Raw genomic sequence first — 288,358 nt, 5'->3', positions numbered from 1 at the left:
GGTATGAGTTACAGCAACTTCTGGATGGCCCAAATTAATACCTTGGGACTGATATTGTATAAATCACGGTCAGCAGGTGTGTCTTATAACTGTCTTATTTCTGTGTCCCATGTAATTATAGCAAAAGGACTGGATCCATATCTTCATTTGCATCCAGAGACTTCAGAGACTCCCTGAAGCACTGCCCCTCCTTGCAGGAACAACTGTAATGACCTTAAACTAGAGATGTCTCATTAGCCCTTCCATAATGCACTTGCAGACACCTCATTTCTTCTCCCCTTCCTTTTCAGGTCAATCCACCAATCTATGGCAGGGATAGATCAGCCCTGACATATTTTATGTAAAAGAAAGCTGAAGATAGAAGATAGATTGCTTGAGAAGTTGTGAGAATAACTCTATTTTACAGTATCAGCCCATCGAGACAATGTGTCTGAAATTATACTCCACTTTCCCTTTCCAATGAATGCCCTAGTTGGTATGAACAATAAACTCCCCACCTTAGTAATGAATATGCTGAAATGTACAACACATTGCCAATGAAATACAGGCCTAGTTTGAAAAGACTGATGCTAATTTTAAAAGAGAACTCTTGTTTCTTTTCTATGACACCATTAAAATTTTCACAACTTGTGTATAGCATTTTTCAGTTTCTAATAACTCACCAAGTGTCTCAAGAAGGTTATTGTCTTAATTGCAGAAAGAAGCACTGCGGGTTCTATGAGCAACAGAGAAAAACATCTTCTGAAAAGTTTCAAAATAAAAGAGAACTTTGTGCACGAAATTGTATTTCTATTGGAAGTTAATTTATTTTTGGTAGTCCCATCACTGCCACATGGAAGCAGTTGCTTTAGGGCTTATTACAAAGCACTTTTTTCTTTTCTGTCCTATGACTAATATTCATGAAAAAATAATTACCTGTACTTCTGCAGTTAAGGTGTGTTCGCAGCTGCTGCAGTAATTTTGCCACACCTATGACTTTCATTTCCAAAATGAAGGAAAGCCAAAAAAAGACATGACTACAAAAAAGGTCCATAGTTTTCAAGAAATGTCGCAATAAAAAATCTTAGCCTTTATAGTGCTGTTAGCCCCACTTACCAGTAAGCCCAACGGATATTGCCTTTTACATGATGTCATTACGTATGGCATTTATATATATATACTGACACAGTTTTCAGTTGCTTATAATTTTAGCTGAACATTAGCAGTTTGGGCTCAAGTTTTCAGGATGGACATCTACCATCCTCTTATTTTGTTGTTTTTGTTCTTTTTCTCAATTCAGCTGGAAAAGCTTGGCCATTCCTCAAGAACGGTTAAGGAAATTCATTGCCTTCTCTCCCCCCCCCCCCCCCAAAATTCTGGCAACTTCTTTTTTATTTTAGCCCTTCAAATTGGGGTTGTGAGAGTGGGAGCAGGAAGAGTCTGTGTGTGAGGAAAGGGCACATGAAAATGTGCTTGCCTTTAACCAGATGCAAAGTACAAGTTGTGGAAGAGTGCTGCTCCTACAACTGTCCTACCAGCAGTGAAATGTTAATAGCTAAAAACGAAGATTTAATCTGCCTGGTGTGTTCACCATCCCATTGCAACTTGCTTATTAGCAAGATACATCTGCACTGTCTATCTCCTTCAGCTCAGCTTTTCTCCCACCCTGACCCTGTACCCTATTGCACATACACAGCTTCACCAGCATGAAGGCATTTGCTTTGGGCCAGGATTTTGGGGGACCCCAGCTGCTCCAGACTGTGCTGGATGGAGGCAGCAAAATTAACATTGTGAAGCCCAGAGGAAAACAGGACAGATTCTTCTGCCTCCTCCTGAGACATCGCGGCACTGGCAGTTCTCCAGGACCTGCTCCAGAGCTGGCTACGCACAGTGATTCCTATCTGTCTCCTACCATACTTTTCTCGAAGCACTTCATTTGCTTCACAGAAAAAAAACACCCTGGGTAACAGGAAACAGCCCTTTCATATTTGCTTTGGGCAACGTTTAATTTGGAGTGATTTTTAAATGGTTCTGATTAATAATTATGAAAGTATGCTGTATTTACATGGTATTTTAATTCTAAAACTGGGTTGAGGAGGATTCAGTCTTCTTATTAAGCACAGATGATTATCTGTAACTAAATCTCAACCCAACATCTGCAAGCTGTAGCCTCTGATACTATACTGACAGCAAGCAGCAGAACAAGTAAAGGTGTAAGAGTTCAGAGGCCAAGCAGAAAACATAAGTTCATTTGTTAACACGGTTTTATTAAAAAGAACCACCTGAGTTTCAATTGTTAGCATCGACTTTGAAGGTAATTAGCTGCCAATAAAAGCCAAGAACACCCATTTGGACATGACTCACTGAATTCTCACCACAAAATTGGCATGTGGCTCATCTCTGTGTTGCGCTACAGAAGAGATTGCGCGGCATTGAAGCAGCGCCAAACATGCAGCCAGGCAATGTGGACAAACACTCAGAGGCAGTGCAATGTTTGCAAGCTTCACTGAAAGACAAGGAGGAAATGTGAAATGACTGACTGGCTGATTATAACCCAGGTCACAAGTGGAAATAAGAGGGTTAGGCCTCGAGGGCAATTAGAGTATGGCATTACTCATAAATCCACAAATGAAAAAGTGCACTGATTGTATAGCACGGTTATTGACGTGGTGCAGATGTCTTTCTGTACCACATGCAAACAAGAGCCAGTGCTCTTCTGGGTTTACTGAAAATCTGTGAGTAATACAATGCTCTGCTGTGAAGTTGTACCGCGGTGCTGTTGAAAACAGTTAACGGGCTGTAAAACAGGGATCTTAATCAGTGCTGGTCATTTAAGTTTAAACTTTTTCTTTATTTATTTATATGGGGATTCTCTGTAAAACTCTTAAATGTAATCCAAGTATAAACTCAACCACCATCAAAGTTCAGGATTTCATTATATTTTATCTCTTGAAAATATTCAGTGCAGTTCTGCTGTTGGAAAGTGTTGCCTATTCAAGTAATTTGTCATCTACTGAACTACAAGAAAAAGCAGAATTACCAAAAAGGACAAAATAATGGATTTCCATCCTTTTGCAGTAAGATTTAAATGAAAAAAAAAAAAAAAAAAAAAGGAATTTTCCATTTGAAAGTGTTTGCAAAAGAAGTTCCTCGTTTATGGGCTCACAGACTAAAACTATGCTTGAGACTCTGAGAGCAATGATGAATTAATAGGAATTACCACATTATCCTTGGGATGAAATCTTGTCTAGGTCCTATTGCTAGGTAAAAAATAAAAATAAAATTAATAGCCCATTTTGTCCTTTGCTCTAAAAATCCCTGAGCAACAGCAAAATACACTGCACAGCAGGACACATTGCCATTCTGTTAAAAAAAAAAAAAAAAGGACCACTGAGGACCACTGTCTTGATTTGGGCTCTGCAAGTTTACTGCTCAGAAGTGTTGGATTTTCATGGAGTGAAAGCTATCTTTCCTTTCTCTTGCCTAAAAAGTAAAGACTGAATTTGTCATGGTTGTTCAAGGAGGAATATTATTATTGTCCTCCTTTTTCTGCCCAGGCTACACTGGAAAAATTCACTTTCTTTAGGTAACCAATTTCTCTACTTGTAGATCACAGCTGGGTATAAAACAGACCATGAAACTAACTGAACTGAATTAGAAGGGGAATTGAGTTAGTTTGGATTAAAGTGATGCTATCATAACCACTTAAACTTGTGGAGATTTTTTTTCTTTCTTTTTCCCTTCTATGTGTTAGAACAACACCTGCAAAATTTGCTCCTGGGATTTTAGTAATGAAAATACTTTGGGTGGTTTCCTGGACTCTATTCAGCCTTGGATGGTCACCTCTGACATGGCACAGGACGATGGCCACCTTGTTTCTTATGTGCACTTGTCTCCATCAAAGAATCAGTTACAGTTTGAGATAAGTAGCAAGAGCTGAAATACAAACATCTGCTGTACCTTTCCAACAATTCTGTCCAGAGCACTTAAAAGGCTTTGAAGAGCAAAGATTGTTTCTAAACTAGATTTAGTAACTCTAAAATATATACCCATGCTGTTTGTAGAACAAATGTTTTAAATACTGTCATGGTGTTTCTCAAAACCAGAGTTGAGATCAGACATCTCACTGTCAACCAACAGTGTTGGATTGCTGTTATGTGTTACATCTCACATCAGGAGCTATTCTGATGTGCTACTTTCACATCAATTCCCACATAAATGCAATAGAAGTCTCACACTCTAATGAAACTAGGCTTTCTACACTTTGGCTGGATGTTCATCAGTATTGGTTTACATCGTACCATCAGTCCAGGAACTCATTCATCTTTAGGAATATTCTGATGGAAAATGTGGTTTATTTTTTAAGCCAGATCAGTTCGTTGATATGGTTTGCAGTTGTGTTGGCATGGCAGAGCTGGATATCTGCAAGGAGAGCAGCAAGCTGCCAGAGAGGGAGGTCAGAAACTGCTTAGAGCTGGCACTGAAGTCTTCCTATGTCTTTTCTCCCGCACATTAATTAATGAGTAAATTATGTGAAAAGGTGGAAGAAAATACTTTTAATCCTGTTGACAGATCTTGTTCCAATGATGTGATTTTTGTTTTTCTTGATTTGGGGATATTATGTAACAAGTTCTTGAACCATTGTTATTGGTTTTTCAGAGAATGCAAGAAACACTTTGAAGTCGTTTTAGGAAACACAGAGCTGAAAAATTCTCCGTGCAAAAAACACGTGTAATAAATACCTTTTACAGATGGATCCATCTCTATATTTAAACTAAATACAAATTTGACCAGCTGTCCCCTTTTTCAGAAGGGCTTTCTATAGCACAGTGCTTGAACATTAGGGACTGTCAATATATGCAGTTCATATGACTGTGAAAAAAGAACTAGGTCATTTATCCCTCTTCATCTGAAAAGCACCTACTTACTTAACTGTTGGCTAAATGTACAACATAGCATTTTATCAGATGCCATTCCAGAAACATTAAGAAGTAATGTTACTTCATATATTTCCTTCTGTAAACTTTCAAGAGATTGTAGTGGAAAACCAAGCAGGTCAATATATAAAGAGTTTCATGGTGTCTACTACTGTTATTAGCAGCAAAACTTGGTGGAACACTTGGATTCTAATTCCTAGCTGAAGCCATGCAGATAAACCTGTTCTTGTGCTATTTTCAGCCATGATGTGGAAATCAGATGAATGACTGATTTACAAAGTATCAAGATTTGGACCCAAGCAATGGTCATGTAGCTGTGCACTGTATGATCAAAGCCCAGTTTGATGGATGAAATACATTTGCATAATCTCCACAGAAGCCTTCAAAACCTAATTCAGAAATTTGCCCAAGATATAGATAGTATTGCAACCTATGCACAAATGGAATAAATACCTATGCATTTATGGAATAAAATAGCTTCTATTGTAAGAAGCAGAGTTTTTTTCTAAAACAACAGATAGTGATTTAAAATGTTTAATTAATGCTATTAATTAAAGATATAATGCTTTTTCTTTTTCCTTCTTTTAGTCATATTTGGAGAGAAAGTCAGTGTGGTTTAATTCGCCTGTTAAGATTTGCAAAATGCTCCAGAAATGTGTGCTTTACTAGGTAACCACAACAAATGTTATGTTCAAAGAATTCTTTGAGACTTCATATAGACCAAAAATCCATCATATGTGACAGAAGACAGAGAAAAAGGGTTTCAATCCTTGGTATCCATCTAAGACACTGCAGTTCTCATGACTGTAGAAAAGGTGTCTAAGCAAAGAATAAGCACAGTCAGAAACCCAAATAATCTCTGCTTTTTTTTTTTTCTTCTTTTTTTTTTTTTTGAGGTAGACGAGGTAGACTGCATAGTTTTGTATAGGTCAGCTGTGATCAGCTACAGAAGTTGAAGCAAGTAAGAAAGATAGGAGGAATTATCATCTTTATTAAGCTCAAGGCTGAAGATAAAGATTAGTATATGTAGAACCAAAGCTGAAGGTGGAGTCCATTTGGTGTTGTCTCAAGAAACAACCAGAAGCCTGTGTTGGCCATTCTTTACAGCAAGGAGTGCTGTGCAACACCCAGCATTGTCAGGAACAGGGGGCAGGTTCCAGAAGGTGGAAGAGACTGAGTGGATGATAAAGAAGACTCAACTCATGGAGAGCCAAATCTCTAACAAGGTAAGTTTCAAATTTGCTTCAACATGTTACAGATTGTCCCTGCAAACAACATGGAATAAACATAATTTGTAGATGAAGTACTATTTTTCTAGGTTTTGTTTACAACCATGCTTCTTAAATCAACTGAACTGTTGTGAATCAAAGGAAAAAAAAAAAAAAAGGCAAAAAATAGCTCAAAGTCACATCCATTCTGGAAGCAGTTCGTCTGAAATGACGGACTTTGGGTACTGGTCTCTAGCATCTTGCTGTCTGTCTGGTTCCTGCTGCCAGATACCAGATATGCCAGAACAACTGCATCTATAATTGCTACCTATCCCCATTGTGTCAGTTTGATATGATTTGAAATGGTGTTTCTGATAAAGTAGGTCATTTGACAGAACCAGGCTAGGGAGTGGCTTCATATGAAGAAATGCCAGGAGACTGGAGGGGTTGATAATTTCCAGTGTAGTGGAGAAAACAGCTCCAGGTAAGTGTTAGTAACAAATTCCTTATTCTAAGGCAGCTGCACCCAAGAAGGCATATGGGGCTTGGGTGACCTAGAAAGTAACATAAACTTTTATGTAGACAATATCTCTTTTTACCATCTTTCATTCGCCAGTGGTTTACCCTAGGTGCCAACATGAAACAGTACCGTTGTTTAAAGGGCTAATTGACCTTAGTACTTCTATGAAATGAAAGTTTTAAGTACAGAGCCTAGCAGCACAGACTGCATAAGTATGTGCCACATGCAATGAACAAGGTAGTGCTTCCCTGGTGCAGCTTTGAGTATGGGAGAATCACTTGGAGACAGGGCAAGAATTGTGACAAGCAAATGGGGAGACACCAGAGAGACATGAGTGCTATGACAAGTGTACTTACGGTTACAGTTTGTCAGCAAAAGGTCTGCAATAATATAGTCTGCATTAGCTTACCAAATGCTTGTGTAATTAGATGAAACGGGTGTCAAAGTTTGAAAACAATGCACTTAGAGAGCAGCTCCCAGTCAGTCTGTGTTAAACTGGGAGAACCTTTCAAGTAGGCTCCATCCAGTGTTTGGTTCTAATCCAAAAAGTCACTGGGTTGTATGAGGAAGGAAAGGGTACATGTCAAAAATCTATGAACATGCCAAGATGAAAAGAGGGATGATAAGTACTTTCAAAATTTGAAAATGATCACAGAATCAAAGAATCATAGAATAGTTTCGACTGGAAGGGACCTCAAAGATCACCCAGTTCCAACCCCCCTGCCATGGGCAGGGACACCTCCCACCAGCCCAGGCTGCCCAAAGCCCCATCCAGCCTGGCCTTGAGCACTGCCCGGGATGGGGCAGCCACAGCTTCTCTGGGCAGCCTGTGCCAGGGCCTCACCACCCTCATAGTAAAGAATTTCTTCCTTACATCTAATCTAAACCTACCCTCTTTTATTTTAAAGCCATTCCCCCTTTTCCTATCACTCCTGCCCCTGACAAAGACTCCCTCCCCAGCTTTCCTGCAGCCCCCCTTTAGGCAATGGAAGGCCACTACAAGGTGTCCCCAGAGCCTTTTCTTCTCCAGGCTGAACAGCCCTAACTCCTTCAGCCTGTCTCCATAGGAGAGGTGCTCTAGCCCTTTGGTCACCTTTGTGGCCTTCCTCTGGACTCGTCCCAAGAAGTCAATGTCCTTCTTTATTGGGAGCCCCAGAGCTGGGTGCAGGACTCCAGGAGCCCTGAGTGGTCCATCTGTCAAGTCCATGTTTCTCCGATTTAGAGACAAGGAGATCATGGGGACAGTTTCAACGTCATAATGAACACAAGAGGTAGTTGGAAGTCAATCAGTTTAATAATGTGTAGTGCTTTGGCATACAGGAAGCTATAAAAAGCAGAGAAAAGCAGAATACTGTACAGAATAGCTCTGCAGAAAATATTTTGGTCATCCTAACGAGCCACAAACTAAAGGCGAGTGAGCAACATGGTGCTGTTACATTAGCAGAAGTGCTTTATGTCAGGCATGAGTAATAGCCCTCTCTGCTCCGTTGGAGCACTATGTTTGATTTGAGCATTATGTTTTGAGAGAAAAGCAGATAAACTGGAGAGTTCAGAAGGGAAGAACAAGAGTCTGGAAGCATGTCCCCCAAGACAGGTTCAAAAGTTAAGTTTGCTTAGTCTAGGAAAGAGAAGATCAAAAAGAGATGTTATGGTCCTTCCATATGGAACAGATGTTTTAAAGATAGTGATCAGGTGTTTTTTTTCTGTTCTGTACTATTGCCAAGACATCCCTCCTCATTCTTCCAGGTAAACTGCGAATAAATCAAACTTTTTATCTCCCCTCAGAATATCTTTTTCCCTATATAAATATCTAACAGCAGAGTCCTTCAAGAATCCAAGTTCTGGCAGCTACCACAAAGAAGAGTGCTCTACCCTCTATCCCTGTAGTTATAAAAACTTGAAATATTTTTTCAGTTCAGTATTATTTTAAGTAAGATTCTAAATACTTCCAACTGAAAAAGACACAAAAAATAAGCCTTTATATAACTCATCACAAGTGGTTTGACAAAAATCACAATGAATATGGTATTGTTTGCTTCAGCTTTCTTGTGTTTTGAACCAATGTTATTGGAATGTGTCCACGAAACATCATTAAAAAGTGATGATCATGAGAAGATCACCAGAATATTTGAGTCATGTCTAAAAAGAGAGAGCAAGGACATACTTTGCCAATAAAATAAATTATACTGAAAATGTGTGAAATTAAGTCATAACTGCAATGAAAAATATGGTGAAAGGAAACAAAAACTTAGAATTCAGCATCTCTTTTCCCTGCATTGTCTGCCATTTCACCCCAAACCCTCTGAGAGAGCATGTGCTGGAGAAGCTAAAGCAAGAATTCTTTGCTCTTTGGTAGCTGGAGATCATTTCCAGTGCTATGGAGTATGATGGAGGTTGCTTGCGGTAAGAAACTAAGTTTGGAAAATGGATGTTTACGGATTGCACCAAATGAATGACTCTAGAAACACATTTCTTCCATCTAATTGTGTTATATATGAAACTCCTCCATGTGCTGCATCATCATGCCTCTGCCATGCTGTCGGAGGCTCTGCTCATGACTGCTCATGCTCAGTTTCTGTGACTAGCAGTGTTCCCCAGGGGTCGGTGCTTGGTCCGGTCTTGTTCAACGTCTTCATCGACGACCTTGATGAAGGAATAGTGTCTACCCTCAGCAAGTACGCCGATGACACAAAGCTGGGAGGAGTGGCTGACACGCCAGAAGGCTGTGCTGCCATTCAGCGAGACCTGGACTGGCTTGAGAGATGGGCAGGAAGAAACCAAATGAGGTTTAATAAGAGCAAGTGTAGAGTCCTGCACCTGGGAAGGAACAACCGCACGTATCAGTACAGGCTGGGGGACGACCTGCTGGAGAGGAGCTCTGCGGAGAAGGACCTGGGGGTCCTGGTGGACGACAGGTTGGCCATGAGCCAGCAGTGTGCCCTGGTGGCCAAGAGGGCCAATGGGATCGTGGCGTGCATTAAAAGGAGCGTGGCCAGCAGGTCAAGGGAGGTGATCCTCCCCCTCTACTCTGCCCTGGTCAGGCCTCACCTGGAGTACTGTGCCCAGTTCTGGGCTCCCCGGTACAAAAAAGACAGGGATCTCCTGGAAAGAGTCCAGCGGAGGGCCACAAAGATGATAGGGGGCCTGGAGCATCTTCCCTATGAGGAAAGGCTGAGGGACCTGGGTCTGTTCAGCATGGAGAAGACTGAGAGGGGATCTTATTAATGTCTACAAATGTCTTAACTGTGGGAGCCAGAGGGGTTTGGCCAACCTTTCTTTCAGTGGTTTGTGGGGACAGGACAAGGGGCAATGGCCACAAGATAGAACACAGGAAGTTCCGCACCAACATGCAAAAGAACTTCTTCACAGTGAGGGTGACAGAGCACTGGAACAGGCTGCCCGGGGAGGTTGTGGAGTCTCCTTCTCTGGAGATATTCAAGGCCAGTCTGGACGCCTACCTGGGCAGCCTGCTCTAGGGAACCTGGTTTGGCAGGGGGGTTGGACCCGATGATCTCTTGAGGTCCCTTCCAACCCCTACAATTCTGTGCGATTCATACAGTAGGTGAAGGAACAGTTTGGTGTCCATGGTATGCAAATCACAACTTATTCTGTTAAGAGTGTCAGGAAGGATGTCTGATCATGCTTATTGTTTTTTATGGTAGACATAATCTACGAAATTTAACTTTTCATTGTACAGGTATTATGGAAGTATATCCATGGTCTGCTGTTACAGGCACAGAAAATATTATTTTCTAGAAAAAAAAATATCAGCATCATCTATGGGAAACAGAAACCCTTCAGAATTTGGAATTCCATTCCTACAATTATATATATATTTGTTAAAATAATTATTAATTGATTAAACCACTCTTTCAGAATTCAAATTCTGAAATGAACACTAAAATGAAACATAATGTTCCAAAATCTTTTGCTAGGGACAAAAAAGATCACCATATAAGATTCTGCAAAATTCCATATATGACCAAAGAGGTTTTTTGTAGTAGAATAACTTGGTTATTCTCAGTTATGGTAAAAGTTACTTAAAATTAGCTACAAAAACCAAGGATGTGTCCAAGAGCCAGAAATATGGGGAAAAAAATACCAATTGGATTTTCTACATCAGTTCATTGTAGTAGTTTAAGTAGTGATTAAAGATAGTTAAAGAAGTGATTTTAATTTTTACAGTTTATCATCCCTCTTCCTCAGTATATAACAATGCTAGCATCTTATTTGCCTTTTTAACTGATTTAGTCTAGTTAAATTGTTAGTTTAAATGACAAAGCCTTACCTTCACCAAAAAATAGGAAATGGAAGGCAGGAGCTCTGAATCTTCATCTCACAGCCCACTCACAAGATTCAGAGTGGAGAACAGAGCGTGAGTCACAAATCCATACAAATGTAGACTGTGTATCTCTTTCTGAGACCAGTAGTGAAAAAACATTTTCAATGAAAAACAAAAAATGGTTTTACTGCTTTTTTTTTTTCCCCTTAATATTTTAAAGTGCAAATCTTTCTACTGATACTGTGAAAGTGACATTTTATTGTAAATGTTAACGTTTGGAAAAGTATCCTAATCCTGGATATGTCACTTGGGTTAACAGTATGAAATGCACAATTTCTATGAAAAGAAAATAGGAAAGATCTGAGTTTGACTGAATGCACACCTACTACTTTTCATGCTGGGAGATAAAATATTGTTGACAACTGTATATATGCTAAAACTTCAGCCAAGTGAAGTGAAATTTGAAGTACGGTTAAATCTCAGTTAAATCTGAGATACAAGGGAAACATGAGACATGAGTTATGACTGGTATGCTTGTTACAAAGAAGCAAAAGGTCAAATCTAGTTTTTATTAGAGAAAAAGAAAAAAAAATCACCCGGCATCTCACATGTTTAAAAGGCCCAAGTAATCTTAGGAGTGAAGCCTGGTTTTAAGTTTCACCTAAAGTTTTTAACCTATGATCCTAGTATCTGTAACTATGAAACTGGATGCTGTCTCTGTTTGGCCAAATACAACTTTACTGTGTTTTATTAAAAAACAAAACAAACAAACAAACAAACAAAAAAAAAAAAAAACAAAAAAAAACTGGTGGTAGAGAACAAACTGAATCTGTATCTCCCTTCAGTACTGAGTAATTTAAAAGCATTATCCCCCCAGCTGCAGGTATGAAGAAAGAGTGGCAAGCAGGAAAATTGAAGAGGACCTGCATTCTGGGACACAGGTGGGACAAGCTGTCACTGTATAGACTATGCTTCCAGTCTACAAATGGTCAGCGTGGGGGTTTCTCTTATCAGAAAGGATTTTCTCCCTGGGAAGCACAAAGAAGCATCTCTTCTGGAAGAAGTAGAATAATGCTTAGTAGACTTAGGCAAACCCTGTGGCACCATAAAGACTACTAGACTATGTACTGCAGTGATTGTATATTAAGCTGTCCTAGATATAGAGACAAAGTTAAAACTGTGTCCCTCCATTGCATGAAAGACCAGTCTTTTTCTTATCCTCCTAAAAATATACCTATTTTCTTTTTAAAACAAAGCCATGAAAATTGAATAAATATCAAAAGGCAAAGGCTTTGATTCAGTTTTCCTAGAATGTGCCAATTTGAATCAGAACTGCAATTATTTTCACAGGTATTCTACATTTAATGACAGCTTTCTGAAATTTTCCTTTAACTTCAAGTATTAACTTTCTGAATCCACATTTCTATGCTCACTCTACTAGACTTCCGAGAAGTCTACTGCTTTGTTAAATCAGCCCAGGTGAAATTAATACAGCAGAAAACTGCACAAAAAGATTTTGATTCTCAACACTGAGATTCCCATGTTTGCATTATTTTTTAATGAGGGCTGATAGCTCTTGCCTCGATGTAGGCTTCTGGCAGTCTGCTAGACTTTGATTCTAATAATGTATTTTAAACCCTGGATGTAAATGGGTGGCTTTCATAATGTTTGATTTTTAGATTAGTTAGGAGTATACAAAGTTAGGAAAAACTCTACAGTGAATAGAACTGCTTTAATGTATACCAAATACAAACAAAACTAGACACTTTTCTTTAGAGAAAAGCCAGTGCTGTATCGTAAATTAGATTGGTATCTTTAAAAAGATAGTGCAAGTAGATGGTGTACATATGTTACAGACTGTAAAATATTATTACAAAAAGCACCCCTTTCACTTTCCTCTGTTCCTTGTATTTTCATTTACCTTTTCACTTGTTTCTCATTCTCTTTCACTCTTCTCATGCTTCGTTTCTATCTTGATTGGCTGCTATTTTTAGTTTTCCTAAACAAAATATAAACCAAATAACATGATTCCAGTCAAACTCTCCAACAATTTCTTCCAACAAATTTCAAATTAAGCAGAGACATCCAGACATTCACCTGTTGATAATCACTGAAACACACTGAAATTAATTTATAGTGACTTGGAATCCACTTGAGTCTAATCAAACATCTTTGATTATTCTGTTTAAGAGCAAAGCCAGGAAAACACTCATTCATGTTTTTGTGTTCTATGCCATAAATCCCATTATCTAAAGCTGAGAGTTGTGAACAGGGCATCCTCTGTAATTTTTTTTTTTCCAGCGCTTCGTGTTTCGCTGCTGCCATCTTCTGGAAAAAAAAGGACAGTTTTCCTACAGTTTTTCCAATCTCTTTTGAAATATTTAATCATTTTATTGTCATCTCCTTAACAGTATCAGTACAGGTTTTTGTTCATTTAGGGATAAGATAATTTACCTATAAGTTTTGCAATGTGTTCTCTTTTATTCAGTTCTAATTCTTCACCGCAAAAAGTGTTTTAGAAGATAGTGCAAATCTAAAAATTAGTATTAAAAATAAATCTTCTCTGTATTATTAAACGCTGTATTGCTACAGACCATTGTATATATTATTAATTGTAGCTGTTTAAGATTTTTTTTCTCTCAGTATTTATGTTGCACGTTTTACTTTTAAACAGCAAATTATTCAGGTCTATTCTGTAGACCTGTTTCCATCTTTAAACTCATATTTACTAAACCTTCCCTTTTGAATATTTTAAAAAATATTTGCATTACTTGTTAGGCTCCTACATTTGTGATCGAGTAATGTGGTCATGTTCTCACAACCGTCCCTCACTCGTACATAACCACTATGAGAAAACCATGCAAAACTGCTTATCTTCTCTGAACTTTTTTCTCACAGCACCTAAGGCCATACAATCTGAGATGCTCTTACATCCACCAAAGAACACTTTAACTGAATGAAATACTTGAAAACCCCAAAGCATTGTTGCAGATGAAGAGGAAGCTGCTACTACAAGCATCTTTGTACACGAGGAGGCAGTAGAGTCAGGCACCCTGCCGATGGCAAAGGTCCAAGCCCAGCTGTATGCCTGACCTCTGGTCTCGACTCTTCAAAGGCCCCTTCCAAATAAGGAGTCGTCTATACCTGGATTTCTTTAAAATGTGCAGTTTTGTAACAAATGCCTTTCCTAAACCAGGTCACTTAGCTACTGCCTGAGTTTAACCAGACATACGACTGCTCTGGGAGCCCATGGCTGCCAAGAGAACATAAATGGAAATACTATTTATTTTTACATAAAAACAACACCAGGGAAAGAAGGGGAGGAAGGTTACAAGAGCAAAAAGTTGTGCCTGAATATTATGCCCGTTTCTCAGAGAAGTCAGTGCCCTCAGGACAGAGCTAAGTGAAGCAGACTCCTGCGGTCCATGTCTGACCCTCCATTCAGCAATTCAGCACCTTCCTGCCCAGGTTATGACTGAATTTCTTCAGAATCTCTTCCACTTTTTTTTTTTTTTTTTAGTGGGAAATTGGACATTGCTCAATTAGATTTTGTTGGTCTCCTTTGCAAATAGCACTCTGAATAATTTGTTAATCCATCCTTGAGTGACTCTCTCCGGCTTTGGGGATCAGATAGAAGGGTCAGCCCCAAAGCAGCCAGCTGGGGGAGCCCTGGAGGTGCACCGGGTGCTTCCCTCCCCGGTCCTGCCGCCCTGCTGGAGGGGGAGGCTGCCGGCGAGAGGGCAGCAGGGACGCGGAGACACCGACCCCGCTTCCCGCCCTGAGGGCTGCTGACAGGAGCTCCGCCATTTTGAGCTGCGGGCACCCCCAGCCAGCCGCCACCCCACGGCCCCCTCCCGCCGCCCGCACGCCCCAGCGTCCCCGTCCTTCTTCGGCCCGGCTCGGCTCTGTTCAGCCGGTCTCAGCCCTGCCCGGTGCTGCCCACCGGCCCCATTGGCTCGGCTCTATGGAGCCGCCTCCGGTTGCATCAGCTTCGGTGCCGGGAGGCGCCTGCGCGGGGTCCTTCCCTTCTCTTCCCGCTCCTCCCTCTCTTTCTCGGTGCCGGCTTGGCTCGGCGGGTGGCAATGGCGGGGGCTGACGGCCAGGTGGGTCCCGCAGCGTGCTGGGGGCGAGGGGGGCACCGGGGTCCGCCTGCCCCGGCTTCCCCCGGCTCCCCCTCACTGCTCCCGGGGACTGCGCTGAGGCGGGCAGTCCCCGCGGCAGGTCTGGGGGGGGGCGGCCGCTCCGGAGGGAGGACGGGTGCTGGCGGGGAAGCCGGGGCTGTCCCCAAGAAATTTTTCCATCAAGTGGACCCGGTGTTGTCCCTCCAGCTCCGGGGAAAGGCGGTGGGGTTGGCACGATGTTCAATAAAAGAGGCCGGCGGAGTGGGTGCCCCTCGGTGCGTGGGGTTGGGGCGGCTCGCAGCGGCTGCTGGCATGTGAGGAAACGGTGTTTGCCTTCCCTAGGTGAATGCTGGGGGTGAAAAAAAGGCAGACTGCGGGAAGAAGAAAACGAAGGAAGGGGCCGGCGATGAAGGGCGCACGGAGGTGAGCAGCCCTGGGGTCGTGGGGTGTTGAGAGACGCAGTCCCTTGGTTTTGTGTGCTGCTGGCCTTGCTGCGGTGCATCCCTGTGACTTATTTTATCCATCTTTTCAGTGAGGCCTTTCCCCACTATTTTGTACTAAAGCAAAGTTTGCCTTGAAGTTGCTTTGTTGCCTTTGACAGCAAGTTATATCAGTGTAATGGGGGAGCAGCTGAGATTTCCACAGTTGCTGCTTCCTGATGCTGTTCGCTGTGCCCCCCCACTTGCACCAGGAGGTGGGCAGCAGATCTCAGCAGCGATTGAAGCCTTCAAAAGATGTGCTCTCTTCCGTGTTTTGGGTTGGTATGAGTAAATGCATCCCTCTGACTGTGAACGATGAGGGCCAGCTGCTAGCCAGCACTAAGCTGAGCTGGCCTTGTAGCTGTATGACTTGGGGTATGTGCAAGCTGACAGCCTGACATCTTTTATGTGACACGTAGACCAGAGTCACTTCCTCTCCAGGTGGCTCGGACTAGAGGTGTTCCACGAGTTTTCTCACATAATAATAAAAATCTGCTTTTATGGTGAACTTTTACATTCTTTTCAGATTTATTTTTGTCCTTGTGTAGTTTATTAAACCAGTGTTTAATAAATCAATTTAAACACTGGTTTAATAAACTATGTAGTGGCTTGTTAACATATCTATAGTTAATTAAACAGTTGTACAGCGGTGCATTTCAAAGTGCTAATTATTAAGCTGAAGTCTTATATAGTTATTAGTTACTGATAATGATTGCTTGTTAGATATAGCACACATATAACTATAGATATAGTCACATAGCTCCTTGTGAAAAGTACATCCATTCTGTTTATATTCTTGACATAATGTGATATTAGAGTACTCTAATAATCTATTGCATTTTTCTTTCTCTTTATTCTTGATATGTAGCTAAATCCCTGGCCTGCATTTATCAATGAGCGTTTAGAGATGTACAATAAACTTAAAGCTGAACATGATGCACTCCTTGCAGAAAGAGCTGCTAATGACAGTAAACCCATTAAAGTTACATTACCTGATGGCAAGCAGGTTGATGCTGAGTCCTGGAAGACAACTCCTTATCAAATTGCTTGTGGAATTAGGTATGATTCTATTCTGTGGTACACTTACTAATTTTTATACAGATCTACATCTGCAAGTCATGCCTGTGATCATTAATGTTAGCACATGCAGAATTAGTTTGCATGGGTCTGGGGAAGGAAGATGATTTGGGTGATGTTTCACTTGATTTTTAGAGTGCAGTAACATTATGAGAGTGTTTTGCTTAACTGCAATTTTACTTGCATGGGAAATACCTGGCAAAAAGAGCATGGCACAGCTTTGGAGGACTCAAGTGTGCTTTGGGGAGGATTTGAACAATGCATACTGACCACCCTAACAGTCAAAATTATGAAAGCTGGGTGATTCCTAGAGGTGCAATACCTTTTTTTTGATTATTTTTTCGTGTTATGTTATTGGAACCCTCTCTGCTTTTGTGATTTTGGGCTCGAGGAATTTTTTTTGCCTACTTGAGATAAAACTGTGAAGTCACTACGTTAGAAATGGTATCTGATAATTTTTAAAAGAGATGTTCTGTTTTTTATTGCAGTAGGATTTTGAAGTCAGGTTAGGACTTTGCCTCTAACTTAAATACGTTGATGAGTGCATGGATGTCTAGTATACAATGCAGAATTCCTCCTACATCTCTGAAGAGATGTGAATAGGATTTTCATAAATGTTCAGGACTGGCTAAACTGCTCTTCCATTTGGAATTTGTTTACAGCATTGTACCCACTCTGAGCACTCATGAAAATCTTATTCAACATGGAGGGCAAACCTGGCTTGTTTCTACCTTCTGATTTGAAATAATTACATACCATGTATTTATTCTCTAGTCAAGGCTTAGCTGACAACACTGTTATTGCTAAAGTGAACAAGATGGTTTGGGATCTAGACCGTCCTTTGGAGGAGGACTGTACCCTGGAGCTGCTCAAGTTTGAAGATGAAGAGGCTCAAGCAGTGAGTATCGTCTAACTAAAATTGTTTGCTTTTAGATTTTCACTAAACCCAGCCTCCAGTAGTTATTAGCATCTTTACTGTGCTCAAAGGAGGAGGAGGAGGAGAGAAAAGGTTTGCTGTGTAGATAAATACACAGCTGATACTGCAGATACTGTACATTCTGCTTTGTATTAGTTGACAATTCTGCTCGCACTTGCTGTAGTTTATGCCAAGTCTGTTATATTTTCAACCTTCATGTTAACGTAAAGTAGGTCCTTTGAGCTGACCTCTTTAGCTTGACAGCAAAAGCAATGCTGAGTACAGAAGTACTGTCTACAGACATAAAAGAGCTGAGTAAGCTGCTCTTATTCGTTTTACATACAGAAGTACATACTTTATTTTGGCTCTTCATGCAGCTAAATGTAGATAGCCATTATCTAGCCAAATTTTTTAATTCTGTCTTTAGAAAAAGTTATTTGGTACAAGAAGCTGCAAACTCGTCACAGATGTCTTGCATTCAAACTTAGGGTTTTCATCCTGACTAAATGATGGCTTTTGTGATATTTATGTCTTCTGATCCGTGCAAATAAAAGCAGACTGAAGCCTTGCAGATTTTGTTTCATTTCATCAGAACGTCAAGTGCACTACAAGATGTAGCACAGTTTTTAACTTTATGAACTGTTCTGTATCAGTGCAGGACTTGCCATGCATAAAGTCTTTGCAGGACCACAGCCTTATGTTGAAAGTGCACCTTGTCACCTTTATGCTGTACATCAGCAGAGCTGATCAATTGAAGTTAACAGTAAAGAAGAAGAGTTGTTGGGTTAGTTTCCTGACTTCTGGGCAAAATTTAATCATTTCAACAGTGGCTGAAACTAAGAATTACTTGCTACCAGGCAGAAAACAATATTCCAGTGTTATTCTTTGGAAGTGTTGATGCTTAGGATGGGAGTGTTTTGGGGCTTTTCTGATGACTGCTCTAATGTGGGATCTGCATCAAGTACCCTTAAAAGCAAGCATTCAAAAAAAGTTTTTAATTAAACCACTCAGAATTGCATCGTGCATATTCATACTTGACCCCTCTTTTTCACTTCCAATAGGTATACTGGCACTCAAGTGCTCACATAATGGGTGAAGCTATGGAGCGAATCTACGGTGGATGTTTGTGCTATGGTCCACCGATAGAAAATGGATTTTATTACGACATGTTCCTTGAGGAAGGGTAGGTTTTATATTCTTTTTCTTTTTCAGGAGTAGGGATATGGCAGTCAGAGCAAGGTTTCTGTTATTTTCTTATTCCCAGAACAAAGTCATTTGCACTGCTGAAGATGGGTTTGTTCTTTGCAGTGTGTCCCAGCCACAAACCAGTACAATGCAACCAGGTCAGAAATTGCAAGTGAAAGTGAGAATGATTCGTTCTTCTGCGTGTGTTTATTTTAGGGGTGTATCAAGTAATGATTTCTCTGCTTTGGAAACGTTATGCAAAAAGATCATGAAGGAAAAACAAGCCTTTGAAAGACTGGAAGTTAAGAAGGAAACACTACTTGAAATGTTCAAGGTAGGCTGTTTTATAATATTGTTACTATCATCACACAGTTAGCCAAGTGTTCTATTAGTGGTAGAAGGTCTGTCAAATTAATTTTTAGAGATGTTGTGTTCCTACAGACTCATATGTGATATTTAACCAAAAAAAAATGAGCAAATGCATCATTTAAGTTTTCGGGAACACGCATTAGGTTTTTCTGCAACTGTAAGAATTGTAGGTCTTCTGCTGGGTGACCTTGGTGATATTTTTGAATCCACATTCCTCGTTTATTTCACATGGATGTAAATTTGCAGTTATATTCAGATCATGTGCTGTTATGTGCCTGTTTCATATTGGCTGTAGTAAAATGCCATGGTGATGCTACAGCTGCATTTGTGATGCTCTCAGTAAGCTTCATACAACATTTTTATTTTTTTTTTAAGAATAAAGACTTCTGGGAAGCTCCAAGCAACAATAAAAGCTGATCTTTCTCTTTTGTACCTAGCTGTAAATAATTCTCTGGCATTCAGAGATACTCAGTTTTCACTACTAAAACATCAGGAGACTCGTAGTATTATTCAGGTTGGAAAAGGCCTCAGCAGGTCTTCAGTTCAATCTCATGCACAGGGCAGTGTCGACCAGGTTTCCTGGGGCTTTGTCCATTTGGGTTCCAAATGGACTTGGAGGTTTAAAACTTGTAAGTATGGGGACTGAACAAGCTGCTCTCTGGGCAGCCTGCTACTCTTTTTGACTGGAGCACCAATACTATACAGCTATCTTGCATAATCCTCTTGTGATGTAGTATAGCATCAGGTTTGCAAATAGTTTAAACTGCTTGTCAGCCTTACTGCTTAACAAGGAGTTAACAAATATGTATGGTGTTTGTTTTTTTTTTCTTAGTATAACAAATTTAAGTGTCGCATCCTGAATGAGAAGGTCAATACTCCAACTACAACAGTATACAGGTGATTATACATGCATAATAATATTACTGGATAAAACTTGCTAGGAGGAAATATACTAAATGAATGTTTTCCTGTTCTTAGGTGTGGCCCCTTGATAGATCTATGCAGAGGGCCTCATGTCAGACATACTGGCAAGATAAAGACCATAAAAATTCATAAGGTAAGGGCCGAAACTACCTTAGAAAAATGTGTTCGTTTGAAAGCATGTTGCTGTCTTTGGGCAATATGACAGCACATTACCCAAGAATGTAATGCAAAGTGGATAGCCTGGCCACAAATTCAATTTAACCAATTAGTGAAGGGTTGTGTGCTACAAGAATGATGTTCATGTGGTGCGAAGACCAACTAGGTGGCCAGGGCCTGCACTTCTAGCACAGATCAGAAAATGAGTCTGGCTTAATTCTTGGTTAAACTGTATCAGCTAGAGTTTTTAGTTTTTGCTCAGCTGATGGTTACAGCCAAGGGTGAAAAGTTCATTTGGAATAGATGGCTACAGAGAGAGACAGTGGGCTATAAAAGAAAAAAAGACCTAAGTAGAGCTCAAAAACATTTTTACATATTCTATTTGTCTCTTCTTTGTGTGTTTTTCTCATCAGTGCTATGTATTTATGATTAAAACTCTCCTTGTGCCATAGTTACTCTACGTTATGTATAGAGATTTGTTAATGATTGCATGCCTTTTCACAACAGGCGGTAGTAGTAAAATGTGGAGGCTACTCCTTTTATTCATCATTTCATTTATTTTTTTGCATGCAGAATTCCTCTACCTATTGGGAAGGCAAGGCTGATATGGAATCACTCCAGCGCATTTATGGAATTTCATTCCCAGATGCAAAAATGCTGAAGGAGTGGGAGAAGTTCCAGGAGGAGGCTAAAAGCAGAGATCACAGAAAAATTGGGCGGGTGAGACAGTCTGTCTGGTAATGTATTTCACAAACACACTGTATACATGACCTCATAACTAGAAGCATCTCAAAGACAGCACTTGACTGCCACAACCAAGATGTGACATGTCAGTATTTTCAGTCAAGTTTCAAAGCCAGCTGCTTTTCCGTCGAAGAGCATCAAAAGTCCTAAAGTAAGCAACTTATCTTTAGAGATTTCTCTCTTTAAACATAATATCCTTCGTCCACAGATTAAACAGTACATTACCTGAATGCTTTGGCATGCAAAACATGCCACTTCAGTCTGTAGGCAATGCTCATTCCTACCTGGGTTGCTACAGCTTGTTCTCAATATGAAGATTTTTTATTTATTTATTTTTTTTAACTTTGGTGATGCCCAGTCAGTAGCAATTAATTTGTGAATATTCAGTGAAAAAAATGGCTGTACAACTACTAATTTTTTTTCCAAATATTATTTTTCTGCAGGACCAAGAACTGTTTTTCTTTCATGAACTCAGCCCTGGTAGTTGTTTTTTCCTGCCAAAAGGAGCTTACATATATAACACATTAATTGAATTCATCCGGGTAAGTAATGTCTTTTGGAAATCTTATAGAAGAAATTGCTTTAGAAAAATGTGTAACAGTATACAACAGTGTAACAGGATAAATTGAGTTGAATTGAAGGGCTGTTCAATATCCTAGTTCTGTAAGCCATGGTACTAAAGAGACCTGTTTAGAGTTGGTCTTTTAACAATCTCTGCTGAGTTATGTTTTTATTAAAACTTTATTAACCTGCAGTTAAAGCAGTGATAATGATAATCTGTAGTATGGATTCTTTGACAACTAAAAGTACAGCTAAACTCACAGTACAGTCGTTCCACAAATCCATGTTGGTTTGATTTGATAAATGTATCTAACTTGACCTTGTAGAGTTATTTGTTATAAAAATGAAAAAAAAAATCCCGATCTACCTGTTGCAATATATAAAAATCTGTGTCTTGTTACTTTATGTTTGCGCTGAGATGTACTACCTAGTGTCATTGATTAATGAGAGACTGCTGCTTTGCTTGCTGGGAGGGAACTTGTTCTTCTTGCTCAGAGTTGTTTGGGGGAAGGGTGGTGCTGGTGGAAGGAAGGTATCCTGCAATCTCCAGCTTGTTTTTCTTTATTTTCTTGAGTCACGGACTTCAATAAGGCAGCACTTCCATGTTTTTATGGCTGCAGATCAAGGGCTGCATACCATTACTTTTGTTTGCTTATTAATTATTTTATGTACTGGGTCTGTTTTAGAGTGAGTATCGAAAACGTGGATTCCAGGAGGTTGTCACTCCAAATATTTTCAACAGCAAACTATGGACGACTTCAGGACACTGGCAGCATTACAGCGACAACATGTTTTCCTTTGAAGTAGAGAAAGAAATCTTTGCTCTGAAGCCTATGAACTGTCCAGGACACTGGTAAATACACATAGCAGCAAATACAATTTATCAAAGATTGATTAAAAAAAAAAAACACAACACAGTTTTCCTTTTCTGCTTAATTGTACAGATAGCTATCTTAAGGCACTCATATTTGACGTTTTCAGGAGCGTTGTAGTTATGAGTCTTGGTGCCTATGAGCTCTCTCTATTGAGACCCTGAGAAATGTCATTTTTTCATTATTACAGTGGTTGTGTTTTAGAACTGAAGCTTACCTTAGTGCTAAGAACTCTGGATAGCTAAACCAGCTACCAGAGCATTGTCTATTTTGCTGCAATTTAGTCATTCAGGTTTTAATGCTCAGTTCAGGAGCTGTTACCTTCTTTGTGTGAAGTGGGGGAAGCATATCAGCTATAACAGAGTACCTGGGTTTTGTGTTTTTGTTTTTTTTTTTCACTGAAAAAAATAGTTGTAAATGACTGTATTCAGGTTACATCACTGACATCATGGGCATTTAGTAATGCCTGTTATACAAGTAATAAACTTTTTCCTTCAGCCTTATGTTTGATCATCGTCCAAGATCATGGCGTGAGCTGCCATTACGGTTGGCAGATTTTGGTGTTCTGCATCGCAATGAACTGTCAGGAGCTCTCACAGGACTCACTCGAGTACGTCGGTTCCAGCAGGACGATGCTCACATATTCTGTGCTATGGAGCAGGTATGGGTTGCTGTTAAATGAAATTGGGTAATAAAATCAGAATAGTTGAATTTTCTATAGTTGAGACTTTATTTCCGTTCTTATGAAGATTGAAGAGGAGATAAAGAGCTGTCTGCAGTTCTTGCGTTCTGTGTATGATGTCTTTGGATTTTCCTTTAAACTGAATCTCTCCACTCGTCCTGAAAAGTACCTGGGAGATATCAAAGTGTGGAATGAAGCTGAAAAGGTAAATAATTTTATTAATTTTCGATATGAAAACGAGGTTGCAGCTGGAAGTCCTGTAAGAACATACTGCCTTCTGGGAGGTAACAGTTGCAGCCTGTTACCTGAGAAATGTAACTTAATAACACCCTTCAATTCCATCTGAGTACTAGCAGTAGCTTTCTTATGCACTACATACCTATCATTATTTTCCATGCAAAAGTGATCTCCATGTCACAATCAAATTATGTCTCCTTTTTTTTCAATTGATTGAAAATTTGAAGGGGGGGGAGGGGAGAGGGAAGATGAAGAGAACCAATTCTGGCAGCCCCTGTATATATAAGACTGAACAGTCTTCCAAAAAACTGGCTGTTTTCACGATTAAAGTGTTAGCCCTTGCAGATTCAGAGGTTAGCAGAAGACAGGGCAAGAACAGACACTATATATACAAGGGATGGATTCGCTCTCAAGATTTACAAACTTTGAATCTATCATAAAAAGTTCTTGCATCCTAGCTAATGCTGCATGTTTGACCTCTACCAAAATATATACTTCAGCTTTGTTTAAGTTTGGAGTAAATTATTTAACCTTACTTATTTTAGCTGGGACACTTCCAAAACTCACCTTTTTTCAGAAAAGTAATGAGGTGGATAGGAATGTGTTGCAATAGTTATGGGGAAATACTGTAAGTCTGGTAGTGTTAGATGTCTGTAGCAGCAGGCTGGCATGATGCTGTAACATGGAAACAAATGAGAAACACTTAAGTGTATATGTCCTTTAACTCTAGCAACTGGAAAACAGCCTGAATGACTTTGGTGAGAAGTGGGAGTTGAACCCTGGCGATGGAGCTTTCTATGGACCTAAGGTTAGTATGTTGCAATGGACTTCTAGCTGGATGAGGCTTTTAATTCTGTTTGGATGAGTGTCCTGGTTGATGCTGAAACCAGGGCAATGAGGTAGACAAAAGCTTATACAATTCCTTGCTTTCCATTCATGCCACTGCAATCTTAGTGGTGGGGGTAGCATGCAAATACTGTTCTTCTCAGTACGTCAGAGGAGCAGGAAAACATGGAAGTCTTTGTCTTCATAAAATCATTCTAACAGCAGATATCTCCAGAAAGACGAGTGTTAGGCATCTATTTGTGCAGAGTGTTTGCCAGGCAACTTTATAAATACCTGACCAAGAAAAAGGAATTCTGCTTTCAGTTAATTATATAAATACAGATGGACACAGTGCTGTTAACACATTTTTTTTTATATCTTATTATGAGAAAGGGGAAGAAAATACTATGGTGGTGCTCTTGGGTTTTGTTCATGATCTTCTTGGTAAAGACAGCTTTTATTTTCTACTCATTCTGTACATTCCCTTCCAATATAATGCTGTAGCTAAATTTTTCAGTGTCAGTATGTCTTTTTAAAGCATTGGTGCTATTTAGTTTTGGCTGGAGGATACAGAACAAAACTGATTCTTAAAGTGAGAAATTGGTACAAACTGAGATTGTTGGCTTTACAGGTGCAAGGCTTGGATCATAGAATCATAGAATGGCTCGGGTTGGATGGGGCCTTAAATCTAGTTCCAACCCCCTGCCATGGGCAGGGACACCTCCCACCAGATCAGGTTGTCCAAAGCCCCATCCAGCCTGGCCTTGAACAACTCCAGGGATGGGGCAGCCACAGCTTCTCTGGGCAGCCTGTGCCAGGGCCTCACCACCCTTACAGTGAAGAATTTCCTCCTCACATCTTATCTATACCTACCCTCTTTTAGTTTAAAGCCGTTCCCCCTTGATCTATCATTATCTATCTGAGTAAAGAATCTCTCTTCAGCCTTCTTATAAGACCCCTTTAAGTACTGAAATGTCTCAGTGAGGTCTCCCTGGAGCCTTCTCTTCTCCAGTCTGAACAGCCCCAGCTCTCTCAGCCTGTCTTCACTGGAGAATTGCTCCAGCCCTCTGAGCATCTTTGTGGCCCTCCTCTGGACCCGCTCTAACAGCCCCACACCCTTCTCGTGCTGGGGGCCCCAGACCAGGACGCAGCACTGCAGGTGGGGCCTCACAAGGGCAGAGCAGAGGGACACAATCCCCTCCCTCCACCTGCTGCCCACCCCTCTGTTGGTGCAGCCCAGGACGCAGTTGGCTTTCTGGGCTACAGGCACACACTGCTGGCTCATGCTGAGCCTTTCATCCACCAGAGCCCCCAAGTCCTTCTCTGCAGGGTTGCTCTCAGTGGGTTCTTCTCCCAGTCTGTGCTCGTGTCTGGGATTGCCCTGACCCAGGTGCAGCACCCTGCACTTGGACTTGTTGAGTAGGAAGGGAAAGTTTTTGTTGTTGTTTGTTTTTGTTTGTTTTGTTTTATATAGTTATCTAATATTTTATGGTGCTGTTTGGCTAGAATTGTCTGTTTTCCCAGCTACATAAACTCTTGACTTACTTGACAGAGGGAAAGTATTCTGTGACTTTTATTTTTTTTACGTAGCTTTAATACTCATTTAATTAATCAAACCCAGTTTACACACAAACTATTTGCTGCTTAAGCAGAGCTGAGTAGCTTAGTGGGAGATGTAAACAGGAGGTGGCAGTGTTGGATTAGTATAACCAAAGCAATTGCTGCATTACAAGTAATCTTTTTGGTGATCAGTGAATCCTAATGCAATAATCTTGTAGAAAGCAAGCAAAAAGGAAATCCTAACCCTGTCTTCATATTTACAAAAAAAAAATAAAAAAGAGAAAAACAATAATAACCTTAACATTGTTTATTAAACAGATTTCTGGAAAAAAATCTTTCATTTGTTGGCATGGTTTTGTAGCTGTAGCTGCACTGAGTTTTGCTAGTGAGTTTTGTTATTAATAAAGACCCTTGCACTGGTTTTGCATCTCTTTAAGAGCTTCCTCCTCAGGAAGCTCTTTGCTTTGCTCTGCTTCCTGTTTGCACAGATTAAGTAGAACTTTCCAGAAATTTTGATATATTTGAGCATAAGGACACAGAACCTTACAAAGTTGCTTGTAAATATTTCCCCAATAGACATAACTTTTATTTAGCTTTATAATCAGTCTAGTAAACTAGTTCTGTTTTTTTTTCTCTGTATGCTAATTGAATCAATTTCACTTTATAGGTTGTAGGTGGAATGTGTTGTAACAGCTAATCATAACTTGAAATGCAAACAAGATTTAGTAACTTCCTCAGTTCATTTGAAAGGAGGCAAATATCCACAAGAACACTTTGTGAGCCCTACATTTGCTCCTAATACACTAGCTAAAGTAAAGTGAGCAAACATGTAGCTTTTTGCAATGATTTTAATGGAAACTGGTTAAAGTTGCATTGTTAAGTGAAGCTCTATATCCAGGGAACCTTTAAACCAACTTAGAATATTTTTTTTCCTACTCTCTAAGTGGATGATTTGGAATTAAAGATGATTGGTAATGACTTATTTGGATAGAAACTCTTTGGTGAGTAGCTGAACTATGATAAACTGGCTTCTGAATGCAAAATTTTTGATCAGTTATTTAGCTAAATGACTTTTGAAAGGCACTTATTGCTTCTGTGAGTAAAACAGTGATCTGTTCATTTGGTACATAAGTTAAAATAAGGTAAACAGCCCCAACATATAGCCAGACCAGTAAAATGATGAAAAAGAGGGCAACTCACTAAATAAGTAAGGTTCAAATACTATAAATTAACTGTTTTCTAGCTGTCTACTTGTCTAACTTCTATCATTAGTGTATCCAGGATTAAAGTATAAGGTGCAATAGATAGAACAGTCTTTACTGTAGATGTTCACATGCAGACCAAGTGTCACTAAGATCCCTGTTGGTAAGTGGACTATCTAACAATAGGGTGTGTATCCTGTGTCCAGGATTTTTGGTGATTATTGCTGAGTTCTGAGCCAACACCCACAACTGCACACCCTCCCTTGACGTGCTGCTGAATTTACTCAGTTAAAAGACTCATGAAAGTCCCATGAAAAACAAAGCAAACTCACAGAAAATATTGAGGTATTCAATATAGTCCACCGTGAAGTAATGTCTCTCCACCTGCTTACCTTGTTTTTAGTTCTAATGCTGTTTGCATCAGAACCTGCAAATCATTTTAAAACATAGGCTGAAGTGAAAGTATGTTGTCAAAAAACATACATAGTTCCTCTACTATATGAGTAAAAGCTTCTGTCTTAAAACAGAGAGTTTGCTTTCAGAGTGACATGCTTGTATCATAAACTCTTACAAAGTTTCAATCTTTTGTTTCCTAAGATTGACATTCAGATTAAAGATGCCATCGGCCGCTACCACCAATGTGCTACAATCCAGCTAGACTTCCAGCTGCCAGTCAGATTTAACCTTACCTTTGTCAGGTAAACGCAGAGGCTGGGGATCTTAACTGCTGTATAATTTAATTTTTCCAACACTTATATGTGTAACTAACTTTATTCACAGCCACGATGGTAATGACAAGACAAGACCGGTTATCATTCACCGGGCTATCCTGGGATCTGTGGAGAGAATGATCGCCATTCTAACTGAAAACTATGGAGGCAAATGGTAACAGTGGAAAGTAGATTTTGACCAAACACTTTTAAATGGAGGATAAATTAGTATACAAGAGTCAAGAGGGTTCATTTTATTTCCCTGCTACAGAGGCATGCTATAGGTATACCACAAGACACTTCCTTCTGAACCCCTTTCTTCAGGTATTAAATAATTCTACATTTTGTAGCCTCCACGTGATACCACTCTTGCATGTGCAGCATACAGCTCATCTGTCTGAGGTGTGTATCTCTCACCTTGCTCTTCCAGCTGTGCCGCACAGCAGAGAGTCATGGTAATCTCCTGTATCTACTGCGGTATAGAATCACAGAATCATAGAATGGCCTGGGTTGAAAAGGACTTCAAAGATCACCTAGTTTCACCCCCCCGCTCTGGGCAGGGTTGCCAACCACTAGAGCAGGCTGCCCAGAGCCACATCCAGCCTGGCCTTGAATGCCTCCAGGGATGGGGCATCCACAACCTCCCTGGGCAACCTGTTCCAGTGCCTCACCACCCTCTGAGTGAAAAACTTTCTCCTAATTTCTAACCTAAATCTCCCCTGTCTTAGTTTAAAACCATTCCCCCTTGTCCTGTTACTACCAACACATGTAAACAGGCGTTCCCCCTCCTGTTTATACGCTCCCTTCAAGTACTGGAAGGCCACAATGAGGTCTCCCTGGAGCCTTCTCTTCTCCAAGCTAAACAAGCCCAGTTCCTTCAACCTTTCTTCATAGGAGAGGTGCTCCAGCCCTCTGATCATCTTAGCGGCCCTTCTCTGGACCCGTTCCAAGAGCTCACATCCTTCTTGTGCTGGGGGCCCCAGGCCTGCACGCAGTATTCCAGGTGGGGTCTCACAAGAGCAGAGTAGAGGGGGACAATCATCTCCCTTTCCCTCCTGGCCGCCCCTTTTTTAATGCAGCCTGGAAACCTGATGTATAGAACATCAGGAACATGTATACAACCTGATGGGGATGACCCCTCTGACTATAACAAGGCTCAACAATTAAATATTTTCCCATGATTAGTTAGTAGCAAGATCAGCAAGTCAGTTATGAGTTGCTGTCTGTTGTAAAACACAGCTTGAATTCTCAGATCAAAAAGTACTTTTGCCCACACTGCAATTCTTTTAGACGCTCAAGTTTTTTGGAAGGTAAGCTGTAACTGGAGCATAGGGCTGTCATCACATCTCAACGCAATCTAAGCTGCTGGCTTAATGAATCTGTCATGCAGATTTTAGTCTCATCTGCTAACAGCATTTTCCGTACTGAAAAATACTAAAAGCTATATAACTTTTTTTGTTTATTGAAGGCCACTCTGGCTGTCCCCACAGCAGGTAATGGTGGTACCAGTAGGACCAACGTGTGATGAATATGCTCAAAAGGTGAAGTATATTTTTTGGGGATTTTTTTTTTCCCAGTTTCAGAAATGCTGTATTTAGTTGAGATACTCAGTCATTAATTATTAATAGTATTTTTCTGAGATAAATATTATAAGTCTTTGTGTATTACATTGTATCACTTGTATATATTACAATGATAATAAGCTGCTGAAGTTTTAGAAGGATTTTAAAGAGATACTAAAATAGATTTTGGGTGCCCAAACATCAAATACTTGTCTTTGTGAGGTTTTTACTATTGGAAAGCTCAGATTTTCAGCTAGAGGGAAAAATTATCTTACACTTCAAGTTCCAGTCTACTGCAGCCATATCTATCCTGCAGAGCAGTAAGAAAGATAAAGATAGGTCTTATCTTTAGCATTCAGCAGATGTTTTTCTGTATTTCTTTCAAGCCTATGATACATAAATAAGTCTGCAAAATTAGGAACTAAAAAAAAAATAAATCTTCTAATTGAAAGCCCCACCACAGTGCTACCATTTACAGTATCAAACCAGAGTAACTGTTCAGCCCGAAACATTAGGTATTGACATCACTGCTCACTGATTAATGTGTGTGTACATGTACGATAGCAGGCCTCGTTTTGTTCTTTGAACTAGGCTCATCGCCAAGGCTCAAGCCAATGACAATGTCTTTGGTTTAGTGGAGGTCAGATAAGCTTGACTGGCTTAACTCTACAGGTCACAAATAGTTCATCATCACAATTTATCCCATTGTGACAGTTTAAATACTTTTTCCCTAGGTCAGACAGCAATTCCATGATGCTGGGTTAATGGCAGATATCGATGTAGATCCTGGGTGCACACTGAACAAGAAGATCAGAAATGCTCAGCTTGCACAGTATAACTTCATTCTGGGTAATGTATAGTGAATTTGTTACCTTATTCTGTCTGACTTTTTCAGACAGGTGCTCTGAGCAGGTGGTAGTGTTTAACTCACTTTGCTCCTTCAGACTCTCCATTGCAGATAGCCTCCCGTGTATACCTGATGGGCAGCCCTTGCATGTACAGCTGTTAGTGAAAGGAGGTCCCTGTTGTGTGGCCCAAGGCATTGCTGCTGCTTTAGAAAAAGTTCTTTGCTGTTTTCTGATCAGCGGTGTGGACACGTTAAATCTACTGTCACTTGTCACTCAGATTGTTAATTGTGATTGTGAATTATTCCTTCCCCTTCTTGTTCCCCCCAAGTAATTTATGCTCTCATTTCAATTGTAAAAGTAGTACCCTAAGTTTACTTCATTCAGCTGCGGTGCATTTCTGAGCTCTGAGGAGACTTGCAAGAAAAGGTGATGCAGGGACAATTAGAAACTGACCCCGAAGCACATGATTTGAAGCAGCACCAAAGTCATGTACTTAACTTGAGCTCTAGCATTGACCTTACATCTGTGGGCAAACCGTGAAAGTTGAAGGAGTCTATCAGAGAGAAACTCTACTCTCACCATAATTTACAGAATCATGAATAAAGTTCTTCTGTTATTTAAAACTTTAAGCATATGATACAGATAAGATGCAACCACATTTTACCTTGAAGACCACAAACAAATGGTCAGCCTACCAGGAAGAAAAAAATCTCACCTAACTTATGTTCAGAGGCTGTTTCCAAAAGCTGTCAAATATCTGCAGATGAGCAATCTCCCACTAAGTATAGAAATGCAATTTCTCATAGCTACCTGCAAGTAGATTACATAAATTTTTATTAGTAATGAGACATACAGATACGGTCTTGGTATCTATCAATGCTTAATTTAAATAAATTGCTTTGGGCTTTGCCAGTAAGCTGTCTTGTTTCTGTAAGCAAACAAATAGCTCTTGATTATTTACAGTCAAGCTGTGTTTCTAGCCTTTGCCCATAGAATACTCCTACATTTATTTTTCATTTCAACTATGTGGGTCTTCTTACTGGCTTATGCAGTTTACTCTTTTCTTTACTCATATTTTGCTAAATTGCTATTTACCATATACTAAAACTAGGCTACTACAAGGCTATTAGCTCTCACAGATCTAAGTTAGGGGAGCTGGGAGGAGGGCAAACAAGGATTTCATGGTGTTGTGTTGTATGCTTTTTAGAATGCTTGTTTAACATGCCTGTGTTTTAAGGGAATTCATAGGCAGTATAGATCGTTAAAAGTTAAGTTCATTCCTTTGCATCTTGGTTGTTTCTAGTTGTTGGTGAGAAGGAGAAGGCCAGCGGAACAGTTAACATCCGTACCAGAGATAACAAGGTGCATGGTGAGCGTACAATTGCGGACACGGTGCAGAGACTGCTGGAACTGAAGTGTTCTCGATCCAAACAAGCTGAAGAGGAATTTTAACACCACCTGCTCTACCTGGCATAAAATGATTCTGGTGTTCCTAACTTGGTTAACCACAGATTGTTTGTACTGTATTGGATTGGCAGAGATCTTTAGTTAGACATGTCTCTTTTTTGTAAAAATCAGTTTCTCACAGACCTTGAACTAAGATTTCCTGGCCTCTGATCAATGATAGATGGAAGCAAGATGACTTTGTGTGACTGCAAGAGAAAATGGAAATGTTAATTGGGGATATCTATAGCACTCTTAACTATCCTGTTAAAATAAAATACATTTTGGTAGCAACTGTTTTTCACTAAAGTTGAACAAGAAACTTCAGACCTAAGAAACCGCATAGAAGCCCTGTGCTGCAGCAGCTTTGGAAGTATCTCCTTTAGCAAGATAAGTGATACCTCGCAGTCTAGTCTGCTGCTCTTACACCTTTTAAATACATTGACACTGAACAGTCACAGGGGCTGGGAAATGAACAGAAGTCTCCTAGTTCAGCATGTTTTGGTGCTTCTGGGAGGTCTCAGCTCTCACTGTGACAGTCCAGCAGTGGGGCCACGTAGCATTGAGCTACTTACCAAGGCTAAGCTCTACCCTTCTCCAAAGGCTGCACCTGAAATGTGCTCGTCCTCAGAGTAAGCTCCTTCTAGCTGCAGGAAAGGGTATGAGTGGAAGAGGTAGGGCCAAAGCAGCTAAGGAAGCCAGGATCCCTAGTTTTTTTTTGGTTGGTTGGTTGGATTTTTAGACATGCCATTTTTTTTTAACATGGAAGAGTCCCCTCTTGTGGAACACTATGTACCAAGCCTCAAACCCAGGGCATCACATAGCAGCCCCTCCTGTCTCTCTCATACTTTTTTTTTCTTCCTCCTCCCCTTCTGGCTGGTGCCAAAATGCTAAATGCCTGTCACTGACAAAAAAAAATACACCCATATTTTGTTGTTGTTTTTTTTTTTATTAATGGACCTGAACAGCTTCCAGCAGTGGTTGATGAGTGTTCTGAAAAGAAAATCTGCTCTAGATGGTAGCAAATACAGCCAAAGATATCGTTACACCCTTAGCACACAAATCTGAAACCAGGTTTGAACTATCTTACCATTTGAAAACCTCCAGCTCTCATCATTTCCTTTATTATCTGGGCAGAAGCATTTCATCCAGCTTTTTTCTCTTACCTTTTCCAGGTGTGATGGTACATTATATTAGCCTTTGAACCCATTGTGAATTCAGTCTCCCCAAACCTGAAGCCCAGCTCATTTGAGCAAAATCTATTTCCAGCCCCTTCAGACTAGTAACATTCTGTCTAACTGCTATGAGTAAAAGGGAAAGTTGACTTTCCACTGCTTTACTGCTTTCAGAATTATTTCAGTGACAGTGGAGTGAGTTTAAAATACCTCAGTCTGATTGTATTTTACATCTGCTTTACTCTGCTGTGAAGTGACTGTCACTTGTGCAAAAGAAAAGGGCATCATCAGGTGTCAGCTGTCGCTGTGGCAGGAAAACTTCATCAAATGTAGATGTTGAAGCAAAACCAGAGCAGAGACCAGTCCCCAGGGAAAATGAGCTACTAGCTCCATTTCTCTAGGAACCATGCTTTGAGCTGCCGTTCTAATACTCTGGTGTGGTTGCTGAGTTTCACGGAGAGCTCTGCCTTTTGTTTTATAGGGGTCCCTGTGCATGCTCGCATTAAGACGTGCACTGAGAAAAAACAGTGCTGCAAAGTGCTGGCCACTGCTGTGTGCATCAGCACTACTGCATATAACTCAGTAGATGGCAGTCTCGGACAACTTACCCTTTGACAGAAACATTTGTGTGGATCACGCTGATAGCTTCCATAGCTCATCTGTCAAAAAACTTTATGTAACAAATATATATGTATATAAAAAAATACATTACTAGAAACAAGACGTAACAGGACACTCCAATAAAGCATGTACACACCCCAAGCATTATGTGGACCGATCTGAGGTGTCCAAACGTAAATTGTGATCAGTGCAGGACTCCACTCACACAGACTTGGTAGGACTAAGCTCCTCAAGTACCATGCTCATCCCCTAAGGCAGGAGGATGCTGTGCAAGCTTGGGGTAATAGCCCAATGGTTGGACCACTCACTCGTCAAGCAATAGAGAAGCCTTTGTACAGTTCTTCCCAGGGACGGGAAGGCAGAAAGACACCCCTCCCGTTCTCCAGAGCATGCTCTGGCTTACTGCCAGTAGGCAAGAGAAACCAAAATGTTTGCCGCTTCGTTTTAAGCCTGCACATCCCCTGTGAGGTTTTCATGGGAATATGAATTGCCTCACGTTTAGCACAGACTCCATCATGCCATGGGCATTTTCCTCTGGAGTAGCTGATAAGGTACAGCTGAAACTCTGCTTTACTTCACAGCAATTTGGTTTTCTCATATCTTAAAGCAGATTCCAATGCAAATTGCTGAAGGAGTGACAGAGAAGGATGCTACCTAACCTGATAAATCATTCCAGTATATAAAAATAAAGTCTGGCAGGAACTTCTGTACTTAGATCACTGTGCCAGCTTTCAATGAGCCTCCTCAGTTGTGCAAACGCCTAAAAGAGTTTCCCCCAGCCCAGTCATCTGCAGACTGCCGTGAGCCAGGGTGAGTCCACTACGACTGTTCCCATCACATTTTGGGATCAAATTCCTACAGCAGCTGCTAATAGTACTGCCTCAGGCCACTGGGACAACCTGATGAAGTTTCAGTATTCAGATTCAGTAATGTAATTTCAACTCCTCTAAAAGCAGTGAAGAATCACCTTTAGGGAGAACCCAGCTCCAAGACAAATTTTAATCCCTGTGGGCACCTTTGCACAGTCAGCCCTGCCCTGACTACACGTTTTTCTACTGCATCTAAACCCAGTCCACTCCTGTTGCCCAAAAAAAAGCAAACAAAACAAGCCTTCTGTTAAAACAAACAAACAAACATACAAAAACAACTAAGGGGCTTCTTGAAAACTCATCTCAGGCCTTCAGCTTATGCCCTACATAATTTTGTGATTGCTTCAGCTTTCTCCACAGTTTCTTAATCGCACAGTAAATTTTGGCCTTCAAATCAGATAATGGTAAACTGATGCTATGACAATTAAGTATAGCCTCTAGCAGTACTTATAAAAACCACACAGCACATACTGCTTGGTTCTTAAAAGAGTATTTCTGAAACCACTCAGCCTATTTACACACTAGTGTTTTCCATCTGCCTGGACAGAAATATTCCTTTACAATTGTCTGGTTGCACTCGATGCCTTGTTAGTCACTGTAATAGAATATTCTCAGATAGAATGTGCTACATCTGGATTTTGTACTAAAGTTACTTTTTTTTTTTTCCAGTCTTCAAATAGGAATAGGAGAGCGCATGGAGTAATGCATGCGTTAACATCTTTGGAGAAATTACTACAAAGAAGCTTGTGCTCAGATAAATAAGAGCAGCCAATGGCATTTTCTTTTGTTCTCGGACGTTAAAGGTAAATCATCCAGGCTACATAATTAGTTTCAGTAAATAACATACCTGTATCCCACTCCAAATGATAGTCTTCAACTGGATCACAGAGCTCTTCTGAAACCAGGAAAAATTTCCGAGATGCAGAGAAGGCAACTTTGGAAACTGAAAAGAAAAAGGGTTGAGCATCTGGGAAAAAAAAAAAAAAAGGTGTATTTATGGCAATTAAACATGACAGAGTCTACTGTATTAATTTGTGTGTTAAAAGATAAGGTAGTACAGAGCATTATAATCGTGGCAAAACAGCTGAATCCATACCACATCATGTCTCATATTTTGCCTCAGCCTTGTCTTTCCCAAAGTCTTTGGAACTGGCTCTCCCTGGGATCTCAGAAGCAGAAAGAGAAACAAGAGGGGGTGGCAGAAAGGGGCAGAGGTTAGGCAAGGAAGCTTGGAACAAAGACACACAGTGCTGTCCTTGCCTACATCCAGCTGAAAAGTACAATTAAGCTCCTTGGAGTTTCAAGCGTCCTCTCCTGTGATGGGTTTATCTCACTAGAAGAAAATACGTTCGTTCCATGCCAGTTTGGGGCTGACATTTAAAGCACCTTTTGCTATCCATCACAGGAAGCTGCAGGCCTACAGAACAGGCATTTACTGATTTATTACACTCCTGAAATATCATTCTTCATTTTGGGAATACTCTCAACTCACCCCTGTGCACAGAGCGCGTACGGCAACAGAACAAGTTAACTTAATATTCTGCAAGAGCTTAAATGCACAATGACATTAATCTAATCATGCTTAATATGTGATTTCTCAATTGCACACTTCAGGGACAAACTGTAACCTGTCTATAGTACATTAGCAATAGAAGGAAAATCTATCTGTATTTTTGTTTAATGGGATAAAGGCCCAGAATGATGCGATACCCCTGTGTATCTGCAGGGATATCAGGCTGCACACTGGAACAGCTGTAAATCAACTGAGGAATGGGTTTCTTCAATATGAATATGACTGTGGAAAGAAAGCTTTTCTTGGTGCAGCCACTGAAATGTCAAAACAGTATTAATAACAAAGCATACATTTCCAAGAAGCCATTACCTGCTGAGAGCTAATAATCATGCAATCAATTCCATTCATAAATACTCTACAAGGCTATGGGAAATCAAATCACACGCGTTCTAAGTTCTGGCCTCCACATCAAGATAGATGGTGTCAGCAGAGGGACCAGGTGGAATCAAATACCTTTACATCATACTGACAGGACAAAGTGATCAAACAGAGACATTATTTAAGAGTAGGATTTCTTTCCTTAGGATTTTTAAGACACTCTAAATCTTTGAGCAGATCACCCCTGGACAGACTGCATGCACAAATATGACCAGTTAGAACTTTACTACCAAGCTTTCACTTTCTTACACTGAAAGGTGAATATTCCCAATCTCCTCAGCATCAGAAGGCTGAGCTGCTGTTATCTTTTACTGGGAGAGATTTTTGAAATTGTTCACCAGATGGAAATAAAAATAATTTCAGAATGTATTATTTTTAGTTTCCAATGACAAGCTTGTTTTATTTTTCAGTATAAGACTTTTTCCACAGATTAAAACTTTCAAGATCTGTCTAGAAATGATCATAAAACAACACATTTCCATTTTGCCTTATGATACATAAACTTGCATCATTCTGGATCTGCAGATAGGGAACTCAGAGTTAAGGAGGAACAAGGAGCACATTTTGAAAAGGATTTCCAAGCTGTTTTTTAGTGCTCAGATCCCTCAGACAGAGCTTGATAATTCTTTCAGATTTCATGTATGGACTATCAGGGGAACCCAGCATTTAACTTGGCTGATCTGGAAGAGACAACTCACTGATCTGGAAAGCATACAGAATGAGCTGTGTAAAAGACTCAGTCCTTGCAACCGAATTCAAGAAAGATATCAGCACCTAGATAGGGACTCAGGTAGAAACTAGAGCCCAGAGCGAGTCCATAACTGATTCTGCAATCAGCTGCTGCCTGGCCCTGAAGCACCAGAACCACAGAGGCAATGACTTGTTTATCTAAAGCTCCGCACCTGCCATGCACTGAGTGTCTGTCCCAGAAGTGGGATCCCCCATTTGGTTTCCCTCCTCTGCATGGAGGGATTCAAATCCCAACATCTAAAGAGCCTCTTGTGAGATTGGAGTCTCTCCTGGATAGGAAAGGACACAAGAGAAGGGAAGAGAGCAAAGAAATGCAGAAAACAGAGCCTGACTGTGCAGCCTATTGGGGATTTCAAACACATTTCAATTTTATGGGAAGGAGCTACTGTCTCACCACCAGTAAACAAAGTTAGGACTTTTCTTTACCTTTATAACAAATATTGAATTCCCAGCAATTAAATCCTGAATTTTCAAGATGTTCCACACAGACTTGGTGGAGCATGAGGTGCAACGATGTGGTGTATGATTCTGTGTTCTCAACAGAAGAATACTTTGCAGAGCAGTAATTTGTCTACAGGATAATCTGTATCTTCCAGTTAACAACCTCATCACAACAAGTATCACAGATTGTTGATAAGGTCATTTCAACCCCCCTCTATGCATGGAAGATATAGTACATGGAGATTATGGCAAGCTGTCACTCTTTCTCCAGCAGTGTCTCCAAATGAATGGAAGAGAGTAGCAGCTATAGCTAGTTACCTCAGTCTGCACATCATTAAAGATACACTGAATAATTCATTTTTCCTTCCATGTTAATGACGAAAAGCAAGTATTGCATTGCTTAGAAACATGACTTGCACAACCCACTAAAACTTGAGCTGGGTATCAGTATACATTTCGTATAGAACACCAGTCTTATCACAGGAAATGAAAAACCTGCTGAAGGTTGTAACACCAACAATTGCCATTCTCATCCCATCTTGATGTAACTGCAGGTGCCACTGCTGCCAAATTATAATGCTGCATTTTAATTCTGCTTTCCTGAACAATAAGCAGGAGGCAAACATGCGGTATTTAATTCATGGCTTAAGCTGGGACCATGAGGAGCAAAAAGGAAAAGGCTGAAGGAAAAGAGAGAGAGAATGTAGAGAAAAGGAGGAGACAGCAGGATGCAGAAAAGGAAGCTGCAATTCAGCCTTCACCCAGATTCCCCGGCCAGTGGAGAACTGTGCCTCCTCCCAGACTGCCTCACCTATACCACCAAATAAAATACGCCAGGAAGTGCTGTCTGGCTCCCAGGCCAAAACTCACATTTCCCTCCCCCTGCCAAAAGGGCCATGTCCCAGCTGCCCACAGACAGCAGCACCTTCCAGCTGATGCTGGGCCGTGCCTGGCTGCTACCTGAGTGGCAGGCTGACTCCAGGCAGTGCCAAAGGACATGCCAACCTTCAGGTTATGGACCAGTGCCCCAGCCAACACGATGAGCATGTTTTAGTTACAGCGCATCCAACACTAATCATCCTTGCACAGACAAATAGTTCTGGGTTTGCTATATTAGGGTTGGCTCGGAAAGCATGGGCATCTGCATGAGGGCTCAATGTGGGGGTATTTGCTGTCCCAGCTCTTCTAGCACAACCACCATCTCAGATGACAAAGGAAATGACAATTCAAAGTTCAGCCACATGTGGCAATCCAAAACAGTGACAGTGAAATCTCTACCCTCCTGTCTGCCAAGGGGATCCTCTCTGCACCTCACCTCTCTCCCCGCTACGGCTGGCAGCCTGCTCGTTCTCAGATTCAAACCCTTGGGAGAATACCTTCTGCTTATGAATACTAAATTACATCGGCTTTTAACAGGGTAACATGAGCTTAAATGGATTAACTGTGTCACAGCCAGAGACAAAACAAATGACAGCAGCAATAAAGCAATCTAGAGAGAATTTCTACAGATCTTAGTTCAGCGATCACTAACCTGTGCAAGCTGCGGTTGTATGCCAGTTGAAGGAACAAATGGTCAGCTCAAAATTGTAACAGAAATCTGGACTAGATCTTTTAACTTCCCATCCTCAGCTCTGTCCTTTCATCATAGGGTCGTTCTTCTTAAAAACTGTCCTACTGATGTGACCGTAAATCATATAATATGATTAATATAATAGTATTAATGCAGTGCCGAGGGACCTCAAACAAGATCAAAACCTCATTGTTCAAATCTGTACACAGGCAGCCTCTGCTCTGAGGAGCCGTCAATTTAATTAGAGGGGGCACCAGGAGTGCAGAGCACTGCAGTGCTCACCCGGTGTCACTCTGCAACCCACAGGCTGCAGGCTTGCAAACTAGTACTCTGCTCCCCACACTGCACTGCCTCTTTCGCTGGCTTTGCCATGCAGCAGCTTTCATTAGACTGAGTTTGTTCGAAGAAAGTGAGACCGAACATGTGTGTACACATGAACATATGTGTGCAGCATCTGTCTGCAGCACTGTAAACAGGTGCAGCCCAAGGGATTGTTGTTTCTTGCACCGCTGATTTTTACCAGTTGCCAGCACTCGCTGGTGGTCTTTTGCATCAGCATAGTCAGTGAACCATGCTACCTGCCACAGAAAGGGAACACAGACGCGGTCAAAACTTTTTCTCTCGAGAAGGATGGAGTTTTTCTGCTGTTCAAGTTGCAGCTGTAAAATGCCCTGCTTGAAAGTCACTGCAGGAAAGCTTATGAGACATTGATTCCCTGTTCGCAGTGGGACCAGCTTCACCTCAGATCTTTAATGCCTCTTCCCCCTAGCCTTGCAGTGTCAGACTGGCCTAGCAGCTGCACAAAAATTATGGATAGTCACAGCAGTACCACTTCATTTTTCATGGCCCAATTCAGCAACACACTGCAGAGGGGTGGTGTTACCTCTGCTAACACTGAAAGCAGGATCAAGCCTCTTCGGGATCAAGGGACACTTGCTGAAAAGGTCATTGCCACCCAGCCCAACCTGTGTCAGCCCACTGTACAGCTCTGCATGACCTGCTCCTCCAGATTGCTTTGGCTCTGTCTCAGGGTCTGCAGGAGAGAGCAAGGGCAAGAGAAGTGCTGCTTCAAAAGCTACAAATGGAAAAAAAAAAATCAATCAGTCCTTCTCTTTGGCCAAGCTTGGCTTATGGTATTTCAAGCCCATTATTGATTCAGTGCTCAAAACATCACCAGTGCCTTTAAACTGTTATTATCTGTAGAGGGTCCCCAGTTCCTCAGAAGACAACAGTCTTCATAAACTGCCACAGATGATGATGTCTGGAAGAAAAAAAGAGTAAGAAAATCTTACCTGCTGTTTACTTTTGCCCCATAGCTCATCAGCATGGGGCTTCAGGTCTGGCACAACCCCCAGGCAGGCAGTTTTCATCATTTATCATGATCAAGCGTAATTCTAGAGGGAGATGAATGGATGCTGAGGCTTTGCAGTCCAGTTTGGGGTTATTGCTGCAGATAACCCTGTGCAGTGGTTAGATACCAACCTGGGTGTCTGGAGGGTCTCTCTGAGTCCCTGCTGGTTTGAGCACTGCTGAGCCTTCTCCCCAGTCATTTATCAGCAACCCTTTTTCTCCTTTCTCTGTTCAGTTTTACAAAAACAACTTCAGAAGTTGTGTGAGCAACAAAAATGTTACTTCTAGCATTGGAGTGCACAGGAAGATCTACATTATACACTTGAAAAGGCAAAAGCCTGATAGCTAGCAATTTACCTCTTCCTTACACAGAGGCTGAGAAATCACTTCAAAAAGTTTTCAGTTATCATGGTGTAGGTGGAGGTTGTCCCTTCACAGCTGTTTATTATTGTTGGATTTCTGTACCATTACAAAAACTGCATTTACACTTGACAAGAATCATTGCTGCTCAAGAAATAGGAAGAGCTGGTGGGGGAGGGGTGCTGGACAGGAAGGACAGCATCACAACCTCAGCAAGGATTACCTGATTTAACAGCAGCACACAAAAATTTCATAAAATCAGTGAAGAACTGCCACCCAATAATTTTCATCCTCAGATAAAACTCAGTGCAAGACAAGCTGATTTTCTTTTCTCTGTCTGGGCTGAAAACGTTCGGCTCCCAGTTACACTTTCGTAAATCCAGAGCATGAAGACTGAGGACAATTTCCTCAAGAAATACAAGACATTATTTGTTTCAGTTACCAACGCTATAATGGGCTGATTTTGCTAATTACGTTTCTAGTCCATACTGGGTTTTGATAGCCCTTCTGCTTTGGGTTGCAAACTTAAGTACTGTCAGTAGAGATATTTTCATGATCATATCTAAAACTGCCCCAGGAAAGTCTTTTGAACTAACCTACCTGAATACCAGCAGGTGGGTACCTGCTGTCTTTCTCAAGTTTATCAGCTTTAGAAGGGCTTTTGACACTGTCTCCTGTAACTTCCTCATTGACAAGTTGGTGGAGGATGGACTAGGTAGGTGGAGGTAAGGTGGGCTGAACTCACAGGTTTAACAGGTTGTGATCAGCAGCATGCAGTCCAACTGGAAGGCAGTGACTAGTGGTGTACCACGACGTTGAAACCGGTGCCAGTACTGTTTCACATCTTCATTAATAACCTAGACAATGGGACAGAGTGGTGCACCCCCAGCAGATTTGTACTGGGAGGAGTAGCTCAACAGCATTTTCTTTCTTCACTATGAGAATGGTTGAACACTGGAGGAAGTTGCCTAAAGAGGTTGTGGAGTCTCCATCCAATGAAGGAAATATATATCAAAAACAAACAAACAAACAAAAAAAAACACCACACACAACAACCAGACATAACTCTGGTCAACCTGAGCAGGGAGACTTTATTAGACAATCTCCAGAGGTCTCTTCCAGCCTCATCCATTCTGTGATTCTGTGAATTCGCAGAAGGTGATCAGGTAGAGATCACACACAGCTTCAGATGTAATAGAAACACAACAAGAATTAGAAGATGGCTAGAAGAGTTCAGCTGGAGACTGAAAAGGACACATACACAGACGTCTGTGGGAGTAAAAAGAACCCTGCATTGTTATCAGAGCAGTTTTCAAATTAGTAATTTACAGTCACGCAAATCTCATCCAAGAGGTGAGGGCTTAGCTGGACACCTGAAGCTTCAAAGTTATCACAAGCTTTGCAAAATATTTTTGTGAACGTGGACTGAATTTCCATAAATAAATACATAAAGCAATTATGTTTTGGTCATTGGCTTCAAAAACAGGAGAAGGGCAAAGTTATATAAATGAAAACCCTCATGAATTGCTGCTCAGTTTTATTCAGCCCTGTTTTTAAAGTTGCAAGACTTGGTATTTGGGTAGAAATCATGTTGAACCCGTCATTTTAGGGCTCACTTCAGTTCTCATACTGCATTTTCATATGAATCATGATTTAAAGTCGCATATGTTAGTAAATAACATGCAGTACCATATAGCAGATAGAATATAAAGGTTATTTAACAATGAACTATGATAACTAATTATACCTCAGCAGGTGCCATGCAGTATTCCTCAAACCTTTATGGGGGGAAGTACAGTCACAGAAAGGAAATTAGACAGGACACTGGAGTTAACATTGCCATTTCAGAATCACTTTAAGTGTTATTTCTCAGTAGTTGCTAGGACCACATATGGGGGGTCAAACAAATGCAAACGGTATGTCAAGTTTTTGACTGCTTGTCAGCTTTCCACCAAGAACCACAATACTGTCAAGACTTCACTTTTAAAGGAAAATGTTAGCTATGACAAAATACGGTCTTTTCCACAGGAAAATATTCACTTTATCTAGTAAAACATTTATCCTAAAATACATCATTTAAAAAAATAATAATAATTCTGAGCTTCCCACAAGAGCTGAACAAAGTATCTTGAGCTGTGGTGGTTTTACCCAGCTAGGCAGCTGAGCTCCACCACAACCACTCCCTCACTCCCCCTCCTCAAAGGGAAAGGGGTAGAAAATAATGATGGAAAGGGCTCAAGGGTTGCGATAAGGACAGGGAGATCACTCAACCATTATCATCACAGGCACAACAGACTCAGTATAGGGAGTTTAATACAATTTATTGCCTATTACTAACACGCTGTAACAGTAGAAACTAGAAGCAGACTAAAACCACCTTTCCTCCCCCCCAATCTACCCTCTTCCACCTCCTCCCCCTGAGCAGTGCAGAGGACCAGGGAATGGGGGCTGCGGTCAGTCCCCAACTCTTCGTCTCCGAGGCTCCTTCCCCGTCCCTCTCTGCCCCTGCTCCACGTGGGGTCCCTCAGCCAGCAGCTCTCCAAGAACTGCTCCAGATATGGGTCCGTACCACGGGGTCCATCCCCCAGGAGCAAACTGCTCCAGCACGGGTCCCCCACGGGCGGCAGCTCCCCCCAGACCCCTGCTCCTGCGTGGGCTCCTCTCCACGGGCTGCAGCTCCGGCCCGGGGCCTGCTCCTGCGGGGGCTCTCCATGGGCCGCAGCCTCCTCCAGGCCACATCCACCTGCTCCACCGGGGGCTCCTCCACGGGCTGCAGCGTGGAGATCTGCTCCGTGTGGGACCCGTGGGCTGCAGGGGGACAGCCTGCTGCACCAGGGGCCTCTCCGCAGGCCGCAGGGAACTGCTGCTGCCTGCCTGGAGCACCTCCTGCCCTCCTGCTGCACTCACCTGGGGGCTGCAGGGCTGGTTCTCGCTCCTCACTGTCCCAGCTGCTGTTCTGTAGCAGTTTGTTTGTTTGTTTTCCCTTTCTTCAATCTCCTCTCCCAGAGGCCCAACCAGCATCGCTCCCTGGTTTGGCTCTGGCCAGCAACGGTTCTCTTTTGGAGCAGCTGGAGCTGGCTCTGATCTGACATGGGGCAGCTGCTGGGCTCTGCTCACAGAGGCCAGCCATACAGCCAAACACTACCAAAACCTTGCCACGTAAACCCAATATACCAAAGTCGCTTTTTATCCATTAAAAGCCTCTGACCAGCTCCAGTCTTGAATTGTCTAGAGATTCAGAATCCAGTTACTATTTTATACTAGAAACCATTGACAGTTGAAGTAATAGTGAAGTAATATCTGATATTTCATATAGAAGGAGGCATTTTCAATCATAAAATGGCTAACCGGAGAGCGAACTCAGATCATTAGAGATAAGCATTCCCAAGCTGCGAATTCAGAAGCAAATTGCTCCTCCTTCACAAACGTATACAGTGGTGGCACAGAGGGAAAGCGCTAAGAAAATGAAATTTCTTCTCTTATAGAAATTGTACACATTTTGACTTCATTTTATCTGTAACCAGTAACTCCTACTGATTTGAAGTCATCTGTGGATGTTCTGCCTGACTACAGGCCTATGGCTGCACTTTTGGGATCTGGATGATCACTGCTCAGCACCATACAGGCAAGCAGATTCAAAGAGCACCTGGATTTGTAACAAGGTCACTGCCATTTGCCTTTTCTCACAAATTTCACCTCCAAACTGGCAGTAGCTGGACCTGCTTATAAAACAACATACTTGCACTTCTAAGCTAAGCTGTTACTGAAGCTAAACTGGTCTCCTGAGCTCAAAAGCAGCTCTGCTTCTGGTTTCATCTACAGACAACTACTGAATTATTTGTTCACAGGTGCCTGAGGCAGGTGAGGACAACCAGCACCCTTGAAGCCTTCCCCCTCAACCTGATTTGACTCTGCAGGAGCCATGGCGAACTAATGGCCCCTAGGGTAGTCCAGGAAGGCTCTAGTTTAATCTGTGTGCGCTCTACGGTAGCAGACTGGGGTTGGGATTCACTTTGATTTTTCAAACACAAACCTGGAGCACAGCATTTCCCACAGCAGGCTCCCCTGCTGATAAAATCCTCAGGCACATTGAAATATGGGGAAAATGGGAAAACAGACTTTTCAACTGCTTCGTAACAAAGCCTCTATGACTCTTATTTTTTTCTTTCTTCTCATTTCAGAGGACAGCATGCCAGCTGACCCAAAGATGCCTCCATAGTTTTGTTAACAGAAAGCTGAGATCAAAGACATTTCAAAGCTCTTTTCAGTCATATTTGGAGTGTGCCTTGAGATTAAAACTTCAGTAAGACAGAGATTAGTGCTGTGGTTTTCAGTAGCTTGTTTCATATCAAACCAACATGACCATAGCCTCCCTCCAACAGACAACAGGCTTGTTTAGACTGAACAAAATATATCTGTGAAAAACTTTTGTCCCATCCAACATTTTGAATGCATAAACTACCACTATGTTAAAAACGAGCCCACTCTGAACTGATTATAAAAGTAACATACATAGGAAACATGAACCTAACACTTTCATTCCTGTAGAGAGATATTTTTGCCATTAAATATCTTTATTGTTGATCTGGAAGAGAACAGAAAATGAGTGCTGGGTTAGACAGTAAAAGGATGATTGGTTAGACAGGGTGAACTGGGTCACTTGCTACATTCAGTGGAATTTAAAGATCTGCTTTCATAAAAGCAAGGAAAAACAAAAAGCAAAGAAGTCAAGTCCTATAGAAGAGGGGGGCTGTATGCTGAAGTTCATCACATTGAAAAATAGCAGCAGAGTAATGGCAAACTACCAGCTGTGTTTATGCTTTATAACCTAATGCTATAGCTGTAAGAAGTAAAATTTGCCCCTGAAAAAATGGCAAAAGTAATACCAATGCTGTGTGTAGTGACAAGACCAAATTTTCAATTCTGTAGCAAGTTTGTGTCTGCACCTCAAAGTGGATTTTTTGAGGGTTCAAAAACAGAACAGAAAAATTGAAGTCCATGAAGCATGCCATGGCATAACTGGAAAAACTCAGTGTATTTATTTCATTTCATACCAAGAGGTAATGTGACCAAAGCTTGCAAGCACCTCTCTGTGGAGGAGATTTCTAGTAGAGGCTGTATGTATTTTTGGCACAGAAATAACTGCACACAGTCCAGAGGTTGAAAGCATAAGGTACAAAAATTTTCATCTGGGAAAAGGCTTGAGCTTGTGCAGTAATGAAACATGAGGTTAATCTGGAGTTTCAGTCATCCTAGCGGCCCAACTCAGAAGCAAACAAGATGCCTTGATTTCACCGGACACAACCCTAGGGTAGCTCAAATTAAGAACATACTTTTCCCTTGATTGGAACAAGCACTCTTAAGGACACAACAGTCCTCTAATCAGCAACTTTAATTCACTCATTCAGGGATAAAAAAAATTATAATTATTCAAAAATGTAAAGGAGCCCAATAAATAAAGGTGATGAAAGAGGAGAAGGAAGCCAGCTCTCTATGTAGCTCTTGTCTGCAGCAGATTTTGTGCTCCATATACGGCATATTTTCATCTCAGCAGACAACTCCCAGATGAGAGGGAGCGGTGGCACTGACTGTTGCAGAGGATACACAATGTTCTTTCCTCAAAGACTTATTTTATTGTTTCCCCTATAAAGATCCTCAGACTCAAGCACATGACGGGTCTGTGTTTGTTGAAACAATGGGAGTCAGTCAGACATACTCCATAAATCTGTTCGGGGACTACTGATAATTACTTACTGGGGCAATTCAGTACAAACTTGCTTTGGCTGTCAGCTAGTAAAACACACCCAGTGAAACCAAAAACTTTCAACTTTGTGCTCAGCAGATTTCCTGTATAAAATCGGTATAATTCATTTGACAAACAGAAAATGAATGGCGTTCCTAAGTGACTGTTTCTTTCTCAGGTGACTGATTACTTAAAATAGAGATCACCTGCAGTCAAGACAAAACTTAAGATTTTTCCCTGTGCACCAGAGAGGGGATGCTCCTTACTCTCAGCTGACAGCCCTAAATATCACATCACACTGTCTATCTCTCAGTGCTACTATAATTATCACTAAAAAATAAAAAATAAAACAGTGAAAAACTTCTGAGAGGAAAGACATCACTCCAGCATCCTGCACAGAAAGACAGAAAGACATGGCACTCATGCCAAGTCAGTCAGGTACATGATCCAAACACAAGCTCCAGGCAAGGCTGCTGGTGGATCAGCCACCTAACACAGCTTGCAGTTGGACTTGAAGGAGCCAGGAGTTGGACTTGATGTCCAATTTGTGGGTCCATCCAACTCAGGATATTCTAATACAGCTTCTGCCTTGTAAACAGTGCCTGCCCACATACCCCAACAAAGATTTCATTTCAGCAATATCAAAATTAGCAGTTTTGACGTCTTCCATGACTTTACACTGAACCTAACTTAATGTGCAAAAGGTTTCTAACACTCCAGTACTCCACTTTTCAATGACTAAACTTTTTAGCAAAGCTAGTTCCTGTTGCTGTTGTTAAATCTTCTCATTTACGCAGATAAACCCATTCTGCACCTAGGGCATGGGCTATTGCCTATAGCTGATGGAAAACTTCACCGCTGATCTTTATTGTGTTCCTACAGTTTCAGACCTACTTGGGTCTTGGACATGGCAGTCACGACAGCAGGATAAAAGCTCCCAGCACAAAGCTTCCTTTGTGTTACAACATCAGCCAGTGAATGCAGAGACGTGTTGCTTAAAGGATTTGTTGAGCTCAGTGGAGAACATGTTGTGTGTTCCCTGTCTCATTGCCCTTTTGAATACCAAGTGGTGAAAGTCACATTTCCCATTTGGAGGTTGACTGCAGGTCAGACAGATTGGGGTTGAGTCAGAGTGGGTGCTGAAGAGACAAACAAGCAGCTATTAAAAGCCCCAGCATCCTTGTGGGGGTTTCGCGCCAGCCCTGCCTGCTCCCAGCAGGCTCCCCTACAAATGAGGGTTCCCTCGTCAATCAGACCATGTGTCCCTTGTAGGAAGGGAGCAGGAGCCAGCAGGAAGCTTCAGCTAAAAATCTAGTTAGTTCAACTTGTAACTGCATTAATTACCAAGACCCGTTTCTGCTCCCATTAACTCCAGCAGGGTCTGGCTGTGGCAACATCCACTCTGTCTCTTTGCCTAAATACACGCTTGGAAGACAAGTGTGGTAAGAAATGAAGTGACCTGGAGTAATAGGGAACTGTCAGCTGTAACTTGCTAACAAGGGGACATCCATTGTTGGCAAACTCCCAGCTCATGTGAGATCCTGAGGATGCTCGTGCCCTCCCCTCAGCTCAGATGCAAAAACTTTCATTTTACACAGCTGTGAAGCTGAGATGAGCTGAGCTCACCATCAAATGGGCAGTAGAAGTAAAGTTGGTCCTGTTTCGTCTAAGTCTATGGCCACTGGGTGCAGGTCTGGCACAGGCTCTTTTAGCTTGGGGCAGAATCTTGCTGGCTTTTCAGTGTGTTAGTTATTCTAGTGGTGTGTTTTGACTAGCAGGACTGGGGCTGTCCCCAGCGAAGTCTAGGAGGAGTAGGGATAGGAACACATTGAAATGAATTTGCAGTTTTCCCCTGGAGAAAAACATCATTCAATTAGCATTCAGATAGTAGGAGATGCAGCAAAGGACAGTAATTTTATAAGCCAGCATTATTTGTTATGAGTATGATTCAGGCTGCCATATATTATAACATGACAAGGTATTTTTACTTCCAGAGCCAAGCAACCAAACAATACCCTTCGAAGTGAACCCAGAGGATAAGAGGTAATTTAATCTCAAGCTTCATTAGTTCAGCTATTGTATGAAACAGATAACAGATGCAGGAGAATAGACAGAAAACATAGTGTTTCCATGCCTGCCATCTGTGTGACACTTACGTGTGTTGGGGAGTTTGAAAATTCACAGAATCACAGAATCACCTAGGTTGGACGAGACCTCCAAGATCACCGAGTCCAACCTCTGACCTAACACTGACAAGTCCTCCACTAAACCATATCACTAAGCTCAACATCTAAAAGTCTTTTAAAAACCTCCAGGGATGGTGACTCAACCACTTCCCTGGGCAGCCCATTCCAATGCCTAACAACCCTTTCAGTAAAGAAGTTTTTCCTAACATCCAACCTAAAACTCCCCTGGCGCAACTTTAGCCCATTCCCCCTTGTCCTGTCACCAGGCACGTAGGAGAATAGACCAACCCCCACCTCTCTACAGCCTCCTTTAAGGTACCTGTAGGGAGCGATAAGGTCGCCCCTGAGCCTCCTCTTCTCCAGGCTGAACAACCCCAGCTCCCTCAGCCGCTCCTCGTAAGACTTGTTCTCCAGACCCCTCACCAGCTTGGTCGCTCTTCTCTGGACTCTCTCGAGCACGTCCATGTCCTTCCTGTAGCGAGGGGCCCAGAACTGAACACAGTACTCAAGGTGCGGCCTCACCAGAGCTGAGTACAGGGGGACAATCACCTCCCTAGCCCTGCTGGCCACACTGCTTCTTATGCAAGCCAGGATGCTCTTGGCCTTCTTGGCCACCTGAGCACACTGCTGGCTCATATTCAGCCGACTATCAACCAATACTCCCAGGTCCTTCTCTGCCAGGCAGTTTTCTAACCCCTCCTCTCCCAGCCTGTAGCTCTGCTTGGGGCTGTTACGCCCCAGGTGCAGGACCCGGCACTTGGCCTTGTTGAACTTCATACAGTTGACCTCAGCCCATCGCTCCAGCCTATCCAGATCCTCCTGCAGAGCCTTCCTGCCCTCGAGCAGATCGACACACGCACTTAGCTTGGTGTCATCTGCAAACTTACTGAGGGTGCACTCGATCCCCTCATCCAGATCATTGATAAAGATATTAAAGAGTACTGGCCCCAGTACTGAGTCCTGGGGGACTCCACTAGTGACCGGCCTCCAACTGGATTTGACTCCATTCACCACGACTCTTTGGGCCCGGCTACCCAGCCAGTTTTTAACCCAACAAAGCGTACGCCAGTCCAAGCCAGGAGCAGCCAGTTTCTTGAGGAGAATGTTGTGGGAAACAGTATCAAAAGCCTTACTGAAGTCAAGGTGGACTACATCCACAGCCTTTCCCTCATCCACATGCTGACTGGGCCTGATTGCCTGCTTGCCCTGTAAGTGCCGCGTGATGACACTCAAGATAATCTGCTCCATGAGCTTCCCTGGCACTGAGGTCAAACTAACAGGCCTATAGTTTCCCAGGTCTACCTTCCGGCCCTTCTTGTCGATGGGCGTCACGTTTGCTAGCCGCCAGTCGACTGGGACCTCCCCTGATAGCCAGGACTGCTGATAAATGATGGAAAGTGGCTCGGCCAGCTCCTCCGCCACTTCTCTCAGTACCCTCAGGTGGATCCCATCCGGCCCCATCGACTTGCGTACATCCAAGTGCTGTAGCAGGTCACCAACCATTTCCTCGTGGATAGGGAGGGCCACATTCTGTTCCCCATCCCCTTCCACCAGCTCAGCGTACTGGGTATCCAGAGAACAACTGGTTTTGCTGCTAAAGACTGAGGCAAAGAAGGCATTAAGCACCTCAGCCTTTTCTTCATCCCTTGTAACTAAGTTTCCCCCCGCATCCAGTAAAGGATTAAGATTCTCCTTAGTCCTCCTTTTTGTGTTGATGTATTTGTAAAAACATTTTTTGTTATCTTTAATGGCAGTAGCCAGATTGAGCTCCAGATGAGCTTTGGCCTTTCTAATTTTGTCCCTGCACAGCCTTGCAACATCCTTATAGTCCTCCTGAGTGGCCCGCCCTCTTTTCCAAAGATTATAAACCCTCTTTTTTCTCCTAAGCTCAAGCCACAACTCTCTGTTCAGCCAGGCCGGTCTTCTTCCGCACCGGCTTGTCTTTGGGCACCACAGTCCCATTCACAGACCGTCCTTGTGGGTGTGTAACAAAGCTTTCCCTCTCTGGTATTCATGAGAGTAATCAGCTTCCCTCATACTGGAGTCTTCCTTATGGTGTTTTCCTATTATTGCCATGTTTGCCACCATTCCAGCATGCCAGCATTCCCAACGGGAATCTCCTCTAACACCAGCACTGTGGTAAACAGCAATGCCCTTCGCCCGGGGGGCTGGCAAGCAGGAACACAGATGTGGCATTGCAGGAAGGCAGCACTGGATGCCTGTTCACATCCCAAGGACCGCTGCAGTAAAGCCATGCACTGCCTTGGAATGCTTTCATGCACAGTGACCTTGATTTGCCTGGGACTCCCCTCTCACTTGCGATGAATTGGCTTGACCTCACATGCGCCTTTTCTCACTTCTGGCTTTCCCCCAGCCTCTCCACACACAGCACGTTCTCTTTTTGCTAGCTGATAGTATTTACGCAAATCCAAGACAACACTTGAAATCCAAGGTTCACTTTTTTTTTTTCATTTACTGAGACTTCGTGCAAAACAAAAGGGAATTTGGAGTTTCTGCTCTGCACTTACAGCATAGTAAAAGCTGACACATGCCATATGTACATGAATTGTGTTCCAGGGGTTCATCACAGGAGGATGGGAAGGGATGGCATTGCAGCCTCACCAAATCCGGCTCCAAACCCAGCAACACCCATGAGATAGCTTGAACTCTCCCAAATGCTACAGTCAGGACCCAGTGCACCAGAGGAAAAGCACATCCAGCACTCTGCTTGCATGTAAAATCTCTTACCCATAGGAAAGGCTTAGACAGGCTTCCTTCATTTGTTTAAAATTAACCATGCCCTATTTACATCACCTTTCTGCACAACCTGTTGATACGCCGGGATTGCTCCCAGGCACCTTGGCTCCCTAGCAGACCTTAGTAATTGTCCTTTTGGGTGCATGTGTGTCACATCTATCCCAATGGCCACACATGAAAGCCATGCATTATGACTGTATACAGTAATTTCCTTCTTTCCCAGGTGATTTAAGTAATAGTGTTTTCCTGCAGAAATCTCCATGGGTAGGAGACATATGAGCTGGGCTCACCCATTTATCTTTTTGGTACCACAGTTACTGCTTTAAACTTTTTGTATTCCCTGTCAGAATTTAACCTACCACTTGCCTGGCTGCCCAGACATTACCTTCACCTGAGTGGTATTTCAGAATTCATTGTTCAGGTTCACTTTTAAAGGGAGGCCAGTGGGTGAAGAGAACACATAATGGGCTTTTAAGCCCTGTCCGTCACCATCATCACCTGTGGGATGAGGGTTCACGAACCATGTACTCATCCACAAAGAACTCCACGCAAGAGCCACAATATCAATAGTGTACGTCAATGCTGACACACTGTTTAACAAGCAAACAACTGAGCACAAAAAAAAATGTTATTTTCTCAGAGACAGCCTGTACGTTTGCTTTCAAAGGCCATGTAACAGCTCTGAGGTAAGAAAAGCAGGTCCGCTTCAGAGCTGTCACCTTTTCCAGCAATGCCCAGAGTGATAGTTCCAAAAGTACACCTGTATTTTTACTGTAACTAAGCCAAAAGCCTGAATGTGCAAGGATTATAGCTCCAAAGTTTTAGATACACGTGATAGTAATGACTTCTAAAGAGGACATTACTAGACTTCAGATGCTATGATTGCTCTGCGTTAGCATAGTTTCAGGCTGAATTAATTACTTGTTTAGACACCGTTATATTCCCCCATTATTCAGTTTTGTTTTGCTAGCCTGAAGACACCAACAATTGATTTGCACAAATTAGCTTAGATTTACCTTTCATGTTTTAGCTTTATAGCCCCTAACTCTTAGTAATTGCTGGTGAATATCAGCTGAGTCCCTCTCTTGTTTCACTGAAGGATTTGTTACAGAAATCTAACTTACTTACACTTTTCTCAGTATTTTTCCTTGCTTTTTATAGCCTATGATGTTACAGAACATCAAACCCAGAGCCCAAATCCAGAGAAGACGCAGACATTGATGGCAGAAAACACCCTTATCAAACACCTTTGTGCTAAACTTTGTCCTACCTCTCTACTGGATTGAATAGTAGCTTCCTACCTGCAGCCAAAGTTTCTCCAAGCAGTTTTTCCTCCATGCTCTTCTTTGCTTTGACTTTCCGGAGAGGTGGCTTCTTTGCAACCTCAGGGCTGAGCTCTGTCTTGTCCTACACCTGGAAGATCACTAAAACAACCTACAGTGGAGGCTGGGCAGGCTGGCTTCTCCCTGGGAGACTGCTTGATACTCTGAGCAGATACAACTCCAGGTTCTCCTGGTATCAATCCTGCTGTACCAGCTCCATTTCTGCAAAAAGAGAAGGTTCTATCCTGGGTTATGTCCTCTCTTGCTGCTTCACTTACCTGAGAAACAAAGCTTTGCTCTCTGTGCAGGCCTAATTAAATCATTAGAACAACTAATTAGTTAGGACTAATTACTTAATTAACCAATTAGTTAGGAAACTAACATAGCCACAAAAACATGGTAATTTTTCTGCTGGGTTAGTGAGCCCTATCAGCTCAAAAACAGTGCTCAAAGAATGGGGGAGGTTGCCCAAGCTGGCATGGGCTGAGGTAGAGAATACTTCTGATGGCAGAAAGATGTTACAGGTTCTGCTACCTGTGAAACTGGAACCAACATTTCTACCACGTGTTTCTGAAATCCCCAGGATAGTGATTGCTCCTGTCTGGACCTTGTAGAAGCCCCTTCTGTCCTCTGACATCCACAAGCAGCTTGGCCTATAGGTTGCAGTGGAATTTAGGGATAAAGCATTGCCCTGACAATCTTACTGAGGGACCTAATCCACAGGTATGTGTTATACAGGTAATGCACAGATGGGGAGGAGGTACCATGTTTTTCACTCCATGCCTTGGGCACTGTATTAGCCTATTAGGAAGGTGGGCTCAACCCCTTTCCTTTCAAATCTGGAGGGAAGTCAGCCTGCTGCTTCTCACGGAGGCTTTGGGGCAGGCCTTTTTGACTCATTAACTTTCATTAAGTTAATGGAGTTTCACAGGGTTCTCCCCAGTCAATAAAAGCTGTCTGAGAACAGACAGCTGTCGAGGACCATCTTCTCAGCTGCTTGTAACTGGATAGAAGTAACTGCAAAGATCTAGGAAAAGAGTGCCTCCCCAAATCACCAATACCTCTGAGTAATTATTTTTCTGTTCCAGGTCTTTAACTTTGATTTAGTAAAAGCTACATCTAATGACTCATAAAGGTAATGTTGAATCATCAGAAGTCATGAAGAATCTGGAATAATTTTGGTTTTGTGTTTTTCAAGTAGGCATCTGATGGTAGCCTAACTGTTTAACAAATTCCCACTTCTCACATGTTCACCACAGATTCCTCCCCAAACCCAGGCACCTCATCCTCCTGGTTCTTACTGCTACCATCATTGTGTCTGCAGAACAGACTTGGGCTGCTCTGCTAACATACCTCAGGCTTTGTTCCTGTGGGCACGATGGAGATATTTGCATTTGTCCATTAAGAGAAAGAAGGGATAAGTCACAGAAACATGCAGTCTCCTTGTGTGAGCTCCCCATGTCCTACTACCTGCAGGTGTAAGGGCAGAGGAGGCTGCAGTGCTGGCATCACTCAATGAGGCCTCATGAAGTGGAGGAACTTCAACTCATTTCTCAATCCAATTCATTCCTCCCTCTTAAATCACCTGCACAGGACTGCTGCCCCTGGGGGCTGGGGATGCACACCTACTTAGAGAAGCAAGAAGCAGCAACTTCCTACAATCTCCATAGGGTGTTATGAGGCTGAACCTGTGGATGCATGGGTGGAGCTGGGTAACTGAGCACACTCATGGTGCTCTCTACCCAAGCAGATATGCCTAACGGTGACCCTTGCGCTTCTGGGTTACAGGTCAAGGAACTGAGTTAGCATGATCACATTTCTGGGCAGCACAGAATCAGCAGTGCTTTCAAAGCTTGAGTATTGAAAGGATTTGGGAGCAAGGGTGGGATGAGCACATTGCAAACAACCCCTCAAGAAAACAAACACTTCCCACGGTAGGCATACATACATACATCTGCTGCCAGGGAGCTAAGGTACATCTGCTGGATCTCAAGAGGTAAGATGTCATATATTTCATAGGAATTAACTTAGTACCATGATTTATTCTGCCACATTTTCCCTCTCTTAACGGTCTCTTTTATGTTGGAGTATCAAGCATCAAAATATATTAATGATGAGGATTCTGCTGGAATAATTAGATAGAAAGCACAGGAAGATATTGTCTTAGTGTTTTGTTGTTTTTTCTTTTTCTTTTTTTTTTTTTCATTGTAATTCCATTTTATGAATCTTCTTGCACTGGAAACAAAATACCAGAGACATCAGATATAAGCAATGCCATTTATTGAAGCTTGAAACAAATATGTCATCATAGTTTGCTTTTTAAAACTTGAAATATTAGAACAAGCAGTGAATGTGACAAATACACATTTTTCCTGAACAACCTGTTGAAGCTGAAGTGTCTTAGGCTAATGTGATGATACAATGATATCATGCCTCAGCACTTAATACTCTATTCAGTTTTGAGAATAGCAACCATCTGGGTTAGGATCATAAATCCACCTTTACTTAAAAAGAGATATGTCATAAGAAAGGAACCTTGCTAATGGATGGCAGAGATGTTTGCAAATACTATTAGCATAGAGGAGATATTAGGCTGATGAGTGCAATGTAAAAACCTATGTAAAATACAGCAGTGGCACTGCCCTATTAAAACGGTTCGTGTTGTCACAGTCTTTTCCCTAAAGTTTTAAGCTGAGCAACAGTGCTGACTGTGCTTCCCTGGGTAGAAAGATTGTTTTAATTAAAGTCCTTGATATCACTTACTCACTTTTATCCATTTCAAATGAAATAACAGCCTCCTGTAGAAAACAATGAAGCCAGAAATGGTTTTACTCCACCAGTGCTGCAAAGAGCAGTGGAAGGCACAACCTCCCAGGCACTTTTCCTCCCACCTGCACTACCTCCACTCAGTCAGCTCTCTTCTCATTAGCTCACAAGCCTGATGGCTGTTTGCTGACCTCCACTTTGCATTCCCACCAGTCTAGGCTGCTTGGCCATCAGACAACTGCCTGTACTTGGCTGTACAGGCTCTGCTTTACACAATGCAGCCTGGGGCCAAACCCTGCTTAAATGCTTTCTGAATAGCAGATGGGACCCCTCCACTCCTTCGCATGATTCCGTTCTTCTGTGTCCCACGGAATAAGAACCAATCTGACTTCTGTTGCTCAGAGGGCCAGGAGCCATTCAGGACCTCAAAAGGACATAAGCACACTGTGATACTGAAAAAGCAGTATGTCTGGCATTGGCCAGCAACACCATAGATATGTATTATTTTAAGAGAATGTGCATGTAGGCTGTGTACACCCACGCATGCACATGCACCACTGTAAGTCAACGCCTGCAGCAATTTATACTAGCACCATTTTTTTATCAGTGGATTTTAAGTTTTATCAGCACCTATAACTGGGGTTACATTGCCATCGCAGGGGTTAGTAAATCTAACCTTACCATGCTGCATATCCTGAACTCCCAGAGACTTCAAGTGAAGAAGTGAGCCCTTAGCCAAAGGTCACAAACTTATGAAAAAGGACAATTAGACTTGTGGTCTTCATTAGGTTAATACGATATAGTCAGGCCCAAACATTTCTATTAACTTTTATAAAAGACTGTCTAGAAATACAACTATTGCTAATCATAACTCTGTAACCATAGTGACACTTTGATTCATGGCTATGTATCTCACTCTACATTGCATAAAATATGACATTTCCCTGTATTACAATCTCAAATCGTTAGGTGGCTAGGGAGTAAATCCATGATTTTCAAAAGAGCACAAAGAGTCAAGGTGTCCAACTCCTACTGAATTTCAAAGGAATCTAAATGTCAGACTCTGTCCACCTCTTTTGAAAATGCCCAGCTTTCCTTCAAAGGGTCTAGTCTGGTCTCCCTAAGCGTTGTTCTGCCATTTTCAATAACACACTATTCAAAACATTATTTGGCTGGTGCTTTCCTAATGCCAGAGGTCCAGAGCTATGCAGATACTCTGGGTCTCAGGCTCCTAATCCCAGATGTCATCACCTTCACTATGATCAAGGATTTGCATGGCGGGGGGATGAAGTTTGCTGTGAGTGAGGTGATTAGAGTAATGTGGATGTGGGTTTATGCTCTACAGGAAATACTGGGTTAAATGACAGAACTGTCACTGATTACCTGTGTGAATTATATATCTGCTTATTCAGGTGGTAGATGCAAACAGCTTTGCTTTCATGGTACCAATAAATGTTGCTTAAAGCATATCTGGGAACTTAACATTCCAGATTTGGTGGGCTTCTTTTTTTTTTTTTTTTTTTACATTACAGCAAGACATTTGAAGCAGGAGAAAACTGGCCAGGACAGGCTATTTCTGAGGTATCCTTTAGATGTTCAGTCAAGTACTAAATGAAGAAGTTTTCTTTTAAAAAACACATTTCAGATCAGCCTACACACCATAATCAGTTATTATAAAACTCTGCTTTTGTATTTATAACAACTGAAGTGAGCAAACAATCTAGAGAAACACTGACACCTCACTTTGATTCTTAAAAAAAAAAGAACAGAAAAGTGAGTGAGCACAGGGGAATGGCTGCCCCATCATCCACCTTCACTCAGCACTCTTGAGTAAGTGGTGCTGCTGTTTAAAGAGAGTTTTGGAAAAGAGATGGAAGGAAGAGCAAGCAAAACAATCATTAAAAAACAAAAAACAACCTTCTTCCAAGCTTGTCTATAGCCTCTATGCATGCCTAAGTACTAACCGCTTGCACATTGCAAATAATGTTACAAATTCTGGACTTCTACAGATAAAAAAATGAAGCAGTACATTAGGACTGATAACCATAAGGAATGTGTTTTCCCAGTTATGATCACAGATTTCCACATACGTTAGACGGTTCAGAAAAAACATGAAGAAACAAAACCTGTAAACAGAAGCCCCATCCAAATCAACTAGATAAAAAGCAGCTAGTGCTGAGCAGCTTGGTTGTTGTTTTCTTGGTTTTGAGGTGATTTTCTTCTAGGTTTAGTATAATTTTGTTGCTTGAGGCCTCGCTGATCCCAATATCTTGCTTTGTTACGAACTCGGGGATGACTACACGTGGAGCAGCACTGAGTCTGTATGGATGGCACCAAGCACTTGCCAATGCCTTTCAACCTCTGGCAGAAGTGGACCGACAGTTGGTCTTTGCTGCAGGGTAGGCCTATGGTGGAGAAGATGAGAAGAATTAGCTATATTTTGCTGACAAATCATCAGCATTTCAAGAATCTTAAACTGCACGTATGTTAAGGCTCATACTTAGGACAACTTTCTCTTCCTTTGTATTACTTGTCAGCTCAAGCCTCCTGAAATTTTAGGACTTATAAGTGAAAAGTTCCTATTAAACTTCACATGACCTTCTGCCTTGGAAAATACAGCACTTTTTTATTATTGTTCAGTGAGGGTTTACTTTTGCAGCAGACAGAGCTTGGTTGATGTTTCTCACTTTACTATTTCTGCTTTTAAGAACTGCCACAGAGATTCAGTAACAATGATTTGTGTCTGGCACTTTGACATTCTTGTAACCGTGCATTTAAAACAAGCCCAACAAGCTGCAGTGTGCTACAGAGAAATGCAGGGCAGGCAGGAAGAGCATAAACAGGGATTGCTAATATCAGTAGTAAGGTGCTGATAGGGCTGTAGTAGCTTAAATAAACTGAGACATGTCAGATTTGGTTAGGCATTACTAAAATGGGGGTCCTGAGCTGTGAGGAGAGATGGCTGAGAGAAGGCAAAACTTTGCAAAAGCAGAAAGGCGGTGGGTTAGTTGAATGCAGGATTTGTTCAACATATCCCTCAACACTGGATCTAGGGAAACACAATGAAACCAGTAGAAAGTGGTTTACAACAGATATGAGGACTTCTTTTCAAAGCAGGCTATGAAATGCTGGAACTTGCTGCCAGAAAAGGTGGCAGAAGCAGACAGCATTGTAGATTCAAAAAGGGATGCAACATATTCGTGGAAAAAGGTCCATAAATGGAAATTAAAAGAAGCAGGCTAGGATGCCTTTAATAGCCCTAATATATCAGTTGGGAGTGCTGGAGGAATACCAGTGAAATGAACCACAGAGAAGGACTAAGCTCCTGTACTTTCCCTAAGTGGTACCTCCTAATGCCATTGCTGGAGACAAAGTATTGGGCTGCATGGACCACTGGTCTGCCCACTAGGATACTTCCTATGTTATATTGGCTTCTTTACAGAAGTAACTAATCTGTGTAGGTACTATTTACCTGAGTCTGTCTTTCCAAACACGGAGGGGATAGCAGATAAGCAAACCAGTTCAACCTTAGGGCAAAACATGTGGTAAAGATCCGTGAACAGCAGGAGGAGCAAAGGAACTTGTATCACTCTCAAGCACATAACCAGATCTGCACTGCCCTCAGGAGTTAACCTCGTCAATCACCAGATTGCACCCTTACTGCTAACTTGCTAGGAGGGAAGAATCCTCCTCCAAAACGTCTTTGGAGGCTCTTCCAGAAGGGATTTGAGCTGTCACTGTGCTAACCTTAGGGTACCTGTTGGATACTGCTGTACACAGACTACAGAGCTTCAGGTATTCCTCCACTTCATATTTGTCACAAACAGGGATAAAGGAACTTGTCTGTAATTTTCCACCCTCTCTGCCCCCCACCTCACTCCTTTTTTTTCTGGCCAATTATCATCTGTGGGAGTTTCATTCTCTCCACCTCTTCATTTTGGAGATAGTTTCACTCTGGGGATCACTGAATTCATAGTGCCAAGGGAGTATCTGGGTTCACTGCCAGTCAGATTTTTCTTACAGTATCTTTTTCACTTTGCTTACTTGTACTCCCAGCCCAGAATCTGCAGTGCCTATAGGGGTGTCTGTCTGAAGAAAAGTCATCTGTTTGGACTTGCAGTATTTCCTACCACAGCACTTAAAGCAGCCTATGAGTTACCTAAAGCCAGTCAATATAGGAAGACCCATTCATTTAGTTGCAGCAGCATCACAAATTAGGGATGCATGCTCAGAGAACTGTATTCCCCATCATAGCAACACAAGGCCAGAAGGGCCGGAGAACATAACAACATGATTCTGCCAGTAGTGTGGCTGAGCAGTAGCAGGTTAGGCTAACCTATAAATACCAAGCCTGTAGCACTCATAACAAGCTGATAGATTGAGTCAGTTCCCAGCTTTGCAGGACCTCAGCACGAACAAAGAGCTCTTTGGAAACCATCTGCCATGGGTGTATTATCATACCTGTGCTTTTCCTGCACTCTTGCAGATTGCATTTCTGATGCTCTGTTGGCTTGGGCTTATCTGCACACATACTGTCATCTTCAGTTTTGTTAGTTTCTGTATTCAGGCACTTCACAGTTCTTTGCTGAACGCCCCCTCCACAGGAAACAGTGCACTGAAAGAGTCATTTAAAAACATATACAAGTCTTTTAAGTAGAAGTTGTGCAATATGCCAATATTTGAGCTGTAATGTGATAGAAGTCTAAAAACATTGTATGATACAGAACCAATGACAATAAAATACTTTGTGTGCTTCATACTCCATACAGACATTTCCATGGTGCATTGTGGCAAGATTTGTCAGGATACGGTGGACAGGGAAATAGAACAAATACAGCATCTTGGATTGTGTAAGCAGGGTGAGAGGACTGTTTTCTACAGAAATGCAAAAGCTACATAGAGAGTAGTAATCCAAATTAGTATTGCAAACTGACAATTTTTGTTTCCCGTGTTTTTTTCACCAGTTGTATTAAACATGAATAATCTCTGTCAATTAAAATGTTAGGTCTAGAAATGTCTGAGCTTAAGATTTCAGAAAAGCTCAGTGAGAAGTTTTTTCTTTGGTGACATTTGCACTGTGGCTACCCTTTCTTTACGACAGCAAAACAACCACCAGCTGCTTGTTCTGACTACAGACAGATGGCCGTAATAGAACATTTTCAAACCATGTTGCTTTACTATTCTGAAAATTCACTTAATTCTTCATCCCAGAGCTTATGAGAATTCCACTGAATTTTAAATTCTTATTCTCTTCAGATAAAGAGTGGCCAGCAAGAAAAAACAGTTCAACTGATATAGAATGCCAGCTAATGAAGTGCAAGAGATGAAGACATGACTGGCAGCTCTTTAATTTTGCTGCAGATCATCCTATCTATATTGTACCTCTATCCATAAGAGACAATATTATTAGTGTGAAGTACATAAAGAGACCTTAGATATTCTTTCTGCAACTTTAATGTTTAAAACTTTTTTTTTTTAAATAAAGTATAATAAATGGGATTAATAAATCAGTAAAGTAGCTGCTATACATTCTGGTATTCAGTTGCTTTCACTTCCATGTTTAAGTGTCAGAGTTGAAACCATTACATTACTCTAATATCCCATCTGAAGCCTTTCTCTCAAAAAACAACCCTAATTACATTTTCTGTATCAAATGACTCTCCAGTATTTACTTATTTATGGCTCCTGGCTTCTGGTGTTCTTTCAATGTTCTCTTCTATTATGAGGAGTATTTGTAATGTATGAATAGGTTTACAAAGGAAACTGGAGGGAAAGATTTATTAGATACACCAGATTCTTTATAAATAGCATGTACTGCAGTTACTGGAAGGTCCTCCAAACATATATACACCATATTCATCAGCTAGATTCCCAGAATCCAAAGTGGAAGGCTATTTGTCAAAATTCAAAACTTCTGGTTGTGTGGGCAATTCCAGTATTCAACTAAGTTGCTTTCAGGATACCTTCCTGGCTCCCCCCTCTGCCTCCTTGCTTGCCCTCTCCCCTGCTCCAATTCCCAAGCTTTGAAACATCACAATGACTGGAAAGGCTCTGAAAGCACAGACAGATCAAACAGGCTAGCTGTGCTAGGATGGACTCAGCTAGGTTTGTGTCAGGGACTTTTATTAGCAATTCAAGATTTTCCCTTCCTCTGTAAAGACTGTCTTGTTGTCTCTTTGAAATTTTACCTGACTTTGTATCTAACAGAACATGATTGAATTTATCAGTCTCTTTCAGTGGAAAATTTCAAATGAATAAGGGAAGAATATCAATGGTAACTCATTCTTTGTTAGAAAAGGAAAAAGAATCATCCCTACAATGTCGATCACTTGAAGGAACTGGGGCTGGCTCTGAAGTGTTTGGTAATATTTTCAAGAGATCTCCCATAGTAGCTCTAGATGTGCATAAGAGTTTACACCTGTCAGGGGCACTGAAGTTCACAGACAAGTAGATAATTAATTGTCTGCCTGATCCCTCCTCCCTTTTTTGCTTTAACACATTGTTTAATCTTTAAATAATAGCAACAATTTAAATACTACCAAATACGGCCAAGTCATGAAAACAAATACAGCAACAAAGAGTGGAAACCTACCGGGCCCCATGTCTGGTTAATCCATTGCGTACAAGGTTGCCTGTTACATGGTACAATGGCATCAGGTCTTTTTGTCCAGTCACAGTTGCCTTCTTTTGGGCAGTAGATATGTCGCTTTTGCTGGCCACCACCACATGTTCTTGAGCACTAACACAAGAGATGCACAAACCCATGAGGAGAGAGGTGGGAATGAATGAGAACCCAGTAACAGACCATAGAGACAAGCAAAGCGTTCTTCATGTAGAAATGTGGATACACAGGTAACAGGAAGCATGTCATGGACCTATATAATTTATTTTTTTTTCTTTGATCTAGAAAGATGTACAGGCTAGCCTACATACCAAGTCTTATAACCCAGATGAGAAGAAAAGCTCTGCAGGGAGAAATTTATTTAATCATATGCTTGGAAATAGACAGGGAAGAAGCCATTACTGGTCCAAAATACTTGGGAGAAAGCTGTTCCTGACATATATTAATGCAAGTAATAAGACAGCACAGAAGTAGCAACACAGAACAGGCAACGCAGAACTGCTCATGCAACACCACCAGAAACAGTAATTTCTCTAACAAAGGTGAGATTCTAAGTCATGTGCCTGCAGGATTAATCTGTAATATTTACAGAAGACAGTAAAAGTTCATGGGATGAAACACCTCATTTTTATGAGGTGGTTGGGGACATTAAAATTCACCCAGTGCTAACAATAAATTAACTGCAGAATGGCAATAAAAAGCATAATACAAAGACAGTATCAGGGTTATTTTTTAAGCATTCTGTTGTCCCTTTTCTATTATTACTTTCCAACTGATTTTTTACTACTATTCATTAGGTCTGCAGTAGAGCCTGCCTGAAATACATAAAAGATTCTGTAGTCTAATGTGAAATAAGGTGCCAGATATAATTTGAATAATGCATTGTTCCTGTCCTCAGAGGAATTGCATCCCTACGGACAGAGGACCAGAGCTGGCATCTAATCAATGAACCTTTTCAACCCAATTCTACCCAGTATGCTCAACTTGAGGACAACTGCCAGGTTGGACAACTGTTTTTATAGAATATTTTAAGTGGCAAAATATGAATTCATCACAATCATTTGGTTACTCTTATTATTTACCCCCTGCTGCCTGCTCTGACAGTAAACCCACATCCTGCACACAGGATGATGTCTCCTACTTCTTATGGCAGGTGGGACTTGTCAGTGACAAAGAAGCAATGTGATCACCTCCCTTAAAATCTAAAAGCATCAGGTCCATAATGACACAAACATTGCAGCACTTCCTCCAGAGCTGCTTTTATTGGGAGCAAACATTCGAAGATAATCAGCCTACGTGCTTTAGCTGACATAAATATGTGCCTGGCTGCCTATGAAAGTTTGTTGGTACAAATTTAAATCACTAAGTCCCAAATCACCCCAAAATCAGATTTACATTATGTCTGATCTCAGCCTCTGGCCCATAAAATTCCAGCCCCAAAAAGCATAAAGACAAATAGATCATAATGAGAAAGCAACATTACAATGGCAGCAAAAGGGAAAAGTTTGAATGAATCGCATTTACTGATCCAGCAGCATAGCTTTAACAAATCTACTTCATCTTCCAGGCCATCTGCTTCTCTGTTTCAGGGTAAGGTAATTTACAGCTGTGTAACACACGCAATCCTAGGGATGATTCTGGGAAGTCTTTCTAACATCTATGATGATTTTTGCTCTAAGCACACACAAAGACTGCAGTGTCTCTAAGTGCAATATCTGTGTGTTTTCCTTTTTGCGGAAGTTTACTTAGCAGCGTGGGACATACTGCCACTGTTAAATGACAGCTAATAGCTCATTCCCAAAGTCTCTTTTAAAGACCAGTACCTCATTCCAGGCCTCCACATGCCACTGCAGGCAAGGCTCCATATTACAACTGGTGCTGACTTGTGGTTTATATCCAAGTAATTGGCAGTGAAAAGGCCTGAGAAGTCGCTTTTCACGGATGTCGATGCACTGAACATCTCGGGTCTTGAAACCACCGCTGCAGTTAGCAGAGCACTGTAAACAAAACAGAAAGGGGCACTTCTTCAAATGATGCCAACAGCTGAGCCCTTCCAGTCTCCCCTTTATCCCCAGAGCTTGCTCAAAGTGCCTCATGCATCAGTACCAGCTTCCATCCCCAAATACCACAGCCTCTCCTGCTGCTCAGGAAGAAATGAATTTGCTACCCTAAGGGTAAGGACAAATACACATTTAACTATTCTGTCTTCATCCAGAATTAAAGCCAATTCTGCCAATGTCACTGAATAACCACAGATTAGCTTTAACTTCTACAAGTGTGGCATTAGTTGTTATCTTGCAACATTCTCGTTTACATCAATAATGATTCTTGATTTGAACAAGAAAACTGAACATCCTACTTCCCCTGGGAGTCGGAGGATGGGTGAAAGGGGCATCCATGTTCTTGTTCACAGAAGTCTCTGCCCCTCTGAATAAAAACAATGGACAAAATTGACTGTGCAAGAAACTCAGTACACAGCAGCCTGAAAACACATGCAAATTGTATTTGGTAATAAACTTAGACTATAAGACCTAGTTTGAAACACCTTTCCTTTAGGAGAGGGGAAGAATTAGATGAGAGGAAGAGAACACAAAGATTTACTACATTGGCAGTGGGATACAGCCGTCTTGCTGTGGTAAGTTGCCTTAAAATCTTTGAAACAAGTAATGAGAGAAAGAGTTGTTGCTTGCAAAAGCAAACAAAAAATACCCATTTTAATATATGAAATTGTAGTTAGGTTTGTATAGTTCAATTGCTGTAAAATAAGGATGGCTTACACAACAGAAATCCACTAGGAAAGGCCTTTTATCTCAAAGTGTCCTCTTGGACTGAGGCTTTAAAACATTTGTTTCCCATAATATTTTATCATTAAATTTGATTTCTAGCTACTTTTTGTGACACAACCATCACCTACTTGTTGCAAGAGCAATAACTTTTACAAAGGAAGAGTGAAGGTGAAATATGTCTTGCTTGAAATAGGACCGCAGAATGTCTGTGCATCATTTAAAATCAATTTTGAAGGTTTAAGTCTGGTTATGGCCTTGCCTGGACTTTCTACACAAGCACGTATTTCAAGTACAAATCAGTTCGATGTCAAAAAGCTCTATAATATAACCTGGGTTTTGTAACTATAATCTTTTCTGCAGACTCTTCTCTGCATAAATCTGCCCTCTAGTCCAATGGCAACAAAACTGTCTACAAAAATGATAAGTGACTGAGAAAGTTTGAGACACCTGTCTTTCTATCCCTTCCTAAAGCAACATTATTTCAAACAGAATTTTGCAGTTTTTCCTCTTCTGAGTCTTGAAAAATAGCTCACTATTTGATGCCCCAGTTTTAAACAGCATGAAGACAAAACATAATAAGCTTCAAGAAGTCATGGAAGTCCTTCCAGGTGTTCATCATGCACCTTACAATATCAAAAAAGAACTCAAACACAATTCCTTGGGTTCCACTTAACCACTTAAGTATCCACTTGGATACTTTTCTGTGTGTTGCCCAGACCTTTGTACGTAACTAGGGCTAAAAAAGACCCTAGCCAAAACAGACATTCTCCCCATTACATTTTTCTCTCTTTCCTTCCCTCTTTCTTTCTCTCTCTCTTTTTCTAAATTACAAAAATTATAAGTTAAATGAACAAGGAATAGACCATTCCATGTGAGAAATGAGTAAACACTGGCCAAGGTGAGCAGCAGCATGCCAAGTCCCTCTCCCAAATTTTTTACCTCCTTATTAAAATCAGGATATGCCTATAGAGGCAGAGATCAAAAAGAAACACTTGCAAATATGTAGAGCTTTGCCCTAGGATCTCCACAAAACATGGACCATGAGCCCTGCGTTAGCTCTAGGTGCAAGATTTAATGAGCATGACCCCCCCACAGGAAGAATAAAATTCACAGCAGGTGCATTTCCATAAATAACTTAGTCAGGAAATTAGCACTGGATGGTCAACTGGGAATCATGTATGCATTCATTAAGTAAATGCTTATTTTAAAAATGAAGTATTTAGAAATCCCTAGTCTTTGAAGTTAGCAAGCTTACTGTTCAAACGCAGCTCTCCAAATGAAGTTACCTTGCTCCAATTTCCTGTTTTCCAGCTAGCACATGGGCGGAGATAACATTTTCTAGCAGGATCGGGCTGTTTTGTGTGTTGACAGTGAGATGCATTTTTGCTGCTGCACTCCACGTGTCTCCAGAAAGCTCCCATTCCACAGGTGGTAGAGCACTGGCCAAGGGCAGAGGAAAGCCCAAGGGGAAAACTCGAGGTTAGTAAATCATTCTGGAAACAACTCAGGTGCCTGAACAAAAACATCTAGAGCCATTTTAGATAGCCTAGGTTATTTGAGAAGTCTGTACAGATGACTTAAGAAGACTTAAATTTACCTGTCTTACTTTAAATTACAAAGCAGGGCTTTCTGTTGCTTTGTTAGGAAAATACCAATTCCGCTTTACAGCATGCAAACATTCTGATTTATACTGTGGCAAACTTCTGCTTATTGAGACATTCTAAATCTGTACCAGCTGTTCCAATGTTTCCCTCTCTCATCTTTGGGGATCTAAGGCAAAATGTCATTGCATCCAATCTTTGTCATTGTTCCCTCTCTATCTCTAACACTGCTAATGAGATATTTAGCAAATTGAGTACATGATGCTGAAAACCTGAAACAAATTGTGAGAGACTCCTGGGAAAACTCCACAGTAAAACGATTTTTAGAAAGATGAATCCAGAGAGTGGATAAGTGTTTCCAAAACTGTGGGACAGCTTTAATATCAGAGGTAAGAGGACACGGATTGTACCAGTTTAGCTCCCAAGAGTGAGTGCCTGCTTTTCAGCAAAAAGCCCCTGTAAAGAGGTAAAAAGTGACTGGAGACCCCCCTTTTACATTTTTCTGCCTTAAAATGTGAGGGACAGTGAACTATATCCATAGAGTCAAATCCAACACATGCCAAGCATACTGTAGCCGACATGAGAAATGGCATAAATAATCCTGGATTAGGCCACCAAATAATGAAGAGAGCAACTTCTACTGTGTGGTTTACGGTAAAATTTACAAGTACAGACATACCCTAAGGAGCAAAGAAGCATCAGAATACTGGCAGTTATGAAATTTATCAAGTGCATTACAGTAACAGTAGAAAGACAGACAGGATAGCAGGAGATTCATCTACATAGAATATGGTGGTATTGAAATATCAAGGCCTTCAAGATAAGTCATCGAAAAACAGGAAACAATTTTTGCCAAACAGGACAAAAATACACAAAGTCAGAAAACTGCAGACTAAAAATGAATTATAAGTAAGGAACAATAAGAAAAGGTTCTGTCAGTGTTAGAATCAAGGTGTCTGCATGGGGAAATATAAGTCCTTCATCTCATGAGAAATGTAATAGCTGACATTCACAGAATCACAGGATAGGACAGGATGCCTGCAGGTCATCTTGTCCAATCCACCAGCTCAAGCTGGACCACCTATAGCCAGTTGCTCAGAACCATAGCCAGACAGCAGAAATTAAGTGGGCCAGGCTTCACATAAAGTTAATTTTAACTAGAAGCAGCAGCTTGAATCAAAACAGCAAAAGATCACTAAAATATTAAAAATAGTAATTTGAGATGTGTTAAGTATCCTCAAATTGTTTTTATCAGTTCTGCAAAGCTGAATTTACTGACCATACCACAATAGCCATTCAGGTGTTCGTAAATAACCTTTGAACTGTTGAGAATAATTTTTTAAAAATTACGGAAGATTGAGAAGGTCCCAGAGGATTAGAGAAGAACACCTTTCAAGTTACCTTTGAGAAAACAAGACAGATCTGTGGACTAAGAACACACAGCCTAACTTCATAAGAAGATACAAAAGCAAAATATTAAACAATCAAGACCAAAATGGTATACGGTAACAATGATGACAAAGCAATACAGCAGACAACATGGACCTTTCAAGAACAAATGGGGTACCTGGTTTAATGAAAAAAAGAGAGCCAGTCAACATGATGCATTTTGACATGATTGCTCTTTTAGCAAATGATAGAAATATGATCCAAGTGAAATCATTACAATAGACATCTAATAAAAAAACTATAATAAAGTGCTCCTCGGTGATTCGACATCAAAATAAAAAGATATTTCAAATGTGGCCCTGCAGGTCTCTGTCCAGAGCCAAGCTTTCTTCAGTATTTTCATTAAATACTTGAGTCATGAAGGAGAGCATGCACTTAAAAATTTTGCAGATGACACCAAGTTGGGAGAGTTGGCAGGAACACTGGAAGACACAATCTAAATTCAAAAACGTCTTGAGAAGTAGAAAAATCTCAAGGAAACAGTAAACTGAAATTTAAAAAGATGTAAAAAAAACTACATTTAGGAAAAACCTTTTTTATATATATAAAGCTTTGGGTATATATATATACACCAAAAAAACCTGAGAACATCTGTTGAAAATAATAATATTGTATTAAGGGATCCAGTTTTACAGTGGTCCACAGATCAAATATCGAAATTAAATGGTTACAAAACAAGATAAATTTAATCCCAACAGTAATATATATATACAGACGTGTATGTGTGTGTACGTGTGTGTGTATGTATATACATACACACACACACACACAAACTATAGCAATTATTCCATTTTATTTGCCATGCGTCAGCTGGGGCCATAATGAACACCACTGTCGACGGCTTGATGACCACTGATGAGAGGTCCTAAGGGTGTGATCATAGAATTGTAGAATGGCTTGGGTTGGAAGGGACCTTAAAGACCATCTAGTTCCAATTCCCCTGCCACTGGGCAGGGACGCCACCCAGTAGATCAAGTTGCCCAGGGCCTCATCCAACCTGGTCTTGAGCACCTCCAGGTATAGGGCAGCCACAACTTCTCTGGGCAGCCTGTGCCAGTGCCTCACCACCCTCTGAGTAAAAAAATTCCTCCTGACATCTCATCTAAATCATCCCTCTTTTAGTTTAAAAGCATTCCACCTTGTCCTATCATTATATGCTAAAGCAAGAAGTTGCTCTCCATAGTTTTTATAAGCCCTCTTTAAGTACTGAAAAGCTGCAATGACGTCTCCCTGGAGCCTTCTCTTCTCCAGGCTGAACATCCCCAGCTCCTTCAGCCTGTCTAACTGGACAGGTGCTCCAGCCCTCTGATCATCCTCATGGCCCTCATTTGGACCCACTCTAACAGATCCACATCCTTCTGGAACAGGTTGCCCAGAAAAGCTGTGGATGCCCCATCCCTAGAAGGGTTCAAGGCCAGGTTGGATGGGGCTTTGAGCAACCTGGTGTAGTGGAAGGTTCCCTGCCCATGGCAGGGGATTGGAATTAGGTGGTCTTTAAGATCTCTTCCAAACCAAACCATTCTAGTTTTTCTATGCTCAGTGCAACAAGGCTTCCAGTTATGGACCCTCAGCTGTACTGTTTAGCTTGGCAATCAAAGAAAGGCCATCAAAAAAATTAAGTAACTTGTTCGGATACCAAAGTCTCTCACTTCAGGTATTATGATTTGAAGAACATCAACAAAAATGGGTATGTTTGCCCCTCCACAATCCCTGACCCCCCTGAATAAGTACTATCTCAGAACACAGCAAGATAGCAGCACAGAAACCTGACTGTCAAAAAGCATGGTTATATGTATTGGTAAAGGAAAGTCAATAGCACAATACAAAAGATTGTAAGTACTTTTGAAAGACCATCGCAAACTCCACAATTTATATTGCTCCTGCACAGAAAACAGAAGTTACTCAAGCTTTATAACCATTCAGCAATGATCAGAGATATCCAAGTCTGGGAAGCACAGTTCTCTACCTGCTCGATTTAGCACATGATATACTTGCAAGGTAAGAGTTATGCTCACAAAGTTGAAAACTTCTTTCTGAAAAGCTAGGAAACTGAGACAAGTTTGAAAGTGGTGCTCTAAAACATCTTCCAAATGCTTAACAACTCAAAAGAGTTTTCAAACTCCCTGTGAGCTGTACTTGTCTCATTTACTCAAATAGGAAACCAGAGCTTTCATTAGTAGTATTACGGGATATTAACACCTGTTTCGATCCAACTTCGTTCTGGCACAGCCGTTAATGCAGACAAAACCTGCTCATTTCTACCCTCAAATAACAAGACATAGCTTAATGCTGCAATTATCAGCTATTGTATCCAAAGATACTGTAACAACCAAAGCCACTGGCCTGACAATTTTAATTTTTATGCCAACCAGACAAAATGCTTCATGTTTACTACTGCTTCAACCCAGTTCCAACATATGATCACCTAAACTTCTAAGAATGGTGCAGAATGGTGCATTACAATGTCTCTCTGTGGACATGTGCTGGACAAATTAATGGCCCAGATATACCAGTTTAACTTTGGACTAACATTCTTATCTTGACTTTGTAGATTCAAACTGGTTTTACCAGGCAGAATGTTGCTCTGAGTTGGGAGGCATTTGCTTAATGGTGGATACAAACACTGATGGTGGTATGAGATAGAAATGCACCACAAAAATCCGTTAATAGCCAACTAAAAATATGTTTCAGCAACCATGATATCAATGTGCTTTATATAGTAATAAAGCTAGCTTACCTACATGACCCTGGTCATGTACTAACTTAGGAAACACACATAATTAGAGAGAAATGATATATAAGCAAAGGTTAGAACACAGTAGTGTATCTACAGCTAACTTGAATTATGTACTTATTTGGAAATACAAGCACACTCATTTGGTGTCTCCAGGATTCATCTAATAGCTTATCTTTTTGCTATGCTTTAAAACAAAGCTCTTGAGGTATCTCTGGTTACAGTCAACCCTGAATGTCATGTCCCTGGAAGAGCTATGCATAGTTTTGCAGAATCCATAAACAGACACATTCTATTTAAGCAACCTAATATTAGATGCTCCAAGTTCTGTTACCCATTTTTTATACTAATATTTCATTTGAATTTATGCTATTCATGTCAGATAATTGTGACAAAGCAAGATTTATTTCCTCAACAGTGGTTCAGAGAGCTGACACGCTCTCCACTACTTACTTGCAAGTTAAAAATAACTTACCTCACTCCAGTTCCCTACTATCCAGTAGGCATCACCAGGCAAACTGTTGGATGTTATTAGGTGGTTACTTTCTGTGACATTCGTCAAAACCCCCTCGGATGCACTTTGGTTCCTGGTAGCACGCTCAAGAGCTGACGATTGTGTACTGGAGGTTATGTTGTCAGGAAGCAGTATTTCTGTTCTGTTGTCAGTCTGGTCTCTCAGTACATTACCAAACACTGTGGGCATTACTGTAACAGATGCTTCTTGGGTAGTTACTTCTATGACAGGCACATCGACTTGCAGACTGATAGAGTTTGCTGGTGTTGGAAACGCCAGCCCTTGTGCTGTTCTGCTAACAGGAAGGAGCGCAGAAGGCTCTTGGGGAAGAGATGCCTGGGGGAGGTGAGAAGTCACACTCTCATTCTGAAGGATGTGAGAGCTAGTACCTATCGTTGTGCTCCTGGTTGTGATTTCAGGATCGTGTTCTGTGCTGTAAAGGCGATCAATCTGTTTCCCACTGCCTCCTACTGACCCATCAACATCATCAGATTCTTCGGTTAAGTAATCATAGCTGGAACTTATTTCTGGACTACTGGTAAAAGAGGAGACAGGAGTGTACTCACTTTTTTGCACCTCACCCGTTACAGCAGAAACTGGCTCACTTTCAGAAACATTTTCAGCATGGTTTATAATTTTGGTACTTGAGCTATTATGAAAAGGCCACGAAGTAGTATTTTGATGTGAACTATTTTCAGTAGAAACAACAGGATAATTGTAAACATCAGTTGATCCAACAAAATTATTTTGTAATGTTTTGCTGGTTGTTCCTTCTTTTTCAGAGACATTATCCAAACCAGAGGACGTAGGCAAATAGGGAGTTACACTTTCAGGATTGGGTGTTTTTGTTGTTGTATGGAACCTTGGGCTTGGTAGAGGTATGGGTATTCTGTTAGGACGACTCCGTTTGGGATTAGTAGTTGTTTTTCTGATTATGATCTTTCCTCTTCTGGGTGCCAGTGGGGGTATCAGAAATCTTCCAGCAGAAGGACATTGCTGAAGACCACACAGGGCCTTAGAGTTTGGTCTCTTGGAACTATCACATGGCTCATGGTTATTTTTGGCACAAGTAACGTTACGAGTCCTAATCCCTCCACCACAAGTAACGGTGCACTGCAGAAGAAACAGAATTAATACAATACCTCTCTTCATTCTGTTGTACAAGTCAGTTAAGTATCAACTGGCAGCTCTCTTCAATAAAGAAGAATCATTGCAAATAATCAATGACAAATTTTCTTTTTTTCCTGAGGAACAAGCCCTTCATTTTAGTGATTTTCTGTTATCATGGAGCTTTTGCCAAATTTTTAGAAGAGTAAATGTCACCTTGAGTAAACATCAGTGATAAAAGACTACTTGATAAAGAAAAAATATGGAATTCTAGAAAAATACGCTAGAATTTGATTTCTACTGTGAAACAATCACAAAAGTTGTTTAGCCAACACCTTTACCACCAAAAATATAAAAAACAGACTGAAAAAGCTGCCATCAAAAGCATCTGTCTGGCTCACTATTGGCTGCTCCTGATGCCACAAACCTGCTGTGATGACTTCTGCAACTCCTAGATCCTTGCTGACTTTATGAAATGGATCTTTCATTCAGTCTTAATGCAACCACCACTTGCTGCCAGGGCTGTTCACATCTCTCCTATTGGACTTGGACTATTACAAGTAAATAACCCATGTGTCTTCTGTTTAAATGGGAGCACTATCATGTGCAAAGTGTGCTGGAAGTTAAGGAGACGTTTTTTCAATGATGTTCCTTATCCTCAGCCCCACAGGTACAGCCACAAGTTTAGCAGCTGTCACTCCCCTGATGACTTTCTGAAATTTCAACGTACTTCTCCAGTTTGAAGTACCAAGGCTGGTTGACGGGTTGGTTATTAATGGTGATGTTACATATAACCTGCTGAAGAAAGTCTCCTCTGGATGCAAGGGAGCCTGACGAGCTAAACCAGGTGCTCAGCACAATTACAAACACTCATACTGCCAGCACTTTAAAATCCCTGGGTTATCTAACCCTTCTTAGAGCTAGTCTAGGTCACGGAGCAGTAGAAACGCCTGTGACCTTGTGTTATTGGTACTTCCTGCATTGCCAACACCTGTACACTAACATCAGCTCTGCAGCAACAGGCACAGGGAGGAAAGCAGAGTAGGCACTTTCATTAGACATTCTGCCTGTCCTCCTTGCACTTCCAGCAATATAGCATATTTAGTGTACTCAGAGCTATGCAAGTTTACATTAGCTTCAATTTGACCTCTGAAGTTGTTGAGACTGGCAGTAATGGATTTTGCCTGCTGAGGACGACAGTAACTGCTGGCACCATGTTGCTGCTTCCACAGAAATACAACAAACTTACTTTGCCACCTGTATGATTAAGATCAGCATTCTGGTAAATTAAAAAGAACATCTAACCTCATTAGCTTTTTGGGACAATGTGTGTCTTTCTCCCAGAACTAGCTTTGAAAACCTCTGCATTAGATTACAGCCAAGAACTAAAAAGAGATTCCAGAATGGCTGTAACACTTCATCCTCATTATCTACCTAATTAAGCATGTTCAGTTTTTAAGATACAGAATGATCTTCTAACAGCAAGGTAAGTTCAGAGTAAAAGGAAGTTTTGCCTGTATAAAATCTCTCTCTCAAATTTACCAGCGAAAAAAAAACTTTCTCCAATTACAAACATCCCGAAAATGTTGCCATTTGTTCAGGAGAAATAGTCGAGCCCATACTCAACCCCCCCATTTTGTTGCAGGTGAATAAAACCATCATAAAATTCTACTAGCTCATTATCCTGAATCTGCTATCAAGCTCATTAGTGAGTTTGATAAAAAAAAAAATGAAATAGGAGAAAGAAGGCAGTGGAGTTTTTAAAAATGGAAGTTTTGAAAAACTTGTTAAACTTCAATTTTATTGACATCTGAAATGGAAATATTTGTTATGCATTTGTTTTCATGATTATCAGTTACACTTTCTTATCTCAGTATATACAACAAAACTGCCTGTTTGTGAGGTTAAACAAAAGCAAATCTCACTGTATCAGAACAAAACAATTTAAAAATTTCACATGACTCAAAACCTATTTCTTCCTCCCAAAAGATGTATCTTGGTGTATTTTTAGGTTTCATGTAGAAGTAGACTGCTCAATATGTTGGGGCTCCAACGGAACGTGAAGTTGGGAAGCACCTGCAGGTACCAGCAACATAATCTAAAGAAAGCTAAGAAGCGCGAGGTCCTTCCACAGATTAAGAAGTAGGACAGAGCACAGAAAACAAGTGCTCCCAATTAATACTAGCATATATTGCAGAATCTGTTCTAGTATATTTAGACAAATTTACTATTTTGCAGTCATTAACTTGACCACCTCACATTCTGCAGTTCATGAGCTGTCAATGAAATAACTGCACAATATTTAATTAACACTTGAAGGGTGCACAGATATTCTAGTGTTAATATGAGCTTCAGACTAATACTAGAAATAAAAGGCTTGCATGCTGCTGCAAAAAATGACAGAGATATGAATGTAAAAGAGATATAAATGTAAAAATTATAAAAAAGTTTCTTTTTATCCCTGTAGACATGACATGGAGCCTTCCCCCATCTGTTTCACAGCAGTAATGAGTATTCCATAGAATTCTGTGCATGCAAACATGCTCTGTTCTGTGGTACCAAGCAAGCCAAAACCTCAGAAACATCTCACACACAGCACTTGTTGAGGTCATCAGCAAACAGTACAGCTTTTTTTTTCCTCTTGTGAAGACTCGTTAAAAAATAAGGGAAAAAAAAAAACAGATCATTGGTCTTCTCTATTGATTATGACAGGTCATTTTGAAAAAATAAAAAACAGAAAACAAACATTTAATGCTACAGGTGACATGAATTTACCTCAGTCCAGTTGCTCACTGTCCAGTCAGATGGGCACAAGACATCCCTGTTGCATGACAGATGGGTCTTTGGTTTAAGTAGGTGCTGGCATTCTGTGACAGCCAATGCCTGCTCATCAGATCCCACTGTCTGGATGCAAAGTACAGTTCGTTTCTTCTGTCCTGTTGGGCCACATGTTGTCGAACATTTCTGCCATTCTCCTGCCCACCATCTGAAAAATGGGGGATACGAAACATTACAGAAAATAATCCATAACCAGCACATTAAAGATACTCCTTCACATCTATGAGTAACTGCTAGGAAGCTTAGTTATTTTTTTTACTCTATCATATTATCTGCTTATTATTACCTTAATAATACAGAAAGAGTTAACAAATCAGAATCACCAGAGGGTGTGTAATTACAACAGCTAGGTGGAAAAGACCACCACACATGTCTATGCAGCCAGTGTTGCAGGAGTGTTCAAACTGGCATTGGCACTGAACAACCTCCACAAGGGCAAGCAGCAAGGCAATAACATCAGAAGACCAGAAGCTATGTTGCTTGCAGTCAGAGCTATGCTGCTTGCACCCCTGCAGGATTAGTGCCCAGCATTGCTATATCTCTGGTCCTAGCTGGGTGGTCTGTACTACAGCGGCCTTTTCTGTACTTTTTCCATTCAAAAGTAAAAACAAGCCCCTTCTGTGTCTCTCTCCTGATTACAGATGGTCTTCCATGGCATACTGTGTAACGCTTTACAAAATGAAAATTAAATATTTCATCTCAGAGCAGTGTTTTCCAGTGCAGCTTGGAGTACCCTAGGCAAGAACACAGTTCCAAGCTGCTATATAGGCAACTTAGCTCAGCTGTGAACTCCAGACTAAAAATGCTCCTTAGACACTGTAAATTGCTCCTGAGTTTTGAAGTCATGCCAAAGCCTTACACATACACACCCCACCAGGGACATATATTTTATTACATATTTTGCTTTTACAGAAATATGAATTTCCCTATAGAAATATGCTTTTCTAGACAAAAGGCAAAAAAAATGTTTTGGGCTTAAACCCAAAATTACCATCTTTTTTTTCTCCCCTCCTTTTTAGGGCAATGAACTTAGAGCAAAATAAACCCATTCTGATAAACACATCAAAGTTCCATGGCAGGTTTTATTGCAGTTTTTAGCATTCATCTGGATCTATCACAATCTTCTTGCTTTCTCTTCCATCTTACTGCATTTCTGGCTTCTTTGGTTTGTGGCTTCTTCGGTTTCCCTCTCCCCTTTCCACTTTCATTCTCTGTTTCCCGATTAATTTATTCTTCAATTGTTAATAAGCTGTCACTCATTTGGAAGGCAATGATAGGCACTGATATCTACTCATAATCACCCAAAAAAAAAAAAAAGGCTCAGAGCAATCAAGCTACACACACAGCTCATTTGTGCAACCATCTGGTCTCCTTTGGGGTACCTACACCTTCCTTCTCTTTACTTATGAATATATATTGCATTTCCTTTTAAATTACACTATAAGCCCTTTGGGGCACGCGGTAGAATGGTAACCCACAGCCACAGCCCTGTATGAGGCCTCTGGACATTGCTGTAATAAAAAGAATAAATTAATTATCTCCTTCTGCCTTTCTTTGGAGTGTTTCTTGCTCTTTCAGGTTTCTACAAATAACAAAAGAAAGCTAACAACCAGTTAAAAAGAAAAACAAAGTGCACCTCAGTCGTATGTGGCAAAAAAGAAGAGAAAAAGATATTATCATAACCTTAATCAAGTCATTTCAGGGTTGTTTTCATCTCTTGCATCTTCTCTCCAATTCTCTTTATCATCTCTAGTATCTTGTAAACAGCTGATGCTTTGGCACAAATGCAATCTGAAGTATGTGAATTGCCCTATTAATTTTAATGGAACCAGATCACATATTTCAAGTTACAAACATGCTAAGCTGACACCCCCTCCCTCACTATTTTCACGTGGCTCTGAGTGAGAGTTCAGCAGTTTGCAAGTTTAAGTACTGAATTCTTAGCACTAAATTATCAGTTTCCTACAGAACCTATCTTCACCAGCAGTAATGGTAAATTATTAACAAGCTAGCAAACACAAAACATTTTTTAAAAAGTCACTGAAGAAAATAAATTCTCTGAAGTTAGGAAATCCCAGAATTAAGATTGTATCCTATTGCATCTTCATGGACTACTTTTAATCATGTAACTTTTTCCACTGAACCCTTCCTCATGCAATGTAGGTAGCAGATGGTACTGATGAGTCAATTAGTTAATTAACCACCACCTTGTTCACCACACACAATTCAGAAAACTTGCTTTTATTAAAAGCTTATTCTCATCAGTAACTGGAGATCCCAATAGTGCATTTTTCTTATTTCCATTCTGGTGCATATGCACCTGTCTTAAACACTCAGTGTTGTGGTTTAACCCGGCCGGCAGCTAAGCACCACACAGCCGTTCGCTCACCCTCCCCCCTCCCTCTCTGGGATGGGGGAGACAAACGGGAAAGTGAAGCCTGTGAGTTGAGATGAAGACAGTTTATTAATACAGGAAAATAATAATAATAATAATAATAAACGATAATAGTACTACTACTAATAATGTGTACGAAACAAGTGATGCACAATGCAATTCCTCACCACCCGTTGACCGATGCCCAGCCTATCCCCGAGCAGCCGGCCCCCCACCCCGGCCAGCCACCCCTATATATTGTTTAGCATGACGTCAGATGGTATGGAATACCCCTTTGGCCAGTTTGGGTCAGCTGTCCTGGGTCTGTCCCCTCCCAGCTCCTGCTGCACCCCCAGCCTGCTCGCTGGCAGGACAGAGCGAGAAGCCGAAAAGTCCTTGGCCTGGTGTAAGCACTGCTCTGCAACAATTAAAACATCAGCATGTTATCAGCGCTCTTCTCATCCTAATCCAAAACATAGCACCCTACCAGCTGCTAGGAGGAAAATTAACTCTGTCCTAACTGAAACCAGGACACTCAGTCATGAGAAACTTAACATGGAAATACAGCCTGGCTCTTCACGGTCCCCACTGAAGACTTCTGAACTGCAGTGTCCCAGCAGAAGGCGAAGACAGGCAAAGCAAGGAGGAAAGAACATTTACCATCTGCTTGTCTGTTCTATTACAGGGTGCTCCAAAGCAGGTCCTGGACTGCACAAAAGGGAGCAGCACCTGAGTGACAAAACACCAGTCATCTAGGAGCTTCTGCTGTCTGCACACTGCAGAGCCATCACCGAAACTGGAGGTGGCTGCTGAGCACACAGCCAGAATTGACACAGCAATCTGAGATCCACACATCCAGCTTCTAAACTGAGATGACCAAGCTGTCAGTCCTCCCAGCTGTAAGCTAGAGAGTGGAGGGCACTGCCAGACAGACTTAGATTTGGGCAGGTTATAAGCAAGCCTTTTTTTTTTTTCCTCAATCACATGCACAGAGATGCCTGGCAAAGAAAAGGATATGGGGAAGAAAACTAGTAGGTAGCTGTGCTGATTGTGGTGTGACAAGTTGGTAGAAACTGAAGCCTGATGGGAGTTTGTCTAATACTTGTTCCTACTACAGCAAATGAGTGGCTCTTCAATATTAATGCATCACCTTGTCCCTACAAAGTGACAGGACTGTCTTATCTCCACAGGCAGACATGGCACAGAAAGATTGTGTTCACAAACAAATGAAGTGTATGATTTGGGTAACTAATTTGTGTGAGCACAAATTTTCCTGAGGCTCTCAAACTAGAGAGCAGCCTGTATGGTGAAAGCATAACTTCAGTAGATTTTCCACTGCAGCTGTGAGTGCTCAGCTCTTCTACAGTCCAGCTAGCAGCACCCAATCATGCATCCAGAAAATGAAGAGCATACACGTAAGAAGAATTTTTGAAAATTATGTGACTTGCCTGTCATAACAACAATTTTGGGACAGAGGTAGGGACAAAATCTGATTTTCCCAGGGGGCATTCAGCTGCCTGGAATGAGACTTCTCTTTTTCCTATCATACTGAGTTTTCAAGGTCTGTAATAATTGAGGCAGAGCCCAACAACCCTGTCTGTCTATGCCTAGATGATGTATGCTGAATGAGGATCCTGTTGGGATTTTGGGACCTAAGTTTGCTATATTCATCCTATGGGGCTCAATATTCCTGCCCTCTCACTATTTCTTTAAAGAAAGACGGTCTTCTTTCACTACACATACTTGTACAACACCAGGCAGAGCACGTTATCAACAAGGCACTGTTATTTGGTCTAAGTATTATAGTAGAAACAAAACTTTATGTTCTTATTATGCTGTTGAAGTTTACTAAACAATTTAGAAGCGGGACAATACAATAAAATTGTAAAGAAGCAGATCAATTTGGATATTGCAGGAGATCCCAAGTACTTTGAAAATATCCTATTTACGGTTCCTCTGTTTAAGGGGGTAGTCAGGTTAAAATCGCTTCAGGCAATTTTCTGTACGGGCAGGGTAAAACTTCTACTCAGAGCACAAGTAGTTAAAATTGCTCTCTTTTTCTTCATGTAGTATCTGTTGATTTTTATCATGAACACCTATGGAGCAAAATCCATGCCTATCCAAGAAACATATAACTGGAAACCTCATTCCATAGCGTAGTATGGAAAACACATACATTCACGCCACAGTCACTCCTGCTGAGGAGCATCACTGAAGTTTCACATGAGCAGCTGTATCATGTTTGAACTCTCAACTATTCAACCATATTTATTTTGTTCTTAGTCAACACGTGGCACACATGTATTGCTACATTTAAAATATTTGCATTGCCCCAGATTTTTTTAGTAGGAAGCATGGGGAAGAAACAAAACAAGAATAATATTAAGACTTGGACTTTGCAGAAGCCTGTCATTAAACAGTTTATAATTAACTTCCTGAAATGGATTGATGAGATAAGACCTGGTTTGTGCAAGTTACAAACATTAATGTTATTCTTTGCCTGTAGCTACCATTTGATACATTATCTAATTTTGAGCTAGTGACCTAGTAGATAGGTGCGTGGTAGCCTGTTTTCCATCCACGGGATTCAGCAGATCATAGGAGGGTTGTGCAAGACAGCATCCTTGTTTCAGACAGGATGTTCCCACAAAGAAACTGGTCTGCTGTTGGGAAACATGATATCATCTAGCAGTTCCAGTCTTGTGGCTACAGCTCCAACCAAAGGTTCCCAGTAGTGCCATTTTTAATGACACTGTCCTCAGCTCTCGTACAGAATTTAGCCACCTCTCACTACAAAACACCTGTCCTTTGGCAGTTTCACATGAACTCTCAGTTGTGCTAAATAGTGCCGTACAGGACACCTTTCTCTAACATTCAGATTTTCTTTACAACCACCAAACCACAGTATCTTGTGTGCTTGAAGTGCCTACTTGCTTTTCAGACAGAGATGTCTGAAGGTGAAGGGCCTAGAGAACAAGTCTTATGAGAAGTGGCTGAGGGAGCTGGGGTTGTTTGGCCTGGAGAAAAGGAGGCTTAGGGAGACCTTATCACTCTCTACAGCTACCTCAAAGGAGGTTGTATCAGGGTGGAGTTGGTCTCTTCTCCCAAGCAACAGGCGATGAGACAAGACAAAATGGCCTCAAGTTGAAGCAGGGGACATTTAGGTTCAATATTATGAAAATTTTCTTCACTGAAAGCATTGGTGAAGGTTGTAAAGCATTGGAACAGGCTGCCCAGTGAAGCAGTTGAGTCACTATCCCTGGAAGTATTCAACATACATGTAGATGCAGTGCTTAGGAACATGCTTTAGTGGTAGACTTGGCAGTGCTAGGTTAAGGGTTGGACTTGATGATCTTAGAGGTCTTTTCCAACCTAAATGATTCTATGATTCTACGTGTAACTACCTGTCTGGGTTAGACATAACACACATGTCATGGAAAAGTAAATATCAGCTAAACCCCATGCTGGGACCACAGCCTGGATCAGAGACCAGATCTACAAAATAAGTGGCCTGGGAAGGGTGAATAGGAACTTACTATTCACTGTCAGCACTTCTATTAAAAGAATTAGTGGCGACCAAAAGAAGCTGGTAAGAGCCACATTCAAAATAAATAAAATGTGTGGTTCTCCACACAGTGGGCATAAAAAATGTGGAACTTCTTGCAAAGGAAGACGTATATGAAAGACGTTTCACAGTTGCAGAGGGAGGCTGAATTACTGCAGAGAGAAAGCATACATTGCTCTGGAAATGCATCGAGTTAAAAACAGTTGGAAACTCTAAGAGTATTAGAACAGGAGATAATTTATGCCTGCCTTGTCTGTTCCTCCTTAGGCATGTAGTTATGGCCCTGCTAGAAACCAGAATAGGGGCTTACTTAGATGGTCACACAACTACAGTCATTCTTCTGTTAAGATAAAAATACATATGGAAATTGACTCTAGAAGTATATATTGTCTGGGTTCCCTGCACTGAGGACTGAAAATTGTCAAGTATTTTTTGCAGTCCTCAGAAGGATAATTACTCCTTTTCTCTGCTGAGCAGAATGAGCTTGAGAAGCATCACTCCAACTGGCAGCATACGAGAGCTTTTCTGACTAGTTCACACTTAATGTAATTCCGCGATCTGCCTTATAATGGACAAGTTCTGCTCCCTCACTTTCAAGAACAGGCCTGAATAATGCAACCACTTAGAGCAAATGGAGTAAACTTGAGCACATTTGAAACATTTGGAATAAATAAAACAGTTAATACATGTAGTAAATACAAAGTTCCCCCACACGTGGGAAGGCTCAGCTCTTAAGCAGTCAACTAGTTAATAAGTCTGATCTATTGTCAGTTGATTTCCTAGCAATCTATACAGAACTACGAAATGCTGACAGTTTATGCTTTTAACAGTTATTCATAGAGGCTGCAACCGTAAAGATGTAGTTCTCAAAGGAGGCATCATACTTTCTTGTGAAGATACTTGGAAACGACTAATAAAACCAACAGCCACACAATTTGTTACGTTAAAACTTCATGAAAATTGCTGCTGATACAGATAACATGGTATACCTTAAGGAAATCATTGCAATGACTTGGATTTGATCCCGAATTAACTAGAATTACTAGGTAAAGACTGATATACCACTGTGGACATCATGATAAAGGATTTCCAAAGAAAATGAAAGACAAAAGCAAGATGTTCCAGTATCCAAAGTACAAAACTAAAACCAATATTGACTGTAGCAACAAGAACAGGAGCTGTACTGTCACGTCCCTGCACCACTGATACCTTCCAGCAAATCTGTGCCTATTTTACAGCCACAGGCTGCTGTCACCTGGAATGTTTGCTATGGTTAATCTTCCTTACCCTGCTCCCTAAAATCGTAGAATGGAAAAAAGAGAGATGAAAAAGATCATTAAAATAATGCTATGGGAATAGAAAAAGTGATTCCCATGTGAACACAGAATGAAGAAAGCTGCACTTCCCTGGAAAGAAAAAATAAGAAGGGATACGATAGAAAAGATGTCATATTATAAGTATTAAAAAGAAGGTATGGTAATTAGTGTTATGAAAAAGTGCGCATTTCCAATCATCCTTCCTCACAAAAAGGACAAAGGAATATAAAAAAAATACTGAAAAACAGCATCAAAAGGCTTAAAAATCTTCTCTGCAAGTTGAGTTTTGGAACATGCAATGATACAGTATTACTTGAGCTAAGACAGAATTTTTAAAATAAAAACTTACATGGCTTGCATGCACACCTGCATCTAAACTAAATGAAAAGAGTATCTATACAGATGACAGATAGCATTCTCTGCCTTTCACAGCAGACTGCTCAGCAACTCACACTGGAAACTTTGCAGGGCAGCACACTCCTAATTTAATTATTACTGGGTTTCTGACACCTTGCTTTGAAATACTTAGGAGCTGTCACCGTGGCAGGCTGCAGATGTCACATTAATCTGGTATTAGAACCAACATTTCCTTTTGAACGACTCTGAAACAAGATTACAAGGGCCCTCCCAGTATCTGGTACCTGGGCGGACAGTCCTTCTCATAGCATTTCTTCTGTCGTCCATTTGGCTGTGTTGCTGGGTCGCAGAAGGAGTTTTTGATTGCTCCACTTCCCTTTCGCATGCAGTGGGCAATCTGGCGCCGCACCCCTGGAAGAGAAAGACAAAAAAAAGGAAGAGTAATCCCTGTAGGCTGGGGAAAAACTGCAGAAGTTCTCTAGCATGGCGAGTACATAATGATTGCACTTCATCTTAGAATACAGGAACAGCTGTGTGACTCCTTCTGGAGTAAAATTCAGTTCTGCTGAATGCCTGGGCTATGTCGGGTATAAGTATACTTTAATCAAGTTGAAAAAGTGTCATGCATGGGTCTTTTGAATCAGTAGCTGAAACAACACACTAGAAAGCACTTTCCCTGATCTCAATTAAATTGTCAGTCTCCAAAAGGGTTCCTATATCCTGAAATCAGGCACAGCAAAGATGCAACATGATAGCACCAGGCTGTTTGCAGCAAGGGAATTTTGGTGATCTTTACTTTGTACTTCTGGAATGAGCAATTAAGCAGAAAACAAACCAGAGCATTTCACCAAAAAATATAACCCTGTGATTGCTAATGCTGAATTCTGCTTTTTAAAAGTTCTGATACAAATGACCTAAAATGATGATGTCATAACACAAAGGAGAAAATCTGTTTTTTAAATAACTAATACTCAGCACTGATGATAAGAGGCAAATTACAGCAGTGGAAAGAACAGAGATATTCCATACATACAACTAAGATTATTTACTAATAGTTCCACTCACTAAAACTCCTGCTCATTTAAGGGAAAGAAACATGAACCAAAATATTGCATCAACCCTACTGTGAACCTAAAGAAAACTACTTACCAGAGGCCTGCCTTCCACAGAATTTTACAATAATTTGAGGTAGATTCTGTGCTGCAAACCCAAACAAATCCCAAGGACTAATAAGACTGAAGAAACCTTTTTTATTCATTGCTATTAAACTAATTTTGCTATTAATTCACAACAACTAATATGCAGATGCTAAGTCACTCTCTCTGTGACTTTTATCCCTCTCCTGGGAAGGAATGGGCCTAGTAACACTACTACCATGGTGTCAGGGAAGCATTACATTATTTTGCAGTATTTTTAGGAATCAAGCTTCTCCTTCTCTCATACCTCCTAATAACCAGCATGGGAATCTATCTGGAAGACAAGAACAGCAATCTATACATAATAATGCTTGGGAAATATGAAAATATCCTTCTATGCAGCATATGCTTCTGTTCCTCTATACGGTATCCCCATATATGACCATGAACATGTATGTCATAAAAATTCACGCTAGCATTATTACTACTTTGATTTAAATAATTTCACAGCATTCAAAAAAAACTTTAAATAAAACAAAAAAAAGAAAAAAAAAGAAAGAAAAGAAGAAACAGACTACCAAATGTAATACTAGGAAATCCAAAGTCAGCAATAGAGGTAATTTTTGGTGGGAGAACTGAGCATGGAGTGCAGATATGAAGGGGAACTTATAGCCAAATATTACTGAAAAAGACCTCCACAAGACAGAAGAAAATTAAAAACTTTCTATGCATATTTGGGTCATTCCTTCCATGAATTAGATGGAAACCTTTACCCCCTTTTGATAGCAGTCCAGGATATCAGGTCTGTGACACTGAAGAAATGCTATAGCTTCTTGAGTTACTTTCAGACTTGTGGCTGGGATGAACACAACAATTACCAAAGCCAGCATGGGATTTGATGTTGAGCCTCCTATAGTCATAAACAAGGGCTGATTTTCTAGAACATGGATTTGTTTCACCTAAAAGGGAGAATGAGAGGGACTGCAGCCCTACCCTTCCATTAATACTCGTTTTGCTGAGGCACTCGAGCTCCGGGGTATGTGATGTCGCAGTAGCTGCATGACAGCACAGCCTCTCTGACTGCAGCACGGACATGGCTCTCCTTTTCCTAGGGGACTCCAAGCAGCAGAATGCTTTTTGGTTCAGTGCAGGACTCCCAAGCAGCAAGGTCCTGTTTTATGCTACGGAAAATGTAACTGGAATAGTAAGCAGCCTTTCTGTTAGTTGTAAACAAAGCAGTTCACAGAAATACATTTCTGTTCCTTTCAAAATCATATGATATGTTGCTCTTACAAATGTAAATAAGCTACAGAAGAATTCTTTTGCTCTGATAATTTTTTAGTGTCATTTCAGCTGCTATAATTCACTTTAAAACCACTATAAACCTTCACAGAAGTATTGTTCAGTCTGTACATTTCCATAAAACATTTGCTGATCACTGGCATCAATAAACAAATTTATTCACATTTTTATACACATTTTTTATTATGAAAGTTATATGAATTTGCACTGTAGTTTGAAAATCTGGAAAGTTCTGGGGTAGATGCATATGTTTAAAGAAATCATTAATTCTCTTTTTTTTCCTCATGATGGTGTACAGTTCAGTTCGAAAGCTGAAAGGAATTCTATATACACATATAGATGCATATATATTTTCTTGAAAGCTGTCATCTTAAAAATATAATAGCGTTTCAATTTAGCTCAGATACGATAAAGAAAGAAGGAACCTTGTGTGCAACTTTAATGTGTTTTTCAAAGTCCTTAGCTGGTAATGAAAATAAGATAGAAAAATAAAGTTGAGCTGGGTGAATGGTTCATAAAATTAGCTTGAACCTGCCTAAACAAAAATTTTATGCATCCCAAGCCTCATTTTTCTATTGAATGTTCAAGTCTTGCTTTCAGCTATACTATTCCTCTTTGCTTTTCCCTATGTCACCCTAAAATGTGATTACCCCTTCTATGATTAGAGAGAGTAAAATATATATAGGTATACATATAATGACATAATGAAACACAGCTGGGTATTTCATCTTGAGAAAGTTGAACTAGAAAACAGTGCAACAACAGAAAACTAGTCACCTCACACTGACCCTGGTTTACCAGCTTTCACGCAGGCCTTAATTTCAATTAAATCTGCTCAGAGACCACTTCTACCTCTCTGCACCACTTCAACCCTAATACAGAAGAACTTTTTAGACAGGAGATAGAAATTTGACCCACTCAGCTCCCAGTTTCTCACTTAGTTTGGAAAGGAAAAAATAAAAAGCACCAATTTGAAATCATTTGGGTCTGGATGGGTTTTGAAAGGGATTAGAAACCTCTTGGCTGAACAGCCTCACCACGGCAGGTGGCTTGGAACCAGATGATCTTTTAAGGTCCCTTCCAACCCAAGCTACTCCATGATGCTTAGTTTGGGTGAAGTTAAGGCTGAGAATGACAGAACCAAAGGTCCTGCACCTCCAGAAGCAGATATAGAAATGTGTGTGCAAAAGAGCATATTTGATAGCAAAACTCACTAGTTTTAACATTAAATTGTCACTGTTGTACATCAAATACTCTGCAAAGGAATTCACTTCAGTATTTGAATGAATGACATTCAGTGAATGCACAAAGCACTCACACAATACAAGAGCCAGCCTTTACATTCTTGGTGCTATAAAACTTAGACCCGTAATCGTGAAGTAAAACACAGTGACTGTTGTTTTTTTTTTTAATCTCAATGCTACAAGTTTAGTAGTACATTTCAGTTCAGGAACACCTGGAGGTAATTTAGCAAAACAGCCACGATAACAGTTGTAAAGGATTTAGAGGGCACACAACAATTAACCCCCAAACAAATCTTACAGTCAAGTCCTCTGCAAAGCTTTGAGAATTTGCCAATCACTGCTGTTATCTACGGAGAAGTACATTTCTGAAGTTGCTTAATACTCTCCCTTTGTTGCAGCCGTGTTGTGTTTTTTGCTTCTTGTTACATTCAATGCCACTCAAAGCTAGTTCTAAAAAACATCACTATGGCCTTTTGACAAGGATAGAGGAATTTAACTTGTAATTTCTAATTGACCATTATGTAAAGACAGCATAATGGGTAGAAAGCATAATGGATCTAGAAAAATACTCAGTGAGACATTCAAATTAATCTTCCTATAAAAAAAGCTTTAGGGCTTTACACGCTACCTGGCTGGACAGCAGACTCTGGAGGGACAACCCTCTTGGCTAGAGGGCTGCTGTGCACAATTCAAGTTTGACAGTGGAAGAGCTTGTAGGACACCTTCTATAATGCAGACTTCCTGACTGCAAAGCAATTCCTTTCTTTTGCCTAAAGCAAATGGCAATCAGAGATTCCAACTACCCTGCAGAGAGGACAGAGCAAAGCTTATGATTTTTATTGTATATTATCCCCCTTAGAGTTTGTCATGAATGGATTGCAATGTAATTACCAAACTATTTTCTACATGACAAATGGATATTGTTCATTACCAAGTGTTCTCCTTTTCCCTGCACACAGTGTTAGGTATCTTTTGTATAGAAAATATTCACAGAATCATAGAACAGGTTGGGTTGGAAGGGACCTTAAAGACCATCTAATTCCAACACCCTGGCATGGGTTGGGACACCTCCAACCAGACCAGGTTGCCCAAAGCCCCATCCAGCCTGGCCTTGAGCACTGCCAGGGATGGGGCACCCTCAGCTTCTCTGGGCAGCCTGTGCCAGGGCTTCACCACCCTTACAGTGAAGAATTTCCTCCTCACATCTTATCTACACCTACCCTCTTTTAGTTTAAAGCCAATCCCCCCTGTCCTGTCACTCTGCTCCCTGACAAAGTGTCCCTCCACAGCTTTCCTGTAACAAGGGACTTCACCTGACTGCCAGGACTTTTCAAATGTGATGGAGAGAGGCTTCGCAACTCCGTAAGCCAGTCCCTCAGGACCCTGGGACGCAGGTCATCGGGCCCCATAAACTTGTACATGTTCAGTTTCATCAGGTGGTCTCCAACCTGCTCTTCACTTACACTGGGAGGAACTTTGTTCCCCCAGCCCTCACCTACAGGTTCAGGGACTGGAGAGACGTGGGAAGCCTGACTGCCAGTGAAGGCTGAGGCAAAAAATTTGCTGACTACCTCAGCCTTCTCCATGCCTGTTTTTACCAGCTCTCCCTTCTCGTTTTTCAGAGGGGGTAACACTCTCCTTGGGCTTTGCTTTCTGGCCAATGTACCTACAGAATCCCTTCTCGTCGTTCTTTGCATCCCTTGCCAAGTTCAGTTTCATCAGTGCCTTGGCTTTCCTGATCCCATCCCTGCACCTCAGAACAACATCCCTGTACCCTTCCCAGGCCATGTGTCCCTGCTTCCATTGCCTGTGCACACCTCAGTTTTACCAGCAGGTCCTTGCCCAGCCATCCAATTTTTCTGCCCTCCCTGCTCACTTTCTTACACAAGGGGATGGAGAGTTCTTGTAGTCAAAGAAAAACATCCTTGAAGAGTTGCTAGCTCTGTTCACCTCCTTTGTCCCTAAGGACATTGATTTTTCACACTACATTTTTTCCCTATTAAATGATGTTATTGTGGGCTGGTCAGACTCACTCTCTCTTTGAGACTATAAAAGACAGGGGCACGTGAAGGAGATGCTGGAAAACGTAAGCACATTTACTTCTTCTCTTTCACAGCTTCAATGGAATTGGGAAAGGATATGGACCAGGGCACAGCAATGTACGTGGTGCTATCCTGAGGCCAAGAGAGTTTTAGAAAATGGGGTCATTCTGAGAAGGGACAACCTCACTCTACAGAGACATTATGCATCATTGGGAATTTTTCCAGGTACAGATTCTTATCCAAGGGTAATGTATCATGGGGCTAGAACTACTTTTTCTCTTAGGACAGAAGAGGCATTCTTGGATCAGCCTGCTCTTGTGTCTGCAGTCCCATTTGTCACTCTAACTCAGTTTCTCTCTCTTGGCTCTGTAAAGAATTTGTTTGCATTGTTCTGATCTCTGTTGCTACAGAAGACTGAAGGGCTCTTGGATTTACTGCTACCATTTCAACCCATCCTGATGAGAGGCCTACAATGCATCTTTAGACAGGTCCAGGTTTGCTAAAAGAAAATTCTAGGTAAGGATCAATTTCTTCCGCTGGCTATACCCATCAGAATTAGTTCAATAGTTCACCTTTCTTGGCCCTCCCTTTGATCCTGCAAAACAGTTAGTTTATTATTTACCAAATGATGACTGCCTAAGTCCTTGAAGGTTATTTCACTACCATGTTTAGTCTAAACAAATGCAACTTTTCTTATCTCCTTGATCCCCATTAAAGGTCTGTCTTCAGTAAGGGCTGTCAGGTAGCATACTGATAGCTGAAGATAATCTTCTTGCCTACTTCAATGCACTTTTATCTTAGAAACCTTACAGAAATCTTTAAATGTCTGAAATCTGGCACTACAGCTTTGTTGCTGCCAATGGCATTAAATTCTGAATATAAACAGGCTGTACATTCAGATAAAATCAATCTAATTATTTAAACCTAAAAGGTAGTTCTGTGGAAGTTGAGGAAATGTGTTGATTAATGGAGCAACATTGGGAACATTCAGTTCTGCCTTTATTTGCCTCTTGTTCCTGAACTGAACTTGGGGGGATCAAACCACAATATTGTGCAACTATGTGAGAATTTCTGGTTCTACATCAACAATTACTACCATAACCATTCCTTGCTAAATGAGGCAAGACTTTAGAGTTTCCATATTTCTATGCTGATGGAGCATTAACATTTTCCCAATATTCCTTCTCTGCTGATACTTCCTGGTTTTTTTTCGTGCAGCAGAGCTCCAGGTGTTTTTTGCTTAAGTGTTTGTACTCTGCTCATCCAGACATAAGCCTGCTATGTTACTGCACTGGTGTGGTGCCTCAGAGGGCCAGAGCTAACTCAGACTCACTGCCAAGGTAATACAACAGCATGTTTGGTGCACATTCAGACAGCCCAGAGCACAGTCAGATTAAGCATCGTATACCTGCAGAAAAATGAAAACAGACTGTAATATCAGAGCTCCCCAGGTTCAAGGGTTCAAGTGATGTACTGAAGCTCTACACCAGGGTTTCCTTTTTTTTTTTTTTTCTGAATAGCGAGTGAGGGACGATACCCTGACTTCATTATACATTAGTAGATCACATATTCCTTCATGCCTGTTCAGTCACTTTTACAAACGTATATATCTAAGGTGAAAGAGAGCAAAGGGTCTACTAATTCCTTTCCTCCTGTTCTTGAAGGAACAGAGAGAACTGAGAAGGCTTCCATGCTCTTAAACTGTTATGCACCTCTTGGTTCCCCTGTGCAGTCATACCAAGTTGTTCACTATCTTTCCTGAAACACATCATTTCTACCTATGCAAAAAAACAAAGCCATGAGCTCAAGAAATACTTGTTAAGAGTCCAAAGACGGTAATGGGGGAAGCCACTTATTAAATAAAAAACAAAAAATGCTCCATATCCTGCAGTCCTCTATTTAAGTAATCATGTGGTTGTTAGAAATCAAAGCCAAATCACACAGTTCTTTAGCCAGAAGGTAGTGCACAGGATTGTAATTTACTTAGTGAGAAACACTTCTGGGAAAAGCAGAGCAGATGTCGAATAAAAACATAATAAGCAGTCTAATAACACTTCCCTGCCCCCCTCTTTTTGTTATCACGCCAATTGTTATATTAAACTTTATCCACAAACAGGTAACAGAGCTAAAACATACAGCGTGCCATTAAGCAAAACATTTGTTTTGGGTACCTAAAGAAAAAGCTTTCTTCTGCTAACAAGAAAGCACATGGTGCTATGTGATGAGAGACCAGTCTCAAAAAAAACCAAAACAAAACAAAAAACAAAACAAACAAACACAGTTGACATGGGGTGGCTGGCCAGGGTGGGGGGGACAGCTGCTTAAGGATGGGCTGGGCATTGGTCAGTGGATGGTGAGCAATTGCATTGTGCATTACTGGCTTTGTACATTCTACTATTATTATTATCATCATAATCATTATTATTATTACCCTTCCTTTTCTGTCCTTTCAGACTGTCTTTATTTCAACCCACAAACTTTTATTTTTTCTTCCTCCCAGCTCTCTCCCCCAACCCACTGGGAGGTGTGGTGGGGTGAGCAAACGGCTGTGTGGTGCTTAGCTGCCTGCCGGGTTAAACCACAACATGCTGGTAAGTAGGATTACTGCAAACAATACTGGCAATAAGTTATGAGGAAAAGAAAACTAGGTTTTCGTTTTTGTTCGGAGAGGCTGAGAATTTCAAGGTAGGTACTACATAAACCCACTTGCTTTAAATAGGTTTGTTAACTTAATTTATTTTAAAGCCAAAATATATTACAACGTATGCTTTCTCACTAAATGCAAGTAAAACCTTACCTCTTATAGAACACCATCCAGATAATTTAAAGCAAAGATGAAATTTGCCAGTAACAAAGTCAAAAAGTAATAGAAGAAGAACATGGGAATTACCTCTTCCACAGGTAACACTGCAGGCTGTCCACTCTCCATATTGCCAAAAATACTCTGGCTCTCCAATCTCATTCTCATGACTTTCTTCTTTACGAACAGTGTATTCATACCTGATTCCAGGGTTAGTCTCTTGAAAAAGCAGCTGGAAAAAGAGTGCAGTTTATTTACTTATTTATGATTATAATAATCTACTGGCCCAAGGCTTTCCATGCGTGAAAGCAGAAGAATCACCAAGGTTTAAAGCAGCTACCACCAGTTCCGAAATTCAGACCAGCAAACCTTCCATTCAGTGGTGCACACATGTGCCTTTCTAAGACACAGCTGTTTGCCAGGCACTTTTGCAAGCACAGGTGGGAATAAGTGGGTCAGCATAATTGGCATCCTATTGACTTGTAAGAAAAGATAATGCAAAGTCCATCCAAGGCACTGGCAAATGTGTTGCTGATTAAGAGCTATTGCCTACCATCATTATAAATGGTAATTACCCTATAACATGAAACATTTTGAAAAAATATCCAGTAGGTCAGAAAACTACAGATTTTATTCAAATCCTGCTTTATTTTTTTTCAATGTTTGTGGATTAAACAGGAAAATTCCAGTTGAGATGAGCCACCCAAGAAATTCACAATTTGGCCAACAGAAGGGAGAGAAGAAAAACATTTTCAAGGGATAAAATACTGAGACAATGAACTTCTATTCTTCCTTCTAATTGTTTCCTTGGCTTTGTTCCTGACAGTGATTGTTGAGTTACCCATTAGATGTGCCTTCTCTCCAGACATTCAAGGTGTGAAAGTGGTGCCCATCATTCCTCTAGCACTTCTTTAACGGCATGGTGGATACACAGGCAAACAAGCCGTGAAAGAAAGATACATTCAGAGAACAAAGGGGCAATTAAATTTTTTTTTTTGCAGGATTAACAGAAGCTGGTTACATTTAAGTTAGAATCTATAAAGCAGTATAAAAGAAACAGAAGGTAGAAACCTCAATCAGTATATGCTAAGCAGATCCATTTTAGTTACCATAAGCTACTGATCTGTCTATCTAATGCTGTACTTTGTTGCTCAACATAAGCTGTCACTGCTGTCACTCTTTGCTAGCTCACACTGTTCCCAGCCTGACATCAGCTCCTTTTCTGGGATAGTTACTTTTCCTCTGGGTCCAGTTCATATCACAGCTACTTTTGTTGGTCTAAGCTGGTACATGAGATTGGAAAGTTTGAGCAAAGGACTGACCAACAATAGGTGGTAGTATTCCTATCCTAGTGGCAGCACTGAATTATACTAGTTTTTAACAATCAAGCTATGATATTGGATGTGTATTTTCAGTTACGATGAACTGCCTTCTCAAGCAACATGTTCATTTCTCTCCAAAATAGCTTAAGTGATTTTTGCAAGACTGCATGCTAATAGCATTATCTAAAATATACATATTTTTCCAGCCTTAGTGTCAAAGCCCCAATACATTCTGCTGCCATCCAAACCCAGCAGGCTCTGCTAGTGATAACCTATTTACCTGAATCCATATTGATTCATTGGTGGGTCCTGGAGCAGTCAGATTTTCTAGATCACCTGTTCTGTCATACTGAAATATTGTTCCTGCCACTTTGTATTCACCATTCCACTGAATGATAAAACCTCCATTCAGGTAATATTTTTCTGGATCTTTACTTCGCACAGCAAGGAAATTGCCTGCTTCTGCAACTTCTGTGACTCTGATTCCCCTTGCACCTTTTGGAATTAGCCCAATATCAACATATCCTAAGAGACAAAAAAAGATACATGGAGGTGAACAACAAAAATGACATTTCATTTTTACTTCAGATATTTTAAAACATCAGCTTTGTTTGAAAGTATATATAAATGTGCTATCACACAGCTTTTATCTCATGGTATTCTTTTCAGTTAGTTAATGGTGGGACTTTCCAAGCTAGGTTTTCCAATATTAGTTGGGGAATATGTGATGTGTTTAGGCCATGACAGAGGCATTTAGAAGGGATATGGAGGTGAATGCTTTTCTTAGCTGCACCAGATGAACTCTACTCCATCGGTAAGTGTCAACATCTTTATAACCACACCTGAGGCCTCTGGAATACTGCAATGTGAGTGCTCTGGAGAAAGGCTATGGAGTCCCAGTAGGTTAACAGCCTGTTGTAGGAAAGGTCTTTTCAATTTGCAAGGAACATTTTCATCTGTCACGCATGGATGTACATAATTTCACATCCCTTGTCTTAAGTTACTGAACTTCTCCCTGACTATTTCCCTTACATAGCCTTGCTACAAAAACCTGAAAGTCATTCAAATGCCTCAAATTACTAAGATTAGTTAAACAGATTATTAAAACTCCTGAGTTTCATAAGAAAGATCAACAGCTCTTTATTCATGAGCAAAATTATCTGTAAAAAAAGATTATTGATATCTGTGTTAAGAATAAAGCCAGAGAACCTATTACAGAATTTTGTTTGTACTGCAGGCAATACAAGAAACCAAGCTCAGTGCTTCTCATCTTAGAGGTAACTACTATTGCTGCTGAATGAAAACTGTAAAAATAGGAAGTCCACACACAAACTTGAACACAAACTCAAACAGCTTTCTTGCTATTGCTCCTGGGTGGGCTTCAGAAATCTGATGGAAGATCAGCTCTATAAGCAGGTGTCCTGTGAGCGTGAGCCGCAGTTTGGGTTGATTTATTTCAAGTTTGGCAACAATGTATGTATGTGGTTCCTCAGTTCTCATCATACATGGCTGAGGTCACAAATTAAGTCTGAGAATCACATCCCCTTCACCTTTCTTGTGAAATAAGCACATCATCTTTTATTATACCGACATAAAACATACTGGCCACACTTAGTGATCTTCTGAATCAATGCTATCCACGTACCTGAAGTACTAATATGCCCTGTAAACTTACTGCAGTAAGTGCCCCAAAGTCTTTAACATCTGAATTTTCCTTACAGCTTTTTTTGTAAGGTGATAAGTATTGGTGCTACTGTCATATATTGACAATGGTACAATGAAAAAAAAAAAAAAAAGGATCTGTCACAATCTGTCTACTTCAGGCTCTTCCTAATTAAATTCAATATATTTTTCCTGCGAATAACGTTAAACAGTATTAACGTTAAACAGTGTTTTTTCTGGTTGCCGTCTTTTGCAAGTTTTCTAGATTGACTGTGGGAATTTAAACCTTTCAGTCTTTCATAGGTGAAGGGAATAACAGAATCCTTAGGATTACTGAATAACTTCTATTATAGGAAACTAGAGGTCTAGGTCTATTATAAGTAACCAAGGTCTAATGATTTTCGCAAATGTTCTATTCATTCAGTGCAGCGGAGACATATTATAAGCACAGTATGTGATCGTGTGAGTAAAGACTTGATTAGATGGCATACTCACAAGTGTGCCAAATTAAGACAGCATGCAAAATCTTAATTGTATCATGTCCCAAGAGCTTGGCCTTGCAACCTTGGTGTCCTATTTCCAGCAGATTTTTTTCCAGATGTAATTGGAATAACATTTGCTCAAAACAGAAAATATAAAAACAATCAATTTTGGTTCTAACATAAAAGTCTGTATCCTCTCAAGTTTTTGCATAACTATTTCTGTCTGAATCACCCGCTGTTGCTCACAAACCTGATTTTAAATATATTACAGCTGTATGGTGATAGGTGTTACATTTGGTCAATGTATCACACTCCTTCCCCCTTGCCCTTCTTTTTTTAACTAGCTAAATTATCTCCTGATTTCCTAGAACCTCACCCTATTTCTCAATGAATGTTATCTGCTTCTGAAAGCAAAGCTAATCAGGAGTGAGCTTTTGACTTTATCATTCAACATAATAATTTTTTTTTGTTTAAAAATGAGGTGGATGGTGTCTATATAATTGCTCCTGGTTATATGATTCCATCTGATAACGATCTAGTAATCTGAGATTCAATAACAGTTAAAATGTCAGCTGTCTAACCTACATGCTGTATTCATTAAATCCTGGAGCATCTAAGCTCTAGGTGCTATCATAACACCTGTGAAATGGCAACTTTCAGATGCTATTAATCTTTCCCTTTTTAATAAAAAAGCTATATGCTCCTAATCACAGATGAGAGCACAGTATGAATAAATTCATGCAAACCTTGTAGGCACAGCTCTACTAGGACCGAAGAGCTTGCTTCTCTTTTCCCATTGCTGTGAGACAGAAGTAATTTCTGTGGTTAGCAATGTATTGTACATCAGATTATAATCTAGCTATTTCTCCTTATCACACCAGCTCTCATCCTGCTCTCCAGTTTGTCATATCTGTGACTTTCTCACTTTAAAATGTGAGTTCCTGATGCATGATTTTCCTCTGAGACAGTTTCTAGGCAATATCACAAGCATATTACATGGAAAACAGCACAGACTCCCCATGGCTTATCAGGTTTGTACAGTTACATACAGCCTTCTCATGGAACAGAGGGAGCACTGCAGTGTACGATGGCCATGGGAAAAAAAAAATGTAGTTCACAGACAGTTCCCTAAGTGAGGATCCAGAAGACCTTACAATCTCTTGGATCCATATTTGCATGGCTATGTCCACACTCTGTCTCAGGAACACACCAGAACTCCATCTGCACTTGGATAGCAAGGGACAATGGTAAGTGTTGATTCAGTTCCAACCAGGTTGGTCACAAGGTGACAAGCCCGGGATAAACCTTCAGGTTAAGGCAAATACAGCCACAGTTCCTTGTTTGCACATCACTTTCTTAAATCACTTTCTTAAAATTCAGCCCTTCACAGGAGTGACATGCACCATATTTTGCCTTCTGACTGGCAGAATAAGACCTCTCAACCTCTATTGTATGATCCCATATTTCTGGATTTTCAGAAATTCAAATGTATTGTCCCCTTCCTATTGAAAACCCAAAAATAAATTTCACACAAGAAGAGTGAAGACAGGATAATTCCCTGTCCTTTGCCTCACCCTCAAAATCTTCCGCCTTTTTGTTACCCATTTACTCCACGCTTCACTTGCCAAAGTCCTAAACCTATATCCCTTGCACGTCAGTCTTTCTTTTACCTCAATCCTTTTCCTCATTCAGGAGTGCCATTTATTTTCCTTCCAAAGAGTTTGCATGCCCTGTCAATGGTCTGCTGTATGGAACAACAGCCCTCTGCAGCCACCACAACAATGTGAGTAACAGGGACATCTCATCCCCCCCAGTACTCTATGGTAAAAAAGCAGACTTCTACATTATTCACAGGATAACTTGTAACTTCTTTGCCTGCCTAACCCTAGATCCTGCTTATGGTGCAATCTTTTGGCCCTATTAGTTCAGCTGAAGCAACATAAATGGTTTTGCAAAGGAACTTGCTGAAAACCTAGTGTGGACTGCATACTGGCTAGCATTAGTGCCAACAGTTAAGACCATTTGTGCAAATCAGACCTCTTGATTTGTTTTCCAACACAAAACTCTACTGGAGCCCATTACACTGATAAAACTGTCACTCCTACAGCTGTGTCAGGAATTCCTGGACAACTTTCTGTATTTTGCATCCAAAGGAAAGGCATTTGAAAGAAAATCTGAATAAAAACACAGGTTTTAAAACTTTTTTTTTTTTTCCTGAACACGAGCGGGTAAGACTTCAGGTAAAACCTACCCTGAAGTGAAAGGCTGAAGTATTTAAAGCTCTTTTCTAGTGTATCATTTGTCTATTATCATTTGCAACCTAGTTGTCTTGCAGAGACATTATACTCTGCTACAGTACCAGAACCAAGAAAGACCCTGCTGGGCCTACGTTCTGAAGAAAGCTTTAGATCAGAATATATTAGCTTTGCTTTTGTAATTCTCATTAAACATTCAAAAAAACTCATTTTCCTTCCCTGCTGATGGCACCAAGTATCCTGCACTCTGGGCCAGTTTCATTAGCTATACTGAATTTATGACCCTGAAGTCTTTATGTTTACATAAACTGTTTAGTAGCCACTGTGTCATAAATCTGTGTTATATGACAGAACATCACAGTACCTGCAAGTCAGAGACAAAAAGAAGCCAGATGTTGTGAACAAAACGCATTTTCCTTTTCTCAGTTTCATGCCTGTTAACATCAGTAAGACAGTAAGATCCATACATTGCGTTAAAAGCCAAAGAGCCCACCAACCTTTTCCTTTCCTGACCTTTTTCCTTATTTTTTCTGCCATGGAGTTGACTTCTCTACAAGGGAAAGAATCTACAGAAGCTATCTTTCTTTTCTATTTTTTTTAAAGAATCTAAAGTAATTAAATAATTTTACTTAACATTCAATATTCCTCAGTGGTATCTGTTAGTGAGGTTAATTGAATCTTGAGGAAAGGAAAAACTAAATGAAGATATGAGACAAGATGAATTTGAATAAAATTAGAGGCAGCTATCCTTCCATGCATAGCAGTACCAGACCATTTCAGAAAAGCTGTTTCTTGAAAACAAACTTCTGATCATCTGCAGCCTTGCAAAACTTGCACACAAAGGCAGAGTGAATTATAGAGTTGCAGTAGGAAAAGATCAAAGGCTGGAGGATTACTGCAGTATCAGAGGAAAGAGAGCTCTAGATTTTCCTTTGTAAGCCTCACATACGTATACCACCTGCGTGGTTGTAGGCATCATCACAGTTCATCTACAGGACACAGAGTGTGGGGGGTGGGAGGAAAGGAATATATCCAACATATCCACAGTTAAGAAAAAAAAATGAAATATTAAAAGGGCTTTTCCCACAAACTTCGGAAAACCTTAGCAAACCATTTCTAAATTATTAACTCAGATTTTATTTGTGCAAGTCAGATTATTTAAATGAAAAAAAAAAAAGCCTGCCAAAGACACGCCTCACTGCCCTTTCTCTCTCCCCACCAGCATGGTACCAGTCACTGCTCTTGAGACTTTTAATCTTGGCAGCAGGATCTTTCCTCAACCACAGACCTTGCTCTAAGCACGCTCTCCAGCACCCTGTCTCACCCCTCCTGTCCTGGTTTCCCATTCAATGCTGTTCATCCCAGCCGTCTCTTCCACATCCAGCTCATCATCACACTTCTCTCTCGGTTTTAGTTCCCCTTCTCTCTTCTAGACTTTTTGGCTCCAGTTCATCCCACACAAGTCAACTAAAGGCCTGAATGTCTCACTGGCATTGGTGAAGAAGGGCTTGTTCCATCAAATGCTGATTCAGACCTCCATAACCCTGCCGGGAGTCTTTCTCGCCTTCCAGCACAGAGGCGTCCCACAGAAGCTTTTATATAAACCAGATGCAAAGTTCTGCATGGGGAAGAGGTTGTACATGGCCACGAGAGCCAATGTTATCACATTCAAGATACTTAGAAATAAACTCTCAAAGCACTCAGTGCAGCATTTTCTTGGTGCTTTACTCTGTCTACAGATTCAGTCCAGATTTTCCAAGGGCATTAATTACATTCATTTTGTAAATGCACTTACTATTTGGGGTTTTATCGGTGTAACTTGAATAGGACTTGTTAGTCTCTGACATAATTTTTATTAGATGAGGTGAACTTAAAACGTACGGACCACTGATCTTTTCTGGCACAAGCATGATTCACTGTGAAATATCCATTTGCTATTTCCTATGCAGATTGATCACTCAGTTTACAATGAAAAGCATTTCTTTTTTTTCTTTTTTTTTTTTTTTAATGCAGAAAACAACTTCATCAATGGAAGAGTTTAAGAAAAGAACCCATTTTACCAAATCCTTCGCTTTGATTAAATGTCATCTTCACTGTACGACAAGCAGAGCCGTCTCCCAGGCAAACTCCACACTGGTCTTCAGTTGCATTGGAATTTATCTCATAATCACAGCCGACAGCCTGGAAGAAAAAACTGTCTCAGAATAAATATGGTCTCCACAATGAATCTTCAGCATACTCTGTCGTCTTCTAAGACAGGGGGAAAATCAGTCTCATGGCAGAGTATATATTCTACATAAAGAAACTAATAATAGAGATCATTGCATCTAGGTAAAACTCCTGTGGATTAATATGATGCTAAAAAGAACAAAAAAAACACACTACCATGCCATGAAACATACAGTGGTGATTAGATTCATATACTTCAGATGGAAACGTGACTCCCAAATGGCCTCAGCAACTAGGATTGCCCCAAACATCTAGGATTTGTGTCTGCTTTTTTATGCTGTAGACACAACCATGGATTCCCAGGACTACAATGCAGTAACGGAACCAAAGATAGGTTCACCAGTACCGCAGAGAAAACCCAATATTATACCCACGGACCAATGCAAACATTTTCTATCTCTGGTCTGTTTTCTCAACAGATGTAAAACAAAAGCTATGCGCAGGAACAGAAGCTTTGAACCTATATTAATGCTGGTGTGGTGCAGGGGGTTATTGCTGGAGATTCACTTCCTGAACATGCTGAACTTATAAAACTGCACCCATCCAAAGATACAAAGCAACTCAAGACATGACAGACCACTTTCTGATTGCCATGTCAGCTTTTTGTGGCAGTCCCAATGCAGAACAGTTACTGCAGATAACTCCCTGGCAAAGTGAAACTCTTCAGCAGGCGTGAAGTTTTATACCCATGATGCTTGCTTCTCCAGTTTGCCCACATAAGGCAATGTGTCAGAGAGAAAGTTGTGGTAAAGACCAGTATTTCAGTTCATGCTTGGTAGGGGGTCAAAGCAAGAGAGAAAAATTATTGATTTTGAGTCAGGGCAAATCTTTCTTTCCAATGCCAAAAAATTTGTGCGCTAATTCCTCTAAACTTGAACAAAATCTTTTATTTTTGGGATGGCTTTTTTTTTTTTTTCTTGGCTCTCTTTAAGAACTAGCAAGGTTTTTGAAGTTAAACTGTTTTAATATTTAAAATGTGGTATGAAAATGATTTTATGTTTCTTGAATTTTATATCCATTTACTTGAGTAGAAGTAGCACATGCCCTCACCAGAAAAGTGAAAGTGTAATATGTCTGGGTTAGGCACAGCTGAAGAGTTTGCTCCCTGCTCATATATAAAGTCAAAAAACCTTTCATCATCTGAGTCAGCTTGGAGGTAAGGCAATGCAAAGGTTCGGATTTCCCTGGAACTGCTCTCTCCTGACATGAACAAAGCTCAGCTGCAGGAAGAAAATCATCCCCCAAACTTTGAAAGGCTTCATGCTAAGATAAAACTATAAAAATACACCAGGGAAAGGATCCTAAAATTTATTTAAGAAGGCTTTAAACAGCCAGCTTCAGAAACTTTGCAAAAGTTATACTATAACACAAAAGCTAGATTGTAATGTATTGTTAAAATTCGCAGATTTATATTTTTTATAGTACTGCTTTCCAGACAAAGGGTGTACCGCATAATAGCACACTTGAGCTCCTAAAGCTCTTTAAATGGTATCTGCATTTCAACTGCTTTTGTCACAAGTCCATATTAATGAATTTTAAAAAACAGTTACAGTGCTTTGTACCAGAGCTAATCATCATTAATGAGGAGCAGGCTGTGGCTCTCCAACTAAAATAATCTCCATGTATTGTTCCATGTTTGCTATGTGTATCCCTACATCGTAGCTTCCTCTGTAGCACACCCTCATGCAGATAATGTGCATCAGGCAATGCACAGTCTTCAGTCATGAATAATAAATAGGACTTACTGCTTTTTTTGGCTTAATTTGAAGAACATTTCAACGAATTATTTTGTCTGCTTCCCTCCTCCTTGAATGTTTCATTTGGAGAGTCATTTAACCTTTTAAAAAACTTTTTCTAACAAATTCAGAATAGAATGTGTCAACATTTCTGTCACTCCACATTCTCTGCTCCCTCCTTTCCATATTCTAGTTTCAGATTGAAATCACTTCCAAATTTTGACATGAATTAGTGCATAGTTTCAATCCCATAGGTGTTACATTTCTTGATTTGTTGAGTTATTTACTAAATAAATAAAATTATATTTAACTTGGAGATAATAGAGGTAATTCTGGGCAAATTGTTGTGCTGACTCAAGCCCTGAAGGACAGAGACCTGGCTGGTGCTCTGGGAGATGAAGACAGGGACATTTGCCTCACAGCTTATCCCTTCCTACACTCTCTGGCTGGTATATGGATAATGCTTGCACAGGAGCTTGAGGCACTCCTTTTCTCTGGTCTGTTGCAATCCCAGGCTCAGTCCCAATATGCTATCCATACCTCACAGACCCCAAATCAATTCTTACGAAGGGTTTTTTGTGGTTTTGTTTGATTGTTTGTTTTTTGGCAGTGAAGCTCCATGATTCTGTGCCATCATCACAGCAAGGTAAACTTGCAGAATGCAGTCCAGTGTCCAATATTCAATAGCTATTAACAGCATCTAAGACATCTGGAGGCCTTCGACAGAAGACTGCCTCTGATTTAGATGAATAACCAACAGGCTGGTGGTAGTTAAAGTTTTTGTCTGCTGATTTTTCTTAAAATAAGCTTTCAGGTGTGGTACCTGCCAACTTCTCTGAGCCTCTTGATGTATGAAAATCCAGGCATCCCCTCTTTTGATTCTGATCCTATTTCAGCTTCAGTACCTCAGCTATTGTAATCTTCTGTAAGCTCTTGACAGGAAAGCCCATCTATTAGATTAATCTAAGTATAAAGGCTTCTTCATATTCTACTATCTTTCTGTCATTTTAAGAGCCAGAAACACCTGATCTTTTCCTCTGTGCACGAGTGATTTAATGAACAGCTAGAGAAGCTGCAAAGATAAAAAGCATGAAAAGGCCCCATGTTAACAAAGGTGTTAAACCATGTCACTTACATTTTTACAGAGGTTTCACGAAACACTCATCTGTCACTTAATGACAGGACTTACCCAACACCTTTGAAACATTCTATGAAAAACAATGGCTGTGCCAAAAGGATCTGCAGCAGGCACTCCACTCTTATTTCACAGAAGGGAAAAGTTTTTTTTAAAGGGGAAACTTTTTTCCTCACTGTTATTGTAATGTCTTTCGCAGACATATCTCAGCACCAAGGACCATGTTTACAAGCAGTACAGAATGTTACAGTGATAAGCACATGCTAAGAAGGTTCATGACCACAGTTTTGCCTCCAAGCATGTAGCTATTCATCTAAGGATGGATTTAATGAAGTATTCAGAGTACTCAGACACCACTGTGATAAGTGCAAGATGATTCTTCCTCTTGCCAAGTGCTGAGATCTAACTCCTCACCTATGAGCTAAGTATTCACTACAGTTTATATTTTGCACTTCCTAAGAATGTAAAGAAGTAGATTTGTAGCTCTTTTCTTAAAAAGATGCATTTTCTGGTGTATCTACCGTACTATCAGTACATTTGTTAATAGTCTACAAGCAGTTACCAAAGTCAGCATTATCAGGTTTATCATTAGACCACAGCAGTAACCAGCCTCCCTGGGGAGTCCAGCAAGTTGAAGTTTATTTTCTGTTCTATGCACACATTCACTATTAAACAGAATGTTGGGGATAAAGTGTTTTAGGCTGACATAAATTTGTCATTGCAAGTTTGATTTTTTTAAATAGATTTTATCTTTTTTTTTAATATGCAAATGAAAAATCTAGAATTGGAACTCTAGCACTTCATGTTTTGCTACTAGACAATATTAGTGTTTTTGAGCTTCCCTTTTGAACCTGAAAAAAAAGAAGTCTTCAAGTTTTATCATTTTTGTCAAATAAGCATTTTCTATCATGTTCTTAAAAGGTTTCTGTTCAGCTTTATTTACTGTTCATTCTTGTTTGAGTGGTTACACCCAGATATAATTTATCTAATGTGAGCTGTCAATCAGGCATTCTGAAATGAACATCACTGAGCATATTTCCTTTGTGAGCACCAACATAGTATGAAAACCCCAGGCACTGAACAATGTAGTCCTGAACTACTATGCTGTCACTGGTGAAAGAGTCCAGCACCACAGTATGATCACTTTCCTGCCTTTGGGGTGCCAATTAGTGTCTCTGTATGGACTGTATGTACTCTGTATCAGCTCAGATTGTTCACACATTGCCATACATTTCCCTTATTAACACATCCATGGCATCAAAATATGACATCCTTGTGACACGAAGGGAATGAATCCCTTTGTCCCTTCCAAATATAACCACAGAGACTTCTATTTCGGTTTTCCCCTGACATTTGAAACAGCTTGTACCTGACCAGACATCACTTGACTTATCTATAAGCACAGCAGGGTGTGGTGCAGGGGTCCCCAAAAATGAGGCATCTGGATAGCTGTGTCACAATAAATAAAGCCTCCGCTTTACTGCCTAGCTACAGGGGTGCTGCTGGTGGTGAAATGACCTTAATATCTAGCAGCAGGTCATCATCTTACAAGGCCATTAATGACCATCACAAAGTGTACATTTTCATGCGTAAACAGCTCTAGCAGTCATTCATTATAAATACATTTAATTGAACTGTAATTTTCAGGCCAGGTTTTACCTTCTTGCTCCAGTGAATTGTACATTATTTTTGTTATTTGTTACATATATTTCTAGATGCTTCCTCCTCCCTTTTATTTCTTTTCCTCAATCTTCTATCTAGATATGCAGGAGCCATAATTTCTAAAGATGCCTTAAAAAGCATGCCTAAAATTTCTGCAAAATTGCCTGTTAAAGAGGATCTGTAGACTAAATACAGGGTATTAAAACAAGAAAAAAACAGCAACAATTACGCTCTGATTCTATTACACATATGCTCTTGTGCACCCTCTGCCTGTGAAACACGCTGTGCTAACACGAAACCCTTCTGTGCCATTGCATATGCATTGCAAATTGGCATCACTCCCTGCAGCCCTTTGTCATTGCCCCATTCACCAAGAGCCTTTTTGATGCACCTGAGACCAGCTTTATTACTGGTCCCACCACACAGTATGGAGGCAGAAATAATGACTTGAATTGTCTGGTTATGCTACGAGGTAGGAGAAACAATTTAGTTCCTGCTGCTTGGTGACTAAAAGGAAAATAGCCAGAGATATTACCCTGTTGTCACTTCCAGAGGCAGAGACTTTTGTGCCAGACTGGCTGTGGGGAGCAGATACAAAAAGTCCTTGCTCTCACTAAAGGGTATGTCCTGGATGTACTGCCTGAATATCAAAGTTACGTGAATGCTATGTTATGCTTCTAAGCTCTTCCTTCCATCTGCCTCCCCCACAGGTCTACAAATAAAGAAATCATGATCTTGTCATGTTGGCCACAAGATTGCCTTGAACAGGGAAAGATGTGCCCCGATGTGCCTATTCCTCTTATAATCTGTCTAGATGTTTCTGAATCAATTTCCTGTTGGGCTAGCAGTGGGAAGAGGAGATTGAACCATAGTGAATGGTAGTAAAAGTACTACAAAAGCATTGAGATATGTAATCTGCTTTTTAGCAAGAGAAGAAAAAAAAAGAAAAACACAACACTTTCTTCCCTAGTACTATAGTTGTGTAATTCAATACTATGTTAATCTCTCAATATAACAACCACACATTACCACAGAGAACAGCTCACAGATTTGCATGACTGAAGGTCATTTAAACCTATTAAAATTCTGTGCAGGAGATGAATGCTTGTTACAAACAGCAGAGATGCCAGGTCCTCCGCTGTCGAAGTCTGCACACTCTCAGCGTGTTCACCAAGCTTTCACTTTTAGACCATGCCATGGCATATTTAACCAAACTCCTCAGTCTGGAGAACTCATGTATGTATCACTGCTCAGCAAACATACTATAGTGGCAGTATCTTTATGACTCTGTGGGAGCAACCAAGTGCTCTAATAAGAATTAGAGTCTGCTTGTGACGTATAATTTAAAACATATGAAGATCGGTTATGTTCCTTAACAATATTCCAAATAAAGGGAAAGAGGCACCCAAAAGATGAATGCAGAGAAATATGGTTAAATAGCAAACTAGTCATGATATATCTTGACAATTTTAGGTAACATTACTAACAGATCTTGTTGCCTCCTTCCATTTCTAAGTTGGGCATCATTACAGGATTGGGTCCAAGAAGGAAGGCCAAGCTAGGTGAGAACAGAATAAAAGGGTTAAGGGGACTGCATCCCTCTTCCTCTTATTAGCACCAATTGGAAAGAAAACATGGTGGCAATTGCAGGCATGTAGCTTTGAGATTCCCCTTTGCAGTCTCTATTTCCAGTGCAGAGTGATTTAATACCATTGCACATTCAGGGAACTCCTCTTAGGTGTAAATGACAGAGCAGAGGGCCCAACCGTCTTATTTGCCAGGTTCTCAAGTGAGTTACCAGTTCTGGTTTGTTTCTGATCAAGAAGTTCTAAAGAAATACCATACCAGCATCTAACAGGAAAGCGTCCTTGTGCAGTGAGGCATAGGCAATGCTTCTGAAAAATGAGGCCCCGCATATTGGGCAAATCACAAAGGCCAAAAGAGTCAGCACTGGTGTCTATGCTTACTTCCCCATGGATTTACCAGGACGGCTAGGAGACCGTTCAGTATACCTAAAGTAACTAAAATGAAGCACCTCAATCCATGTTAAGTCATCTAGGTAAGAACAAGTTATCTGTCTGTTCTGAGCAAAACCATGGCTATCTGAAAAATCAGGTTAAAATCAGCTGAATTTAGGAGATTAGATTCTTGACTGAATCTGAGTCTACCTATCTTCCCTCCAACCCCAGCAACTATGAAAACTCTGAGATTCGTTGTTAAACAGGAATTACTCTGCAAACCAAATATGTGAGCAATATGGACAGACAGATCTAATGTACAACATCTCACCATTTTCAATTTTTTACTAAATTTCAGGTTGAAGTGTTATTTTAGGACTTAGAACAAACATGAAGTGCTTTTGTGAGATAAAGTAATGAAAACCAAAATATGGCGTTATTAGACACTGCTGTTAATGTTTGTGAACTTTTTCCACGTTATTAGCAACATGTTGCTATTGGAGTACAAGAATTATGTACCAGACTAATTATATTCAATGTATTTCTAGATTTACCATGATCTGCAGTGTATTTATTGTGTTTAACTAGCTGGACTAAAATATTAGTGAATTATGTTGAGAGGTACTTGAAAAAGCTTCTCCTCAGGTGTTATGCTGGGCACTTTTTTATATAAAGACACACTGTCTTTCAGATATATGAGATATTTGGGTTCACTTATTCATTGCTGGCTCTCATCTGTGACAGCTGCATGATTATATTGTTCACTCCATGATTGTGATTCCAATTAGACCTGTTTGTCAGAAGATCTGAAGTGGTAGTCAACATATGAAAGGCTGACAAAACCATATTTATGATAGTGTCAGTACTATGGAAGAAATGCTTTAGTTCTTGGGACTCAAAGCCTTTCTATTTATGTTGAAGTATATCTGGTATCTAGAAACTGCAATTAAAATTTTCCTTTCAACTCCAATCTGTCAATCATTCTACTGTTTCCAAAACAGGTATAAATTTGAATGGTCACAGGCAAAGTTAAATACAGAAAGCATATGGAAGCTAAAATTAGCCACAGTGATCACAATCCATTTGGGCTGGAAATCAGAACATAAAAGCGTAACATCACAAAGACAGCCTTCTGGACCTAGCTTCTTTGGCCTCTTGTTAGTAAAGAGCTGATACAGTTTGCAACATTTACTACACTTTTCAATACAGTAGGGTTTGTTTCCAGCTGGCTTGAGCTGTTCATGAGCAGGTCAGTTTTTTCACCATCACAGTTAAAAGGCCCATCCTGGCTCTTAGTAAAGCCAAGCGGAATCTCTTCACTGTGAATTGGAGCAGGACCTCAATAACTCCCTTTCACAAATGCATGTTCTGCAAGGAGAACTTAGAACAAATCTTTTATTGCTGCTTTCTGAGGGACTGATGTTATGAGGTGTATTAACTACCAACATGCAAAATATGCGGAGAACCTCATATTTATTCTTCAATAAACAGAACATTATTGAGCCACATACCACGTGTTTGCCAGTTACCTCGTTGTACAACATTATTCAATCTACTGTTGTAAAGGGAAATAATTTTAATTATCTTTAAAAGCAAACGTCTGATCTTACTACAAGTCAGTTTAGAACTGCTACATAGTGTGCAATACTAAACAGCATTTTCAAAATAAAACCACATAGCAGTGACACCAATTACAGCCCTAAAACTACTATTCATGAAAATGTTTCACCAGAAACAAACAGGCTATCTTTAACTGTTGTTTTAAAGCAACAGAAGAAGAAAAGAAGAGTTCGAAGGTACCAAAAATAATTAGCTCTCAGGGTAATGGATTCATTAAAACTAATGGAAATGTCTCTCACGTCTACTGAGAGAAGTTGTTTTTATGAACTTACTTCCATGATCATTAAAAATGCAATAAAATGAAATGCATACCGTGGTTCTTCAAAAAAAAAAAAACCACAACTCACAAAAACATGAAGTATTTTCCCATAACTACATAAAATTGTAGAGAAAGAAACATGCAAACATACCCAATACCTTACACATGCCATTAATACAGATATCTCTGCTGTGCCTTCCTTCAAAGCAAGGAGTACCATCAGTGACTGCATCCAACATCTTCTCTGAAAAATGGCCATCTATTGGACGACAGTGGAGCTCACAGGGGTTTGCTGAAATGAAAACAAAGATACTTTCTCAGAAAACATTCCAGCAGGACATTGAAGTGCAATGCACTGAGAACGACAATATATCTTCACTGCACCACTCACTAGCTTTCTCTTATATTTACTGACAAGAAATAGCATAATTAGACTCAGTTACCAAAGCAATCATAGTAATGCTAACTAGCAAGTAGCAGAGGCCTGACAAACATGACTAGAGTAGGAAGAAGCTAGAGTCCTGTACCATCAGACCTCCCACACCTCCACCGCTTTCTGTTGCTGATATATTAACAGCCAGCTGGCTGAGTTGAGCAGTAACAAGGCCATCATTTGGGATGGAGAAAGGGACAGGAAACTGGCAAAAACAACAGTCATCAGTAAGGGGAAAAGAGGAATTTGGGAGTAAGATTGCCAAGGCTAGGCAACTGGTTTTTATCAGCTGATGACTGATTTGAGATAATTTATAACTCCTGATCGGTGCTGCCGTCCCCTCTCAGTGAGCAGTGAAATGATCACTTCTCATCTTCTGCCTGTCAGTCACATCACTGCTTAATTTCAGATACCTGCTGGCAGTTAATAAGTTATTTCAAACACTTGAGTTTTTTCCTGGTTGGCAATTTATGAAATGGAGATAATACTGGTGGGTCTGACATATCCAGGCTTGTTATATATAGATGTGCAATTGAGAAGAGAAAAAATGCAGCAAAAGCAATCTGTGATTCTCTGTAAGGGCTCAGCCTTATACTAGTCCATACATGGAGTAAAAAGAGCCAAACAGGCACCTGCCCCACCTCATAGATGCTGGTCTTCGGGAGCCTGAAATTTTGAATCTCAGGTTTAGGAGCGTCAAAGGACACAAGTTTGATAAATAAGTTGTATGCACTGAAGATGAGCTTGAATTGAAACCATGGTCAAAGCCAAGGACATAATCTCTGCCCTCAGATCACTACCCTAGAAACCCTCCAGCACAGTCACAGAATCGTAGAATGGTTTGGGTTGGAAGGGACCTTAAAGGTCACCCAGATCCAACCACCCCGCCATGTGCAGGGACACCTCCCACCAGACCAGGTTGCCCAAAGCCCCATCCAGCCTGGCCTTGAGCACTGCCAGGGATGGGGCATCCACAAACTCTCTGGGCAGCCTGTGCCAGTGCCTCACCACACTCAGAGTGAAGAATTTCTTCCTAATATCTAAAATAAATCTCCCCTCTTTTAGTTTAAAGTCATTCCCCCTCATCCTATCACTCCACTCCCTGACAAAGAGTCCCTCCCCAGCTTTCCTGTAGGCCCCCAGACTGCTATCTGACTGAAAGAAAAAGCTATCCACTGTCACATCCAGGAGGGACAGCAGCAGCAGAACTGTCTTTTGCTCCTGGTCTGTTCCAAGACCCTGGTCTAGCTAAGTGCCACAGCAATTTGTTCATGCTCTGCAAGCCAAAATCCTTTGCTGAGCAAAGCAGTAGGCCTTAAAACTGCCAGTCAGCAGTTCAAGGCACCATATTGAGACATTTTACTAAAACCTCCCTGGGTGCTACAGAGGTGCCTCTGCTGAGTGACAGTTTCATCCTATGCCTGATAGCCAACAACTGCTCCCCTGGTCTCAGAGCAATGCAGGGTAACTATAAATCGATATCCTAGCTGATGAATTTCTGTTTCCCCTTCCTCCTTTGTTGACCTTGCTTGTGTCATACAAAGAGCTGTATTTAGAATTGGAAGAGTTTCTAGTAATGAGAGAAATTCAATTTTTTGCTAATGCAGAGAAACCAAATCATTTCCTTTAAAAGAGCTTATGCTTTTGAAGGGGGAAATTCACTTTCATTGCTCTGGTTTGTACAGCACTAACATATATACAGCACCATGCAGTGCACAGAAGTGACAGTAGCCTTTCTTAATAAAGAAAGGGCAATAGGGAGATTAGAGGCAGAGGGGACTGAGGTAATGAAACTGGTGGAAATCAAGGTGATAATCAGTCACATTCAAGAATATCAACAGAGATTGAACTATAAAAATCTCAGGCAAGAACATAAAGTTTGTAAACCTTATCAGTCCTCAGACCCTCTGTGAAAACTGTCAGCCATAACCTCTGTCAGCTGTTCTGATAACAGAAGTCCTGACAAGCAATACAATTTATTTTACTTTTACCTGGAGAAATTGGGTTTTGGCTAATTTGATTATGTTAGTGCTCTAAAGTTTGCTTCACCTTATTTACCTTCTCACCACACCATTTTTTTAAACACTAATCACAGTATTCATATAGTAAGGAGAACAGAAGAATCCCAGCAAGCCCGTGACCTGTTCAAAATGCACCCTGACTGATCCAGACTTTGCTTAAAGCTATTTCAGCTTTTACACTGCTCATAATGAAATATGTAGAGTAGTAGCTTGGTATCTGTATCTCTTCCCTAGCTGTATGTTGACATAACAAGCAAGACGGTATCCAATTTCATCTCAGAAATCAATGAACAAGAAAAAACAGGCAGTGCTGACTTCTGACATATTCCTGTCACGACGATGGTCTAACTATATAACTCAGAAAGAGTTTGTAGGGAAAGATAATCTTCCTCGCTAAGCCAAATGAAAAAGTAAAAATAAATAACAAGCAAACTTTCAGACTTGCAAAGCCTCATGACTCAAAGAAGAGCCTTGTAGGCCTGAAAGCTTTCCTGTTTTTCCTAATTGTAGTAACTCATCTAAAAATAGATCCTATCTGTACGACAAATGCTTTTCTTCCTGTCAGTTTTCTACTGCGACCCACTGGAAATGAGAGATTATTGTTCCTTCCCCACAGACTCACTCCTATCCAATATTTTATACTCCTGTCCTCATTCTTAAAGCTATTTTCTTATTTCATCTGCATGGAAGGCTGATTAGGGCCCTGCTGAGGAAATTATCCAAACACTATATTAGCCACTCATTTGCTGAAATTATTTACTTATCTATCATTATTTTATTTTTTTTTTACAGCTGAGCCCAGAGATCTGATGAAGTATCAGGGCTCCATTATTCTAGGGCTGTAAATAAACAGCATGAGAATCAGTCACTGTCTTCCAAATGTCTAACATTTTAAACGTGAGACAGATACAGGTGTAGAAAGGTCTTACCTCCTATTTTCAGATAGAGAACTGACACACAAGGAAAATACTTTGCCTCATATGATGGAGGAACTCAAAAGCAAAGACTGGCACTGAATTCACATTTTCTAAATCTTATTTTAGTCCTCAAAAAACTAAAAAGAATAAACAGAGTTCAATGCAAGCATTAGGGTTGCTCAAAAAGAACTCTTTAAAACAGCTGGTTTAGTTTCCATACTTCAGTAAATTTAGTTAATTCATGATGATACTTTAACAAAAAGGCTGTCATCTTAGTAATTTTTAAGCCAAAATACACAGAAATTCTTGCGATCCAGCATACACATGGAATACTACATCCAACCTGTAAACATTCAGTAATGGTTAGATTTCTGCCTGAAATTCCTCCACACCAAAGTAGGATCAAAGCCACTTAGATTGCTCATGCCCAGATTGTGTTGTAATATAAAATGATAATATTAATTCCTCTAACCTTCTACGTAACCAGCAATAAAAAACTCTTAACGTGTAATCTAAGTGCTCTTGTATTATTTTGGCTGTTACTGCTTCTCCTACCTTTCACAGACATGAAGAACTGCAGGAGCCTGCTCTCCCTTGACTCTCTTTGTACTGTCTCTCCCCCGTCTTGAGTTGAGAGGCTCAGAAGCTGCAGCATGAAGTTCAATGGCATAAAACTTGATGCTGAAACTTTTCACTTGATGGTTAAAGCAGAAGAGCTACATTCACAACGAGCTAATAAGACCATGGGGTCCTGCTTTTCAAAGTCAGCTAACAAGGGCACAAAACTGCTTGAGGCTTTGTAGCTTCCAGACCTGAGCACAACACTGCATGGAGCCATGCAGACTTGCTAGCCTGTACCTCTGCTAGCTCAGGGATATGTATGCAATGCACCTTTAGAAACAATCTTCAAGCACTTTGCATTTAAATCACTCAATCTTCTCTTTTCTAGAGAAGCACTTGCCGTTTTCTAGCCTTTACTTTAAACTATTATTTTTAAATTGCTTGTCTTTCACATTGCTCTTCTGTGAACCTCCTCCAGATTGTCTGTATCCTTCTGGCATTGCATTGGCCCTAGTTGAACATGTGTGCTTTTTTTTCCTGCATATATCAGAACAGAATTCAGATTCACCAACTGTAAACAAAACAACGTGAAGATAACCAGAAAAGAACATGTTCCCTGCTCTGAGCAGAAATACAAAATTCAAACGTTTCCCTTACAGCTGACTTCCATGAGTTTGAATGCAGGAAGGGTCCTACTTAACCTGACTGAGATGGATGTGATTAATCTGTCTGCCAGCATACGATAAGGTTTCAATAATTTTTTCCCCACTTCTCAAGGAATAAAAGAGGTGGGCCTCTACTCTTGAAATCCTTGCCAATGTCAGAACTGGATAAGGAAATCCAAAACAAAGAAAATTAGAAAAGACAATTGCCAAGCAGACAAAACAGGTAAAAAGAAACTAAGGTGAAACTACCTTATCACACTAAAAAAACTTGGAACTGCAAAAGAAAATCTAATTCCAAAACAATGGCAGCAGATGCATTATCTTGCACTGTTAGCTGAAACCTTGTGACTATATCAGTACAGATCTTACTTGACACACAGATATATTTTGGAAGAAATATGAAATTTCCCACTCTTTAGCTACATAACCCCTATGCCAGTGAATTAGATGATCCCGGCACTCACTGAGAAAACAATGGTGTTTATATGATTATTTTAATCACTTTAATGTAAGACTCGTGATGACTATGTGGACTTTAAGTCCTAGGAAGCTATCAGGTTCAGATAAATGTAATTTGTCAAAAGGTATATATATATATACCTATATAAAGGTGTATATATATATATATATATATAAATAGATGTGGGCTCAGCCTGATGACAACAGAAGTAATTTAGCACCGAAGTCTGACTAAAGTGTCAATGCAGGGGCCAGAATTATGAGAACAATTCAGTAAATACCCTGGTCAGAGCCACCATATGCTTTAACCACTCTTGAACCTGCAAGTTCCCTTCATGTTGACATTCCCATTGATATTCAGGTGCTCTAGCAAGAGCACATAGGTTTCTGTGCTCCAGGGCAACTCTACAACAGGACTGTGCAAGTCCCCAAAGGAGGCTCAAACTCATGTAAAACAGGGAGGGAAAAATCTCGAAGTATTTAGAACCTTAACCACAGTTGGCGTAGGAAACAGCAAGGTATTATCCACTTCTTTCCTTCCCAGTTGCTTGTTAAAGCTACTTGTTGCATCTCACTATTCACAAGAGAATCTTCATGAAGGTACAATTTACACAGTGGGAAAGAACACTTAAACAGTGTTTAATTAAGTGACAATTATAACTTGGTTAAGGAAACTATGTAAATAAAGATGGGAGAGATGGTCATCAAGGTTTCTTTCACCATTTTTTCAGAAGGATGAAGGAATGCAGAAATTAACAGCATCTAGAAAATTTCTGTCTCAGGGTTTCGTCTCAACTAAATGTTTTCACACAAAAACTGTTACATCGGTCACGGTTTGGTAAAGCTTCAGAACACTTTCTTTTCCCCTTATATCACATGTGCAGGGTGAGGGAATTGAAAATGCCTGATAATAAAACATAAGCCAAAACCTTCTTGGCAGCAAGCTTCAAGTAGGAACAGAGTGCTCCAAAAATTCTTGAAAATGGGATGGCATTAGTTAGGGGGAAAAGTAAGGGAAGATGGTATAGACCGAGAAAGGTTGGCTGACTTATGGCAGACATGGTGATTCAGTCTCCAGAGCCCTGAAGCGTCAGCTCTCTTTGTGGGGGTTTACAAGAGACTGTTGGTTTGCTTTTGTTCAAAGTCTCGTTTTGTTTTGGACAAACACAGGAAAGGCTCAAACTGCTCCATCTCAGACGGAGAACTGACTGATGAACCTACTTGAAGTTATTTTGCCTAGAACACCGTTAGAAAACACTGAAAGGTGAAAGAAAATTAAAATTTGAGATGACTGGAAAACTGCCAGATGTACTGCAGTGCAATAGCTGGACATGGCTGAACAAAACTGGAAGCACTGAGCCCACAATAGCCACCTACCCCCATAAAAATACAAAATGATGTTAGATGAAGGATCAGCACAGGATTTGGCCAACTCTCTGTGTAAATGCACATACCCTGAAAACCGACCTGAGGAAGCCAAGATTCCTGTAAGATAGAGTTTAGCAGCAAGAAAACACTTGATGTTAATAGAACATAAGAATAAACTTGCAAACGTTATTTTTAATTTATATTTAATTTTTATTTTATATTTATTTCGTGGACCCCACAGATCATGAGGGAGAAATGCAGATCTACACTGAAATTCTGGCTGCTGAGAAAACAATAGACAAAAATAGACAAAAAATCTTGTAAGCCACAGAAGAAATATTTGCTTGATATTTGAAGGATTTGGCAAAAGGTCACCAAAATCGAGGATGTTTCAAATAGAATAGGATAGCATAGTTCAGTTGGAAGGAACTTACAAAGATCATGGAGTCCAACTGCCTGACCTTTTCAGGGCTAACCAAAAGTAAAAGCACGTTAATGAGGGCATTGTCCAAATGCATCTTCAACATTCACAGACATGAGGCATCAACCACCTCGCTAGAAAGACTGTTCCAGTGGTTGGCCACCAGCATGGTAAAGAAATTGCTCCTAATGTCCAGCCTGAACCTCCCCTGGTTCAGCTTTGTGCTGTTCCCACATGTGCTGTCACTGGTTCCCAGGGAGTAGAGACCTGCACCTTCCTTTCCATTTCCCCTGCTCACGAAGTTGCAGGGAGCAATGAGGTTGCCTCTGAGCCTCCTTTCCTTCAAAGTAGACAACCCAAGCATCCTCAGCCTCTTCTCATACGACAAGCCTTCCAGCCCTAATATCAGCTTTCTTGCCCTCCTCTTGCCCTTTGTCCAGTAGGATGCTTTGAGGAATGCTAAGGTCTTACTAAAATCCAGAAAAATTATGTCTGCTGCCTTCCCTTCATCCACCGAGTGGGTGACCTTATCATAGAAGGAGATCAAATTACTGAGGCAGGACTTTCCCTTCACGAACCCACGTTGATGAAGCCTGATAATTGCTTTGTTCTTTAACTGACTTTCAGTAGTGTCCAGGACAATCTTCTCCATAGCTCTTCCAGGGATTGAGGTTAAACTAACAGGTCAATAGTTTCCTGGGTCATCTTTCATGCCCTTTTTGTAGAAAGGTATAGTATTGTCTAGCTTCCAGCCAGCAGGGACCTCTGCAGACTCCCACAACCTTTGGTAAATTGTTGAGAGAGGTCCAGCTGTAACATCCCCTAACTCTTTCAGCACTCTGGGGAGAAATTCCGTCAGGCTCCATAGACTTATGAATATTTTGCTGATACAGCTGTTCACTTACAATTTTGGTGACCACAGATGGGAAGTTACTGCTCCTAGTCATGGTCCTCCAGCTCTGAGGACCAGGCAGCCTAAGATTTGTCATTACTGTTAAAAACTGAGGCAAAAAATAAGGCATTAAATGTGCCTTTTCCTCCTCCTTACTTTTTAGGTCACTATCTGCTCCACCTATCAGTCCATTGTTTTCCCTAGACCTCCTCTTGCTGCTGACATACTTGAAAAAGCCTTTTTTTGTTGTCTGACACCACAGTGATCAGTGTCAACTCAAGCTGGGCTTTGGCTTTTCTTGTTCTCTCCCTGCACTTGCAAAATGTAGCTCTCTCATCTCCCTGTGAAGCCTCATATCTTTTCTTTTTCTGCCCTAGTACCAGAAGGAGTTCCCTGTTCAGCCAGGCCATTCTTCTGCCCACTTGCTTGACTTGTGGCACAGTGGGATTGCCTACTCTTGGGAATTTATTCAAGACATTAAAAAATTCAGAGCTTCATACCTGTGTTATAAACTGGCACCCAGTGGTAGAATTCATTTTGGTAGGGAACTGTGTCAAATTCAGTACACTGCATCTGACGAAAGGTGGGCAAGCCTTTTCGACAGGGGCTAATATTACACATGCGATAGCGTTTCCTTTCTCCAGTGCAGTAGTCTCCTCCAAACTGTGGTCTAGAAAAGAAGCATTGAGATTGGGATGTGATATTCTGGGTGAAAAGTAGTTTCAAACACGCAATTACTTTCAGGTTCCAACGGGATAACAAGGTGAATCCAAATCCTTTACAGAGTAGTCATACTGTTCACATGTTCAACTACCCAAACATACCATATGAAGTATAGGAATCTAGAGGCACTTTGTATCTTGTTACAAGCACAAAGAAGTGCTTGGTAAACTGCTTGGCTGAACTTATGTCAAATTACCTTATCAAACGAACTCCCCAAAACTCCTTATTTTCCAGAATAATTGACAGTTCTTCCAAAAAAGCCAAGAGATTTCAACTGTTAGGGACCCTCTTAGTGATTTTTCAAATTGAGATGTAGTGTCCTCATAAATTCAAGTACGTATTAGAAAACTCTGCCCTTCATGTTCTGTACCCATCAGCTCATGTATATGAAGCTCAAACAAAACTGATGACTAAAATAAAACATGAAAGGCAAGTCCTTGATTTCCCTCAGGAACAGAATGCTACCTATTGCTCCTCTCCTGTGTATGAAGATGTTTATTTATGTATGACAGTATTATTAAAACAACATTTCTAACATTTACACAAGGCTTGCATGCAAAATAACAGGATTTTTTTTTTTCATTTTGAATAGAAATAAACACAATGGAAGGTAAGGATTAAAGTATAAGACAATGACTTTAAAAGGTAAGGTTTTACCCGTTGGTAAAATAGCATCACACAAAGTGTCTCCAACATCATAAGTACCTTGAAGATCTTGAATAAGCATCAAAAGATTGTGCACTCAACTTACTCTGGGTTATCGCATGGTCTCTCTGCACTCTGAACTCCTGCCCCACAGGTCCTTGTGCAATGGGACCAGGATGACCAAACACCCCATCCACCATGGACTGCTTCTGGAGTCTTGCCTACTGTAATGCACTCACCAGAGAAGCACCACTGTCGAGAGAACAAACAGGACAAACAGGTTAAGATTAATAAAACAGAAAAATGTTACATGAATTGTTATTTCAGTCCCTGAAGGTTGACAACTTAGTGGATATTGAAACAGAGATGTCACAGGACACTCTTCTTTTACACTAAACATAGCAGAGCTATTCATGGTTTTTCTGCTTCCGTTTTGCAGATACCACAGCTCACGGTCACCTTGTTTTCTCCACATCGAGTTCCATCTGCAGCAGCATCCAGTTTGGAGCGACAGGAGCCTTTCACTGAGCACCAGAGTGTTTGGCAAAGGTTCTGGAAAAGAAAGAAAACTACAGCAGTCTGAAACAGAGCTGAAGAACTCCAATGGCCAAGAGTTTCAAAATATTTCTCACAGTTTTGTACATCAATTTAGAAAGCCTTAAAAGGGCTGTATTTCCAGAGACATGTTCAAAGTTTTCCACAAGTTAGGACCCACCAAAGGTCCAAATTCAGGTACTACTCAAGGAGGGACTACATGACAAATACAAAACAGTCAGTACTTTCTACCAAGTTAACTAACCAAACTATATTTGTGAGTTTAAATATTCCCCTCATAGGCTGCTCACCTCCTAGCTACACACAGGAAAAATGGTTTTACAAAGTTTGGCCAGTATTGTTTACGTTGAAAGTGAACAGTCTGCATTATTTTCGTTTAAAGAGTACTAATGAATACAGTATTCAATTTTGTATTGCTGTTTGCCTGAAAACATACAATGAAATAAAAGGTGACAGAAACCACACAGGTAAATGAAAACAATGTCACATCTCCAAGTACAACAGCCAGGTTAACATTCATTAGCTCCCAAAATTGGAGGAGGAGAAAGAGATCAAAACACAGGTCTCTTAAAACATCAGCCAATCAGACAATGATGGAATGATCTAAAAGAAGAAGTCCAAGCTACCTATCTGAGAAAAAAAGCCTAGTAGGCTGGGAAGAGCAAGGGCTCTGGTTGGTGCATACTGGCAGATTAACAAACTCAGAAACAGGTGCCAGTTCAATGCAGTTCCCTGTCACTAAAGCACAGAATTTCAGCTGCTGCTCTGCATGCAGGGGTCAGCTCTCTACACAAGGGACAGAAACTCCTGAGAGTCAAAGATAGCATGTCAAGAATCGTTACAGCTACCTTACAACAATTGCTCTTCACTCAAGCAGAACTATTTTCTATACAGAAAGGAGAGACATCAAGGGCAATTCCCCCTTGACAGAGGTGGTTAATACATCTCATGCAGACCTGACACAGTTCACATACAAATCAGCTTCTCTTCTGGTTCACGTACAGAAGCCCTGCATGCTTAGGAAATCCTAAGTCTGTGGAAGACCATTTACAAGCTGGAGAAACCAGGGGTGTCAGAGACTGTGCAGTCCCAACTGGAACAGCAGAAGCAAAAGCCCAGGAGCTCTGGGCCAAGTCTTGGCAGAGGGTGTTGAACTGCAGAGTTCAGTACTGGGAAAGGGAACAAACCTGGCAGCGTTCACCTGTGAAACTGGGACAGCTCTGTGTCATCACATAGGAGAACCAACAAGAACTATCCCACTACCAGCTTCCACTGGGATTCTCAAAGTAAAAAATCTGCTGTGCTTGGGAGCCAACACTGAAATTGGACACTTGGGAAAATGCAGCCCCAATGAGCTAGCAGCAACGTTTGGCTGAATTTGAAATCAAAAACTTGGCTGCTGGTTTCTGAGCTGCTTCTACTTAAAATAGCTAAGCTTAGGCATGGTCTGTTTTGATAGAGATGGCTGTTATTTACGTTCTGCATTGTATGTTCACCAGGAAAGAAATTTGATAATACAAAATGTTTCTAAGTACTCTACATGTCCAGTTGGAAATACATTGTCTGGGATATTGCATCTCTGCTCATGTAGCTGCTTTTGGCCAATATTTACGAGCCAGAGATTGTTTTGCAGTTCCCTATTTATAGTTCAAGAGTAGCATTACTGTGCAACTCTTTGTGGAACCATCACTGTCAGCATGTAAAGAAAGAGCTAACCAAATGTTCTGGCTGATGAATTTTCCATGTACCAGAGCTTTTCTCCATCTCTAAAAATACTGGAGCACTGTTTACTTTGTACTTTTGGAAGTACATGAAGAACAGTCAGAAATTCGTGACTGTAATATGGACTCACTGCAAGGCAAGTGATTTTATAATCAGCAACATGGTGTGTACACTTTCCACTCTATCTGTGAGATGAGAGTCTGTGCCTTGATGCTAAGTTCCTGCAGTCTGTCCTATAGAAAGCTGGGGATCGATCCACTTACTACTTGGAAAACTCCTCCCCCTAATCTGTATTTTGCTTTTATTTTCACATTACAGTGACAACATTTATGTACTTCACAGGATACTAGAGGACTTCTGTAAGTGTAATCACTGAACCTTTGGGCATCTTCAGCTATATACTGATATATACTAAATACTATATACTATATACTAAATCCCTAAAAAAGAATCTGTGGATTGAATTCAGACAGACATTAAAAGTTGCACAACAAACGTAGCTTGGTCAGTGAATGTTAAGTAAATAGTGGAAAGGTAAATAATAGTCTGACCTCTTAGATGAAATGCCATGCAAACTATACTAATTCACAATTAATTTTCTTGCCAGTGCAGCTACCTGCAAAACACAGTCCTTGCACTAAAAAGTAAAATAAGATGATATCAATTAATTTTCTGACATATATCTAGCTGTAAAATTGGTCCATCAAGAGATGCTGAACGTAAAGGCCCACAGGTTCAAACCCAAGGAGACACAGAATGAACCAGCACTGCAAAATTACACTTTAATTTTCTATCTGTACTGTCGGACAAATTACACTAGCTAAGGAAACTGGAACAGCAAATGAAAGCAATTTTTCAATACCTGCTTCAGATTCAGTAGTTGCAGTTCAACATTGGTAATCATGTTATCTATTAAGGCTAAGGGAGATTAATCAGAAGTAATCCCTCTAATAGGAGAGTAAATGAGGATACGCATAATTATCTAAATGGAATAAACAATCAAGATCAGCAGTCCCCAGTCCAGAGTTGTGCACAATACCTTGCCTAGTGAAGACACTACTGCCACTGCCCTGCTTAACACGCAGAGGAAAATGTTATGCTGCCAGTAAAGTTTAATGAATATTGTTGCCCAAAACTCAGCAAAACCTAGTGATCCCTTAGCTAGATTAGCACTTCAAACCACTGCTTCTGAACTCCTCTATATAGGAAAGGACTGCACTGAGCTTCATAGCTCTGAACAAGCTATGTACAGTTACAATGGCACAGCATGACACCATAGCTAATATAATCTGCTACTCTGCAGTACTTCCTAGCTCTTGCAGGGAATTGTGCTGATGTCACTATACTGTTCTCATGCATCTTCACACAGCACTGTTTGACTGTGCAGTGAGATAAAACCCCAGGGTAACTACAAATTACCTGTTTAGACATAAAAATCTCATATATTATGGGGACACAGATTTTCAAAGTCTATGGATTGAAATTTCCTTTAATTACTTAGACCATAGTGAGTATGAAAAGTCAAGACGTATGGGAAGAGAGCACAGCCCTGATTTCTTCAGAAAACATTTCCTAAAACTGAATATTTGTTACCAGTATGATTTGGTCACTTGAAAGCTATATGCTTGAAAAGCATCTTGTTTTTGATAATAGGACTTAAGTTCCATTGTTAATTTACCTAAAATCAGGATTGTAATTTTCAAACCAAAATGACTCCACCATTGAACCACAGGCATTTAACATCAAGTATGGGGAGATCCAGTAAATGTCTTGGAATATATAAGGCAAATGGTGCAACAAGTCTGCAGAGTAGAATTAAAACACTGTGTTAGGCAATGCTTGTACTGTGCACCTAGCCTACAAGACTGAACATGCTACACATGTAGTTAGCAACCGAGGTTCACTGACTGCACTTCCACACTGTTCCAAATGTTTAAGTTGTCATTAGGAGAAAGAAGAAAAATACAGAGCACTCACATCCACATCTTCACAGAAAGTAGCATTGGAGCCATACTGAAGCTGGCACTGGTGATGCACATCGTAAATCATTCCAGGAGCAATGATTGGGGACTTTAAGACTTCTTTTTGGGGGATATCATCCAGACAGAATCCCCACCCTCGGCTAAAAAACAAAAATTGCATATTGAAAAAACTAAACAAAACAGAAGCCATCTTTTTGACACTTCTATACAGACTTGCAATATCTAATTGTTAATGGTAATTTTTGATATGGCCTTTGGAAACAACAGTTCCAGATTCCAGCTGAAGTGCTACTAACAAACAGCACTTTTTTCTGGTAGTTTATGGAACTTTTCACACACAGTTGTACTCATTTCGGGGAAATGCTACCACCCAATCACTCACTCTAGGAAACGTGTGATGTATTCCTTGCTGCACTGTGACCAGGTGAGCGGAGTAGGATCATACTGCAACTGCCGGGACATGATGTATGGGCGCTTTCCAACAGGCTCACAGTCGTTCTCTTTTCCGTCATGCTGGATACCAAAACTGGAAAAACAAAACATCTAATAACTCCAGCTGATCGGATGTACCACAACACTCATCTATAGGTTCCACGCTGTGTTTAAAAGACACTAGGGTTGCTTCTGCCTCTGGTGAACTGCAGATACCTGTTTGTCAAAAAAAAACACCCAAACATACAAATCTGACCCAAAACGTACCAAAAATCTACACTCCAACAGGCTTTCAAATGTATCTGTTATGCACAGCAATATTATCAGACAAAAAAAAATCAAGAAGTGGTAAACATTACATGTGGAGCTATTTTAAGGGTGTCAAAACACTATTGCACAATTTGGCCAGGAGTGCCAGTTTAAAAGTTATGTCAAAGCTTCTAGAGTGCTTCCTAGCTTGTGGACCCCAGTTGCTTAGACTTGTACTACTTTAACTAAGGTCAGGCTTTGTTACACTTTCTTACACTCCCTTATTATGTCTTTATTGTTTCTTTTTATATCTCTTTTGGTAGATTTAGACAAAGACATTTTCCACATTACTGAACGTCAGTGGATTAGCCTCCAAACTTCACTTCTTCCTATTTAACTTCCTCCAGTCGTGTCTTATAAACAGATCTCCATAGCAAGTCTTTCCAACAGCTTTCTCTTCAGCTTTTTCGACTTACTAAGAGATTTCTTTATTCAACAGCTTGTAAAAGTCATAAACAAAAAACTTTGTGTGGGATTCAGTTGACTAAACATAGATGCCTCCACATCATCTCAGTGTGAAGGAGATTATCTGAAACAATAATATACAGAGATATTAGTATATGAAGGATTTTGACACCTGCATTGTTAACATCTGAAGTTGTATATGTCCTTGTGTAAAAGAGCAGTGAAAACTAACTCAGGTCATGATTCAGTAATGACTCAGACGAAGACCTTTCCGGTGAGTTCAAACCACTAAGACTTTGTTTCTGGAAAATGTAATTGTACCATGACTCAAATGTTCCAAACACAGAGCACGATTTCAGTCAGAATCAAGTCCAGTAACAGGCCTGAGCTATAAAATCAAGTGTGTCCCCCTAGTGACAGGCCCTTTTCCATGAACAGGGTCTGTTGATGCAGGAGGCTGTGAACATCTAGAGGGATAGTATGTGGAAGAGTGACTTTTGGAATCCATTAAAAATGGGTTCAGGTTTTTTCTTTCTCTCTCTCTCTTTTTTTTTTTTTTTTTTTAATCTGTTCTTACAGACTTTTATTAGCCATATTAGAACTTTTTAATATATATACGCTGGCTTGAGTGAAGGGTGGTTTCAAGTTCACGATGAACTCTACATTATTCCGCCGTCTTTGGGGAGACAATACTTAAAGGCAAGGAGGCCCTGCAGCACTCCTGCAAAAGCCAGTACAGCAGTACTCTGTCTCACAGCATCCAAAAGACAGTGAGTTACCAGCCATGTAGGCTAGACCAGGACGTCACACATGGCTCTATGGGGCAGAAGTGTTTTCTGATAACGATCATTAATGAAAAAGCTCCCTGTCATCAAGAGGTTGTGGGGTCCAAGAGACTAAACCTCAAAGCACCTAGATCCAATTATGAACGATTTCATCATTATTTGCTTATATTATTTCCTTTCTGAGAACTGACAGGTTGAATAAAGAAAGGCCAATTAATATGTAAGTAATCTTTTTATCAGATTTTATATCTCATGAGGAAATAGACTCCATCCTGAGTGGAGGTTGGGTGCATAATGAAAGTAATGTGATACAGCAATGAACGTGTCACCTAGCCAAGCAACATGGCCCAAATGAAAAGTGCCAACATTTTAGCCAAACTGAAGTATCCACAAGAATGTTCTACTCAGGGGAAAGCAACTCAGCCTCAAAGGATTCAAAAATCAAAATACTTCAGGTGAGCTTAATAAATCAACTAACCAACCAAAACACCCTCACAAAGTGGGAATACTGAGAAATCTAGTTTCAAGCAAAAAGACCCAATCATAGAAAAATAAAAAGTTTAGCCAGGTCCAAAACTAAATACCTAATAAACTTAGTCAACTTGACCTATGTGAATCTACAATGGGAATATTAATCTACGGAAACAACCAGTTACTAAGACAAGACAAAAAGTGACTTTATTTGTTAGTAAGACAGGACTTGATATTTCTGTGAAGTTTGGCTGGTTGAATTAAAAACAGTTTCTAGCTAAATCCAAAATACTCAAATACCCTGATAGAATAGGAATGTTTTATATAAATGGTTTTGATTAATTTGAAGATCATACGAAGTAATTGCATAGTAATTCAATATGTGCTAGGAAAAATGAGTATGAGAGAAAAGGCATTAAGTGATGATTGTTTGCAGCTTAATTATGTAAATGTACTGCCATAGCAGAATGTTAAAAGGGGTATACTAAATAATTCTAAGTATAAACAAAGGTCAAAGGCTTAAGAATCTCTTATTCCTCTGCTCGTTAAAAACCAGCATGGTTTTGATTTTAATAATAAAGAGACATTAACTCACTCCTTGTTTTGTTTCTGTCTGGCAATTCAACTATTAATAAGCAAAGAGTAAGTTAAACTCGTCATGGTCCCCCTTCACTTCCTACTATACCTGTGTCCAAGTTCATGAGCAATGGTGAATGCCAATGGAAGGCCAGAATCTTCATTGATGTTACAGCTTCTGTGAGGCTGACACATGCCTGACAGATGAGACAAACCTAAGGTTTCACATGGACGATTCATGCCAGCACAAATGTCCTTTCTAGAATTACAAAAAAAAGGACTTGCCATTAAAACAGTTTTAAAACAACTGCAGAGAGTCCCTTATATTGGGTTGAGTGTCCCTCTCATAATGTATCAGTGCTAATTTGTGCTAATTTTTTTAAACAAAGCATTGTGATAACATTTTACAAACACATGCGTAACAACATGCACTCGATCTGGTACTATTGTATTACAGTGCTATAATTTGTAATCAATACTGACATTGCTGTTGTGCCTGAATACATATGTTTATTCTCAACTTGCGAAAAAAGGTTTTAAAATCTCCACCTCTGACAGTGTTTTGATTATAGCACATCTGAAGTTTTCTAGCACATGCCTGATGATGAATGACATGCAGAAATTCTTTTCTTCAAATTTTGTACAAGGATTTATTAGTCAGGGCAATAGTTTTCTCTCTAGCGATCCTCTTTCAGCCTCTTTAATCTGATTTAGCTTTCTCTAGGTCTCTTATTTTCTTGAAGAAAAATCTCCCTTTAATTCCACTACCTCACTTAGGGCACCAGACCCACAGCTACAAGCATCCAGTGTGCTGTTACAGAAAAGTCTCCATACTACTGTCTTGCCAAAATCCCTGTAAGCTGTTTAGGCCAACAATTCCCCTCCCTCAGCATGGAGTATTTCCCCTAGCAAACATGTGTGAGCTGCTGTGTCAGTGCCAGAATTAAGGAACTGCACATAGTCAAAAACTGGGCCCTTCTGTCAAAAGGTTTGGCCAGATTCTGTCCAGTCTGCTAGAAGAACTGAAAGAAAGACATGCATTTTTGAGCTCTGAACAGGACAATTCATAATAAAAAAAACCCAAGGCCTAAACCTGTAAAGGAGGGAATGAGATAGATCCTCACAGGGATCCTCAGAAATCTGGGATTTCCCTCTCCCAGTTCAGTCAGAGCAGGCAGAGGGGCTTACAACCTAATCTCAGGCTCTTTGGAGGAACATCCAACCGCAACAGGGTCTCCTCTTAGGTTAAGAATGGCGATTTAGATCCTGTATATCCTCAGCACTGCCAGGTACAATGCATTTGCAACCACTGAAGGGTTGCCAGAGTGGTGATCCAACGTTTACCCAGCCACGCATCGACTTCATTTAAATGAACTGTCTGAAGCCTGTTCATTTGGAGAGGTAAACCACTCAACATTTTGAGACTTCTTTTTCTTGTCCTTATTTTAAGATTTGTTGATTTTCTTAACTCTGGAACCTAATCTTTCCTCTAAGTTGTGTGCAGATTGGATCCGTTCTGACAGGCTCACAGAATTTCTGCTTCATGTTCTGCCACAAACTCCCTGGGTAACCTCATTTATCACCTTTAAGTTTTATGTGCCTCCATTGCTCACATGTAAGAAAAATATTTTCTCTCCCTCTGAATACTGAGATAGTAATTAAAAATCATACAGTTTAAATTGTAGTCTTCAAAAACATTTGTCCATTCTGAACTGCACCTGTGTATTATTTTAGGATTTGTCATTATGGAGTTGATCACCTACATGATAGGTTGTTTGGTATATTCCTTCAAAAAAGATTAAAGAAGTGACTGAGCATTAAATGAGACAGGATCAGGTGGGGTGAAAGACCTGAGCTCTGTAAACTGCTAATCTCTTGGGACATACAGTTCTCAATTTCCTGACTAAGATGCATCTCTAATAAAACACCCACATACGTATATAGAGTGTTATATGTACTTTGAAAACAAATGAAAAGCAATATCTTTAAAAGGTACACCAGGTCTAACCTTAACCACATGTTTTTATAATATAACTCATATTCTCTGCCTTTGTGAATGTCAGGTATGCTCACACTAGGTTATTTTTGCAGTAACACTGTGTTTCTGAAACAGCATGTCTTCATCAGATAAATCACTTTACTGGGAATGCAGAATGAACTAAATGACAACATAAGCTTATAAAAAAAAATCATCACCAAAAGAAATACAACTAAACAATATCTAGTCCCATCTACTGAACTTTTGTCATACCTGGTTAGAAGGACAGCCACATCGTGGTGTGTAGGGTTGACATCACTCTTGGGATTGACACTCTTTTGCCATTTGCAGAAGCTGGCTAGTGTCTTATCAGCATGGTGAACTATCTTCAAGCCTTGCTAAGGGGAAGTGAAAGAAAATATTGTTGTAAAGACAACACTATATTGCAATAACGTGTCAGCAATGTTAGCTATGAAGTCTTTGAAATACAGTTTTTATGCTTACAATTGATGCAGCTAACAAAAAATAAAAGGCAGAATGTACCAAAACTTCTGAAATATAAAGTATGCAAATTAAATTAATTAAGAACTATTATTTTCCCCTTTCTGGTCTTGGGCACCTGTTCTATCTTTCCTTAGTTTATTAAAGTAAACTTCTTACATAGCATCTAAATAACATTGCTACCAGATTTTCATTTTTGAGTAACCAACACCCAAATTTTTAAAGATAACCACCATGTTTGCTTCCAGCATTGCCACACTCATCTGAATAGTAATCCATGCTTTATTTTCAAAACAGACACAGAAATTTAGCAAGTACACTTAATTGGAGGTCACCATAGACTTCAGGTCTTAGCTGTCCTGTTTAAGACATGAACTACTATTTTTGCCTGCTTATTCTTAATTCACAAGGCATAGCCTCACTCCATGGCTTTGTTTACTGCCTTCCATAGCATTGGGACCATTTGGATTATGGCCACAAACCATAAGCCACTGAGAAAATCCCCTCAATATATTCCTGCAGTCAGAGCAGGCTATGTTACTCATGGTGTTTTAAAAATAATTATAAAATTATCACAATCAGCATGTGTTTAAGCATGTACAAAATAGTTGTGTATGACTGACATTGGAAACCACCAATACACAGCCAGTTCACAGCAATTAGCATCTACTTAGACCTCATTTTTGAGCTTTGAAAGAGATCTAATAAGAAAAACGTGTATTGCAGCTGTACAATAATAGATTTACTTCTTCAGGGACCTGCAAATACTCTAGCATTAGACGTTATAATGCACTTCAGATAATGTCAGGTAATTAGATTCTGAATGGTGACACATACGTTAATTTTTGTTTCTCATCTAGTCTTCCTTGGCATCCCATGTTCTTTTGACACTCAAGAGATTCCATTTTGCCATTCCTAATTTACCCATTTTAATTATGTTTTCCTTGAGGACTTTATGCAGAAATACCTGAAGTCATGAGCTAAATACTTTCCTGTTTAGGAAAGGATTTATTCTAAAAGCAGACGTGCCAAAGCCAACAGATCAACAGAAGAGTAAAATGAACAAATTATTTTAAGCAAACAAACCCTCCTCTCCACAATTAGGGCTCAACTCCCGAGATTCATAAATAATATTTTAAGGAAAATTAAAACCTTACCTCCTCCTCCTCGAAGAGGATGAGCCGGACCAGCACAATGTGAATTGCATTGCCAATGCTTGGATCATGGAACAACCCTGTGACCTGTGCCAGAGCCAGGAGGTATGAGATTAACTGACTCCTCTATAGCAGAACAGAACTTTAGAGAGAAAATACGACATCTACTTGTCATATCACCTTGGGGTGTGGGGTGTAGTTTTGTTTTTTTTTTTATTTTTTAGATCCCCAATATGCTTCACTGAAAATTTAGTGAAAACTAACGTTAGAGCTACCACAAAGGGTAGCTCTGTCAAATGAGTGATGCTACAGGATTTGGCAAAAATTACTAACCCGAAGAACAAAAGCACAGATTACACACACAAGATTATTTTATGTCCATTTGTCCTCTAGAGGAATGCACCAACTTTGGGCCTGCACCCTTCACTGTCAGCTGAAACACTTCAAAGTTCTTGAAAAATATTAGCAGAAATGAATATAACATCTGCAGTCATACAATAATGATGGAGAGATCATCTCAGGGTACAAAAGAACAGCATATAAAATCCTCATGTTTTGGTTTGATAGGAATCAGTTTCTGCCACAACAAAGCATTAGTAACTCTGTATTAGGAAAACAGAAATCAGTTAAATGATGGATACGTGTGTTCTTACAGCACAGAAGAGGATGTAAAAAACTAATGCAAAGATAATGAATCCATATTAAAAAAAAAAAAAAGGCAAAACATTAAGGCAAGAATTGAACTCCAGAAAAATTTGGCCAAATAAAATGTGATAAACATTATCACAATGTTGAATTAGGCAGAAGAAAATGGAATCAGAATAGTATATGGTGAGTATCTGTAGGTGAGCTATGCTTTATATCACATTAAATATGAATGGATAAAATAGATTGCATTTAGGTCAAAATTGGTTTGGAGAATACCAATAAAGGAGAAATTACTGAGATATAGTGGAAATTGTGATTTTAAATACAAAGATTTGATTTGTCTACGATCTTTTTTCAAGATATGGGACTGGAAATTGAATCATTTTGGGTAACCCTAATATCTCAGGTACAGACTGCAGAGAAAATGCTAAGACTTGTTTGTTCCTGAATCAAATCATGGCAGTGTTTTATTCTACAGGTTTTCCCTGTGTAGACAAAACCTCACATGCTCAAACCATCTTTGTGTCTCTTCACTGAGACTCATTACCTCACTAGCTAGCCAGACCACTCAGGGTACTGTCAGGAGCACACAGTATAAATGTAAGGGATAGATCAATTGTCATGGCTAGAATTACACTGTGATTAATTTTGCATATATTACACACACACCATGATAAGGACATAGAATACATCTTCAACAGACTCTCCAAGGTCAATACCTGTTAAGATACAGATAACAACATGAAATAATCTGAAGTCTGTCTCAGGAAACACTACCGCTTTTCCCAGGTCAACTTATGTTTTGAAATTTGTCACACAGTAAAAAACATTGGAAGTTAAACTGTTAAACTTTATCTCTTCCTTCCTTCCTTCCTTCCTTCCTTCCTTCCTTCCTTCCTTCCTTCCTTCCTTCCTTCCTTCCTTCCTTCCTTCCTTCTTCCCTCCCTCCCTAACATGGTCTTTATATTAGAAGCAGAAAACTTATCTGGAAAAACAGTCGTACTCATTTTGGCTGGTATACAGTTGATTTTCTTCATAGTAGCTCATGTGGTGCTGATTTAAGACACAGATGTTTCAGCTGTTGCTGAACAGTGCTTATTCGGTGTCAAGAATTTCTCTGTTTCTCACAATGCCCATCAGCAAGTAGGCTGGGGGTGTGCAAGAAGTTGGGCAGGGGGACAGCTGACCTCAACTGACAAAAAGGGATATTCCATAGGGGAATTCCGAAGGCATAGTGTCATTCTCAGCCATAAATGCTGGGGGGAAGGGGGAAATGAGAGATGACATTTAGAGTTATGATGTTTGTCTTCCCAATTAACCATTATGCATGATGAAGCCCTGCTTTCCTGGAAATGGCTAAATACCTGCCTGTCAGAGGGAAGCAGTGAATGAACTCCTTGCTTTGCTTTGCTTGTGCACACAGCTTTGCTTTACCAATTAAACTGTGTTTATCTCAACCGAGGAGTTTTCTCACTTATACAATCATAGAATCATAGAACGGCTTGGGTTGGAAGGGACCTTAAAGATCATCTAGTTTCATTCCATCCCCCTGCCAAGGCAGGGATGCCACCCACTAGATCAGGCTTGCCAGGGCCCCATCCAGCCTGGCCTTGAACACCTCCAGGGATGGGGCATCCCTCTAATACCCTTCTAATTCTCTTCCTCACCCCACTGAAGGGGGGGGGGGGGCGGGGGAAGGAAGTAACTGTGTGGGCCTTAGCTGTCTGCTGGGGCTAACTCGCAACAAAAGTGGCAGAAAGGAAAAAAATCATTTCAAAAAACAGTACTGTCAAATATGTAAGTAGCCAAATCATTTCTGTTAGGTATAAAACCTACACCCTAAATGTTTTTTGGCTAAACTTCAGTAACAGCATCTGACTCCAAACTATACTATCTTTATAACACTAGAGCAAAGCTCAAAGTTAGTACAATTGCTAGTGGGCTCCTGTATACCTTTCTCATTCAAAGACATGGGAAAGAATCCGTAATGCTTAAAACTGTAGAATTTCTCTCTGTTGCTGCAGCTACTGGTCACTGGTCAGCAACAGGTTCTAGGGGAGAACAGAAATTTCAGCTAAACGAAAGTTAGTGCTAGAATTTATAACTTTGTAGTATAGTCCTCAAAATTGAGAATTGCAGAATTTTCATTTAAAATCCAGAGAAAAATGACATCTATGCAAAATAAAAGGAAAAAAAATGCTTTAAAAGACAGAGTTTTAATGAGTATGTATGAACTATATTCCATTTCTTTCAGCGAACAACGTTACCGACTTGTTTCCAGGTGATTAGCAAAATAATAAAGTTAAAATTTGCTCCATTCATCTAAAAACAAACAAAAAAGGAAATGTTTTACGTACCATATTCATTATAGTGAGGATATATGATTCCACATGGTCACTTCCATGATACTCAACCATCTTACTGTCTGCAACCACAAGCGTCTCCACCCATCGCTCCTTGCTGACAGATCGCCGAGAAACCTTTCTGACAGCCATATGGTTTTGTTCCCATTTCTCCCTCCGACGCTCTTCTTGTTTGAAAAAGCTGAGGGTATCTGGAGTGGTAAGAAGCAACACTGACTTCAAAATATTTTCAAGCTTGACTTACATTTGTTGTGTATGGCTGCAATACTTGCAGACAGTAAGGCAGCATTGTAGAATCACACGATGATACAGGTTGGAATGGCTGCCACCCACCTGATCAAAAACTTCGAAGTGACATCAGCCTGCTGAGGGCCATGTCCAGTGAGGTTCTGAATATCCCCCCAGTATGGATTAAAAGGTGCTCTAAGATATATATTCCGCTATCCCTACTCAAATACCAATCACTAAAGTGCAAGTCAGAGCCAAGTTCAAAAAGCTGAAATGGAGATGCCCTTTTCAAGGTTTTTCTCTTCCATGTTTTAGCTCTTAACTTTCTCATGACGCCAGTTCATAGTTTAAGATAAGGGATATACTTTCTCCACAGGCAGCTCTTATCCTCAGCAGGATGGCAAATTAAGCTGAGCACTTTGGCACATCCATGAATGGTTTGTACTGTACATTGAAATTATCACTCCAGAAACCCTAAGGGGTGGGAATGCTTTACCAGTAGGTGTCATCTAAATAACAGTGAGGCAGAGAGCTGGTGGCCCCTCAGCTGCCTGTCATGTTGTCTGACTGGTGAGACCCTTACTGCTTCCACTGTAATTTTGGGATCTGCACATCCAGATTTTTTTGGGAAGAATTTTTTGCTATGCTGAGTTGCAAGCAACCTTGCCCTGCACTCAGCAGGGATAGTTACTCTCAAGAACAGAAGAGAACAGAATAGAATAGTTCAGTTAGAAGGGACCTTCAAAGTCCAGCAAGTCCAACTGCCTGACCTCTTCAGGGCTAAACAAAAGTTAAAGCATATCATTGAGGGCATTATCAAAATACCGCTTGAACACTGAGCGGCATGGGGCACCAACCACCTTGCCAGGAAGCCTGTTCCAGTGGATGGCCACCCTCACGGTAAATATATTTTTCCTAATATGCAGTCTAAACCACCCCTGGCACAGCTTTTTGTGCTTCACTCATATTATCTGTGAATGCCAGCCAGCTGCATTACCAGAGAAGTACTGGAAATGTAAATATCCCTAGGCCTGAAAAAGAAATGAGAGATGCCAGTCTGACAGAAACTGGTGGCATTTTTCCAAGCTAGAAACCAGAGAAATACTTTTATGGTGCTGGGATTCCCCAAGTCCTAAGAAGGATCAGGAGTGCTTCTTGTTATTACAGACACTGCAGTAGCCCTTTGGCATCTCATTCATGGAATAGGATGTCCTAGTTCCAGACAGGGCACATTCACAGGCCTCTACATGCTTACAGCCTGTCCAGCATTACCCCACACCACTGTGTGGCAGGGGACAGTTATCAAGCATTACCTCCATCTTCCAGCACTACCGAGCAATAAGGGACGGCTTCCCGGACCACACTTCCCTGCGGGTATGGATGACCTGGTAGCTAGGTCTCAAATCTGTGTGTTCACATCAGCAGGAGATCTGTTATGCCTCTGTCACCGAAGTGCTGTTTGCCATTTACAAGACCTAAGTTCAGTTAGAATGTACTGTGACGTGTTAAATGTCTATATGTAGCACCACTGGACTATCAACGATGTGTATAATACACCTCTCAGCATAAATGGCATCTGATATCTTGGGTTATTGTATATGTGCAACAGAAGATGCACAGGATTTTAGAAATGGGTTCTCTGAGTTCAGTCTGAAAGTTGCATAGAGAAAGAAATCCTGGTACTGATGATGTATTATTCATAAAATTGGAACATGCCATATTAATAATCAAAACTAGAACAGACATATAACAATTAGAACTGACTTCAGTACACAAATGTGTGTTACACAGATGCTCTGTTAGTTAACACACATGATGATCTCTTAGCACTGTGCTGCACCTGGCATGCATCACTGACAAGCACACAAACATACAAACTTACCCCATCCAGGTTCATTGTATTAAATGGAATCCTGTACCTGCCTGGACTGCTTTCTAAAGCATACTGTACAAAGCTCCATTAGTATACTATGCTAATTAATTAATATACTATGCAGGATGTCATGTATTCTATATCGTAGATGCAAAATATAATAAATAAATTAAAATAGTTGTATGAACTGGCATTTGCATTTTAAAAGATGCTGAAAATACTACTTGCAAAGGCCAAAGAACTGTAAGATTTTTTACCTTCTTGGCAAGACAAACCTCATAAAAATAACAAAAAGTTTGAATAAATGTAAACGAATTCCAGTAAGCACATAAGCTGCTAAATTTACCATCCATAAACTGTCACAATAAAAAGCCCAACAATATAAATTTCCTTTGTGATTACCAACCCAAATAATATGTCAGTGTCATCCTATGTAGCCACACAGACTGTGCAGAAAATATATACCAACTAGTAAAAAAAAAAAAAAAGTGCTCAATAAAGAAAGTTCTCTTCCCATCAAGTCAAGGGACTCAAAGAGAGCAATACATTTTGGTATATTAATCTTGAAGAATGAGCTGCACGGAAAAATAGTTTCTTATCTACCTGGAAAAATATAATTTGTGAGTAAAAACAAACAGAATAAATTGATTGGTTCATTTTGTTTTGTTTGTTTGTTTGTTTAAGAGAAGGAAATGAATAATCTCTGCTATAATCCCTACCCTAACTCCACTAACAAAGGCTGCAGCATCACTCCTGCAGTCTTCCCCAACCTTTGTTCAGTTACCACAATACTCACCACTATCAGGGCTATTTATGAAATGCATTCATTGATCTCTCTCATATATTTCTGTGGTTTTCAGCAGTCTTATTTTTCTCAGTAGCTACATTTTCAAGGGTTTTGTCCTGAGAAAGACCTTCCCCACAGCTATATGAACAAAAGGTCCTGCTCAGACTGCTGGTTAAACCATTTGCTTATGGCCATATAAAACACCATGTCAGAGGTCAGGCTTTGTACTCACATCCATCAAAGACTTTTGGTTATTGTCTGGAGAGGTGATAGCTCTGTAGGTAAAAAATTTTAAAACCATTCAGACTGCAACAATGAACAGCCCTCAGGTTTATTGATCCAGTTAGGCAAAAGGCTATGAACTGCAGGAAAGTCCAGAGAAGAGATCTGAGTTATGACAATTAATGCCATGTAGTAAGAAAGTGCAGCAGTCAAAACCCTCTCCTAAGTGTTAACCCCTTCCAGTGCAGGGATCTAACCTAGACCCAGGATGCTGTTGAAGAACTAGATCCGCAGCTGTGGTTAAGTCTCCTGGCAGCTTCGTTAGTGAGATGACGCAGAAAGAACCTCTTGGAGCTACACTAACATACAGGCAGCTTTAAAGCATGGTTCTGCTTCTGCTTTTGTATCTCCACAAACGATGATTGCCTCTTTAAGCTTTTCATTCTGATGTAAGATAACATCGCTTTAATTTTACCCTAAATTTGCTAAGTGTTGCAAGTGATTTCAGAGTTGCTGAGAATCCCCAGGTGCTCTGTTGGCCAGTAATGGCAATCTTAACAAGGAGTCCACAAGTTCAGGAATATCCAAGGAGGGATGGATAGTTTTAAACCTTCTAACACACAGTGTTGTCTGAAAACAACCTGCTTGCTTCCCACTGAAGCGGTGGGAACGCCCCACAAGTAGAACAGAGAAAGGGGTTTCCATGCATTTTTGAAAAACTAGACATGGGTAGATACAGTGCTGAAATCCCTAGGAACAGAAAAAAAAAACATTGCTGAAAGTACACCCTGGATAGTCACAGACTCAGTAAACAGAGGGTTGGTAAGAGATTCAGTTAACAAACTGCATGAATTCAAGCAGCGGCATTCAGAAGTTTCTGTCTGTTGTGGGAGATAATTTTGCAGATGTGAGGTTTTTATTAAGACACCTGATTTGGCCAAATTGGTCACATACAATGTTACGTTGGTCATATGTGACATCCAGCCATATCACAGGACAAATTGTGTAGAGGACAACATTTCACGATCTTCTCGTTAGAATTTTAGAACCGTTAAAAGATTGTAGGTGTTTTTGTTGTTGTTGTTGTTTTTGTTCTTGTTTGTTTTTAAAATCAAAATCCAATTGTTTTTAGTGAAAAATATAAATGTCTCCTGAAACTATTCATACAAATCCTACCTGAACTGGACAACATACATGATCTCTCAGATATGCAGCAAGATTTTAAGTTAACTGTGAGTCTCAGTTAAATAAGAAAAACAGAAGTACAAAAAAAATTATCCAGTACAGGTTAAAGCTGCATGGCCTTTGGGAAGGAAACAAATCTATATTCTTTTAGCAAATCAATTCTGTTTTACATTAAGTGGCAACAGAAATACATAGTTATTTTGCCCAGCCCCTATTAAGATTGAGCTTTCTGATCTTTAAGGAGTAATCTTGATAGCTGCACTATAAAAAAATGTTCTTCATTTTGAACAACTCATCCACTCAAGAAGTTGCTTATTTTTTTTGTTGTTGTTGTTGTTCTTTTTTTTGTTAATTTCTGCTTTTTTTTTTTTAACCCCCCAACTCCCTTGAAGAGTTGATACTACTCACTTGGCTTACAGGCATTATTTGAGATTTCCATATCAAAGGCTCTCTTTCCACCTTTGTTTCCCGCAGGTGTTGCTCAAGGAAGAGTGCGGCATACAGTACAACAGACAGGGACCTGAGGGTGCTAACTGCACACAGACACCTTTCAACACCTTTGGAGGTGCACAAGGGCTTTGAAGAAGCAAAGTGAAAATGTCTGTAAATTCCCAGGAGAGAAGAACGCAACCTTTGACTGAAGGATATCAGACAAAATATAGTAGTACAGATTTATGTCTTCACTTTTTATCTTCACCTCCTTTCTCTTTGCACAACAGCTCTTTCATTTTTACCACACTGTATTATTCTATGTCAATATGCTACATCTCTAGACATGAGGTATGAACGCTAGGGATGCTAGAATATTAAATTCCATACTGTTCAGAACTTCCTAAACTATGATTTTTCTTAAAACCTTCTCTTTATGTCTTGCTCTAAGACATGCTCTTAGGTTAAGCATTAACAAAAAGACCACAGTTTTGGGGTGAGTTCTTCAAGAGGTCAATAAACTCTGTTGCAAAGCAGTCACCGTACAAGGGGAGATGAATAAGCATATGAATAAGAAATCATTTTTATAAACACTAATCCAGTGCTGAAAAGAATACAAGTTCAACCATAGACTAAATAAAGGGAAGGTTGAAGAGTGACTCAGCTAATAAGAATTAAAAAGACAGTAAGACAGAGGAAAGCAACATGGTTTTCTGAAAAGTGATCATCATCTTACCAGCTTTGGGCTAGAACTAATAAAAGACTTGGCTTTTATGTCAGGACAAACTTCTCACATAACCAATATCCAACCTTACCAGGCTGTATCAAAATTCCCGTGAGGACACAGGACACATGTCCTGAAAGCACAGAGCTCCAGGACATGGCTGCAAGCAGATGACAACAGGTTTCCCCTTGGTGCTGGGGGGACTGTGCCTCATCCCTGAAAGACCCAGTGAGCTCAGTCTCCATGGGCATGGGAGCCTTTGTTCCTCCCACAATGATCTGGGCTTTCCAGCAGTCTGCTCAGGCTCCTGACTGTCCTCATCAACATGGGAACTGGGTACAAATTGTTCAGGATTCACATGTAGTTCCAGAAAGAGAGGTCCATCTCCTGCCTTCCAGGCAGGGAAGCAGCAATATTCCTAAAAACTCCTTTCCTATGATTACTTACATACTTACAACTCTGGTGGCTCTGTATGCTTTGTCAGCAAATGTATAGCTTGCTCTATTCAGATGCAGCAGACTGGTTGCTAGAAGTATACATCGCCTTGAGCAGCAAGGTATCACAGTTCTACCAGCCGATTTACTGCAAGAACTTACTATTAATCTACAAAACTAAAAAGCAATAGTTTTCTCAATACAGTAAGTGAACCCCATCCCCTGGTCTGATTCTCTTTGCTGAAATAAATAAGGGAAGGATTTAGAAAAGCTCTGTGTCACTAAGTACACTAGTCATTCTGTATCCATGATCTCTTCTTACACATACAATTTCAGTTAAAAATAACCTTAATAAAAAACTAAGTCTGGATGCTGACAATGTGAGAGTGAAGATTCATGCACTGTACAGAAAAACTGTTGTAAAACAAGGAAGAAAGGATGAGATTTTAAAACAGAACAGGTAACCAAACCAGCTCTTTTTATGAGCATTTCTGAAACAGACAAAGCTAAATCACACAAATGCTTTGTGAGTGTTAAACTGTGTTCACAAAGGAAGCTACTACAGCTATTTAATCATGTACTTCCCATGTTGACAATAAACACCCAAGACACAACAAAAATAAGCACAGGGAAAGAAAACTTGCATCTTTGCAAACTTTAATTTCAGCATTCCTGCTGTCAAAAATATCAACAATAAAACAGTGGAGTCACATCACTCTAATGCAGAATAAAGTTAAAAATTGTGTTGACTGATGCAGTCAATTAGATGCTGCTGATAAGTGTCTGTCACTCATTACCACTTACAATGGAAGGATGGAATGAAAAAATGTTCTGGACTACTGGCGTCAGGATGTATACAGAGAACAATGTCACAGGAAAGATTTTCCTTCTGTCTGAATATTCTCCTTTTTTTTCCTGAGGGACTAAATACGAGTCAATAAAGGACAAGGGACAAATATATATATAGGTCCATATGATGCTGTTCTAGGAGTACATTACTTAATGTGGCTTGAACTCTCCATATTCTTTCATCTGTTAATTTTAGTGGCAGGTCCCTCTTATTCTGCTGATAACATCAATGTGATGGATGAGAAGAGCAAGGTGACTTTTCTATGAATTTAATCTAGCACTTGTTAAAATGGCATCTGAAATCAGTTTAACTCGCAGCACAATTCTTCTATTTTTGTTTTATGAAAACAAGTATCTTCTAAAAAAGAATACATCTCACTGTAAAACAAATTTACAAATGAAAGATTCCCAATAAATTATGTCTGTATCTTAACGTCTGTAACCAAATAATTTAAGAATTGCTGACCTCAGTTAAAGAAAATGTAGTTTTGTGAAACTGTTATGATGTGAACAAGGATTTAAACATATGGGCTTTATTAATATTTTTGCTTCTTTTTACATAAATGTATGCAACTTCATTTGCATGAAATGAAGGCAAGTGACTAAAAGCAACATCTTGAATTATTTGTCTGTGCATTGTCAGGGCTGACTTATACTCCAGTGAGGTTAACAGAATAGTATCCAGAAGCTTTTCAATCAGACTACAAAGATTTCAATTAATGTTCCACAAATTTCATTCAGACTATAATGAAGAAAAATAAACTGCTTATATGTTGGTCGTCAGGGGTCACCAACCTCCTTTCATCAGGAATAAGAGCAAGGCTAAAAAGCCCCAAGGATCTCATTCTTGCAGTATTCCCTAAGTCTGCATGCTGTAGGAAAGCATGTGTAGATATAGCAGTGTTCAGTAGTGAAAGAAAGGGTTGAAACTCTGGAAGGATACATGCTTTGTAGAGCTTCTTGGATGTACAGACAGGACAGTTATGAACCAGAAGGAAACTGGCAGCACAGGCCTCTGGAGTGCCTATTTTCTTTTTGAAGGACTACTTAGGATTATATTCCAAAGATTTGGGCAGTCAGAGTGATTTAGATCATAGAATCACAGAATCATTTAGGTTGCAGAAGTCCTCTAAGATCACCCGGTACAACCTTTAACCTAGAACTGCCAAGTCCACCATTGAACCATGTCACTAAGTGCTACCTCTACACATTTTTTTTGAAAACCTCCATGGGTGGTGACTCAACCACTTCCCTGAGCAGCCTGTTCCAATGCTACACAACACTTTCAGTAAACAAATTTCTCCTAACAGCCAACTTAAACCTCCCTCGGTGCAACTTAAGGCCATTTCCTCATCTTATCACTTAGTGCTTGGGATAAGAGACCAACCCCCACCTCGCTACAACCTCCTTTACGATAATTGTATAATGAGGTCTTCCCTGAGCCTCCTCTTTTCCAGACTAAACAACCTCAGTTCCCTCAGCCGCTCCTCACAGGACTTGTGTTCCAGGCCCTTCACCTTCGTAGCCCTTCTCTGGACATGCTCCAGGCCCTTGAGGTCTTTCCTGTCATGAGGGGCCCAAAACTGAACACAATGTTCAAGATGCAGCCTCACCAGAGCCAAGTACAGAGGGACAATCATTTCCCGAGTCCTGCTGGCCACACTGTTTCTGATCCAAGACAGGATGCTGCTGGCCTTCTTGGCCACCTGAGCACACTGCTGGCACATATTCAGCCAGCCATCGATCAATACCCCCAGGTCCCTTTTTGCCAGGCAGCTTTCCAGCCAGATGGCAGGTTCACTTACCACATGAGGCAGGACAGGAGAGCAATGCAGTCTTAAAGCTGTGAGAATTGCAGCCAGCCTCTAGAGAGACTCAAGAGGCAGCTGAAAAGGGCCTTCCACTTCCTGGGAATTAATAAACCTATGTACCCAGAGGCAGACTGGGTGCTGGACAAGGACTGGAGAGAGTCATGCCTCTAGGCAGCTTATGCACCCGTACACGTATTTAAATTCATAATACTAGCTAAACCCTAAACTGGTGAACGTTAGCAGTTCATTCTTTAAAACAGAATTACTGAACATAATCACAGCTGATTCAGGGATTATAAACAAACTGGCACACTTCCCTGTGCAAACATTTTATTTCAGAAATGTTGTGCAACTGCTCTTTTATCAGAGGCTGAATCCTCCAAGGTACAAATCTCTCTCAGAAGTCCTAAATGAAGAAACATTTTGTTCTGTTCCTCAGCAGAACCATGAGCTGCGCTACGGCAAAGGAGAGAGGTATATTAGCATAATGCTCTCCTCTGGTCTATAACGTCCTCCTTTCCACTCTGGCCCACCCTCCAGCCAAGATACAAGTTTCCTGGGGTTTGACCAGGGATAAACAGCTGCAGAGCAGAAAGGGAGGGTTTGGGATTCCCCTTGAGGGAAAACAGGAGGCCTCTTTTCCGATTTGCACTTGTATTCAGCTCTCAGCAAACAACTCAAGATTTCCTCGCCCCTCTCTGGAGAGAACTGACTGCTGGTCCATACCTCCAGGATGCACATACTGTTTTTTTTCCAGTCTTGCAATAACTGTGTAAGGACTCCCTCCACACAGACACCCTTCAAAAAATGCTCTCTGTACTGTCACCATCACCACAAAAGCAGCGTGACCAACATTATTTTGTCTGCTTATGTTCCTCCACACATATGAATCAGAAACGCTGGGTGGATTTGAGAGCCTCCTCCAGGTCTCCAAGAGCTGAGCCATGTGCCACAGGAACTCCTCTCTGGCTTTTCTCTTCAGCAAATATAGCAAAACAGCCACTTGTGTCTCCCTGTGCAAAGTCCGGTACAGAACCAGCTGAGACCAGCGGCTCCTGCCTCCTCTTGTGGTGGGATAGGAAGTGAGAGGCAGAGAGGCGGTGCAGAGCAGCTGCGAGATGCCACCTCTCCTGTGTTTACTCAGACTGGCGGGTGGTCCCAAAACAGGATGCAGCCTCCCTGTGGGTTGTGACCCTGCTCCAGCTCATATTTTCATCCTCACAAAGCAAATCCCAAGAACTGAATCTTGGTGGATTGCTTTGCAACTGTCTGTGAAAAGTGTGGCTGTTGAACTAAAGCTATTCCACATCACCCACCTGTGTCCTCCTGCTTGGCCTGATCTCTTTGCATTCTTCTGTTCCTCTTGCCCTAACTTCCCCTCCTCCCTTTCCAAAATGCCAAACAGCTCCCCTCCAAGTACTCTGCAAGATTCCAGTTCAACTGTAGCTCCCATTCACGAGCTGAAGCATCCTGAACTCCTTGTCTTGTTTTTGTCTGTCTCAGATGTTGGCACGCTCCACTCTGCTGCCTCTGTTCTGCTTTGACTTGTGCTGGGTCATGGAAAGCTCAGAAAGTGCTGCTCAGCTAATCCCCCAGGAAAGCTCCAGATATTTGTAATATTCAAAACCAGCAAGCAGACAGTTGTGCCTGTCAGATCTTCTTTGACTTTCTAAGTTAATTAGTTATATTCTCCCAGCTAAAATGTTAAATTATGAGATCTTTCACCTAAGGGCAGCATTAACTTTGGTTTACAAGTGGCAGGTTTTGTCAGTTTTATTTGTGACCCGAGTGTTACAAAATACAGGACCTTGGGATATAACTTCAGGTCAAAAGCTTGCACTGAAATCTGCCAGGTCTTAGGTGAACTGTGGAATAAATCACTTCAAATTACATACTGAGATGAGCCCACTTCTTGATACAAGGAATAGCTGTAATAGAGAGGCTCCAGAAATATTTAGGGACCAAAACAGGTACTCTAAGTTGTGTCAAAACTGCTTAGGTCAACAACAAGTAGGAGCTCTACACCTTCCCAAGCCCATGGGAGCTGCCTATTCCCCTCCAGACGTCCTACTGGGTACCATGAATATATACTATCTGTATAAAGAGATTCTCTATAGAAAACATAGTTCTCATTGAATAGTTGATCTGGGGCAGTCTTTTCTAGTTAACTAAGGAATTTCACAATCTCTGCATAAATCTTACTGTCACAAGGAGGGCTCACAAGAAGTCCCGATAGGCTCTGTAAAGAAACAGAAACTTGCACAGTATTCAGTATTAATTGACTGTCTACAGCTGTCAAATCACCTTGTATATTTAAAATAGTGAGCAAATTTACATTTCATTTTTCATTATCCCACTGACTTCAGGAAGTCGGTGGCAGTTCCCTTCATCTCAGCCATAATTACTAGAAACAGTAATATTTATTTATTTATTTATTTTTCCACTTGGGCAATATTAGCAGTACACTGGGCTTTCATTTTCCAGATACTTATCTTATTGGTTTCTACACATATAGATTACTTTCAGTTGCACCTTAAATGGCATTATATTTCACCTATCTTTATAACTTTAGTATTTGCTTCGTGCACTCCTAGACAGAAGAGAACAAATACTGATGGTATTTGTGGAATAACGGTTTGGGATAAATGTGGCAAGAGGTTGAAGTCAGCAGTGACATATAGTATAGCTCGTATTTGACGCTCTTTAACTAGTCAACTATAAAGTTCATAGAATCATAGAATCATAGAATATCCTGAGTTGGAAGGGACCCTTAAGGATCATCAAGTCCAACTCTTGATACCGCACAGGTCTACCCAAAAGTTCAGACCATGAACCAAGTTGGCTCCCTTAAGTTAAAGACTATGTTTCTTGACCACTGATGATCCATGAAACATCTACAAGACTGTCCAAAAAACTCATATTTCTACACATATGAGTAAGCCAACAAAATAAGAGCCATATAAATGATCACTCAAAGCTTATCTGATGTTTTAGTAGGACATAAATGAAAACTGTACAAAATATTCATTTTTCTCTCATCTAAACCAATTGATCCTGCAACTAAAAACAGGTTCTAAAACACTATTCTGTATCAGCAATTAGTAATGACTGACAATCTTGACCTGCTATGAGTCAGCAGAGAGAGCAGCCATCAAAACGCTATTTCAAGCACTCACTTCTGACATTACTACAAAGCTTAATTGCTTGTCTCTACAGTTGTAAATTCAAGTGACTGAAAGTGACTGAGAAAGTACTATACTGGCATCCAAAGCTGCAGGAAAAAATTCAGTCTGCTACTTTTGTCAAAAAAAAAAAAAAAGAGATTCAGGTCAACTGAAATGCTTCAAAGTAATCTGCGATACCTTAAAATTAATTCAAAGAAATAGCAAAAAAGTCACGTGCTTCACTTCAAAATTTTGAAAATTACTTTTTTTTTTTTTAATTATGCAACCATTTTCAGCCTAAGTACAGTTCTGTTTACTTAAAACAGGCTGAAAAACATAAAAGCTAAGAATGTTTCATTTCACCCTAAAAATTAAGAATGTTCTGTTTAAGCCTGAGCAAAATGCTCTTTAATATGAAATCATTTTCTAATTTTCCTTTTGTTTTTCGTCACAACAAAATCACGTTTCAGAGCTCACCCTAACATATGCGTCATTTCCCTCTTACACTCAAATCCCTTTTATTTTCCATTTTAAACAATGAACCAAAACTTTTTGTACAAAAAACAACCTGCTGGTAAGACCTCAGTAGCTGCTCGCAGAAATCACTCCTGAAAACTTGCTTCCATATTTCCATAAAGAGAAGCAATCCCAACATACTTCTTTTTGACTTTCATATTTTGAAAGGATGAAGAGCTCCACTCCTCTAGTATAATAGCTTATTTGCAATAGCTTATTGAACCTCAGCTATAATATACTGACACCCTGACTTTCTGTGAATGGCATCTTCATTTCTAAGCTGTCCTTGTCAGCATGGCTGTCCCAAGAGTGATGCTTCTGACAGGGCGCAGAACACCTACCACTAACATGGTTCCTCTTTAGACAACCTGCTCTCCGTGTACCAAGGATATATAAGGCCACACTTGAAGCTTTGTGGTGCAAAATGGCACTCCATACTCCTAACTCCTCTTACCAAAAAAAAGGAACCAAAAGCTTGCGCCATCAGGCTGTAAACTGTAAGGCTTTGCCTGCTCCAGTAAATTAAATATGGTCAGGGAAACACACCCAGGCACTGGAAACTGCCAACTCAAAAGTGGACGGTTCCTGGCATGGCCTCAGGAAGGGGTGAAAAGAATGCTCCCAATCTGTTCCTGAGTGTGGTACAGGAGTGGTCGCAGCCAGGAATCCCTCTCAGTAGTCAGGATCTGGCCACTCTGTTCAAGAGGCTAAGAAAATGTAATGCATGGACACAGACTGGTCTTTACGACTTGGCAGCAATGCCAAAGAATGCAGACATGTTTCATTTATTAGTGCAAATCTGGTCTCATTGTGCTGGACTAGCAGTTGCCAAGAATACCTGCACGATTGTGGTGTATGAGTAAACACAAGCTCAGCATTTGCAGATAAAACATAACGTTGTAAAACACAATAGATACTATTTGGAATACCACCACCAGCATATTTAACAAAATTTGCCCAGCAAATTTAATGAAAAGGAAGCCTACTCATGTTTATCATATAACCTGCCTGCCTTTGTGGTTATTCTATATGCTTACAGTGCTGGACATTAGCTACACATTTTGGCATTCCATTAATACTTTCAATTTATTTTTATCATTCAGCTACCCAAACATCTTCTTGATTTGAAGAAATAACAGTTTCTAGTTCAGCTTTCAAAATGTATAACTTAAATTGCAGCGTGCTTCAAATGTACTCCTTTAAGATGTCAGCAGAAAGGTTACTGGATACCCATACACATGGGAATTAGATAACTTGTTTGAAATCATCCCAACTGGCATCTTCTTACTTTTTGGCAATATCAACACAAAAACCTTGGCTAGATTTCAAGAAGACATTCACCTGCTTAAATTCTCCAGATGTGAAACTAAGTCAAGAATTCAGCTAAAAATATCTTTTCAAGACTGGATTTGAGAGCTCTCCAGCTGCAACATGACAGCTATTCCCACTATAAAGCACTAGGCAGAAATAAATGATTTCATGTCCAAACATGAAACAGGTAAAAACTAAAGAAAAAAATAAAAATAAAAATTAGTTCTAGACAGATCTTTGGCTTAGTATTTGAGGAATTGACTGGTTAAGAAATAATTAGACCCCAGGTCCTCAGTAGCTAAGTAAAAATGTATGAGGATGCATTTACTTACATAAATTAATGAAGCATCCATTAAAATATATGTAGACTTATTTCACTGAGCACTGACAATGAGATTTTACGGGTCTTATAACCAACAATTTTACAACTGGCTCTTATCTGCTGTGAAATCCTGACTTTTTTTTAAGAGAGGACAGCAAAACAGGAAGAAAATTATCTAGATTACACTCACCATTTCTCAACATCTTAGCTTACCTCTCTGTTAATGCAGAAGATAGAACCTCATTTTTCAAAACTAATTTTATGTCAGCCATAGGTCTATCTATTGTAGGTGGTAGCTACATCTAAGAAAATGCGTCACACAATTCTTTAGCAAAACACACAGGGGGAGGAAGAGTGGGAAGAAAAAATTAAAATGCATATACTCTAAAAACTAATATCAAGTATTTGGAACGCCCCTTATAACTTTTGAACAACTCTTTTTCAATTATCCAAGGTCAACACAAGGTCCTTCGTGTTCCTTATAAAAATCGACAGGCTTTGTTTTAGCACTGCTTTTCAACATTTTATATAGTTCATGAATATAAACACAATCCTTTTAATCTTTTTTCTTTTCTTCCCCCCCAGAATAGTTTCTCACAGTTAACAGGTAGTGTGCACTAACAGGACTGGAAAGGAGCTTTAGAGCTTAGAAAGTAAGACAGTAATCAGTCCTTTCTAAATACTCTAAAACCCTGTTCGGATACTAGTGTTCTTGGCTGTTATTAAAACAAAAATGAAACAGCAATTTGGTATTTGTATAAGCTATTTAGTGTGTTACCACCATTCTTGTGAATTCTGCAATAGTCTCATTCTGCGAGCTCTCTCTCTTCATTAATTCGGGTAAAGGTAAGGTAAGTTTACATAGAACAAAATGGAAATCATTGCACCATGCTGTAGGTATAAATTGCTACCCACAGCAGACTGGCTGAGACACCTCAGAATTCTACTCATGGTGCCAGTCTCACTTCAGAATTTAGAAAAACCAGTCTATGCTGAGAGCTTCATGTTGCTACGGCCAGCTTAGCGGTACCCCCAGAGCCCTGCAATCATGGTAGCACTTGCATCCCTGTGCAACCGCTTTAAAATCAGGGAAGCGCATCTCTGCCCTCTATTTTCTGGTGTCAAGCAGCAAGCTAATAACTGATTGTAAATTCAGGGAGTTCTGAAGATGTAGAAGGAACAACTGCCTCAGCTCTTTCCCCTCTAAAGGGTTTGAAACATATTGAGATGGGTCACATTAGCAAGACTAGGGAGCAAATAAAGCTGACTTGGACTTCCAAAACGATGTGCAGTCCAATGCCCTCCCAGCAAACATCTCAGCTGGCAGGACTGCTGCACGTCTTTTGGTGCAGTATCTCTTTCTTTCTCACTCTCATCTCAAGCAGGCCCAGATCTCTTGGAAATACATTAGAACCAGAGTTGTTTCTATATCAAAACCCATGATGAAATCTAGAAGCATCTCTAACACAGTGATACAACTTCACCTGCTATATAAAATCCTAGAAATGACATATTGGTTTGAAGACACCAGTAGAGTAATACTGATAAAACATTTATCTGAACCAGTAGAGCAAACAAATCGGTAACGCCAACACTGTAACAAAACTAAATATCTACTGTAAGGGACTGCACAAATCCTGATGTTTGATTTCTAATATTATATTAACAGGATTTAAGTTTCAACTGCTTTTTTCCCCTTTCTTCTTTCCTTCCTTCCTTTCTTTTCAACAGTTCTGAGGAAAATAGTGCTTTTTCCCAATGCACTCAAAACCATTGTGACATATTTCCATTACAAAGGGAATCCGAGGAGCAGTACTAACATGAGCCAATACAGGGGAGCAAGGGTAAAAGCTGGAGAGAATGACTGGATCCAATTCCTTTGCTCATTGGCCATACTTAGAAACACCCAAACCAAACAGGTTCTTCCCTAAAATACTGTAGCCCATTAAATCTTTTTGGCAGCTTCATGCACCTGTCTAAAGACCTTTGGGTTGGAGGCATGCTGTGGACAGAGAGGCCAGTAAGTGAACAATCCTAGCATGGCAGTTTGTTATATGTGGAAAATAGTTGTAACAGTTTATACATAATTCCAGAAATTTGGATTGTTTCAAACAAAAACCAAAACAAAACAAAAACAAAAAAGGAAAAAAAGAATAAGAAAAAAACCCCTCAGTTTTAAGTCCAACTTTTCCAAAGATACTTTAAGAAATGTGAAGCACCACAACTAAATTAATGTATAATGTCATAATGTCTGTGTTGTGAAAGAGAAATGGATACTCACAGAATAGGTTTTTGAAGTCACAGTCAAACTATGCCTTTTAATTAGTTTGGTTAAATACAGATTACTAAGGGAAAGAAGAAAAACACAGTCTGGAATTAATATTGAAAAGAACAGTTCTTTTAAAGTTTGAAATGATATCTTCAAGAAATGCTGCATATGCTATAACTTTCTTATCTTTGTGCTTATACAACAGAGTTTATTTGGCCTTCTTCTGGACCAGTTGTTGTTTTTTCCATTCCATTTCCTTTGTATCTAAAATATACCAATCCCCCTAGTGCTCTCATAGGAAAAAACACATGCTTGCAGTTTGAATAGTCTCCTTGCCCTTGGCCAAGGCCAAATATCTTGTATTTCAGATGACGTTTTTAGAGCAATACAGCTTTCAAAGCCTTTGGCCCAATCCTGCTGTGCTTCTGCAACAAACACCAGCAGTGTCAGACTAGCTCTTGCAGGCGAGGACTGCCTTCTAGGCCTGGGCCTACAACGGGGTTGGTCGTTCTGGGAGTTACTGAAAAGAATCATCCTAATATTACGTCTTGAAAACCATGGATGCGTACTGCCTCAACTGTTTTCTGTTCTTAGAAGCAGGACCTGACAACATTTTTAAGTTTCACGACATTTTGAAAGACCATCACAGAGGCTCTCCCACGCCAACTCAACACACAAGCTTTCAGTTCGCCCAATTACACCTCTGAACTGGAGGCATCCACACACAAGACACCAGCAGTTGAAACAATAGAGGAGGGACAGCCCATGTCCCAGCTATTCAGGCACCTGTAGCATGAAAAAAAATCAAAATGTGTCACGGAAGGAGGCCAACAGCATCTCTGCATCACTGAGCACCCCACATAAGCAGCCCTGTTAAGATAATACTGTCCTGGGGTGACCAGTGACATTTTGAGTTCTTCATGAGTGCTACAACTCAGGTGAGTGGATATTCATATAATCACAGAATCATAAAGGTTGGAAAAGACCTTCAAGATCATCTGGTCCAATCATATTCCTGGTTTTAGCCAGAGTTTTGAGTGTGAATTTTATTTTTAATTCTTGTTTCTGATCAAATGCTAGTTGTCAGAGGCAATACAACCTGTGGGAAGTCATGATTTATTAATTTTCTTCCATTTTTGTCACGTATAGGATGGAGGTTGACCAGTGACATCAGCTATAGTTAACTGGACTCACTGTAGTTTGCTGCCAATGGAAACCACGACAGAATACTTCATGGGAAAGAGTTATTGGGGCTCACACAATCAAATACCAAGACATTTGAAAGTGTTTGCTTAGAGCTTTGAAATTTGCACTGTACTGGAAAGAAAATCAAGGAAAACCTTGTTAACAGACTCAACATTTATTATTTTCTAATAAACAAGCTCAGTTTTCATTTGCAGAAAGTTCCCAGTCATTTTCTTTCCTGTAGTCTTCAGATTTTAAAGGTATGTATGTGCATGGGACCAGAAAAAGAGAAAAATGCAGAAGTGTTTGCCTGAAGACATCCAGTTCAAACATATCATAAAATAATATGATTAATAATAGCCTAAGGAGAGAAAAATATCAATAAAAAAAAAAAGATGAAGATGATGATGGATAAAATTGGGCTACATCCATCAGCTGAGGAAGAGGTTGTTCAGTAAGCCCTTCTTTAATGCTAAGGCAATCTCTGTTGTAAAACTTTTACCTGCCTCCGAGTGTTACTGGCTCAGGCTTTCCAGGGAAGTCCCTTTCACTGCAATTCTTCCCCATTACCTCCCCAGCAGGCAAAATTTCATTCTTCTCGTACCAGACATCTCCTCAGAGGAACACCTGACTGACAGAAATATTTCACAATGGGGAATGGATGCAACTGGGACACTGAAAATACCATAAGGCAGATAGTTTTTCAGTGAATATTTTACCTGGAGAATGTCAGGCAAATAATATAGAAAATGTCAGGAATGATCCCTTGATAAAACTTCTGCAACACCTGAAAGAAGACTTTGATCCACATCCAAATCTCCACAGAGCTGAGGAGAATGCAGACTTGGGGCACAACTGACAACAGTGAGGTACAGAGTGGAAAGAACTTGATCCAGCTTGTTTTAGTCATGAGGTAGGCAAGAAACTTGCTTCTAATTCTAACTTTGGCAGCGTGGAAGACTCATACTGAGGCTGTTCTTTGTGTTTAAGAAATAAACAGCTGAGCAAAACCTTAGACAAGACCTTTTTAAAATGAGTATAAAGCAGAGACAGCATGGAATTAGACTGTTTTTGAAGAAATGAATAAAGGACATCAGGGACATTCTGTTTTGCACAAAGATTCAACTTTCTGGCAGTGTTCCTTGATACTGGCTAGAACAGTTCAGAGGAGACCTCTAATCGTCTATTTTATGTGTAGAGAGACTTCATCAGTAATTGTTTAAGAAGGATAGGAAAATATATAGCTACCTCATTCCATGTTGTTTGCTTAAGTTTAAGTTGAATATTTTTGCAAGAAAAGCAGAGTCAGTACACAAGAGATTATGACAAGAATTAATATTCTCTTTTATTTTCTTTCATATAGAAACCTGGGCACATAACAAATGGTTTCACAAAGTCTTCAGTATAACAGTTAGTGGCAGTAACTAAAAACATTTGCTGTACCTTTTGGCATAGCAGTCTTTTGGTCACTTGGTGGTTTTTTTGTTTGTTTGTTTGTGTTGTGGTTTGTTGTGGTTTTTTTTTTTTGCATAAAGCCAGATGCCTACTTCAGCTGAACAATTCCTTTTTCTAGAAAAAAAAAGTGTGTAATTCTGTATGATCTTTCAGTGAATAATGTCCCTCCAGTCTGTTATTTATGCCCAGGTTTTTCAGGAGAGTTCTTTCTACAGAAATAGCATACAGCAAAGAGGCATTATTTACAAAGACACCCTGCAGCAGGTAAACTTTACATAAGCCCTGTGAGACTGAGAAACAAACCTGTAAACCCTACTAAATGTCTTTCATAACAAATCAAACCCAGCTAGTTCAGTAGCTTTCCGAATCTGTGTTGAGGCAGATCTTTGTTTTCAGATACTGAATGCATGAACAGTTCAGATATGAAGACCTGTGTCAGAAACAACGCCATGGATCCCCAAAGATGTCCTCTGCAGACTGCTACCTGCCTAGTGTAATTGCTCCTACTAAACAAAATGTCCCAAACAACTTGATACTGCCAGAAATGCATGATGAGACTGATCCCCACAAGCAGCCATTGCTAGAGCTGAGAACTCCATCCTACACTCAACAGATAATCAGGAGTGGAGAATGGGATCTGTGCATTCCAGAGCATGCCACCAAGTAATCAGGTGAGGAGCAAGGTAAGTCCAGATACAGCCTCACTTCTACACACAAAAGATAGAGCTTACAGTTTGCTCTGCAAAATGACTGAAGTAGTGGAGGATAAGAATAATCTTACCACCTCCTAAGTTATGCCACATCCTCTGTCCCCAGTTAATCATAAGTTAAAATCAATGAGAGAAGTAAGACAATCTCCTTTTAACTATAAATCACCCGGAGGACTCTCTTCAATTATGCAAAATGCATCCAAGTTCAAGCAGATGTTGGGAACATGGAGTGAAGAACACTACACCCAAGCAAGGAGTGGACAAGCTGTGAGGACACTGTGTTTCCTGCAGAATAAACAGGTGTCCAAGCATTACAAGCCTCTCACAGTTTAAGTGGGTCACATATAACAGAAGGCCACTGGAGGCTCATCAGGGACATGCAGACTTTGGAGAAACTAACTGAGAACATTGAGCTCGTATCAGTGCATTAGCCCCACAGCACAAGCCCAGCACTTCTCAGAAGAATTAGAAGTCCGTGATCTGCCCTGAAATAATAATGTAATTGTAGATTCTTCTTAGAAAGTTCACAGAGAGTTCAATATGACTGAGAAGTTTGGCACTAACCGCACTGAAGGCTGAACAGCTTTGCCAATACTACTCTATTAATGAGACAAGGGTTCTGAGCAAGTTTGCAAAATCCTGTAACAAAATCTTTTCCCCCATGCAGCTTTCTCTATTTTTTATTTCAACTGTGCAAATAAGGTTTAAAATTGTTCACGGCTAACATTACTCTACAAAAGAGAAAGGGATGATGGCATGTGACATGTTACAGTTTAATTTCCAACTGTATTGCTCCCCAAATCAATACTGCAGCAATTTAACATTTACATTAGCAAATCATTTGTTTACCAAATCAATATCAATACTTTAAAAGAGAAATAGCATCACACACAGTTTGACACGGGAAACCGTCGGCACAGATCAAGAGTAGAATATATTCCTCTACCATGGAACATGGTTTAAAATGCTGATCATAAGTTCAGTCTGCAAACAGACTCCTTAACGTAATGAGAGGTTATGCAAACTGTTTCAGTGAAGACAAGAGATCACAATCTACCCTTTAATCTACAGGAAAGCAAGCATAGTGTAGCAAATTCTGCTTCTTCCCAGTGGCACAGGATGGAACAGAAAGACTGCTGAAATGCAATAAAGGAGATTGCCTCCCCCACTATAATTTTGACTTATATTGTTTGAAGAATGTCCTTTCACAGAACTTTAAAATTTATTCAGTCAGTGCATGAGGAAGCGTATCATTTTTCTGATACATTTTGGTGCAACAAGTGACTATTACCAAGTTGTAACAACAATCTCCCATTTCCACTTGTTTTCTCCCCTACCTCCAGCACAATACAAGTTCAAATGGAAACCACCCTGTTACAGTTGGTAGGATGTACTGAAATACTGAAGCTTAAATTCCATTGGAAAAGAGAAGATAATAAAACCTTCAAGGACTAGGACACTAAGTGCAGGCACTCTGCCAGCACTGAGCTTTCTCTGCCACATTTCAGCACAGACTTTGGATCCACATGGAGAAGGCACTGGGTTTGATTCTACTGGAGAGGAAGAACTGCATAAAATGCAGTATTTTCTTCCATTCTCCTCCATCAATACTTCTACTGCATGTAACTACAGCTCCCATGGACAATGCATCCCAAATGTCAGAGAAGACATCTTAGGATAGGATGAATCAGCCTTTGACAATGACTGTTACTCTCCAAGAACTGTAAAACGTGCTAGCTTGTAACACATCCAGATTAAACTGAAGTATTCAGCTACTTGGGTAATGAAGTTAAGATGTATCAGCATTATCCTGTGCTGTTCCAACATAAAGTTCAAGTAATATTTTAAGCAGATTCATTGAACATCTGCATGCTAATGAAACCTAGTATCCTTTCCATTGCTTAGCAAGAACACTACACCTCTTGATTTCTTAGAAAGCCCACTTCTAACAACAGCATTTTTGACAGCAAAGTGTAATGAACAAAGAAGTCTTCTTAAATTTGTATGTTAAATGCTAACATCTACAAGTTGAAGAATTTTTATCTCCTGAGCACAGAACCCAGAGATTTCAGAAACAGAAGACAACTCTTCCTTTTTTCTGGAGAAGGAAAGCAGAAGACAATGAAAAAAGAAAATCTATCTTATCTTTGATAAGCTGCTAATAAACTCCAAAGAACCCCTGAAAAAAAAAAAAAACCTTCCTGAAACATGAAAGTGTTGTGGTTTAACTCGCCAGGCAGCTCAGCACCACACTGCCACATGCTCACTCTCCCTGAGTGGGATGGGGGAGAGTACTGTAAAAGGTAAAAGTGCACGAACTTATGGGTTGAGATGAAGAGAGCTAAATTAAGACAGAAAGAAACACTTCCTTTACTTTTAAAGAAAAAAGAAAAAAGAAAAAAGAAAAAAGAAAAAAGAAAAAAGAAAAAAGAAAAAAGAAAAAAGAAAAAAGAAAAAAGAAAAAAAAGAAAAAAGAAAAAAAGAAGAAAAAAGGAAAAAGGAAAAAGGAAAAAGGAAAAAGAAAAAAGGAAAAAGAAAAAAGGAAAAAGAAAAAAGAAAAAAGAAAAAAGAAAAAAGAAAAAAGAAAAAAGAAAAAAGGAAAAAGGAAAAAGGAAAAAGGAAAAAGGAAAAAGAAAAAAGAAAGAAGAAAAAAAAGAAGAAAGAAGAAAGAAGAAAGAAGAAAAAAGAAAAAAGAAAAAAGAAAAAAGAAAAAAGAAAAAAGAAAAAAGAAAAAAAAAGAAAAAAGAAAAAAGAAAAAAGAAAAAAGAAAAAAGAAAAAAGAAAAAAGAAAAAAGAAAAAAGAAAAAAGAAAAAAGAAACGAAAAAAGAAAAAAGAAAAAAGAAAAAAGAAAAAAGAAAAAAGAAAAAGGAAAAAGGAAAAAAGGAAAAAAGGAAAAAAGCAAAAAAGCAAAAAAGCAAAAAGAGAAAGGAAAAAGAAGCAAAAAAAAAGAAAAAAGAAAAAAGAAAAAAAGAAGAAAAAAGGAAAAAAAAAAAAGTGATGCACAACAAAATTGCTCACCACCTACTGAACAACGCCCAGCCAGTATGTGCGCAGCAATGGCCCCCCTGGCCAGCCAGCCCCTATTAACTGTTCAGCACAGTACCGCATGGTGTGGGACATCCCTTTATCCAGCCCGGGTCAGTTGTCCTGGCTCTGTCCCCTCCCAGCTCCTGGTGCACCACCAGCCTCCTCGCTGGCAGGGCCAAACCAGAATTTGAAACATCCTGGGCTCTATGTGAGCATTGCTCTGCAACAACTAAAACATCAGGGTGTTAGCAGCATTATTCTCATCCTAAATCCAAAACACAGCACCATGCCAGGTACTCAGAAGAAAATTAACTGTATTTCATCCAAAACAAGGAGAGAAAGAAAGTTTGAAACTTCTGCACTTTTTTCATAAGCTTGTTTGGGAAAAAAAAAAATCTGCTGATATCAAACAGTTAAAAGCAATTTTTTCATTCACTATTAGAAAAAATCAGCTGTGATTTCTGTGTTTCCCAGGTATCCTACCTCTGAAATGCAAAATCTCCTGCTGTCTGCACAAGCATGTGCTCACTGCTCTCAGTTCAGTGAAGACTGTTCCAGAAATGAGATACTCCACGTACTCCTGGAGGCTGTTTCTTTTGTGGTTCCGGCTTTAAAACAGAGGTCACTCTGTCTAAATGTATCCATTTGCTCTTTTTTCACAGCAAGCACCATTTAAACAGGTTTGCAGAGCTTGTTTAAAGAAAGAAAAAGGATGCAGGTAGAAAGATGCTCTTCCCTCTGCATTGAATTCATCTTGGTTATTATAATTCAATATGTGAAGTTACTATTCTAAGAAAAAATAGACTTTGTGTTTTGGAGAAACTATGCAAATTAAGCTGAATAGTAATTGATGTGGTTAAACACAAGATAAACAAATACTGGAAAAATGTCAGCATCATTCTTTGAAAGATATGGAAGTCACGCAGCATGTATCAGGTTCTGCCAGCAAGCAAGGCTGCTTACATTGGCCACAATATTCTTCCAAAAAAAGACAGACTATCCTTTGAGAATAAAACAGTGTCCTGGACTTTTTTCCTGCCCTCTCCCAACTGGTTAAACAAAGGACTTCACTGTCAAGAGCCAAGACTAATAGTTTATGCTGTACATTTACAGACAGAAAAAAAGAAGAGAGTCCTCTGGCAGCTGCAAGTTAATTATCAATGACCAAGACCATTATTCAATAAAATCCTGCACTCAGACACAACCCGTAGGAAGAACAGCACATAACTATCTTCTGAAACAGCTTAATAACATTCTAGTCACCTGCTAAATGAATTACTACACAAAACATCATTCAAACTACTTTAAAAATGGTTTTGCAGAGATACTGCTGCTCTGCTCCTTCAGTTCCCTCCACCCCTCTGCTCACTTCTCACAGCACCAGGGTACCATCTCCTCCTCCCTCACTCCAGCTTTATCCCATCACAGCTCCAAGGAACGAATGCCTTCAATCTGAGGGAGAAGTTTATAAGATTTGTAACTCCTCTGCAGACAAGGATTTGGAGATTAATGTACAAGTAAAACTAATCCCAAATTCTAATATGTGTGGAACTCATCTATCAACTGTTTTCAAAACTGCCAAAATGAGGCAAAGCATATGACAACTGCTCTATGCCTAAAGCTCCAATGGCTTATTCACAGAGATCTATTTTAATACCATAAATCTCTCCTTACTTAGTTATATAGCATAGTTTACTGCAGCAATCACTGGGCTGCAGTCTGAATAAAACTCAGCTACCCTACCTTTAAACTACTGCAACTTGACCACCTCACCAGACCAAGAAAAAGTCCATCTTTTCATATCCTATCAGTCCCCTCTGTAGTGCTGCAATCTCCTATCACTGCTGAGTCAGGAAGGGCTCCACTGTCATTCACAAACTTCACAAAGCTCCATTTTGCAGCTCACAAATAAACCCAGTACCTTGTAGCAGACTGCATTAAAACAAACAGAAAGATACCGGAGCAGATCATCTCTTATTTTGTGAAAGGGAGGTTAATTCATCCTCTTGCAATGTATCTTGGAGCAGTGGAAAGTTTTTAAGATAGCCTATTTAGAAAAACAAAACAAATCCTCACTTTTCCTCTCCTATAGGCAAAAATGATCAGAAAAGTTATTTGTAAAGGTCAGGGCAATTTTTCATTTATCATGTTTGCCCCTTCTCACACATTTCAAATATCACTGTAAGACAGCAGCTTGCAATGTACTGTATCATAGTGCTGTTCTTAAGATAAGCACCCAGTTTTGCATTCAGCTAATGACTGAGTCATCCTGCAATTGCCTTAGCAGCAGTGGGAGCGTACAGCACATACCTAAGTTCTAATTTACATCATTTATCACAATGATTTTTCTCCAAATACATGAAACTTCAGGATACTGCAAATTATAAATTAATTAATATAATCATTGCAAGAGCACAGGAATGTAACTGATGCAGAAGTATTACTGTATGTAGATTAGAGACAGATGACAAGCAGGGTTGGAACCTGGAGATTCATCTGGTCATTGTCACAGTAAAAGCTGTTGTGAGCGAACTGCGCAGAGCTTTTTTCTAGAGCTCCTTACATCGAAAAAAGACTAAAAAATGCTGCACAGGAAGTAAGAATCCTCACCTCCTCTTTCCTACTGCAATCCCTCTTTTTTGATTTTGCTTGTAAAAGTAGTCTTTCTATTCCTTGCCTGACTGACCTGCTAACTCCAACTAGATTACTATTATCATCATCAAAATTTGTGTACTGACTTCAAAGCATCCATGTGGTTCAACTTTTCCAAGCAAAAATTATCACAGAATCATAGAATAATAGAATCTGTACGGTTGGAAAAGACCTGCAAGGTCATCTGGTCCAACCACCCCCCTACCACCAATGTCACCCAATAAACCATGTCCCTAAGCACCACGTCCAACCTTTCCTTGAACACCCCCAGGGGCCGTGACTCCACCACTTCCCTGGGCAACCCACTCCAATGCTTGACTGTTCTTTTTAGAAGAAATGTCTCCTCATTTCCAACCTGAACATCCCTTGGCACAACTTGAGGCCATTCCCTTGTGTCCTATCACTGGTTATTTGTGAGAAGAAGCTGATCCCCAGCTCCCCACAACTTCTTTTCAAGCAGTTGTAGAGAGCGATAAGGTCTCCCCTGAGCCTCCTCCAGACCTAACAACCCCAGTTCCCTCAGCTGCTCCTCACAGGACTTGTGTTCCAGACCCTTCACCAGCCTCGTAGCCCTTCTCTGGACATGCTCCAGACCCTTGATGCCTTTCCTGTAGTGAGGGGCCCAAAACTGAACACAGCACTCGAGGTACGGCCTCACCAGAGCCCAGTACCTGGGGACGACCACCTCCCTGCTCCTGCTGGCTACACTATTCCTGATACAATTACATTTCAGCCTGGGTGTACAAATTGTTTCACAGGCATAGTTCTTAGAAATGGCTCAACTGTCTCGGTTTAAGTTCAAAAAAAAAAAAAAAAAACAGAATCAGAGCTCAAATAAACAAAAGCACACACACCGTATAATGAACCTCAGCCCACAAGCTTAAGATACTTGACTCTGAAAACCAGGTCAAACATAGGATATGGCAGGCAGCTCTTTATCAGTTACTCCCCAGCCCAGCACAAAGTTAGGACTGAGAATACAGAAGAATGGTCATGATGTTGAATCTGTAAAATAGAATTTGTTTCTACAATTAGATGAGAACTTGGAATTGTCTTCCTTTGAAGTGATCCCAAAAGGCATTAATCTGGGCCATCTGTGATATCAGTGGGTATACCAGACTTCTGGCATCAAACTTAGCAGGAAGTGCTTGTGGTGTTGAAAAGAGGGAAGAGTCAGCTTGCCACCTTTAAAACGTTTTATGTAGCAAATATTCCCCACACCCTGTGTAGTAAATATGTTTAGCAAAGAACTCAAGAATTAACTCACTTTCCACGTTTGTTCTGTATTCTACCTCTACAAAGAGCAGTTGCTCTTTAATAAGGCCTACTGTAAACAGGAAATGACATTGGAGGCTTTTTCTACTGCTGTTGAAGACTTGGCTACAACAGCAGTCGAATAACAGAACATAAAACACAAATTAAGGAGTTAAGGCCACCTTAAGAACCAGTGATTATTGTATCTTTTCACACAAAGAGCAGAAACATAATGAAAGGAATGCTTTCTTTTCCCAATGCACTTTTTCACACTGATTACTTTTATTACAGTCAAGCAGATTACTGCTTGACCAAAAGCAGGCATAACCTATAAAGGCTGATCAAGTCAGTTAAACACAGAAGCCTAAGTGACAAGTGCATTACTTTTTTAATTCATAAGATGCTCCCTTTGCTAGCCTGGAATTTCATGAACATATTATTAGCACCAGGAATAGCTCAGTCATATTACAATGAATAACATCAGACAGAGAGTTTAAATCCAAAAGCCAATTAGAGCAAACTTAGCTAGTCTAACTCATGAAATCTCAGGGAAGGTATGCTCTATTTGTCCCAGCGTTCAGGTATAGACAGTCTTTTTCAGTCTCATTCTTCAATACTTTAAAGGAAGACCCCAAAGATAAAAAGTGAGAAGTAGAAAGAAAATAACCAGAGTACACAAAGCAAATACACAGCACAATGCCTGTTATCTCCTATCTCCTCTCCACACTTAAAATTACTGCTTACAGACATTATTCCATGCATAAAAGAAACATGGAGGACAGTAGGCTAGAACAGTTCCTCACTCTTCACAGGCAAATCTAAACTAATTCCTCTCATTTATCCCAGCAGTCAGCAGAGGAAATGGAAAATCAAGGAGATACTTTAGATCTGTTAAAATAGACACCAATATTAGATATTCATGGCTTATCAACATAAGGTTTAGTTATCTAAAAAGTAGATATATTTTTATTTGATGAAAAACAGTAAGAAACACCATTGATACTAGTTCTTCTGGCTTCCCCTTATCCTCACCTATGCATTGTCACAGAAAATTGAGTATCTCCCCACTAGCCATCAGGCTTCTGGTTTCCCCCAGCAGTTTCACACTGCTTTTACACAGCAAGCAACAAGTGCTATCCAGGTCTACAACCAGAAACACAAGGGGGCTGAGTTGTTGTTTGCTTCTTTCAATTATCAATTCACATCACACAGCAATAGAACTGCAGCAGGAGTCATGACTGAGAATTAAAAATTCCAACATACCTTTCCTTGTTTTGCACCCTCAGAAAAGAACCAACTATTATTTAACCATTAACCCATGAAAAACACACAGACACACACCTCTACATATTCCGCACCTCTATTTGTACATAACTTGGGCCTTACATCATTTGGGTTATTTTTCATTCTTCCTACCAAAAGTTTACCATTAGTAATGAATGAATAAAGTAAATGATTCTAAAAAATAATTAAAGGAACTCATTTTGTAGATAGGAGATATCAACTACCCTCTAGACATACTCCACCTTTCCAGGATAGCCTATTAGCTTGTTTTCCCAAAAGGCATAACACTGACTATTTTTGCTCCAGTATGTAAATTATTTTTTATTTATGCTTCTAAAAAACACCAAAACAAACAAATAACTGTTGACCTGTTGATGCCTTATACTACACTTTCAGAACTGTCAGAAGTCTTTAAATATTCTGGTAACAATCACAAAGAATCTATAAATCTTAAATATAAACACTGGATTAGCTGTGGGGTATTTTATATTAAGGACAACATTTCCAAGAAGTGAGTATACTTTATTCAAAATAATAACAACTGCAATTCTTGTCATCCCAAAACTACTGAAGAATTTCAAGTCAAATTTACTGAACAATTTTGGCTGGAGGAAAAAGTGTCGGGTAGAAAGGAGCAATGGTGTGAAAAACATATTCCAGCAGTCACAAGGGGGATTTAAATTCGGACTCAGAAAGGAACAAGATGGGTGGCCACAGAGGTGTTTTGACTGAGACACTCTCATTTTGCATAATCTCTTTTTCCACAATTTAGGAAAGCCTGGCAGAAGGAAAGGCACAGACAGCTGGAAAATAAAAGCTGCTCAGAGAGATGTGGAAGGCAAATAGGCAGAAATTCAGCAACATTTGTACCATTCAATCCACATGCTTGTTGTTCTTCCACTGGGATTGCTCGTCTTCTCCTTAAAGCATTTTGAAGGATATTTGCCTCATAGACAATGTGGGGATGGGGCGTTCCCTCTTTCTGTGGATGCTTTTTAATGGGCTCAATGAAGTAATCCCCATGGGGCAGATGGAAATATCCAGTCTGAAAATAAGCATAAAATAGTTAATCTCTACTGGCCAGTACCGGAAGTCAAAAGTAAAATAGACTCTTTTCACATCACCATCCTTGAGCTTTTCTCATAAGCCAGTCTTTACACTGCAGCATCAAAATATGAAAACAACACAAAACAACATGTTTTCAGCATTTATTTTGCTGCATACATCACAGTTGCTTTGTACCTCATGAAGGTGTAACAGACCAGATGGGAACAGAAGAAATATCTTCTTCCTAATGGCCTGAAATTCCATGTATTGAAGCAAAAGCTTCCATATTTGTACAAAGCCACTGAAAGGTCAAGAGTTAATTAGTCAAACATGATGCAGTACAAAGGGCTGCATCTTGTTCTTCTGGCATTTTGCAGCCATTCCCCAGAGAACAAACCCTGAATAGAAGCTATTTCATAAGTGAAAAGTGTAATTCTGCTCCTACTGAAATTCCACAGTCAGATTACACAACACAAAATGGCTGAACTTTGTGGTCCACTCTCAACTCAAACAACAAACCTTACCACCCACCCCGAGCCCCCAGGCTTTCAATGGGAGAAATAAGTAGCTTTTCGTGAATTATAGCAAGCTATTGTGATCATACAATAGGCTGGCATAACAAAGGTTGTAAAATTTCTCATGCTACAGCTTCTGTATCAAGCTTCTAACTTTGACTGAGCTCACTTTTGACAGGGCCTTTGATATCAACCTGGACTACACAGGATTCATTTACACCTCCTGCTGCTGAAATCTAAAAGATGCGTGCAACTGAGGATGGCCTTGGTACCCTGTGTCTCAGTTTGCATTTCTGCAGGGATTGCTAACGTTGCAAAACCATTCTACAGCCCCTCCACTCCAATATATACAGAGCAATACTAGATCTAAAGAGAAGAATCTACTGACAACTCAGGTCCCCCAGCCCATGCTGGGGATGCGACAGAAGATCAAGGTATCCCACACACTCTTACAGCTTTTTTTCAGTCTTTGTTTATTCTCTTCCTGTGGTCAGTGCATCCTTCTTAACTTGCTCTGGGACAGGGAAGAAAAAAAAAATCAGCAACGCTGTGATCCCTTAGCTGGTGTATTCAAACTTACACAGACAGAAAAATTTTAAAAATCCTTCTGAAATACTCCAAGGTCCCCCAGTTTACCTAGACAGTTGGGAAAGCCAGCATGAGAGCAAGAATAAGAGGGAACTCTTTGGAGCTGGGGAGTCTGCCCCAACATCTCTAAAAAGTGACAACTCTTTCCCTTTCCAGTTTTCTACAGCAACTCAAAGTTTAAAAGCCAGTTACTCTTGGCTTGAAGCCTTAAGGTTACACCCATAAGGCTTCACAGGTTTAAGACTCAAAGTCACATATGTTCGCTCATCTGGTATTACTGTTACTGCTTGTATGTTTTCATTTCTTTTTTAAGGAAAAAGAAATCGAGCCTTCAGATTCTTAAACACGAAACCAAAAATGCCCAGGTTTCTTTTTAAATTATAAATCAAGGCTACTTTTGACATAGTCTGAGACGCACTATGAAAGCAATAAATCCCATGCTTAGAATGGATATTGATGTCAAGCAAGCATGAACCTACAGAGGAGGAATTCGCATGTGGAGGCTAGACCAGGAAATAAGTAGATGTTGCATTCCTCCTGCTGCTCAAGTAATCAAAGCATTGGCACAGGTCTTTACCCATTCCATTTCATTCCACAGGATTCATTCATTTTATATTTTATAAGTCCTTTTGCGTTTTTAGCCTGGTTGGAACCAGGAAGAACTAGCCATCTTCACTGCAGACCCTGATTTTGTAGGGCAGACTGATTAGTCACTGGCTTACTGTGTCAAAGTTGCATCTGTAAAAAGGAAGGCACTCACATAAAAAATGGTGTGTATCAGTAGTGACCTCATTTGCCAAACTCCCTAGTTTCTGTATGTGAAAATTCAGCTATCCATCCAAGCTTTACAGAGCATGAGAATAAAGAAAAAATAAACATATTTCATATTGCAAATGCACACACACAGATGGCAGGAAAGGTTGTTCAATGAGCCAGTAACCATTGGCTATTACAGAACCCGGCTTTGGACATTCCCATTGATTTTATTTTTATTTTTTTAATGTTACTGTTTCTCAATATGGAACATCTGCTTTCCCAGTCTTAATGCTTTTTGCCATAACAACTCTATTCTAAAGTCAGCTATGCCACAACAGACATCCCAAACCAGCTGGCATTCTGCAGACATCATTTGTTAAGTTCAGCACTATAATTTCCCTGTCCCACCCTCCTAAGGTAGAAATCCTGCCAGTCTTCCTGTAGATCAGGGGTGAAACAAATTTTCCTCCTGTCCTCTACAATAAATGCTTACCTGTAGTAGTTCTACTACTACCCTTATCATTATCATCATATCACTTTCCAGGAGTATATGCAGCTACTTGAAGCATGTCTGTATGTGTTTCATTCTTCATGTGGATGGATAACGGAATTTGAACAGAAACAGTTAGCTGCACCAGCCTTCTTCTAGTTGTAATTACTATCTTCCTGCTTGTCTCCTCTTCGTTACGTGAGGCAAGGTCCAAGAGATGCCTCCTGCACTTTATGCAGAAAACCTGGAAATTTTTGATGTCCCTTACTTTCTGGAAGAGACCATGTTTATGTCTCTTCACCTGAAGAAAGACATCTCAGACATGAATAACTTTTATGTGACAGTTTTAACATTTGTTCCTTAAAAGAGGTTTATAAAAGACAGCACTTTAATATTTGTTGGCTGCAGATTGCTCTGTCTTGGGAAGATAAAGGCTGCTCCCACACTCAACATCTAGACTGAAGTCACTGTGAAACATGAAGGAGATGCCTGGGGGTCCATTTTACCAGGGAGACATTCCAGACCTTTTCAGATCATCAACTCACAATTCAACATGCCTCAACAGCTCCTGACACCCTGGAGTAGCACAGCTAACCTACAGCTAGAACTGATACCAGCTCTGAATAAAACAAGAATAACTCTAAGCAGGCAGCTGAACTCCATCACAACCTCTCTCTCACTCCCCCTCCTCAAAGGGAAAGGGGGAGAAAATAATGATGGAAAGGGCTCAAGGGTTGAGATAAGGACATGGAGATCACTCAACTGTTATAATCACGGGCAAAACAGACTCAGCATAGGGAGATTAATATAATTTATTGCCTATTATTAACAAGCTAGAGCAGTAAGAACTAAAAGCAAACTAAAATCACCTTCCCCCCCATCCACCCTCTTCCACCTCCTCCCCGAGTGGCACAGAGGAATGGGGAATGGGGGCTGCAGTCAGTCCCTGACACTTCGTCTCCGCCGCTCCTTCCCGGTCCCTCTCTGCCCCTGCTCCCTGTGGGGTCCCTCCCACGGGATGCCGTCCTTCCCCAACTGAGCCTGCGGGGGCTGCCCACAGGCAGCAGCTCTTCAAGACCTGCTCCCACACGGCTCCGTACCACGGGGTCCATCCCCCAGGAGCAAACTGCTCCAGCACGGGTCCCCCACGGGCGGCAGCTCCCCCCAGACCCCCTGCTCCTGCGTGGGCTCCTCTCCACGGGCTGCAGCTCCGGCCCGGGGCCTGCTCCTGCGGGGGCTCTCCATGGGCCGCAGCCTCCTCCAGGCCACATCCACCTGCTCCACCGGGGGCTCCTCCACGGGCTGCAGCGTGGAGATCTGCTCCGTGTGGGACCCGTGGGCTGCAGGGGGACAGCCTGCTGCACCAGGGGCCTCTCCACAGGCCGCAGGGAACTGCTGCTGCCTGCCTGGAGCACCTCCTGCCCTCCTGCTGCACTGACCTGGGGGGCTGCAGGGCTGGTTCTCACTCTTCTCCCAGCTGCTGTGGCACAGCAGGTTTTCCCCTTTCTTAAATCTGCTCTCACAGAGGTGCGAACAACATTGCTGGTAGCTTGGTTTTGCCCAACAGTGGGTCCCTTTGAAGTCGTCTGAAACTGGCCCTTATCTAACATGAGGCAGCTTCTGGACTCTTCACACAGACACCACCCCTGCTACCAAAACCTTGCCATGTAAGCCCAATACAGTCACACGCAATCCTTCATGGTCAGCTTGGCAATACTAACTGGGCGCACTCATGCAGTCATTTCACACGTTAATTCAGTGGTGAGTCCCCACAAGCAACTGATGGGATGGCATGGAAAAATATAAGCCAGCACTGTTACCAAATAGAGTACCTGTTAGGCCACTGACTGTGCACTTTGAATCATAATGAGGGCTTGTTGCTATTTTTCTGCTTTCAGCTCTGACCTCAAGATGGCTCATGATGGCTCTGTTTTAACCTCAGCCTAAAATGTGGTTCTTAAGGCAAGAGAATGCTTCCTTCTCTCATTTTGTACTGCAGACTTGAAAAGTACATTAAAAATCTGTATGCTAGTAAGACTGCAAAGACAGAAAAGGCAGAGGTGATACTGTGTTACTGTTGTTTCCTATTCTTATTCAGAGGATCCAGCAGAACAGACAGTTTTTTCAAGTATTATAATTCTAGACAGATTGCAAGTTGCAGCAAAAATAAAAAATAAACAATTTGCTCCAGAAGTTCTCACAGATCCTAAATTCTAGCTGCCATAGAACTTGTTTAAACAAAACTGCCTGCTCTGTGTATAATAAATTCCTCGGTGAAGTAAGAGATTTATAAGCAATCTTTCCTTTCACTTGAACTTTGTGCTCTGGGAAATTCTAAAAGAGTTTGAAACTTGGATGAAAACATCATTGCTAAAATATGGAATAAGATTGATACCATTACATCTTACACAGCATTTTAGTGCCATCTGCATTCTCCACGGTAAAGAGAGATGCCTTGATGTGTTCCCTAAGTACAGGACAGAGACAGGATATTGTGACCAGGCCAGATCTTATCTTTCTAAGGGTGTCGGTCAATGTGTAACCAACATCCCCAAGTACTCCTTATTTCCAGACAGTTTCAGTATACAGGTATCCTCTATCCATGTTGCTAGCTTGAAATAAGTGCATGCATTGCCCTTATTTTTCTTGCAGCTGCTGTTCATATGGTACTGCAAACACCATGTGGGGAAAAAAGATGGAAAAGAAGATGAAAATAAAGGAAAATAAACTAAACTAGATTCCCTAGTCAGTATTATTCCCAGCCACCAGTCCAAGAGGATGTAAAGGTTCTTGCGAACAGTATCTTAAATACAGCTCTGTCTATGTGTTACATAAATGTTTTCTTTCCTGTAAGTCAAAGCAAATTTAGGGACACTCCCTCCTTTATCACGAACACTCAGCTTCCTCCTTTATCATGAACACTCACTGATGCTAAATACACCTCAAATGTATCTTCAAACTTCTTTCTTTACACCAACTCTGTGTCACTGCCAAATCACTCACAAACTGTTAGAACTGCAACTGCAATTCAACAGTGCAGTGCACTGGAATATATGATGCTACCTTCTATGTGTAATACATATAGTTTGCTGCCAACATGTATGTCCATGCTTAACATCAGTCAGTAGGATGATGGGAAAAGGAATAAATCTGAAGATACTAAAGGGCTATGATCATTTTCCTCTGGCAGTTCAATATTGTGTCAGACAAAAACCAAACAAAAGCCTCATCATGGTTACAGAGTCTATCCACATATAATTCTACTGAAAACACTTAACTTGCTCTCATTCCCCAGAAAGGGACTTGAAACCAAGTGAAAATGACCATGTCTTGTACCCTACACATCCATCTCATTCAAAACTTGTGTCCAGTACCAAGTTTTGGCATGCCTGGTAATTCGGCGTGGACATAATAAGGCAGCTAGGACTCATACTTGCAGCAGGACTTCCTGCTATGGTGGAAGTAGCTCCATCAGAATGGAGCTTCTTGAATTGTTTTTCTTCCACAAAGACTTCCTGTAGCAAGAAATCCTTTGCCTTAACCAAACAGGCACCTGTTTATCTTCTAAACAAGATCCTCTAGCCTTGCTTTGTTTATCCTGAAACTGTTTTATTTTTGACTGATTGGCTGTCAGGTAGGAATAGTTGTTTTCATTCCTGTCCAGAATGACAAAGAAGAGCACATGCGCCGTGCTCTAAATCATACATTGAACAAATTATCAATTACACAATCTATCAATTGGAAATGTAAAGACCCTACACATTATAGAGCTAATGAATAAAACTATCACAGTTTTAACCCTGAGAAATGTGGAACTCTAAGAAATAAGCCTAAAAAAGAGAAGACTAATATTTTATATTTCATATGCTAATCTACTTGGGGAAAATATTTTTTAATGAATTCAATTTCCTGCTCTGTCTTCATGAGGAATGCAGTACCTGTGTAAATTTATGGGTGAAACCAAATACGAAAATCACAATGCACTGTGCTCACCAGTGCCGCTTGGGATGAAGTGACTGACTGTCCGAGTCTGCTTCCAGCACATGCAGATGTACTTTCAAACAGCATTCAACAGACTTTCAGGACTTACTGAGTTCACACTTTGCACTTGTACTTTCATTCTCCACAGGCTGTACAGCAAGAAAGGAAATAATGAGACTAACTGGAAGAAAATGTCACCTATCTTCACATTAGATTTACTTCAGAGCACTCAGAACTGGCAAATTTCTCTTTGCTGTTTAAGTGCTTCTTTAATTTTGCTCATTGTATCTGTTCTTTTTTGACTCCCAAATGTAACAGCAAGTGTTTTTCATTTAAAATCCATCAGATTTCAAGCTATGTATACATACAATGTATGTGTGTGGTTGTTTCGTTTTTCAACAGTTTATAGCATTTTTATATATATATATTTTTTGCATTTTGTAGCACATTTGATAATGTGATGAACTGCAGTTCCCGGGTGCATTCACATAGCCTTGGGATATACAAATAATCCTCACTATGAAATTCTCATCAGAAATAAGCAAGCTGAGTTATGCTTATTGTAAAATGCAGATTAAAAAGGTTAGTTTTTACCACAGGAAAAGTGATTGCAGCCAAGTTCTCTTCATTCATACTTTCTCATGAAAAGCTACTGTATAAAATAATAGAAACGGCCAGAAAATGGAGGGGCGCCGGGTCTCTCAATGCCTATTGTGGAAAACTGAAAAAATGTATTATTGTTCTTCCTTCCTTCCAATCTTCCTCAAATTCCAACATATTTTGGCTTTTTTTTTCTTTTTCTTTTTTTTTTTTTTTTCCTAGGCTGTATTTGGAAGCGCTTCTACACTACTTAATGGGATTTTTCACTCAAGTGTCTCATCCTTTTTACACAAATGGCTCCCTGGACACGTTGCATCTCCCACACTCCCACGTTGCTCACCATGAGGCAATATTAGGACAGTTCTGACTCAAGCTTTTCAGCCAACTTTTTTAATTTTCAGTAGAAATCTCTGTTGTCCAGTGGAAAGGAGGTATTTTTTTTTACATAATATTTCTTTTGGTCAAATGTTCAGGGTTTTTTGTCAAAATATATTTTCTGGCAGGAATTTTTCAATCACTTCCACACAGGAAACTGAAGCAGAGTCCTGTGGGAGAAGGGAGAGGAACAGCTTCAGCCTTGGCAAAGTTTTGCAATTTGCACTTCTATTCCAGACAGGAAGGGCTGGAATTAGTGGGCGTATGTCAGGCAAAAAGGGGAGGGAAAAAAATAAAAATCTTTGAGTCCAATTCTGTATTACTGAACACATTGACAATAATGCCAAAAAAGTAACATCTGTAATGAGAGCAGTTTGTTCCTCAAAGTGGACTGCAATATTTCCAACAATAAATTAGCAATGGACTCTGAAAACATGGTGAGTTTTTAGAAATTAAGGAAAACAAAAATAAGAGGAAAAGATGCTGGTTTTACCCTTAAGTACTCTGCTGCACAGCCACATATTGTAACTGCAATGTGTGGTAAGAGAAATTCAGTTTGAATAAAGGACTTTTCTAATTAAAGAAAAAATTGTGCTGTAGGGAACAGAAGTATTCCCACACTCATTACCAGAGAATTTCAGCCTCAAATAATCAAAACTGAACTACTGAAGTAAATTATCTGCAAACATTATACATGCTGAGCTTGTTTTCCTTTTTCTGATTCTGATTTGCTTTCTTTGAATTCCCCCCTGCCCTCCCAAGGTCTTTCTGTTTGAAACATCATTGGTTCCTACCTCCTGCTAAAACACAAACCCTGTGACACAAGGGTGCAAGCAAAATTTTCACCTCCTTCCTCAGCTACAGCTACAAAGAAATTGACCTGCCATGCCATTGCTCAGGCAGAGAGAAGGCTGAGAGGCTGATTCTCTTTCAAGAATTGAGAAATAGGACAAGAGTTTGTATTATGAACATCACCCACACAAAAAGCCAGCACTCTATCTCTTTGAAAGAAAATAAATGATGCTTTCAGCAGGATTTAGTGACAAAGGTGCTAAGCCTCCGGAACAGAGTCTTATAGTTTAGCATAGTTTTGGTACAAAATTAAAATAGCTTATTTTTAGGACAAAGCAAGGGAAAGGACAGTATCATTATCTTATTATATCAGTCCAAACCTGGGCTTGAGCAGGACTGGTTCATTCCTCTTCCCACAGTTCTGCAAAGATGGAGACTTGGATGAAGGTTATCTAGGATGCATTTAAAGAAGCTAAGGCAGGTCCACATTTGAAATCCACCATTTATTTAAATGGGTAAGAGAAGCAAACAGACCAAATTCTGTGTCCATCTGTTCCTCCGCAGTGCCCCAGAAAGAGTTTATTACATATAAACTGACAGCCAGGAATTACTTCTGTGGACCTCCAACTCATTGCAAGCTTCGCATTTCTTACAGAACCTGAATTACCTTGGCTGTATTCATTTATATTAGAGGAAGTTCTCTTTGAAATTAATCTTATGTGAGTATTTGAGAATGGCTCACATTTAAAAAAAAAAAAGCACCTTTGTTCATACATCAGGTCATGGCATCCTAATCCTTATTGTCCATCCTAAAAACATTTTCTACTTCTTCTGGCTCTTTGTTGGTTACTCTTAGAAGCAGCAATCCATGTGTCTTATTTACACATTCAGTTCTGGGTATCCTGCTGGCCACCAACTAGCTAGACTGGCATCATAGACATATCCCATCAGACTACTTTTCTTATGATAGAAGATCTGTAAATGAAAGGTGATTTCTGCATGGCCATGAAGCTGCTTAAAGCCTCATTAATCTCTGTACAGGCTTCCGCTTTGTGATCTCCAGTGGTTCATGAAGAAGATGAACCACTACATCTCTAACCGTATCAGTCACTTCTTGTTGTCTAATTCCCAGACTGCCCTTCTGCTTCTTTCCACATTCTCATTTTCTACTTTTTGAAATATATCCCGTTTGATCTGCTTAAGCCAGATCTGTGCTTCTTTTCTGCATCTAAGGATCAGACACACCATTAAATTCCAACAGAATAAAAACTTATTGTCCATTAGTGGAGATACAGTGAATATCCGTTTTTATGGTCTTAAAATACAGCGAAGATGACATTTATTAAATCTTACACAACTTCCAGCACTGGTGATATTAAGTTGAAACAAGCCTGTGTTTGCCACAGGCTGAGCGTCCAGCAGGGAAATTGCATGACACATCTGACTCGTAATTCATTAACTCCAGCACAGTTTGAGTCCTTATTCTATTTGCCAGTCTGATTTCCACACTGCCGCTGAGAGATGGACTCCTAAGGGCTCTCTGAAGCCCAGGGCACTCCTGAGGTCCAGAGCAGTTTTTGCCCACATTGCCTTTGCAGTTCGATGGCTGACAAGTCCACTGAGTCTTTGGAGCAAATGGTGTGGTCCTTTGGGCTGCTGAACCTGCCAAAATCCAGGGAGGTGATACGCTCACCATGCCCAGCCTGTGCACAAGCACATCCACACAGCAGGTCTCATCACTCTCGAATGCAAAGTGGCTGCACAAGTCTTTCCTCCTGCATAAGTCGGCTAGATAATACTGAGCACTCCAGCAAGCAATGAGTATGAAAAATATCAATACAGCCTTAAGCTCTACTTCAGAGTGAATCTAATAGCAAGTTAAATCTAAATTAAAGATTAATAACCTTTACCGTCCAACCTCAGTGACACCACATAACTTTTCTGAGTGTTTGACTCTACCTCAAATCCTTGGTCTCTCCTTCCTCCCCCTCCCATTTTGCAAAACCCTTGTATACTGGAAGTTTTAATGGCAACTTGTACTGAATAAGTATAAAACCACCAACAAAGCAAAACAAATAAACAACAAAAAACACAAGCTGTTTGTCCAGGTTCAGGAGGCTTACTTTGACTACAGTCACAGGCGGGTGAGATTATTGCAAGTTTTGCCTTAATTTGGGATCCAAAAACAACCTGGCAGGTGTCCCTGTTCTGAGACAAAATATGTTCCCCAATTCCTCCAAAAACAACCTTCAGTTTGGAGAAGTAGGAAAGAGTAACAGCTGTTTTATTCTTGGAAAATACTCTTGGAACATCTAATTCATCTCTTTCTAATTAAGCTTGTTCAAAAAGCACTGTATCTAAGGAGTTTACATGGTATAAATACTTTTTCCCCCTCTAATATCTGAACAGCTTCTCATGAAAACAGAAATAAATGTTATAAGAATGGTTTGTAATACCCAGCTTCTGAAATCCCTTGAGACTTCTGATAACAGGATGAGTTCTAATGTTTTGATATGGTAGACAGTAAACTTCTACAGTTTGTAAAGCAGATCAAATTTAAAGGTTTAAAGCCTACATAACACTAAAGAATAAAGAATAAACACCAAATCAGTAAGAGGATTCTTGCCTAAACTTTGATTTCTAATAACAATGCAAGCATACGCAAGAGGATCCACGGATGCAATCTCTAATCCTACAGACTGAAAGCACCAAGAATGTTTTGTTTTCCTGCTCACTTACATTCTAAAACTAATTCCACGCCAGCAAGCATGGCAATGTTAGCACTGCAGAGCTCAAACTTATTAGAGAATAACTAAATACAAATATTTGATCAAGTGACAACTGGCATTGTTTCTACTGACAAGTCTTGTTTGTATTACTGTGACCCACAGGAACCCTAGTCAACAGCCAGTAAAGCAGAGTTCAGAATGATGAACCAAAGAGACAGCTGCCACGACGTGTGCAGATGGATGGAAGAAAGCACAATTATCCCTTTTTGCAGTGGATGAAAGCCTGGCAGGGGCTTTACTCTCCCGAAGAGAAGAAAAAGGAAGATCACAGTACACCTTCTGCTCCTCCACAGAAATGATTTTGCTTGAAGAAGCTGAAGACTGAAGTCTGAGAAACGTCAGACTGGATTTCGCTGACCCATCTGCTGACTTTCTTCTAGCTTTATTCTGTGCAGCTCCATCACACAAACAAGCAGAGTTGTCTGGAGCAGAGGGTATGATTTAGGTCTGCAGTTGTGATTGTCAGGGTGTCAGGGAGAAAGCTTCTGCCTCTCTTTCCTGCAGACTCATGAAACCTCTGGCTGTGTGCCACAGATGGGACTTCTGAATGAATTTCAGCATGCCTAAGAAGGGTCACACCACCACTTACCTTGAAAGTCACATCAAGGTAACCTAAAAGGCAGACAGTACTGATGCCATCAGTCTCTTCACTATTCATGCTTCCAGTGCTTTTCCAAAAGGTCATTTTCCCACATCAAACGATAACCTCAGAGCAGCACTGTTACACTGAGTTTCAGCTCAGTGCCTACAGGAGAAATTAACGCTTCTGCCCAATAAATGCTTGAAACATTCTGCCCTTGTTTCCATGGGAGGCATGAGAAAACAACTGCTCTACTTGCTCTGCACAGGCTGAGAGCGATGCTCAAATGGCAGATTTCTGCACTGCCAGTGGGCAGGAATGAAGGGGAAGGGTGTTTATCAAAACCAAATACATTATGAAACAAGAAAATCCAGTCCCCATCTGAGGGCAGCTGTGACAAGTTAGGATACCAGAATATATCAAAATATGAGTGATAGTACACTGAAAAGGTTATTTTGCATCACAAGCAATGGCTGTATTGAAAAACGATTGAGAGTAAGAAATGAGATATGGAAAGAGAGGGGAGAAGAAATGAAACAGAGCCGTAAGAAAAAGGTTTGGAGTCCCACAATGTGAAGGGCAAAGCACAGCCTCTAATACACAGATGATGCTTAGTACAATGTAGTCTGGAAACCTGCATAACAAAAACTGGTAATTAGAACAGAAATGCTACACTTCTGCTGGCCTGAGGCAAACCACATGCCACTCATTTGACTTTCCCTGTTATTTCTGTCTGCCTGACAAAGAAAAACTAAGTGATTTTACGACTGCATCTGGCACAGCACCATAAATGTTTTTACAAACCGGGTACAAGTTCCAGGTCCCATAACCAAAGTTGGAGGCTGAGCTGATTCAGCGTTGGGCTCAGGTCATTTTAAGAGCATAACGTATGCAAGTTAGCTCTAAACTTTATATAAATTCCACCCTGGAAGCTTTAATTCTGACTGAAATCCACTTCCATTGATATGAGAGGTGCACTGCACACACTAATACATCATCCAAATTACCCGTACATGTGAGACACCACAGCTTGAAGGCAGAACAACTCTCTCAAAGGTGCAGAGATGACTCATGATTTCAGATTCAAGTTGTTCAAAAACAAACACACACACACACACAAAACCACACTGAAAACTAAAGCCTGCAGAACAAACAAAAACCCCTAAATCCATTCACATTCAAGTTTCAGTTCAAAACTTGGCAGGATGTACATTCAGTAAGAACCACACAAAATGGGAAGTGGGTACAAAACCAGTAACTGAGTAAACTACTTACACTAAGACTGGCATAATTAAATCTCTGCTAATTCCAAGACCCTTCTGCTAGGAAGCTAAATCTGATGAAATGCCAAGCACTGCCTTTGAGGTGCCGAATCCTTTAGCCCCTACTGAAGCCGTTGGGAAGTCAGCATGTTCAATGGTTTCCAGAGAAAGGCCCAGAGCGAATTTTGCATTTCAGGCTTGGTCTACACAGATGGAGTTGCAGCTGCACTGCCCTTGTGGGGAAGAATGACAAGCAGCCCATCTTACCCATGCTTCTAATTATACACAGAAAATAAAAGTATCACAGAATGGGCAGGGTTGGAAGGGCCTCCAATCCAACCCCCCTGCCAAGCAGGATCACCCAGAGCACATTGCGCAGGATGGCATCCAGGTGGGTTTTGAATATCTACAGAGAAGGAGACTCCACAACCTCTCTGGGCAACCTGTGCCAGTCCTCTGTCACCCTCACAGTAAAGAAGTGCCCTCTCATATTGAGCTGAAACTTTCTGTGCTTCAGTTTGTGCCCGTTGCCTCTCGTCCCGTCGCTGGGCACAACTGACCAGATCAAGGGTTTTTCCAGTCACATTCAGACCTGTCCGAAGGGAGCAATACGGTGTGCAGACAGCAGCCCAGGGCAAGGACACAGAGAATCTCTTGGACTCTGCTGCTACATAGCTATCTGTGGCAGGAAAATTTCTCTCAGTCCCGGTACCATCTTCAGACCACGCATCTGCGTCATAAGCATTACAAAAAGCCATTATATTTCAAAGCATGAGGGGAAGTTCCCAAGGGATCAGAGCCCTTGGAGACATCGCAGGAAAGCGAACTTTGAAGCACATTGGGCCAAACAACATACGGTAGTGTTGGCTGTACTGACACAGACATGCTAATGGTCACGTCACCATGCAGAAGGTCAGCTGGGAGGCCACTCTTGCACAAGAAACAGCGCATGGGGAAATGAAATGAAGGGGCAGCCTCTCTTTCTTACCACTGCCTCCATTTTCTGGAGCGCATGTTTGACTCTGACAGGCATTTCCCTGTCTCCCAGAGACTCAGCAGAACCTGGGAGTGAAGTAAGGGGAGGACCAAAACATCCTTTCCATCAGCATTGCCATTCAGACTATGTTCATATCCCAGTAAGTCTCCTGTATGCACTGAAATTGGTTAGAGCACTTCCAGAAACTACAGACCACACCAGAGTAAGCCCCTGTGTCCAAACCTAGCAAAATTATTTGTAGTGGTTACTGTGATGTATGCTGAAGTACCCACCAAAAAGAAAATAGAGGGGAAAAAAAAAGCACGTTAACAAGATGGGGCTCTCTTTTCTCTTCCCTCTTTTCTCTTCGAAAACTACAGGAGGAATTCAGTCAACCCACTAGTAAAACGGATGCAAAATTACTATATACTTGATGCAAAAAATAGCAGAACACAGTAATTCAGTGCAAACCAGAAAAAAAAATTACAGTACCGTTTTGTAAATCCACAACACACCTACACATTGAACACTTTGTAATGTCTTGTCTCCTGGCCTCCTGCTCCCAAAAATAGGGAACAGAAGTAGAAAAAGTACACAGAGAGGTGACTCAGGGTAAAGAGCAGCTTCTATGTAATAAGCACCTGAAAAGGATGGATGAGAGACAACATAGGGCAGGTGGCAAATGGCACAGAGAAACTGGAGAGTCTCTGCCTATTTGCTGTCTGCTCTAGCACAAGAGCTAGGGAGCTTTAAAAATGCTGCGAGGTTACAAAAGATTTTTTTCATCTAAGACACGTTTAAGCTGAGGGGGGCATTTGTCACACAGAATTGTAAATGGGAAATGTTTAGAGAGGCTCCAGAAGAGGCTGGATAAACCCATTTAGGGAAAATTAATCCCGGGCTCTCAAATAGAAAAATGCCACCTACAGCTCAGAAACAGCATGTCAAGGAGATGTTCCTATTTCCTAGCTCTGTTCTTACACCTCTCCCCAAGAACCTGCTGTTGACCATTATTTCCTTCTGAAAGTCTGCTGTGTACTCAGCAAAGCCAAGGGCCTGGCAAATAACACCCTCCAAGACACAATTCACCATCTGCTGCTCAGCTGCTGCCTTTGTAGGAGCTTTTTCAGTACGGAAAAAGGCTTTCTGGGTTGCATTTCTTTTGCCTCCCAAGAGGCTTGTTCCTATTGTGCCTTTTACTCTCCTGGTTTCTATTTTCTTGTAGCCATAACGTCAGGCCAAGATGCCCTTCAGGGACTTCACAGCAGAGCACATTCACTCAGCATAGCTCATCTTCTCTGAGACAGGCCATGGGGCAGGCTGGATCTCTGGGCTGACATGCAACTGCCATGGGTCTTAACAATTTATGCAAGTGGCAACCACTTCTTTTAGAAAGTGGCACCTTTAAAAACTATTCTTGGGGATACATTTCTGTCTGCATGCAAAAAGAATGTCTTAGTTGTGCAGCTTGCCCATGGAGATCAAAAGGTTAGATTTCAGGCTAAAAATGATGAATTTAGGATTGTTTTCAAGTATTTTGATATGCATGTCTTTCTTCTGTAGAATATTTAAAAAAAATAGCTTTTGCCTACTGAAAAAGCTTCTGTTTTTATTTGAAAATAAAATTGAATTAGAAAAAGAGAATTAGAAAGATTTTTTTTGTTTGTTTGACTACAAAGTTATTGCTTTTGCTATTTTGGAAATAAAGCACTTCTTAGAATGAAAGCATTTTATTTTGTCTTTTTTGAAAAGCAGCAGTCAGCCTTCAAGGTTTGGATGTAGTATGCCCTAGCACAAAGAAAAGAAAATATAGAGAAGAATCAATCTATGTTTCTGGAAAAAAATGCAGTAAAACATTCTTGGGAACAAGACAGTTGAGGAAAAGTATTTTGCTAGAGTAAAAGGACTCATTTTTCTTTCTGTTAAAGCTTTGCCTTCATCCCTTCCTTTTGCTCAGTGTTAAAGTTTTGTCTTCAAAACTGGAATGTTTTGAAATTCTCATAATGCATCTTTCAGGGGTTCTGAAATGATAAAAATACCTTCTAACTTAAAAAGGAAAAAAAGGCATCGATGTTCAGCACTTCTAAGAATTCAGCACTTTGTCTCTTTAGGACATATAATACTGTTTAGAAGAAACCCACAGCGATATGTGGGAAAATATGCAACATAAGATGCCAATACTTTTGTGCAGATCAGACACATGTCACACGCAGATGAAACACCTTCCTGAAGACGTGCTGGTAGTCCTGAATCTTTTACTGAAAAAGTGAACATCTGCAAGACTTAAACCTAAAAGATATAAAGTATCTTTGATTCCTATTCAGAGTAACTCTTGCTTGCCAGAGAATAATGAAAATCCAAAAGCTTGGTAACAATGGGAATAAATAAAAGGTAATAAAGACTAGATCATATGCAGACCGGAGAGAACTCCAACAGAGTTCAGAGTTCTTAAAAAGAGGTATATTTGACCCTTAGACCTCTAATAAGCAACTTGTGTGGCCAGAGGACTGTTTAGAAACAAATTTAGGAAGGAAGTCATGACTGAATCATCAGTAATTCATAATTCACCCCTCACAAAGGTGAGCTTACAAAAACAGTATGTACAATAAGCAATAAATGCTGCTGTCACTATTAGCAAGAGTTGCACAGCTGAATACCAGAATTTTACTCCAGAAATGTCTGCATCTGTGAGATGAGACTGTGGCTTTTTCAGTGATATTTTCAACACCAGGATTTTCATACAGGATGATGCCATACTGTAATGGCACACTGAAGAATGGGCAAATGAAATGCTATCATTGTTAAACCATTGAAAAACAACGGGTTTGTACTAGGCTAAGCAGAGGCAATTTTTGTTCCTTGCCAAAGCAATTCAGACAAGATTTCCTCAAGTTGATCTGTTTCTTTGTCAGCACTACAACTTCTTTTCTTCTTCCCTACAACAAAGAAAAATGGAAAGCAAAACACTGAACCAATCTCACACTTGGCTCTACCTCGTTGTTTTATTTGCTGCAGGCATGGATCTGACTGCCTACATCATAACAAACTATGTGCAGATTCCAAAGGCAATGAATAATCCCCTCTCGGCTCATATGTAAAACACAAGTACTGTCCTTCTCCATTCTTTTCCTACTTTAAAATATGCTTGACCTCACTCTAGGATCAGCACACAGCACAGGGTTGCACCCACAGATCCCTGACATGCATTTTGTTTGAGAAGACTTTCAAGGAAGGTTCTGCCAGAGCTGAGCTGGAAACACAAAGCTGGTTTAGTAGAACTGGCCACTAAAAATCACATTCATCTGGCTTCTTTGGCCACCGCTGCTAGCTGTTTTCCAAGAGCCACACCATCTACCCCTAGCCCGCAATATGGGTTCTCCTTTCCTTCCATGGTCTGGCTCATCTCCCCACAGCAAATTGCTGTTGTTTGGCAGCACGTCTCCGGATTTTGCCCAAAGACTCGCACATGCCTTCTTACAGTTCCTGCCAATGCTGTTGAGACAGCATCAAGGCAACAGCTGTCCTTCCACCAAGACTACCCATCCAGCATCAAGTCACCTTCCTCCTTCTACTCCAGAGTTTGAAGACTGTGACCATGAAATCACTGCCCAAGCTGTTCAAATCCCCATGTTTTGTTTCCCCATGTAATCTGATTTGATTGATTTGGCACTGCTTTTGACTACCTTCGGTTGAGAAGCATTCGAGAGTATCTAGAGGTAAGAGTTGTGCAAAGTTACTGAACAGACTCTGTTTTTATCCAGTCTCCTTGATTTTCAGAGGTTTCTCAAAACATTTTTTTCCACAGTGCAGGCTTCAAGTCTCAGCAAATTATTCTGTGAAGCTCTAGGGAAACTGCTGGGATTTTCTTGACTGCTGTCCTTAAATGATAATCCTTCTAATTCAAGAAGACCATAACACAGGTGTAGAAATGAGAAATTAGCTCTAGCTCCATGGAGTTTGAAAACATGTCCAGCTCTCAGCCATGGCACTTTAAAATGCAGAAAGCAAGCATGTGAAACATAAGCAAAGGATGCAGTTACACACAAGGCACAGGTGACACAGGAACTATAATAAAGATCTCAGCTGAGTCCCTGAAACTAGATAGAAAAAGGCAAAAGCTATTGTGCACTAAGCACAATAATCACTGACTTGCAACAAAACAGCTGACCTCTGTCTCATTCTACTGGCAATGCATAAATAAAATTCAGTGGGTTTAGCTAAATTTGCAGTCCTCCAGATGGGACATTAATTTTAAAAAGAAAAAAAAAGTATATGTTAGCCTTTTTAAACCGTAGATATATATACTTGCCTTTACAGCATTAAGTCCTTTAGAAATATCATGCTCCAGTTTGCTGTAAGCATGCGTGCCTATATATGAGACAGACAGAGAGAGGTTTGGAGCATACAAGCCCGTTTTTATTAATCACCTGCCACAAATCCTTCAGACATAAGGAGATTTTGGACAACACAACATAAGCTGCAGCTGTGAATCACCTGCAAGACTAACAGGGCCAACAAGGTTGACGAGCAGCAGTTTCTGGCCTGCTGACACTAATATTCAGTGGCAAACACTTTCTCACTGGTGACACATGCATCTGCACATTTTACCACTACTCAAAGAATTGCTGCTGTTTGTCAGCTGGCTGTCTGAACTGAGAGGTCGAAAAAAGCCTTGGAATCAAACAGAAAATTCAGTTTCCTTTGCTGAAAATAAAAGGTAGAACACAAAAATGCATGCCAAACCTACTGTTTCCCAAGGGAAAGTACCTCTTTTTAGTTTGCACTCATCTGCTGCTGCTTGTTCTATAATGAATAAACCAATGAATAAATTTTTGGTAATGTTTATACTGGACCTAGCACAACACCTATGACTCAGACAGCCGGCACTACTGCCATGTGAATTATCACTCTTGATAACAATAAAAATGAGTAATACTCAAGAGGAGTAAAACTCACTTTACAGCTTGGGCTCCCTACAGAGATTCGGCTTGGAAACCATCTGACAAACAGTACCATGTGCGCCCATTTGCCATAATGGGGTGCATGCATGTGCTTACAGACCTCCCTCTGAGCCTCAGCTACGCACAGAATATCACTGTCACAGCCAAACTATGAGGTAGTAGTGCTTCTCTCCTCCTGCTTTATCTCGAGGTACCCAGCAAAAAAGTGTGGTGGCAAACACTTGTTCATCACAAGGGCAGGTTGGCTACGAAACCCTACAACTAACTACTGGTTAAGTGATTTATTTTTTTATTAAATGCCTGACAGACTCCAGAATCTGCTAAACACCCTAAATGCAGAGAAATCGGAAGTATACTAGAAAATCAGCCCATATTTGAGACTATTTTATGAAGTTTGTCTGTGTAACTGTAATTCTACAGCCACACCGACCAAGGAAACTTCTGGCCCTCTAAAAACAGTAGTATGTTAGTTTTTCTCTTTTCAAACTGTAATGAGGCCTGGGAGGCAACCTTTATCCTTCATATTATTTTCCAACATTTGCCATCTTTCAAACACCGTATTCACATTTCCAGAAAAACTTCATAATGCCCAAGTTGTAAGTTGAATATGATGTTTTCCTGGGTAATTAACTTTATGCATCTCTGCAGAGTGAGAGAATAAGCATTTCATTGCAGTCCCCTGCTGCCATGGAATGATTTCTAATAGGAAAACCCAAATAGAAACAGAAATCTGCTACCAGAAATTTGAGACGCAGACCTAAAGGCACGTGAGAAGCACATTTGCATTCATTTCCACCAGATTTTTAACCAGCTTCAGATCTGTCTGCTTAGACCACAACACGTTCCTGCCAACATCTGCAATTCAGAAAACACACAGAGTGAATGGTACTTTATTTAATTTGCAAAAAGAAGAATGTCATCTGTTTTATAATGTTTGGAGCAGCCCACAGAAAAATTTACAATGGTCAAAGACCCTGCTGCAAAAAATAAAAAAAAAAAAGCCCACACTATTTACATTCCACTGTCAGAAGAGTCCTGCTTTCGCTGCTTCTCAAAAAAAAAGAAAAAAAAAGGGTTCCTCATGGTTTAGTTACCCTCCTGCTACCCCTTCGGACTACTAGCAGTCTCAGATGTCCATTCAGATGTGTCCAAACAAGTGAAAAGATGTAGGTGAAGCCAATGCTCTTGCTTGAGCATATCATGTTTCCACGGGGTATATGCAGGAATTTAGCAGCAAAAGTTGGGATTCTGCTCAACTACTTTTGAAGGTCTCCCTGCACAACTCTACTACTGCATTTGCCGCCCAAGAATCAGCTTCAAAACATCTGCTGGACTAATGACCAACAGAATGAATTTTGACAGGACCGGGACACGACGGAGCTGTGGAAGCCCTGCCCCAAGCCCCAGCCATCCTCCAACAATAAGTCAGTAGCTATGTGGAAAGAAGGGGTGTGGGCATCAGGGTGACCTTGAGTTTTGTTCGGGCAGGTCACCTCATGTCAACAAAGATCTGATGGAGGCAACTGGACTCTTTAGCAGGACAGACTTCACCACAGGGCCTCTACATGCAGGTATTCTGGACATCCTTCTACCTCCATTGTACTCCCTTAATACTTGTGGAGTCACTCCTGTGTGGAGGACACCAGACCGCAGTGCTGTGGGGAGGAAGAAGGTTTCTGAAAAGCCAGTGCTTAAGCCATATCGTTGCAGGAAATATCTGTAAACTCTTCTTTCCTTTCTTCATGCTTGCTCCTTCCAAACGTTAACTTCACTGAATGATAAAGCTTCTTCAGTAGAACTCAGTGAGACACCAAAGCATCTCAGAAGATATAGAGATCTGAAGAGATGCGAATGGTTTTCCCAGGGCCAAGCCCACACAGGGCCACAGAGTCCTCAAGCTCCTGTGAAGTTCTGCGGCTTGCTCCCAGAAGCAAACCCTGTGAGGGTAATTTTTTTTTGGAATTGCAAGTTGTGGTAGCCCATGGCTGCACATTATTTCATAGCGTTGCAGAGCAGCGGGGTATTCTGATGGGAAGGTCTTGCCATAGGCTACCACCTCCTGGCTTAATGCCACAGCACAGCAGTGAGCTATTGACTGGAATTGACACCACCACTTTGAAAATGTCATCAGTCTTTGATCTCATGTCTAAATCATTACACAAAGAAGTGATCTGTGCTGCCTTTTATTACTGTTGTCTGTGAAAAGAGACAAGCATCTCAAGAGGAAGTCTGAAACCATGGGCTACAGAAGGACCGCAGATTAAGGTTTCTAATTTAAAGTCTCAGGGCAGTAGGTGGGAAGACTAAAGAAAGGAATTCAAGGTAATACAGGCATGTAAAAGCAAGAAGAATTAGCAGCAGTAGACAGCAGGAAACAAAATTGATACTGAACCATTAGCATTGCCTAATTTATATTTGTAACTAGCCTGAGCTGAGATCCTTCAGCAAGGCCAATGGGATAGAATAAGTAAGTCCCAAGCTGTCGGTGCCCTGCAGTTCTCCTTGAATATGGAGGAGTATGGCTGGTAACTTAAGCAGGGGATTTAAGCGGGCAGGTAGTCTGAGAGTGAAGATCAAACGTATTTCCCTGATCTTGTGAGATACTATTGAGCCTCACGAGTGCAACTTTCTCAAGCTTTCTGAATGTGATTTAAGAGACACTCGACACATTGAGATTCAATGATTACTCAAAACAGAAACACAATTTAGCTTACTAGCAGCTCTGTGAAAGTGGATTATTATTTTAATTCTGGCTTTTCAGTTAATAGCCAGGAGGACAAATAGTTTGAAACCCTTTCACGGTAGCTAGATGCAACAGTACCCAGTCACTTGCACCTATGTGCAGTATGAAACAATGGGATAATCTGCATGAAGGTTTGAGAAAAGGGCAATCTTTGTCTGTCTGAACTAGAAAGAAGCAGTTTACCTCTCCAGATAATAACAGCCAGGTCAATCTTCACATGGGCAGTTTAATTAAAAATCTGTAATCTCCTGGCACTGACTGACCATTGTTTTCCCATTCCTGATTTTTCACTGATAAATCATTTGTTACCGTCAAGATCAGAAGCATCTGTTCTCTGTCTGAGGGGAAAATACTACTCTCTTATCGGCAACATACTGCATGCAATCCTGGAAGTGCCTTTATTTATTCTGACTTGCATAAGTTGGGCTGAACTGTGTTTTGATGCAATATGTGCAGTAATGGATAACAGTACAGAGTTGAAGAAAATAAAATTGATTGCTCAAATTCTGCATTACCCAGCTTCTAGCAATGACCTAAAGCAGAAGGGAATTTTAATAAAGCAAGAACATCATGACGAATCGCTACACATAGTACTAGATCAGGAAGAGCAAGTGTATTTCCCAATTCCAGCTGGACACCAGTTCAAATTCTGAACAAACACACTTATGCATTTCCTGCAAAATACCTATTCTGTTTATGCTCCGATTCTTGTATAAACTACGTATGCTGGGAGTTTAATGTAAACCTGGTTAAGCAGAAAAAATTCTCATCATTGCTAACTTGACTGTGGTCCATGTAACGGTGACAGAGAAGACACCTGATGGGACTCAGAGGGTCAGTGATCCCAAGCTGAAACACAAGACACAAGAAGTTTAAAAAGCAAGAGAAATCAGATTGCTGACTGTGAGAGGAAAGGAACTCCTGCTACCATCATCCCACATACTACAGCAAGATAACTTCAGAGCCTTCAGAAGCACCTCTGAATTAACTCAGAAGATCCCACCCAGCAGAATCAATTAACATCTGCTTATTTTGTGGCTACATATTAATTACTTACAGAACTGCTACCAATAAAATTGTTATTTTAACCATGTAAACCGATGTTTACTTTAATCTTGTGTTGGTGAACAGGCCACATATCGACTTACTTTCCAGGAAGTATTTATATTACTCTGTTTATCTTTTTGATATACATATTTTTTTCTCCCTTTTTTTTTTTTGTCTTGTATCTGGCACATGGGACTGGCAAAGCTGGTTAAAACATATTCCAAATGTCAAACTTATTCTTACCACAAGCCAAAACAAGAAGATTAATCTCCCAGTGCTGGGCCTGTTGGGCCCAAGGAGCTCCACTCATAACTTATGAGTTTACCAAGGCTGAAATCAGATTCCAGATGTGCCATTCATCTGACCAGATGTAAACATAGAATCACAGAATATCCCGAGTTGGAAGGGACCCATAAGGATCATCAAGTCCAACGCCTGGCACCACAAAGGTCTACCCAAAAATTCAGACCATATGACTAAGTGCACAGTCCAATCGCTTCTTAAATTCAGACAGGCTTGGTGCAGTGACCACTTCCCTGGGGAGCCTGTTCCAGTGTGCAACCACCCTCTCGGTGAAGAACCTCTTCCTGATGTCCAGCCTAAACTTCCCCTGCCTCATCTTGACCCCATTGCCGTGGGTCCTATCACTGGTGATTAAGAAGAATAGATCAGCACCTGCCCCTCCACTCCCCCTCGCGAGGAAGCTGTAGGCTGCGATGAGGCCTCCCCTCAACCTCCTCTTTTCCAGGCTGCAGGCCCAGTAACCTCAGCCACTTCCCATCTACCTCTATGCTTCTGCATTCAGGATCTCTTCATAATCAGTGAAGAACAGGAAAGTTCATCTGATCTGAACCATCAATATGAGTTAAAATGCACCCCAGAAGCACCTGTTTCTCTTCACTGACCTTAAGTAAGGTCATGACAAGTGGAAACGTGAGCAACCATACACGGGGCATTTATGTTTGGTCGGGTAAATCTCATTTACAGTGACCTGGGATAACATTAGACTATTCTGCATTCTATTCAACTGTTTTTTCTCTGTCACAATGGATAGCTATACCCATTTGTAAAAAATTGACTGTTTCTAATTTTGTATTGCTATGTGAAGTTCAGACACTTAGGGCATAACATCTTCATCTAATCTGTGTAAAATGCAGAGTGTGTAAATAACACTGAAGGGCAACAAGAAGCACTGAGGATATTCTTCACTCCATGGAAGTATTTCTAATCAGAGCATAAAGGATAGAGGTTCTGGAATATTCTCAATTTCTGAATTATCTCTTGCAGTAAATCCTCACCTGTTCAACTAATAAAGCATTTATCACAGCAAAGCACTGATGGAAAAATATAATAAGCATTTCACTGAGAAGCACATGCCTAAATATTCTCACTAATTTACAAGTAACAATGTTTACAATGTCAATTAACAGTATTATTTTTTACTAGCTCATACAGATGATGCTTATTATAAATATCCTCTTAAATTTTGGCATTGCAGAGTGATGGGAAAACTAGTTTAGAGCACAGAGTGCTACACACATTCTATCAGTTTCCAAAGCATAAGGGGCAAGACCCCATAGAAGAAAGTTTGCAAACACTACCCCTTCAGACCATTCCATTCTTTAAAGCTAGTGTCTTGCTGATACTGACGTGAAAGACTTCTGAAAACACATCCAGAGTCTACACAAGAGCCTGCACATTTGCTCAAATCTGCAAGAAGCCTGAAACAAAATTTAAGATGCACCTTATTTTGTTTTCAAAGGATGCTATCTTGGATCCCAATAAGAATGCAATAGCCTTGTTATGTCTGTCCTTCCACAAAGTGCACATAAATAAACAGGAATTCAGTTACAAAGAACTCTGCTAGTATTTTCCCAGGCAAACATAGCCTGCATGCAGTACAGGGTGCAAGGGATAAAGCTGTCAATCGGGCCTGAGGCAGCTGCATTACAGAAGGGGCCACTCTTTAATTTCATGTGGGTGGAAAAGATGAAGGCAGTCTTCCCCCATAACATAATGTCAATAATGCTGCTATATACTGTGTGATAATACCATTCTCCTCTGATGTAGCTGCTCTTGCAGTGCTATAATAAGATACTTTTGAGCTCAGAATCATTTTCCCAAAGCCTTGCTTGCAGGTCCTTATTGTCCTGCTGAATCCCCACCCAGAGAGTTGCAGTAGCAGCCAGCAATGTTTGGTGACATTTACCCCTTTGGAGCCCTCTCCCTCACCCTTTGCTACAGCTCTGTACCCTACTTCCAGTCATTGAAAACTAGACCTAGCAAGTGGCAGCTAAAGTGGGATTGTGCTCATGCTGTGTTTGCCTTGAGTTTCTGGCTGCTCCTGGAGCCAAGGTGCTAAGGAGACAAACAGGACCTTTGCTGGCTATTTCAGGATCCTTTAGAGGCAATTTCAGACTGCTTTTAAAACGGTTCTGTGGATAAAGCTGCACAAGGAACACACATAGTGACGAGGTCTTTGCTGTCAGCTACATACAACAGACTTTTCACAACACTACCTACCTTTGCCTTAATTCCACTAGCTCTACTAATGAAAATAGTGAGCTGTCATCTGAGAATAGCATCAGCTCAAATCCAAATATGATGATGTTGCTCAGCATGTGAAAACTTCACTTAGTGGTGCTGGGAGATGCTAGGAGTGGTAGAAACTGAAGTGTAGTTTGCCCAAACAATTAGATGTTAGCTAACCGTTAGAATTGCATTTATGTGCTAATAACCATGTTCATATTTCAAATTCCTCTTCCCATGTGTAATCACTCAAAACAGAATTGCAAATGATTGCAGCTATACCTAATATGGCATTAAGTTCCAGATTTTGGATCATGGCACAATGTTATGGGCTATTTCTGAATAAAATCTGTCCCATCAGCCAAGTTTTAAAACCAACAGAAAGCAGTTGCACATTCCACTTCAGTTTATGTGGTAACTTTGTTTTTTTCCCCAATAAAACCAACAGTTTCTCAAGTCCTGTGCAAGTATTTTACTAACATATTTTTAAAATATCATTATAGGTAACAATTGTAGGTAAGAAATGACCTAGCTGTTAAGCTCTTGGCAAAAGCTACATTTCTGATTTGTATCTCCCAAAGAGGACTCGATACATGGCCTCCTCAAACACAAACAACTGCTGTGTGATTGCCCTGCTTAGAGCTAGCAGCTACAGGACAGTGCACAAAGCCAGATCCTGAGCTATAGGGGAGAAGAGGATGGGAGAGGCAAGGAAAAAGGTTGTGTGATTAGACCACTACTTAGGGGTATCTGTGAGCACAGGCTGTAAGAGAATAAAGGGCCTATTCTTAAATCAGTCTGATAATTTAATACACTACTGTGTCTGTTGTAGCCTTCTTATTGATGCTGGACACATCACTAACATGATCTTACAGATCTTAACACAATCCCTGATGATGTGGGTTTTTTTGTTTTTTTTTTTGGTATCCAACCTGCAAAGAAAGATGGCAGCAACCAAACATGCAAAATCACAAGCTTCAGTATGTTTTGTAATACAAAGGAAAATGTAAAGAATCAGAGAGTTCATTTATAACAAATATCTCAAAGCAGTGAACACATCCGATTTTAATCTTTCTGCTCAGACTTGTATGCAAAACAGGGCAACACTATCACCTTTGCCACTTTAGCTTTGTGAAAAATACATGCATGTTTGTGAAATTCACACTGAGGAGGAAAATTCAGGAAGAACTAAAGCTTTTTCTCATAGCAGGTGTTTAACTGTGCACTTAAACATAACATGGGTCCGCACTGTGAGCAATGCGAAGCAGTTGAAACAACTAGGTCTTGTTAGGAACACTTGAAAGGAATGAATTGAAAAAGCATTTATGGTTGAGTCATTGAAAGATCTCATAGCATGCCCCTCCCGATTCCATACCTGAGGTTGCAACAGCGCAACAGACTTTTCTCAGCCTTAATGCTGTTATAGGAGATTTCTTTAACATGAACCATGCAACAACTCCACTTGCTGTCGGTTCTTCCTATACATGGCCACCTTTTACAGCAGTGATATGAGTCCATTTGAGAAATGAGCTATGTTTACAGCTCCACAGCATCTCACACCAGCATGACAATGAAGAATGTATGACAACATTTATAGTATCAGGTGGCATGGAATGGTGACTGCTGGAGGGAAAACAACAATAACAACAAAAATGCCTGCAACTGTTAATGCAATTGTTTTTAATTCTCAGCAACAGTTTACTGGGTTGTCAGAATATGATGCTGCAGATAAGGTTTCCAAATATCTGCTCCACACACGCACACACACACATAATCAGGACAATCTTATTCTTAAAAGTTGATAAGGATGCAGGAGACAAACTCTGTTTCCGAGAGTCTGAACCTTACTTTGGATGAACATCTGGACGTCTAAGCATGCGTGCTCTCCCAGATTACAATAATCCATAGGGAGAAAAAATATTTTTTGTTGCTATTTCGTATCTGTTCTTCCCTTAACTCGTTTTGCATGCAATTGGAAACTTACTCCTGGAGCCTGAGGAGATACATTTTTCTTAATTATTTCCTAGGGCAATTAACAACTTTCAGTAAAAGCTCTCCTGAAGGGAGTGGAAGAAAACAGTTCACTTCTACTCAACAGATTCACCTGCAGTTCTTGAACTCAGTCTACTTAGAAACAATCAGACCAGGAAATAAAATTTGATCTAGAAGAAACAGGTTTATTTACTGTTTGAGTCTTCCAGATCATTTCCTTCCTGGTGCCTTTTTTTCCTGTTAAGCACCTTTCCAGTGCACCGACTACATACCATACCATGTAACTGTGCTTCACATGCAAGTCTTTGTCCAAGACAGCTTTCTCCTGTCCCTGCACTGCTAACAACTTGCTGTGAGGCTCAGGCAAGCCACTGCCACACAAATATACAATCTGTAAGAAAGATAGCACTTCTCAGTGTCAAACCACAGGAAAATTAAGAGGAATAGAGAGCAAATCTGGGTGAAGCATCCTTAGCGAAAGGAAAAATGATCTTCAGATTTCAGATCAAACATGAAACTCAAGCCAGCTTCACCTGACTGCTGACATTGCAGACGATGAGTCAGATGCAAATGAATGCTGGTGTAAGGACTGGAAAAAAGGCTTCTGTAAGCATCCTTCAGTGACAGCCTAATCAAATTTTTAGTAGCACATAGTTCTGGAACAAGCCTGGAGAAACTGCATTCAATCAAAATTTGCCTTTGGTGAAGAACAATACAAACTTGGAAGGATCAGACCCATCTGGGTCATTCATTTAAACACTGCAGAAGCAGAAGGAGTATCTGCACAGAACTACCACCTTGAATCACTGAGAAGGTTGCAAAGCCCCTCGAAAACAAGACCCATTGTTCACTTTTTAATGGTCTTTGTAACAAAGAAATGGTTACATTTTGCACCAGTGGAGATTCCTTCTCAATCCTAACCATGAGACAGGAAAGAGCAAATTTTATTCTACAGCACAGTCATCTACTGCACATGACTACACGCAGCTATCACAAATACAGAAACTTCAGCTTTGCCAGATGTAGTAGGGAAATAACATATCTCATAAACTGTAAGCCCCAAATTTTGGTCTATCTTCTTCTGTGTTCAAGAGAACCCAAGGTCTGTTTATAATATGCATGTACACATATTTGGGATTGTAAACTGAACAGCTGTTTAGAAATAACATAGCTCTGAAGAAAGAATGAAAGAATGTGATATAAACTGCGCCAGCAAACATCATCTTTAGACATCTGGCTAAAGCCTTGAAGATTAAACTAATCCCTAGATGTGGGATTGTGACGTATTTTTCCCCTCACATCAAACCATCAGGGAGTGTAGGAAGGAACCAGTACTGCCTTCGCAACGTGGTACAACTTACCAGAATCCTCTGGGTATAGAAAACAGTTTCCTGTCACATATATGAGACATATATGATCACGTCTTTAACACAGCATAATGTGTTTTCCTATAAACAGAGGAAGAATTTAAATCCAAAACAGAACCCAGAAAAATAGCCAAGTCCACCTGCTAAACACACCTGAACTTTAGTATTCACTTACAAGCACAGCTCAGATATAATTAGCCTAAAACTATAATCCATAACTCAAACATAAAGCAACTGAATTTTGAATGATATAGGAATTTAGCAGCTATGATGGTCTGCTTAAAAAAAAACTCAAATTGAAACAAATCTTGTTTGCAAGTATTTTTTCCTATCGTACAAACAAATTAGTGAGCATGATACCAACACCAACAACATTATTTTTAACCATGATGCAAACAAAAACAAAGACTTTGACTCAAAGCCTCCATTGAGTCAAAACTGAATAGTACAAAAGCACTTTTGTCTATAACAGAAAAAGGCAAATATGTATGTCTATTTTATACCAGGCTCACCAGCATGGCATTAAATGATATCAAGTCCCCAGAACAGCCTGAAAAGATTTTTAATGACAAAACACCAGTTAGAATTGCACAGCATTTGCTTCCAGATGGGACTTAGATCTTTTGCTGCCATTCATGCATGTCAAACCAAAAATAAACAAAAAAAAACAACCACCACCTCTTTCAGGCCTAGCCCACTAGGTGCTTAATGCATTAAGGCAATCAAACCCACAAGAAGCTGTACATCATTCACCTGGTTTTTACTATTATACCATCACACACTGCTCTTCTTTGGCATGCACAGCACCTCTACCCCAAAAAAAAAAGAATAGGGTCTGAATGCTATCTTGCCTACAAAAAGTGCAGATAAAGGAAGAAGCAAAACCTACTTGTCCCTCTCCCTGCTCTGGTTCTCCAATCTCTGCACAGTTTAAGGATCAGGCACCATGTAGTCCTAAGGATCCTACAATACTAAAAATAGACTCTCATCCCGATTTGATTACAGCTGTACAGCTCCTTGATTTTGTACATTCAGGAAAAAAAAAATGGTGCTGAAGGCCAAAAGATCAAGTTCTTTACCTCTGGGACGTTAATAATGTATTTACATTCAGAAAGCTTGCAAGCCTTTCTTTGAAAAGCAAATGAAAAAATCAAATACAGCATTAAGTTTAAGAGCCATGTGGTCTGTCCCAGGACAGGGCTGCACAATGAAGTCCTTCTCTCAGCTCTGCAGCTTTGAATGCTCCATATGGAACTCATGCAACAAATTTAGTCACCTATTTATGCAGATGCACCGCAGTTTTAGGCATTTAATCCTTTATGGTAGAGATCCAAGGCCATAATGTACACCTTTCATTTTCTGGATGTGGCAGAGAGAAATGAAAATCTCTTGAGCTGTGCCTTGAAATGGATTATCCACTTACTGAGCAGAATATTCTCACAAGTAGGCTGTAACACATAAGATGAACATTATTTCCCAAAATCCCACAACCACAATTAGCTTCCCATCAGCACCAGTAGAACCTAGGTCTGCATCACAGCCAAGATAATTCAGGTGACACAGAAGTGTTTAGGAGCTTTCAGGGTTAGACAGTTCCAGAAAGCAAGGAGACTGACTCCTTTTCTGGGACTGTGGTAGGATTTTAGATACCCAACTTAAAAATAACATAGATCCAGACAGGATCTTATCTTCAGGTATCTGGTCATCCTCTTTTTCCTTCAGCGCAGCTGAATGGAAATACACTTGATATAATAGGTTTTGCCAGAATTTAACAGGTTTTTAAGTAGGCTTCACTTCAAAAAGTAGATTGTCTTGAACCAGAAAAACCATTAATATCAATTTCACTGCACTCTACAGGTATCTTTGAAATGAAATTCGTTGTCACTAATGCGATGCAGTGCTATCAACGCAGAGAAGTAAGTACTGTCCAAACCTACGCATTAGTCAGCAGTCGCAGGTACGCCGTATGACATCAACAGGTATTTGTACAGAATAAGAGCATATCAAAAACAGGGTGACCATGCACTACCAAATGTATCTATCTGAGATGCTATTTTCACATGAGAAAGGAGGAGTGTCTGCAGAGAGTCTGGGTCTGCAGCAGCCCCAACAAAGAGAAATGCAAGTGCAGGTTAACTGCAGAGACAGCCTGTACTCCTGTATACAAACTCGGCAGGGAGAAGATACTTGAAAACTCAAATGCGATAGGTGATTAAGAAAAAATGCAATGAATTCAAGCATGCTTCAGCTACAAAATCCATTCTCATACATACCATCTCCACGCAAGCTAAAGAGCACGTCACTGAACAGTCATCCAAAGCTTTGCATGTACAACAAGACCACGTCTGGGAAAAAATGACTATTAGATTTAAGCTGTAAAAACGCTTGAGGGATTTCCAGATTCATTTTTACTTTGTTTTGGTTATCCTTGACAACAGGAAAGAAAATAATACACAGGAGCTTCTCTGAAGACCATACACAGGAGGGCCAGCCGTGTCAGTCATGCACATCTCTCTGCTTCCTCTAAAGAGGAAGAGCTATGATTTCAAACACATCCCTAAGTGCCTCCAGGTGTGAAAAAAAACCTACAAGCACCGAGCCACATTGAAAAGGCCTCTCCAATTTCATTTATTACTTCCACACAACAGAGCTGCCAAACAGGTTAAATGACAATACAGAGGAAGAGCTCTGGACACGAAGTTTTTAAGCATAAATGCTTATTCAGATGAGGCTCATTTGGAACTAAAGGTCCACGCCACCTCTAAAATTCAGTTGAGACGTAGCACTTAAGCAACCAGAGAGTTACCACATAGCAGCTGCTGGTAACAAAACCAGGTATCAAGATTTATCCATTTAATACATTTTTACAGATCAATAGTCTCCTTTTTCTTTAAGTCATGCAACGGGGTATGTATTTAGTTATGGCACTGCACAAGAGAGCTATGGGGAAAAACACCACAGGCGGTTGTGAATTTAGCTTATTCAGGATTCAAGAGACCTGTTCAGGCCACCTGCAGAAGGTGAAGGTTGCTGGAGCTGAACCTTTCTGGTAACCAACTTAGTTTAATGCTTGCTCACCCATCTTCCTATGTTCCACAACTTTATAAAGCATAGATGTAAGCAAACAAAGCCATTTTTTAATACTACATAATTTTGGTTTTCACTTCTCTTTTACAACTCAGAACCCTTAAAAGAACATTCAGGAGACACAGCTAGAAAGACAAAAACCACACAGAAATACACAGTGCCTACCTCTAATAATTTAATTTAAGATAAAGCACAACAGGTTCACGTAACAATCTGACAGAACAGAGGGGAGTGAGAGACAACAGTGTTCCAAAATTAACTCTCATTTTCCCTGTTAACTATAGTGAATTCGATTGCCACAGATCATTAACAAGTTCTTAGACAAAATGAAAAGCAATCAGGAAGAAAACAAGAAAAAGCAACCCTGGGGTTATACTTGAAATGAGAAAAATGCATGTATTTTTAACCAGATGGTTTTCCTTCTGAATTATAAGCTCTGATAACATGAAACCGTTACTCTGTGTAATAAGTATTACTACTACTCTCTTGCTTGCACACATTCTTAATTTCTAAGAAAACCTAACTCTGCAGCTGCACCTCACCTGCAGTGGAGACTTTCAGGAAATGCTAAGAATCAGCAAACCAATCCCTTCAGTGATCAACTTGCTTATTGACTAGCAGCACGAAGCTGAAGATGCCATGGGCTCACACATACTCAGTGTAGACAAATGTTTGTTAATGTGATTTGCTTTGGCCTGTATAGAGAAAAGAAAGGAAAATGGCCAGGATTACAAGAAAAGCAAAAAGCCACCATTTTGTTCAGGGAAGACGTTAAATTATGGAGCCTTAGCCTAGACAAAATGTCCCATTAAACCAGTCAATAGGTGAGGCCTTGGAGCATCCTTTTAAGAGCCTCTGGATATGACAATCCTCCAGTAAGAGCAGACTAGCAGATGGGAAAATGCTGGTTATAGGAGCGTCATTCTTTTCTGAACATAACCTTTTCTAATGTCTGGGATAATACCATACATTCCCTCCATCCAAATTCAGGCACTCAAACGAAATACTTACTGAAGTTACTAATGAAAGATAAACATGAACTGTGTTAGATAAGACCTTCATAATGCTGTGAAGCACCAAAAATCAGAGTTAAGAGCTCAGCCACTGAAGGCTAAGCCATTTTTAGAGGTCCTCAAAAAAATGACTTCAGCAAAAAAATGACCCACCCTCCAGAGCAACCGTGCTCCCACCTCCAGATCCTCAGGTAACTGTCCAAAACAAAACCACATGAATCCCATTCTAAGAGCACTGGTTTGAAGCATGAACAAATCTAAAACTTGTGTTCATACATCTCTCCTAATGTACCTATTGTTCAGACTCTTCAAAACACTGCCAACCAAATCAACAATAAGAAACCCCCAATCCTACTCAAATAGTCCACAGGAAAGCACAGTAATATCTGTGACTTGATTTCTTTCAAAACAAAGACAGGACACCAGTCCTCATCGAAATGCCATATGGTGACACCAACCTGTTTCATATCTTTCTGTAGAACTGGTTTCTCAGAAACAGGGGAGCGCAAATGTTTGACCTTCTAATTCATAGCTAAGAATTATTTTACGAGACATTTCAGTAAATGAGGGTAGCATATCAAATAATGTTTCTAAAAAGTACGAGAGCAAGTTGCTATGTATTTTTCAGCAATAATTAACTGACCATCAACTTTGCAAATGCCACTTTCTTTCACGTGTGAACTGTTTTATCTCTAGCTCCAATATGCAACAGCCTGACAGAACACGACTGCAAACAGCTTTCCAGATCATTGTCCTTGGACTCCAATACAAGCTGTATTAATGTTCTTTTCCCCAGTGTTAAATGTTTTTGATAGCTAAGAGAAAGGCTCCATAGTGTAAGAGCTAGTTGCTAGATGAGGGCATCCCACTGTGGGCTGTATTTGGCACTTCTTTCCTATAATGTGAAAGCATGACACCCATTAGTATAATTGGGATTTACAAGCCTGCACAATGAAGCAAAACTTATAAAAGACCCAAGAGAGTGAACATAAGCTATCATCAACAGGGGTGAATTTGATGTGTAAGCCATAACGCTGTTTCTAGAGCATTTGTGGCTTTCATGAAAAACAAAATTCTTAGTATTGTTTAGTATGCATATAGTCCTATTTTGCGTTTGTATCTCATGCTACTTATTAAAAAAGCAAAAAAAAAGCTAATCCTAAAATCACATGCAGCCACACATTTTTTAAAGAATCTGCTTTGAAAGAATAGCAATAGGTTATGTTTTTCAAGTAGGAAAAATTGATGGAATGAAACCTGCTGAGAGATTAGATGTGCAGGTCTTCATTTCTTCGGCCTTCTTGGCTTTGCAATTCAGAAATATTTGAGTGAAATAAACTACTCTGACTTGGCTTGTGATTCATAGTTTGAATGGTAACTTCTCTGGTGTCCTAAGAGACTGCTTTGCATCTTTTAATACCTACTAAGTTTGTACTCTTATTTCATGGAGTGCAAAAGTGGTCTTTGGAACTTACACAGACATCACACCTCATTTAAAGCAAGTCAACTGCTTTAAAAAAACACCCTTACACAGATGGCACAGTTTGAATAAATGATTTTCTCTGAGTAACACTGGTGAAAGGATATCCTTAAAAGATTCTTTTTAATGCAGCTCAAATTGCAAGCAAAATCTGGTAAGTCTAAGCCATGGTCCTTCCTTTGTCCACTAAAACTGGACTTCTCTCATGTTCAAAGAGAGTTCAAAGCACAAGTGCTTATCTGACCAAAGAGCAGCACACATACTGCAAGGACAGTATGAATTAAAATAGCATAATAATCTCATCCTAATAGCCTGTAACTATCACGTGTCTGCTTACACTCATAAGCAAGTCAAGCTACCAGACTCAAAAGCAAAGATTGGGATTTACAAGTTCCCCCTAGAAGTATCTTCAAGCAAAATAAAGAGGTGCCTAGGTCAGCAGAGAGAAAGAATCAAAGAATTCAGTTGAGGTAGACGTCCAACTTATCTACCTCCTTTTTGCCCCTCTGACAGTGATTACAAAGACAATGAAACACAAATAACACGTATTAGAAATAAAAACATATATTAATATAACTTTTCCTTATTAAATGGAAAGAATAGAACTGTTGACAGATAGACAACAGCCAGAAAAAACATAATTGCTTATCAAAATATTCTTGTTTTGTGCATGGGAAGGCAATCCTCCAAGGCAGTCATTCCACTTCTACTTCAAAAATAACTAAGGAAGATGTCAAACAGCAACTACTATAGCACTTTTAGGGTCACTAAGTAACTTGTATCCAAGAGTAGTAAAAGAGAAAGTCAAGAACTATGGAAACTTCACATTGTTGCTCTATACGTTTTAGAACAAGAGGAATTTTTCTCAAGAGCTGAGGAAAGTTAATGTTGGCATAGTATCTACTAAGGAGATATAACACAACATAGGATATCACATTCATGTCAGCTTGGCATGATTCAGGGCATGCAGGGTAGGGAAAGAAGGAAGGACAGCTGATATTAACCAGACTAGTAAAGAATTAACAGCAGGAAATACGGTCAAAGCCAACTTTATAAACAACAGATCCTATCTAATGAGATTACAATTTTACATTTTCTAATCACATTTCCTAATGAGATTACAAGTTTGACCATAAAAAAAAAATACAGTATGCTTATGACACATTTAGGCTTTGTAAGACGTTTATCTTGGCACTTTTTGATGAAGAATAATTTTAAAAGGGAATCAATGCTATACATATTCTACTGATTCTAAACCTGGCTAATTGAGAGCCCTTAAGGTATAATTATAAATGAACAGCCATTACCAAGCAGGTAAATTTCTACCAAAATCCTCCAGAGATATCAGTGTTGCACCTCTGAAACTGAACATTCTTATAAAGATTTAGAAGACAACATGGAAACATTCCTGGTGTTATCTGTAGATAACACAAAGATTGTGGGATTGCTTCATTATTGGGAAGACAGGTGACAGACATGAAGCAGCCAGAGCCACTTAAAATCTGAGCTCCAGGAAACAGCATAAAATTTCTGCGTGGTCAAATGAAAAGTCACACAACACAGAAATTAAGCTTCAGGAAACAGAGATGTAGTCTGTGAAGCCACAACTCTGAGGCTTTTAGTGTCACTTTAGCCTATTTGAACACTGGCTCTTTACAAAACTCTGCAGTCAAAAGAGTTAATGCAATCTTGGGAGACACAGCAGGACCTCAGAGTCCTTCCTAGCACTACCATCTATTGCTGCAGGTGCCTGCTTACATCTCTGCCAACTGTGCTTTGCCTAGGCAACCCACTTATCCTTCTTTCATCAACATTCAGGCTTCTCTCAGCACCGAAAAGCTTTGCCAGAAAGCAGGCAGCAGGCTAGTATTGCTCTTTTTTTTTTCAGGGCTGCCACTCCAAATAACAAGAACTGTCAGTATATGCTTCAAAATTGCATGTTGCTACCTACCATCACACAGTAAGCAGTATTTTGTTTCATATTTTTCTTCATGGTCTTTTTGTCTTCAGCTACCCATACAGTTAGACCTTTATCTATGCAAGCTATACTTACTACAATCTTGTTATTCTTTTATCTGCCAGCATTGCTTTGCTCACATCTGAGTGTAGCAGGCTAGCTTATGTTTCCTCAGAAACAAAGAAAAATGTAATTTTTTTCTGTGACACAGCAACAGCCATTACTTCGCCCTTCTCTCCAATTTTTGTATTTTGGCAAACCCAATGCAACATCAATCTTCTTTCAAGTAGATTAAGAATCTCAGAGCTACACTGTGCCTTCGCAAAGACACACATCAGCTCTGGGAAATCGATGACCCAAAATATTTAAACCTGTCCCCAGCATCACCCCTTCAATTAGTATTCACTGATAAGTGTTTCTGAAGTGACACAAACAGAGTACTTTAGAACAGAGTATAGGGGACAAAGTAAGATGAAGGCACATGTTGCAACGAAGGGGAAGATCCTGTGAGCTTCAAATCAGGCTTGTCAGCACAGTCCTAAGGACGTGACCTTGCTATTCTTCCCAGTAAGCTCAGAAGCATTACCATGCTTGCAGGAACAGTCTACACATTAAACAAACTGCTTGAAAATTAGCTTTGATTAGGTACCCAAGGGATTCTTTCCAACTGCCTGCTGTCTTTCTTATGGGCTTATTTCAATAAATATCAGCTGTGGCCTGCTAGAGTTTTCTGTATGCAAGAAGACAGTGTTTTCCACCTTAAACTAGAAGATATGTACCAGGTTAAAAAACAACCCCCCCCCACCCCAAACCATTGTGGATGTGAACTCCTTGTCATGGGTAGGAAGCAGTAATTAACGCAGCAAAATGTCTGCTCTGATTACAAAGGAGGGAGAGTGCACTGGTCCTGAATCCTCATGTCAGACATCCAATTTCCACAGCTGCTTATGCCTCATGAACCACAACATGAAACAGTCTGGATTGCAGCAAGCAGACTTCCAGTGGTTGCACGTACCACCTTTGCTTGTAATCTGCATCCCCCTCCCTCCTCCTAGCTTTAGGATACTACTCCCAAGTGTCTCCAGCTTCTCCTTCCTGTCTCTTCTAGTTCCTCGCAGAGCTTATCAAACATGCTTCCTGATTTCTCCCATGGGGTCCTGACACTTTTCAGTACCCTTACATTTATCATCAGCAGTTACATGGGCAAGTAACTTGCTTCAAATCTAAGCATCAACACCACTTTCAAATGGTACTGAACGACATTTAAGAGTGCCAGGTAGATACCAACACTACAACTGCTGCAACACAGTTCTCAACAAGACCACATACCCGAGCTGGGTGGAAAATGCTTAAGTTACACTCCACAGTGAAACACTTGGTCAGGTTGCAGACCCTGCCCTTAACATGCCTGGGATGTCACGTATAAGAAATACTGATTTTTATACCACAGATTACTCGTAACAGCTGTGTTGTCTAATACTGGTACAAAAATGGGAAAATTTAGAAGCACTATGTTCTTGTCTCATATACAAGGAAATCTGTGTCAACATACAGCCAAGGATCTAATGCTTTTTTGAACACAATATCACAATCTGGTGTTTACTGTTTTCTTGGCTGTATCTTTCTCTTATCATTTTATTCCTTTTCTTCTACTGGATTTTATTGTGTTTTTTGTGTGCCTGTTTTGCTTTTTTTGTTTTTTGTTTTTTGTTTTTTTTTTTGGGGGGGGGGGGGGTTGGACTTTTACTTGTTTTGCTTTCTTTTTACCTGAATTTCCCTTATCACCCTGGGTCCCACTTCTCTTCACCATCAGCTTTTTCAATAAAATGTAGAAGCATCTTATTCAATCACATTTTCACCTTCAAAAACAGTAATGCTCAGATTTGTGTAACCATTACCTCTTCAGCTAACTCCTGACTTCAGCTTTAAAAGGCAACCTACAAAACAAAGACTTGTTAACAATTTTTGGATGGGATACAGTAGAGTGTTATAGGAGAACATTCCAGAAGAGGACTTTCACAGACCACTACAATATCACTAATCCTTACCCTTCCAGCTTACAAGACCATTCTCCCATTTATTTTTTTCTTCCACCTGTGAAGCAAAGATCAATAGTATTTTTCAGGATTTTTCCCATCTTTTCAATGCTTTCTTGGTAAGACTGAAGTCCTTACACTAGTCTCCACCCTTAAACTAAATTTCTCCACAAAAGGTCACTTGGCCCTGTCACACTGGGCATTTTCCTGCATTTTTTATAGCAATGTTCTCAATAAAGTGCTGAAGTAAGCTTTATTATGCAAAAATACAAGACTCCAACAGGGCAACAGGAAAACACGTACAAAAGCAGTGAGGCAGAGGGGACGGAAAGGTTCTCTCTAACTACCCACTGCATAGCTAGAAGAGAAACACCAACTTTTTCCAGTTTCCTTTTTATCAGAACAAGACAATGCAGGGAAGAGGACAGTGGAAAGGAACAGATTCAAAAACTTCCTGAGATCTGCGGGAACTTCTTTACTACAGGTCAAAGCATACCAGGCACATGGGTGGAAGTCTGCAGTCACTGCATCTGTCACTGTGACAAGCACCCAAACATTACCCAACGCTCCTGACAGAGGCATGCCCACAGCGCAGAAGAACATCTCGCGAGAAATGTCTCATTACAGCAAAACATCACACTTCACTTACAAAATGGCACAAGTGCCACATAACTACCACTAACACAACCAAGCTCAAATCTTTCTCTCTACTAAACCCTTAGTCTAAAGGCTAAGGTGTTTGTTACTGCCATTAGCCCTTTTAGATGATGATTACATCCAACTTTTTCCAGAGATTACTCCCATATGGCCAGTTTCTGAAATGAATCATTCCTATCAAGTCACCATGCTTCAAAAGAGGAATTAGGAAACAAAAAATAAATCAAAAATAAAAAGAACAACCCTAGTCTTGAAAGGTAGTTTTCCTCTGTCTCAACTTGCTGTCAAAACTAAGCCTCTAATCACAGCCTTCTGGATAGAAGGAGATGGCCCAGCTGCAAAAACTCACCAAGAACACTGGTAACACAAGCATCGACCCTGTCAGACAAATTAAATGTAAACTCCAAAACAAGATACTTGATATTATTATTTACTACAAATTCATTCAGCAACCACCATCATTCTTCAAAGCAGGTATTACAAGTTCTACACTGCACAGAGAACACAGTATTCTTACTCCACATACACATTTTTGTCAGGTACCCATCAAATGATGCTTCTGCTGATTCAGAAGAAGAGAAAAGTGAAGCTTGTAACAAGACAGCAGAGTTTAATTCCTTGCACCTGCACAATCACAGGCTTCTTGTATGAACTTTGACAAACCACTGAGAACATCTATGCCTCCATTCTCTGTTTGCAAATCAGAGTTAACAATTCAGTGAGGTATGGAAGTGTTGCAATGAAGATAAACACTGCGAGATTCAACTGTTCCAGTTAAGGAGACTACACAAGCACCTAAGACAGATCAAAAATCAGTCTTTCACTTCAGACTTCCTCGTTTGAGTTTAGCCTGCTAAGAACTCCTGCTGTGAAAGGGCAAGGTAGCAGTGGAGAATGCAGGAAACAACAGTTCAATGGCTGAAGCCAGGTTGTGCCACCCTTGCTTCCATCCTCCAAACAGCAACCAGTCCCCATGAGACCTGGTGGATCTGACTGGTTGTGGAGTGTGAGGAAAGCTGGCCAGTAAGTGAGAATTGTAGGTTCTCTAGAAGTCTGCCCACGGTCCAACCATGCCAAGAAATGTTTCAGCTTCAGCAATCTAGTACTGTACTAGAAACAAAGAAAACGAGCTCTCCCTCTAAGAACTCCCAACCAGTTCAATCAGTCGGAGACTTCCCATTATGAGCAAGAGCAGAATTCATCCCTTAGCTGTGACTGCCTTTTGCAAATATTCTTATGAGCTTTTATGGCTCAGAAAATGGTGTTTTTCTTACGGCAAAAATCTCTGCTCTCCTCATACTTCAAATCCCCCTGGAGACACTATGCCAAGCTGCTGCTGCACCACTGTTTAAATAGCCCTTGTACAGAGTAATTCATGTGCAAAACCAAACACTGTGCGTTTATACACTACCTCTAATTTGTATTTCACAACTTCCCATTTTAAACAAGCTTCACAACATGCCTGATCATCCTGGGGCAGCAGCTAACAAGATAGGGGACACCAGAAGGGGAACACATTTCCTGGAAGATGCTGAGAACAGAGGGGTCGACACCTCTGGACCAGGCAAGCAACAACTGGGCTGACTGGGCAGAGGAGCAAGCTGGGCTGTTTTGGGAGCCAGAAAACCTGCATGAGACTGAAGACTGGCTTCTGACCATAGGGATAGACAAGAAAAAGCAGCAAGGCCCCCAACAATTGTGGGCACCTGCTATACCTGCTCACCCTGCTGTAACTACCACAGCTGCATTCCCAGCCCTGACCCCAGCATCTTGTGGGAGCATTTTGCAGATTGGAGGGGAAGGGGATCTGGGACAGTTAATGAGTGAGAAACAACTGAGTAAATCATCGGGGAGTAAATCATCTGGGATTACTCTCTCTTTTCTTTCTGTAACCACTGCATGAAACTACCCTTCTGGGTAAACCTTTGTCCTCATGACACGTAATAGAACATGAAGAACTGTGGTGCAAGTCAGACAACAAGTTTATGCTGCTGCAGAAAACGGAGGGAGCACATATCATTCTTCAGTGATACAGCAATACAAGAAACCAAAGATGGTCTTTGTCTCAGCCTTCTGCGCAAGACAGATCTGGAAGCACTACAAGGATATTTTCTCTGATGTTGCCCAACACTTACGTACAGGAAAACAACTAGAATTTCTTGTCATCAACATCAACTTCACCTCTCTCTCTCTTCTTACTATAGTCCTTTGAGCACAAATTAGACTTTCAAAGAGAAAAAAACAGAGACTACAGAGTAAGTGGAGCGTCTGCTCTCTAACTAAAAGAAGCGCAAGCAATACAGAAAAGAATCCCAGCCAGAAAGTAAATAGTTTACTGCCAGACATACTTTCCCAGTAACTTCTTAAAGTGAAAGGTGACGCAGAAAGTCTTTACAGCCCTGGCAAACTTCAAAAAGTAATTCTCTAAACAGTTAATCTGACTCATACATTACAGAATTCAGCATACAAGTACAGGATGCCCAGGCTTATCTATCAGCAACTCCAATGCACTGCGACCACATAACAAAATAGTTTAAGAGAAATCTCGTTTCAGGAACAGAAAGCAAATAATCTGAACCCTTCATGAAACCAACACCAAAAGGACACATGAGAGTACTAAAAGCTGTAGTGCTATTAAGCCTTTTGGACAAAGAGTTAGTGAGATTCAGAGAATTCTGGCAGCACCTAGGGTCACTCCAAGTTACTCTGCTCTTGCAGACAAGCGAGGATATGTCCCTGGGAAATATCAACAAAAGGTGATAGGCTGTAATTAGAGCCCATCTACTTACAAAAGTCAGACACTGCATTTAGAGCAACTCTTCCCCCACCATCCTTTCAGTCCTGCAATGTTTGAGACGTCAGCTCTCAATCAGCCTTCTCCTGCAACCAAACACTTCTGACACCACAGGAAGGCTCTCTTCCACCGTAGCACCTTACTGAAGAGAAATAAGGATGCTACTACCTGTGGGGAAGGAAAGGGACGCACAGCCTGCCTCCAAACCCACCACCCTCCTTGGTTTTGGACTGGAGAAGCCACACAAGCAGGCAGCCCCAGCTGCAAGCAGTGGTCAGAGTGAGTAACAGAAGAGCAAGCAATGAAGAGACAGGGGATGAGCTGTACCAGACAGAGCAGCGTATGGCAGCTGACAGTCATATCTAAAGAAGCCTGTACTGCACTAGAGGATTGCACTCGCAAAGCTACAGGATGCCATCCATGATAGGACAAAAGGATGCTTGTGGCAACGTTATGTGGAGACAGAGATCTTAATGTGCTTCAGACATCAAACACTCTGAGGCATGGCTAATGGATACAGAACACTGCATATATACAGCACGATCAAAGCAAAGGGAAAAGTTTAGGAGGACCTTTTTCTTGCTTGGTATTTGTAAGTAAAACTACCATGGACTCGAGTTCTTTAGTTCATCCTGCTTGACTGATCCACAAACCCTCACCACTCAGCTCAGACACTGTTCTTTTGAATGAAAACTGGTCAAGATGTGAACACAAGAAGAGGGGAAAAAACTCATTTTTCTTTCTCATTCTCCATTCTGAAGCACGCTCCTTTCAGCATCCCCAGAACACCAATGCTCATACACTGGCATTGGCCACACAGGGCAGAGCACACCTCATGATCACTGCTCCCCAGAGCTCGCTCTCTACAGCGGACAGGTATGAAATTTATTTGCATCAGTGGATTGTATGGCAGGTTCACTTCAGAACACGACAATGAAAAAGGTTATAAAAATGTTCCGCAGCCCTTTCTGGAGCTCATGCTTGCCTCCTCGCTTTTACTGCATCAAATGCCAACGCGCACTCTGTTGTGGGCGCTGCACCCTTCACACACCAAAGTACTGAGATGCTCTCTCCTGCTTTTGTGGGCTGGATACTCCAATATCCTGTCCTTGGGTCTCCTGAAGGAGAGAGGCTGGGCGGAAGTCTGATGAGGACAGGATATTTGATTAGGCCCAGAGTGATCTGACAGAGAAACTCCTCATGCAAACCCTGTTTTCAGGATCTACTTCCCTTTCCCTTGCCATCTACCATTAGTGATCAGTAGAAAAACTACATTTAATACTAGGGAACAGAAGTCATCCAGATGGAAAGGCAGACAGGACAGACTGAACAAAGCAAGCTGCAAATATGTTGGTTTTTTTTTGCCTAAAACAACATTTTCTCTGCCACAACCAGCAGGAGAGAGGTTAATGCTGTGCCAGACTCCACAACAGCAATGCTGTGGCATCCACACCCCGCTGCCTGTGATTGAAAGGACCAGAGAATTATGCTACAGCACTGCTAAGGGCAGGCCACCTTTTGGTTAGTTTGCTGTTCTTTTAAAAGCTGTTAAGCAGTTTCTACGGTTCTGCTGTAGTCTTCCTAAATATCTGTGTTCCCAAATAAAGCCATTCGCAAGTGGATTCTCCTGATGCATACTGCTGGTAAGTGCTCCCTGACACAAATCCTGCAAGAATATTGCTGGGCTCACTCTCCTTTCAACATATACACAGAAACTGAAGCAGTGCAGTGTGTTTAACAGATCCCAGACAACTGAACTTTACGGCTGCCAAGATCTCTTCTCTGTAATCAGTTACACAAACAATACCCTCTCCTCTTTCTTCTCCCCCCCTCCTTTTTTTTTTTTTCCTTTCCTTAAAGCTCTCTCCCTTTCCTCTTCTCCCTTCTGTCTCCCTGCATTATCCGTAAGTGTGTTGATTTAGCTGATGTGAGGTATTTCTCTTGGTTCAGAAGTCTTTAGGGTATTTGGGGATTGTATTTCGGAAAGGTGTTCGTCTTATTCATTTATCTAAGCTCCACTATCTGCACTCATACCGAAGGCAGGCACACTGTGCCCTGGAGAATCACATTCACTTTAGCCTCCATGTCCTTAAAAGAAAGATAAAAGTTGAGGTGAATGAAGGCGACTTGTGAAGGAGATAAGATGCTTATCGATCAGATTTCAGAGTAGTGCTAAAAGGAAATGTCTCAACTGCTTGAAATCCCAGCGTCATAGCTTCAAGGATGCCTAAATCATCTTCCACAGTTAACTAATCGCATGGGCTCCAACTTCAAAGCTTGTTTACTTCTTGTCAGTTTTCCAGGTCTTCCCAGGAATGTCAGCCTGCTTGTTCCAGGAAGAGTCTGTGAATCCTCACAAACCTCTCTGCCCTGAGCACCCAAGCCACTACTCATGCAGCTAGAAACAGGACTTGAAAGAAAACCCTGAATCAGCAGATCCAGCTGCCAGTTCTCCATCGCAAAAGCTGAATCTCACATAAGAATAGCGGGACTGGCTCAGACCACCATCCCTCACCCCTCAGTTTCCAACAACTGCCAAAGGCAGACACCTAGATAACAGTAAAATAGGACGCGATACGTACCACTACTGCTTCCTTTGCCCTTTTTCAAATAGTGATGAGAAATGCCTGCTCTGTTCTAAATTACCCTTTAGAAAAACAGAGGGAAAATATGGCTAATCTCTGATCACTCACGATCATTTATGACTTTTCTCAAGGTAACCTCCTGCAAGTAATAAGCTATGTTAGCATCAGCTACTATATTTAAATCTTGTCTTATACCTCCAAGCAGTGAACTTTTAAAAGCAGAAATTCCTATTACTTGCCGGGTGTATGAATTAACACTCTAGGCTATGATACTTCAGTTTTTCACCCTGCAAATTCAATTCTAGCATCATCTATTTTAGCAGCCCATTTCTCCACTAATGATACCTTCCAGCTTTGGGTCTTGTGCAAAGGTCATCACACAGTTCTTATTTTTGTCCTGTAAGTATTAACAAATAATTTAAATAAAAGCAGCCTCAGAGGAGAGACTGAAGGGACTATGTGAACAGTCTCATTTCACCCAGTAACTTCCCCTCAATTGTTATTCTCCAGACATATGAAGCCACATAGTTCCCTAGAAAAAATCTTTCCTTCAGTATTTACTGTTCTATTGGCTTCTTCTTCCAGTACTCCGGAATGGAAGTTACAGCCTTGCCCGGGACCTGTGGCACATCTGTCCCACCACACTGCCACTAGCCCTGCAAACAGGTTTTTAGCACAACAGCAGGTTTCTGATACCTGGTTTATGCTGCAGTCTGTTACACACACTGCCACACTCTGAAAACCTCTGCAATCACCAATGACTGCCCCCTTGTTTGTGAGGGTTGCACTCAGATTCCTCTTTACTGCTGCCAAGCTAGACAAAATGGTCAACTATCCTGCAGTGAGACAGATACTACACTTAGCTCACTGCTCTCCTGAGTCAGCCAGGCACAGCTCCCTTTCTAATCAATGGATAGGAAGCATTGCAGAGCCTAAGCAGAACTGGGCATGGCTCATAGCTTGACATCAAATTGTAGAAAGCCAGGTAACAATGACCTGCACTTACAGCCAGTAACCCCAAGTAAGATAGTGCACTGAAATACAGAGCTACCATTAAACTATAATTACAGCATACTTCTGGACAGACTGTCCAGCTGTGAGAAGAACAGGCTCATGCTGTGCTGGGTGATGAACTGGCTCAACAGCAGAGCTCAAAGGGTTGCAGGGAATGGGCTATGTCTGGCTGGTGGCTGGACACTAGCAGTGCTCCACAGGGCTCAGTTCCAGGGCCAGTCCTGTTCCACAATTTTATCAGCGATTGATGCAGGAATGGAATGAATCCTCAGCAACTTTGGCAACAAAGCTAATCTGGGGGGTGCTGTTGACTGTTTGCAGGGATGAGAGGCCTTGCAGAGGGATCTAGATACCTTGGAGCACTGGGCGATCATCAACGGCATGTTCAGCCAAGGAAAATGCTGGGTGCTGCACTGGAGACAGAGCATTGCCAGAGACAATCTAGGGGTGCTGGTCCACAGCAGGCTCAACGTGAGCCAGCAGTGTGCCCTGGCAGCCAAGAGGGCAAACTTCATTTTGGGGTGCATTAAATACAGCATGGCCAGCCAGCCAAAAGAGGTGATCCTCCCACCATACTTAGCACTGGTGTGGTCTCACCTTGAATATCAGGTGCAGGTCTGGGCTCCACAATATAAAAAGGGTGTTAATGTCCTTGAAAGTGGAGGGCAAGAAAGCTGGTAAAAGGGCCGGAAGGCGTGTCCTGTGAGGGGACGCTGAGGTCACTTGGGTTGTCTACTTTGGAGAAAAGGAGGCTCAGCTGTCTGAATCTTCCTGAGCAGGGGAAGAGGAGAGGGAGGTGCCGGTCTCTGCTCCCTGGGAACTGATCACAGGGTGTGTGGGAATGGCACAAAGCTGCACCAGGGGAGGTTCAGAGTGGACATTAGGAGCAATTTCTTTACCGTGAGGGTGGCCAACCACTGGAAGAAGCTTCCCAGAGAGGTGGCTGATGCCCCACGTCTGTCAGAGCTCAAGAGGCATTTGGATGATAATGTGCTTTAACTTTTGGTTAGCCCTGAATAGGTCAGACAGTTGGACTCAGTGATCTCTGTAGGTCCCTTCCAACTGAAGTATTCTATTCTATCGATCTGTGCCAAATACTGGATGGTAAATGAGAAACACTGATTTGTACAGACATCTTGCCACATACGTATCATTAGCGGGCATAAATGGACACAACTAGGTGGTCAGAAAGGCTGACAAACAGCTCCCAAATGCCTAACATTATTTCTCTCAGTCAGCAGCAATTGCTTCCTGGCACAGCTGTGCTTCACAAACTGTTCAAGTACCATGCCAGTATGTAAGTTAGGGCCACGATTTAATTCTACAGTGGAAAAATGACAGTGAGAAATACTACTGAATTCCCAAATTCAATACAGACACAAATCCAACACGGATACATGGCTCATTATACTGCCACGGTCAGGTTAAATGACAAGGTCTGTTCAGGTATTTAATCAGGTTAAAAAGAAATAGAAGAAAGGCCGTAACCACACTTTTTTTGGTGGTTTTTGTTTTTGTTATTTGTTTGTTTGGATTTTGTTTTTAAAGTCAGATCAATTTGATCTTCTGACTTAGACAGAAATGGGACCCAAGTGACTTGCTCAGTCACAAGAACAGCCTGCATGAGGGCCGAGAGTCAGAAATGCCAATTCTGACAGTCCATAAACTGCTACACTTCACAGAAATTCATCCTCTTTGAGAGTGAACTATTATGCTTCCTGTTTTTCTGATTTGAACTTTTAACTCATCCAAGACTTACCCATTTACAGGTATTGTATGTCATTGCCCCTCTGTTCTGCATCTCGGGTCTTCATACCGTAGTGTCTGGATAAAGAATAACTTGCCATGAAAATGTTAGTTGGGACTTCATAGATCAAAGAACAGAAACTCTTAACAATGGGAAAACACTTGTCCAAGAATGAAAAACACAACTCAGTTTGGCTAACTTTGGTCTCCACCAATATATTGGATATAGACAAGTTGTTTTGCTTACATTTTAAAATGTTTAATTGCCATTCAAGCTCTTTACAGAACAATTTCTTGAGAAGTGTTATAATAATCAATTTAACTGGAGCAAGCACCATATACAGCAACATTCACAGGCATGACGTGAAAGGACTATGCCAAAGCCTGCTCTGCCATCTTGTCTGAAGAAGATATGTCCTCATTACAAGAAAATAGCCCAAAAGATAACACTACTACTGGGTTAGAGATCATTTTCCTTTCTAATGACCTGCAAAGCAGTTCAGAGCACTGCTATGGCACGAATTTGATGGCCTGAAACCTCACCTGGGTAAATCAGTGTAGCTGATAAACCGGCATTACATGCCTAGTCTCTGAGAGAGTATTGACTCTCTTACCCCTTTTCCTAGAAGACAGAAATAATTATTGCAAGCAGAGGCTTTGCAGTTAGTCATAGCTAATTTACGCTCTCCAGTTTCATTCCCTCCTTAGATTTAGATTGCCTCCCCTGGGAGCAGTAATGGACGTTTAAGATTTATAACTCCCCTTTGCATCTTTCTCCTGAATTGCTAATACTCTCAGACTTTTGAACTCTTCTCCAAAGCTAAGTGAAATCCATTTCCTCAATTCATAGGGAACACTTAATTGGATAAACAAGAGGCATGTTGTCCCCATGGCTTAGCTAGCAATAAAAGAAGAAACATGCATTTCTCTGTGTAAGGAGAAACCTGTACTACTTTAATTTCTCTCTTCTTTCTGGCCGTTGGGATTGGGATCCTACTTTGAAGAAATAGCAGTAGTTTCCTCTGTGCATTTTGATGCAAGAAAGGTTAAATTACCTGTCATGTTTTGACAAGAATCTGCTAACAAACTGTAATTTAACTAGATTATATCAAAAGCTGTCAGCAAGTACTGAGCAACTCTAAACTGACACAAGATAAAAGTCTGTTAGGAGACGAAACACAGTTTCTCCCTGTGGTTGTGAGTTATTAGGAAAAAGACGACATGTAGACAATGCAGTTCAAATGTTTTGCTGTCATCATAGACATGGCCAAGACTGCTAAATGCAGATTAAGATCTAATGAGGCCCTTTGAGGACAGAGAGCAACAAAGGGCATCCAGATTTCACATGGACGGGAGAGCCAGAAAGACCTTGTTTACAAAAGAAATCCTCAAATCTCACGGCAGCAATGGCAGCCAAGCGCTGTCTTCTATACCAGGCACAAAGCAACTTTCAAGAGGAGGGCACCTACATTAACAAGATATGCTGCAACAATACTCTGGGTTGGTGAAAACAATTACATACCGCATGCCACACGAAGGCAAGAATGGCCAGACCGGATTACAAAGATCCCTTCAGTCAAGGAGGTTCTTAAAGAAAGGCTGTAAGAACAGTACAAGGATGAAATGACATATTCTCGACCTCCAGATAGTCTGGCAATCTTCTGTTTATAAGGGCTTTGTGAGTCAAAGGCCTCACTCTTATCACATTGGAATTGAATTTTGTTGGAGCTTTTCTCCATCAGTAGCTCATTTGATTCATTTACTATATTGCCATCCAAATTATTCCATGTTTACCCACCTTCTAAGGTCAATTTAAATGACAGATTATGTCTCAGTTAGTAATTCAGCCATGTTATATTAATTCCTTTTAACCACTGGTTAAACACCATCTCATCCTAGTGATATATTATTTTTCATTAAATAATGTCACTTCTCTGCCACAGCCTTATCTCCTCCAACCATTTATTTGATTCTCAGTCACACACACTAAAAAAATCTCAGAAAGGCTTCCTGATTCTGAAATGTTTGAAAAAGCTCTCACTCTGTGCACTCTCAAAAAACTTTTCTTCAAAACATTTTTTTGTTTAGAACCCTTTTTTTCAGTCATCTGGCCAGCTTGTATGTTAATTTTCATTCTCCTTGTCCCCCACCTGAACATAATCACTGTATTTGCAAGAACAAACTTTTGGTTTTCCTTTTGCTTACTTTTTCTTCTTACTCTGCTGTTTATTCCCACCAGCTTTTTTGTGCTTTAAAACCCTCAAAAATAAAAATAAAAAAACATAACTCTCACTTGTCTTGAGCTTCCAAAATAATAATATCAATCAAGCTCCATACCACTTAAGTATCTTAACCCTCTAGCTGTTTTCTTTCAAGTCTTCATCATTTTTAAGCAGTTTCTCTTTTGTAAGTTAAACAGACCCACAGCAGACCTGCACTACATATAGAGGAGTAGAAATCAGAGCTGTAAGCTCCAGCACAAGTTTATAGCTACAAATCATTGTATGCAATTCTAACAGATCTTAAGAATCCCAGCCTTAGTTCCAGTACCTTATTATCTTCAGCACAGCACCAGCACAGGACTAAATTTTTTTTTTTACCCTAGAAGAATGAACCTCGACAGTTCACTGTAAAAAAAATAAGGTTATGGATTGAGAAACATAACATTTTTTTTTTAATTTATTTATCATGAAATGCAATGTATCAGTAAGACAAGTACAGTTTCCCCTTTCTAGGTGTTTTGCACAGCTTAACACAGCAGAAAGACTGGGAAGGGCAATTATTACATATTTAGTACCTGTTTGTACTAACACTTAAGGGCATAAATAATCTTCCTTGTCAGAATAGGGCCACAGATGAAAGAAGCAGTCATTGACAGCTATCATAATAATAGCTGAACTGGCAGAAGTGCACAGGAAATACAGCAATCACATGGGTAACTTTACTCAGGCAGCTGGTATACTATGCCATTCTGCGCAGCAGGCGAGGGGGGAAAAGAAAACAACACACATCAGTGATGCTACAAACAGCAGTTCTATTTCATTCATGTTTCCCTGCTCTGCATAAGACATTCGAGTGCACAGCCACTGACTAAGAAGTGAAGCCACTGCAACTTCAATTGTGAAGGTAAACAGGCACCGCACGTAAGTTATCTACTCCAGGCATCTGTAGGCAGGATTCACTCTGATTATTCTTGAGTCAAGTTTGGAAGTCTTTTCTTCCAAGACATTAAATTTTCTCTTTCCTAAAGGAAGAGCACACTGGAAACCTATGGAAAGAGCACACTGGAAATGGACCACAGATCTCCGAATACTTTTTTAAACCCCCCATGCCCTCTGTAAGACAGAGGGGGGTATTGGGGTCCATTGGTTTCACTCTATATACTGTTTCACATTATACCACAGCCCAGATAGTTTGTCAGCCACCTGCCAGCATACTGCACTGTTGGAAGTGCTTCTTTTTATGGCAACTGTGCTACAGAAAAGGCATATAAAGAAATCCACTTTATGAAAAAAATGCAGCCTTCTCATACATGATTGCACTTCAAGAACCAGGCGTGTGATGTCTGCAGGTGCTTGATCAACTCTCTGGACTTCATATGAATTCCTCACCTGCCTTTTCCAGCCCCCAACTTACTATTATTATTCGAAATCTTACAGCCCAATATGTCTTATGTATTGCTCCAAATCTTAGAGCCCTGAGCAGAAAGGATTCCATGCCATGAAATGATACACAAAGAAGCAGTGAAGGAGGGTTGCAGTTTATACGCACCACATACTCTTACTGAAGCTCCTTCTTCATTTAACTACCTGCACGTACGCAGAATTGTGAGGGGTCAGAGCAGTCACAGTACTGAGATTACTGCAGAGTCAACAGCAACAAAATGAATTTTAATGTGCCCAAGTTTGCAACTTCCCCAGATGCAAATGTTATTAATATCCGAAGACACAGCCCCTCCAAGTACCGGGCATACTGGCAGCAGAATGAAAATGCTGCCTCTCAACACAGGTTACTAGAGTGTCTGGGGGCAACCACAACCTAAGATTGATGACTTCTGGCTTACATTCTGGCAAACACATCATTACCAGCAAGTAACAGTTCTGAAGGAAACTGCAGACACGTTTTTCTTCCCTCAGTTTTCTTTCATTTGAAGAACCTAAGTAACATAAATCTGGAGAACTACATGCCAGGTCTGTTTGTTTTCAATATAAGATTTGTTCCTGGCTATAAAATTCACAGATCAGAACATTCTTCTGCCAATCTTTACAAACAGAAATTTGATCCACTGAAGAATGCAAAAATGATTTGTAATTATTTGATTGCCACCACTGTACAAGTCATAATCAACTATGCAACACACTCAAAACATAAAAGAGAAATATTTGCACGAGTCCCCTACAATATCATTTCTGTCCTTACATATTGATGAAAATACAGTTCAAAAGAAAATTCCACTGATTTGGCTGCTCCCACATCCATCCAAAATTACCAGGCATTCCATCACAGACTAATTAACAAAGTTTTGGAGATGGGAACAATTGTTTGGAATATGTTGTCATATTTTGGAATGCTGGGTCCTTTAAAGCTGAGGATTTTTTCTACCACTTCCTACCCCTACCACCCTCCCCAACTCACCCCCCAAAAAAGCAGATTGAGATCAACTAAAATAATGTAATGAACAAACTGGGAGAACATTTTTCCAATATTTTTCATAATTCCAAAACATAACCTGTTTGTTAGCTTTCGTTCAGGAAGGTATTCAAAACCACATACCAAGAGGCAAACCCATAAATAAAAATTTAGTTTTAAATCCAACAAAAGTTCCAGTTGAAATGATATGATGTGGGCATGTAGGGAAAAGGGGGAAAAAAGCCATGTTTTGCTCAGTGACAAAACTCTACAAATTAAATGTAGTTGATCTGAAATTACTAGAAGTAATTATTCATAGTCTAGTTTTTAGCAGAGACTTTTCTGAAGTGGCACCCATGAACTGTAGTGTAATGGAGTTCAGTAAGGGTTAAATACTACCTACAATGTTATTTCAGCTCCATAAATCCCCTTGGCGGGTCCTTACAGTAATGCAAATTATTTATATTCCTCTTGCTAACACGGAAGCATGTTAATTCCTAACAAAGGAGTTGCTGCAAAAGGAAAATAAATTACTTAGCAATTGTTTTTGCCAAAAGCAAACAAGCTTTGTCCCCTAATATGTAATCCACTGTTTGCTTGATCTGATCTAATCAAAAAGACAGTGTACCTGACTAGATCTTGATTCATCTATCTAATAAACTCAAGCGCAGAGAAAAATACAATGGAATACAAAATGAAGGCATAAACCACAGTTAACAAAAATGAAGAAAAGTATCTGCTTGTACCATTAAGTTCCATCAAGCTCCAGAGCTATGGCTGTGTAACGATGTTGCAAAGGAACCAAAGGCAAATTTTTTTCTTCATGGCAACTTTCCTCATGTTTACATTTTGGATTAAAAATCAGAGACTGTTACACAGGATATAATATAGGTATATCTTGCCTTTCCTTTTCATTTCACTGCCTCCTGTGGTAGGTAACTGCCCACTGGAAAGAAATTTATAAGAAAACTTCAGACAAGTTGAGCTGAGAAAGACAGTCTATACAAAGACAAGCAAGAACTCACAATGAAGTCTCCAAATATTCCTACAATTACAATAAGTAGTTGCAGATATGGCTGTGTGGGAGGTAATGCTCATTTACGACAATTCACTGAGAAGGCTGAGCACAAAGGTAAGAATTCACTGCAGATTAATGAAAAGCGATACACCATGGCATAGCAAAGGAGAAAAAGCAGCAGAGAAACAGCCCCAATCTTTGTGCATTAAGTAATGGGCTCTGACCTGTCTGCTGCTCTGGAGAAACATGAACCTGGGCTAGTATCTTCGCGGAAAAAGAAAAGAAACTTGTATAGAACAGCCTAAAGGCTGTCAAAGAAAAAAATATAAGAAAAAATGGCAGTATCAAGTGTTCTGAAACACTAGGAAACAAAAAGGTAGCATAGACTATACTATGCAACTGAACAAGAGCATCTCAAACACCATGAACAATGACTGACCATTCATTGTCTCCTCCAAGACAGTAACTTCAGGAAAAATCAAAAAGAAGCTGACAGAAAGCTGGTTAAAAACGAAATGGAGTTAGATGTAGCTTCTTTTAAGTGTTAAAATTCATAGTAAAGACCCATGTCTCTAGCACCAGGTGACTCTGGGGAGCCCAAGAAAGTATGTGAAATATGAACCTGTTAATAGATTCAGTAAAGAAAATATCCAATAAATTTAATATCAAGAAGTTTGATGGAAGCCAAAACGTGAGGGAGATGTCCTAATACCCTATTCTTACTCTTCCTTAGATATTTATTTGCAGACATCGTTGGACATAGGATACTGGGTAAAATAGACGTTTGCCCTACCCACAGCCTCCATTCTTATTGTCTCAATCAGATTTGCTCCATGATGGTTCTAGACAAGGAAACCAATCTAGTTAACATTGCATCAAAACAAACAGACATTCGAGTTCTAATTGAGTAGTGTTTTAAATATATACATACATATTTATATTTGGGAAAAAGAAAAAAAAAAACACTTTTGTGCCTTAGCACAAGTTACAAATACAATGGATTTAGATCTATTTTTTTGGATTTCCAGGCATCAATAAGCCTAAGCAGTTTTACTAGGGACTTGTTGTCGGAGCTACCTGGAACACACAATGGATGTGTCTAAACACTGCCACTGCTTAGCCAACAAGACCAGTTCATTATTACTACCAGTTAATTAGTTATTTTTAAAGCTTGCAATTTCAGATCAGTCTTTCTCCAGAGCACACCCTGGAGCCAGTGTGTGCATAAAGCACATAAGTATCCCAGCCTAAATTAGTAGCTACTTGAATTTTATCTCAATTTGCAACTGGTTTGGGAAAGTTCTTTGATAAGCCTCGGCTTCTAGAGAAACGCAACATATTTGAGCATGGCTTGATAATATCCAACACATATGACAGCACTGAAGTCTTCCTAACACACAAGTATGCATCTTAGCCCATAAGCTTTAGCTACAGTTTAACCCTTCTGCAATGCTACAGGTACATATATAGATATTTGTGTATGTGTCTAATATACGTGTATGTGTAATAGCCCCCTGATGCTGACCCTGCTCACAGCCTGCAGCTGCTCCTCTGTGGCAGACAGAGAACACTGAATAGACAGGACCTGATCTCCAAACTGCTGGCTGGCAGCTGTGGCTGGCAGCCAGGATCACAGAGCTGCTGTAGAAGTACCAGCAGCCCATCCATCCTCTAACTGAGAGCAGTAGGCACAGGGTATTTCAGTCTGGTGTTTACAACACCCACCGCTGTCTACCACTTAACTTACGGCCATTGTTTGTCTGCTCATAACAGGAGCAAGACAGGCTTTTCTTGGTACTTTTTTCTTTTTTTTTTTTTTTTAAACAGATAGAAAAAAAAGGCATACAATTGGCGAGATTTGTCCCTATTACTGTCACATTATATGCATCACTGGGTATGTAGGAAAGCATGAGCTGTTCCCCTCTTACGCTCATCGTTAATAATTACATACAAAGGATGTTCTATGATGGGCAGCAGGTACAGCACACGGTTAATATGGCAACCAGGAAAAACAATTCTGTTAATCCCCGAGCTGGACCCTTCCTTTCAGCATCATGAAAATGAATTAAAGAGGAAAAAAAAAAAAAAAAGTTGTACAGATGGCTGAACTAATCAAAACCTGTTTTCTTCCCAGATTTGCTTCCCACATGCTCCATTTCCTCACTTACAGTTTTTTTCTCCAATCTCTCTGGAATCTCTTCCTTCAGCAATCCTCAATGCCAGCAGTAGCACTGCATCCTACCCAGTACCATGTCATAGTTGCACCTGTGTATGTTCATCACTTCTCTGATTAGGAGATTCCACCTTTCTCTGGTAATAACTTAGTATCTTTGATATGTCCATTTCTCTTTCAGATTGGGCAGAATTTGGCCAACAACATTCAAAGGTACTAATAGAAAGAACAGACTGTCTTACAAACCCTACTACACAATCAAGCTGAAATACATGTTACGTATATTTTTTAATTCTGGGTTCTGAACCCTTAGACTGAAGTCACACTCCCACAGCTTTCTCTGAGTGAATGAAAAGCTTTGAAGCATTTTTATATTTAAAAAACACACCACACATGAAATCACCAGTGGAGATTTTTGAGGGGCGAGAAGAACACAAAAATGCGCACAGAGACAATTCATTAAAAAGACTGATGGCAACTGGAAATGTGACTGGGTAGCTCTGCCTTCTAACAATATTCCAAAGCAATTAGCAAGTAACCACAGAATTAAACAAGAGGATAAGATTTCTTAATACCTTATAAGAAATGTCTGTCTTTTGTACTGTCAAAAAATAGTTATTTTGAAGTAGCAAGGCAGTCTAATTCTGAGTACATCATTCAGGGTAGTTACTACCAACTAATCCCTACTTTAACGTATCCAATTAATGACAATTCCACTGATATGTAACGTTATAAAAACTGCAGCCAAGCCCAGCTTCTGGGCTAGCAACTTCACACTGGTCAAAGGTGACAAGGCCAAGCCCAGGAGCCACTGACACAGACGGATTCTCAAGTACTGAGATCACTGATGAGATTCATTTGACCTGTCAATTAGAGTATTTTTGCTGACAATAGACTGGGGGAAGGGAGCTGGCAGATGGATAAAGTTGGATTTCAAACACAAAGAAAAGGGATGGATAAAGTAAAGTACTGCAGCAAATACTATTCAAAGTTTGAATGATTAATCTGTTTAACAACAAAAAAAAGCACCACCCCCACAGACCCTATCTTTTCTTGGTCTTCAGAGAAAATAAAATCACACACACAGGTCAAGCAAAGAGAATATCCAAATACTTATTATTATATGGAGAAAAATGGCAAATAAAGCATGACATAGAACAGATGCCCAGGGAACACTGGATTTACTTTCAGTGTATTATTCTTCTACTTACAGCATTTTCCATACTACTGCCTGAGAGAAGAAACGTACAGCAAGTACACAACAGAGTTAATGAGCAGGTTGTTCCTTCTTTAGAAGTGACAGAAGGAGCCAAGTCACAACATTTAGACTTTGGCAGTTCCATTATATCCAACCATGGAGAAATTCCCATCCCCATGGAAAAGGTAGGCAGCTTGCTTTCATGCCTGGCATTCTTCAGACGGGTCATTCCTACACTTTGGCTCCAGACGATTATCACTGGCTAGACAAACCAGAAGAGGATGCAGTGGAGATATAACTGACATTAATAAGGAGACACTTGTTCCAAGAATGGAGTTCACCTGTTGAGGTAGCACAGCAGGAATACACTCCAATTCACTGTCATCAGCACGTCTTAAAGTAAGAGCCACTAAACCTGAATGCTTGTCCTGACACATTCTGGAGCTGTACAGTTCCCCATCATGGCACAGTGCTGAATCCAATTTCAGATGGTCATAAGGGCAACTTAAAAAGGCTACATTTCTCTCTTCCTTAAGTGTACTTCTGCATTCTCAAGTATTTACCCACTTGTGATAATCAAAATCTACTTGCATTTGAACAGAAACAATTTTATTGTAAGGTGTGCCATAGGGCAATAGAAAACACGACCATTGTTCTGGGCTAGAGGAGTAAGTTATGCAGGACAGGAGTTTTGCAGGGCTCTAGTGGCTATCTTTAATAACAAACCAACCTCACAAGCTGGAAGATGTAGAAGGAGACAAGAATCCCTATTACCTCTTATTGATGTGTTTTATCCTTCTATTACTTTAGAACAAAATATCATAAAACCGTTTTAAAGTAAAAATTCCTTTATCCCCAACCCTGTCTAAGGAAAGCACTAGCTTTGCATAGTCTGACAACACGATGCATGCTTTCCATGTCCCCAAGAAAGTCTAGAACAGTAGTATTAAACTACTCTCACAGAGCACATAACTAATGAAGTACTGTTATGGTACCTGCACAGAACTTTTCAGCCTGAGACAGACCATGAGATAATGCATGGTTCAGCACGGAAAAGCTATCTCACACAAAGCAGAAAAGTTTATTGGGATGTAGCAGGAGAACAGTGATCATGCTGAGTTTCCCAAAATTGAAGGAAGTCTGCAACAGAAGCTATTCTTGAGTGGACCAGATTAAGAAGACAGGTGACACTCCATAAGTACTAGACCTCATTCTTACGTCTTGTATAATGCAAAAAGGAGAACAGTTACACTTGAGGAGAATTCAACATCGTCATTCTTTTCAAGGAGAAGCTTGCCACAAGTGCCAGGGCAGGCACTGATCTGTGTGGAAAGGTCCCACTTGGTGCATCTTCCACCAGCTGCTGTATAAAGAAAAGCTGTCATACAGCCAGCAAGCAAGTGTTCACAGACGGCTGTTCTGACTGCAGGGACACAGAAGGAAGAACTGAGGCAGGGGAAATCTTAAAAAATCCTGGGCACAGGCAGCAGACTTGACCCAGTTTTCTACAGACTGATAGCACATGGAGCAGCCAACAGGTCTGGCCTGCCTGCCTGTCACTGCCAAGAACCAGCAGTGTTCTGCAGCGGCTTGATTTGGGGGAGGCAAGGGGAAGGTGGGAGGAGGAACAAATAAGCAAACAGTGCTTCATGACTGTGTACTGCGTTGCTGTTGCCTGGGCAGCAAACAACAGCAGCACTTCTGGTAAACACTGATGTCCATCAGGACAGGGGCAAGCTTCTGACCAGCTGGAGAGAGCTAAAGCATGACCTGTATGGAGACGTCACGCAGTATGGCCACGAGCTTACCAGATACAAGTGTACAGATCATTCTTAATTTCCATACTAACGTTCTTCCACTGCTCTTCCATTTCCATGCTAATGTTTAAATAGTCTTTGAAGATAAAAACACTACCAGAAGTCCAACAGCAACTGTCTGTTGACACTATAAACAAGTGTAAAGGAAACAAAGCCTTAATGATGCTCTGCCATCTGAAAGTGCTATAAACAACGTCTGTGTTCATGATGAATAAAAGAGGGCCTTATTCTAATGAAGAGGATACAGATTATTAGAGAAAAGTTATCTCTGGAAGAGCTACTAATCTTCTACTCAGGGCACAAACTCAGAATATTCGTTTCATTCAACTTCTGAAATTTGTCCCCTCCCAGCCCCACTAAGGGGACAGGCTCACACAAGCCTTAGCAGCTAAGCAAGGGAGCACAGAACTAATACACGATTGAGTATCAAGGCATTACTGTTTGGAAAAGCTCATGATAATCTTTTGCTTGAAAGGCACTGTGGAAACATGGAGCATTATTAGAAGTGTGCCCTATGCAGCCTGCCAAGACAAGTCCAAATATTATTTCCAGAGAGAGACAAGAACTAAAACATTTCCTCCCCTCACTTCCTCTTGGAAACTCTCCTGTACACAAGAGATTTCACGTCTGCTCTCCCAAGTGCCACCATTTGATCCATTTCTGGTGTTCCAGCAGTGACCTTCTCTTCACGGTTTCCTCCTCTATCTAACCCAAAATTAATAGCAAGTGCCAAATTCCGCACCTGTGACGGGGCAACCCTGGCTATATGTACAGATTAAGGGACGAGAGGCTGGAGAGCAGCCCCGCAGAGAGGGATCTGGGGGTTGTGGTTGACAGCAAGTTGAACACGAGCCAGCAATGTGCCCTGGCAGCCAGGAGGGCCAACCGCACCCTGGGGTGTATCAGGCACGGCGCTGCTAGCTGGCCAAGGGAAGGGATTGTCCTGCTCTGCTCTGCGCTGGTGCGGTCTCCATTACTGTGTGCGGCCTTGGGTGCCACAGTATAAGAAAGAGATAAAACTGTTAGAGAGTGTCCAAAGGAGGGCTACAAAAATGGTGAAGGGTCAAGAGGGGAAGATGTAGGGGGGAAAGCTGAGGTCCCTGGGTTTGTTCAGCCCAGAGCAGAGCAGGCTGAGGGGAGGCCTCATGGCGGCCTGCAGCTCCCTCACGAGGGGAGCGGAGGGGCAGGCGCTGAGCTCTGCTCTCTGGGGACAGCGACAGGACCCGAGGGAACGGCATGGGGCTGGGACAGGGGAGGGTCAGGCTGGGTGTTAGGGAAAGGTTCTGCACCCAGAGGGTGCTCGGGCACTGGGACAGGTCCCCAGGGCAGTGGTCACAGCACCAAGCTGCTGGAGTTCAAGAAGTGTTTGGACAACGCTCTCAGAAACATGGTCTGATTTTTGGTGCCCAGGAGTTGGACTCGATGAGCCGAGTGGGTCCCTTCCAACTCGGGATATTCTATGATGCTAAAAACAAAAAGGGAAATATAAATCCATTTCTATGTTTTCTATACTTTCAGTTTTATGTCAGAATGATCTTTAAGACAAAACAAAACAAAAAATATTTTCAATGGAGAAACACAATACACCCCAGGAAGAAGAAAAAAACAGAAGCAGAAAAATGGATGGTGCTAAAGAGCAAAAAAACGGGGATCTCCAGGATGGAAATAATTTACCCATTAGCTCAGGAAGCAGCAGACAACTACAAACAGGCTTGGAAACCTCAGGTTTTCATCCTGAAAATCAGATTGTATTTCTCAACACTGGCAAAACTATTAATTAACAGATGTTTATATTGACACTGGCACTTTGGAAGAGCTTTCAGAGGAAAGGCAAGTTAAGCCACCTTTCCAAGCTTGTGGCAGTTGCAGTTATTAAGATTCAGACCCAACTCCTACTACAACCTCTTCAGAACAGTGACTTTTATACTTCATTCATCATTCCAAAGTCATCATAATTTTCCCCCAAGGCCCCTTTCAACCTGAATTAATGATTCGGTATTCTCAAGGTTTCATCTTTGAAAAAAATGAGACCGTATTTGTCTGGTACAGGTGTTTTGTCAAAAAGAAATAATCCCCAGGCTTTTCTTCCAGCAAACTTTGGTTCAAAAATCCCCAAATCAAAGTAAACCTCAAAAAGTTTGTAAGTCAAATCAAAGGGTCACTTTGAAACATATATTTATTATGTAATTTGATAAATTATTTTTTGTTGTTGTGGGCTAAACACATCAGAAGGCATAATGAAGCTCTACCATCTCATTTTCAAGTTCTCATCCTAATGAAAACTAACCAAGCTGTTTTGGCAAAGCACACAACAAATCAATCAAAGAAACTACTTGTATCATTATACCACCTTTTTCTTACAGACACTCTATGAACATAAGGTCTTTCAGGAAAGTTTTCATAAACTGGTGCCCAGTGGAAGAATTTCCGAGAAGATCCCTGATATTCATCCTTGTGGAACTAAAGCTTCTGCTCTCAAGTAAAAGTCTACTTCTCCAGGCAGTATGCCAAAAGTGTTGCCAGCACTTGTGTGGTACTCCTGAGTTTCCCAACTCATCTCCATCAGACCTGTCTTCATGTTACTTTTCATATGATGTAAGGCTATTTATGAAACCCAAAGTTCCCAAAGCTTCTGAAAGCTTCATGCTTCTCAACAGCAAGGAACTCACTTGGATATAGACAGGTTGGCAGGGAACAGATGTACTATACAGATACCTTGGCGTTGAGTATTAGGCTCAAGAGTGAACCCTCATTCCCTAGCCTGTTGGAGACTGAGATGAGTTGGCCAAGAGGCGTCGATGTGCTGCTCTATGCACTTTAAACTGCTATTATTTGTCACACATGGATTAAGGCACTAAAGCACACACAGGCTGCACATACTTCATCGCCTCTGCCTGCATACTCCACAAGCCCTTGCATTTTGTCTCTCACAGATTGTGTGCCATTTTACAAAGCTCCCTAAACCGTTACTTTCTTCACGTCCAGGCAATTTTGCCTCTCTTCCTTCCCTCCCTGACAAGATGGGTCCAGCCTTATCCTCTACAACTAGAAACCTGAGCTACAGTAGTGATAAAGAACAAAGCACAGCAAAAATAACGCTTCCACCTGCTTGTCTCAGTCTGAACCACAGGCTATTGACAAATGTAAGACTTCAAGCTCCAGCCTTGAAAGTACTCCTTTGAATGAAGGTTGCCTACATGTGATTCAGGATTGAATTTAAAGCTCTGGCTAAGGTTGCATCTACCCTGGCATTTATTTCTAAAGTTGCAGAGCAGTTCCGAAACACGTCTTCCAGCTGTCCCCACCTACCACCTGCTGGAGTGGTTTGCAAAACAGTTTCAGTGCACCTGAGCTACATTCCCTTTAGAAGAAATTAAAGCAGAAACTCACACCCAGACACGCAGCAAAAGCACTCCAACTACTAACAGGATCAAAACAATGATTATACATTTGAATGGCTTCAAGCCATAAGACGAAGAGCCCAGAGCATCAGAGGGGAAAAAAAAAAAAAAGAAAAAAAAACATGGAACTAGTCAAACGTAAACCCCAAAGAGCCTCAGCTCCAACTTTTGACCTACTGATTCTCTCCTCCAAAATTCCAAATTACACCTATAATAATAAATCATTTCTTTTAGAGAACTGTGTCAGTAAAGTATCAGATTGGCACATTCCATTTCTTAGCACACACACTCATATACCGATGTTCTAGCTTAGTTCTAATAAAACCAAAATTAGCTGAGAACCCCTGTAAATGTCACTTACCAGGCCGCTGCACGTGCTGATTGCTGCTGTCCCGCTCCCAGAACCTGGCTGCAACACTGTGCCAATGAAGTGGCAATGAACGCCTGAGTGAGTTGCAATCTTTGCACTAGTATGGTTGCCACGTCTCTTCTCTACTATGTAGTTGTGGGAAAGAAATCCCATGTGGGCAGTCAAGTTGAAAAACAGATCCTTCTCCTTGTGGTTAATTTTATAATACACCGCATTTCCTTTTTTGCTGAGATCTCTCTTCTTCTTCGTGTTTGAGATGTGGTGGTGTAAATTAAAAGAAACAAAATGCCCACTTGCATCTACTCTTGCTGGATCAACCACGTGGTATTCTTGCAGTGTCTTGACAAATTGCTCTGAGAGGAAGGGGAAAAAGAAAAGAAGCAAAACTAGGGTAAGTGCTAGCCTGTTCAGAGGCTGTGTGATTTAAAGGAAAACTTGAGAGTGACAGAAGTTCACCACACAATCCTACTGGCACAATGGCAGACAGTACACAGACCACTTTGCAATACAGTCCTTACTTGGACTTTCTACTCTCCAATCACAACACATTTTAGAATTTGAACATTCTCCTTTTTAATTATTTTGTCACCATGCAAATCAAGTATTGACTCTCCCCATTCCCAATCCCACAAGAACTAGCAACACTGTCTTTCAACTAAGCACACTAGGCTCTGATCAGGGAGAAGATCCCCACACATTCAGAAAGCTGACCACCTGAAGGAGGAGACAGAGCCTTACAAATACACATACAAAAATGAAAGAAAATAATTCTAAGCAGCTTGGTGGTCAGTAGCATCAGCTTTAGCAGATGCTGCAGCAGAGGGAATTTTATAGAGTGGTTTTGAAAGAGAATAAAGTAAATGTACCATTTTGCATAAGGTTTTCCAACCAGGATAAGATTGGACACCTTGTCAGAATCTAGAAGAGGAAGAAATCAGGATCTACCAGGGAATTAAAGCATTGCTGGCATTCTTGTCTCTTGCCACAGAACACCTGTCACCGATTTAAAAAAAAAAAAAAAAGTGTAAAACTCAAAAGCCCCAAGCAAATAACAAACCCATGTAAGACACAGCCCCTAAGAACTCATACCCTAAAGGCCAGATCTTCAGCTGGCATACTTGATTTCAGCCCAAGAAATCACAGACTGAACATATTTCATCAAAAAGAAAGTGTGAGGATACATGTCATTTCAATTCCTCCTTTCCTAGGGCTGATCTCTATTTCCAAAGCCTCAGCTGCTTATACATGAAATGATTACATCTCATTCATTAATTAAGCTGGTTAACAAAGCAGTTAACCTGCTCCATAAGCTTTTCACAGCAATTTACTCCTCCCAACGACTGATAAGGCAATCCTTCTAGAAACACATCTCTCCACTGACTGCACCTTCAAAGCCACACAGGATAAATCATGCCCAGACACATTATCAGTCTGGATTCATCGCCTTTGGGAAGGAACATAGCTTCTCCGTTCCCATCAGCTGCAGTACGGGACACTACTGCTTGTGCGTCCTCAGGCTGTGGGCACTTCAGACACGTGCAGTGAAACAGTCCCAGTCAAAAAACAAGCAAACACACATCACACTTCCCAGCACATAAACTAAACTACATTAGCAATTTGGCCTTGTCTCAACAGCATCTTTTATTCCAGAAGCAAGCTTACCACTCTCCCATACAATAGATTTCTTCGTATGCAAGTCTTCCCAGCAGCCTACAATGAATTTGTGCCTTCACAGGTTAACCTACTGCAGTGGGCTCTTAGATCTCCACAGCTGCAGGTCTTGCCAAGAGGAAGACTCACACCTACCGCAAATACTGAGAGATGCCTCCTGCCCTTGTCCGCATCAGCATGGTGGGGACTGAGAGGTTGAAAACTCCATCCACACATTCCTGTCTGGAGTTTACACAGCGGGTTGACAGCACAGCAAGCGCCTGCTGCCTGACAATTTAGCAGCAGAAGCTACACTGAGGCCCTCCCTTCCTCAAAGTTTAGGGGGAAACCTCCAGAGGAAACCTCTCCTCTCTAGAGGAGAAACCCCCCGAAAACATCTTACCTGAAGAAGCTACATTACAAAACTTCTGGGTATTTCCCTCCATGTCACATACTATGCTAGCAAAGGCTGGGTTACAGAGAATGCTGATAGACCAGGCCCTCATTTCCCCATTTTTCAGCCCAGTTTATGGAACAATCTAATTAAAACCCTGAAGGAAATCTTACTTTCCACTGGGCAATACAACTTTGCTTGATGTCTTGAGCATTTTTGTTATGGCTTAAGTGTTAAACTCCATGCAAGACCAAAGGCTTGTGGTTTTGGACTTCAAATTGTTTGAGGAAGTTTTTTATTTCAGCGCTACAGTAATTAGTGTGTAGAGGTCAAGGCAATTTAGACATCATTGGTAAAACTGAAAACAGTGCCTAAGCATCTGGTGACACCAAGATTATCAAAGCAGAGAAGTCTAACTTCTTCCACCCACCCTTTCAGTACTCTTTTCTAAATGTTAGTCACTGGAGAGTGGAATTATGCTGAAATAATATTATACTGTAATATAACCGCAGAAATGAATTATTAAAAAGTCTGCAAAAGACCGGAGGGAATAAGATTACAACACAATGAAGTTTAACAAGATGAGGGTAAAGATATTTCTGCAAGTTATCATTATCAATATTAGCAAAGGCAATCCCATCAATATTAAAAGAATTAACTGAGCTCCATGTTAAGCCTAACATACCACTTGACCTTTCTAGCTGGAGATAAGAGTTTGAAACCAAGACAGGAGGTACAATTTTGATAATACCTTTCTGCTTTCCTAGGAAAGAAGAGCACTCAACAAAAAGGAAGCGGCAACAGAGAGAATAACTTAACACATGCAGTCTCTCTGCACAAGAATAATGGCTGTGTTCATCAATATTGACTTCCTCAAACATCCTACAGTAGCAATTAATACACATTAAAACACTACAGGCTAACATAAAACTTAGTGCCAGCAAACACAGAATAGAGGAAATGCATCTTGGTGCCAGTGATGATCTTCGGGGCTGGCATGCGGCTGGCATGGCAGGGTGTTCTTCGCATTCTCCACAAAAGCCCTACCTGTCAAGTGGCCCTGCTTGGGATTTGTATGCTAGGAAAGGGAAGACTCCCCAGGGATGCTTCGGAGCTTCGATGTGGACACCACTTTGCCTTCCACAACTGCAATCTGAGCACACTGGCTTGCATTGGCGCCCTAAGCATGGCTGTAACTTCACATTAAGAAAGACACATTCAGTCTGTGCTTTGCCTCGGAACCACAGTGCTTGAATGGGCCCTTCTGGACAGATGGACTAGCAAGGTTGGCGAGCAAGCCCCAGGCCCTTGGGGCTTGCTTAAGAAATCTAAGAATTGCTCAGCTCCTTTGAGAAACACCCCCTGCAGACCCTGCCAATTCTGTGACTTGACAAACATCTGATAATATTTAAAACCACTGCTGTCTGTACCACTCCTGTGTGGATTCAAATGCACAACACATGGCAGAGTACTGCCTATATTAAGAACTGCTGTATACAGAGCGGATAAACTAGGATAAAGAGAAAAACATTCACAATCTGTCACACATGACAGGAAGTGCATAACTCCTTCTAGACGGAAAGCTTTTTTTTCCTGACAAAATTCCTTTAAAACGTGACACATCATCACTTGCCATTGTTTCAACTTCATCCTTGCAGTTCATCTGCATCTGCTCCTCAGACCATCTGGCTTCTTTCCAAATGATCACGAGGGTAAGCACTAGTGTTGCTCACTGCTGTCAGATGTCTTCCCAAGCCAAAGAATGGCTCTGTACCCACAAAACACCCCTGAGCTGAAAAGACCCATCCTGGGGATCAGCCACTCAAAGAGGCCTTAGACATTTAGCAATGTTTAACTCTCTGACCAGCCACACTCACTGTGGATGCTGAGTGAAGACTGACACTTAACAGCTGTGCTAGACATTAGTTTTAGTCCTGACCATTGAATGTTTCACACTTAACGTTGCATTCAGTCTTCCTCTGAAAAAAAAAAAAAAAAAGCTGAATTGTCCCTCTAGACAAAGCTTAGAAAATGCTGTGCTTAGAAAACGAAATTAATTCTACATCCATTTCCAAATACCTGGCAAATAAACAGCTATATGTGCTAACACTGCTATCCCTGTCCCGTCCCTCTTAAGTGTCACAGAAACGCAATGATTGTATTCATTCACTCTAAATGTATTCTGTGTAAACTAACTTCAGGATAATTGTTGCTCATTTTCCAAGCAGCTTATTTAAACACTTTTCCTTTCCACTCTCTCTGAGGGGCACAGAAGACTTCCTCCTCTGTTCTCAGGCTCTCCCACTGACTGCACCACAGCTGTCGATTAGATCGGGAAGGTTTTCCGAAAGCAAAAATTCCTCCTACATTTTCAAGCCTTCGACCACTTGGCAGAGTCTTCCAGCTACTCATGATTTTCCTGTCTTGGGAACTGCTTCTCTTAATGCTCCTTAAACAGGCAACAGCATAAAATTTATGTTACACTACCCTAGCTGGACGTCCAGTTGCTGTAAAAGGGTGCAGTAAAGTTAAGCCACCTGAAGAAGCAGCCCAACATGCAGGGAGTGGTCGGTAGGAGGCTCCTCCAGCACGGGAGCCCTCAGCCTTAACATGCTGTCTTTGATGAACAGGAATAACTCAAAGAGTTTATTTTATATCCCAGGAATACCAACCCTTTGTAGTTTGTGCTGTTCAGTTCAGCAGTGAGAAACGATACTGGTGTTTAGAGAGATGCTAGGAAGGAAAAAAGAAAAGGATTTGGCGGTGCCTTTGCAGAGCACAAGTTAAGGACTTCCAAAAAGCAGCAGGAAGGCACAGAAGCACTGGACGTGGAGCTCACGCTCCACCACAGCGTAGTAGCAGCAAAGCCTCGGCGGGGGCTAACACACCGGAGATTTCAGTCTCCCCTGAGTGAATAACACCGGGAAACAGCTACTCGGTCCTGCGGGAAACAAACCCGGAGCCGGGCTGCCCGGCGGGGAGCCCTCCCCGGCCACCCTCCTTCCCTCCCTCCCTCGCTCTCCCCCTACCGCCGCCCGCGTACCGCTGACCTTGCCTCCCGTCGGGGAAAGGAGACCCGCCCGCCCCGCAGAGCGCCGGGACGTGGAGGACGAGGAGCCAGAAGGAGCCGCTCGCCGCTCGGCTCCGCGGGACACATGGCATGGTGCGGGCGGCGAGCTCCGGGGACGCCTCAGCCGGGCCGCGGCATGGCCGGGCAGCGGCGGCCTCCCGGCACCGCCCGCACTCCGGCGCCGCTCCCCCGAAGGGCTGCGCGGGGCCGGCCCGGTGTCTGATTTCTGCCGGCGGAGGAAGGAGGGCCGGGGTGGGGTGGGAGGGAAGGGAAGGGAGACGCTGCGGGAAGCCGCTGCCGGGAGCCCCCGCCTCGGAGCCGCCGGGGTTAAGGCGCCCCAAGGGAGAGGAGCGAACCGGGCGGGCAGCGAGGCGGGGGCTGCCGCTCCCCTCCGCCCTCCCTTCCTCTGCCTCGTTTCCCCGGCCCCACAGCGGGACCCCGCTCACACCGCCAAGGTGCTCGGGACACGCCGGTGGTCGAGGTGTTGGCCGCCGAAGAAGCGAGGCGTCGACCCGCCTGAGGTCAAAGGCTGCGTAGGGCCCAGCTGGCGTCTGCAGCCCCTGACACGGAGCGGCCATTACGCGGCCTCCAGGCTGCTTCCCCCTGTATTGCTGTGTTTTCAGGGTGTGTTACCGTGCTGGGGCTAATTCCAAACGTCACCCCACAGGTTCTTTGTAGATAAAGTTTGCAATCACCTCGTCAGTTACACCTTTAGCTGGGCACTGTGTACTCGTCACCATAGATCACTAAACTCAGCCTCAGTACCAGCCCACACACGTTGTTCTGCAGGTAGCTATAGATGCTCACACATGGCACCATTTTGATGCTGTCATAGAATCGAATAATAGAATCACTAAGTTTGGAAAAGACCTCCAAGATCATCTGGTCCAACCATCCCCCAACCACCAATGTCACCCACTAAACCATGTCCCTAAGCACCACGTCCAACCTCTCCTTGAACACCCCCAGACACAGTGACTCCACCACTTCACTGGGCAAACCTGTTCCAATGCCTGACCGCTCTTTCTGAGAAGAAATGTCTCCTAATTTCCAACCTGAACCTCCCTGGTGCAACTTGAAGCCATTCCCTCTAGTCCTATCACTAGTTATCTGTGAGAAGAGGCCGACCCCTGGCTCCCCACACCTTCCTTTCAGATAGTTGTAGAGAAACTGATAGTGGGTTCCTCAGTAGCCCCCTGCTTAAAACTGGCCATCCCATGTGTTTCTCTGATCATTTCGTGACAATCTGGACATCATGATGGACATTCTTCAGGCTTTCCCAAAGGGGAAGATTCTTGCATTAACTGAGGAGAACTCTCAAACTCCAGAGAATGAAAATGCATGAAAGAGTTAAAAATCCAAAGATTTCTAAATGAGTTAGAAATGTGGCTTCTCCCAGGCTTGGGACATGATAGCTCCAGAAATAAAACATATTTATAAAAGAGTAGTGATATTTGATTCATGAGTCATAATGTGCTCTCATCTAGCTAATGGAGTGACACAAACTATGAAGAAGAGGGTGATTTTGTGTAATATTGATATCCAACAATACTTACCAAAAGAAGATTTGTTCATTGCAAGGTGTTTATTTTGATACAGCTGTCCATATGTTTTGCATATGAGTAATGTTATCTTGCACTTTACAGTGACAAGTTTCCTGATGTGCTTACTGTTAGGATTCTTTGAATAGTCTAGTCACATATTGGGCAATAGACGCTTCTGTGACACTGGAAGATGTAGTTTGTTTAGATCTTTACCAGTACATCCCTGACATTAATTTAAAGCCAAGTGTGACCTGAAATTGATATAATATATAATTTAATAATTGATATAATATTTAATACTTGAAGTTTAAAAATTAAAATATTTAAAATAAATTTGAAATTTAAATAAATATGAGATATCTATGGTAAATAGAATAAAAAGGAAAATGTTAAAATGAACAGAACAGACTAGGAGCACTGGAAAGGGGGGATGAAAGTTCAAGGGATTGGCATATGTTTACAAACTGCTCGTTTCTTGAAGGCAATCAGAAAAGCAGTCCTTCTGTGCGAGGCATGTAACTATTTGCTTCAGCTTCCCGTCATCTTTTGGGTAGCTGTTCAGTGTGTATGCAGTGATACAACTAGTATTTTATGCAGGACCATATCTTGGCTTCCTTCTCAGCAGGACAAGTTAATTCCCATTGCCCATAATTCTCTTGAAGCATGAGATGTTTTTCCTGCCTTTTTTCTGAAACTACAAAGTTTCTCATTCTGGACTAACTCTCTCAACCTGCTCTTTCCTGCTTTCTTCCCTGATACCTCTTCTCCAGACAGCATCACATGAGAGAAAGAAAAAAAAAATCAGGATATATTGAAGAAATAATGGCTTAAGGAACTCTAGAGGGTTTGTGGAAATGTGGGTGTTTTGTTCTGATTTTTTGTTGTTGTTGTTAATGACTGAAAATTGTAGAAGTAAAAGCCATACAGAATGGAGAAAAACAACTGTGGGAATCTGAACCAAAATCTCTATAATTCCCTGGGCTTTCTGCCAGCTTCCACACACACACACACACCAGAAATGATTCACTGGGTGTAGTGTTAGAAAATATGCCGGGGTCAGTAGGATTCCTGCTTAAGAGCTGCAGTGGTGCTAGCCGACACAGTTCCCTACATTTAAAATGTGAAGCAGTGGCACAACTAGAAAGCGCTTAGGTGCTCTGCAGACATACTGAGGCCAGCTACTTAAATGCACTGACTTTATGGCACTCTGTCTTCCCAGTACAGGCCTGATTTAGGAGAGCATTTGTGGGCTATGAAAATAAAATACTTATATATTAAACCATGTAGTCATTCACAAGAAATAGTTAAAATCTAATGATAAGGAATTAATTAGTTGCCTCCTTTTCCAAAAGAGGCATAACCTGAGTTTTTGGAACCTTTTGTGAATGTTCGGGCTGTTTTTATTTTTATAATTCGACTTCATTTACAAAAAGGAAAAGAATACACCACCACATCAGCAGTGTTCTTGTGGCAGCAAAGGTATTGCAGTTCAGAAACTGCAGCTCAACACAGAAAATCCTCTATATTTATTGAATGGAGATCAGGAAAAAACAAACAAAACAAACAAACAAAAAACAACAACAACAACAAAAAAAAACAACAAAAACAAGATTTGTGATCAAGAGACACTGTCAAACCACCCATATCTGAAACTTTTTAAATTTCCTTATGTAGACCTGAAGACCAGAGGTAAAAGAAAAGTGTGTAATACTTTGTGTACTTGTATAAACGTGTGCAGAGGGACAGAAATGCAGTGGTTATGATTGGTGAGGAACTACAACATAAATGACATGATCTGATATTAAGGAGTTGCAAAAAAAATGAAGCTCACCTGAAAACAGTGAGAGAAATTCTGCTTCACTGGGAATGAAAGTCTCCTGCCCACAGTTTAAAGATCTAAAAGGCGTCTAATACGTGCTTGGTTGTCACTCCTCCATTCAGTAGATAGAAAAGATGCCCCTGGAGAAAGATGAATCCCCTTCTGCCATATGCAAGGTGAAGCACCATTTGGACCTGGCTGTCTGTTAACTGTGCAGGCGGCTTAACAATTTCCTTGGACGGGAAATGTTAAGGAGAGAAATCACATGTGAAGTGGTGGGCCATGTTAAAACTACGAAGTATTAGCAGAGAAATGAACTGAAAGGGAATGACTCTGAATCCCAAAGACTCTGGTGGAAAGATTGGTGAGTAATTATTGTGCATCTGTTCCTTTTTTTGGAGACATACTTAGAAGGAAGTTTGTAAGTACGTTTTTTTAAAAAAATCTTTTTCATGCTTTTTCATTTAGAGTCACAGTCTCTTCACCCAGCTAACTTCTGGTAATTGAGATGAAAACAGTGTTGGATCTCTCACTTTCCATTTCAGTTCTAGTCTTTAAAGATTTTTGGAATTTCATAAGTTACTCATGCAAAAAATATCTGCTTACATTCCACTTATGGCATGTCTGTGGATAGGTTCCAACAACAGAGCGAAGCAAACTCTAAAGTACTACGTGGTTCCATTACATGAGATTTTTGGGATGCTTACATTCAGAATCCTGATGAGTGTTCAGACTTGGGTTGTTATTTGTAATTGGTCAGATAATTCACAAAATGATCCCTTTCATGTAAACTTAAAAGCTCATTTGATCTTACTATCCGTATTAACAATTTTGAAGCAAGCTTGTGAAGCAACAGGTCACTTTGAAATTAACTTTCTATGAAAATTAGTGTCAGGAAAATATGTTCTTAGTGATGTACATAGAAAGCAGATGACGAGAGGATGTTAAGATGATTTTTATTTTTTTTTAAATTAAAATTTATATCTAGGTTTAAATAACGCTTTCTGGAGAACATGTCTATTCTGTGAAGTTTATTGATCATGTTTTCCTCTGGTCATGATGACTGTGTTATCTAACCAGGTTCTGTAATGAAAACCTGCTTATATTTCCTTCTACACTTTTAAGAAAAGAATTACTGTGAAAGCCTTCCCATGCTGTATACACACCAAATTGCACCAAATCTTCACTGTCAGGATGTAGAAAGCAGAGCTGTAAAACCCAGTTCAGACTGTAACAGTTCACTATCTGAATATAATCAAAATCATGAGATCATAGCCACGAGCTCATAAAAAGCCAATATGAGACCATATGAGTTCTAGAAATTAGAACTGAGAAAATAAATAAGTATGAAGTGTCCTTTCATTTTTCCTATTTCCCTCTATTTCCCTTTCTGCCTCCTGGTCAAATTAAAAAAAAAAAAAGGTGTTTTAATTAGAAGAAAATGCCATAAAAAGAATTATTCATAAAACAGTATCCTTTGGCAAGAAGGTAACATTTAAGAATAATGTCAAGCCCATCTAAGTAACACATTAATAACTCTTTGTAATGAAATCCATTCAAGACCTTTACCATTACCAGTCTTTTTTTTCAGTATGTCGAATAGAAAAAAAAATACTTTGCCCTAAGAAATAGTCCCATTTGGAATGTTTCTGTGTTTGAAATAATAATACAATATTTCAAAATATTCAATATTTCAAATATATTCAATATTTCAAAATATTGAAATATTGAAATATTTCAAAAACGTGCTTTAAGCTAAAAAATAAAAATTAAATAGAGGCTGTCATACTGAAAACAAAGCCCCATCTCCCTTGATAAAAAAGTTTCTGAACAGCATACAGCTGCTTCAGTCACTGCTGTAATCATAATCAATCCTTTGTTTTTGTAAGAGCTTTGTAAAGGAAGCAAAAAATGACATGGATCCGCCAGGGCAGGGTGAACTGTATGAAAATTATCATTTTCAGCGAATGTGTATTTGGCATGTTTATCTGAAACACTATTAATGCAATTTGGGAAATGCATGCAGGCGCACATTTATCACTGATACAAGGGAGCGGTTGCTGTTGGTGTGAGCTGGTGCAAGCTTTCCAAGTTTACTCTGTAGATAGATGCTATCTGAAGTCAAGCAAGCCAAGCTAGCCCAATGGGTTCTTTTAGCACAGTATTAAATAAACACCAAAATGCCTCTCCAAAAACTCTAAAGGATCCGCTTGAGGTTTCAGAAGCAAGCAAACCAGACCCTATTTCTGTTATTGCCAGAACTCTCCTCTAAAGCTTACGCCCATCAAGATTTTGGGGTTGTCAAAAAGACTGAGCCAGTAACACAAGTTGCACTGGCACTTTGATGAAGGGAAGACTCCAGGAAGTTTCACATTGCAACAAGTCTTTAGCAGCATTGCTGCATTGACATGGAACAAGTGGAAAATAATATTTCCCAGAATAATAATCATTAGGTAATGTATCTGATGAATTTTGCAATAGTTTTTAAAAAAATCTGGTGACTTTTTTAAACATTTTTCCAGCTACAGAAATGTTCTGATGATGTGATGAGTAAATTATTCAGTGAATATTTCATTTATTATTCATCTAGCTTTAGCAAGTTCCTTTACCTACCTCTAAAACTTCTTCTCTGAGGTGAAGAATGACGAAAGAAAAAGACAAACCAGTGGAGACTGGAAAGCCTGTCTGGTGGCCAGAACATGAGCAAAAAACCTGGACAAGCAACCCGTGCTTGCAGCCCTGATTTCAAAACCCACTGCCAGTATTCCCACCAGCTACCTCAGTTCACACTTGGTGGCTTTTTCTGGGTGGCTAATGAAAAAGCAATGTATGTGCGGTACAGTTTCCCTCCTCTCTCCCCGATGCATCTTTATTACTGTGCAGCCTCCACAGTGTACCAACAAGATACACAGGGCAGGGGAAGATTCACACGACATAAAAAAAAAAAAAAAATTCATGCAAGACATGGTTTCTGCAGTTTTCCCAGTAAAATGCTTAGAACTGGGTGTACAGGCAGCAATGTGGTCAGAATGGGGCAGAATTCAATCCAGAGAAATCCACTTCTGCACTCTGTCCCGTCACTGTGGTTATGTCTGTTACGGTTGTTGCACTGCTGGTGCAGAAAGATCCTCGACCTTGTGTCCTGCCAGCACTTTTGTGGTCTGCTGTGCAGCACCAGTGGGGCTGTTGTGTTTCACTGCAACCATGGCATAGTCAGGGGGAGAGAACGTCAGAAAGTGATGACATTCAACAGGCTAAGGGATGCATATTAATGCCCTACTATTGAAAATACTACCTGAATGCAACCCTGGTCAGTGATTAAGAGGTATGCAAGCCTAGAAAGAAATCCGTAACTTGGAGGAAAGTGGGGAGGAAATGTCAGGGGTCTGTCTTGCAAGGCCCTCTGTGTCCAGCCTTTTGAAAGCACTTTATTTCAAAATTTTCTTTCATCCTGGTACCAACGCATTTAGCACAGCAAGCCTTCTGGAGGCAAAGCCTTCCCATGGCATTACACTGCTGACTCCAGGAAGTTATTCCTTCATTATGTGCCATACAAATGATGCATAAAACTTCCTGATTACCCCCGTTCCCCGTTAGCACTGCCGCTGGCTGGTACCTCCACAGGGTCACCGCAGCTGGAAAGCAGAGGGAAGGGTGGAACCACCGGCAACAAATGGCACACGGCCGTGTCCGTGCAGGAACTTCCATCAAACAAATCATCTTGGAGGCTACGGAGAAACAAAGCCGCCTGTTAAACCTTCCTTTAATCCCCCCCACAGGATCCATTTCTCCCTCGAAACCTGCCCTCGCTTCGGTCCATTCAAAGCCGGAGGTGGGGATAGGAAAGCCCCGGATCCTCTCCCCACCTCCTGCCTCCTTTTCCTCGGGGGTCTCGCAGGGATCGCAGCCGGGGGCCGAGGCACGGGCGGCTCCCGGCGGCTGCCGGCGCTGCGGGGCCCCCTGCGGGCGGGCGGGCGGCGGCCGGAGCCGCTCCGGGACCTTTCGCTGCCCTCCCCGGGGCTGGGGGCAGCCGCACGGCCCCGTGCACCTGAAAGTCGAGGACGGGCACCGCCGGGCCGCCCCGGGGCTAGGAGGGGGGATCGGCAGGATGCCCAGCTCGGGATATTTTGGGGCTCCGCGGTTTGCCCGTCCCCATCCCGCAGGCGGATCTTTTGGGGACGGAGGAGAGCGCCGCGGGACGGCTGCGAAAGAGAGGGGGTCAGGGGGCTTCTTCACGACCTGAAACACCGTGCAGACTTTTTTTTTTTTTTTTTTGGGGGGGGGGGAGGTGTTGATGAGCACCACCCCGGCTCGGGGGCGCGCATCCCGCTCCCCTCCCGCCCGCTTTTCCCAGGCGAAGGCTCCAAGCGGGACGCGTAAAGCCGGGGCGGGGGGAGACGGGGGACGAGGGGTTGGGGTTGGGTTTTTTTTGGGGGGGATGGGGGGTGGGGGGGGGCGCCGCTCTCAGCACCCGGGAGAGCTCCGCCGCCGCCGCCGCGCATGCCCCGGCCCCGCGGGGCGGATATAACAGCGGCGGCCGCCCCCGGCCCGCCCCGCACAGCCCCTGCTGCCCGCTCCGTGCTGCTCCCGGGGACGGGGAGCGCTGCCGCGGAGCCGTCCCTCTGCCTTCTCTTCCCTCCCTTCTCCCCTCCGTCCCTCCCCTAGCATGGGATGGGAGAGCCCTGCGAGCGCGGTCCCTGCTCGGCAGCCGCCGGCATGAAGGAGGGAGCGGATGGGGAGCCCTGGGACGCGGCGCTGGACTGGTTGGAGGGAGCCCCGATGGGCAACAGGAGCAACGCGTCGGCTTTCCTGCAGCTCCTCAAGAACATCAACCTGGAGAGAGCCGATGGGATGCAGGGGGACAGCTCCGACGTGCTGCGGATCGTCATCTCCCTGGTGTACTCGGTGGTGTGCGCCCTGGGTCTGGTGGGCAACCTGCTGGTGCTCTACCTGATGAAGAGCAAGCAAGGCTGGAGGAAGTCCTCCATCAACCTCTTCGTGACCAGCCTGGCGGTGACTGACTTCCAGTTTGTGCTGACCTTACCCTTCTGGGCCGTGGAGAACGCGCTGGACTTCAACTGGCTCTTCGGCAAGGCGATGTGTAAGATCGTCTCCTACGTGACGGCCATGAACATGTATGCCAGCGTCTTCTTCCTCACTGCCATGAGCGTGGCTCGGTACCGCTCCGTGGCTTCAGCCTTGAAGAACCAGCGGCGAGGTGACCCGCTGGGTGGCTGCTGCTCTGCCAAGTGGCTTTGCGCACTCATTTGGTTGTCGGCCATCCTGGCTTCTCTGCCCCAAGCCATTTTTTCCACCACTGCCACCGTCTTTGATGATGTGCTCTGCCTCGTCAAGTTCCCCGAGGGCCGAGGCAGCAACGCCCAGTTCTGGCTGGGTCTGTACCAAACCCAGAAGGTGCTGCTGGGCTTTGTGCTGCCACTGGCCATCATCAGCCTCTGCTACTTGCTCCTGGTGCGCTTCATCAGCGACAAGCACGTTGGCAGCACCTGCAGCGGCCCCAGCACCAAGCGCCGCTCCAAAGTGACTAAGTCGGTGTCCATCGTGGTGCTGTCTTTCTTCTTGTGCTGGCTCCCCAACCAAGCGCTGACAACGTGGGGCATCCTCATCAAGCTCAACGTGGTGCGCTTCAGCGCTGAGTACTTTCTCTCCCAGGTGTACCTCTTCCCCATCAGCGTGTGCCTGGCGCACTCCAACAGCTGCCTCAACCCCATCCTCTACTGCCTCATGCGCAGGGAGTTTCGCAAGGCACTGAAGAGCCTCCTCTGGAGGATCACCTCGCCTTCTCTCACCACCATGCGCCCTTTCACCGACACCACCAAGCCCGAGCAGGAGGAGCAGGCCCTGCACACCTTGGTGCCCGTACACCCCATCGCAGCTTCCTCCACGGCTGCAGCGGTGCAGCCGGAGCTGGCTTACTACCCGCCCGGGATGGTGGTGTACAGCAGCCGCTGCGACATGCTGCCTGCTGCCTCCACGGAGCAACGCTGCTGAGATGGCTGGGGAGGGGCCCGGGGGTGGGACCGTGGGGTCTGCGCAGGATGTGGCCCTGGGACACTGAACGCCTGGTAGGGACGAGGGGAGGAGGGATGGGCAGAGAAGCCCTTCTGGGGTTGTCTGTTCTTGGAGGCTTGTTGGTGGAAATCGTCTCGCAAGTGTGTGTCATCCCTCCCCCTGCCCCCAGCCTGGAGAACAGGAGTAGGAGAAGGTGCCTGTGGTGCACTGGGGATCAGAGTGTCTCTAGGAGATGCTTTTTAGTGCTTGCACCTGTCCTAGCTCCTGTGGGAGCCCCGGCTGGGGGCACACGGTCGGATGCCGGGTGTGCGGGGCCGTGTGGGATGAAGCGAGGCTGGGGAGACCTGGCTGTGCTCCCACAGCCCAGCAGCACAGCCAGCAAGGGGCCAGCATCTCTCCTGCCCCTCTGTGCCTCTGTGGCAGAGAGGAGGAGTGGAGTTGCTTTCTTGCTGCTGTGTGGCATCACAAATGATGCCAGCCTGGCCATGGTCACCCCTCACCAGGCTCCGGTGAGGGCACAGGCGTCAGGCAGCGGATGTGGGTACAAGGCTTCTGCTTGTCCAGGCTCGGATCCTTTCCCTTCTCTTAAGCACCCAGGAAAGAAGGGACAAGGAGCGTTGTGCTCCCCTCCAGATCCTTGCAGCATCTGCTTTTCCATCTCCCTCGTCCCCTCTGCTACCGCCGTGATACAGAGCAACCTGAACAGCCAAGGAGAAACCCCAGGGCAGGACTTGCAGCTTTGTGGTGAGGTGTTGCTTTGCCTGGGTTTGGAGGGGAGGGAGTGACACCCCCATGTCCCCTGGCATCGTGTCCCCCAGCCTCGCTGCTGGGGGAGAACCCACAGCCCCAAACTTTGTGGGGTGTCCCTCCAGGGGCACGGAGGCTGCAGGCTCTGCCCTTGCGCATCAGACTGTTTGGTAACTCGCTGCAGGAGACCAGCACAATTGTAAATAAAGAGGAAAAAACAGATTGCACCCACTTCAAACTGTTTGCTCCAGGATACTTCTTGGTTCAGCTAAAGCCAAGCACAAAGGTTTGTGTTCTGCTAAAGTCTTTGTTAAGGGTCTGCATTGATACTTGCCAGTGTTTTGATTAATTCAAGTTCAAATACTCTGGTGTGAGGAGCCCTAGAGGCTGCAGTTCGGAGCTCTCACCCTGGAGAAGGGCAGGGGGAGTGCCTGTCCCATCCAGTGTTCCAGAGAAACAGCTGGGAAATAATTCGGGATTGGTCTGAAGTGAACTTTTAAGGGCATGAAAAAGTGTAATTTCAAGCTGTGAAACTTTTTATGGTAAGGTTATAGATTTCCTTTTTAAAATATTTTTAATATGAGGAAAACGATTTTAAATGGGAAGGTCGAAGTATTTCTTTTAGAAGATGGAAAAATGCAACAGTTCTGGCTTTGTTGTCAAAACAGGCTTATTAATACCCAAAACTGCAAGTGGGATGAATATATTGATACAATATTCAAAAGCCCTCTCTATTTCCACCTCCCTCCCCTGCAGCCTGACTCTGCTAAGGAAAAAAAGCGCTTCTGCAGAGGGTTGTTTGTCACCTCTAAGCACAAATGCAGAACAAACTTGCTATTTCTGTCCAGAGAAAATTGCAGTGCCATTAGTGGCAATTATGCTTTGCAGACTCCTTTAGGTTTACTGTACATGCCAATAACTCCTGTTGTAAAATTCCAGTTTGATCTGGGAGCAGCTGGTTCTGCTACTTGTAACAAGAAGCCGTTCCTTTTTTCAAGTCAGCAGAGACTTCTACTACAGCCTTGGGTGCTTCCTAACTGGGAAGATACTGAGATTTGCAAGGTGCCTGGAGAAGAACAGCAGAAGTGAGCTGGCAGCTGATGGACTTCTTTATAAAGATGCAAAGACTCTGGGGGGGGAAAAAATCAGATATATCCACAGAAGAACTTGAGCATTTAAGTACTGTACAACCGTCCCTCTAAGTTCATAAATGCTGACTGGACTGCCAGTTGAAGTGTGTAGGTACTCAAAGTTTTTCAGTAAAATTTTTTGTGCCTAGAAGTGTGCTCCTGAGCATGCCTAAATCTGCTTATGTCTGTAGCACCTCTGCATTTCATGGGGATCCCGCAGTCAGGACTGGCTGCTGCGCGTACCCTAAGGGGTACTCTGGCACAGGACACCCTGTACCAGGCCACACCAAGTTAGGAGGGGCTGCAAACTTGACTCATTCTCCCTGTCCCTCTGCATCTCTCTCTAAATATGCTTCTCCTGCCCTGCCTTCAAATGCGTGTGCAGATCATACTCTTTCCTCTTCCCTTTTGAGGTACTGCTCCAGTGGGCAAAGCTCCTGCCCACAATCTGGGAGATGCTCCTTTCCGTATCCCTGGGGAATGACTGAATCTCCAGGCTTCTCTGTCGATGTGCTTGAATCCTCTGGCTTGAAACAGTTTCCAGATGTATGAGGTGCTCACTGTTGTGGTTCAGAAAGTGAACTGAGTGCTACTTTGCAGCATAACAAATAGGGCATGAGCCCTAGAGAGGAAGTACCAAGATTTTTTCCTTGTATGAATAAACACAGAAGAGAAATTGGATCCAGGTCTGGCTCCCAGGTTTCACCTTCCAGAGGAAAATGATTAACCTGGCTGTATAATCAGAGGCTTATTCTTGCTTCCGGATTCTGGTTCAATTAATGTTTCAGTATGCCATGCGTGATGAGATAGCTCTCATAGCCTGTGAGCTTTCTGGCTGTATAAATCTACCAGTCTAATGTGTCAAAGGATTTGTAAGAAGTGCATTCGGGTGTTATGTGTTCTGGGAGAAAGCCCTAATACCTGTGCTAGCAGATGAAGAAAGCTACACTGTTGTGTGAGAAAAGTGTGCCACAAACGTCTAACTCCAGGGCTCAGACAGACTTGAGCATATCTCCATAGAACAGGAAAAAGCACCTAAATTAAGAAGAGAGGATGGATCTTGAAGCCAGATTCTTTTCTTGGTGTTTGCTATTGAACAGCAGAGCTTCTTATTTGGCTTGCTGTGATTGTAATTCCTATTCTCAAATGCTTTAATGCTCTTGTGCATTACATAGAAAACTATCCAGGTATCTGAAATATAGATTTGAATTTCAGTAGATAGTGAATTGCCTAAAAGACCTCCTCTGTGGTGCTCAGCATGACAAAACCCGTGTGCTTTTGTAGATGTCGATGTACACATTATTTTGTGGCAGAAAACCAACCCATAGTTCAGAACAAATCATAGTCATGATGAGAGGAAGCCTCAGATACTTGATCACAAAAGATGTAAAAACCTTACATATGGCAAATCACCTGACTAAGACAATATCCTGGTTGTGTAGAGAGGGACTGGACTATGGACTAAGAGGGCTACTCTCTCTTAAGCCACTGATCCACCAGGTCTAGGTCACAGATACGGTGTTTGAAAGAGGCACAACTCATCCACAATTGGTCAGAGGTTGGTTTATGCCTGACCTGCAGCTCAGGCTGTGTAGCCGGTCAGTGTGTGTCCAGCGTGGCCAAAGAGCACGGCTCTGGCTGTGCACGAACAGAGAGGAATTTTGCTTCACGTGTGCTGTGAGTCCCAGCTATCCGTGCATGAAATCTGGGCTCCGCGTTGCGTGGGCAGCGGCTCCAGCCTGGGCACGGGGAGCACTGGCTGTGCGCACAGCATCAGGCATGGGGCCAGAGCAGAGGGTCTTTCCAGCTCCAGCCTTGAGAGTACGTTTTCACAGCAACAACAGGGTATCGTGGGTTTTCCTAAGTAATCTGTAAGTTGCAACGCTCTTCAAAAGCTCCTGTTTCCTCCAAATATTGGTGTGTTCGTTTGTAACAATCACCTTTTCGTGGACTGAAATAAACACAGCTGAAGTGTTTAAAAAAAGCGATACTCACAGAGTTCTTTAAGAGAGATTTTTTTTTTTTCTTTATGGGTCTCGTCCTGCTGGAGATTCCTCTTCGGGTGCTGCTCGAAGTGCACATCGCTGAGGAGCGACAGGAACCCGAAGGTGCAGACTGACATCTAGTGACAGTCTGAGAGAACCTGCAAAGCCCAGATATTCTGATGAGGCACAAAATCTGATTGCTCAAGGACTTTTAAATATCTACACCCCTCAAGTAACTAACCAAGCTCTTAATACGTTAACAACCTCACATCTCATTTCCAGGTTTCCCTTTGAAATGCCTCTTTGGTAGAAAATGTTTGAATCATTTTGGCGCTCATTTCAGCAGTAAAGCAATGCAGTCCCATTCGACCCTTTTCACTACCATCTGCCTTACAACTTGGTTATTCAGTCGGGTGCCTGCACAGAAAGCTGATGTAACAGACATCTGTGAGCTGAACAGGCATCGGCAGGGGTGCAGTGCGGCTCAAGGGCATTAGTGTGGGAGCCTGGTCGGTAGTTTTTAGTGAGGGTTATTTCTCTCTTGCTTCAAAAGAGAATTCTGATTAAGCCGTCCAGAGGGGGCTATTGGAAATACCTTTTTGTCATGATTGCTCAGTTATAAGAGCTCCCTCCAGGTGCACTCTCAGCAGCAGTGATCAAAACAAAGTCTGCAAGAGAAGGTTTGGCAGTGAGTTAACTTATTCCTTTGCTAAGAGTGGCTGCTAACACACCTTAGACATGTTCCCTAGTTGCAGAGAGTTGTTTTCATTAGAGTAAATGCTTCCAAATCCATATGAATTTGCACATATGGGCAGGTTTCTCAGACTATGTTTGTGTGTAGCCTCACAGTAATTCCCTAAACCTTATGTGTAAGATACAGACTCACAGGACACCAGAATAAATTGGGGGAAAAACAAACAAACAAAGATCAATGCCCAAACCCAACGAAACAGCTGGAGACAGAAAACATTTCTTTCATCAAGCAAAATTTTTGAAACCCTGACCTATCTCCTTAGGGAGTGCTAAAAGAAAGTTAAGGTGAGTCACTTTAGACTAACCAGATTGGGGAAAAAAATAAAAAAAAATAAAAATAAATAAAGATAGCTCATTTTCTTGGGCTAATGAGTTAACATTCCTCCACAGAATCTGTGCTGTTCCTTGCTTAGGCCACCTGAATGAGGGCAGTCATTGCAGAATGACCAAATTAAGTATTCAGCACTGACTTGTAGTGTCAATGTTCATTGAAGCTTTCCACTTTCATTCAGAAGTCCCATTTAGCTTCCTGCTGGATAAAACTGAAATCTTGTAGAAAAAAAATGAGTTTTTGCTGTATTTGTGAAAAAGTTTCTGATCAGCTTGGACAAGAAATATGAAAATCAAATTACTTTCCATTTTTTCTTTTCAAGCCCAATCCTAAAGCTGAGATAATAAAGTTGTTAGCAATTTATAGATACCAACTGTTAGTCCTGGGTCAAAATGATGGGGAAATCACATCTGACCAACCTGATAATCCTCTATGATGACACAACTAGCTTGGTGGGTAGGGGTGTTGATTATCTCAACTTAAATAATGCTTTTGATGCTCCCCCATATTCCCATAGACAAACTGAGAAAGTTTGGCTAGATAAGTGGAAAGTGAGCTGGGTTGAAACTGGCTGAACTGGGTTGTGATCAGAAGCACAAAGTCCACCTGGAGGCTGGTGACCAGCAGGGTACCTGAGGTCGATATACTGAAGCCAACTCTGATAAATATCTTCACTAATGATCTGAACTGTGGGACACAATGCATCCCATCGTGTTTGCAGATGACAAAAAAAGGTGTGGGTGTTTGTGGGGGTGGTTCCACCATTCAGAGGAACCTCAGCAGGCTGCAGAAATGGACTGACAGGAACCTCAAGCAAGGGAAATGCAATGTCTTGCACCTGGGGACAGATACACGTGTCTGGGGAAACCAGTACAAGCAGGGGCTGGCTGGCTGAGAAGAAGTTGACAGAAAAGGACCTATGGAACCTCTTGGGTGGACAAGTTGAATACGAGCCAGCAAAGTGGTCTTGCAGCAAAGAAGACCAACAGCATTCTAGGCTGCATGAGGCAGGGCATCACCAGCAGGTCAAGGGAGAAGATCCTTCCCCTCTGCTCAGCACTGGTGAGGTGACATCTGAAGTGCTGGGTCCAGTTCTGGGCTCCCAGTGCAAGAGAGATAGGCACTCATTGGAGGGATGCCGGTGATGGGCTGTGAAGGTGACTAAGGGCTTGGAGCATCTGACATGCAAGGAGAGGCTGAGAGATCTGGGGTTGTTTAGCCTGGAGCTGAGAATGCTCAGGGAGGTCTTAATGTGTGTAAATTCTTGCTAGGTCAGGGGATTACAGCGAAGAGGACAGAAACAGACAAGAGGGGATAGACAGAAACTGAAATTCAGTCTTTTTTTTTTTTTTTTTAATGTAGGAAAGAACTATTTTGTGGTGTGGCCAAGCACCTGGACAGATGCCCAGAGGCTGTGGAGTCTCCGTCTTTGGAGATGTTCAGAATCGGACCAGACACAGTCCTGACCAGCCTGCTTTAGCTGACTCTGCACTCAGCAGTGTCATTGGACTGAGTGATCTCCAGAGGCAACCCCAACTATTCTGTGATTCTACAATGGCAAATGAATTGCTGTGAATACATCTTTGTTCTGATATGATGGAATCAACATATGTCTGTATTGCTTGATATTTATTCTGAAAAAACTCTAAAAAATCCAGTTTATGTCCTCAAATCACCTCCTGTTATATATTTCAAATCTTCTATTCTATATTTATGGTAATAAACACTTAAACTTCAAAGCTGTTTTTATTGTTCTTTTTATTTCTACTGAAAGAGCTCTAAGGGTTTAAAGGAAATATAACTTACATTTTTTTTCTTCAAGACATCTCCCACTGAGCTCCAGATCACATCCAGTGATGCAGTTATGTGGGCAGAGAGCTACCTATGAGCTCCTGAACCAAAGGTAGCAGGGATCCTACAGCTCCCAGGACATACTAACGATATTAACCTGTACAGTTGATCATAAATAATGAAAAGAATCATGAATCTACTTTGAATTTCAGATTTGGGGTTACATGTTCAGAGATGTAGGTTGATGTCCTGGTTTCACCTGAGATGGAGTTAATTTTCTTTATACTGGCTGGTATGTTGCCATGATTTAGGTTTAGGATAAGAATAATGCTGATAACACACCGATGTTTTAGTTGTTGAAGAGTAGTGCTTGCACTAAGACAAGGACATTTCAGCTTCTGTTACAGCCCTGCCAGCGAGGAGGCTGCGGGTGCACCAGGAGCTGGGAGGGGACAGAGCCAGGACAGCTGGCCCAGGCTGGCCAAAGGGATGTCCTGTACCAGGTGGCATTGTGCTGAACAATAAAACGTGGGGGGTTTGGCCAGGGGTGCATGGACACTGCTTGGGGGCAGGCTGGGCATCAGTCAGCAGGTGGTGAGCAACTGTATTGTACATCACTTGTTTCGTGTATGTATTTATGGTTATTGTTAGTACCCCTTCCTATTCTGTGCTTTAAACTGTCTTTATCTCAACCTACGAATTTTACCTTTTTTCCCAAATTTCTCCCCCATCCCACTGGGGGGCAGTGAGTGAACGGCTGTGCGGTGCTGCGCTGCCTGCCGGGTTAACAACAGCTCCGTTGGTGCCCAGTGTGGGGCATGAAGCTCTGGGGTAGTGACAGATCTGGCCAGGGCATGTTAAAACAAGTTGGTTGTAAGCATGATAATATTTTAATAGCTTCTGGTCACAATGTTGATTTATTCATTCACAGTGTTATTTGCTCTCAGGCTTGTTTGTCTGTGTTCAGCACACACTCATGTTACACCCACCGTGAACTTAATGTGGTATTTGTACTCAGTATTGCTATCATCCTTACACTGCAGGAACCTTCTCATGGCAACTATTAATAAGCACGCTGTTTACCTCTTCTCCTCCAAGCGAGTTACAATAGTTCATGAAATTTTTGAATATTCCTGGGATGTTCAAACTAGCATGATCCTGCTGCTATATCTTCTACGTGTGTTTCCAGATTTGTCTAAGTTCAAACCACTTCTAAAGAATTCCACCCAGAGATGTGCCCTGAGGCAGGGTGGCTGTGGTGGTGAGGTGTGTGGGAGGATGTGGGCAGGTATCTACCATGGTTGTCACCTCTGATGGTTTTGGAACTCACCCCTGAGCTTAATCCTAAAAAACTGATAGTATTTTTTTAAAAAGGTGTGCCCCTGTCCTGGCAATGCCAGAGACTTACAGCTCACCGCACTGTGTTGGGGTCTGGCCTGCACCTATCAAAGTGCACTATTCAATAGTACTCAGCACCCTCAAGAGGAAGAAAATGCCTCTGGATCTGATCCAGCTCCTGCAGCAGGCACTGCAGCTAATCCAGTTCCCCTGGCAGGCTCTGTGGCACATCCAGCCCCACAACAGGCCCTGCAGCTGAACCAGAGAACCAATTCGTGCTGGTATCAGCCACCCCTACAGTGAAGAAGAAACACTGGATGTGAAAAGTGGCTCATCTAGTAAGGGAGAAGACTTCTAACAAGAAGGGAAAGGAGAAAGAATGTGGTGAGATTGGCTACCCTGAAGTAGGGTTGTCACAAGAACTGGGAGGAAGAAGCAGAAGTGATGACCAAGGCAGTACCCCCCTGATCCCTGTCACTGAGTGAGCTGTGAAGCGCACAAAAAGATTTCAGTCATCATCCAGGTGGGCACGTTGTCACCTGGCTGTTCCCATGCTGGGATAACGGGACCAGTAGCCTGCAATTAGAGGAAGCCAAGCAGCTGGGATCCCTCTCTAGTAAGGGGGTATTGACAAAGCAATGGGAAAAGGGGCAAGCCTTCAGCCTCTGGCGGTGACTTCTGTGAGATGTAAAGGAAAGGTATCCCTTCAGGGAAGATGCTTCATGTCACCCAGGCAAGTGGACTGACGTGGAAGGGGGTATCCAGTACCTGAGGAAATGAGCTGTGCTGGGGGTGATTTATGATGACCTGGACATGACCAGTTATCCAAAGGTCCAGGTGAAGTCAAGTGCACGTAACTCTTGTGGCAGAGTCAAGGACTCAGCCACAGCAGGTGCTGCCCTGCCAGCAAGGGGCTGGGGGTGCACCAAGAGCTGGGAAGGGACAGAGCCAGGACAGCTGGGCCTGGCTGGCCAAAGGGGTGTCCCACACCGTGTGGTGCCGTGCTGAACAATAAAACTGGGGGGAGTGGGCTGGGGGGCTGCTGCTGCTCAGGGGCTGGCTGGGCACCTGTTGGTGAGCAGTTGTGTTGTGCATCACTTGTTCTGTGTGTATATATATATATATAATTATAATAATTGTTGTTCTTTTTATTTTTCATTCCTTTTCTGTCCTATTAAACCATCTTTATCTCAACCCATGAGTTTTACCTTTTATTTCCAAATCTCTCTCCATCCCATGGCAGGGGTGAGCAAATGTCTGTGTGGTGCTGAGCTGCTTGCTGGGTTTAACCACAACAACTGAAATCTTGGATTCTGAGTACACTTGATAAAATGTAATTGCAAATTAAATAGTACAAAAGGAATTTATAGGCATGCTGTTCATAAAAGAACAACACATTTTGATAAGATGCTGTCTCTCTCTCCCTCTCTCAGAGATAACCACAGTTTTAACAACTGTTTTATTGCCAAGTTTTGCAATGTTATGGCAATCTAATAATATTTGGGATATGTTTCTTAAAGGCTCAGCAAATGGGATGTTAGAATTTCAGCATTTATTTAAGAACCAATTACTTCAGCCCTTACAGTCTCCGGAATCTGATAGCTTGCAAATTGTATTGCAAAATAGTATTTTTTGCACCAAAAAAAAAAAAAAATCGGGTCAATGTTGAAAAACAAAAGGAATCATCTGGGATACATTGGGATACATTTGCACTTATATCCTGATCTGCCAGCCACACAACTCCAGGCTAGTGATCCCAGCCTCTAATAAAAGGCATCACTGCCAGAACCTTTTCCTTTCCCCCCGCCACTCCTTAGACCCCACACTTTGCACCCACTGAGCAGAGGAGCCCTGAGAACAGAGGTGCCAAGGAATGCTGCCTCTTGTCCTCTCTGTTTGCTGTGACCACTCTTCCTGCCACCCAACGCACCTCGGCTGCTGGGAACCAGTGCAATACAAACCGGCCTGTCGGCCAAGCAGGGGACAGCTGCGCTACTGATCCGACTCTTGGCATTAGCACTGAAGGTTTCAAAGGCCAAATTCTAGCATGAGTTGGATGCTAGACATGTCCTGGGTGGCCTCTGACTGCCAAGTGTCCGTATGGATGTGTCTTCATCCGTGTTATGCAGTGTTACAGCTCGTAGCAAGCAAACTTTCATTTGTTGTAGACACACAAGGGAGAAATGAGCTGCAGCAGGACATCCCTATAAGGAAAGTTCAGAATAAGACAAAATAGAGAGGGACAGGCGTTGGGTTAGAGAGCAGTAGGGAAAGCAACTCCCATGCCCCAGAGAAGTGCTATAATGCCATTGAACACTGGGGGGCAAAAAAGCACACAGCCTTTGGGAAGGAAAGAAGTGCTCGGTTCTTAGGAAGGCAGCAGCCCCATTCCCTCTTTCCCTTGGAGCATTCTTGGTCTCTGGTAATTTTATCTCAGCCTACTGCACCCTCCAGAGTGGAGAGCACGACATTTTGTTTTCCAACTACTGCAAGTAGTTACCTATAGCAACACGAGGCAGTATTCTCTGGTTTGATGGACCTGCAAGATGTGAAGCCATTACTTTTAATACACAGGTAAAATAGTAATACATGGAGAGAGAAATTCATTTTCACGAAAAAAAAAAAAAAAAAACCAACTTCAGGAGATACAACGAATTAATACAACATGAGTAAACTAAACGAGCATGTATGAAACTGAATACAACATAGAAGACAACAGAATTAAGAAAACTTTTTCAGAGTGTAGTTTTGCATGACTGGTCCCAAACATTTGCTGTTTAAATAAACAAAGAAGAGCAGCTAGGGAATGAGAAACGAATGCTGGAGACTTAAAGGGAAAAGTTTTGTAGGTAATTTTTGTACAGCTTTACCATGTCAAAAATAATGTGAAAACATTTTACTGCAGATACCTTCACCCTTTTCCTTCATGAAGCAACTCTGTTACACTCTAAAAATATCAAATTTCAGCATCAACATGTCTCCTATTTGCATCACCATCTCCCTGTCTTTTGGCATACTGCAGGGACTGGTGATTTGCAGGCACCGATGCTAAAACTGAGTTGTATCAAGGGAAAGGCTTTTGTGACTCATCCTGAGATGTCTAATTTATCTTTAAGAAAAGTGTCTCCCACAAAACACCTTGTTTTCTTGTTTGGAAGTCAAAGAAATCTTTTGAAATCTCTGTGAAAGAATGAAAATTGTGCGTGTGTGGGAGCAACTGTGACATTACTAATACTGCAAGTACTCTAAACAAGAGAATCAAAGCTTCTTAAAACATTTTACTTACATGACAGGCCAGTTTATTAAATGGAAGAAAATGACAGGCACTTGTAAGAGAAAGAAAAAGGAAAGTGTCAGGAATATAAGGCAGCAGGCTTGTTTCCTGCCTCCTTTCATTCTGCCATGCCTAGCTCTGTTAAAGTGGGAGAGCTGGAAGGCTGGTTATTGCAAAACATCTGCATCTTCATCTAGATGTATCGTTTGCCGAGACACAACATAGATATTTATTTGATTCTATGTATATGGAAGCAAAACTAGATGTGAAAGGTCAGACCCAGGGTCCTTGTAACTTTCAAACTCACATCATTGCAATAAAAGCTGATACTAAATATAGAAACTGATCGTACTGATAACTCAAATGAAGTCCTGAACTCATGTAGAAAGACAGAAAAGGTGGAACTTCTTAAATTAGCAGCACTAGTGTGGTTCTTCAGTGCCTGTAACATAACTCAATAGCTGAAAAAAATACTTTTTTCTCTCTTGTCATGAATCAACATTTTTGACTGTTTTCAGTGACACCTGAAATATATATTTTTTTGCTTCAGAATAAGCACCATCATACTTCCGTTTTAAACCGTTTTCCAAATTGTACTTATTTTTTTGCTTGCTTGTGACAAAGACACATTAAGTAGGACGTTACTTTTAAGTATTAGAAGCAAATATAGGATGCTTTTATGGGAAGATTGTCAAAGAAAAGCTGAATCTATTCTGTTGTGTGTTCTATAGAACACAACTCATTTGAAAAAGATAATGAGAAAGATGATGTGAGTGCCTGAAACATTTTTCTCTGAACAGACTTGTAAATAAAAGCTTTGATGTTTAAGATAGTCATATCTCCCTTCTCTTTTCAGGTTCACAATTCCTGTGTTGCTACAGACCTACCGTCACTCTGTGGGCCTGAATCAATGCCAGCTTTCTCTTTGTGTAAGAGAGCAGAGATAGCACTGACCATTCAAATTTTAATGTTCTGATGGTATTAAACCTCAAAGAAAATGTTAACAAAAACAGAAGTAAATGTTGCAAATTTCCTTTCCCATCCTCACACTGGAATCAGAGCTTTACGTACTTAACCCATTCTCAGCTCCTGGAGCACAGGTGGTCTACATGGTGCTTTAAGTCTTCTTGTCCTACAGAACCAAATCACCTCACCCTTTCCTTATTTTTACGGCTCCACAGAAGCCTTGCTCTTCTGTTAAAAATTCCTCCTCCTGCTAGATGCTGCATCAATGCAAGTTAATGATGGCAATAAGTGAACTGAGAAGGTAACAATCCTTCATTTTCTGGCCTTCTCTTTGTCCTGGGTGAGGCCCTTGTTCTCCAGCCATCCCAGCACCTACAAAGCGTTTCAAGTGCTGTCCAGGGTGTTATTCTTGCAAGCTCTTCTCTTCCTTGAGTATAATGGGAGAGGGATTAATGAAGAGTCACAAAATGGAAGAAGCCATAAAACTTGTATTTTTCACAAGGCAGGATGAAGGAGCTGTGGAGAAAGGTAAAGTCTGCCAGGAACTGAGCCCCATTTGGGGCCTCCAGAGGTGACACAGACACAAAAAGGCAGCTGAGGCCTTCACAGGCTTGTATAATTAATGAGCTTATATAAGGGAATTTTTTATTATTTTATTTTCCCATGAGAATAAATGACTTGCCACACTCTTAAAAACAAAGCTGAAGCTGGTGCACCTGTGCAGGGGCTCCTCATGCTCAAATCCAATGATTTGCATGTGTTGGTGTCAGTTCACACTGTGTGGAGCTACTCCAAGAGGTGATGAGCTCAACAGCTAGCTTGCTGAACAGTCGAGACTGTACATGTGCAACATGTATATAAAAACATACTTGGCAGCAGTCTTTCTCTGTATCCCCATTCATTAAAAATATTGCATTAGTAGATGGCTTTGTGGTGCTTAGCATGTAACATAACAAATGACAACCTCCAGAATCGAGGAAGCACAGCATAAATACAGCATATCACTTTCACAAACAAAGGGCCTTTGAAACTCTGGCAATATAATAACAATAGGAATCAAACTCCATACTCAATTAAATACAAATTTTTGGACTGCAGGATTCACTGTAGAGTTTAGAGGTACATCTGTACAATAATTCATGACAACCTTTGCAGAACTGAATTGACTCAGAGCATTCTGTAAAGAACAAAAACCATTTCACTCAAGGCTAGACATATGCAGGTAAACAGAGAAAACAGATACTACATTAAGGTAAATACTGTTATTTCCAATGCCAAGGTTTGACTGGCTTACCACCATGAATACAATTCTTATTTTGGCTAAGTTTATTTTTTTCAATTATAGTATCAAAGTCAAGAGGCCAGACTTTTAAGAATTAAGAAATTGCACGTTTCCTATAGATCAATTGTTTAGGTGCCTAAAAACAGATTTGCAGAGTAGCCTTAGCCAAACTTTCATGGCAAAGTCAGCCAGTACTTTCATTTCATTTGTACACAAGCAGCAGGATCCAGTATAAAATAATTGCTTTACTATTATGCTTTTAAACAATAAGCTTCAACATTTTTTACACTCCAATCACCTTCCATACACAAATCTGCTTTTATCATAGCTGGGAGGTTAATATACCATTTAATGATCCTGCTAATCATGACATAATAGCACCATGGCTTATGACAACTGTTTGATGCTCCTGCAGCTTTTGATTACCAAGGAGAATAACTCCAAACTTAAGATGCTTGTAAAACAAGATAAATAACAACTTTCATCCCAACTCTGTCCATTTTTATTACTTCTTCAATTTATCATATACTTCATCTACTTCCACAAATTGATAATGAGTTTCATGGCTCCTCAAGCAGGGCATCAAGACACCACAGGCAGACATGTCTTCACATACAATACAGTGTGTTAATACACTGAGGTCAACAGGAAGGAAGTAGTAAAGCAGCCAAAAAAAAAAGAAACTTTCAATCTGAGGCTTGAGGCAACCAGTTTTATCAAGTCTTCACTTTGCAGATAAGTGATGCTCTGGAATTGCAACTGCTCCAAGCAGGTAAGAGAGGAGGGTGTACCAGTAGGATCAGCATGGCAAGAGCACCAGTGCTACTGACCCAGAAAGAAAACATTCCCCTGGTGGAATTTCTTCCACTTGCTTCACGCAGTCCTACCCCACGTATCGAACACAAAAAGCAACAAAGCAGCAGCCGATCAGTGCCACCATCGATGCAGAAATCACAGTGACCACACTGCCGGCAACACTAACCAAGAGCCCCAGGCCCACGCCAAGGATGATCTGGGCCAGCTGGACCATGCAGGTGAGAGCGGCGCAGTCGATGCCCTTCCCTCGCCTGTGATCTGTGTCTTGTTTGTCCTCCTGCAAATTCTGGACCTGCAAATAAGCAAAAAACAAGATTCAGGGAAGGGAACTTAGACACTGCTGGTAACTTGCACCTCTCAGCCGATGATGCACTGTCATGACATCCAGGTGCAGCAAAACAAGCCAACAGCTCTCCTCTTCCTTTCCATTTTCTTCTGCCTGTCCCACAGAGGTTACAAAATTAAAACAGATTTTACAAGTGATAATAAGTTTTCCAAATTGTCCCATTTCTCCCACCTGCACTTTTCCCTCTACCCCTTCTCTCAAGGAAGGAATCGAGGAATGATCAGCGAAACCAACCTTTTACTTGAAGTTCAGGTCTACTTGAGCTCTGGCAAACTAACATAAGGAGTAAAATTCACTGTACAGGACACCCTGTCAAGGATATTTTTGCTACAGTTCTCACATGGCTGAATCATACAATCATCTAGGAATGACGGAATGGAAAAGGAATGGAAGAGACCTTCAAGATCATCAGGTCCAACCATAAGGAGAGCCTTGGGGGGAATATTGAGACATAGTATGTCCCACACACAGACAGATCATAATTTGTTTTAATGGAGCTCTGTGCTCTGAAGTTATGCCTCAAAGCACATAAAGGAGTTCAGTATTAGAATCTAACTGCAATGCTTTTATTGCTGAAAAAAAAAAGTCTGAGAATGAATGTACAGACTAGGATTCTTCTACATTACAGAAGGCCATTATCAGCTGCGAAATTCAAATGACATACATAGCAGAGGAAAAGGTTTTATTGTATATGGGCATCTCGTATACAAGCACCATGTGAGGTTGGCTGAACACTGGAACAGGCTGTCCAGAGAGGTTGTAGAGCTTCCACCCTTGGAGACCTTCAAAACTGAACTGGATATGATCACAGGCGATGTGCCAACTGTTCTGTTTCATTGGAAAATTACATAAAAGTTTACATATTTATTGTTCTTGCAGTTGAATGGAGATGGTTGCTTTGTAACACACAGAGGGTTTCTGTGCTGTGTGTTAGCTGAGCGGGTCTCTATCCAAATGCTCAATTGTGATTAGGATGCTTTTATCAAGACCTGTTATATTGTTTTTGAGCTGTTACCACCCAAAGCTCAAAATTACTGGAGGCAAACAGTGTCTTCCTAATCCCGTAGATGAAACTGAATTTGGATCCTAGGGAACAGCAGCATGGAGTAGGAATTGAAAGGGCAGCATTTTAAAAACCAGCACATGATTTTGGTAGACTGCATACTGAGGGAAAAAGTCTGTTCTTTGTTCTGGAATAATGCAGACCTTTCCTCTGAAGTATTTTCAATTTTAGACACAATTTCTTTGGAATTACATCTGTTTTGCTGTGCTCTGCCCAGGGTTCCTATGTGCCAGTAGTTCTGACCACAGTAATATGAATGTGTGAATGAACACAATCTTGCACTTGATGTTTCCTCTTTATTTATTTTTTTTCCTATTATAGAAGGTTCTGTTAATGTCAGAAGGTTCTGTTAATTCTGTTAATGTCAGATCTTACATAGAATTATCATTTAACATCTGGCATAACAAGTACTATACACCAAACAAAAAACAATCAGTTCTCTCACAAGTCACATTTGAAGCTATTAGCCTATTAAGTACAAAGTCCATTCACACTCAGCTTATTCTATTTCACTTCTGTCTTGAAACACGTCTGAGTCAGAGATGGGCTATAATTTACTTATAATTACTTTACTCCCTCTCTCTGAGCTGGCTGGCCTAAGATTAGGGTCGTGATCCTACCCTAAACTGGGTTCAGACCCTGTCTTTTGTTAAATCCCTCTGAAATTCTGCATTGTAATTGTTCTCTGTTGGAAGAAACAGAGAAATTAACTGAAAAATTATGAATCGGATCTATGAAATATTTAACCACCTTGAAACATCCTCCTAGGATTCAACAGAGTAATTTAGGGTTTTCTTGTACTCATCATTCAGATGATGATGCTTAGAAGTCAAACAGAACAGTAGGACATGTTCTCATGGACTTAATCTCGTCCTGTGCTGGTCTCAAGTATATTTTTTGTTGTGTTTCAACTGTTCAACACTTTCTTTATTAATTTCTTCGAATGTCACTGGACATAATGAGAGCTTTTCCTAAGTCCTCCCAATTCTCCTTAATCCTTCTTGTTTCCAGCTCTCTTACTAAGTTGAGAGAACATTTCCATTAAAGAGCTAAACTCTTTACAAGACATTAAGATCTTGCTGTGTCCAGTAACATGGTAGAAGGAATGCAGGCTTTTCCAGATTTCCTTTGGAAACAGGATTTCTTGCTGTGGAAGACCAAAAAACAACCCTAGACATTTAGAGGGAGAACGAGAATGTGGAATATAATTTATTACTGAACTACATAAAGCTGTTCGTACTTGAATTGCATATCTTTATCAGCTAACAGTTTTTTGTAACACTTTGCAGTTAACTGAAACTTCTGACAGCTTTTACAGCTTGGTTATTAACTTTAGGGCCTCAGAAGTCAGCTCCTCAGCTAATATGAACGGGCTAGGCTTTCCTGAAGTAATTTGAGTTTGGCAGCTGCTCAGCCTGAGCCCCTTGCACTTAGAAACAAGGGCACGCACGCACAGCTGAGAGATCAGTGGTGCACAGAGCAGTGGTTTAGATTTGATTCTCAGGAAGGCAGCCCTCGAAAGCAACACAAATTGGAGCCCTGTTATCCTCTTCCTGCCTGAACATGTACTGCAATTGGCTTTGTTTCAGCTGGGATGATAAATAATTACTTGTCTCAATGCAGGACTCTGTTTGGAGAGCCTGGAGCTGGGACCTTAGCTGAGAGATGTCATGTAGCTACATGACAGCTAATAATATTAGTGTTGTTTAATAAAGTCTTGAACATCTTTATGTCAGAAACTTTCTGTTCATAACACGTGTCACCATAAACAGTTTGAAATTACAATTAAAACCCATTTGCCAGTTCTATCCAATGTTCTACCAAAATACACTAAACAGATGCAGCCAGATATAAATTTACTCTTCTTTTGATATTGAACTTACCTCTTCTTCTCTGTGATACTCTGCAATGAGTTGGAATGGCACTGTGTACAGCGTGCTGGACATGACACCAAAGAGGGAACACAGAGCCAGAGTGGAATAGACATTGGGAAACAAGCCAATTAATCCAGTACCTAATCCAAAAAGTAGGTATCCAATGAAATAAAGTCCCTTTAATCCTATGTATTGCTGAAGGATTTTCTGCAGGTCTGTGGAAAGAAAGAAAAATTGCTGCTGAGACTAGAACTGAATAAGTCACATTTCATTGGGGAATTCCTTTAAGGAGTTTTATTTTGTAAGATGAAATGAAGGACAAAGTTATTGATTTTGGAAGTTGCCTCAAATTACTGCGGTTATAAACTTGCTGCAGAAACTTCTTTCTGCTAACTCTCTCTGGGGTACTTTTATTCAGACATAACCAAGCTCTGAGAAGAAGTAGTTAACAGCCATTCTGGAAGAACTGACCCACTGACAACCTCAGACATTTCTGCTGTTTGATTACAACAGGAACATTTGGCATCAGCCCCTGTCTGAGCTGGAAGAGGTGCTACATAAATGCCTATAATTAAGCTCCAAAGGAGGAAGATTCTTTTAGATGCTCACTTCAACTCCCAAAATGCTCCTAATTTGAGATTTTGGATAGCAAGCAATTTTTAAATCCTGGGTAAGAGCTATGGTGAGATTTATTTGGGAAACTGTGCTAGCATATTTACACATAATTTTGAAGAGCAAGGTTCATGTTTTTGGCAAGAACTTCTACTGTATTGTGAAAAGGTCACAGTATCACAGTATCACAGATTTCTAGGTTGGAAGAGACCTCAAGATCATCGAGTCCAACCTCCGACCTAACACTAAGTACTCCACTAAACCATATCGCTAAGCTCTACATCTAAACGTCTTTTAAAGACCTCCAGGGATGGTGACTCCACCACCTCCCTGGGCAGCCCATTCCAATGCTTAATAACCCTTTCGGTAAAGAAGTACTTCCTAACATCCAACCTAAAACTCCCCTGTCGCAACTTTAGCCCATTCCCCCTCGTCCTGTCACCAGGCACGTAGGAGAACAGACCAACCCCCACCTCTTTACAGCCTCCTTTAAGGTAACTGTAGAGAGCGATAAGGTCGCCCCTGAGCCTCCTCTTCTCCAGGCTAAACAACCCCAGCTCCCTCAGCCGCTCCTCGTAAGACTTGTTCTCCAGACCCCTCACCAGCTTGGTCGCCCTTCTCTGGACTCGCTCGAGCACGTCCATGTCCTTCCTGTAGCGAGGGGCCCAAAACTGAACACAGTACTCAAGGTGCGGCCTCACCAGAGCCGAGTACAGGGGCACAATCACTTCCCTAGCCCTGCTGGCCACACTGCTTCTTATGCAGGCCAGGATGCTGTTGGCCTTCTTGGCCACCTGAGCACACTGCTGGCTCATATTCAGCCGACTATCAACCAATACTCCCAGGTCCCTCTCGGCCAGGCAGCTTTCCAGCCACTCATCTCCCATTCATTTTGTGAGAAATGCAGATGGGGAGAGACCATCAGAGTGACCTTTGAAAACCTAATGCTATAGGTCTGCTAGGTGAAAGAGCATCTCAGAATGATAACCACAGCTTCAATTTTACTCTGGCATTTAACTTTAGGATGATATTCAGTGTTTAGGGTCAGTTCACATGCAGAACAATGCCTTCCTCTCAAAGTGACCCCTCATCACATGGTCCAGACAGGAACTGCTCATGTCAAGATACAGATTTATAACACTGCTGAGAATGTAAAATTTCTTACAGTTTTCGTGCAAAAAAAAATTTGGCATCACTTTATTTTTTTAAACAATGGCAAACTGCAAGTAGTATAAACACTGATTTAAAACAGTGTTGGAGTACATTCCTGGATACTTACAAGAATAGACTGAGGACGAAATTGCATTGATACACAGCCCCCAGCATCCAACCTCTACGCCTCTTCTGTAGGTAAGGTAAAGCGTGGAGTTATGAGGTGCATAAGGACTACCTCGGTATACAACCTGAAAGAGACCATAGAGATCACAGAAGACAGGGATGCGTGGCATGTATACAATACCTTGTGCTTACGAGAACACGGGACCCAAGACAGGGCCTCATCCCAGGCAGGGGTAATGATTAGCACCCAAGAAATCTTTCAGGCAGTGCTCCCATCATCCATTCGCAGTTCTTCCGATTTCACACTCATTTCTCCCAGACCAGCTTTGTCCTCATTTCTTACGCTCAGTTTTTTCCTGGACTGTCCACTCCTTTGCCCTTTTTCCTTTGGGTGTCCCATTTCCCACTCTCCCCTCTCTGCTTCTGCTTTCGTGCTTTAGCATCTCTTTCCCTAATTTATCTACAATTACTTTTTTTTTTCTTTCATGCCACACATACATTTTTCCAATCAGTCATTCTCTTATTCAGTCCCTTATCCAGCCAAGCAAAAATTTTTCTTTTAGGTGTTCATATACACTGCAGGAAACCAAAACTCCGTCTCACCTACAGAGACAAAAAAAAGGCAAGGAAACATGGCGTACTGGATGGGAGTCACTGACATTTCTTCGGATTTGTAACAATATCTCACTTCTTTTTGGTGGAGGAGGAGATGCTACGAGGGAGGAAAAGCAAGAGGATTTTACACTTTTACCTGTCCCATGAAATCCGTGAAGAAGAGCATGTTGGATAGGAAAGCCATCCATCCAAAGAGGTGGCTCACACACAGATAGCGATAGTGGGATGGCATGCTGAAAAGCGTCTTCAAGAGTGATTTAAGGGTCATCCGCCTTTGAGTCTAAAAGCAAGTATTTAACAATAATACTGTATTATTGCCCTGAAGGCTAATAAAATAGCTGACGGCAAATGGAGAAGGCCTCAGTATCTTTTCATTGCTAAACTTCCAAAGTGTTTTGTTTGTTATTGCTAGGATGGGTTGCTTGGGTACTGAATGTCCTTCACTATAATTTGTAGAGCCATTGCATAGTAAAGTCATCTGAAAGATCACAGAGACTTGGGGAGCTGGGGTACATCAGTAAGGATGTAGCAACATTGCTTGTTGTTGCAGGCAGTAGAATTGTTGTTTACCACTAGAACCAAGTGAAAATTTTCTGCAAAAACACATTCAGCAGGGGTTCAAAAAGCAAAAGAAAAGAAATACAAAAATAATTATTTCCTGGAGACAATCAGCTTTCCATTGCAGATTTAAAGCTGTCATAGAAAATAATGAAACCTAAAAATATCTCCTCAGAATTAAAGTATATCAGTTGAGGAGTACTGCAGTTCTGAGACTTTGTTCCCATTCCTCTTTCTATGTCCTATGTTCCCTAGAAAACTTAATCTTTTCTTGTATATAATTACTACGAAATTTCCACAACATCTTCCCCCTCAAGAGGCAGGAAGAGGCTGTGATACATAACAGGAGATGCAGCACCACACAAAACCTTACTGTCCAGATAATGTAAGCTCCAGCACCTGAACGCCCCCATCTCATGGGCAAAGCAACTCAATACAACATCAAAAACATTATAGGCATGGGTTAACAAATCTCACTGACAGGCAAAAGCAACATTTCTCACCACCTTCAACGCCCCACCTTATCTCCCTCCTCCTTGTCTGAGCCCTGTGCCCAAAAACTATCTGTTTTTTTGTTTTTGTTTTCAGTCACAGTCATCAGATCACCTCTATCACTTGATTTTTTCAGTACTTCAGGTGTGCTTGATGTCAGGCATTTGCAACATAGAGTCGTTACTACTTAGAAGGTCCTGCGTGGTTCTTTGCTTTCAGAGAAAAACAGATGTTATTTTTTATATTATTCCGTGCACTATGGAACACTTCCAATTTTCTCTAGGAATATTTGGTGGCAACAGTGGAGAGGTGGTGCGAAAAGCTGTATGGCCACTAAATGGGGATGAACTTTAGTGTAAAGTTCATGGCTGGAAAGCTGAATTGTGTCTTCAATCTGCTGTTAGCTGATAACATTTTTTCCTTCCTTTAATGTTCTAGCTACTTTTCACAATTCTGCTTTCCTTTGAACTAGGTTATGCTGCAAGCTGCTCTATGAACAATCACCACATATAAAGTTGGAAAATACATTGCTCCAGTGTGAGGTTTTTAATCCTCATAGGAATGCCAAAATTCAAGTCATCGACTTTTACTTTGAACTGCATATTGTCTAAATCCCTTGGAATTTCTCTCAGTATCACTCTCTCTTTTAACTGCATTTTAAACAGAGTAATCATTCTATTCAACTACAATTATACAAAAAAAAAAAAAGACAGTTCCACATTAACTCATTAGCATTATTTTAATGATAATTGCTATTGTTTGACTTAGCTTATATAATTTGTTCAACTCTTCCACAAAGTTCTTCAAAATAGGCTTTCTAATCAAAGTGTTAAGATACGGTCAGGGAACTTCAAGGGACAGTAATTACAAATAATAATTTGACAGACATGCTTTCTTTCTATTTAGATATTTTAAAGAGTAGAAATGGAAACAGAAATGTTTAATAAATATATTTAATGCCCTCCAATGCACAATCCTTTAAAATCTCACAATACCTAATCATTTTTTTCTACAAAATCGCTACAACTCAATGCTGATTCATAAGGATAGCGAGGAATTCATATGACAGGTTTTATGGCCATAGATCCTGAGTAATTTGGCACCAAAATAAAGAACAAGAGTAGAATAATTTTGGATTTCTGTTCATACTGTAACAGGTGAAATCTCATTAATAACCATGGATGCTATTAGTATGTAAGAGCATAGCCCTTAATTTAGAAGAAATTTAGGCCTGTGATGCCTGCAGTGAAAAAAGAGGCACAGAAAAACAGGAAGCCAAACCATTTCTTCAAGGGAGCAATTACAGTAATGAATGAACTCAGAAAACATGTGCCACAGGAGACAGACCACTGCGGTAGCGAGAGTGTCTAGAATTTATACAAGCCCGGGCACATCAAAGGAACATGAGACAGATCAAAGCACAGTGAGCCTCTGATGGGCTGTCCAGCTAAAATCCTTGAAAGGAGGGCAATAGCAGAAGCTGGCCTGCAGTGCATGACAGAACTTTTCCTCGGGCGTCAGATGCTACTGACACACTGGAATTATTTTTTGCCAAGCAAGAGGCTACCCCAGCCCCCTCTCTTCTTCATTGCCCTTCCTTTCTTTTAGAGCCTGCATTGGCCAGTCAATGACACAGAGCACCTCTGACAATCTGGAGGATACTCAAAGGTAACAGTGCTGGTGAAGGATGCTGTCTGCTCAAGCTGGCCTGTGGTGGGGAAACAGGGAGAACACCGCAGTGTGCTTGCCATATTCTCCCAGCACGCTGCTGCTTTGCTGCCAGTCCCTCACCGTGTGTCTGGCATCCTCACCCGGCAGTGTTCATCTTTTATTCTAGCTTTGCGTGGTGTCTGCTGTAATAATATTCTTATCTGGGTTGGGAGTACCAAGTGCTGTTAGAATACAAGTGATAAACAGTAAAAGATTATAAATCCATTATATTGGTAGGTTAAACGTGAATTTATGTTTCTAACTTAAAATCATCTGGGTGTTCTCATTAATTTTTAGCTGATTTCCCAAGAATTGTATCGGGGATATATACACATGATGCCAAGAGATCAGAAGTGAAATTAAAACAACAGGCAACTGTTTCACTACTTACTGCCATGCTAGGAACCAAACATATATATTAACTTTTGCTTACCTAGGATACCATGAAAGTGTGGTGAGGATTCCTACATTAAAAGTCATCAACAAAACAGTCAAAACCACTACTTGTTCCTAAGACTACCCTATAAATTTGCTTCCCAGATATTTTTCAGGTAGGTTCACCTTTTCTCAGCTTCCTTAGATTGAAGCTATCACTCATAAGAACTCAGCAGGATCAAAATACCAGTGATTACTTGCAAGCACACACTATTCTCTCCCACCTAAAAGTTCCACCAATGGCACAGCTACACCATCACTTCAAAATAAAACTAAAACCCTGAAGTGACGTCGCACTCTTGTTTAAGTAGCAATTTCAAACAAATCAGCATCATCAATGAATCCTCAATGAAATACTGAGCACTAGCATAACTGAAATGTTTATCAGACCAGGGAACTAACGCTTCATACTTACTAAATATGTCAGCCTGTTGACATCAGTGGGAGTTGCACATTTATATCAAAGATTAATGGTTTGTAGCTCCTGTCCACAATGTATTGTTAATTCTGTCAGGACTGAAGGACAAATCATATCCCCTTGACAAATTTCAGATGAGGAGGATACAAGAAACTTGCAAAGAGTGGAAACTTGAATCTGGTTCTCCCTCATCCCTGCCAACTGTTCAAAGCATCAGGACTAGTCTGTCCCCACCCCTCTTGCTGGAAATACTTTAGAAATAACAAAAGAAAAAAGAAAGCAGACTTTCTACTGACGCTGTATCCTGGTGGAAGATTCTTTTTCTGAGTGTGTGTGTGAAAGGGGAATATTTCAAACAGTCAGCAATTAAAAGGCTGTTGGTCACCAAGGATGGAATGATATGGGCTACAAAATCATCTCTGCACTTACCTCTGTATGTGATGTAACAGCGTGTTTCTTTGGTTTAGCTGCAGCATTTATTTCAGTACATGTTAAGTATCCATTCCTGATTTCCTCTATGGAGCTATACTTTTTGGGGTCAGTCACTTCCAACAAGAACTTTGTCTCTTCTTTGTTATACCTGAGTGGAACTTCAGGAATACTGCGCAGATGTATAGTAAGGCAGATTAGGAAAACCAAGGCTGACAAGAGGAAAATCACCTGGAATTCCGATGCTAAGGAATATCCTAGTACGGTTTGACCCCAATCCACAGCACCTGTCAGGTAACCCAGGGCTCCTCCTAAGCCTACATGGGGAAAAAAAGGGGGAAAAAATCTACTGGTATTCATAAAATAAATAAACAGCACACAATACCCTCAACATGTGATTCCCTCTAGTAATGATTGAATAATTACCCTTCAGATATCATTGTATGTGGGAAGAATCACAAGAAATTGGAACACTGAGCTATTCACACATATGAGCAGTTACCAAAATGTCTCTTGGAAAATATCCTCAGTTCTGATGGATGGAGCTCTCAAAAAAGACCCAAATAGTTAGCAACATGGGCCTTCATCTCTTTGCCAGCCAATATTCTGTATGATTCAGAAACATTTCTTTGAAGCTTTCTTTTCTTTGAAACAGTGAGTAATACAAAATAAAACTCTACTGGAACATGTGTTTTTTAAAACTTCATAGAAACAAACAATTTTTCTATTACATCAAGACTATCTGTAGTTCAAACTTTGTAAAATGTACGTTATATAGCTGAATCTGAACTGAAATATTGCTTCCATGGATTTTGCTTATTTGTTTGTTTGTTTTTAAGAAAGGAATTAAATAAAAACCATTGTTTTGTAATCACCAAAATCCAAGTACCTCTCCACTAGGAAAGGAAAACAAAAAGGAATGAATATAAATGTGAAATTCCTCTTACTGAGATTCCCCATCTCAGAAAATTTAGCATTCTCATTTTACCATTTACTCTATCTTATGTCTCAAAGTTAATAAAAGTAGAATTCAGTCCATTAAGAATTCAGTCCATTGTTTTACAATTCCTTCTTTTTGATGAGAGTGCAAGCTGTTTCAGAAGTACAAGGTACAAGTGTACACTGTTACATCCAGCACGTAGCTTTGTCAGGGGAAGCAGCTTAGTACAGTCCCAACACCCCGTTAACCAGGTGGTTCTGCAGGACATGGAAGTGACCCAGCACAGAAGCATCTGAAGAACGTGGAAGTATTTCTACGCCTCTGCTTAGGAGAACTGGAGACAACGCATGGCAGAACCATTCTGTCCAACAAAAAGTAGCAGAGGTAACAAGACCCACGTATGCTTCGCCTAAAAACCACATCATTATCATTCCACTCTGGACTTTCTGTACTTATTTCCCTCGGGTGTGATCACAGCCCTCCTTCATTGTGTCCTACTGGACAGGGACTGTATCGTTGCTTTTCTAATGAAAAACAATTAAGCTGTTAATATATTTTGGAAGAAAACTTACACTACATGTTTGCACAGCAGTTAATGCTTGATGCTTGAGGTCTTTTTTGCATACTGTTTTGACAAAAAGTAATCATGATATTGGAATGCACAGTCTGTGTGTTGGGTGTTGGGTATGTGCAGTCTCTCTTCTACTTTTCTCAGTTTTACATCTGCAAGCTATCCAGTTTCATGTTTGAACTTTAAAAATGGCAAAAACAAACTGGAGAGCAAAGTCTTGGGGATAGTTAATGTAAAAAGAAGGAACTAAATAGGCGAAAGATAATAATACATAAAACAGAAGCAATTAAAAAGGGGAAGGAAGGATGCTTTCTGTATTTAATAGGGACAGAGAAAAGGAATAATACATTTTAACTATAGGAAATGTATATTAAGATTAGATTTTAGGGAAAACCATTTAACAGCAAGGCCAGTGAAATGCTGGAGAAGGCTGCCTTGGGAGAGCTGCAGAATCTCAAGCTGTGCAACCACCCATCCAGATGGGTTTAGGTACAGAAGATCTTGATATAGTGACAAGGTGCTGGACCAAATAATGTGCAGAAATCTGTTCCGTTCTTATTTAATGTGATTTATCTTACATCCCTTTTCACAGCTCACCACACAAATGAATCAGTTCAGTAGCTCTGAATACAGAAATCAAAACTTTTTAGTAGGAAAAATTGTAAAGAGTTCTGCTGAAGGCAGGAATATACTCAGAAACTCGCTCCTCATTCTTTCCAAACTAGTGATTGATTAAAATGTTGTCTGTGAGTTTCTAATGGCTCATACTGACTTCATTCCCACGTGGCTTCAGGGTTCTCTTAGAATCTGTGCCCAGGTTCCAGGATGCAGCTTTTTCATATATCCAAAATCTGCCTGCTGCCAATAGCTACTACACCTCCCTCTCAACTGGGGTAAGCACCACCGAAGCTATGTGCTTCTGCTCTTGGTACAGCTCCGTTGCCACTAAAATCTGCATCAATACAGACTGCATGACTTCTCATCCAGACGGTTTTTTGTCTAGTCCTTTCACAGTGACTGCTCTCAGACACAGCTGGAAGCTCCTCCAAAGTCACATCTCAGGTATCCAGCCTTATGTGCACTGCCTGTGTGTTTCGCCAACACAGGGCAAAGCCTTCTGCACTACGTGAGCTCTTTCCTTCTGTAACTCAGCAACTTTTCAAATGTCTAAAGGCAATCACATGAAGCGAGTTTTTGGACTGAACTCCTTGGTCTTATTTTCTGGAAGTTAGTGATTTTACATAAAACTTCTTGTTTCTAAAGTGGAGGGCAGCATACGCTGGAGCACTTTCAAAGAACAGAAACCAGCCATACTGCTGGTCACTTGCTCTTTCATGTGCTGGGTCAAAAATATTTATTTGTAAGTGCTACGGCAAGGAAACAAGATCCTTCTCTTATTTTTTCCTTCATCAAAAACTTGAAGAAAATCAGAACAAAATGAATACACACTACTTCATTTTTTTTAAATAGTTAATTGCTCTTAATTGAACCATGGCTATATTACTGTAAATGTTTATGCCTGCAGCCTTCTGCAGCAGAATTCTTGTAGCAGCAATCACAAGTTGCTGTGCTCTGGAGTAGTTAAAATCCAGCAACAAAAGACCCGTGACTGAAGCGCAGAATCAGATGATCAGTTCATTCAAGATTAGCTCACAGAGATTATAAAATCCATGCAACTGCCTTCCCCTCCCTCAAAGTAGGAAGGAAAAGAAAGGATCTGAGTACCTGTAAAGAGGGCATGGTAATGCAGACCCTTCTCTTTATCCTGATGAGAGCAGACATCAAATAAATATGCTTTGATAGGGCCATCAATAAAGTCAGCTGCAAAGTCAAAAAGCACTACTCCCAGCATGGTAATGACTATTGCCCACATCTGCTGCTTGTCTCTCCCATCGATGAAAGCTACAAAAAGGAGAAGAAAAAAACAAAAACAAAAAACAAAAAAATACGCCTCATTCTGACAGCAATAGTGTCATGTTTTGCAAAACCCCATTTTTCTTTCCAGAAACCTCCAAATCTAAACAATGCTGTTATGCACAAGAGCTCAGTCATAACAGAATGACATCTAAGAAGCAGGATAACTATGTTTTGAGTTTGCGTAGCTCTGAGCTGTGCTAGGTTGACTTTTATACACAAGCAGAAACTTGTCAGCACGAGCTTAAGGCTCCGCAATAAGAGCATCACTAGCCTTTCTCTACTCTGCACTTCCATTGCATGCTCTGGTAGCCAAACATACTTGCATTTTGGAGTACTTATTTTACTCCATTTGTTCCACCCTTCCACTGTTATAGACAGTCAAGAGTTGGCTAACATCTCTTTCTGGGTAAATGAATACAAATATACACAACAGCAATGATATCCAGGAACAGAGAATAAACCAGTCTGTGAAAACACGCTCCTCCCCACAGGAAGGAGACACAAGCCACAATGACAGCAACGACTTTCCAGCAAGTCTTTGAGAAGTTAGATCTCAAGCTGAAATAAAACAGCATCTGGGAACATCACTCCTATCTGATTTTGCACACTCTAGGTGCAACAGGGTTTCCAAGGAGTTGTGATTTGTATTATTCACCAGCATAACACGTTCCTGAGTCAAGCAAGTGCTGCAATAATTAAAGCTACATTAAAAGATGAACTACAGACAAATTTGAATGCTGACCCATCTAAAATAGGGACTAGTAGATATTCTGTTACAATTTGTACTACATCATACAAACAACATTAACCATTTAACTTAATAAGGTAGATTTTAGTTCTTTAAAACTTCTCTGGGCCTAAGCAGTGCTTTAGTTGTATGAACCGATGAGGCAAGCAGATCAGCATACAAAATACTGTAATCACATGCACAAACTACAGAACACTATGTAAAGGGCACATAACATGCAGCATTAGGGTTGAACATAATTGCAGTACTCCTCAGCTCCTTCAGTGCAGCCGAGTAATGTGCTACCCAATGTTAACACCCAACTTTTACAGCAAAATAAAGGAACCCCTCCTTTCTTTCCGATTCAAAACACTGGGATGAGTTTTGTCTGTCAGCACAGCGCATTCCCCTCACTCACCTGCGATCATCTTGTCCCCATTGAGGTACAAAGCCATGCCTACCAGCATTATGATGCCCAGACCCAGAATGTACGGTCGCCTCCTGCCCCAGCTACAGGTGCAGTGATCACTGGCTGAACCTACCACGGGCTGCAGCATGAAGCCCAGGATCGGGCTGATGAGCCACACCAGGCTGTAGAGGCTCTTGGGCAGCCCTACACTGAGCAGCACCGGTGTGACAAAGGCGGCCTCCACAGCATAGCAGAACTCCCTGCCGAACATCGCCATGCTGTGCATGACCAGCCTTCCCGTCCGTCGCTTCTTTGGTACCACCATCCCAGTCCTGGTCACGGATTGCTGCACGGCCTTCTCTTTCCCTCTGGTGTTGTCCAGGTCAGTCATGGCCACCTCAGAAGGGGGTGGAAGGGCCCGGTGGAAGCTCTGTTTGGTTAAGGTCATCGCTCTGTCTACTCGCCCCGGCCCAGCAAGTCAGTGCTGCCTGCTCTGGCTGACATGGAGTGCAGGTCATATGCTGGGTGGATTTGGTCTGCACTGGGGGAGGGACTCACATACTTTCATGGCTCTGCGATCACAAGTTATGAAAGGAAGGGGGCGGGGATGAGTGCTAACATTAGCAGATCTGCCCTCCTGGATGTCTGCAAAGCTGCCGGCCATCCACGACTAAAGCATTACTGTTGAAGCGCGAAACACACCTACAATGGGAGCATACATCACATGGGCAAGGCGCAGGATCAGCCCGACACAAAGCTGCTCCTCTTGTTGCTGCAAGATAGCAGTGACACCGGGAATATAGAGCCCCCATCTTCCCATTCAGCAAACAACCCATGCACCGGAGCGCTGAATTCCTGTAGAAGGGGGAAAAATACAAATAAAAATCTACAATCACATATCCAGAAAAGGACTTCAAGGCACTTGATGAAGATAAGTGAACCTACCTATTGTTCTAGTATTAGTGACAGGCACAGAAGTCTGACAAACAGAAACTGCTGAATATTTTCTTGCATCTGCTCTGTGCTACCCTCGATAAACTGATTATTTTCTTGGTTTCTAAAAAACAAAGGGGTATCAGGATCACTTAGTTTTTGTTTTGTTTTGAAATAGTCTCACCTGACACATACACTTTTGGCAAGAAAACAGAAGGCTTTAGAAGAAATCTATAGTGACACACCAAACCCCATTCCTTTTAGGTCAGCCACATGACTGAGGCGGCTGAGCCAACCCATGCTGAACTTAGCAGTAGTTTTCATACTGACCTCAGCAAATATTGGGTCAAAACCTTGGCGTGCTGTAAAGTAAGTTTGACAACATTGACTCTACTCCAATACAAGCAGATGCATTTGGGACTAAGCAAACTGTCAGATCTTAGTGTGGAGCCAGGACTTGGACTCGATAATCTTGGTGGGTCTCCTCCAGTTCAGGATATTCTCTGATAGTGCAAAAGTGCATAATACTCAGCAATTCATCAGTGATTATCTGCTGAAAACTTAGAATACTTTTGTTTAATTGTTTATCTAACTTGTCAATACCTACTAAATAATTCCTCCTTCCATGCAGGTGTTTGTGTAGTAGAATGTAAAAGGATTTTTGGTAGTAGTAATGCTAACATTTTGGCATGACATGTCTAAAATAAGCTTTGGAAGTCTTTGCAAGCAATGAGCTAATCTTCAGCAATGTAAACACTGAAAATATCACTCCCCCACCCCCCTAAAACAAACAAACCCTAACCCCCTATAATTCCTGACACATTGGACTAATGATTGTACTAAGACCATATAGCTAATTATTTTTAAAAATGTAATTACTTTTGTAATTTTGAAGGAGCAAAGACTGTTTCAAATGACTAATTTGAAGGAAATGACAACCACCATAGAACAACCATTGTTTAAAACCCATGCAGCTAAGTTGCCTACCATTTTTCCAAAAAGAAAGGAAAGGATTAATACTTGGCAGATATTTTGTAATAACAAATTTATTTCTGAAATGACTTTTCAGGCAAACTGAAATGTCAAATCTAATATAATCAGGCAATTGCATAAAGAAAATGCAGACAGGATTTTAAATACAATTACTTTATCATTGTAACTCTACAGCAATATGTAAGGAAACAGCGTTATTTGTATAATTGTTTTGGCATGGTAAGGCAAATGAATCAACACAGAAAAATAAAAATCCCCTCTAATCTATGAGTAAACAATCGTATGTTTAGGAAGTATACAACTATATTTTATGAAAAGTATTGCCGTCAGGTAATTACAACATACACTACAAAGCAATGGATCAACTATGAGTCAAAAGAACCAACCATTTCACAGGATATGGTATTTTAAAAACATTTTGAGGATTTAAATCTGCTTGCTAAGGCAAATAGTGCAGAACTTGAGAACACAATTTCATTATCCTCGGCTGCAAACCATGCCAGCACACAAATATATAACTCCCATTAAATCTAAAATTTCCATCATTTAAAAGCAGTAGCACACAAACATTTATTTGTCATGTAATTAAATTTAATACATAAAAATCTTACTACATCAGCCTGAAGTTTGTCTGATTTGCAGAGTCAGAGATTATAAATTAGCTTTTGGTTTGTTGAATTCTATTACTTTGTCAGAATAAAGTTGAGCAATCTCGTTCTTAGTAAACCCATATTCCAGAAGTATCTCTTCTGTGTGCTCGCCTATGAAAGGATCTCTTTTAAGCGATGGAACAGCAGGGGTCCTTGAAAGTAGAGGAGCAGGTCTAGGACTTATCTCTTCCCGATCATTTTTGATAAAAGAACTTCTTTGTTTGTTATGCTGATGTGCGGCAGCATCATCAAAGGACAAAACAGGGGTCACACAGGCATCAGTTCCATCAAATATGCTGCACCATTCAGTTTGTGTCTTCTCTGCAAATATGGATGCAAACTTTTTCTTCATTTCAGGCCAGTCAGAGAAACTCAACTGATCGGGAAGTTTGTCTGAATCGAGCCCAAGACCTGAAAGAAGAAAATCAAAGCTAACCATGTTTCTCTGGAAGCTTTTGTTCTGCAGGCAGTCCAACGCAGCAGAGCACAGTAACCAGAAAAACTTCATTGGGATATCTATGACTGGGGGAGCAGGGATCAGAAAAATAAAATGTTATACTATTTGCATTAGACTAAATTGTATCAGCTACAGCCTCTTAACTACATCGAGGCGCTGGAGTGTGTCCAAAGAAGGGCAACAAAGCTGGTGAAGGGCATAGAGAACAAGTCTTAATAAGAGAAGCTGAGGGAGCTGGGGTTGTATAGCCTGTAGAAAAGAAGGTTCAGGGGAGACCTTACTGTACTTCACAATTACCTTAAAGGAGGTTGTAGTGAGGCGGGGATCAGGCTCTTCTTCCAAGCACCAAGTAATAAGATGAGGGGAAATGGCCTCAAGCTGCACCAGGGGAGGTTTAGGTTAGATATTAGGTGCAGTTTCTTCACTGAAAGTGTTTTGCAGCATTGGAATAGGCTGCCCAGGGATGTGGCTGAGTCACCATCCCTGGAGGTCTTCAAGGAATGTGTAGATGTAGCATGGTTTAGTGGTAGACTTGTCAGTACTAGGTTAAAGGTTGGATCTTAGAGGTCTTTTCCAACCTGAATGACTCTATGGTTCTGTGAACTAAGTTCACATAAATGCTCATTTCTGTAATTTATAACATCAAAGGAGCAGCAGCTGCCTCGAGATCACATTTTGTCCTGAGAACACTTTCTACAACAGAAGCTATGTCACAGAAGCTGTCTGGAGTCCAACACGACCAGGTATTTCCATGCTAGAGATGAGAAGACAGTGTGGATGGATAAGCTTGGGCTTGATGTGAACAAGGCCGCTTGGCAGCAGGCACCTGCAGGCTAACTGATCTGCTTCTCGGACTCCCTCAGTCCAAACAGACTCCAGCAACATCTGCTGCTCTCACCTCCTTGGCACGTTCCCCACGTTCAAACTCTCCTGCTGCTGCTCTTTTGGACGAGTGAAACCCACAGCCCTCACACTCATGCTTAAGAGCCCAGCTTCCCAGAAGGTCGCTCATATGGACCACCAGGTATGCAATACACACACCTCTTCTGAGACACAACAGCAGAAGATCGACATGCAGGCTTTGTACTGAAAATTTTCTGAACTAGGGGACCCCTAGGTCCATTTCCCAACTAAGCACCACTTCTCCTCTTAGTGTGGAGTTCACATCTCTCCTGTGCAGCCAGTTTCCTGTCTCAGTTTCTGTTCTCATGGATTCTGCTCCCTGCACTCTATATTCCAAGGAGACAGAAGAATTGTTACAATTTCTTCTAGGGCTTACCGCAAAAAGGAATTAAGAAACAAGAAAGAGACAACACAATTAAACCACATTTTCAAGTTAGAGATAGCATAAACATAATTTACAATATCAAATAGAATTCAGAAGTGGTATACTGAGGGCTGCCCAAATAATCACACCTTTAAATTTACTACATTGAATGAAGCAGATAAAATCCAGAAGAATCAGGGGTAGGAGAGAAGTTAATCTCAGAAATTAAGAAAGGTTTGAGAACAATTATTATCATAATGCTTTACAAATAAACAAAAAGGGGGCTTCTTAGAAAACAGCTTTGTGTAAAAGGCAGAGAAAATGTGGAGCTCTGCAAATATTTAATGTCGAGACTTCTTATACGTTTTGATATGGCTGCTATCAGATTGATGATCTGACTTGCGGTTGTTAACAGGCTTGGCTACTAGATGCCTGTTTGCATGTAGAATGTACACAGAACTCCTCTCATCTTCAGCTGTAGATAGAAAGTAAAAAAAAAAAAATTTTTTTATATTTTCCACTATTTCTACAGCTTCCTTATCACTGAAAGAGGTTGAAATATAGATAAGCAAAACACAGAATGGAGAAGATGACCATCTCCATTCTTCTGCTCTTTAATATCTTTTTCCTCATCATCTCTACTATGTGCACTTGTTGGGTCTCAGTCTCTTCCAAATTATATAGTTATCATAATATGAAAGGAGTTTGACTGTTGCTCACAAATTCTTAAATAGTAACTTTGAAAAAAAAAACACATGCATTGAAATCTAACTTTGGTATTGCAAGGTATGATGCAGAGAGATTGCTAATCTCCAGATTCAGAAATACTGCCTTGCAATAGTTCAAATTTAGAAGAAAATCAACACAGCCAAAGGCAGAATAAGAATTCTCACAGCTTATTAGAGATTCCCAATGATATCTGGTTAAGTATCACTACAAAGTAAACACTTGTCCTAAGCAAGTTACCAAGTTACATGCACCTTAAATCACTAAACTTAGAATCTACTATTTATAACCATTCATATCATCCTCAAAAAGAGATAACTAAAGATTAGTCATAATGGTAAAGTATCCATAATTAAACTGAACCTAATGATGCTTACAAAATCTTCAAAGTCTAGTACTGAAGATGAGCAGTGCTGGACAGTTTACCCAAGAATAGGACATGAGGGAAATTTACCTTCCACAACAGTTAAAGCTAAGTGACAACATTCTATTTGAGACTCCATCTCAATGCATGAAATCTTGTCAATTGGAAACACCATCTGATAAACACTGATGTACTTATTAATTATATTTGGGTTCCACTAGTCAGCTCAGTATGAATAGAGCTCTACTATTATCCCATTACACAATTACATTTGAAGACCATGCCAGATGGAAAGTTGGCTGAATCTAGCCATACATGCTCTAGTAAAATAGAACAATATGTAGAACCTGGAATTTAGTATTACATGCTCATTTTCCACTGACCACTGAAGAGCTCAGCTTTAAATAGTATGAACTGACAGCATTTAAGCACTAAAGCTTCTCATTTTCCAGCTTGTGCTAACCATTTGTGGTGCAGATGAACAGAATCACAGCAGGAGTGACTGAGTCAACAAGGAAACAATTACACAGCACAGAATTGTTTGGGATACCACAGAATGACATATTTCACCCAATATAATCAAAAACAAAATAGCCTTTACAAAGAATATCTGGTAGAGCAATCAAAACTTGTTTCCAAGTCTCTCTTGCTCCGATTTCCATCCAGCAATTTTTGTTTAGAAAAGCCTAATAACCTACTCTAGTACAGCCTTGACGTAATGTTTTTTGAAAAAGAAAATGTAAGTCTCCTTGTAATGCTATTGCTATAAGTCTCCCTTAAATCATAAAATCACAGAATGGTTTGGATTTGAAGGAACCTTAAAGAAGAAACCTTAAAGACCACTTAATTCCAGCCCCCTGCCATGGGCAGGGACACCTCCCACCAGCCCAGGCTGCCCACAGCCCCATCCAGCCTGGCCTTGAGCACTGCCAGGGATGGGGCAGCCACAGCTTCTCTGGGCAGCCTGTGCCAGGGCCTCACCACCCTTCCAGCGAAGAATTTCTTCATTGTTATCTAATCTAAATCTACCTTTTTTTAGTTTAAAGCCATTACTCCCTGCCCTATCACTCCACTCCCTGACAAAGAGTCCCTCCCCAGCTTTCCTGCAGGCCCCCTTTAGGTACTGGAAGGCCCCTGTGAGGTCTCCCCAGAGCCTTCTCTTCTCCAGGCTGAACAACCCCAACTCCCTCAGACTGTCTCCGCAGTAGAGGTGCTCCAGCCCTCTGAGCATCATCGTGGCCTCCTCTGGACTTGCTCCAATTAGTCAATGTCCTTATGCTGAATGCCACAGAGCTGAGCTGAAGGCAGTACTCTTAGAGCGTGCCATAGCTTTATTGAGAGGTATATCTACAAATTATTTATTAAAGCAACACTTTGAGAACTCTATTTCTGCAGAACTTCTTGAACGAACTGTAGGAAAATTAGGCACCTATTTTCTCTGCTTAAAGTTTCTGAAATAGTATTTGTAGAAAGTGACAGTTTATATAGACTACCAGACTAGCACCAGAGTGTCACTAAAAGCATCCACGGCTGTTCTCTAGGTTTGCATTGGTAATAATAATTGCCAATGTTTTGGTGCAGCAAGAAACTGGCCCTGCTAAGTTCCTGTACAAAATTTAAGGCTTGTCATGATAAACAAATTCAAGTAGAACTTAACATTATGTGTGACAAGAGCGTTTAAAACATAACAAGGAAACTGTTTGTCCACCTTGCATGTCTTAATAACAACGTTGTATCAAATTCAGTACATTAACAGATTTTTAATACAGTACACCATACTTCACAATCACTAAATGGAAAGCCCCGTGGAAATCCTTCATAATGATGTAAACTATATTTTTCAAGTGCTTTCTACGTTCTTCCATCCTTTCAAATAGAAGACATACAATGTAGTGAAAGGATTATCAAATAAATGTTCAGAACTTCAGAGACTGTTTCTGCTTTTCACATAACTGTAAATTTATACTAAGTTCATCTGATACAGTAGAGTTCATGCCACATGATAATGCAGAAGCAACCTTTGTTTCTTACTTGATATATGAAATTTCCTGTGTTCTGCATGCCTGCCTTAGACTGGCTACAGCAATACTAAGCACGTACTGCTGAAAATTAAGAGAAACTTGCAGAAGCAATTTACAGGTCTGCTGGAAGACATTCTGTCTCTTTTTATCAATATATTGAGACTTAACATTAGTAGCACATGTTCCCTACATATGACTTCTTGTAAGATGCAAAGGTATTTTCATTATTCATTGGCTGACTTCAGCAGTAATAAAATTAATATAAGCAAAAGGATTACAGCATGTTTGTGAACAGGAAACAGTCTGTAATGTAACCAGAACACAACTCCTGATACTGCAGCTATTACAGCAATTATTTACTGCATCTATTTTATATAGCTTCAGTTTCTCATATAACCTATTTTCTTCATAAACCTGTGGTAAGAAGAAATTTAATTTTCCCTGCTGAGCACAATCCAAAAAGCCAACAGTTTTCTCAAACTAAAATACTGTATTTTCGTAAACTTAGTAAGTTTCCCTCTGCAGATCCTTAAGAAAAAACTTTCCTCACTATTTCATTAAGTGCACTCAGATCCACTGAGCTCCTAACTCTGCAGGAAAACAATGACGTAAACTAAAAGCAAAAGGAAGATAGTTTCACTTCTGCTCAATGAAATTCTGGGGGCAGTGACAACTGGTTCAGAAATCATGTTCCTTTCTCACTTCTGCACTCTTTAAATCTCCGACCATTACTTCTGCAACATACAAATCCTTGTGTTCTCATTATGTAGGAGTGGGAAAAGTAACCTATTCTCTGAGTATGGACAGAGAGACAAAGTGGCTTTTGAATTTATTTTATCTGGAACAGCACCAAATTGTTTACTAGCAGAAATGACCAGAACTGGGGGGGGGGGGGGGTGGAATGTGAAATAAAATTATGGAAACCGTAACTGGAACATACCATTTAAATCTACTTCAAAGCATGGAGTTAATGCGTTAAACAGATGACTCAAGTCAAAGCTCCTTGGGTTTGTGAAATAGCAATACAGTTCTCACAAGCAGCTTTCTCTTCCCTATAACATTCGCAGGCTTAAATTCTGAACTGAATTTCTGCAATAGATATCCCGGAAAGGAAAAAAAAATCCCTAAGCCACAAGAAGAACCAGCTGTTCTAATTTAATACACTATTGCTTCAAAAAGGCTGCAAGAAGAGCTACTGAAGGGGATAATTATTTTCTATATGGACGTCTGAACAATTCACACAAAGACCACTTATTTTAAACACATTGTTGTGCAAACATCTGAAGTTCAGTCTGATATTTTAAACAACACACTTTTACAGAATAAACAAAGAAAACTAGTGAATGGAAATAAGCAAAAGTTGTAATTAAAGGCAAAAAGCAGCACTTCCATGAAGACTGCAGTCTGTATGTTGAATTTTTGACAGAAGCACACTGAAACACAGGTGCATCTGTGATTACACATCATCTATCTACCTACATATAAGTACATAGGTTCTTTATTGGTGGAATAACTGTTTTTGAAATTTCAGCTGTTAAAAAACAAGCCATTTATGTACATTTTAAGCAGATGGAATACTTTTAGGCATGAAAATAAAGTTCCTGAATGTGGATGCCCCAATATAGGCAGAAAAATTTATAGTTGCTGCTCAAAGTTTCTGAAAAACCACATAGAGAAAAACAGAATTTCAGCATTTTCCTCGGGAAATAGTTATCTAGATAAGACAGAAACTGGTCAGTGGTCATGTTATATTGCCTTAACACTGGATTAATTCATTACAGGGATCTTGTTATATAACATGACTGGCTGGCTGCCAGAGAAAAGGCTGAGTCCTCACCCTGTGGCAACAATCAACACAGAATGCCAGAGTGTCCAGCAAAGGCTTTGTGAGGCATAGTGACAAACCAACATCTGACTTCATTGCAGCATTTAAGAACAAGTATAGATTCTTTCCCACTCCTGCAGCTTAAAAGTAAGTACTATTCAACTAAATCTCCAGAGAATAATAAAATACTGCAGCCATGAATGCTGCAGGCCAGTGTTTGATCACTTCAAGCCAAACATATGGGTGTTTGAGTAATCAGCTTTATTCTTTTCTTTTTTCCTTTGTATTTAATACAGGCATTCTCCCTAAGGACATGTACTGGAATTCCAATTCCCTAACTTTCATAACAAGGGCTTAAATTTTACTTTGATACAGTTTTATATTTATTTTTGATCCCCAACTATTTCTTGCAATCAATATATATATATATATACAAAAATCCCAAGGCATTGGATGAGAATAACATTTCCAAGAACTGCTAAGCGTGGAATAAGCAACTGTACTTTCTCTTTCAAGAGAAAGTAGCTTAGAACTGGAGCTCAAAAACAGACAAATTACTCTCAGGCCAATGAGAAGAGGAATACCACCATCTTCAGCCAGGAAGACGGCATTTCCAAACTTGGCATCTGATCTGGGTGCCGTCCGTAATGCTGGATATATCACTGAGATGCTCTGTGAGCCTGCCTTATGAATTTCATATATCAACACGTAACAATTCTGATCCTCTCTGCAAATGAACAGCCCTTTTTAGCCACACAGAGGAACAGCCATTTACAGCCGCTGATGTTCAAGAACTTTCTTTGGGAGCACCATAGGTTGCAAAAGAACAATGCCAAAGTCCACAAAATCTCTTAGGGGTTCTGCTCAGCAAAGGCACACCCCATCTCACAACCTCATACCTTCATTTCATCCTGTCTTAGCCATGCTCCTGAATTTCAAAAACTCCTGGAAGTGCAGGTCCTGGCATTGGCTATGCTCTTGTTAGCACAATGTAGCTGATTGGGGCTGAGCTGACAGTAACTGCCCGTGAGAAGGTATCCACCCTACAATTCAAGAAACAACCAGTGGGGAGAAACTGAGCAACAATAAGGAGCTGCTCCACTGCCACCCTCACTTGGCAAAGATTTACCATATTTAAGCAATTCATACACAGAAGCAGTATACATAATGCTGTCTGGGAACATCCACTTCAGGTATGTTCTGCATTGGTACTCCTACTCATTAAGCACAACTCAAATTAGATTGAGAACTTTAGATATATTTCACACTCAGAACACTGGAAACAGAAAATGTATCTCGAATTATTTTGTGAATTTTCAAAATTTTTATAAATTCTGTATGGAAAGTATAATAATCTGCCAAAGGAGCACAATAGAAGAAATCTGTTTGTAAATGAAACAACCGATAGGAAGCTAAAAGCACATCTGATCAAAAACACAAAGTACACAAAAAATTCAAAGGTAAAGAGGTACCGGTGTATTTCTGTTTTGACTACATGGATTAATGATTTTGCATAGAACATCCCAAGTTGCAAGGGACCCACAAGGACCATTGAGTCCATCTCCTGGCTCCACACAGGACAGCCCAGGCCCTATGTCTGAGGGTGCTTGAAACACTTGAACTCCAGCAGCTGGGTGCTGTGACCATGTCCCTGGGGAGCCTGTCCCAGTGCCCGAGCACCCTCTGGGTGCAGAACCTTTCCCTAACCCCCAGCCTGACCCTCCCCTGTCCCAGCTCCATGCCGTTCCCTCGGGTCCTGTCGCTGTCCCCAGAGAGCAGAGCTCAGCGCCTGCCCCTCCGCTCCCCTCGTGAGGGAGCTGCAGGCCGCCATGAGGCCTCCCCTCAGCCTGCTCTGCTCTGGGCTGAACAAACCCAGGGACCTCAGCTTTCCCCCCTACATCTTCCCCTTTTGACCCTTCACCATTTTTGTAGCCCTCCTTTGGACACTCTCTAATGCTTTTATATCCTTCTTACATATAAGAAGTACCATGACCCATTCTAATTTTTCAAACAGATAAATAATATTTTAAAGTCATATTTTAAAAGCTTTTAGTCAAATATAAAAAACATATCCATAGCTGGACAGAAAAAAAAACCCACTCAATTCTGTGATGGAAATTAATTTATAAAGCTTTGTTATTATAAAAAGTTTTTATTTATTAGGAAATACTATGAACTACCCCAATGAGCATTCATTTCTAAAATAATTTCAAGTTTCTTTAAAAAAATTATAGCAGAAATAAATGAATTGCTTGCAATTTTATTTGCAATAACAAAGAATTACATCTTCTTTTTAAGGCATATTCACTTGCCTCTGAATAAAGTGGTATCGAAAAATAGTTGATTAGTTCTTAAGCCTCATCACAGACTACCACTGCTGCAATTTCAGGAGAAAATTTTTAATTTAAGTGTAGTGTCTGGGGATAAGGTCAAGAAGGGATGAAAAACAAAGAAAATTGCTAGAAGAAAATCAGTTGAACTGCTACCATATTGCCCAATTGTTTTTGAGAAGTGTTTGGCTTTCACAAAGAAATCAACATAACTGCTGTCATGAATCAAAATAAAGTATTAAAGCACTCATTCAATCATGCTTCGCTGATGTGAAACAACTACTCCAAGCTACTTACCCTTTATTAACTGCTCATAGAATTGGGGCTCAATAGCACCAACAGCCATGAATTTTCCATCAGAGGTCCTGTAGGTTTCATAAAACGGTGCACCACTGTCTAGTAAGTTCTCACCTCGAGGTCTGTTCCAGAATCCTAAATTTTGCGATTTCCACAGAAAAGAACTTATGTATGCTATTCCTTCTACCTGAAAGATACACAAAACAAAAACAAGAAAACAACAGCTTCAGTAAATTCACTGGCAGGTTACCTTAATTCTACATAAAACAAGACAATAAAAACCTACTATAAAGTTTCTCCTTTGTCAGGATTTATGACAAAATTTCTGGTAAGCAGTTTAATTTCTTATAATTTAGAAGTACTACTTATATTGCATATGTATTATATTGCTCATGTATTATATTGTCTAGAGTTAAAGAATAAGAAGGAGCATAAATGTAATAATGCAGCTCCAGATGCATCACACACTTTCAACACGTTTTCCTAGTTTATAGAACCATAGAGTGGTTTGGAGTGGTTTTAAGGAACCTTAAAACCCACCCAGTTCCAATGCCTTGCCATGGGCAGGGACATCTCCCACCAGACCAGGGTGCCCAAAGCCCCATCCAGCCTGGTATGGAGCACTGCCAGGGATGGGGCTGCAACAGCATTTCCAGGCAGCCTGTGCCAGTGCCTCACTGCCCTCTGAGTAAAGAATTTGTTACATATATCCAACCTGAATCTCCCCTCTTTTAATGTAAAGCCATTCCATGTTGTCCTATCACTCCAGCCCCCGACAAAGAGTCCCTCCCCAGCTTTCCTGCCTTTTAGGCACTAGAAGGCCGCTGTGAGGTCTCCCTGGAGCCTTCTCTTCCACAGACTGAACAACCCCAGCTCCCTCAGCATGTCCTAGTAAGAGAGGTACTCCAGCCCTCTGATCATCTTTGTGGCCTCCTCTGGAGTCATCCTAATTTTAACAGTTCCTGTATGAAAATAAAAGGCTACTGATTTTTCATGTGGAAATATCTATTCATTTCTACCTTTCTAAGTAAGAATTTAAACTATGTGAATCTTTGAGGTACTATGGCTTCTTCATTTAAAATGTGTTGCTTGGCCTCTTTCCCAAGTTCCTGCCACGAATGCTGGAACAATTTTGCCCTACGTTTCTATGAGAAAACACTATGTACCTTCCTCTGCATGTTTGCAAAATAATTGCAAAAGTGTCTGCTTTATTAATGATCTTATCTTTCACTGCTCCTAGTAACAAAAAATTACAACAAAAAATTACAAGTAGGGATAATAACAAATGGGAATAATATTAGAATAAGCTCTAAATACAAATCAGATTTTGGTGCCAAAATTTGACAGAACTACTGACAATCTACCATGCTACTACCCTGTAGACACTTAAAATAAAATAACACCTTAATTTTGGACTGGTATATGCACTTAGCTGGGCAAATGGCAGCTAGGTTCTGCCTGTGGGCTGCTGTAATTCAAAGACGAAAGGCACCAAACATCCTCCCCAAATCCCCGAAGGCATGTCTCCAAATGACACCACACACACCAATGTGGTCACTTTCTTTTAAAACATGAAAAGGGTGACACTGGGAGGTTCCGCTTTAGCTGAACTACACAGTGATTACAGTAATAGTGAGGTGTTTCACTTAATGACTCCCTAAAAGCATAAGCAGCCTCTGAAGTAGGGACAAGAATCCAGAGGCACCGTCCTGCTGGGTGACCTCTATCAGCTCCGTGAGTCTTCTGGCACTTCTGTAGAGTGAAACAGCTCAAACAAAGCTGAGAATAAATGCACACCAACCTAATCTACCCTTCTGATAGAGGAACATTTTTAGGATGTGGGGGTTTTGGTTATGAATACCTCCAGGCTGAGAAAAACCTGCAACCCCAGCCTTCTGTCAGACAGCGGACAGCTCTCACCATGAGACTATTATGTGAGTGATCATTATCTTCCTGCGGCTGTCTTTTCACAAAGAGCGAGTCATTCTTGGTCAGATGCCTACCATCAGCAAAAGACTGCATCTAAATTCTGAGTGAACCTCAAGTGCTGCCCTGTCTCGCATCCCTCTGTTCCAGAAGAGTGTGAGGGTGCAGATGCATCGTTGTGCCTACTGTATTGTATCACAGCATCCACCCCTTGTCCCACGCAGTGTGTGGGAACTATCAGGGTGACTGTAGAGAAACCTATAACCGTTGCAGAGTCAATGAGAAGAGACAGCAAGTAACGCGAAGCAGTTCAGACCAGGTTCTGAGCTATGCAGCTGAAATGCAGGACCCAGTGTCTGCTTTTCTATGCAGTGCAACAGGAACACAGGACACTGAACAAATTCTGCGAACATACCCCTTGACCTGATCGTCTCTACCCTCCTTTCCTATCAGTTTACCTTCACTAACTAGAGGAGTTTATTTTATGTATATTACAGTTCACATGAATGCTCCCAAGACAACTTTTCAGCTTTCAGCACACTAATTAGAAATAAAAGACATACAACAAATTCTTGCATCACAAAAATTCTGAGGACAAACTAGAATTACTAACATCAAAGACAAAAAACAGATGTAATTTTAGATGAGAAAAATTTACAGTGCAATAAAAAGACAAAACTAACACGGTCAGTTTAACAATCCATGAAGTAAGATAAAAACTGAACTAATCCCAAGGACACAAAACTGCTATAAATAATAAATTCATTTTCCCTCTTCTACCTTAGAAAATTCCACCATGTGTCAGACTCATTAACACATCCAGACTACCTAAACTGTACAGCAACTTAATACGCCTATTAAATAAAAAAGAACGTTAAAATGAAATGACAGCTCCAATAGTGCAGTATTGTGATTTTAAAAATCTCTGTTTCCAGGAAACAAAATTAGAAATAAAAACAGGCTCATCAAAACAGTTTATTTAACTGTCTGCTGATTATGATGCACGTATATTTTTCATCAACTGTCTCATTGGAAATCTGTTCAAATAAAAGCCAAGCTTTTCATAACAACATTCCAGAAAAAATACATCCAGCAACACTGCAGAATATTCCATCCATTTCGCAGGACACCAGGAAAATCAGCAGGGAACTGTATATTCCACAATTAATAATGAAACAAGAAAAAGCTGAAGGAGAGAAGATTTGCAGGCTTTAAAAACAAACAAACAACTAAAAAAACACACACACAACCAAAGATGTCCTAATGAGATCTCTGGAATGTGGGATATTAGCAGACTTACAGTGACTCTTCTTGCAGAAAATTCTTTTAATGACTAAAAGTACCAATAGTGAAGATAAACTAATACTCCAAACAGTTGGACTAGATGATCTTTGAAGGTCCTGTCCAACTGAACTATTCTGTTCTACTCTGAAGTAGAAGAAGCATCTTTTTAAGTATTTGAAGACTCATCATTTCTTTTTGTAAAGACACAAACCCTCTCAACGTTCCTTTCTAGGTCATGTTTTCAGACCTGCAATCATTTTTGTTGTGTTCCTTGGACCCCCACAAATTGATGATTTTTTTGGGGGAAGGACAATGGCCAGTGCCAGAAACTGTACTTTCCTGAGGCCTTAGAATGCCTATTAGATGACAAGAATTACTTAAGAAACCTTGCTGGGTCTATTTCCTGTTTATACACCCTAATACAGTGTGTATGTGTTTCACAACAGCATTATATTGTTGACTCATGTTCAGCTTGTGACTATTACAAACCCCCAGGATCATACTTCAGCCAATTGTTCTCACGCTATATTTGTGCGGCGAATTGTTTCTGCCTAAGAAAATTACTGAGCAGCAGCATTGATGAATTTCAGCCAGGTTTTTCAGGTCATTTTCTAATTTGTAGAGGTCATTTTCAATTCTAATCCTGTCATCCAACATGCTTGTAGTTCTTCCCACATCCACATTATCTGTGAATTTACTAAACGCAATCCCTTACCCCTCTTTCATCTTACTGTAGAAAACACAGAAAAAAAATAAAAATAAAAAATAAAATAAAATAAAATAAAATAAAATAAAATAAAATAAAATAAAAGTCAGGGAACAGCACAGGGGGAGAGCTGCAGTATGTCACCCATGTCATAAGGATGCCATGGCAACAGTGACCTGTGAAAACTGCTTTCAGATAAAGCAATAGCCATTTTATGCGATGACTTACTTTCACATTCCAACCTCTCAATTTTAAACCTTACCAATAGCTCCAACCTCCTTCCTTTTACAGACTTAGAGTTGGGAAAAAAAAAATAAAATCCAATCATCCCCCCCACTTCCCCAAGAGAAAACTTACCATGCTTGCATCAATGATCTGTCCTTTGCCAGATTTGGTACGTTCATAAAGGGCTATGAGAATGCCCATTGCACAGAGCACACCTCCACCAGCAAAATCAGCCAGAAGATTGACTGGTGCATAAGGATTTTCAGATTTTCTACCTAACTTTGACAGCACACCTGGTAGTAGAGGAAACAAAGCAAACATAAGTATAAAGTTAATTGTAGAAATGTAGAAACCAATGTTTATGGTCAAATTTTTCTTCTTTTCAATCTATGTGAGCAAATAAAAGCTAAAGTAAACTTCTACCAACAGTTTTCTGATTCCACTCCAGCTCTGTCTTACCAGATAGTTACTCCTTCATTCACAAAATTATTAATAGAGTATCTCAAATCATATTAGTGAAGATGCATTTAATTAAATTAATAAAATAGATATTACCTCATAGATAATCCTTTGATCATTTGGCTCTATAAGGACAAAATTTCATACAAAAACTTGAATGCAATAATTCTATATTAATACTTTGTACACGCATAGAACCTACCACAAAAGAATTCAGTAGGCAATATGAATGTGCTTCAAGAAACTTCAGTAAATTTTTCTTCTTTGAATCTTCTAAAGTAAAAACTCAGATTTACAGTCTTCTGTGCACATAACCCATGAATTAACAATCATAACAAAAGATTTCACACTGACAGCTGCACTTCTGTCCTTTCCTCACACTGTAGTTTTGAAAAACAGGTTGTATATCAGAGGTATGGATGAATATAACATACAAAGGTTACCTCTGACTGCATGCAACACAGACATGGGGAAACTATGCCAGAAATTATGCTGAAATGAAAGACGATAGAGCAAAGGCAGTTTTGCCTCTGAATCTGTTGGCATTTCTCTTCCATCCTGAAGAGCTTTTTTACTGTCACTTCCCTCACAGGTCCCTTTGGGCAAATAAGAAACTCTGCATATGGTCATGTCTCTTCTAAGCCTATAGCCTAATGTCTGAGATTCACAACATACACGGTAAGAATTTCCCAAGAACTGCATGATGGTGAAGCACTATTTAGTTAGGAAGTGCATTAGACTGTTAGCTAAGTGCAAACAACACTCACAAACGAGTTCACAGTACAAAGAATTTTGCAGAGCATATAGTACAAGCATAAAGCCCTGTCACTGACTAAAATCTCTCTTTTAACAGTCTAAAGGTTGTCACAGGCACCATTGAGTTAACATAGTAACTTGTATCTGGAGTTTCTAATGCAAGACAGTTTTATTTGAAAAAAGCCAATGCTCATTAAGAAATTACGATGTTAGATCTCATTTTTCAGGACTGATACATCCCAAATACCTTGTCCTATTTCCTTAAAATTTCATAAAGAATGACTTAAGTTTTAGTGATGTAATATAGCACCAACCAAAATACTACTGATTACATCAGCTCCAGAGACAGAAACAGTACTTTTTGTAAACAGGAAGCACTACAATCTAAGACAGCAATAGACAATAATGTTTGACTCTCTACCTATGTTAATAACAAATTATCATAATACTTTGAAATCATCTCAACATGAAATCACAACTGTTCCAAGCTGTGTCTTTTTCACTCTTTTTGATATCCTGACAATCTTACACAATGAGAGAAGACTGAATCTATCCCAGACAAAACTTCATTCCACAACACTGTGGATCCCCACAGTAGGTGATTCCACATCACATTTGCAGCACCTCTGCTTTGGCCCTTTTCTGGGGCTAAAAGAAATGTACCATGCAGTGGGAAGCTGAGAAGTTTTGGCCCACTTTCCTCCCTTGTGGGCAGAGACAGAAGCAGTGTGAACAGCAGTAAACAGGATCATGCATGACAGCACTGATGACACACTGATTGCTACCATCAGAGTTGGGTAATTTTGTTACTGTTTGTTATTGCATACCTGTAGAATCACGATACTTAAAATCAGCATTCTGTCAACAGTAATTTAATGAAACATAATCCTGCAGTCAAAACTGCTTCATTTTAAACTTCCTTTCCCTTCAGTTGGTATCCTTAGAGATATTTACAGCAGAAAAGAAAAGAACATGAGAATGCTCAAATGGCTTAAGTTGCCTAGTTTTTCTTTACTTTAAAGCAGCTGCTCACAAACACACACAAAATAATCTACAGCCCTTTAGGGACTGTAAAAAGATTTTCTAGGACAGAAGCCCAGTACAAAGACAAAAATGCATAAAAACTTCAGTCCTTTCATTAAAGAGAAAAAAACTTATTCAGATAAAATGGCACACAAAGGAAGGAAAATACTGTACAGTCTGAGATGCCATGCTGATCCAGCCTAACAGCTCACTGCTGCTGCCAAAAGGAACAGTCCAGTCCAGCCCGCATTTCGTCCTTTCTTGTACCAACTTATTGTTTGTCAGATCTCCTAATGAACTGCTTCCCCTCAATAACCCGGCAGAAAAACATCCTCTTTTTTCCTACTTAGTTGTTGACTTGTTAGGGAGCCGAGACAGCTCACACACGGGTTAAGCAAGCTCCATATTTGACTGGAGAGAAACAAGCAGGGAGAAGCACAATAAAGGAGACGGAAACCCTCCTTTCACTGACAGGGACGCTTCAGATCTGCTCAGCTGTTTCATCAGACTAAACCTGAGGTAATCGGAGCTATCTGCAAAGAATCTTTCAATAAATTCTTGAGTCTTGACATAAGGGGAAAAAAAAAAACAAAAAACTTATTCAACAGAAAATTTTACAGCCTACCTGATAAAGCCACATAATTGATGTCATGTCCTGCAGACTTGGCGTATTTTCCTGTCTGACCAAATCCAGTAAGTCTAGCGTAGATGAGTCTGGGATTCTCATGCATAAGGACCTCTGGACCAAGACCAAGTTTTTCCATGACGCCTTAACAAGACAAAGCACAAAATCCTAATTTGCATTTATTTTTAATAAGACTCAAAATATAAATGGTTCGAAGTTTAATTATAAAACAGAAATGAATTGCAATTTCCGAAATAATACATTCTAATTCAGAATTTATATTAAAATATTAATAGTCAGAATGTCACAAATTACCAACAAACTGCATACATTTTGAACGCAAGCCAGTTAAGTCAAAATTAAAGTTTAGGGTCTTTTTTTTCGACTTCTTTTCTGTTTTTATTTCCCCAAAAGCTTGCCATTCAATTTGCTGTACTCTATGTATCACTGAATGAGCGAGAAAGCTACTGAAGGCAGTCATCATTTTACGAAAAAAAACAGCAGACTCTCATGTTTTCCACATTAAAATGACCTGAAATTGCTTCCACCTTTCACTGGAATATACTTTCCTCATCACATTAGCCTCTTCAGTACACCGTGTGTTCCTGTATCTTTTAACTCACCAATGTAAACTGTATATTCCAAAGCCTATTTGCAATGATTACATTCAAGAAAATTTATTTTTTTTTCTAATGCAGACAATAAGGAACTTTCAGAACTCAATGAAATATAGGTTTGGTCAGCATGGGTCTACAGTAATCAAGCCTAAAGTTTTATCTTGCATTCCAAAGTAGTGGCTTTAAAAGAAGCAGATTCAAGTTGCAAACAAATTACAGATTTTTACTGGTTCAGTGTTTGTTGGTGAGACTACATCCTATGATCCGTAACAGGACTGCAGGGAGACGCGGTTTGGAGGGGAACAGATCTACTCTCCTGACAGAACTTCAGTGCCCATTCTGCCCCAGGACCTATTACTACAGACTGTTCATAAAATTACTACATCTTCAAATTCCTTAAGATCTCCTTCTGTTGTATTACTTACTGGGAAGTGGCAAATGATAATGTTAGGGAGAAAAGTGGTGACATTTGTAACACATTTCTACCAATTAGCACCTATTTTGAGAAGCCAGATCCATCAAATAACCAAGACAAAATTGTAAAAATTAAATTAAAGGAAAAAACATTCTCCCTATGGGCAAGAGCAAAGTTTTTAGGATTCATAGTTTAAAACCGGAACTGGGGACAGAGCAGAAGCCCATCCACATGAAGCTTCAAGCAAACTTCAGGATTGGCTTGTATAAAACTCCAACAGCTTAGTACAACAGTCTGAGAGCTTTATCATTTTAAACTTTCAATTAAAAAGAGTTATTTACAGAACCAAATACGTTCAGTTCATAAATTTGCTTATATGACAACAAAGGCACAGCAAAAAAAATAAAAATTCAAAAGTTAGTTTCTGGTGACTGCCTCGTTAATATGTGAGCAAAATTCCCGAAAGCACAAGTGAAAAGTGAGTGTCCCATAACCAGTGGAGCCACAGAATCATTTGTTTAAAGGTTGATGGTACACGTGCATTTAAAAAACCTCTCCTGCTGCTGCCTGGGCCCTCACCGTCTCATTGGTTCCCACCAGCTCCATGTTGGATCACGGATTTGGCTAGTTTAGTCAGAGCCCTGTAAACCTTAATGCCTAGTTACAGAATTATCTGCATTACTACATAATAAAAGCAAGTGTTTATAAAGCCGAAGAGCATGGAAATTTCGACTATATGCAAAAATTAAATAATAATAAAATGTTAGAAAACAGGAGACAATTTACAACGAAAAACTTAATTTTTTACTTTCTCTGCACTACTTCAGAGGGACAAACCCCAAAATATACTCATAAAACCCTATTTTCTGAATGAAAAGCACCGTCACTGATAAATTCCTAAACCACACACAGGCACACCCCGTGCATAAGCATCAGCTGAATGCCTGCGCAGGGCTTATGAGGCCAGAGAGCAGCTCCCTGTTGCTGTGTGCAGAGGAATCATAAGCCCTGCTGTCTGCTGCGTCTTCCCAAGGCACTAACCCTACAAATGTGACTTGAATTACACCAACAGGCCTGAAAACCACTGCAGGAGTGCTGTCCAGGCTCTCGCATGCCTCCTGCTCTGTGACACACAGCGGTGTTGCCCACAACTATTTGTCAAACCAGCCTCAGCCAGGCTGACTTCACTTCGGTGCTGCTCACCACCCTTTCACAAATCCCGGCCGTTTTTCACCCAACCACGGGAAACCAACTCCCAGCAAGCCGCTCCCTCCCCGTGACACCCCAAAAGCCCACAAACTAACCCCAAACCCACCAACCCTCTACCCTGCGACCCTCTCAGTGCCCACCCGCACCCAGCCCCTCGGTGCCCCCGTGGGGGGGGGGGGGGCCCATCACCGGCCCCGCCTCACCGTGGCGGAAGGGCTCGATGAGGACGTCCGCCCCTCCGCACAGCCGCCGCAGAGCCGCCGCGCCCGGCGGCCGCTTGAGGTCGAGCGCCAAGGAGCGCTTGCCGCGGCCCTGCACGTCGACCGACACGGCGGAGCGGGGCGCACGGTCAACCCGCACCACGCAGGCCCCGAAGTCGGCCAGGATCATGCCGCAGAGCGGAGCCGGAGCCAGCCCGGCCAGCTCCAGCACCCGCAGCCCGCTCAGCGCCATGGCGGGGATGGCGGCTGCCGAGCGCCGAGACATCGATCCTCGGCGGCGCGCCCAGCGGCCACAACGGGTCGACGACTCTTAGGGCGGCGCCGTGAGGCGCTCCGGCAGGGCAGGACGGTGACCCGAGACCCCGTACTTCGTCCCCAGCTTGTGGGGACGGCTCGTGTTCCTCTGCCCCTTGCCTCTGCCTCTTCTTAGCGGCAGGTTTCCCCGCCTCGCCTTCAGGTTTCCACGCCTGCAGTAAGATTTCAGTCAGGTTAAGGCGTGCGGGGGTGCTATCCCTTGCGGCTCAGAGTTGGGTGGATAGCAAGGAATGTGAAAATCGACGCCCACTTTACACACACACAAAAAATCACTGGACGTGTTTTACAGGGCAGCTAACTCCATGCCAGTCGTTTGTCCCGGCCTTGTGAGGCTGCTATGGAGGGTCCCTGAGGGCTCAAACCCACACTCAAGGACATTAGTGGATGAGATGATAAAAACTCTTGTTTGTTTGTTTGTGTTTGTTTTTGTTTTCTTTTCTCCCACCAGATTTGCTGTTCAACTGGCCTGTCTGGTCCTGCTACAGCAGCTGTAACCTCTGCTGGAGAAACAGTGCCCACAGCTAGGATAGCAACATCTCAAACAGTTTATAATACCTTGTCAGGACCAGATTATCTGGTTGAGACAGGGCTGTAAAGTGCCCTGTAAAATGCCATTTACATGGCACCCACATGAAGCCATCCATTAGCTCAGTGGTGCTGCAAAGGGAAGATCATGCACGTGAGGGCCATCAGCCCAGCCTTTGCACGTCAGGAGCATAGAGGAGCTTGAGCCAGGAATATCTCCTGTTTCATCATAGAATACAGAATCACAGAGTCCCAGAATGGTTCGGTTTGGAAGGAACCTTAAAGACCACCTTATTCCGACCCCCTGCCATGGGCAGGGACACCTCCCACCAGCCCAGGCTGCCCACAGCCCCATCCAGCCTGGCCTTGAGCACTGCCAGGGATGGGGCAGCCACAGCTTCCCTGGGCAGCCTGTGCCAGGGCCTCACCACCCTCTGAGTGAAGAACTTCTTCCTAATGTCTAATTTAAATCTACCATCCTTTAGTTTCCCCTTGTCACTTCCCCTTGTCCTATCACTACACTACCCTACCTAGATTTCTTGTAGGCCTCTTTTAGGTACTGGAAGGAAGCTTTCTTGAAGTTTTCAGTGTTTCCCCTGCACAAAGCACAGGTACTTTTGTTTAGTTAAATTATACCGGATTTAGTAAAGCCTGTATTCATGTACAGTTGCTCTTTAAATTCAGCCTGCCTGAAAAACAGCCACATTTGACTAGAGGCAATGGTCATTTTATTTTTGTTTAGGCTGCTGACAGGAATGGACATCCATTCAGGAAAAGTGATGGAGCAGGCATCAGATTAACAGGGCTTTTCAAATTTATGTCCTGCTCCCAGTATCTCAGGTTATGGCAGCAAAGAGGCCCTTACAATCAATTTCATGTTTGTTTCATTTATTTCTGTAAATTAGTTGGACTACAAAAACATGTAAAGGCTGCAAATACAAATGCAGAATTTGTTTTAACTGCCATAGTTAGCAAACAGAATAGGTCTATTTCTAGAACACTCTTTATTTTTCAAGTAGACACCTGGTCCTATAATGCAGGCACTGATTGTATCCAATGTATGCTGCCATCCACAAGAAATGGTGGAGAGAAAAAAAAAATACACATTTTTATTCAAATGAAGGTAGCTTGTTTCCTTTATTATCCATTTCCCTTAGAGACACTGTTCCATACACAGGTTTGTTTCCACAGTTACCATGATATTACTGGGACATTGCGTTTCTCTAAGTGATTTTCAGTTTCATTTGTCTCCTCTCAGCTTAGGGTCTTGGAGTTTGTGTTGAATAGGAACAGGCAATTTCACCTTTTTTCATTTCACCTGATATTGTTTAGATTATCACATCCAAATAACACTATAAGCACAACCTGTGTAACCTCTGGATTTGGCTATGGTTTAACTGAGCAATCCATTTATTCTGGCTGTACACCTGCATTTTTGCTACCATCAATCATTCCAATGGATACTCTGTGGCAGAAACATTCAAGTCAGTACCTTATTAAATTATCTTAGTTTCAGGGAAGCAAGGGCACCACTTCATGAGCATTAATTTCACTTTGAAAAATTGGCTTTTAACAAATTAAGAAAGACATGGGTGTGGGAGAGAAAGAGAGATCCTAATTCACCAAGGGGTGAGGCTGATGATCTGAATCCAACAAACTCTCCCAAAGCAGTAAGTTGCCCAGCAGAAACTATGTGCTGAATACAAAGAGCTATCTCTTGACATAGGCTTGCAGTAAGAACAGTGCAATGCTGATATATGCAATACCATTTAATATGTTTCATTAATATGCAGCAGCGAATGGGTGGCTGTATAAATTCAGCGCTGCAGAGGTGTGGGAAGAGAGGTTGTTACGAGGTTAAAACCCCAGTCTGGGTGGCAGGGCAGGCAGTTCTGTTTCAGATCTTGCCAGGCTGCTTTTGTGGGCTTGATTAAATTACTTCAGTGAGTCACTATCCGCGTCATCCTTTGAAAAGTGGACATGTCCTATACTGAAGCTAGTGTATTCCACCGTCAGTGTTGAAAAAATGAAATAATGTATCATATGTTATATCAATTTTTCTGACACAGGTACAGGTACTTCTGTGATGCAAGATGGCTGCACTGCATGCCAGGTTTTTACATTTCATATCAGAGTTATTGTTTACAATTACTCTAATTTTTCAGTCCATCGGAAAAACACTGAGGTAGGAATGTGAATTACAGCTCTATACAAAACCTAGATTCTCGTGGTTCTTTCCTTTCCTTTCTTTCTTTCTCTTTCTTTCTTTCTTTTTTCTTTCTTTCTTTCTTTCTTTCTTTCTTTCTTTCTTTCTTTCTTTCTTTCTTTCTTTCTTTCCTTTGCAAGTATATTATGCACAATTTCATCCATTCTAATGCATGGTTTTAAGAGATACTACTAACAGTTCCATTTGTACTGGTTTCATTAAATGAAAAAGCAAGAAATGCAAAAGAATTGCTCAC

The 288,358-nt window shown here is 41.0% G+C and overlaps 5 protein-coding genes and 1 long non-coding RNA gene across 12 annotated transcripts; 2 read left to right on the top strand and 4 right to left on the bottom strand.

Annotated features, from left to right (window-relative positions):
- The first annotated feature begins 14,878 nt into the window (after positions 1-14,878).
- Positions 14,879-31,691, top strand: TARS1 (threonyl-tRNA synthetase 1). Its single transcript, XM_083816405.1, has 19 exons — positions 14,879-15,029; positions 15,390-15,470; positions 16,395-16,585; positions 17,378-17,501; positions 18,581-18,702; positions 18,921-19,038; positions 19,906-19,970; positions 20,052-20,130; positions 20,727-20,873; positions 21,341-21,439; positions 22,145-22,311; positions 22,829-22,991; positions 23,080-23,217; positions 23,980-24,057; positions 27,434-27,534; positions 27,617-27,721; positions 29,015-29,087; positions 29,843-29,957; positions 31,260-31,691. The coding sequence occupies exons 1-19, from the start codon at positions 15,009-15,011 to the stop codon at positions 31,406-31,408; spliced, it is 2,136 nt and encodes a 711-aa protein (XP_083672531.1). The 5' UTR covers positions 14,879-15,008; the 3' UTR covers positions 31,409-31,691.
- Positions 31,692-54,757: 23,066 nt separating this feature from the next.
- On the bottom strand, positions 54,758-226,473 carry ADAMTS12 (ADAM metallopeptidase with thrombospondin type 1 motif 12). Of its 3 annotated transcripts, XM_083818568.1 has the most exons (25): positions 225,505-225,641; positions 221,277-221,403; positions 220,402-220,763; positions 158,916-159,090; positions 130,348-130,544; positions 127,346-127,429; positions 125,961-126,085; positions 123,819-123,968; positions 121,114-121,257; positions 120,727-120,871; positions 116,932-117,024; positions 116,579-116,724; positions 115,605-115,774; positions 107,526-107,659; positions 98,829-98,949; positions 92,650-92,894; positions 91,138-91,279; positions 82,808-82,934; positions 74,849-75,059; positions 70,928-72,079; positions 65,955-66,107; positions 63,706-63,879; positions 61,853-61,999; positions 59,722-59,875; positions 54,758-57,665 (listed from the first exon to the last, which is right to left on the bottom strand). In XM_083818568.1, exons 2-25 carry the CDS (start codon positions 221,284-221,286, stop codon positions 57,430-57,432), a joined length of 4,797 nt encoding a protein of 1,598 aa, XP_083674694.1. In that variant the 5' UTR covers positions 221,287-221,403; positions 225,505-225,641; the 3' UTR covers positions 54,758-57,429. The 3 variants fall into 3 exon arrangements, with proteins under 3 accessions (XP_083674694.1, XP_083674692.1, XP_083674693.1); XM_083818566.1 differs by lacking the exon at positions 221,277-221,403 and having other exon boundaries at positions 225,505-226,468; XM_083818567.1 differs by lacking the exons at positions 65,955-66,107; positions 221,277-221,403 and having other exon boundaries at positions 225,505-226,473.
- Positions 181,092-220,391, bottom strand: LOC310890074. Its single transcript, XR_014577003.1, has 3 exons — positions 207,327-220,391; positions 205,818-205,882; positions 181,092-181,349 (listed from the first exon to the last, which is right to left on the bottom strand). It is a non-coding gene; the product is annotated as an uncharacterized lncRNA (long non-coding RNA).
- Positions 226,474-233,423: 6,950 nt separating the features above from the next.
- RXFP3 (relaxin family peptide receptor 3) lies at positions 233,424-238,781 on the top strand. Its single transcript, XM_083819264.1, has one exon. The coding sequence runs from the start codon at positions 233,559-233,561 to the stop codon at positions 234,897-234,899; it is 1,341 nt and encodes a 446-aa protein (XP_083675390.1). The 5' UTR covers positions 233,424-233,558; the 3' UTR covers positions 234,900-238,781.
- Positions 238,782-245,621: 6,840 nt separating this feature from the next.
- SLC45A2 (solute carrier family 45 member 2) lies at positions 245,622-275,729 on the bottom strand. Of its 5 annotated transcripts, none has more exons than XM_083818155.1 (8): positions 275,591-275,729; positions 264,430-264,582; positions 262,400-262,576; positions 259,164-259,480; positions 255,258-255,401; positions 254,508-254,631; positions 252,626-252,831; positions 245,622-249,625 (listed from the first exon to the last, which is right to left on the bottom strand). In XM_083818155.1, exons 2-8 carry the CDS (start codon positions 264,545-264,547, stop codon positions 249,401-249,403), a joined length of 1,311 nt encoding a protein of 436 aa, XP_083674281.1. In that variant the 5' UTR covers positions 264,548-264,582; positions 275,591-275,729; the 3' UTR covers positions 245,622-249,400. The 5 variants fall into 5 exon arrangements, with proteins under 5 accessions (XP_083674281.1, XP_083674283.1, XP_083674282.1 ...); XM_083818157.1 differs by lacking the exon at positions 275,591-275,729 and adding an exon at positions 273,863-273,990; XM_083818156.1 differs by lacking the exon at positions 275,591-275,729 and adding an exon at positions 264,673-265,561.
- Positions 265,691-285,487, bottom strand: AMACR (alpha-methylacyl-CoA racemase). Its single transcript, XM_083818158.1, has 5 exons — positions 285,039-285,487; positions 282,595-282,738; positions 279,864-280,024; positions 275,591-275,777; positions 265,691-266,714 (listed from the first exon to the last, which is right to left on the bottom strand). The coding sequence occupies exons 1-5, from the start codon at positions 285,319-285,321 to the stop codon at positions 266,305-266,307; spliced, it is 1,185 nt and encodes a 394-aa protein (XP_083674284.1). The 5' UTR covers positions 285,322-285,487; the 3' UTR covers positions 265,691-266,304.
- Positions 285,488-288,358: the final 2,871 nt, after the last annotated feature.

This window comes from Anser anser (genome assembly GCF_964211835.1).
Source record: "Anser anser genome assembly, chromosome: Z".
Taxonomy (NCBI): Eukaryota; Metazoa; Chordata; class Aves; order Anseriformes; family Anatidae; genus Anser; species Anser anser.
The sequence above is the reverse complement of the archived record's forward strand: the minus strand, read 5'-3'. Positions and strand labels throughout refer to the sequence as shown.

What these genes read in the sequence shown, in the direction of transcription:
- TARS1 (XM_083816405.1), top strand. Translation starts at nt 15,009, where the DNA reads ATGGCGGGGGCTGACGGCCAG. An exon ending in CCAACTACAACAGTATACAG is followed by an intron (nt 19,971 to 20,051) that starts GTGATTATACAT and finishes TCCTGTTCTTAG; the next exon opens with GTGTGGCCCCTTGATAGATC. An exon ending in TTTAACCTTACCTTTGTCAG is followed by an intron (nt 27,535 to 27,616) that starts GTAAACGCAGAG and finishes CTTTATTCACAG; the next exon opens with CCACGATGGTAATGACAAGA.
- ADAMTS12 (XM_083818566.1), bottom strand. Translation starts at nt 226,102, where the DNA reads ATGGCCGCTCCGTGTCAGGGGCTGCAGACGCCAGCTGGGCCCTACGCA. An exon ending in CTTTCTGTGAAGATGTGGAT is followed by an intron (nt 117,025 to 120,726) that starts GTGAGTGCTCTG and finishes TTTCTTTTCCAG; the next exon opens with AACCTTTGCCAAACACTCTG. An exon ending in AGAGTGCAGGAAAAGCACAG is followed by an intron (nt 57,666 to 59,721) that starts GTATGATAATAC and finishes TCTCCACCATAG; the next exon opens with GCCTACCCTGCAGCAAAGAC.
- RXFP3 (XM_083819264.1), top strand. Translation starts at nt 233,559, where the DNA reads ATGGGAGAGCCCTGCGAGCGCGGTCCCTGCTCGGCAGCCGCCGGCATG.
- SLC45A2 (XM_083818153.1), bottom strand. Translation starts at nt 264,175, where the DNA reads ATGACCTTAACCAAACAGAGCTTCCACCGGGCCCTTCCACCCCCTTCT. An exon ending in TTACCATGCCCTCTTTACAG is followed by an intron (nt 259,481 to 262,399) that starts GTACTCAGATCC and finishes TTCCCCATGTAG; the next exon opens with GCTTAGGAGGAGCCCTGGGT. An exon ending in TTCGTCCTCAGTCTATTCTT is followed by an intron (nt 252,832 to 254,507) that starts GTAAGTATCCAG and finishes TTCTTTCCACAG; the next exon opens with ACCTGCAGAAAATCCTTCAG.
- AMACR (XM_083818158.1), bottom strand. Translation starts at nt 285,321, where the DNA reads ATGTCTCGGCGCTCGGCAGCCGCCATCCCCGCCATGGCGCTGAGCGGG. An exon ending in CAATTATGTGGCTTTATCAG is followed by an intron (nt 280,025 to 282,594) that starts GTAGGCTGTAAA and finishes CTCTACTACCAG; the next exon opens with GTGTGCTGTCAAAGTTAGGT. An exon ending in AGATCATTGATGCAAGCATG is followed by an intron (nt 275,778 to 279,863) that starts GTAAGTTTTCTC and finishes TGTATCTTTCAG; the next exon opens with GTAGAAGGAATAGCATACAT.